The sequence below is a fragment of the Pongo abelii genome, chromosome 15, assembly GCF_028885655.2.
Source record: "Pongo abelii isolate AG06213 chromosome 15, NHGRI_mPonAbe1-v2.0_pri, whole genome shotgun sequence".
Taxonomy (NCBI): Eukaryota; Metazoa; Chordata; class Mammalia; order Primates; family Hominidae; genus Pongo; species Pongo abelii.
In genome coordinates this window covers 22,927,091-23,215,448 of record NC_072000.2, presented here as the reverse complement: position 1 = coordinate 23,215,448, position 288,358 = coordinate 22,927,091, and the positions used below count along the sequence as shown (strand labels likewise).

The 288,358-nt window shown below is 43.0% G+C and overlaps 9 protein-coding genes, 3 long non-coding RNA genes, 1 other non-coding gene and 1 pseudogene across 23 annotated transcripts in view; 7 read left to right on the top strand and 7 right to left on the bottom strand.

Moving 5' to 3' along the window:
* The window catches only part of LOC134760119 (espin-like), a 4,278-nt gene extending 2,413 nt beyond the window's left edge, over positions 1 to 1,865 (top strand). The window contains exons 3-4 of the mRNA XM_063715799.1: positions 1 to 121; positions 1,091 to 1,865. The exon at positions 1 to 121 is cut by the window's left edge and continues 75 nt beyond it. Coding sequence (XP_063571869.1) covers positions 1 to 121; positions 1,091 to 1,425 — 456 coding nt within the window. The 3' untranslated portion in view covers positions 1,426 to 1,865. The remainder of the gene's footprint in view (positions 122 to 1,090) is intronic.
* A 165-nt stretch (positions 1,866 to 2,030) lies between these two features.
* LOC134759409 (atrophin-1-like) lies at positions 2,031 to 19,180 on the top strand. Its single transcript, XM_063715798.1, is given in 13 exon segments — positions 2,031 to 2,179; positions 2,684 to 2,820; positions 2,961 to 3,198; positions 3,499 to 3,722; positions 3,865 to 4,202; positions 4,420 to 4,621; positions 7,146 to 7,291; positions 7,376 to 7,639; positions 12,936 to 13,015; positions 15,367 to 15,511; positions 16,693 to 16,885; positions 17,461 to 17,577; positions 18,782 to 19,180. Coding segments are annotated over 13 exon segments (2,412 nt in total). The 3' UTR covers positions 18,961 to 19,180.
* Positions 19,181 to 20,341: 1,161 nt separating this feature from the next.
* Positions 20,342 to 29,107, top strand: LOC134760118 (myomegalin-like). The gene is made up of 6 exons (XM_063715797.1): positions 20,342 to 20,426; positions 21,163 to 21,333; positions 22,341 to 22,392; positions 23,470 to 23,645; positions 24,341 to 26,676; positions 28,002 to 29,107. Exons 1-5 carry the CDS (start codon positions 20,342 to 20,344, stop codon positions 24,652 to 24,654), a joined length of 798 nt encoding a protein of 265 aa, XP_063571867.1. The 3' UTR covers positions 24,655 to 26,676; positions 28,002 to 29,107.
* Positions 29,108 to 40,219: 11,112 nt separating this feature from the next.
* Positions 40,220 to 93,935, bottom strand: LOC100174408 (neuroblastoma breakpoint family member 3). Of its 10 annotated transcripts, none has more exons than XM_063715409.1 (28): positions 93,446 to 93,935; positions 88,593 to 88,864; positions 71,154 to 71,236; positions 70,815 to 70,884; positions 69,961 to 69,990; positions 68,085 to 68,294; positions 66,239 to 66,341; positions 65,201 to 65,415; positions 64,082 to 64,154; positions 63,406 to 63,617; positions 62,151 to 62,360; positions 60,309 to 60,411; positions 59,259 to 59,473; positions 58,138 to 58,210; positions 57,462 to 57,673; positions 56,207 to 56,416; positions 54,365 to 54,467; positions 53,315 to 53,529; positions 52,193 to 52,265; positions 51,523 to 51,728; positions 50,180 to 50,231; positions 46,945 to 47,072; positions 45,742 to 45,793; positions 44,911 to 45,083; positions 44,155 to 44,206; positions 43,369 to 43,541; positions 42,604 to 42,655; positions 40,220 to 41,978 (listed from the first exon to the last, which is right to left on the bottom strand). In XM_063715409.1, exons 2-28 carry the CDS (start codon positions 88,723 to 88,725, stop codon positions 41,735 to 41,737), a joined length of 3,675 nt encoding a protein of 1,224 aa, XP_063571479.1. In that variant the 5' UTR covers positions 88,726 to 88,864; positions 93,446 to 93,935; the 3' UTR covers positions 40,220 to 41,734. The 10 variants fall into 10 exon arrangements, with proteins under 10 accessions (XP_063571479.1, XP_063571477.1, XP_063571483.1 ...); XM_063715407.1 differs by having other exon boundaries at positions 46,834 to 47,072; positions 93,446 to 93,933; XM_063715413.1 differs by having other exon boundaries at positions 46,945 to 46,997; positions 93,446 to 93,933.
* Positions 74,792 to 77,502, top strand: LOC100453204 (profilin-1-like; annotated as a pseudogene).
* Positions 93,936 to 107,564: 13,629 nt separating the features above from the next.
* On the bottom strand, positions 107,565 to 130,799 carry LOC103889170 (rootletin-like). Its single transcript, XM_063715796.1, is given in 20 exon segments — positions 107,565 to 108,246; positions 108,922 to 109,053; positions 109,236 to 109,436; positions 109,753 to 109,916; positions 110,351 to 110,576; positions 111,275 to 111,490; positions 113,098 to 113,261; positions 113,550 to 113,670; positions 113,776 to 114,030; positions 120,019 to 120,186; positions 122,586 to 122,745; positions 123,182 to 123,420; positions 123,851 to 123,994; positions 124,363 to 124,497; positions 125,239 to 125,418; positions 127,586 to 127,653; positions 127,656 to 127,754; positions 129,402 to 129,501; positions 129,849 to 129,995; positions 130,648 to 130,799. Coding segments are annotated over 20 exon segments (3,432 nt in total). The 5' UTR covers positions 130,693 to 130,799; the 3' UTR covers positions 107,565 to 107,778.
* Positions 130,800 to 154,147: 23,348 nt separating this feature from the next.
* On the bottom strand, positions 154,148 to 177,109 carry LOC134760019 (uncharacterized). The gene is made up of 3 exons (XR_010136931.1): positions 176,987 to 177,109; positions 175,936 to 176,097; positions 154,148 to 154,578 (listed from the first exon to the last, which is right to left on the bottom strand). It is a non-coding gene; the product is annotated as an uncharacterized LOC134760019 (long non-coding RNA).
* Positions 177,110 to 177,289: 180 nt separating this feature from the next.
* Positions 177,290 to 214,307, top strand: LOC134760018 (uncharacterized). 2 transcript variants are annotated; one of them, XR_010136930.1, is made up of 5 exons: positions 177,301 to 177,475; positions 199,966 to 200,102; positions 208,782 to 208,873; positions 210,061 to 210,161; positions 213,903 to 214,144. It is a non-coding gene; the product is annotated as an uncharacterized LOC134760018 (long non-coding RNA). The 2 variants fall into 2 exon arrangements; XR_010136929.1 differs by lacking the exon at positions 199,966 to 200,102 and having other exon boundaries at positions 177,290 to 177,475; positions 213,903 to 214,307.
* LOC134760014 (olfactory receptor 4N4C-like) lies at positions 198,248 to 287,771 on the bottom strand. The gene is given in 6 exon segments (XM_063715404.1): positions 198,248 to 198,603; positions 198,606 to 199,379; positions 236,773 to 236,921; positions 241,999 to 242,068; positions 275,112 to 275,201; positions 287,688 to 287,771. Coding segments are annotated over 5 exon segments (1,251 nt in total). The 5' UTR covers positions 275,169 to 275,201; positions 287,688 to 287,771; the 3' UTR covers positions 198,248 to 198,402.
* LOC134760016 (olfactory receptor 4M1-like) lies at positions 215,437 to 216,378 on the bottom strand. Its single transcript, XM_063715406.1, has one exon. The coding sequence runs from the start codon at positions 216,376 to 216,378 to the stop codon at positions 215,437 to 215,439; it is 942 nt and encodes a 313-aa protein (XP_063571476.1).
* LOC134760162 (small nucleolar RNA U13) lies at positions 232,694 to 232,794 on the top strand. The gene has a single exon (XR_010137092.1). It is a non-coding gene; the product is annotated as a small nucleolar RNA U13 (small nucleolar RNA).
* On the bottom strand, positions 248,351 to 252,217 carry LOC134760106 (olfactory receptor 4Q3). The gene is made up of 2 exons (XM_063715788.1): positions 252,129 to 252,217; positions 248,351 to 249,551 (listed from the first exon to the last, which is right to left on the bottom strand). Exons 1-2 carry the CDS (start codon positions 252,215 to 252,217, stop codon positions 248,588 to 248,590), a joined length of 1,053 nt encoding a protein of 350 aa, XP_063571858.1. The 3' UTR covers positions 248,351 to 248,587.
* Positions 261,756 to 273,527, bottom strand: LOC134760017 (uncharacterized). Its single transcript, XR_010136928.1, has 2 exons — positions 273,214 to 273,527; positions 261,756 to 262,989 (listed from the first exon to the last, which is right to left on the bottom strand). It is a non-coding gene; the product is annotated as an uncharacterized LOC134760017 (long non-coding RNA).
* LOC134760015 (olfactory receptor 11H12-like) lies at positions 278,017 to 279,043 on the top strand. Its single transcript, XM_063715405.1, is given in 2 exon segments — positions 278,017 to 278,374; positions 278,377 to 279,043. Coding segments are annotated over 2 exon segments (975 nt in total). The 5' UTR covers positions 278,017 to 278,031; the 3' UTR covers positions 279,009 to 279,043.
* Positions 287,772 to 288,358: the final 587 nt, after the last annotated feature.

Genomic DNA, 288,358 nt, shown 5'->3' with positions numbered 1-288,358 from the left:
TCACCCAACACCATGGTCCAGCCTCTGAACTTTGACCTCAGCTCGCCCACCAGCACCCTCTCCAACTACGACTCCTGCTCCTCCAGCCACTCCAGCATCAAGGGCCAGCACTCTCCACGTGGTGAGCGTGCCCAGGAGGAAGAGGGGGAGGGAGAGCAGACTGAAGCCAGACTACTGGGCTGTGAGGGTTGGCCTTGGGCCAGCCTGCCACAGCCAATATCGGAGACCACCCTCATCACTTGCTTTTAAACATGGGGAGGTGACACCCTTTCTGGTGAGAGACAGATGTCACTCATACTTGTGTGTGCTCATCACAAACATACATGTACATCCACATGTACTCTCCCCACCCACAAAATCCACGTGTGCCGCCCACCATTCAATATTCTTAGCTACTCACACACAAAAGCACACACTTGTACATGTGTACATACAGCATACAGATATGAACACACATACAGAGCCATGCTAATATCCGCACACACCCACCTTAACAGAAGCACACAATGCTCTATTTCCATACTACAGATATGCACACACACACACAACCATGTCCACAGAGCAATGCACACACATTCGTTAATACAAAGAAGCATGTGCACAAATGCGTACACACTCAAACATACACATGCACAATCGCCTCGGCAGACTGCAGGCTTGTGTGTACACACACCCTGACCATGCCCTGAGCATGGGCGTCCGTCCACTTGCAATGCCTGCTTCACGCCGCCAGATGGTGGCCTCCAGACCTGGCAGGGGTGCCCTGCAAAGATTGGATGTGGCCATCCATACTCCCAAGGAGTAGACCCTCCCCTTACAGGTGACCCTGCCCTCTAGACACACCAAAGCCTCCAGTGCTTCCCCTCCAAACTGGAGTGCCTGGTCTTCCCCCAATAAGTGCTGGGCTGGGGCAGGGCAGGGCCAGGGAGAGGAAGCCCAGCAATGCCAGGGGCCACAGCAGGTGTACCAAGTCGTACCCAGAGCCCACCTTGGCACTCGGCAAGTTGTTTCCAGGTGGTGGAGAGTCTCAGTCTTGGGGGACAGCCTGTCTGCATGCTCCCAAATCTGGCCCTTCCTTCTGCCTCCCCAGGCCTTTCCAACACTAGAGCTGCAGACACACAGAGCTACATGGACATGCTGAACGCGGAGCTGGGCCTGCCTCGGGGCACGATTGGGAAGCCCACACCCCCACCACCCCCACCCAGCTTCCCCCTACCATCCCCACCCCCAGGCACCCAACTGCCCCTACCCCCACCTGGCTACCCAGCTCCCAAGCCTCCTGTGGGACCACAGGCAGCTGACATCTACATGCAGACCAAGAACAAACTCCGCCACGTGGAGACAGAGGCCCTCAAGAAGGAGGTAGTGAGCCCTCAACCCCTGCCTGCCTCCCAGCAGGGGGACTGGGCTGATGGGGGCCAGTGAGGCCAAAGGCCTGGCCTCACTAGTGGGCAGAGGGTGGGGGTCCCTGAGTCCATGGCATGTTCAAGAGTCAAAGCTCCTGGCGAGTCCCACGAGGCATCAGGGCTGGACACTGGACTGGGAGGAGAGTAAGAGCAGGTCACTGCCCTCCATGGGAGCTGGGGGGTGAAGGACGCAGGTCCAGACAGCTGTGCCTCCCCAGGAACTGAGCCTGTGCCACCTCTTGCACAGAGTGGCCGGGTTGTCATGGAGTTGACAGAGAATGCATGGAGACTGCCCCTCCCCAAGCATGCCCCCAGCCCCCACAGCCCCAGGCTCAGTCGGAGAGTGTCACCCAAGGGAGGTGGCTGCCAGGTGGAAGGTGCCAGTGGCATGGCTGTGGAGGTAAGGGCTGGAAGGAGGGTGGCGGGAAGGTGAGCAGGCCCTAGCAGGGCTGGGCGCCTACCAGCAATGGGGGCTGGGAGGAAGTGAAGCTGTGGCTGGTTGCAGTTTGGGGCTTGAGCTCCTGGGGGAAAGGGCCAGGCCTGAGCTGGGAGCCCTGGAGGGAAGTGAGCCTGTGTGGAGAGGATGAGGCCAGTGTGGGCAGGTGGAGTGTGAGGCGCCAAGGGATGTCTGGGGCCTGCAGCCGCCTGGCTGAGGCTCTGGAGCGAGGGTTGGGGCAGAGGTCTGGTCTGAGCAATTCTGGGTATCCTGGGCAGGGTGCCCTGGGGAACACTGGCGTTCTGGCCACAGGAACAAAGCAAGGATGGTCTAGGAGGTGAGGGGACAGCCTGAGGTCACAGGTGGCCAGATGTGGTGTGGCAGCTCCCTGGGGTCCTGCTGGAGCCTGGGACCTTGCAGTTCTCTCTGAAGCCCAAGGCAAAGCCACCCCAGGGCCAATTCATACAAGGTGACTCAGGTCACAAGGCCACTGGGCAAGGGAGGCATGGGAGGGACACCGAACCTGCAGGCCAGCTCCAGTAGCTGCCCTCTTCATGCCACCTTAGACCAAGCTCCCACAGTGGCTTCCCCTTTCATCTCTGGGAGGCAGAGGGGGCCCTGGAATCGCTGAGCTCCCAGCACAGACTGTGGGCCCCGCCCAAATCCACAGGACAGGTGGCCCAGCCAGTGCCCCGTCTCCACCGCTGAGCCCAAGTGCCAGGTCTGCGTGGTCCCCTCCTGGCTGTGTGAGCCTCCTCCTGGCTGTGTGCGTCCCTCCCAGCTGTGTGTGCCCCTCCCGTCTGTGTGCGTCTCTCCTGGCTGTGTGCGTGCTGGGCCGCAGGCGCCAGGGCCCGGGCGGGGAAGCTCTACAAAGGGCTCTTTGTGTCGCCGCGGCGCCTCCCGCGCAGGTGCCTGACCGCGGGCGGGAGCAGGGTCGGCGTCGGAGCCTCCGGGCTGCAGGGGGCGCGGAGCGGGCGGGTTGGCCCCGAAAACAAATCCTGCGGTGTCGCGTTTCCTGCAACGTGAGCCAGGTCGGGCGGGGTGAAGGGTCTGAGGCCACCGCAGGGACGCGTGGGCTGGAGAGTGGGGCAGGGGACAGCCCCCACCCGGTCACTCAGTCTTTGGCCCGGCCGCCTCACTCTCCCTCACTGAGCTGGGCCTAGTTGGGGGCGGCTGCGACGGGGCGGGAAGCGGCGCTGTCACCCGACCCCGCCTTACGGCCCCTGAAATCCGAGGCTTGAGCGCGGGTGTCGGTGTCGCTTTCGTGGATGGCGATGGTTTCCAGATGCAGGAGGGGAAGGGTGGGGACGCGACCCGGAGCCAGGAGCCAACTATGAGAGGCCCCCTCTGCCCACGGTCAGCCCTCTCCCGTCTGGGGCAGGGATGAAGGTGGGGGCTCAGCTCCCAGCTTAGGGAGAGGCGCAGGGGGCGGGGTCACATCTGGCCGGGGGCGGGTGCAGAGCCAAGGCCAGGTGTGGCAGAGTAATTGGCGCCCCCGTGGCATCCGCGACGGCTGGCGGGGTTCGGCCTGGGATTAGCGGGCACCGGGTGATGTCAGGCCGTCGGAGCCCATAGGCTGGCCGTGCGCGGGCGGCTGTAACTTGAGAGGAAGTATCAGGTAACGCAGATGTCGGGTCCTGCCGCCCCCGCCGCCAGGTGCACAGGGAGGGCCACCAGCACCGTGGCAGGTAGGAGCAGCCCCCGGACGGGCAACCGGGGTCCGGAGCAAGCCGGAGCCTCGGAGAGCACAGGCTCTGGAGGGGGCTCCCTCTGGCCCGGGACCCCCGAAAGACAGGGCTCCGCGGAACCCTGGGGACCCGCAGTCCTTCTGACAGCCGAGAGTGGAGTGCAGCCGAGAGTGGAGTGCAGCCGAGAGCCTAGTGAAGGCTCAGCTGGGAGGTGCCCCTTCTCTAGCTCCCCCTGGCCTCGGGGCTGGGCCACCCCGCCCCTGGGCCCGCCCCTTCTGGCCTCAATGGGGGCCCCTGTGCCCCTTGGCCTGTGCCCAGTACCCCTCCCTGTAAGGCGGGTGGAGCCTGCCCTTCCGCGGAGGCCCCCATGAACCTCGCCCGCTGCCCACCGTGAGAACAGGGGGTCTAGGAAGTCGGCTGCTGCACCCCCCGACGGCCGCTGGCCGCGAGTCCCCAGGAGGTGAAGAGCTGGGTGGGGAGGCGTGGGGGCGCCTACCGGGCAGGTGCCCGAGCCCCATCGGTCACGGCCAGGACGGGCTGCGGAGGCAGGACTCCAGCCGCAAGCCCCGCGCCTTCAGCAAGCAGCTCAGCACGGGGGACTACTACCGGCAGCTGGGCCGCTGCCCGGGCGAGACGCTGGTCCCACGCCCGGGCATGGCGCACAGCGAGGAGGTTCGTGCCCGCCAGCCCGCGCCCGCCGGCTGCCCGCAGCTCACTCGAAGGCCTCTCCGCTCCCCCGCAGGCGGCGCAGCCGTCGCGGATGCTACAGGGGCGCCAACTACTCTACCACACCTGGCCGCGGCTCTGCACCCGCCCCCGGCCAGATGTGACCCCGAACCCTGCGCCTCTCCCTAAGCTGGGAGCTGAGCCCCCACCTTCATCCCCGCAGGCGGAACTCCCTGGGAACCACGTGCCTAACGGCTGCGCCGCGGACCCCAAGGCGTCCAGGGAGTTGCCCCCGCCGCCCCCGCCGCCGCAGCCGCCGGCGCCCCCGCCCCAGGCCGCGAGTTCGCCGCCGCCGGTCCCGCCTCTGCCGCTCGAGGGCGCTGGCCCTGTCTGCGGGCAGCGCCGCTCCTCCCCGTCCACCGGCAGTGAGTAGGGGCAGGTTGAGGGGTGGGGGGCGGCGCTAGCCCTGAAAGGGGAGGGAAATCTAGACACCACCCCCTTCCCAGCTGTCACTGCCCGGGTCCTTCCTCTTGTACATGGTCTTCCGGCCACCCCTACCCCATTGAGTACTTGACCCTAAGAGAGGGCTCTGGGTTGCTTGAGGTCCTGCCAAAGCAGGACCCGGCTGCAAGGCCTGGGGCAAGTCCCTTCCCCAATCTGGGCCTGCCTCCCACCCGCTAGCTGTGTGGCTTGGGCAAGTCCCCTCCCCTCTCTGGGCCTGCCTCCCACCCGCTAGCTGTGTGGCCTGGGCAAGTCCCCTCCCCTCTCTGGGCCTGCCTCCCACCGGCTAGAAAGGGCCTTCCAGCTCTGGCGTTGGTGTTTCCCATGAGCTGGTGCTGGTGTTTCTGATGAGCTGGTAATGGAGGGACACTTGAAGTAGAACCAGCTTCAGAGAGGCCCCACAGCTGGCCACCCTTCCCCTTGCCCCGTCTATCCTGAGCCTCTATTCCTCTCTCCACGTCTTTCTCTTGTCTTTCCAAGCAGCACAGACCTGAAGCCTTCTTAGATATGCCAGGAACTCTTCCTAGCCAGTTCCTGCCAGGGGCCCTGGGCCAGCCAGAGCCTGGCTATGGGGGCAAAGCTGTGACCCACCATGTTTCCCCCTCCCTCCCGGGTGACTTCCCTAGGCATCCTTTTTTAAGAGCTAGACTGGTGCAGGATTCCTGGGCTTCTTTTCTATAGGGTGGGACAGTGTCCCCCTGCCAGGACACCTAGAAGGCCCAGGACAGGGTGCCTAGATGTGGTGCTCCCATCCCAGCCACTCAGGGCAGAGATCATGCTTAGTGGCACCCCCAAAGCTTCATCTCCCTGACTAGGAGTGCAGAGCAGAGCTTGTCCCCCTACAGTTCCTATGGAGCCCCAGCCCCTGCAGACCAGAGCCCATGGAAGCATGTCCAGCACCTGCTGAGCCTCCTTCTCCTTCCCTCCACAGCCTGCAGCAGGGCTGGATTTAAGGGCAGAGAAAAATACACTCTGGGCTTCCCCAGACACCCCCACCCAGCACATCCAGGGCTGGGTGCCCTACCCCAACCCAGTGCCAAGGTGGAGGCCCTTGCTAGGGGCTACAGCCAGTGGTGGCCCTGCCCAGCCCTCAGGGGCACCAGCCAAGCCAGGAACTCCATGGACCACCCTCATGGGGCCCCAGAGCAGCCTGAGCCAGGGTCAGTTGGGCAGAAAAGCTCCTCCTCTCTTCTCCACTTCCCCACTCCTGCTCTCCCTGGCCCGCTCCCTGTCCCCTGCTGTCCCAGTCTCATCCTGGCCCCCTCTCCCTCCTGACTCTGCTGTCACTTCTCTCCTCTTGGTCCCTAGAAGTGAGAGTCCTGAGGCACAGGAAGAGTGAGTAGTTGCATGTGCGGCTCCTGGCTGAGGCTGAGGCACGGGGTGGGGGGAAGAGGCAGGAAAAGCAAGGCAGGAGGGGCCCAGACTTGAGGAAAGGGCAGGGGCAGGGGCTGGCAGGCGAGAGAACCTCGATGCGTGGGTGGGGCCTTGCACCTCATACCTAACCTCATACCCACATATGCACCCAAGCATTCTGCGCCTGGCTGATGGTTTTGCCTACATAAATGAGCCAGCCACACCGATTTTCCCTTTCTCCTACTCTTCTCCTCCCGGTGACTGCATTCTGGGATCCCCAGCCTGGGAATCCAAGAGCTGTCGGCCCATTTATTCCTCCCTCCCAGACCTGACCCCTTCATCAGGGCTCAAGAGACCTCCGTCTCCAAATCTCCATTCCCCTCCTCCGGCTAAGCCGGAAAATGCACCCTCTGCCCTGGGTGTTTGCATATTACCCGCCTGCCCTTCTTCCTGGGTACCTCCTGTAGCCTTAGTAAGGGCTCTGCTTTCCCCTAGAGCGGAGCTGTGCTTTGCCATAAATGTGCTCCTGGCTTGCAACCAATGTGTCTGCTTGTGCGTCTCTCTGTGGGTGTGGTGGGGAGGGAGGGGACCAGGTGGGTACTTGCACTCTGGGGTCCGGACTCTGCATGTCCATGGATGCCCCAATGGACTCAGTTCAAGCGTCACTGAGGCTTTGCTGATGTAGGGAGAGGGCCAGAGGAAGGCTCCACCCCAGCCGGGCTGAGCCAGGGAACCTGGGACAAAGGTCGGGTGGCTGATTCCAGGTAGTATTTTGGAGCTGCGCACTCAGTGGCTGGGCAGGAATATATGCCCAAGAGCCACCATGAGCTCCCAGGGGCCTCCAGGCAGGGGCCCTCCATCCCGTGAGTAGGGTGGGGAGGATGGTGGGGTTGCCACAGTCGGGGAACCAAGGGCCCGCCTCTGGGGGCCCTGAAAGCTGCCTGCAGGACCTGGGATCTGGAGAGCTGCCCGCTGGCCCCGAGAATAGGCACCCATCCAATCTTGGCTTGGGAAGGGGGCTGCAGAGGGGCGGGTGAGGGGTGGCAGGGATGCAGCCCCACCCTGGCCAGTGCCTCATCTCCTGCCTCCGCATAGGCACCAAGTCTTTCAACATGATGTTCCCAATGGGCGACAACTCGGAGCTACTGGCTGAGATTAAGGCAGGCAGGAGCCTGAAGCCTACCCCGCAGAGCAAGGGGCTGACCACAGTGTTCTCAGGCAGTGGGCAGCCGGCCTTCCAGGTAGGCGGGCCCAGCAGGAGCCTGCGACCCGGCTTCCCTGGCCTTAGGCCACTGGGCGCTCAGCCCCACTGCTTCTCCCTGCAGCCCGATTCGCCGCTGCCATCTGTGTCACCTGCACTGTCACCAGTCCGGAGCCCCACACCGCCAGCTGCGGGGTTTCAGCCGCTGCTCAATGGAAGCTTGCTTCCGGTGCCGCCCACTACTCCTGAGCCGGGGGTGCCGCTGGACATGGAAGTGCTCATCCCTAGGCACAATGAGCAGGGCCGGCCCATGCCCGAGTGGAGGCGCCAGGTGATGGTGGGCAAGATGCAGCTGAAGATGTAGGAGGAGGAGGAGCAGAGGCGGAAGGTGGTGGGGCGGGGTGCCCAGGGAGCCCTGGGGTCTGCATCTGGATGCACAGCCCATCCCCCACGCCACCCCCAACACCAACTTCGGGACCTCCTATTTTCTTTCTTTCTTTTTCTTTTTTTTCCCCCCCCTTGAGACAGAGTCTTGCTCTGTCGTCCAGGCTGGAGTGCAGTGGCGCGATCTCCGCTCACTGCAACCTTTGCCTCCCGGGTTCAAATGATTCTCCTGCTTCAGCCCCCCAGATAGCTGAGATTACAGGCGCATGCCACCACGCCCAGCTAATTTTTTTGCATTTTTATTAGAGACGGGGTTTCACCATGTTGGCCAGGGCTGGGATTACAGGCATGAGCCACCGTGCCTGGCCATTTTCTTTAGGGAAAGCAGGGTGGCATGACCCCGTTTGGGGCTTGTCCCAGTCTCCACACACACCCCTAGCAGCTTGTCCTTGGAAGTGAGACAGCAGCCTTTCTCAGACTCTCCTTCACCTGCCTAGCACCTGGGATCTGGTTAAAAGGCCTGTTTGGATTCAGGAGGTCTGGGCGGGGCTGAGGCTCTGCATTTCTAGCCAGCTCCTGGGTAAGTCCGCTGATGACGCTGGTCCAAGGACCACACTGAGTAGCCAAGAGGGCTTTGGTCTCAGTCTTAGGGACCTGGGCTCCATTGCTGCGCTGCCGCCTTCCAGCTGCCAATACTGAACCTCATCCAGCCTCAGTTTCCTTCTCTGTAAGGTGGGCTGATCAGCACCAGCTGGCAGGATGAGTTGCCTTCCATTCATCCAACAACTATTCCCCGAATGCCATTTATTTTTATTTTTTATTTATTTTTTTGAGACAGGGTCTCACTCTGTCACTGAGGCTGGAGTACAGTGGTGCGATCTTGACTCAGTGCAACCTCCGCCTCCTGGGTTCAAGTGATTCTCCCACCTCAGCCTCCCGAGTAGCTGGGACTACAGATGCCTGCCAACCACACCTGGCTAATTTTTGTATTCTTAGTAGAGACGGGGTTTCAACACGCTGGCCAGGCTGGTCTCAAACTCCTGGCCTCAAGTGATCCACCCGCCTCGGCCTCCCAAAGTGCTGGGATTACAGGTATGAGCCACCACGCCTGGCCCCCGAGTGCCATTTATGTGCCCCACACACTTGTAGCCTCTGGGGATTCATGGTGAAAATATCAAGGCCTGCTCTAAGATGGCTGCGGACATGTGTGTGAGTCACCAAGCACACAAAATGGGGCAGTGTGAGAGAGTGGGTGGCAGTGGAGAGAAGTACCTGGGCTGATGCAACACAGCCAGCTGCAATGGGGAACGCAGGGGACTGGGGCAGCCCTAACGGGCCACCTTATATGTGTGCTAGGGGATGTGTTAGGGAAGGAGAAGGTGATGTCTAAGGTGACACTTGGAAGATGCGTGAGGGGTGGCCAGGAGGAGAGGGGGCCGAAGAGCCGCAGGTGGGACAGGGCAGTCTGGAAGTGAGAGTGGATGTGGCCCTGACTGTCCTGGAGGAAGGGGGTCGCTGAGTTGGAGACATCTCAGTGGGGGCCAGGTTACCAAGACCTGGCCAGAGACCCCGAAGAGAACGGACTTTCTCCTGGAGCACTGGGGAGCCGGGTGCGGGGAGTGTTAAGCAGGGAAGAGGCTGCTTCCTATTTGTATGTGGGGAGTGGATCCCATAGGGTCAAGATGAATCAGGGACCTCTGTGGAGGCGATGGCAGGCCCAGGGGGGAAAACTGGACATCAGAGGTGGAGAAAAGTGAGCAAATGAGAATACTACGGCGCCCAGCTGTCCAGCAGGACAAAGGGAGGGGAAGGGTGGGCAGCTCAGTGGAAGCTGCAGCTGCAGCCTCTTTAAGAGCGGAGTGGCCTCTCATTCTGCACAGAAAACATTGACCACAGGGAGCGGAAGGCTTGGGCCACAGGGGAGCTGGAGAAGGCGTCATGAGTCTGGGAAGAGAGGCCTCACAATAGCCGCCCTCGGATGGGTTGGGGAGGGCCACCGCGCTTCTCAGCTTCAACGTCTTTCGCAAGTTCCTTGGGTGGTGTAATGAGCGAACAAGCCAGGCATGGAGACCCAGTCTGCTGGCCTGTTCTTGCCGCCGCACCAGCGACCAGCGACCGGCCGTGCCCCCCGCCAGCGACCAGAGTGGACACTGCCCAGAGCCTGGAGCGGCGGCTCAGGCCGAAGCCTCACCCCAGCGTCACCCCTGCCAGCCAGACGCGGTCCCTCCCTGCAGATGTAGCCCCGCGGAGCCATTACACCACCCAGGACATGCAAAAGGTTCCCGGCGCCAGGTCGGAAGCTGGGCCAGAGGGAGACGCGCCTCCCTCCCCTCTCTTGTCTTCCCCGCCTTAGCTGACGGCGGCCAGCTCGTGCTGCTACCCCCGCGAGGGCTGGAGGTACTCCCCCGAGCACTACGCCATCCTCTGACCCTTTGGCGAGCTCATGACCGAGGCCGACATCCTCCGCATGGAGCAGCAATCGAGAACCTGCTGGCAATCCTGTGCCTCAGGCGGGCCCACGGTGTCCGGGGGCTCCCAGTCGGCCAGCGGGCCGTGGGCGGCGGCGGCCCTGGGCTGGCCAGAGCCGGCCGCCACGTAGTCGTCCTCCAGGATGGGCTCGCGGCCCGGGGCGCAGAAGCTAGAGGCGCGCCTGGAGCAACTGGAGCTGGAGCTGAGCAGCTGTTGCCCATCTCGGCCGCCCTGTGGAGGCCGCACTTCACCCTCGACCCGCGCCGAATGCATGGCCGCGCCGCCAGTCTGCCCGCCTGGTGCAGCAAGATCTCCACGCTGCTCAAGAGCATGGCCACGCTGCTGGCCGCGCTGGGCGGCCGGCCTGCGCACCTGGCGGAGCTGCTGACCGCTGACACGGGGCAGTCGCTGGCGCCGCTGCCCAAGGCGCCCTGGCTGCCGGGGCCGCTATGCCTGAGCCGCTCGCACTCGCTCAACTGGTGCCGCGAGGCTGTGGCGCGCGAGATCCTCGAGTGCGGCGTCTCCATGCAGCATCTCCGCGCCACCTACGAGCTGCGCGCACTGGACGCGGCGCCCCCGAGCTGTCCGCGGCGCCCCCGAGCTGTCCGCGCCGCAAGCCCCCGCAGTCCGCTGGCGCCCCGGGCCGCGAGCCCACCCTGGAGAAGGACTACGTGGCTGTCGGCTCTGGCCAGCCCAGCGCCGCCGCCGCCCACGGCCCACTGGCCGACTGGGAGCCCCCGGACACCCTGGGCCCGCCTGAGGCACACGATTGCCAGGCGGCGCTGCCTGAGCCCGAGCAGCTGGCGCGCCGGCCGCCCCTCTGCACGGAACTGCGCTGCGTCCAGAACTACCTCGACCTGTGCAAGGAACGCATCGTTTACCTCTTTCTGGAGCACTGGCGCCGCTGGGCCTTCCGCGGACCAGGCCGCCGCGCCCAGGCGCGCCTAGGCAGACTGCTGCCTCGCGTGACGGCCGCCTGTGCTGGCCGGAGCTGGAGGCCACGGACTCCCCCCGGCTGCGGGCGAGCAAGGGCGAGGCTCACAGCCCCGACGAACGGCTGCGGCAGCTGCTGAGGCAGCGGCAGGCGGTGGGCAAGCTGCTGGACCACTGGCGGAGCCTGCTGCGGCGCGTGCCGGCAAGCCCGGGCCTGGCGCTCGGCGTGTACTGGCCCCAGCACTTCCTGTGGCCCCTAGACTGCGGGGCACCTCCGCGCTACGAAAGCCTCACGCTGGACCTCTTCATGCTCAGCTACTTCCAGCTACTGGAGATGGGCCTGAGCCGCGAGGAGCGCAAGTTCCACCACCTACCGTGCTACGAGCTGTTCCACCGGCTGGGCAGCTACCCGTGGGAGCGCATCCGCCTCTTCCACCGCGTGGTGCTGGAGGAGGTGGAGGCCGGCAGTGCGGCTGGAGCGACGGCTTCGAGGACCTCAGGCACCGGTTCTTCGGAAACGGCCTGGAGGCTGAGCCGGCCCCCAAAGAACAGGCGAAGAAAAAGGAAGAGAAGGGGAAAGAACAGGAGCGGACGGAAGAGGCCGCTCTGGTTCAGAAGGGGGACCCGGCCGAGGGGCAGCGCGAGGTCCTGGCCCCTGCGCCACAGCCCCCGCCCCCGCCCCCGCCCCCGCCCGCCCCCGCCCCCGCGCCCGCCGCGCCCCCCTCGCCCGCCGCGCCCCCCTCCCCCGCCGCGCCTCCCCCGACCTCAGACTCTCCGGGTTCCGAAGCCCCCGCCGAAGACCCCTTGGAACTGGTGTCTGAGATGGGCGAATTCAGCAACGAGGACATCTGCCGCTACATCGACCGCAGCTTCTCCTTCTGGAAGGATAAGGAGGCAGAGCTGTTTGACATCTGAGCAGCGGAATTCGGAATTCGCAGTTGACCCTCGAGCGTCTTAACGTGGGCCTGGACGCCTGTCTGACGCCCTCCAGAGGCGTGAAGCAGCGGGAAGAACCCAGGAGTGTGGCCTTGAGCAGCCTGGAGGGCCCAGGACCAGGCTGCCTCAGCCTCTGAGGTCTCATGGTGAGCAGGCTGTGGGGCGTTGGTAGGATAGGCAGGGCAGGCACAGAACAAACCAGGTGTCCCCCTCTCGCCCCGTGGCCTTGCTGAGCTCTGTGTGGAGCTAGGCAGCAGAAGAAGCCCCTCTGAGTGAGGGGCTGCGGCTCCTCCTTGGGGCAGTGTGGCCTGCTCTCTGGTTTTCCACTGGAGTTCACAGCTACCTCCTTGGCTGAGGTCAAGGGAGCCACGTGTGCAGTGTTCTGTGTGAAGTGTGGCGTGTACAGACCCTTTCTCCTCTGTAACATTCAGGAAATAAAACTCTTTGCTGTAAACTGCCTATGTTGGACACCACACCTGCCCCTGATGTCATTGCAGCCCCACGATTGTAGAGCACGTATCCACTCTATTGGGAAGAGGGCAACCATGGGCTGAAGGTTCTTCGCAGGGGAGCCAGAGTCAGCCTGAGTCTCCCTGAGCCAAGAGGCTGGGTGGGGGCTCGCACCTGCGTCTGTCCAGCGGTCTTGGACCTGTGGCCATTGGCCACCTGCCCCTGTGGGGAATCAGGCTCAGGACCTCTGGGTCCCAGCTACTTCTTCTCTGCTTCTGTCCCACTCAGCTCTGATCTCTCTGGTGCCTCCTGTAGGACACAAGGGTCTGGGTTACTAGGGGAAAGGAGGCCAGCTCTGAGGGGGTGTGACCAGGCACCTCCATCCACTTGTCTCACAGAAATGCATCAAAAGGGTCACTTCCTCTGACCCTGACTCCTTGAGGTCCCCAGGTTGAGGGTGCCCCCTATCTCCCAGCCCCTGCAGGGCCTGAAGCTTTGTGGTTGTGTTTCAGGAGGAGGAGGAGGAGGCCTGGCTGGCCAGCATGCCCGCCTGGAGGCGGGACCTCCTGCGGAAGAAGCTGGAAGAAGAGAGGTGAGCTGGGGGTCAGGCAGAGGCTGGCCTGGCAGGGTGTCTTGACTGCGCCCCTGAGGTGGAGGTACCAAGTGACACTGTCTGTTTTTCCTTCCAGGGAGCAGAAGCGGTGAGTGCAGGGCTGGCCCCAACCTGCCACCCTTACCCCCACCCAAGTCACAGAGGGTCGTCCCTTCATCCAGGCCAACTTAAGTGCACCCTCCTGTCTCTTGGCCCTTGTAGCACAGCCTCCTTCCTCCCTGTAATATCCCAGACTGCTGTCCCCCAGAATCTCTCTTTCATGCTCTGAGAACTTTGTTCCCGGTTACTCAGTCCCTGCCTCCTATTAACCTGGCCTTTTCTACCCTTCAGTGAACCTAACCCCAGTATCAATCACCTTGATTGTCTGGCCCTTAGAACGTGTTTTCTGCCCCTAGTAATTTCACCCAGCCCAGTGCTGTCCGATAGAAATATAATGACAGCCACAGATGTGATTTAAAATTTTCTAGTAGCCACAGTGAAAATGTAGAAGGATATAGGTGAGCTTAGTTTTAGTACTATTTGACACAAAATATCAAAAATATTATTTTGACACATAATCAATTATGAAAATTATTAATGAGATATTTTATATTCCTCTTGTAAAAGTAAGTCTTTGGCCAGGCATGGTGGCTTACACATGTAATCCCAGCACTTTGAGAGGCCAAGGCAGGGGGACCACTTGAGTCCAGAAGTTTGAGACCAGCCTGGGCAATGCAGTGAGACCTCATTCTGAAAAAAAAAAAAAAAAAAAAAAAAAAAGTGGGGTTTCACTCTTGTCACCCAATCTGGAGTGCAGTGGCGATCTGGGATCATGCAACCTCTGCCTCCTGGGTTGAAGTGATTCTCCTGCCTCAGCCTCCCAAGTAGCTGGGATTACAAGCATGTGCCACCACACTCAGCTAATTTTGTATTTTTAGTAGACATGGGGTTTCACCATGTTGGCCAAACTGGTCTCAAACTCCTGACCTGAAGTGATCCACCCGCCTCGGCCTCCCAAAGTTCTGGGATTATAGGCATGAGCCACCAAGCCTGGTCTTTATTTATTTATTTATTTATTTTTTGAGACAGAGTTTTGCTCTTGTTGCCCAGGCTGGAGTGCTATGGCACAATCTTGGCTCACTGCAACCTCTACCTCCTGGGTTCAAGTGATTCTTCTGCCTCAGCTCCCAGGTAGTTGGGATTACAGGCGCCTGCCACCACGCCTGGCTAATTTTTGTATTTTTAGTAGAGGCCGGGTTTTGCCGTGTTGGTCAGGCTGGTCTTGAACTCCTGATCTCAGGTGATCCACCCGCCTCAGCCTCCCCAGGTGCTGGGATTACAGGCGTGAGCCTTCGCACCAGGCGTGCAAAATTTTTTTTTTTTTAGTTAGCTGCACGGGGCTGGGCGCAGTGGCTCATACCTGTAATCCCAGCACTTTGGGAGGCTGAAGCGGGTGGATGACCTGAGGTCAGGAGTTCAAGACCAGCCTGGCCAACATGGTGAAACTCCATCTCTACTAAAAATGTAAAAATTAGGTGGGCGTGATGGCGCATGCCTGTAATCCCAGCTACTCGGGAGGCTGAGGCAGGAGAATCACTTGAATCTGGGAGGCAGAGGTTGCAGTGAGCCAGGATCACGCCATTTTGTACTCCAGCCTGGGCAAGAGAGTGAGACTCCATTTCAAAAAAAAATTAGCTGGGTGGGCCAGGCTCGGTGGCTCACACCTGTAATCCCAGGACTTTGGGAGGCTGAGGCAGAATGATCACCTGAGGTCGGGAGTTCAAGACCAGCCTGACCAACATGGTGAAACCCCGTCTCTACTAAAAATACAAAAATTAGCTGGGCATGGTGGTGCGCTCCTATAATCCCAGCTACTCAGAAGGCTAAGGCAGGAAAATCGCTTGAACCTGGGAGGCAGAGGTTGCAGTGAGCCGAGATCGTGCCACTGCACTCCAGCCTGAGTGACAGAGCGAGACTCCGTCTCAATAAAAAATAAAAAAATAAAAAAATTAGCTGGGCGTAGTGGCACACAGCCGTGGTTCCAGCTACTCGGGAGGCTGAGGTGGGAGGATTACCTGAGCCCAGGAGGTCGAGGCTGCAGCGAGCCATGCTCTCACCACTGTGCTCCACCCTGGCAACAGAGCGAGACCCTGCCTCAAATAATAATAAAACTTAGTCTTGAGATCTTATTGCTCTTATTGCCTGACTAAGGAGGTTCTGGGTAGGGAGTTCATTTTAGATCTGCTTTTTTTGTTTGTTTTTGTTCTTATCGAAAACTACCTTTGCAATCTCATGTTTCTCTTGGGCCCTCTTTAGTGGCCTAACTTCTTCAAACCATGATTTTCTTGTAGTTCGTCAAGGTGGCTTTGGAGACAAGTCTGGCAACTGTGGAGACCCAGAACCCATCTTTGCCTTGAGAATGCAGAGCTGAAAGAGGAGATGGGAGAAGAAATGTCTGATGGATGGGAGACTGAGGAAGACAAGGAGAAGGGCAAGGTGATGGTTGAGACTGTGGTTGCCAAAGAGGGTCTGAGCGAGAGTAGTCTTCAGGCTGAGTTCAGAAAGCTCCAGGGAAAACTGAAGAATGCCCACAATGTCATCAACCTCCTCAAGAACAACTTGTGCTGAGTAGCAAAGAAGGGAATAGTAAACTTACTCCGGAGCTCCTTGTGCATCTGACCAGCACCATCGACAGAATAAACACAGAACTGGTTGGTTCTCCTGGGAAGTGCCAACACCAAGAGGAGGGGAATGTGACTGTGAGGCCTTGTCCCAGACCCCAGAACCTTGACCTTGGGGCTACCTTCACAGTGGATGCCCACCAAGTCAATGTGAGCTTAGATGGAATGAAAAACAATTGGAGAAGGGCTCGAAATGTCAGTGTTTACTTTAAAACGTTCTCCCATGTGAATCAGGAGGTACCAAGAGAAGGGTCTCTTTGTACCACAAACAATAGTAATAATATTCTGCCTACATTCAGCCTTTAGAAAGCCTTTTACAACATAAATATTTCTTCAGTACTTAATTTTTCAGATAACACACTAGGCATTGGCACGGGGCAATAAAACCAGTGGCTGCCCTTGAGATACTTAATATGGTAAGGAAAGATGGCACATAAACAGGTAATTTTAACAGGAGGGGGTAACTGCTGTAACACAGAGATGCATCAGGTTATGAGGCAGCCCAGACAAGTGGTATGTAATGACATCCCTTCCTTATCAGTGCCATTTTTTTTTTTTTTTTTGTCACAGCTCATCACAGGTGTCTGTTCCTGGACCTCAGATAGATTATTGGGTTCCTGTTTAGGGAAGGAGCCATGCTGAAGATTCAGTAAAATGGAGAATACAGGGGATTCTGAGAGAATCAATGGGACAGAATGTGAGGGGAGATGAGTGGAGGGTTCCACCCCTTCTCTTTTTGACCGCTGAGAAAACATTTCCTGAGAGCTCCTCTGTAGACTTGATTGGCGCTGTGCTGTGTGCTGTGGATACAGATATGAAGAAAACATTATCCCAGCATTCCAGGAGCTCCATCTGGAAAGCAAGTCACTGCCAAATGGCATGAGAAGTGCTGTGACAGACTTGAGTAAAGTCAACAGGTTTCAGAAGGGGCAGTGGTCGTCACTGCATGGGGGTGACCTCGGACTGTCCTGATCCCTGTCTTGGCCCCTTTCACAGTTGGATAACCAGTCCCAGCCTCGTGACCCTGGGCCTCAATCAGCGTTTAGCCCACCAGGGTCCACCCAGCACCTGCGCTCCCAGCTGTCACAGTGCAAACAACGCTATCAAGATCTTCAGGAGAAGCTGCTGCTATCAGAAGCCACTGTCTTTGCTCAGGCTAACGAGCTGGAGAAATACAGAGTTATACTTAGTAGGTAACTATGACTTATTAGGAAAGAACTAGCCTGTACATCTTATAAGTTCTGTGTGTTCTATACCGACATGACATGGTTATTGAGCACATGAAGTGTGGCTAGTGCAACTTGGACAGTTGGTTTTATTTAATTTTAGTTAATTTAGTATAAAGTGGCCATATGTGGCTACTAACTACCTTATTGGACAGTACAGGTGTAGGTGTCTTGGGACTCTAAATGAGTTCAGCTCCATTCAACATTTATTGAACCCTTGCTGATAAAGCACTTGCCAGCTTCAGTGGGGCTGCTAGAGATGAGAGTACACAATCCCAGACTTACAGATACCTTGTCCCAGCTAAGGCCTAGGTTATGTGAAGGGGAGATTATCAATGGCAAATGCAGGCTCCTCCTGTGGAAAGAAATTCTGCTTCCTGAAGCTGGTGGTCTCTTCTCCCACCAGTTCAAAGAAACTTCTCTCACACTGTGGATCTGCCCTCCCTGCCCCAAAAGGTTAGGGTATGTGCCATTGAGGCTGAGGGCATATGTGGGAAATGCAGACATTCTCTAACACCTGCTGTCTCTTCCCAAGCAGGTGAATCCTTGGTGAAGCAGGACAGCAAACAGGTCCAGGTGGACCTCCAGGACCTGGGCTATGAGACTTGTGGCCGAAGCAAGAATGAGGCTGAACGGGAGGAAACCACCAGTCCCGGTAAGAGCACAGGGTGTGGGGCTCCCCTTCCCTCCCTGGAGTCAGCTGTCACATTTGGGTGCTGTTGGCCAATTCCACACCTGACAAGTAGTGGGGAAGAGGAGGACAGGAGGTTAATAGGAGAACTCTTACCCAAGATGAGGCTGAGTATAAGTTTGAATTTCTACAATTAGTTTGTGGCACACTGCTAATAATAATAATAATAATAATAATAATATAAAGTTCTATACAACTGATTATTATAGAAATACTAAGGCCTACTTAGAGACCATATGAGGTTTTGGAAACATGCAAACCATAAGTTTTGCAAAACAAAAAATAATTTTGTTTTGCATTATAAAAGGACTACAACTATAGGGCCACCCACCACATTGGAAACCAGAAGAGAAGAAAAACACAGTCTCTCTCATTCTTGAGGAAGTATAGTGTGGCAGTTCAGAGAAACGATGCTGGGGCCAGACTGGTTGGTTCAAATCCCAATTTGTAAACTTTCCAGTGTCCCAGTTTCTTCAAATGTTAAAATAGTGATAAAGGAACTACCTACCCCATCAGGTACTAATGTCAATTAATTGAGTAAATTCTTATAAAATGCTTTAGAACTGTGCCTGGCATCAGGTAAAATGCTGTGGATTAGTTGTGATTCTGACTACCACTGCCCTAATACACTGATGTTAACATGCTGATATATTTAGTCGAAGTCTTATTTTCCTTTGCCTATTTTTCACACAGTTGTAACCCAATAAACTTTTAAATTATACTAAAAAGTAGAGTGCATTAAACTTGCAGCATGCAGAAATAGCTTGCCCTACATTCTTGTGGCTATCCTAACTGGATAAGGCCATGTTAATGTCTTAAGAAACATCAGTGTGTGTGGAATGAACACAGGACGTTGGAGGATTTGAATTGTGGCTCTGCCATGTGCTGGTTTGAGTGATCTAGAACAAGCTAGTTTACCACCTCTCTTTAAGTTTTGGTTTCCCCAGTCAGTAAAATAGAAAGTGGTGAAACCTAACTTGTAGGTATAAGGAGGATAAGAAATACTGTATTTGAATGCCTGGCACAGTGTCAGGGTTGAATAAAGTACTACTTCACCTTATTCCCTAGTAATTATTGTCCTCATGACCAAACCTGGCTCTTCTCAAAGGCAGTGGCCACAACAGCACATCCAACTTTTATTTAGGAAGACATCTTTGTCTTTTGTCAGAGTGTGAGGAGCACAACAGCCCCAAGGAAATGGTCCTGATGGAGGGGCTGTGCTCTGAGCAGGGGTGCCGGGGCTCAACGCTGGCTAGTTCCTCAGAGAGGAAGCCCTTGGAGAACCAGCTAGGGAAGCAGGAAGAGTTCTGCATATATGGAAAGTCAGAAAACATCTCAGTCCTATGAAAGGACATCAAAGATCTGAAGGCCTAGCTGCAGAATGCCAACAAGGTCACTCAAAACCTCAAGATCTGGGTCTGGTCCCTCTTGGTTACAAGTGATTATTTGTCTAGTCTGGAAAGACCCTGGAAGCTGAGAGCTGTTGGCACCCTGGAGGGGTCTTCACCTCACAGTGTCACTGATGAGGATGAGGTGTGGCTGTCTGATGGCACTGGGGCTTTCTACTCTCCAGGACTTCAGGCCAAAAAGGACCTGGAGAGTCTCATCAAGAGAGTATCCCAGCTGGAGGCCCAGCTCCCAAAAAATCAACTAGAAGTGAAGCTGGCTGAGGAGGTAAGATCAGTCTCGTGGCCTTGGTAAGGATGGCACTGTTTGGGCATTTTCTGGATTGAAAATGTGTAAGTTTGTGCTTGGTGTAGGGTAGCTCAGGCAGTTGGAAGAAAGAACATGTCTGGGTATTCACAAGGACACTGATTTAAATGGTAGATATAGGTCTGCAGAAAAGACAGGTAGACAAGCAGGAGGACATAGTATGATGTCCCAGTATCTGGGAGATACCAGGTCTCAGGGAATTCCTCTCAGGGATATATTAGTAAAGTAATAGTATATATGGTATAGTATAGTATAGTAGTAATACTGGAATCAGATTGCCTAGCTCTGATGCTTACTACCCAACCTTCTTAACCTTTCTGAGCCTTTGTCCTTATCTATTAAATGAGATGATAAGAGAACTCATCTCAAAGGGTGGATATTAGGTTTAAATGAATTAATACAAGTGCTGGCCAGGCGTGGTGGCTCATGCCTGTAATCCCAGCACTTTGGGAGGCCAAGGCGGGCAGAACACCTGAGGTCAGGAGTCCGAGACCAGGCTACCCAACATGGTGAAACCCTGTCTCTACTAAAAATACAAAAATTAGCTGGGCATGGTGGTGCATGCCTGTAATCCCAGCTACTCAGGAGGCTAAAGCAGGGGAACCGCTTGAACCTAGGAAGTGGAGGTTGCAGTGAGCTGAGATGGCACCACTGTACTCCAGCCTGGGTGACAGAGCAAGACTCTCTCAAAAAAAAAAAAAAAAAAAAAAAAAAAAAAAAAAAAATTAGTACAAGTGCCTAGAATAGTGCCTAGCATATATTAAGCACTCAATGCTATTTGCCATAGTTATAAGTGTTATTGACACTTTGTGTCGAAAACACAGACATTCATCTTGGTATGTGTTCTGGTTACCTATTGCTAAGTAATAACCACTCTAAAACTTAATGACTTCAAACAATACTTTATTATGCTTCATGGTTCTGTGGTTTGACTGGGCTCAGCTGGGTGGCTCTCACTTAGGGTCTCTTGTTTTGGGTCTCATCACTTGATGGCATGAGAATTTATGTGATGGCCATGATTGTAAAACACAGTCAGCCACAAGTATCACAACAGAAGAAATTCAGGCACCAGGTGGTGGTTAAAACAGAAGACATGAAAGGTCCTATCTAGACTTAGGATGAAATGATTCTAATTATTCATTGAGTATCTGCTGTGAATCTCTGTGATACTGGTGCTGTAAGGGATGTGAAATGCAGAACTATCTTCATTCTCACAGACTTTATGATTTATCTAGGGACATATAATTAACATATATATAACAGTTGAAGAACAGTGGCATGGTAAATTTTTTGTTTTGTTTTGTTTTGTTTTGATACAGAGTCTCACTCTGTCACCCAGGCTGGAGTGCAGTGGTGCCATCTCAGCTCACTGCAACCTCTACCTCCCAGGTTCAAGCAATTCTCCTCCCTCAGCCTCCCAAGTAGCTGGGATTACAGGCATCTGCCACCATGCCCCGCTAATTTTTTTATGTTTTTAGTAGAGGAGGGATTTCACCACATTGGCCAGGCTGGTCTCGAACTCCTGACCTTGTGATCTGCCTGCCTCAGCCTCCCAAAGCGCTGGGATTACAGGCATGAGCCACCACACCCAGCCCATGCTAAATTTTTTAGTGAAATACTTTATCAGGGTAGAATTTAGTCTTAAATACCTCTTATGGCTTATGTGTTGGAATTCAGCTTGGAGGAGTTCCTTAGAGATGTTCTCATAGAAATGTCTACAGAAGCCCCCATAACTTATCATCCACTCTTTCCTCTTCTGTCCTGCATTAGGAAATATGATTCCCTAATTTAGGATCAGGCCCGGGGAACTGTCTTACCTATGGCAAAAAATATGAGAAGGGAGAGGTATTTATTATCTTCTCACCCAGCATGCAAAAGATACAGTAAAATCTTTTGAGGATCTCCTAAGGAGCAATGACATTGACTACTACCTGGGACAGAGCTTCCGGGAGCAACACGCCCAGGGAAGCCAGCTGACAGAGACGCTCACCAGCAAACTCAGCACCAGTAAGTTGGCCACAGGGCTTTGGAATACTCTCAGTCACCCCCACAGTTCCAGCCCCTGGTGGCCACCACATCTCCACTGCAACTTTTTAACCTAGGGTCCTGTTTCCATTTCATTTCCTGGGGCTAATACAGGATCAAGACTGCTCAGTGGGGAGCATGGAGAGGAACACACAGGGCTGGAGATGCCATGGTTACAACTCTAGAAACTTCACCACTCACGAAATGTGACCTGTGGGGCAGGGGCAGCATCCCTCTGGTGCTAAGAGGGAGTAGGGGACATGAGATGGAAGGGCCTTGAAACAGGAGGAAGACCCACAAACTAAGAATTGCAAGACCCAAGCTCTAGGCTGGATGCTGCCACCAACTTGCTAAATGCCTTATCTTTGTGGTGTCTCCGTTTATGGCATGGTAATGTACATGCATGTACTCCACATATGGATAAAGTGCCATGCTCTTTTATACATGGTTTAGGCACTGGTTGCAGTAGTTCAAGGGCTACATTGGTTATTATTGAGGTCCTCTACTCAGAATTTCCAGAGAATATCCAAGGGAGTAAAGTAGGATCAGACTTGGGAGCCACCCAGCCCTCCTCCTGGTGGCAGGTGCAGAGGTGGGCCAGGGCTCCTTGTCATCTCCTCAGAGACCAGTGCAGGTTCTGCATGAAAGCTGTGGTGGGACATATGCACTGGGGTGCTAGTCTGCAGCAGGACATGGAGGCTGGAGTGTCCCACAGGGCAGCTGGGCAAGGGCCTCATGATTAATGGAACAAAAGACATTTTAAATGTTTTACCCTGATTTAGGGCAGAGGAAGTCATGATGATGACTAGCAGGTCAGGGACAGTGGGGTCACCTGTGTAGAGACACAACCTGAGGCCTTCCAGAATAACTATTCTAGATGCACACATGAAATGCTCACTACTCTGTCTCCAGATAGGCTCCTGCGTTTGTAATGCGGGAAGTGAGACCAGCCTAATTTCTTATAGTTTCTTTCTAAATTTGGTTTGCAGAGGATCATAAAAGTGAGAAAGATCAAGCTGGACTTGAGCCACTGGCCCTCAGGTAATTCAGAGGGGAATCTGGGAAAGAGATTGGGACTGAGGCCCAAAAGGTCAAGGGTGGCGGCAACTCCACAAATCAAGGGGAATAAAGGAAAGTGCTGAATGTATTGAATTCATGCATTCATTGAACACCTCACTGTTGTTTTTAACTAGATTCTTTCTTCTCTTTTGGTTTAATTACATTGGCACATTAATTCTCCAGGCTTAGTTACCTAGAAACAGTCTGAGCTAAAAGTGAACTAACTAGGTTTCAAGAGTCTTCTGCCCCACTAAGGGTCCTGCTTTCCTGCTGTGTGTTTCATAAGTAGGATGAGCTTTTTCCAAAGTTGGCCTGCCCCAAGTTGGGTTGACAGCTAGTTTAATAGTCACTCAATTGCCCTGGGGGAAAAAAGAAATCATATGACAGTACCTGGTGAAAGAGGCCTAGAGCTCACCAGGAGGCTGCAGTGCCTCAGGACCCAGATCTCAGTGAGTTGCTTCATATAATGATCAATGAAATATGGGCTCAGAGTGCATTGTAGCCACTAGGTGGGGTTCTTTGTGTCATGCTTGTGTCTCAGACTACGTAAATGCTTCTGAAAATATATGTAGTGAAGGACAGAGTGTTGTTTTTTGTTTTGTTTTGTCTTTATTTCTAATCCATCATAGAAACATTGGTCTGAATTCAGTTAACTACCTGATTCCACTTATCATGCTCTTGGATGTTGGGACAATGGTTTGCTCTGTGTTTCTCAATGCTTGCTTTCAATGTTTATGCTTGTGTTGTTGGAGATGGTAACAAAGAGTTCGCCGGCTGCAGCTGTTCCAGGGATCATACTTTAAGCAGGAGTGCCTTAAAAGGAAGGCTAGCTATGTCTTTGCTTGTCGTCAGCATATCATGTGGCCAGAGCACTGGGTCGCTATTCTCTCTCCATCTACACCCCACCTGTGCTCCATCCCTAAGCAGAGGTGGGTTATTTCCATTATTCTCTGCAGGCATGGTCCCCTTGGCTTACTTGGCTTTTCCTATGAGCCATAGTTAGGACAGGTTAGTTTGGGTGACTTTGGTTTTACCTGTTCTCCCCCTTCTCCCCACCAGGCTCAGCAGGGAGCTGCAGGAGAAAGAGAAAGTGATTGAAGTCCTGCGGGCCAAGCTGGATGCTCAGTCCCTCACACGCTCCAGCAGCCATGCCTTGTCTGACTCCCACCGCTCTCCCAGCAGCACCTCTTTCCTGTCTGATGAGCTGGAAGCCTGCTCTGACATGGACATAACCAGTGAGTACACACACTATGAAGAGAAGAAAACTCCTGGTCACTCAGGTAGCCTCCGCTTTCTGCATGGATACCGTCTTTGTCTAGACTGAGTGGAGACCTCAGGAAACAGGCCTTATAGCTCCACCATGATGTGTATCAGGCTGAACATGGCTGTGGGGCCAAGTGCCATGCACAGGCACCAGTGGATCAGGATCTTTGCTCTGCTCCTGACTCTACAAGTTCCCTCTGTCACCCTGGCCTCCATGGGCATGTACATGCCGTTGGGCACAAGGTGAGCCATTGTGAGGAGAGTGAGAAGATCAGGCAGACTCTTCTTCCTCGGTGACTCTTTTGGATAGATCTTCTTTAAGATGGAAAACCTCCCTCATCTCTGCTACAATGATCTTGCCACTTATTCCTGAGCAGTGTTCCCTAAGTATATGTGGGTGTCCACAGATGCTGCTAGGCTTGCCTGATATCTTTGGCGTTGCCATTTTCATGTTTCAGAGCTCAGAGCACCACTATTGTCCCTAAGGTGGTTTGCCTCGCTGTAGGAGCTGTCTGCAAGCAAGGAAATGAACACGCAAACAGTGCTTGTGCTTGGTTCTTTCCCTGAAAGCAAGACTCTAGCCCTGGTACCCCTGGGTAAATGTAAGGCCAGGATTCCAATTCTCTGTAGAACATCAAACGTTTTCTTTCATTCATGGGTTTTATAGATTCCATCCATCATTCGAGTCATTCTGCTGTATTGTTTTCTAAACCATCATCAACCACTGCATCTCAGGGGGTTAAAGCTGAATCCAGGAGCAACCCCATCAGCTTGCCAACTCCCCAGAATCCCCCCAAGGAGGCCAACCAGGCCCATTCTGGTATGCAACAGCCAATGGGGCAGAAGCTTCATCTCCTCTTTCTCTGCTGCCTGTTTGACTTTTCTTCAAGGACGGAGGTTTGGACTGTTAGGGGCCTAAATGCATCAAAACCCAGACAGAATCAAGAAACCACTCTCATTCACCAATTGTGTCTGATTTAAGAAAATAGTTTAGAAAATAAGTAATCCCCATCAGGTTTTGATCTGCATACCAGCTTTGACCAGTAATTGGCTAATCATTTAAAAAGAAACATTTTTATTGCTTTTCTCTCATTTCATCCTGGGAGCAAAGAGGCAAAATGTTTCTCCCAGGATTACAACAGCCATAGGATGAAAATAAATTCACATCTACTGATCGACTGTGTATGTTACCCATTAAATCTGCATGGTGATCCTCTGCAAGAGGCAGTGCTACTTATTTCATAGCCAAGGATGCCAAGAACAGCCTCAGACAAGGTTCTGTTCGTAGTACGTTACCATTAATGTATGTATGAATGGATTGGCAGTCCTTGATTTGTACATAGTGAATATCTTGGGGGCAATTAAAGAGGTGCATTTCATTTACAAGTCCACCTTAGTTGCCGGAGCGTACACTGCTCATTCACAGCCCTGTACCAGGGATGGCAAGGAAAAGGCAAACCTTGTCTTCACCTCCTACCTCCCACCATAGCTGGCTGGCTGCCTTCAGTGTGGTTTGTTGTGAGGTTTGACTTGAGTAGAGGTGCTTCCAGAAAACGCAGTGCTTTCTTTTGCTGCCCTCATTTCCTTGAAGGCAATTCAACCAAAATCTTAAGGAAGAGGAAGTGTTCCAATGCTTCCTGATACTGGTTTCAAAGTTTCTAGGCCAGAGTGGGCAGCAGCTGCACCAGAATCATGAGGAAAAGTGGTGCTTCCAGAATTGTAGACATCTGCTTAAATGTTTTGGGTTCAAACAGAGCAGAAGATGAATAACAGAGGATTTAAAAATCAGAATGCCTCCTCAAAGAATGCTTGGGCTGTTACCTGGCAATTTGAGTGCATTTGCAGTATTGATCTGAAATGGTGTCAGCACCACTGGGATGTGTTTTAGGATGTAATCATTGTCTTCTACACTAGACATTCTCTACGGGTCAGCCTTGGTTTCTGCTCCCCCTCCATTGGCTACCTGCCCTTTAATTGCTTTTAGGGAAGAGGAAACAGTTTTAAACATTGAAACTTGCCAGGGTTTCTAGAAACCTGTCTGTAGATGGGCTGCCTAAAGATCACCAGGGAAGACCTTTTTTAAAATGCAAATTTCCTGTTCCAAGAATTTATAATTCTGTAAGTCTACATTAAGGCCTAGACAGAATCAAGAAGGCCTAAAGTATCTACATATATTAAGAGTTTTTGCTATGTGATTTAAATGCCCAGAAGGGTTTGCAAGCCATTTTGTCTAAGCCACTCTACCAAGGCATCTATGTTTAATTTGGTGAATGAACACGTTGATTTGGAATTGTGAAGTTTGTTTCCATCAGAGTCCTGAACTGCATGCACTAGTAATGAAAATTTCCCAACAGCCTTTGTTCACGTCTCTCCTACTCAGGATGGGACCTGATGCCATCAGAGAGGAGTTCTAGGTGGAGAAAGAGTCTTGTCCCAGGGCCAAGGACTGATATATGCTGGGAGCAGAGCCCCAGGGGCCCTTGAGAGCATTCAGGCTCCCTGACTTGTCCATGCCCAGGATGGCTGGGATGGGGCTCAATAATGCCACCTTACCTTCTTCAGCCAATTGCCTTCAAGATGTACATAGAGGATGTGTGCAGGACAGCCCTGGCCGCAGAGAAGAGGGAAGGTCAGCCAGGCCAGCCTCTCTGGTAGCAATGGTCACTCATGGCTGTCTCATCCTGTACCACACTAGGTGATAGCCACTCTGCAGATGTCTGTTCAGGGAATGGTTTTACCTTCTCAATCTTTTACCCATTTTTTCTCTCATTTTCTCTTGATGATGTATCTCTTTTCTCCCTACCTTTCCATTTCTAGGCTTTCATTTTCACTCCATACCCAAGCTGGCTAGCCTTCCTCAGGCAGCATTGCCCTCAGCTCCATCCAGCTTCCTGCCTTTCAGCCCCACTGGCCCTCCCCTCCTTGGAGGCTGTGAGACACCGGTGGTCCCCTTGGCTGAAGCTCAGCAGGAGCTGCAGAAGCTGCAGAAGCAGTTGGGAGAAAGTAAGCACTTCTGCATTTGTGTGCTTGCGAAGGGCGGCCACACACTGTGTTGCTCTGCATGGCTCGGGCTGGATTGCAGAGTTTAAAAAAAACAACATGGGTACATGTTACACATGAAAGACTGAGGGAAAGCTCTGCTTGCTTATTTTTTGGAAATGTATTTACTGTTATTTCTCTGATGTGTATGTCTCATCAGTTAACAGGTAGATATGTTCACGGGCTCTAGACCTGGTGCTCTCACACTGTAGACAGTGTTGGTTACCACCAAGTGTGCTGAATCCCTGACAGACTGGCGGACTGCTCATTGGCAGGGAGGGAGACAGATGTTATGCTTTGCCTATGCAGGATGAAGTAGCCAAGAAAAAGATGGCCACGTTCAGTGGGCTCGTTTGTGTGGCTATTAGATTTTTCTGCTGTGAAATGCTGTTAATCAAGTTCAGTTCCTGACATCATAAGGTTGGAGCAAAAAGGGTAATTGTAGAAGGATTCAGAAGAGGAAATGATGAGCCCCTTTTCCCACTGCACAGGGTTCATCCCTGCTCTGGGACAGGTGACACATAGGCAGCTTAGAACCACAGCACCAGCTATGGCATCTGACTGTGAATCCCACCCTTTGACTCCCAAAGATAATTGATCTTATGTAGTTATGTAGACTGTGGACAGTCACGTTTTAGCAAACGCTTGGATACATTTGTAGGCTGGATGCTCATCATGTCATAAACGCAGACACCACAAGGATAAGGCATTTAGCGAGTTGGTGGCTAAATGCACCATTTAGCAGCATCCGGGCTAGAGCTTGGGTCTTGCAATTCTTAGTTCATGGCTCTTCCTCCTGTTTCAAGGCCCTTCCATCTCATGTCCCCTACTCCCTCTTAGCACCAGAGAGATGCTGCCCCTGCCCCACAGGTCACATTTCATGAGTGGTGAAGTTTCTAGAGTTGTAACCATGGCATCTCCAGCCCTGTGTGTTCCTCTCCATGCTCCCCACTGAGCAGTTTTGATCCTGTATTAGCCCCAGGAAATGAAATAGAAACAGGACCCTAGGTTAAAAAGTTGCAGTGGAGATGTGGTGGCCACCAGGGGCTGGAACTGTGGGGGTGACTGAGTGTAATCCAAAGCCCTGTGGCCAACTTACTGGTGCTGAGTTTGCTGGTGAGCGTCTCTGTCAGCTGGCTTCCCTGGGTGAGTTGCTCCCGGAAGCTCTGTCCCAGGTAGTAGTCAATGTCATTGCTCCTTAGGAGATCCTCAAAAGATTTTACTGTATCTTTTGCATGCTGGGTGAGAAGATAACAAATACCTCTCCCTTCTCGTATTTTTTGCTGTAGGTAAGACAGTTCCCCGGGCCTGATCCTAAATCAGGGAATCATATTTCCTAATGCAGGACAGAAGAGGAAACAGTAAGTATGAAAAAAGTGGATGACAAGTTATGGGGGCTTCTGTAGACATTTCTATGAGAACATCTCTAAGGAACTCCCCCAAGCTGAATTCAGCACATAAGCCATAGGAGGTATTTAAGAGTAAATTCTACCCTGATAAAATATTTCACTAAAAAATTTAGCATGGGCTGGGTGTGGTGGCTCATGCCTGTAATCCCAGCGCTTTGGGAGGCCAAGGCAGGCAGATTACAAGGTCAGGAGTTCGAGACCAGCCTGGCCAATATGGTGAAACCCCCTCCTCTACTAAAAACACATAAAAAATTACCTGGGAATGGTGGCACATGCCTGTAATCCCAGCTACCTGGGAGGCTGAGGCAGGAGAATTGCTTGAACCTGGGAGGTAGAGGTTGCAGTGAGCTGAGATGGCACCACTGCACTCCAGCCTGGGTGACAGAGTGAGACTCTGTCTCAAAACAAAACAAAACAAAAAATTTACCATGCCACTGTTCTTCAATTGTATATATATATATATATATATATATATACACACACACAAAATTAACATATATATGTTAATTTTATGTCCCTAGATAAGTCGTAAGGTCTGTGAGAATGAAGATAGCTCTGCATTTCACATCCCTTACAGCAGCAGTATCAGAGAGATTCACAGTAGATACTCAATGAATAATTAGAATCATTTCATCCTAAGTCTAGATAAGACCCTTCATGTCTTCTGTTTTAACCACCACCTGATGCCTGAATTTCTTCTATGTTGTGATACTGTGGGTGACTGTATTTTGCAATCATGGGTATCTCATTAACTCTCATGCCATCAACTGATGAGACCCAAAACAAGAGACCCTAAGTGAGAGCCACCCAGCTGAGCCCAGTCAAACCATACAACCATGAAGCATAATAAAGTATTGTTTGAAGTCACTACGTTTTAGAGTGGTTATTACTTAGCAATAGGTAACCAGGACGCATACCAAGATGAATGTCTGTTTTCAACACAAAGTATCAATAACACTTTTAACTATGGCAAATAGCATTGAGTGCTTAATATATGCTAGGCACTATTCTAAGCACTTGTATTAAATTTTTTTTTTTTTTTGAGACAGTCTGGTTCTGCCACCCAGGCTGGAATGCAGTGATGCCATCTCGGCTCACTGCAGCCTCCACCTCCCAGGTTCAAGAGGTTCTCCTGCCTCAGCCTCCTGAGTAGCTGGGATTACAGGCATGCACCACCATGCCCAGCTAATTTTTATATTTTTAGTAGAGACAGGGTTTCACCATGTTGGGTAGCCTGGTCTCGGACTCCTGACCTCAGGTGTTCTGCCCACCTCAGCCTCCCAAATTGCTGGGATTACACGCATGAGCCACCACGCCTGGCCAGCACTTGTATTAATTCGTTGAAACCTAATATCCACCCTTTGAGATGGGTTCTCTTATCATCCTCATTTAATAGGTAATGACAAAGGCTCAGAAAGGTTAAGAAGGTTGAATGGGTAGTAAGCATCAGAGCTAGGCAATCTGATTCCAGTATTACTACTATACTATACTATACCATGTATACTATTACTTTACTAATATATCCCTAAGAGGAAATCCCTGAGATCTGGTATCTCCCAGATGCTGGGACATCATCCTATGCCCTCTTGCTTGCCTACCTGTCTTTTCTGCAGACCTATATCTACCATTTAAATCAGTGACCTTGTGAATACTCAGACATGTTCTTTCTTCCAACTGCCTGAGCTACCCTACACCAAGCACAAACTTACACATTTTCAATCCAGAAAGTGCCCAAACAGTGCCATCCTAACCCAGGCCATGAGGCTGATCTCACCTCCTCAGCCAGCTTCACTTCTAGTTGATTTTTTGGGAGCTGGGCCTCCAGCTGGGATACTCTCTGGATGAGACTCTCCAGGTCCTTTTTGGCCTGAAGTCCTGGAGATTAGAAAGCCCCAGTGCCATCAGACAGCCACACCTCATCCTCATCAGTGACACTGTGAGGTGAAGACCCCTCCAGGGTGCCAACAGCTCTCAGCTTCTGGGGTCTTTTCAGACTAGACAAATAATCACTTGTAACCGAGAGGGACCAGACGCGGATCTTGAGGTTTTGAATGACCTTGTTGGCATTCTGCAGCTGGGCCTTCAGATCGTTGATGTCCTTTCATAGGACTGAGATGTTTTCTGACTTCCCATATACCCGGAACTCTTCCTGCTTCCCTAGCTGGTTCTCCAAGGGTTTCCTCTCGGAGGAACTAGCCAGCGTTGAGCCCCAGCACCCCTGCTCAGAGCACAGCCCCTCCACCAGGACCATTTCCTTGAGGCTGTTGTGCTCCTCACACTCTGACAAAAGACAAAGATGTCTTCCTAATTAAAAGTTGGATGTGCTGTTGTGGCCACTGCCTTTGAGAGGAGGCTGGTTTGGTCATGAGGACAATAATTATTAGGGAATAAGGTGAAGTAGTACTTTATTCAACCCTGACACTGTGCTAGGCATTCAAATACAATATTTCTTATCCTCCTTATGTCCACAAATTGGGTTTCACTACTTTCTATTTTACTGACTGGGGAAACCAAAACTTAAAGAGAGGTGGTAAACTAGCTTGTTCTAGATCACTCAAACCAGCACATGACAGAGCCACAATTCAAATCCTCCAACGTCCTGTGTTCATTCCACACACACTGATGTTTCTTAAGACATTAACATGGCCTTATCCAGTTAGGATAGCCACAAGAATGTAGGGCAAGCTATTTCTGCATGCTGCAAGTTTAATGCTCTCTACTTTTTAGTATAATTTAAAAGTTTATTGGGTTACAACTGTGTGAAAAATGGGCAAAGGAAAATAAGACTTCGACTAAATATATCAGCATGTTAACATCAGTGTATTAGGGCAGTGGTAGTCAGAATGACAACTAATCCACAGCATTTTATCCGATGCCAGGCACTGTTCTAAAGCATTTTATAAGAATTTACTCATTTAATTGACATTAGTACCTGATGGGGTAGGTAGTTCCTTTATTACTATTTTAACATTTGAAGAAACTGGGGCATAGGAAAGTTTACAAATTGGGATTTGAACCAACCAGTCTGGCCCCAGGATCTTTTCTCTTAACTGACACACTATACTTCCTCAAGAATGAGAGAAACTGTGTTTTTCTTCTCTTCTGGTTTTCAGTGTGGTGGCTGACCCTATAGTTGTAGTCCTTTTATAATGCAAAACAAAATTATTTTTAACTTATGGTTTGCATGTTTCCAAAACCTCATGTGGTCTCAAAGTAGGCCTTAGTATTTCTATAATAATCAGTTGGATAGAACTTTTTATGATTATTATTATTATTAGCAGTATGCCACAAACTAATTGTAGAAATTCAAACTTATATTCAGCCTCATCTTGGGTAAGAGTTCTCCTATTAACCTCCTGTCCTCCTCTTCCCCACTACTTGTCTGGTGTGGAATTGGCCAACAGCACCCAAATGTGACAGCTGACTCCAGGGAGGGAAGGGGAGCCCCACACCCTGTGCTCTTACCGGGACTGGTGGTTTCCTCCCGTTCAGCCTCATTCTTGCTTCGGCCACAAGTCTCATAGACCAGGTCCTGGAGGTCCACCTGGATCTGCTTGCTGTCCTGCTTCACCAAGGATTCACCTGCTTGGGAAGAAACAGCAGGTGTTAGAGAATGTCTGAATTTCCCACATATGCCCTCAGCCTCAGTGGCACATACCCTAACCATTTGGGGCAGGGAGGGCAGATCCACAGTGCCAGAGAAGCTTCTTTGAACTGGTGGGAGAAGAGACCACCAGCTTCAGGAAGCAGAATTTCTTTCCACAGGAGGAGCCTGTATTTGTCATTGATAGTCTCCCCTTCAGATAACCTAGGCTTTAGTTGAGATGAGATATCTGTAAGTCAGGGATTGTGTACTCTTATCTCTAGCAGACCCATTGAAGCTGGCAAGTGCTTTATCAGCAGGGGTTCAATAAATGTTGAATGTGAAACGTGGCTGATCACTTTTTATTTTCAATCCAACAAATCTCCATTTCTGGTGAGAAAATCTTGCGAAAACCAATCAAACAAATGCATAAAAGTATATGAAAAAGAAAATGAAAGCTTCCCTGCCTCCCAATCCCACTTGCTTGGTGTCAGGTATTATTTATTACATAGAGGAAGGGAGTGAGGCACCCAGGAAGTCCCAAGTCCTGTTCTGACAATCATCTGGCCTCCCCGGGCAAAGGGAAAAGAGGGAAGGCAAAAAGAGTATAACATTACTGTGTGCAGAAATTTCCCCTTGGTACAGGAAACTCTGGTAAACTGAGAGAGTATGTTTTCCATGAGGGAGGCCTCAAGGGCTCTTCTCTGGCCCTAAGCCCAAACTGGATTTTGCCTGATTTTCTAAGGTGCAAACGAAATGGTAAAAGTTGATCAAAGGAGAGGGCAGAGAAAGAAAGAGGACGGCTCCTCCCTCACAGGTCCACCTTCCTCGGTGTTGCTTGAGGGATCAGAGGAAATGCATGAACATAGTTGCGTGGGAACTACGGCTGCTATATGAACTCAGTGCCCTCCAGTTAGGAGCTACTGTGAGGTTCCATGATGTAATGGTGAGCGCTTTGGACTCTGAGTACCGTGATCAGCATTCAAGTCTCAGTGGGACCTTTCTGAATAATGCCAGTGATGTTCCTATTGCTCCCTAAGCAGAATGGGGGAAATTGCCCCAGTCATGGTCACCCACCCTCCAGGCCACTGGCTGTGTGCAATTGGAGTCCCGGACCCAGTGACCCAGCAAGACCCCTCCCCTCTCAGGGTGACCCTGGGCCTCCAGGTGACAGGTCTCCTCCACTGAAAAGGCTGCCTCCCCTCAATCCTAGACCCCGAGTTTTCTTTTATTCCCATCATTGGGCCGTTGCCCTGTGTCTCTTTGGAAGAAATGACCTATATGAAAAACTTTACTTCCAGGATTCCCTAATTCCTTCATCCCTTAGGATGGTGCAGTTTTTCAGCTCCTGCTCTTGGCTCCAGTTCTAATGCGCACATTTCATTTTCTTTTCATGGGATCCCCTCCAACTGGCTACCAGTGGATTCCTGTCCTTGGGGTCTCTGTGGATGGCAACAAGATGCTGCTCCTGTTCCAAATCCTGACACTTCTCTCCAGGGAATTGCCTCCCTTAGCCTTCTACATCTGCCAATATTTAGATTTGAGCCTGAGATCCCAGCATCTGTGGAGAACAGAGGTTCCTGATCCCTGGCCAGCTCTCCCACAGTGAAGGGGAGAGGAGCAGAGCAGCTGGGAGGGGCAAGTCTGGGGCCCTGGGCAACCCCCTTCTTCCTGCCCAGACTCTGCTCCAAGGAGCAGTTGCCTTAGGACCAGATCAGATGGAAACTCTTTTGTTCTCTTCTCATCAGCAGAAAAATTTAGGCAAGAGCTCTGGAGGATGTTCCCAGCTCCTAAAAATGGTGTGGCCAAATCTCTGCAGTTTTGGAAATGCCCGAGGTTACCAAGTATTTTGAGGGCTCACTTTGGAGCCTCTGAAAAGGAGGGGTGAGGGCCCATGGAAGGCACCTGAGGGATGCAGGGGAGAGAGGGGAAAGAGCAGACAGGAGGGAGGAGAGAAGGAGGGAGGGGGAGAAAGGGTGTGTGAGGGCCAGGAGCCAGGATTCACCCTGACAGTTCAGTGACTGCTCCCTGCCCCCAAGGTTCCCACTATGACACCTTCCAGCAGGTGGTTTCCATCTCTTATTGATGTCCTATGAACTTGGCTCTGTGGAATGGTCCCATCCTATTTGTCTGGCATGAGTCCTGGCAAAGTTTCTTTTCATCGTTTGGGGGATGAGATGGGGGCATATAGGTTTGCAAGTGACTAGGAGCTAAATCAGGACCTTGTGGAGCCACTCAGAGTCAACTGTCAAGTGGCCTCCTTCCCCCATTCCCTTGCAGGATGATTGCCTTCAGGACAGGGCTGGGAGAAGGCCAGGGCACCCAAGGCCACAGAAATGTCCAGGAATGAGTCCTGGCTGGAGATGACTTGGCTGAACTCACTGTGTACTTCCAGGGCGCACAGGGCAGGGACTCTGGGGTTCTGGCCAGGAGACTGAGCAAGGGCACCAGGGAGGTTATGCAGAAGGCTTCTGCACAGCAGGACAGACATTCTTCTTGGAGCCCCCAACCCAAATCAGGTCTTCCACCTCCTCTTCCTAAAGACCCTTTACTGCAGTCATTCTTTTACTAGAACTACAAGTTTATAGAACATAAGATTGCAGTGCGCTTATCTGGCCAACCATCTTCAGGGGCCAGTGCCCAAGGTAACCTCCCTCCCTACCAAGACCTGAACTCAGGACCTTACCTTAAGGAGAAGATGTCTTGTTCTTTCTTTCCCACCAGAACTGTCCTGGCCCAGACCCCATTTCTGTCTGGTGACCAAGACAGTCCCCTCACCGTCTCCCAGGTTGGGGAGGGCAGATTCTCGTCAGCTCCCTGCCACTGAGAGACCCCACAGTCTTGCGTGTCTCCAGCCCATAGAGGACTATCCATGGCCCATATCTCTCAAAACACTCCCCTCCCACTCTGAATCCACCCTCTACTGCATACTCCCCTCACAGAACAGATGTGATTTTTTTCATGTCCTCGTTTTGCGTACCAATACCCCATATTGACTTTTCTGTCTTAGAAATACCTGTCCTTCTTTGGACAGTGTCTTCTTGGTACTACAGATGAAGATGTCCTGCTCTCCCCTGCTCAAGGAGAGAGTGCCTGACCTGAGCTGGGCCCATCAGATCCAGTACTTACCCGGAATAGGAAAAAGATGGGGAGGGTGACCAAAGATTACAAAAATCTCTGAAGCTTATCCACTTGAGAGAGAGTCCCTGAAGATACTGGCCTTTTGTTCCCGCTATGTATATCCAATGTGACTGAACTCTGAATAACATATACAAGTTACAATAATGTAGTAGTTGGCTCTCAAACTAGGGCACAGACATGTTAGAGGGTAAGGTAGTGAGAGGCATGTTTGGGGGTGGTGGTGGTGAGCAAGTATGTGAAGGAGAGATAGTGCCTACACTTGAAAATCAAAAAGTAATAATATCTATTTAGACATGAGGAGATAAATAACTAAATAATTGCTTCTATGTGATGAAACTCTGGGAGTACACAAAGGGACTGCTGTTTTACTAAACAAATTTTCAAGTCTATATAACTTTGATAAAGCATCCAAATAAAAAAATTCCTTTCCCATATATGTATGTGTGTATATATGTATTTGTATACACATATATATTTGCATTTTTGTATTTTGAATATAAATTTTTATACAGTCATGTGAACCCCTCTTTTCATTTAAGGATTTATGTTTGATGTCATGCATGCAATGTGGTCCCACTGTGTGACTACAGAAATGCTGGCAAAAGTAAGTTCAGAGGAAATGGTAGGCAAGTACTTCCCAGTTTTGGCCAGAAGATGGAGAAAAAAAGAATTCTCATAAAATATTAAAAGTATGACTTGTTACAGCTTCTTTTCATAGTAATTTGGATAGAAATTAGCAAAATCAGAAATGTATAAATACTTTGGTCTGACAATTCCATCTCCAGGTATCTACGGAGAAATAGACAAGTGATGCATGACAGATACATGTGTCAGTCTGGTCCCTGCAGTTGTATTTGTAATAATACACACTGGAGCAATTTCATGGCCATCGGTTAGAGAATGTCTGAAGAATGACCCATTCATATCAGGAAGGACATTTCAGAGATCAAAGCCTAATTGAAATGCTGGAGGCCGTGACGCTGATAGGAGCTCATGCGTGTTGACCAATTGCTATGTGACAGGCATTGGCTCCACGCTTTTCCTGCACTGCTCATTTAAACATTGGACAAATTAAGTGTTCTGATTTAGCCCATTAGACAGATAGAAATGGAAGCACAGAAAATTAATGTGTTTAACTTTAAACGCTAGCAGATGAGGTTTTTCACCCAGAGCCTGTGGCTTCACCATAGGTGTGATTCAGGCTCTGTCGTTCTCCACTTTAGGAATTTCCAGTATTCCAAATATGAGAAGCTGAGAAAACAAACAAAATCAAACAAACTCAAAACCCTGAAAACCGGGATAAGTAAGGGTAGATGTTTGCTGGGTGTGGATTAATAATGAACTTTTTTTGCCCCAAGCAACAAAGAGGCACCTTGGAAAATAGACAAGAGACAAGAAGAAGAGAAGCTTTCAGATATATTTGGTCCAAGGAAGAGACTCTTCAGAGGGAAGGTCACATCAGCTAGAAACATTAATGAGACTGGATGGGCTCAAACCACCGACTTTTCAGTCCACTTCCGACAGCACTAACCTAGTGTTCCAGAGACACTGCTTGTTAAACAGTGAAAGCTGTTGCTCAATTGTGTCATCCATAATTGTCAAATATTGTCATTTAGTAGCACAAGGAAGTATTCTCTGTTGCCAAGCTAGAGTACCCATAACTCTTCTGTTTTGTTGAACATTCTTCCCCACCACAAACCCTCTTTAGAAGACTGAGGGCTCCTAAAACATCGAGGCCAAGAGTTCTGTCCTTGTGCATGTTTGGGCATTGGCCCAGGGCCAAATCAGTGGGAGACTCCCCCACGCACATGCCAGGTCCCCAGGTGACAACTACAGTCTCTGGATCTGAGGTCATCCACTTTCCCATTCCTAGCTCACCTCACCCATCATGAAGCCTGGTCAGGATTGCCAGAGACCCGAGTGGGCAGGTGCCCACCCTAAAGACAGAACCTGCTGTGTGCCCACCTTGCTGATCCCTCCATCCTTCTACACAAGGCTTTGTGAGCCAAGGACCTTGGGTTTGCTCACAAGGCAGCCCCTCACCTAGTAGGCATTAGTTCATTGTGTATATGTATATGTATATGTATGTGTATGTGTATGTGTATGTGTATATGTATGTTTATATGTATATGTAGTCCTCAGGTTGTATTCCTTAAATATATATAATATATGTAATTCCTTAAATATATAATTTTAATACAAAATTTTTAAAAGATTCCTTTCATAGACATTTATAATAACACCAAGAAATAGAAACTACATAGCAAAGATGTGAAAGCCAGCCAGGCTCGCCATAGCATCAAGAAATATAAACTACATAGCAAAGTTGTGAAAGCCAGCCAGGCTCGCCATAGTATCAAGAAATATAAACTACATAGCAAAGTTGTGAAAGCCAGCCAGGCTCAGCTTCAAATCCTAGCACTTAGGAAGGCCGTGGCAGGAGGGTCGCTTGAGCTCAGAAGCTTGAAACTAGCTTAGGCAACATAGTGAGACCTCATCTCTACTGAAATTCAGAAAAATTATCCGGGTGTGGTGGTGTGAGCCTGTAGTCCCAGGTACTCAGTGGATGAGACCCTAGGATGTCATCGGCCTGAAATTCCATGCTGCAGTGAGCTGTGATCTTGCCACTGTACTCCAACCTGAGTGAAAGAGTGAGATCGTGTCTAGAAACAAAAGAAGAAAAAAAAAAGGTGTGAAAGCCTATATACTGAAGACTACCAAGTATTGCTGAGAGGAGTTAAAGACCTTTGGAATAGAGAACGTTCCTTCTTGCATTTCAAGATTGCTTTTGTTTTGGGGGGATACTTGCTATTTTTTAGGAACATGAAGTTCTTCTCCGGCATTCCTGTAAAAAAGGCCACTTTTGATAGGATTGTATTGAGTCTGTGGATTGCTTTGAGTTGTATTTTTATCTTAACCATGTTACAACTTCCAACCCATGGATGCAAGATGTCTTTCCGTTGATTTAGGTCTTCCTTAGTCTCCTCGAGCAATGTTCTGTAGTTGTCTGTGTACAAGTACTGCACCTTCTTGAACAAATTTATTCCCAGACAGCAGAGATGAGTGTGCTACAACATGCTGGTAGAGGGTACCCCAGTTGTGCTTGGGGCTTCCTATGCCTCATGGAAAAATGTGCCTTCCTTAATTTTTCCCATAAGAACCACCCTACTTCATGCCCTGTCTCTCTGTCCAAACACCAGGACAGCCCTCAGGCCAGTCTCAACCACCCAATGGATTGACAAAGGTGCAAATATGATTCAGTGGAGAAGGCATTCTCTTGTCAACAAATTGTATAGAAACAACTGGACATGCATATCCCCAAAGGAAAAAGATTCACCTGAACCTCAATACTGACAAAAACTAACTCAAAATGCATTATGCAACTAAATATAAACTATAAAACTAGAGAAAGTGTAGCAGAAAATATAAGACAAAATCTTCACGACACAGGCAAAGTGTTCTTTGTTATCAAGAAACACAAACCATTAAAGAAAATATTGATAAATTCAACTTTATAAAAATTAGAAGTTTTTGCTCAACACAAGACAGTATTAAGAGAGCAAATATAAGCTGCAGATTGGGAGAAAAACAGGGGAAATGACAAATGTGACAAAGGGCAAGTGTGATAGTTACTTGCACGTGTCACTGTGACCAAGCACCAGGGTGCCGGGACATTCGGCCAAATGTGATTCTGGTTGTGTTCCAGAGAGGTTTCGCATATGATTAACATCGGGATGGGCAGACTAAGTGAAGCAGATTGCCCCCCTTAACGGGGGAGGGACTCATGCAATCAATCAAAGGCCAGGAGAGAACTAAGAGGCCTAAGAGGAAACAAATGCTTTCCTGGGTATCCAGCTTTCCTTCCATCTTGGGAATTTCAGCCTCCATAATCTCAGAAGCAAATTCACATATGTATACACACACATATACATTTCATAGGTATGTGGCTAAGAGTGTATTTTTAAAAGTTCAGCCATGAGAGGATTGGTGAAGCCAGCCAATGAATAAGGGTGTGTTCTATTATATGACTCGGTCTTCTTTTGTACACGATTGAAGTTCTGCATTTGAAGTAGGAGGATAGGAGAGAGCAAGTCCACCTAGGATGATAACAGCTGAATCTCTCAACAGACACTTCAAAGCCCTAGGGGTTAACTTAGAGAGTCCAAAATCCCACCCGTAACCCTGCCCCTAAACACCAGGGCTAGGGAACACTGTGGCCCTCAGGTGATTTTCTTTAACCGGGTCTGGGAGCCACACAAGGGCAGAGGGAGCAGGAAACACTATGCAAATCGAGGCCAGGACAGCAGGGAGGGCCTGTTCATGACAGAACACAGGTAAAACTATCCTCAGAAAGAGCATGTGGAGAAACACAGATCATGCCTGAGACCTGGTGGATTAGAGCACTGGCTACTGGGGAATTGAAAGGAAGGGGCTTCACCATGCAGAGGACCAGAGGTGCCAGTCTTGGGAAGGCAGAATTGCTGGGAGATGGGGAGGCATGGACAAAGGAAGCATCCTCTGGAGACTCATGGTGAAGAGAACAAACAAATGAAGTAACTGGCAGAAATTATAGGTCCTGGTAGAACAAAATAGAATCCCACAACGAGAACATACACCATGTATGTTCTGCAAGGAAGACAATAGCTCCTAAAAACGCAAGAAAAATCATTTTGGGCAAGCACCTTATATCCAGTAATGCGATCCATGTATCAAGACCGTGAGGAAGATTATTAAACATGCTAAACTCAGCGAGACCTGATTCCCTCATGAGGACTCTGTTAAGGATGAGTACCACTCAGCAAGTGATGACTGTGACATTCACTTTATTTAATATATTTAATTGTGGATCTAAAGCAAAAACCAAGGTGTGGGCAAGATGACAACCACACAATGTCACTGGTATATGTTTAGGTTCAAATACTATTATGAGAAGTGGCAGGTAAAGCAGGTAGGAAAAAGAAAACACATCATATAATTGACTGTCATATGGAAATATTTGACGTTGAAAGTCATAATTTAAAACGTATAAACCAAATATTACAAGTGTGTCTAGTTCAAAGGGGGGAAAACTATGAAACATTTTTAGTCAATATCAAGCATGAGCTACATAACCCTTCTTAAATGCCAGAGGCGCACACACACACACAGACACACAGACACACACTCTCACAAAGAATATAAATAACTAGAACCAAGAAATGGATTAAATGCATTCTGCTACATATGGTAAACATAGCCTACAAGGTGGAAGAGATTAGAAAATAAACAGGGAAATGAAAAGGTTTTTATTAATTCGCATCAGTACCCACCAAAACTAATCAGCATAACAAAAGATTATAACACTGAATGTAAAAAACAATCCAACAGTCCAGAGTGATAGGCAAAAGTTTTTAATTGTATAGATTAAAATAACTTTGGACAAAAATTAAAACTCAGGCAGAGAATGTTTTTTTTTTCAACAACAGACACTAGCAAAAACAAAGGCCCAGTAAAACTTGACACAGAAAATTTCCAGTGTAGAGATATGAATATAATAATAGACACAGGCAGGGATTATTAATAAATGATAAAATGTTTAGAGGATGATCATTGGAACACAGGACATTTATACTTTTAAAAACCACTCTCCCAAATACTTCATTATAAGTAAGGTGTCTCTAAAAGGGATAGATCTCCTAGATCCCTCCTTAACCAAGTCACCAGTCCTGATATCATGATAATGCTGATGGACAAACTAGACCTTCTCTGCCCACAGATGGGCTGAGGTTGGAAACTCACAGTATTAACTCTGCAGTGTTCTTGACAAAACGTTTAGGCTGAATTTCATCATGAAGACATTTTCAGACAACTTCAGAATGTAGACCATTGAGCCAGACAGCTGACCCGTCCTCTACAAACAAGTCCATGTCACCACAATCAATGACAACAACAAAAAGATGAGGAAATATTTGGGGTTCAAAATAACTAAAGAAATGTAGCAACATTATCATTTACTTCTTTTGAACCCAAAATATCTCTCCTCCTTTTTGTTGTGTGATTCGTGGTGACGTGGACTGTGAGAAGGAGAAAGGTCAGTTGTCCTGCTCAGTGTTCTACATGCTGCAGTTGTCTGGTGATTACCTCCTATGAAACTCAGGCTAGGCGTTTTCTGCAAGAACATGGCATTGTTCACATTCTGCACTGGCAGAGTCCCGGGTGACATGCTGTCTCTTGCCAGCGGCTCCTGACTCCTGTTCTTTACAGGATGGAATTGAAAGGAGCAGGGCTAAGGCCTCTCAATGCTGTTTGTCCATCTAGCTGTGGTCTTCCTAAGTATTGATATCAATTGGAGGCTGATGGACTGTGGCTTCTCTACTCAAAGGAGCCTAGTGGGTTAACAACTGTCAAGAGTAGTCAGTGGTTCTGAAATACAATCCTCAGCCAAGGATCCCTCCTGTGTTACAGATGGATCAGCTAAAACAAACCAACACTGAAGATACAAAGAATGGGGGTAGGTTCATTGAAACCAGGGTAACACCTTTGGATGAGCTAAATACAAAGATGACACTGACCTTGAGCAGGTATAGAAGCTCAGAGACATGCCTGCAAAATGAAATACCTGAGGAACTTTGTAGCTACCCAGAGATATCTGGTTCCAATTAGAATGTCTGGCAGATCACTCCCGGCATGTGCTACATAGTCATGTGAACGTGTCACACCTAACTTGGGTCCCATGTCTTCAGAATGGGCACAGGTGGCCACTGGAATGGTCTGAGAATAGGAATAGAGCCACGCCCACTTTCCCATCCTATGTCTGGGCTTCCAAAGGGAACTACGGTTTCATTCAAACCTACATGTGCCTATAGGTCCTGCCTGCAGCAATGACATCTCTCAGCTTAGGAAGGGCTGCTTAGTGTGGGAATATGACTCCCATCTGGAAAGCCAGATGGTGCCTTATCACTGTCGAAGTAAAAAACCTATTTTCCACGTCAAGGGCCAAGCTGACGTTCTGTTCCTCAAATGAGTAAAAGGCACTTCTGTAGTGCTGGAATGAGGCATGTAGTTCAAAGTAAGTTGAAGGAGTCGAATAACATCTATCCAGTGAGTCCTGCAAGACTTCAGGCTCTTCTGCTTCCATCAGCACCCCGTTGAGCCTGGAAAAGGAGACAAAACTAAAGAAGCAGCCAGGGAAAATCAGACACCACACAGCCCCAACTAGATTTCAGGGGTAACATAAGGAAGTGGTCCAAAAAGGAAAAGGATAGATCCATTAATGAGGTAAAAAAATTATTGCCTTTATGTTGGGATAGAACAGGGCCAGGTAGAAAACAGTGAAAGAGAAAGACAGAGAGAGAGAGAGAGAGACAGAGAGAGACAGAGAGAGAGAGAGAGAGAGAAAGTGAGCTCAGTGAATTGGCCAGGTGACACACTGATAAGGGAGTAAAAGGACACTCTGAGTTAGTGCCCTCACGATATACAGCAAACAGTGATCATGAGAAGAGTGAACTCAATAGTTTTCCATCAAATGTGCTTAAAATTCCATGCGGTTGCCGTAAGTGTACAACTTCTGAGGTATGGTCAACCTATGGTACATTAGTAAATGATAAGGGGAGGAAGAAATGGAAACTGAAATGTCTACTGCAATGAAACCCAATAGCAATGTCAGTAGGAGTAATTCAGCCTTTATTGAAAACATGAAATCAAACACACTGTTTTCCCTGGACCTGTTGTCTCTAGGTGTTAACACAGAATTAAGCGACCACAATTGCTGAAAGTTACCTGGGGCATGGTGGGTTTTGATCTTCTTCCCCTTCTTGGTACTTTTCAATTTCTGCAATAAATTCAGACATGGACAGACACATTAAGCTGATTCCCTTACACACATAACATTCCACTGTCTAATCCTCACACAGGGACCTCAGGCTCCTCAGCATAAGAATAGGACACTGTGAGAGATATATTTCAGGAGGCCTGAAGGCTGGTCATGATAGAGATTCCTTGGTTTTGTCCCAGAAAATAAGGGTAAAATGTCCCTATTCTGGTAGATCATTATCCCAATATCATTTGTCCCAAGTTTGTGCAAACGGTTATACCATATTTTTCCAATCAATTTAAAGCAAATGCCCTCAAACGATTTCTAGGAGAAAAACTGCAATATTCAGCCCTGTCTCATCAAATACTCAGATTGTTCATGGTTGTGAGGATTTTAGACACTGAAATTAGAGTGAGAAAGGAAATCTACAAACCCTTGAGTCAAAATCATAGTTCTTTGAATTTGTCACATCTGCCCAGGTCCAATGCCTTGAGAGTAGAATCAGAGTGCCACAGGCATAGCCTGAGACTAGGAAGAGAGCCACACTCACTGACCCATCCCATGTTTGGGCTTCCAGGTAGAACTAGAGTTTCATTCAACCTATATGTGCCTATAGGTCCTCAGTGCAGCAATGACATCTCTCAGCTCAGTAATGGCCTCTTGGAGCAGGAATATGATCTCTATATGGAAAACTCAGTGGATCCTTATCACCTTTATAGAAAGGTACTCACCATCCACGTCAAGAGAAAAGCCAACATGTTCTTCCTCCAGTGAGTAAAAGGAACTTCCGTAGGGCTGGCATGGATCAGGCATTTCTAGATAACTGGAAGGAGTCGAATAACATCTATCTAGTGAGTCCTGCAAGTCCTCAGGCTCTACTACCTCCAGCAGCTCTCTGCTGAGCCTGGAAAAGTAGAAAAAGTAAAGAATAAGCCAGGGGAAATCAGACACAACAGAGCCCCAACTAGGTTTCATGGGCAGCATAAGGAAGTGGTTAAAAAAGAAAAAGGATACATCCATTAATGAGGTAACAAATTATTGCCTTCAGTTGGGATGGAACAGGGCCAAATAGAAAAGAATGAAAGAGAAAGACAGAGAGACAGAGAGACAGAGGCAGAGACAGAGAGCGAGCACTCAGTGAATTGTCCAGGTGACACACTGATGAGGGAGTACAGGACACTCTGAGTTACTGCCCTCAGGACACACAGTGTACAGTGATCATGAAAAGACTGTGCTCAATAATTTTCCATAAAATGTGCTCAAGTTTCCATGCAGTCACCATGAGGATACAGCTTTTGAAGTATGGTCAACCTACAGTAGATTAGTAAGTGACAAGGAGAGGAAGAAACGGAAACCTAAATATCTACTGCAATGAAAACCAACAGCAATGTGAGTAGGAATAATTCAGGCTTGGTTGAAAACATGTAATCGATAATGTCGGCTTGCTCTGCTTTCCCTGAACCAGGAGTCTTCAGGTGTCAACACAGAATTAGCTGTTGACAGTTGCTCAAACTTACCTGGGGCATGGTGGGCCTTGGTCTTCTTCCTCTTCTTGGTCCTTTTTAATTCCTGCAATAAATTCAGACAGGGACAGACAAAATAAGCCAATTCACCTACACCCATAACAGTCCACTGTCTAATCCCCACACAGGGACCTCAGGCTCCTCAGCACAAGAACAGGACAATGTGAGAGATATACTTCAGGAGGCCTCAAAGCCAGTCATGATAGAGAATCTTTGGTTTGCATCTCAGAACCAAGGGTGAAATGTCCCTATTCTGGTAGACAGTTATCCCAAAATCATTTATCCCAAGTTTGTGCAAACAGTTATGCCTTATTGTTCCCATCAGTTCAAAGAAAATGCCCCAGATGATTTCTAGGAGGAAAACTGCAGTATTCAGCCCTGTCTCATCAAATGCCCAGCTCATTCGTCATTGCAAGACACTGAAATTAGAATGAAGGAGGAAATCTACAAACCCTTGAGCCCAAATCATAGTTCTGTGAATTTTTTACATGTACCTGGTCCAATGTGCTGAGAGTGGGCTCAGGTTGCCACAGGCATGGCTGGAGACTAGGAATAGAGCCATGCTCCCTGACCCATTTCATGTCTGGGCTTCCAACTGAAACTACAGTTTCATTACAACCTATATGCGCCCACAGGTCCTGCCTGCGGCAATGACATCTCTCGGGTCAGTAAGGACCACTTGGAGCAGGAATATCACCCATATCTGGAGGACCAGGTGGAGTCTTATCACCTTCATAGTAAGGTACTCACTGTCCACGTCAAGAGCCAAGCCAAGGTGTTGTTCCTCCAATGAGTAAAAGTCATTTCTGTACAGCTGGCATAAGTCAGGCAGTTCCATATACCCACAAGGAGTTGAATAAAATCTATCCAGTGAGTCCTGCAAGACTTCAGGCTCTTTCTCATCCAGCAGCTCCCTGCTGAGCCTGGAAAAGAAGGAAAAGTAAAGAATAAGCCAGGGGGAATCAGAAACCACACAGCCCCAGCTAGATTTCATGGGTAACATAAGGAACTGTTTGAAAAGAAAAAGGACAGATCTATTAATGAGGTAACAAATTATTGCCTTCATGTTGGGACAGACCAGGGCCAGGCAGAAAAGGATGAAAGAGAAAGACACACACACACACACACACACACACACACACACACACACACACACACACACACTGAGAGAGAGAGAGAGTGAGAGAGATAGTGAGCTCAGTGAATTGGCCAGGTGACACACTGATGAGGGAGTCAAAGAACACTCTATATTAGTGCCCTCAGGACACACAATGAACAGTGATCATGAAAAGAGTGGGCTCAATAATTTTGCATAAAATGTGCTCAAGCTTCCCTGCAGTCACCATGAGAATACAGCTTTTGAGGTGTGGTCAACCTTCACTAGGTTAGTAAATGATAAGGAAAGGAAGAAATGGAAACCTAAACATTTACTGTAATGAGAACCAAAAGCAATGTTAGTAGATGTAATTCAGACTTGTCTGACAAGATGAAATCATTATTTTCAGCATGTACTGTTTTCCCCAGACTTGGCGTCTCCAGGTGTCAACATCAAATTAACTGTCCACAATTTCTCAGACTCACCTGGGACCTGTGGCCTCTTGGTCCTCCTTTTTCACTTGATCACACCAATGTCCTGCAAATAAATTCAGACAGGGCCTCTTACATGAAGCAGTTCTTCCTTGCACACAGAAACATTCCTCTGTCCAATCCTAACACAGGGACATCAGTCTTCTCAGTGTGAGAACAGTAGACTTTGAGAGAAATATACCAGGAGGCCTGAGGTCAAGTCTTGAGAGAACTGACTTGGTTCCTTTCATGAGCCTTGGGCAAAATTCCCATTTTGGAATGTGATCTTCCCAGTGTGCTCTGTCCTAGGTTTGTGTACACAAATGAGCAATGTTTTTCCCAATAGATTTGAGGCAAATCGTTCTAACGCCTCATAGGAGAGATATTACAATATTCAGGCTTCTCTCATCAAATACCCAGGATTTGATAGTTTATGAGATTGTGGACACTGAGATTTGATGGAGGGATGCAATGTACCAGCTCTTGAGTCAAAATGAGACTTGGTTCTACACAGAAGCATCAGCTATCATGGCTTTTGTGGGTAAAAAGTCAGCCATTTATCTAGAAAACATACCAGCAAGATGATGGACAGATGAGCTACAACAAGCCAACTTAGAAGACACAGAAAGTGGGGATAAATTCAGTGAAACCTGGGTCACATCTTCCACGGAGAGGTAGACAAGGGTGACACTGGGCTTGGGCAGGTAAAGAACTGCACAGACATGCTTTGGGAACAAAACTCATAAAGAAATTTGTAGCTGGCAAGAGACATTTAATTCAGGTGAGCTGATCTGACAGATAACTCCTGGACATGTGCTGCACAGCTTGGTGTGAGTTTGCCACACCTGCCTTGAGTTCAATGTCCTGACAGTCGGTCCAGGGTGGCACGGGCATGGCCTGAGACTAGGAAGACAGCAAAGCTCACTGACCCACCCCATGCCTGTGCTTCAGACTCGATTCCAGAGTGATTGAAATCTACATTGATATATAAGTTCCACCCACAGTGATGGCAACTCTCAGCCCAACCAGGGGCGCAAGGCCCAAAGATTATGGGGTCTACCTGGGACATGAACTGGAGCTTTATCACCTTCACAATGGAGTACTCACTGCCTATGTCAAGAGCCAAGCCGACTTGCTGTTCCTCTACTGAGTGAAAGGTGCTCCCGTCAGACTGGTATGAGGCACACATGTCAGGAGGAATTGAGAGAGTGGAATCACCTTCATCCCAGGACTCCTGGGGGGCTTCCTCCTCTTCAGACTCCTGCAGATTCCTGATGAGCCAGGCAGGACAGGGATGACAGAAGACATAACCAACAGAGATTAGACAACAAAACCTTCCAGATGATCTGATGGGAGACAGAATGGAGTGCTCACAGAAACCAAAGGCATTTTTCCTTCAAGAGAAATAAAACTATCCTTCTAAATGCAGGCTGGAGGTTGACTGCTCTGAGGACCGAACAAAAATGGGCAGCACATGCTCAGTACATTTGCCACAGATCAGCCAATGCAGGGCACCCAGACTCTCTCTGTAAACTACCATCATGACTTGCAGCACAGAGAACTAACACAGGGCTTCAACTACTTCGTATAAATTGGGTTGAATTTTACATGCAGCATTCAAGTGAACAGAGCCCTTGAGGCAGTGCAGACACAGATCTTGTGTATTAAGGGTCCCCTTTTTACAATATTTTGATATAATATGTTTATTTTTTCAATTTCTTTGCTTACACAAATACTAGCAAACATACTAACAAAAAATAAACAGAAAGCATATATACATTCTCTCCCTGGATTTAAACACATGGGAGAGAACAGGTGACACCAAGAAATCCCTGTTTGAAGGTCTGGAGTGGACCTCTAGCAAACTCCACCAGACCTGCAGCTGAGGGACCTCACCGTTAAAAGGAAAACTAACAAACAGAAAGGAATGAATGTCAACAAAAGGACATCCACACCAAAACCCCATCTGTAGGTCACCAGCATCAAAGACCAAAGGTAGATAAAACCACAAAAATGTGGACAAACTGGAGCAGAAAAGCTGAAAATTCTAAAAACCAGAGCGCCCCTTCTCCTCCAAAGGATCACAGCTCCTCACCAGCAATGGAACAAAGCAGGACGGAGAATGACTTTGATGAGCTGACAGAAGTAGGCTTCAGAAGTCGGTAATAACAAACTTCTCCGAGCTAAAGGAGGATGTGCAAACCCATCGCAAGGAAGCTAAAAACCTTGAAAAAAGATTGGACGAATGGCTAACTAGAATAAACAATGCAGAGGAGACCTTAAATGACCTGATGGACCTGAAAGCCATGGCACGAGAACTACGTGACGCATGCACAAGCTTCAGTAGCCAATTTGATCAAGTGGAAGAAAGGGTATTAGTGATTGAAGATCAAATTAATGAAATGAAGTGAGAAGAGCAGTTTAGAGAAAGAAGAGTAAAAAGAAATGAACAAAGCCTCCAATAAATATGGGACTATGTGAAAAGACCAAATCTACATTTGATTGGTGTACCTGAAAGTGATGGGGAGAATGGAACCAAGCTGGAAAACACTCTTCAAGATATTATCCAGGAGAACTTCCCCAACCTAGCAAGGCAGGCCAACATTCAAATTCAGGAAATATAGAGAACACCACAAAGATACTCCTCGAGAAGAGCAACTCCAAGACACATAATTGTAAGATTCACCAAGTTTGAAGAAAGGAAAAAATGTTAAGGGCAGCCAGAGAGAAAGGTCGAGTTACCCACTAAGGGAAGCCCACCAGACTAATAGTGGATCTCTCTGCAGAAACCCTACAAACCAGAAGAGAGTGGGGGCCAATATTCGACATTCATAAAGAAAAGAATTTTCAACCCAGAATTTCATATCCAGCCAAACTAAGCTTCATAAGTGAAGGAGAAATAAAATCCTTTACACACAAGCAAATGCTGAGAGATTTTGTCACCAACAGGCCTGCCTTACAAGAGCTCCTGAAGGAAGCACTGAACATGGAAAGGAACAACATGTACCAGCCAGCCACTGCAAACACATGCCAAATTGTAAAGACCATCGATGCTAGGAAGAAAGTGCATCAACTAACAGGCAAAATAACCAGCTCACATCATCATGACAGGATCAAATTCACACAGAACAATAGTAACCTGAAATGTAAATGGGCTAAATGCCCCAATAAAAAGACACAGACTGGCAAATTGGACAAGGAGTCAAGACCCATCAGTGTGCTGCATTCAGGAGACCCATCTCACGTGCAGAGACACGCATAGGCTCAAAATAAAGGGATGGAGGAAGATCTACCAAGCAAATGGAAAGCAAAAAAAAGCAGGGGTTGCAATCCTAGTCTTTGATAAAACAGACTTTAAACCAAGAAAGATCAAAAGAGACAAAGAAGGCCATTACATAATGGTAAAGGGATCAATTCAACATGAAAAGCTAACTATCCTAAATGTACATGTATCGAATACAGGAGCACCCAGATTCATAAAGCAAGTCCTGAGAGACCTGAAAAGAGACTTAGACTCCCACACAATAATCATGGGAGACTTTAACACCCCACTGTCATATTAGACAGATCAATGAGACAGAAGGTTCACAAGGATATCCAGGACTTGAACTCAGCTCTGCACCAAGCATACCTAATAGACATCTACAGAACTCTCCACTCCAAATCAACAGAATATACATTCTTCTCAGCATCACATCACACTTATTCCAAAATTGACTACATAGTAGGAAGTAAAGCACTCCTCAGCAAATGTAAAAGAACAGAAATCACAACAAACTGTCTCTCAGACACAGTGCAATCAAATTAGAACTCAGGATTAAGAAACTTACTCAAAACCGCACAACTACATGGAAACTGAACAACCTGCTCCTGAATGACTACTGGGTAAATAACGAAATGAAGGCAGAAATAAAGATGTTCTTTGAAACCAATGAGAACAAAGACACAACATACCAGAATCTCTGGGACACATTTAAAGCAGTGGGGAGAGGGAAATTTCTAGCACTAAATGCCCACAAGAGAAAGGAAAGATCTAAAATCAACACCTTAATATTGCAATTAAAAGAACTAGAGAAGCAAGAGCAAACATATTCAAAAGCTAGCAGAAGGCAAGAAATAACTAAGATCAGAGCAGAACTGAAGGAGATAGAGACACAAAAAAACTCTTCAAAAAAATCAGTGAATCCAAGAGCTGGTTTTTTTAAAAGATCAATAAGATATCCCTGTTTGGCTAGTTCACCTGGCTTATCTGATTGCAAGTTCCTATCTTGAGAGGACTACGAAATTAAAACCAACACAAGGGCCACAAATAATGTACAACGTTGTTAATAAGGACAACTTGTAGCTGGGTGAATGGAAGAAAAAGTTCTATTCATTGCTTCCTCATTTTCTCTAAATCTACAATCTCCAGCTGCCCCTATTGAATTAACAGCCCACAATTCCACAGCATTACCTGGGAGACACTGGCCCTTTTTCTTCCTCTTCCTCATGATCACTTTCATTTTCTGGAAATAAATTCAGAGAAGCAGGTCACATTAAGCAATTCACACTTCACATATGACCAAATCAGTGTCCAGTCATAGGACAAGGACATAACTATTCTCAGTGCAAGAATATGGATTCTGACAGGAGGATTCTAGGGTGCCCTAGATTAACTCTGGTGAGAAGTAGATGACCCTGCTTTCCAGACCCACAGGCCAAAATTTCCCTCTACGGGTAGACCAAAATGCCATATTCCCTGCCTGAGTCTATGCAAACTTAAACAAATTTTTCCACCAAAATAGCCAATAATTGGTCAAACAATTTTCTAGGAGTGTTGTTGCAATACTGACTTATATCACCAGGTAACATGGACATTAATTGTTTAGAGGGATCTACACATGAAACTCGACTGATAGATAAATTTTAACAACTCTTGCATTAAAAAGAATCTGTGATTTGGGAGATGATGGAAGGTGAATCATTTGAGGTCATGAGTTCAAGACCAGCCTGGCCAACATGGGGGAACCCCGTCTCTAATAAAAATACAAAAATTAGCCAGATGTGGTGCCGAGCACCTGTGGTACCAGCGACTCAGGAGGCTGAGGCAGGAGAATCACTTGAACCTGGGAGGCGGAAGTTGCAGCAAGCCAAAATGGAGCCACTGTACTCCAGCCTGGGTGACAGAGCGAGACTCCATCACAAAAAAAAAAAAAAAAGAGAGAGAATCTATGATGCTACAAAGAAACATTGGATCAGCCATTGCATTGATGGGGTGGAGAACCAGGCTCCAGCCTTGCTTTATGGAACTATATCAGCAAAGTAAAAAAGAAAAGTTTCTGTCCTGATTTCAAGGTGACTGTGCAGCTAAGCAAGCTGACTTGAAGGATACCAAGACTAAAGCTGAGAGCAGTGAAGCCTGGGGAACGATACTTCCAAATACAAAGGCAAGGCTGCCAGTCTCCTTAAAAAGGCAGAGAAACCGCATGGACATTGTTCAGGGACAGATGACTTAATCACAGGTGACAAGAGATACTGAATCGAAGCTATGAGGCCTCACAGATACCTCCTGTGTACCTCCTGCACTCAGGTGACTATGAGATTGTCACTCTTGTCTGGGGTCCAGTAACTTGACACTGGGGACTGTGAGACAAAGGCATGACATGAGCTGAGAAGGGAAGAAAACCTCCCTGATATCTCTGTTAAGAATCCCATAAAAGATTTTATTAAAACCAATTTGTGTGTATAGAGCCTGCCTTCAGAGTTTATCTTCCTCAGCATAGGAAAAGGCGTGAGACAAAGGAAAATAGAGGCTACCTGGGATAATGTATACAGCATCCGACAAGTCATCATGAGAGGATGAGTCAATGAGAGTTGAGTCGACTTGGTCTTCCTCAAATGTGATTTTGGTGTTCCAGTGAGGCTGGTTGGACTCACAAGGGCCGTGGCTAGTTGAACAAGTGATGACACATTCCTCCAGTGAGTCCTCAGGGACTTCCTTTTCTTCAGCCTTCTGCACCTCCCTGAGGAGCCAGGTGGGATAGAGATGACAGAAGATTAAACACAGAGGGATCGGACCCCAGGGAGTCCCAGCTGGTTTTGACAGGAGGCATTAAGAGAGTGGCCCCAGAAAGCAAACAGGAGGTTCCCTTTAAGAGGGAACAGGCAATCCTCTTCTCTCCGCAACAGAGCATGGCTGCCATGGGAGACAGAGAGGAAGAGAGCAACTGGTGTTCATTGCACTGGACAGATAGGAGCCGAGGAGGATGAAGACTCAGCTATCCCTGTACGGTACAGACATGACACCCGCCACACACAGAGAAACACAACAGCTGCCACACCCTGTGTCCAAGCTGGCTTGAATTTCACATACTGTGGCCAAGGGAATGCAGACTTTCGGCCCATCGTAGATGCCAGAGAGGGTGTGCCTCCTAGACCTTTTTCATATGTTACCACCCATTACTTGCTCCCGATTATTCAGTGTTACCTGGGGGCACATAATTCCTGTACTTTCTCAGCCTCCTCAACTTTAACATCTTCATCCTCATCTTCGTCATTTTCTGTAAATACAGAAGTGTTCGTTCAGAGATTTCCCACTTCACACTCTGCAAGCACAGTCAGCCCAATGTGCACACAGACATGAACATCTAGGCATGGTCACGGTGCAATTGAAAGCTCTCATGTTTTATCTTTAACAAAATGCCCTGGCATGGTTTCCTGATACATTGGGCCATGTATCTCCGATCTGGAGGGCCACCATCAAGATGTGGCCAAATATTGAAAAGACCTTTTGCTCCCCATATGATGGAGGCTTCTACAGCCTCTCGCTGGACTGTGGCAGCTGTCTCCCCCATCCCGCTACAGGTCTGATTCCCAGGCACAGGCTTGGTGTCCTGTCACAGTTCACATTTCAAGCCTAATTCTTTCTCTTAGGAGGGGACAAACTTGTCCTACAGTCCTCCGTGCATCAGGAGACTTCACAGGCCCTCCACGTGGCTTCTGCCCTATTATTCAGGGACATACTTTCTGTGAGGAGTGTTCCAGTCTCAAGCACTTGCTACCACCAAATGCCCCCACATGAAGTGCCTGCTCCAACACCACATGGCAAGCAGCTTTATCTCATTTTGAGAAGCAGCCCTAAGTGTTCCCACATTTGGATGCTTCAGACCCTTGGAAGTGACAATTTGCTTGCATTTGCAGATGGAGACAGAGAAACTCGGGAAGGATAAATCACTCACTCACCGACAGTTACTAAGAACATTGCCAAAGAGACAGCCTGGGAACCTGCCTTCTGAGTCCAGAGCTCTTTTCACTCTAACAAGTGCCCTCCCATCACAGCCTCCTTCCTGTCCTTTAAAACTAGAAACATGCTGCTTCTTGCTCCAAAGAAAACCTTCCATCAAGGAAGGAGGGACATTTGCAATACTGTGACCTCCAACCCCATGGGTTTGCCATCTCTGTTCTTACCCAGGAAGTCCTGGTCATGTCATGGCCACATATGTTAAGGGGAAAAAACACCACCGATGCCACTGTCATTGTGAAAGTATGGAGGTCTGGAGTCTCTCATAAGCCTGGAGTTTTGGGTCATCAGGACCTATGGCCACCTTACCTGGGCTGAGCTTTTGGACGAGGTGCTGTGCCAGCCTACATCCCTCAGCCAGCTGTTCTCGGAGGTCCGATCCCTGGGAGTTGTCTGGCTTATCCGGAGTGATGAGGGCCTGGAGATGCTGATTCAATGAGCGGGAGGCATCTCTCCCTTCCCGTAACTTCTCCCTTAACTGAGTCAGCTCTCGTTCCTGAGAGTGAACCAGGACTTTATATTGCCTAAGGTGAGATAGTAGAGAAAATTTAACAGTGGAAAGGGATGAGTGATTAGTTGCAATATTGCGACATAGATTCCTGAGCCAATGTCCTCAAGGAGACCTCCAAGCAGAAGGCCAGCACGTGTGTAAAGAAATGTCTGTGGCCAAGAGAAAGAATAAAAAGTGGTTCACAGGCTTCCTCTATATGAGAGAGGGCTCCTGGAAGACCCTCCACGATGTACCATTCATCTTTCTCTTCTGGCAACAAAAGTAGGTGTCTTCCTAATTCAGTTTCGAAAAGACATCCATCCTTTCAGTTCTTCACTCTGGCCATGGACATTTCCACGTGAATATACACATAGTGCATCTTGCAGCGACTAGATACAAAGCCATGGACAGGAATGAGGCCAGGTGCAGATTGGGCCAATTGAAAAGACAAAAGAAAAGAATGACAGGCTCGAGAAGGCAACATTGATTGAGTGAAAGGATGAGAAGCCGCAGTCAGTCAGGAGGTGATTCTGACTAAGGGTGAGTGGGGTGGTGATGGCATATCATTTTGAGTATACCGAATGCTGCTGGGTGGTTCCCACTCCTTCGGTTAATTTTCTGTTATGCACATTTCACCTCAACAATTACTTGTTTGAAAAACAGAAAATAAGGCTCTGAGAAACAACCACAACCCATAACTTATTATTATCCTTGTTCTCTGCTTGATAAATCTTTGTGTGTCGTGAGCCTGCCATGGCAATTCCTGCCTTTCCCCGGGCCCAGCTTAGCTCTTATTTCTCCCCACCGAGCTGCTGTACTTCAGAGATTCACACACCTGCCACCTGCCTGACGCCACGGGGCCCCCTCACCTGAGCTCCTCAGCTTGCCCGAGCTGCTCTGCAAGCTTCTCTTCCTTGAACAGCTGCTCATCCCTCAGCATAGATTTTATGAGGTCTTTGCAGTCTTCATACTCTGAGAAAAGACAGACACACCTGCCTCAGTGAAAGGCTGGACATGCTGTTCTGGTTACTGCATACAGGGCAGGAGCCAGGTCCATCTCAAGGACAAAACTGTCCCCACTACCAGGCTCTAGGCAGGGATTTCCACATCTTTACTCTTCAGTCTCCCGACTTGCTGGCATCTGATCCTCCAAAATTTAGAGACGAAGAAAGAGAAACTCAAGGCACATCAAGGAAGTTGACAAGATGATTCAACCACAATGAAGTGGAGTCAGAATTCACAGCCCCGGAGGTCTGGCTCTGAATGCGAGGCCACTTTCCCAAGCCTTGCAGCCTCTCCTCTAAAACACTGCACTGGGGCGTGAAGTAGTGATTTCTTGTATAGTCGGGAAGGCCTCTCGGACTATGGGACTGATGGTTTCCCTTTTACTGGGAATTTCAAGGACAAATATGTCAAAGATCTTAAACATCTTTCATTTTTAAATGATATCTTCAGATGTGATTTTAAGAATCACATCTGAAGCATAAAGTATGAGACATAAGACATAAGGCCATGAAGGAAATCTGCTCAAATACTAATAAGGTTTGTGTTAATTTAAAAACAGTACAATGAAGAACTAATAGATAGTGTTTACTCTCTGCCAAAAAACGTTCTATGAGATTGACAAGAGCTCACGTAATTCATTGCAGCAATTTACAGAGGCAGGTATTCCTGTAGTACCCTATGCACAGATGAGGAAATTGAGGGACAGACAAGACAAGCAACTTGGATGGAGCCCAGGAGACAAGCCAAGGGTCCCTGTTCTGCACACAGCACTGATGCTTCCACACATTCTCAGGTGCGATCTTTCTTCCTATTTAGGAACAAGAGAATGTGCCCCAGGAAGCAGGAATTCCCTCTCACCAGGCAACTCTCTGCTTTTCTTTTGATGAGTCTTGCCCTGTCACCAAGGCTGGAGTGCAATGGCATATTCTTGGCTCACTGCAACCTCTGCCTCCTGGATGTAAAGGATTCTCCTGCCTCATCCTCCGGAGTAGCTGGGATTACAGGCGCCTGCCACCACGCCCAGCTAATGTTTGTATTTTTAGTAGAGATGGGGTTTCTCCATGTTGCCCAGGCTGGTCTCAAACTCCTGACCTCGTGATCTACCCACCTCAGCCTCCCAAAGTGCTGGGATTAGAGGAGTGAGCCACCGTGCATGGCCCCTACTCCCTGCTCTTGATGCTGTCACTTACACATACCACAGGTTCTATTAGGAGCAGACTCCTCTTGAAGCCCCTCAGAGCGGGCACTGTGTACTATCACCAAGTTTCCCTCAGGGTCCCTAGAACAGAGCTTTGCCTATTGGGCCTCAACAAAAGCTTGAACAGAGTAAGGGTTCACTAGTCCCACACATTTAGAACAACAAACTAGTTGTTATTTGTCTGCCGGATCTTATATGGTACAGAGAGGATTCTTGGAAACACGATTTAGACTCTTGGAGAAAACAGGTCGTTCTGTGCCTGTGTCTGAAATGGATAACTGCAATTTTACCTCTAGGCCCACCCCCACCTGATTGCAAACATGGAAACTTGCTAAATACTTTGGTACCTCTGACTTCCAAATTTAACAAAATGTGAAAATGCCCATTTCTATTTTCCTAGAAGTATGGGAAGGTTGAACTTATTTTTGATGGAGAGAGCATTTAGTTTCTCCGAGAGAAGACAGGACATCATTCATCACTTTTGTGATGGTGAGCCTATAGAACTTACCGTAATTATTCTGCCCCTTGGCCAGGAAGTACGCCACTTGAGTTACAAGAAATTTCTCTTTGAGGTTTCTGAACTGCTCTTTGTTCTCTGCCAGCTGGGGGCGCGATTTCTTGTTGATTTCTAGAATGTTCAACTCTGACTTCTCAGTGGACCAAGGGCGGGCAGATGCCACCATGCTGACGTTTGTGGCAGAAGAGGTGGGGTCAGGGACTGGGGAGAAGACACCCAAACACATGATGGGTTAAAAACTCGTGAAATCAAGTAGGTTTAATCAGGACTGAGGGATGTCACTGATAGCCCTGTCTACTTCTTTGAAGATGTTGTGTCCCTGATTTCACTCTTCTCATCGCCAGTCTTGATCTCCTTTAAGTCAACTTGTCTTACCTACGCAGTCACCTTGAAACCAGGACATAAATGCTTCTACCCTTTTCTTGCTTATAAATTTCTATAAGCAAGACTGGCACTGAGTTGTTGACCCCATGAACAGCCAATATTTCTGTGTAGCACAACAGATTGTTTTTGGTTTTTTAAATTTTTTTGTTTGTTTCATTGGTTCGTTTTTGGTTTTTTGTTTTTTGTTTGAGATGGAGTCTCACTCTGTCACCCAGGCTGGAGTGCAGTGGCGCGATCTCAGTTCACTGCAACCTCTGCCCTCCCTGGTTCAAGCGATTCTCATGTCTCAGCCTCCCAAGTAGCTGAGATTACAAGTGCCAACCACCATGCCAGCTAATTTTTGCATTTTTAGTAGAGATGGGGTTTCACCACGTTGGCCAGGCTGGTTTCGAACTCCTGACATCAGGTGATCCGCCCACCTCGGCCTCCCAAAGCGCTGGCATTACAGATGTGAGCCAGCGCCCCTGGCCAGACACTTAATAGCTAAGACAAGCCAATGAAAAGGAGAGAGAGTCTAGCCTGAGAGTAGTGAATGAGGAAGGGAGGATTGTCTGAGCCAGTCCTCCCACCTAAGCCTCCTGAGCAGTTGGGACTATATGCACGGAGCACCATGCCTGGCTAGGTTTTCGTATTCTTTGGAAAGATGGGTTTCAGCATATTGCCCAGGCTGGTCTTGAACTCCTGAATTCAAATGATCCTCCCACTTAGGCCTCCCAAACTGCTGTGATTATACGTGTGAGTCACCGCACCTAGCTGCATCCTGGTTTCTGACTAAACCAATATTTATGTATACAGCCTGTCCTCAGAATTGATCTTCCATAGCGTAGACAGAGGTATGAGACACAAGGGAAATAGAGGCTACCTGGGAGAAGGTTTCGAGCATCCTGCCATTCATCATCAGAGGATTCACTGTCTACAACTAGAGTTGAGTCGACTTGGTCTTCCTCAAATGTGATTTTGGTTTTCTGGTGAGGCTGGTTGGACTCACAAGGGCCGTGGCTAGTTGAACAAGTGATGACACATTCCTCCAGTGAGTCCTCAGGGACTTCCTTTTCTTCAGCCTTCTGCACCTCCCTGAGGAGCCAGGTGGGATAGAGATGACAGAAGATTAAACACAGAGGGATCGGACCCCAGGGAGTCCCAGCTGGTTTTGACAGGAGGCATTAAGAGAGTGGTCCCAGAAAGCAAACAGGAGGTTCCCCTTAAGAGGGAACAGGCAATCCTCTACTCTCTGCAACAGAGCATGGCTGCCATGGGAGCCAGAGAGGAAGAGAGCAACTGGTGTTCATTGCACTGGACAGATAGGAGCCGAGGAGGATGAAGACTCAGCTATCCCTGTACGGTACAGACATGACACCCGCCACACACAGAGAAACACAACAGCTGCCACACCCTGTGTCCAAGCTGGCTTGAATTTCACATACTGTGGCCAAGGGAATGCAGACTTTCGGCCCATCGTAGATGCCAGAGAGGGCGTGCCTCCTAGACCTTTTTCATATGTTACCACCCATTACTTGCTCCCGATTATTCAGTGTTACCTGGGGGCACATAATTCCTGTACTTTCTCAGCCTCCTCAACTTTAACATCTTCATCCTCATCTTCGTCATTTTCTGTAAATACAGAAGTGTTCGTTCAGAGATTTCCCACTTCACACTCTGCAAGCACAGTCAGCCCAATGTGCACACAGACATGAACATCTAGGCATGGTCACCGTTCAACTGAAAGCTCTCATGTTTTATCTTTAACAAAATGCCCTGGCATGGTTTTCTGATCCATTGGGCAATGCATTTCTGATCTGGAAGGCCACCATCAAGATACGGCCAAATATTGAAAAGACCTTTTGCTCCCCATATGATGGAGGCTTCTACAGCCTCTCTCTGGACTGTGGCAGCTGTCTCCCCCATCCCGCTACAGGTCTGATTCCCAGGCACAGGCTTGGTGTCCTGTCACAGTTCACATTTCAAGCCTAATTCTTTCTCTTAGGAGAGGACAAACTTGTCCTACAGTCCTCCGTGCATCAGGAGACTTCACAGGCCCTCCACGTGGCTTCTGCCCTATTATTCAGGGACATTCTTTCTATGAGGAGTGTTCAGTCTCAAGCACTTGCTACCACCAAATGCCCCCACATGAAGTGCCTGCTCCAACACCACATGGCAAGCAGCTTTATCTCCTTTTGAAAAGCAGTCGTAAGTGTTCCCACATTTGGATGCTTCAGACCCTTGGAAGTGACAATTTGCTTGCATTTGCAGATGGAGACAGAGAAAATCGGGAAGGATAAATCACTCACTCACCGACAGTTACTAAGAACATTGCCAAAGAGACAGCCTGGGAACCTGCCTTCTGAGTCCAGAGCTCTTTTCACTCTAACAAGCGCCATCCCGTCACAGCCTCCTTCCTGTGCTTTAAAACTAGAAATGTGCTGCTTCTTGCTCCAAAGAAAACCTTCCATCAAGGAAGGAGGGACATTTGCAATACTGTGACCTCCAACCCCATGGGTTTGCCGTCTCTGTTCTTACCCAGGAAGTCCTGGTCATGTCATGGCCACATATGTTTAGGGGAAAAAACACCACCGATGCCACTGTCATTGTGAAAGTATGGAGGTCTGGAGTCTCTCATAAGCCTGGTGTTTTGGGTCATCAGGACCTATGGCCACCTTACCTGGGCTGAGCTTTTGGACGAGGTGCTGTGCCAGCCTACATCCCTCAGCCAGCTGTTCTCGGAGGTCTGATCCCTGGGAGTTGTCTGGCTTATCCGGAGTGATGAGGGCCTGGAGATGCTGATTCAATGAGCGGGAGGCATCTCTCCCTTCCCGTAACTTCTCCCTTAACTGAGTCAGCTCTCGTTCCTGAGAGTGAACCAGGACTTTATATTGCCTAAGGTGAGATAGTAGAGAAAATTTAACAGTGGAAAGGGATGAGTGATTAGTTGCAATATTGCGACATAGATTCCTGAGCCAATGTCCTCAAGGAGACCTCCAAGCAGAAGGCCAGCACGTGTGTAAAGAAATGTCTGTGGCCAAGAGAAAGAATAAAAAGTGGTTCACAGGCTTCCTCTATATGAGAGAGGGCTCCTGGAAGACCCTCCACGATGTTCCATTCATCTTTCTCTTCTGGCAACAAAAGTAGGTGTCTTCCTAATTCAGTTTCGAAAAGACATCCATCCTTTCAGTTCTTCACTCTGGCCATGGACATTTCCACGTGAATATACACATAGTGCATCTTGCAGCGACTAGATACAAAGCCATGGACAGGAATGAGGCCAGGTGCAGATTGGGCCAATTGAAAAGACAAAAGAAAAGAATGACAGGCTCGAGAAGGCAACATTGATTGAGTGAAAGGATGAGAAGCCGCAGTCAGTCAGGAGGTGATTCTGACTAAGGGTGAGTGAGGTGGTGATGGCATATCATTTTGAGTTTACCGAATGCTGCTGGGTGGTTCCCACTCCTTCGGTTAATTTTCTGTTATGCACATTTCACCTCAACAATTACTTGTTTGAAAAACAGAAAATAAGGCTCTGAGAAACAACCACAACCCATAACTTATTATTATCCTTGTTCTCTGCTTGATAAATCTTTGTGTGTCGTGAGCCTGCCATGGCAATTCCTGCCTTTCCCCGGGCCCAGCTTAGCTCTTATTTCTCCCCACTGAGCTGTTGTACTTCAGAGATTTACATACCTGCCACCTGCCTGACGCCACGGGGCCCCCTCACCTGAGCTCCTCAGCTTGCCCGAGCTGCTCTGCAAGCTTCTCTTCCTTGAACAGCTGCTCATCCCTCAGCATAGATTTTATGAGGTCTTTGCAGTCTTCATACTCTGAGAAAAGACAGACACACCTGCCTCAGTGAAAGGCTGGACATGCTGTTCTGGTTACTGCATACAGGGCAGGAGCCAGGTCCATCTCAAGGACAAAACTGTCCCCACTACCAGGCTCTAGGCAGGGATTTCCACATCTTTACTCTTCAGTCTCCCGACTTGCTGGCATCTGATCCTCCAAAATTTAGAGACGAAGAAAGAGAAACTCAAGGCACATCAAGGAAGTTGACAAGATGATTCAACCACAATGAAGTGGAGTCAGAATTCACAGCCCCGGAGGTCTGGCTCTGAATGCGAGGCCACTTTCCCAAGCCTTGCAGCCTCTCCTCTAAAACACTGCACTGGGGCGTGAAGTAGTGATTTCTTGTATAGTCGGGAAGGCCTCTCGGACTATGGGACTGATGGTTTCCCTTTTACTGGGAATTTCAAGGACAAATATGTCAAAGATCTTAAACATCTTTCATTTTTAAATGATATCTTCAGATGTGATTTTAAGAATCACATCTGAAGCATAAAGTATGAGACATAAGACATAAGGCCATGAAGGAAATCTGCTCAAATACTAATAAGGTTTGTGTTAATTTAAAAACAGTACAATGAAGAACTAATAGATAGTGTTTACTCTCTGCCAAAAAACGCTCTATGAGATTGACAAGAGCTCACGTAATTCATTGCAGCAATTTACAGAGGCAGGTATTCCTGTAGTACCCTATGTACAGATGAGGAAATTGAGGGACAGACAAGACAAGCAACTTGGATGGAGCCCAGGAGACAGGCCAAGAGTCCCTGTTCTGCACACAGCACTGATGCTTCCACACATTCTCAGGTGCGATCTTTCTTCCTCTTTAGGAACAAGAGACTGTGCCCCAAGAAGCAGGACTTCCCTCTCACCAGGCTACTCTATGCTTTTCTTTTGATGAGTCTTGCCCTGTCACCAAGGCTGGAGTGCAATGGCATATTCTTGGCTCACTGCAACCTCTGTGTCCTGGATGTAAAGGATTCTCCTGCCTCAGCCTCCCGAGTAGCTGGGATTACAGCCACCTGCCACCACACCCAGCTAATGTTTGTATTTTTAGTAGAGATGGGGTTTCTCCATGTTGCCCAGGCTGGTCTCAAACTCCTGACCTCATGATCTACCCACCTCAGCCTCCCAAAGTGCTGGGATTAGAGGAGTGAGCCACCGTGCACGGCCCCTACTCCCTGCTCTTGATGCTGTCACTTACACATACCACAGGTTCTATTAGGAGCAGACTCCTCTTGAAGCCCCTCAGAGCAGGTACTGTGTACTATCACCAAGTTTCCCTCAGGGTCCCTAGAACAGAGCTTTGCCTATTGGGCCTCAACAAAAGCTTGAACAGAGTAAGGGTTCACTAGTCCCACACATTTAGAACAACAAACTAGATGTTATTTGTCTGCCGGATCTTATATGGTACAGAGATGATTCTTGGAAACACGATTTAGCCTCTTGGAGAAAACAGGTCGTTCTGTGCCTGTTTCTGAAATGAATAATTGCAATTTTACCTCTAGGCCCACCCCCACCTGATTGCAAACATGGAAACTTGCTAAATACTTTGGTACCTCTGACTTCCAAATTTAACAAAATGTGAAAATGCCCATTTCTATTTTCCTAGAAGTATGGGAAGGTTGAACTTATTTTTGATGGAGAGAGCATTTAGTTTCTCCGAGAGAAGACAGGACATCATTCATCACTTTTGTGATGGTGAGCCTATAGAACTTACCGTAATTATTCTGCCCCTTGGCCAGGAAGTACGCCACTTGAGTTACAAGAAATTTCTCTTTGAGGTTTCTGAACTGCTCTTTGTTCTCTGCCAGCTGGGGGCGCGATTTCTTGTTGATTTCTAGAATGTTCAACTCTGACTTCTCAGTGGACCAAGGGCGGGCAGATGCCACCATGCTGACGTTTGTGGCAGAAGAGGTGGGGTCAGGGACTGGGGAGAAGACACCCAAACACACGATGGGTTAAAAACTCGTGAAATCAAGTAGGTTTAATCAGGACTGAGGGATGTCACTGATAGCCCTGTCTACTTCTTTGAAGATGTTGTGTCCCTGATTTCACTCTTCTCATCGCCAGTCTTGATCTCCTTTAAGTCAACTTGTCTTACCTACGCAGTCACCTTGAAACCAGGACATAAATGCTTCTACCCTTTTCTTGCTTATAAATTTCTATAAGCAAGACTGGCACTGAGTTGTTGACCCCATGAACAGCCAATATTTCTGTGTAGCACAACAGATTGTTTTTGGTTTTTTAAATTTTTTTGTTTGTTTCATTGGTTCGTTTTTGGTTTTTTGTTTTTTGTTTGAGATGGAGTCTCACTCTGTCACCCAGGCTGGAGTGCAGTGGCGCGATCTCAGTTCACTGCAACCTCTGCCCTCCCTGGTTCAAGCGATTCTCATGTCTCAGCCTCCCAAGTAGCTGAGATTACAAGTGCCAACTACCATGCCAGCTAATTTTTGCATTTTTAGTAGAGATGGGGTTTCACCACGTTGGCCAGGCTGGTTTCGAACTCCTGACATCAGGTGATCCGCCCACCTCGGCCTCCCAAAGCGCTGGCATTACAGATGTGAGCCAGCGCCCCTGGCCAGACACTTAATAGCTAAGACAAGCCAATGAAAAGGAGAGAGAGTCTAGCCTGAGAGTAGTGAATGAGGAAGGGAGGATTGTCTGAGCCAGTCCTCCCACCTAAGCCTCCTGAGCAGTTGGGACTATATGCACGGAGCACCATGCCTGGCTAGGTTTTCGTATTCTTTGGAAAGATGGGTTTCAGCATATTGCCCAGGCTGGTCTTGAACTCCTGAATTCAAATGATCCTCCCACTTAGGCCTCCCAAACTGCTGTGATTATACGTGTGAGTCACCGCACCTAGCTGCATCCTGGTTTCTGACTAAACCAATATTTATGTATACAGCCTGTCCTCAGAATTGATCTTCCATAGCGTAGACAGAGGTATGAGACACAAGGGAAATAGAGGCTACCTGGGAGAAGGTTTCGAGCATCCTGCCATTCATCATCAGAGGATTCACTGTCTACAACTAGAGTTGAGTCGACTTGGTCTTCCTCAAATGTGATTTTGGTTTTCTGGTGAGGCTGGTTGGACTCACAAGGGCCGTGGCTAGTTGAACAAGTGATGACCCATTCCTCCAGTGAGTCCTCAGGGACTTCCTTTTCTTCAGCCTTCTGCACCTCCCTGAGGAGCCAGGTGGGATAGAGATGACAGAAGATTAAACACAGAGGGATCGGACCCCAGGGAGTCCCAGCTGGTTTTGACAGGAGGCATTAAGAGAGTGGTCCCAGAAAGCAAACAGGAGGTTCCCCTTAAGAGGGAACAGGCAATCCTCTACTCTCTGCAACAGAGCATGGCTGCCATGGGAGACAGAGAGGAAGAGAGCAACTGGTGTTCATTGCACTGGACAGATACGAGCTGAGGAGGATGAAGACTCAGCTATCCCTGGACGGTACAGACATGACACCTACCATACACAGAGAAACACAACAGCTGCCACACCCTGTGTCCAAGCTGGCTTGAATTTCACATTCTGTGGCCAAGGGAATGCAGACTTTCGGCCCATCGTAGATGCCAGAGAGGGTGTGTCTCCTAGACCTTTTTCATATGTTACCACCCATTACTTGCTCCCGATTATTCAGCGTTACCTGGGGGTACATAATTCCTGTACTTTCTCAGCCTCCTCAACTTTAACATCTTCATCCTCATCTTCAGCATTTTCTGTAAATACAGAAGTGCTCGTTCAGCTATTTCCCACTTCACACTCTGCAAGCACAGTCAGCCCAGTGTGCACTCAGAGATGAACATCTAGACATGGTCACTGTTCAACTGAAAGCTCTCATGTTTTATCTTTAACAAAATGCCCTGGCATGGTTTCCTGATCCATTGGGCAATGCATTTCTGATCTGGAGGGCCACCATCAAGATGTGGCCAAATATTGAAAAGACCTTTTGCTCCCCATATGATGGAGGCTTCTACAGCCTCTCTCTGGACTGTGGCAGCTGTCTCCCCCATCCTGCTACAGGTCTGATTCCCAGGCACAGGCTTGGTGTCCTGTCACAGTTCACATTTCAAACCTATTCTTTCTCCTAGGAGAGGATAAACTTGTCCTACAGTCCTCTATGCATCTGGAGACTTCACAGGCCCTCCGTGTGGCTTCTGCCCTGTTATTCAGGGACATTGTCTCCATGGGGAGTGCTCCAATCTGAAGCACTTCCTACCACCAAATGCCCCCACATCAAGTGCCTTCTCCAATACCACACAGCGAGGGGCTTTATCTCATTTTGAAAAGCAGTCTTAAGTGTTCCCATGTTTGGATGCTTCAGACCCTTGCAAGAGACAATTTGCCTGCCTTTGCAGATGGAGACAGAGAAACTCAGGAAGGATAAATCACTCACTCACGAACAGTTATTAAGAACATTGCCAAAGAGACAGCCTGGGAACCTGCCTTCTGAGTCCAGAGCTCTTTTCACTCTAATAAGCAAGCCCCTGTCACAACCTCCTTCCTGTCCTTTAAAACTAGAAATGTGCTGCTTCTTGCTCCAAAGACCACCTTCCATGAAGGAAGGTGGGACATTTGCAATACTGTGACCTCCAACCCCATGGGTTTGCCATCTCTGTTCTTACCCAGGAAGTCCTGGTCATGTCACGGCCACATATGTTTAGTGGGAAAAAACACCGATACAACTGTCATTGTGAAAGTATGGAGGTCTGGAGTCTCTCATAAGCCTGGAGTTTTGGGTCATCAGGGCCTATGGCCACCTTACCTGGGCTGAGCTTTTGGACAAGGTGCTGTGCCAGCCTACATCCCTCAGCCAGCTGTTCTCGGAGGTCCCATCCCTGTGCGTTGTCTGCCGTATCTGGAGTGAGGAGGGCCTGGAGATGCTGATTCAATGAGTGGGAGACATCTCTCCCTTCCTGTAACTTCTCCCTTAACTGAGTGAGCTCTTGTTCCTGAGAGTGAACCAGGACTTTATATTGCCTAAGGTGAGATAGTAGAGAAAATTTAACAGTGGAAAGGGATGAGTGATCCGTTCTAATATTGTGACAGAAATTTCTAAGACAATGTCCTCGAGGAGACCTCCAAGCAGAAGGTCAGCATTGTTTAAAGCAATGTCTGTGGCCAAGAGAAAGAATAAAAATGGTTCACAGGCTTCCTCTGTATGAGAGAGGGCCCCTGGAAGACCCTCCACAATGTTCCATTCATCTTTCTCTTCTGTCAACAAAAGTAGGTGTCTTCCTAATTCAGTTTCAAAAAGACATCCATCCTTTCAGTTCCTCACTCTGGCCATGGACATTTCCATGTGAATATACACATAGTGCATCTTGCAGCGACTAGATACAAAGCCATGGACAGAAATGAGGCCAGGTGCAGATGGGGCCAACTGAAAAGATGAAAGAATAGAATGACAGGCAACATTGATTGACTGAAAGGATGAGAAGCCGCAGTCAGTCAGGAGGTGATTCTGACTAAGGGTGAACGGGGTGGTGATGGCTCATCCTTTTGAGTATATTGAATGCTGCTAGGTGGTTCCCACTCCTTCGGTTAATTTTCTGTTATGTATATTTTACCTCAACAATTACTTGTTTGAAAAACAGAAAACAAGTCTCTGAGAAACAACTGCAGCCCATAACTTATTATTATCCTTGTTCTCTGCTTGATAAATCTTTGTGTGTCGTGAGCCTGCCATGGCAATTCCTGCCCTTCCGCTGGCCCAGCTTAGCTCTTATTTCTCCCCACCGAGCTGCTGTACTTCAGAGATTTACACACCTGTCACCTGCCTGACCCCATGGGGTCCCCTCACCTGAGCTCCTCAGGTTGTCCGAGCTGCTGTGCAAGCTTCTCTTCCTTGAACAGCCGCTCATCCCTCAGCATAGATTTTATGAGGTCTTTGCAGTCTTCATACTCTGAGGAAAGACAGTCAGGCCTGCCTCAGTGAAAGGCTGGACATGGTGCTCTGGTCACTGCCTACAGGGCAGGAGCCAGGTCCATCCCAAGGACAAAACTGTCCCCAGTACCAGGCTCTAGGCAAGGATTTCTACATCTTTACTCTTCAGTCTCCTGACTTGCTGGCATCTGATCCTCCAAAATTTACAGACGAAGAAAGAGAAACTCAAGGCACATCAAGGAAGTTGACAAGATGATTCAACCACAATGAAGTGGAATCAGAATTCACAGCCCCGGAGGTCTGACTCTGAATGGGGGGCCACTTTCCCAAGCCTTGCAGCCTCTTCTCTAAAACACTGCACTGGGGCATGAAGTAGTGATTTCTTGTATAGTCGGGAAGGCCTCTCGGACTATGGGACTGATGGCTTCCCTTTTACTGGGAATTTCAAGGCCAAATATGTCAAAGATCTTAACCATCTTTGATTTTTAAATCATATCTTCAGATGTGATTTTAAGAATCACATCTAAAGCACAAATTATGAGACATAAGACCATAAGGCCATGAAGGAAATCTGCCCAAATACTAATAAGGTTTGTGTTAATTTAGAAACAGTAGAATGAAGAACTAGTAGATAGTGTTTACTCTGTGCCAAAAGACATTCTAGGAGATTGACAAGAAATATCTCATGTAATTCAGTGCAGCAATTTACAGAGGCAGGTATTTCTGTAGTACCCTATGTACAGATGAGGAAACTGAGGGACAGACAAGACAAACAACTTGGATGGAGCCCAGGAGACAGGCCCAGTGTCCCTGTTCTGCACACAGCACTGCTACTTCCACACATTCTCACGCGGGATCTTTCCTCCTCTTTAGGAACAAGAGCCTGTGCCCCAGGAAGCAGGACTTCCCTCTCACCAGGCTACTCTCTGCTTTTCTTTTGACAAGTCTTGCCCTGTCACCCAGGCTGGAGTGCAATGGCATGCTTTTAGCTCACTGCAACCTCTGCCTCCTGGGTGCAAAGGATTCTCCTGCCTGAGCCTCCCGAGTAGCTGGGATTACAGGCACCTGCCACCATGCCCAGCTAATGTTTGTATTTTTATAGAGATGGGGTTTCTCCATGTTGCCCAGGCTGGTCTCAAACTCCTGACCTCGTGATCTACCCACCTCAGCCTCCCAAAGTGCTGGGATTACAGGAGTGACCCACCGTGCATGGCCCCTACTCCCTGCTCTTGATGCTGTCACTTATACATACCACAGGTTCTATTAGGTGCAGACTCCTCTTGAAGCCCCTCAGAGCGGGTACTGTGTACTATCACCAAGTTTCCTTCAGGGTCCCTAGAACAGAGCTTTGCCTATTGAGCCTCAACAAAAGCTTGAACAGAATAAGGGTTCACTAGTCCCACATATTTGGAACAACAAACTAGATGTTATTTGTCTGCCAGATCTTATATGGTACAGAGACGATTCTTGGAAACACGATTTAGCCTCTTGGAGAAAACAGGTCGTTCTGTGCCTGTGTCTGAAATGAATAACTGCAATTTTACCTCTAGGCCCACCCCCACCTGATTGCAAACATGGAAACTTGCTAAATACTTTGGTACCTCTGACTTCCAAATTTAACAAAATGTGAAAATGCCCATTTCTATTTTCCTAGAAGTATGGGAAGGTTGAACTTATTTTTGATGGAGAGAGCATTTAGTTTCTCCGAGAGAAGACAGGACATCATTCATCACTTTTGTGATGGTGAGCCTACAGAACTTACCGTAATTATTCTGCCCCTTGGCCAGGAAGTACGCCACTTGAGTTACAAGAAATTTCTCTTTAAGGTTTCTGAACTGCTCTTTGTTCTCTGCCAGCTGGGGGCGTAATTTCTTGTTGATTTCTAGAATGTTCTTCTCTGCCTTCTCACTTGACCAAGGGCGGGCAGATGCCACCATGCTGACGTTTGTGGCAGAAGAGGTGGGGTCAGGGACTGGGGAGAAGACACCCAAACACACGATGGGTTAAAACTGATGAAATCAAGTAGGTTTAATCAGGACTAAGGGATGTCAGTAACTGAAATTGTTAACTTACTGTTGAGAAAAATGTGATCAGTCCCCACAGCACTTTAGGATCCTTAACGACAAAAACAATCTTCGAGGTGCCTGAGCTCAGAGCTGAAGGCACTGCCAATAGCTCAGTCTCCGACAAGAGTGAGGAAGATTGTGGCCAGTGTGCCAGGTAACAGTTTGCAGTTGCAATAACAGAATTAGAAGGTGGGGGTGTCATGGAATCTTAGGAGCCCTGCATTCCAATTGCCCAGGCTTTGCTGAAACACAGGCACCCTGGTCTCACCTGAGGGTCAGCACCAATTGGGATCATTCCTTCAAAATTCACTCTCAGTATTCGTGTACCCTTGTGACAATGCCACAGACCCATCTCTTTCCCAGTACATCTAAGCACATTCCTCACTGTTTATCGCTTGTCTGTACATCATCATCCAGGCTGAACCAGTTTCCCAACAGGTTATATTTTCTTAATGGTAGTCATGAAGTCACCCCACCTGTTCTAAGTTAAAACAGATCTTAAGGCTTTTCCACAAGTGTAGGATATCAAACTTTTAGCCTGCCCTGATTTCCTCTGGGTCTTCTGCAGTTTTGTCTGTATCCACTAGAAAGTGAATGAATCATTCATTTGTAAAAATGTTGTCTTTCCCGTCTCAGTGTTCTTCTTGCTGCTTCCCATTGTTATGTTGATTTCTCTTTTCTTACTGGGGCACCATCTTGGCTTTTCATGACACTCTAGACCAGTTTGACAGCCCTATGTCCAGAGCTCTTCCTCGATGTGGGTTGATTTGTTTTTTAATGTCACTGAGCACTACATTTTATACTTGTCACTTATGGATGTCATTCTAGTGTCACAAGAGCTCTTTTCAAGGTATCAAGTGATCAAAATCATTTATATAGAGATCTCCTGTAAACATGTGTGACCATCTATCTTGGGAAGTTTTATAAACCTGATGCTATTTTGTTGTTTCCATTTTGTTTTCCCATATACTGAAAAGAACAGGACCATGAGCAGTTCTTATGGAATTTGGTTTGATATCTATTTTGTTGGGTTGGACTAATACCATTGATTTTTGGTTTCATTCCACTAACAGAACATGGCAAGATCAAGGTTATGGTCACGGTTGGTTGCTGATCCTCAGTGTTGCAGTAGAAGGTGAGTTTGAGATTAGAGGAATGAGTAGGAAAGAGTGATCCCCCGAACCCCCTCCTCACTTTCTCAGCTTTCATCCCCACCTAGGTTTTGTGAGCCTGGAACTTGGGAGACTGTTCTGTAGCCCAGGTCTCCTAAGATTGGCTGCTGGACTTGCCTGAGTTGAGGGTGCCATGAGTGTGATCCTGGGCTGCTCAGCATTCATGTGGTAGTGAAGGAAGGAGGACTGGATCAATCCCATTTCAAAGCATGTCTCTCTGCAGTCCACGCTGTCCTCCAATGACACTGTAAGGATACTGCTTTAAGACGTATCAACGGCTTTAAGTAAATGTATTTTCTGCATCTGGGAGACCTGACATTCTGTGTCATAATGAAAATCTGTCATGCTTCTTTATTTTAAAAATGATAAAACTGCAGGTTCACAGAGTTACGTGGCTTACTTGAGGTCACACAGGGATGAGTTTTCAGCACTGCCAATAAAAGCAATCACAGTAATTATTCATAGGGTCCATATAATTCAGTAAATATTCACATAATTATTTACTAGCTGTTCATTGACCAATTCGTACAAGGCATTTTGCTCAAAACTGTGCTCATATTTGGACATTGTATCTTCAACATAATCCTGTGGTAATGCTATTATCCATAAGTAACAGGTAAGAAACCTGAAGAAGAGGGATAGCAAAGCATGTATTTGGACATATTTCCATTTTTTTTGGTTTTTGTGATGCTGGAAGAATGACCAGAATGAGTCATAGGAAGAGTATACATTCCTGTAGTATTTTCCAGGACAGAGGTGGGACCTCCTAGAGTACTGGGACCAAAATTACCAAGTGTCTGCAATCTTGCTTTAACAGTACGGGAAATAACCTCTATCACCTGGAATTCCCCTGGAACTCTGGAACATACAAAAGAAGTATGAGACTTGGGTCTTCCCTTGGTGTGTTTAATTCACTCTTCTATGGAATACCAATGATTCTCACTAAGACTTTGGCCTTTTCATAACCACAATGTGCATTTTATGGAGAAGATTTTACACTTTGCTCTATTTAGAAAGAATAAATATGAGCAATGGTTTAGGTTTTATGCCCTGGACTTAATATTTTTCTGATTCCTGTTTTGAGATTAAATTCTCATGTAAATAGAAAAATACTTATTATTTCTCATAAGGCCAAGTTTGTTATTAGTTTGAGTTTCTGAAGATGAAGCACAAACTTTTGATTTTATCTTTGTCTGTCCCCATCAGCACCACTCCTTGTCTCTCAGTATGACCTGGACTTGCCCCTGCACTTACCCTCGTCCTGCTGAACCATCTCCATGCACTGTCCAATTCCATCAGTGATTCGGGCTCCTCCCAAGGCTCCCTGAAAAGGGCACAGAGATCAGGACGTTAGGCGCATTCCGGATACAAAGGCAACCCATACTGTAGAGTGGGCAGCTGTGTTTCCACTTCCCTAATATTCCAGTGATGTCCTAAAACTGAAAGGAACACTTTCCTTTTTTAGGGGTCTGTTCTTCATGTCTCAGTGCCTCTGATCTAGTGAACACAACTGTACTGAAAGTGAAAGAACTTGCTAAATTTCTAGTTTCTTGTTAGGTGGCTAAAATAGATTTATAAGACTTCCTTACTTACCCATGACTGCTGAAGTTTGAATTCTGAGCAGTACGATTCTTTTTCTTGTGAGGTGAGCAGCTTAGAAAAGATTGGCCATCTTGCTGTACAAAAAGAAGTAAACTTAATTTCTACTCAAAGCATGCTTGAATCTGAAATTAAGGCTTCCACTCTTCCGAAGTTGGAGTGTCACTGCATCCGGCATGTGTCCCAAAGGGCTCGTGTCTCTGCTATACTCAAAGTTTAAATGGAGCCCAGCAAGCCAGATCTCCTTTACTTCTAGGTTCCCTCAACAGTTTCTCCTCTGCTGTAGACACTGCCTTGAAAATATTCTTGTGCTGCTGTCGTCTTTTGGCTTTGGAATGATGTGATGCAGCTCAAAGGGTCCTACCCCCAAGTTGATCAAAGTAAAAAACAGCTGGGAAAGTCAGTGCAAATACAAGTTCATTGTCCTCCTTGCAGGGATTCTGATTCAGAGGGCTCAGGTGGGGCCTGGAATGTGTTTGTGAACATGACTCAGATGTGCAGTCAATTTGGGGACCCACTGATAGCATTGACCTTACAGTTTATGGGATGATTCTGTTTTGCTGATGAAGAAACTGAGGCAGAGAGAGTCTGTAACTTGCCCAAGTTCCCCTTGCTGTAAGTCCTGGAGCCAGGTCTCAGGTGGACCAGCCTCTTCCCATCCCCTTCCCACATTTTCCAATTCAGCTGTGTCAGTTCTTTCCAAGTATGTGTTTCTCTCCCCTATACCTCATTTCTGAAAAAAGGAAAACTTCTGGAATTTAACTTCTTTCATCTAACACATTTCCCCACAACATGCAGCCGGCATCATATTTTGGCCACTTGCTATTAAAGTGAGATGCTTCTTTTTTTTTTTTTTTTTTTTGAGACAGGGTCTTATTCTGTCACCCAGGCTGGAGTGCACTGGTGATTATAGGTCACGGTAACCTTGAACTTCTGGGCTCAAGTGATCCTCCTGCGTCAGCTTTCCAAGTAGTTGGAACTCTAGGCACGCATCACCATTTCTGGCTAATTTTTTATTTTTCATAGACACAAAGGTCTTGTTATGTTGCTCAGGCTGGTTTTGAACTTCTGGCCTCATGTGATCCTCCCACCTAGGCCTCCAAATGTGCTGGGATTACAAGAGTTAGCCACTGAACCTGGCCCTGAAATGCTTTTTTCTCTTTTTTTTTTTTTTTAATGAAAATACAGGACATGGAGATGTGGAAAGACTTCTTGCTTTATTACTGTTATTATTATTATTATTTCTACAGTATAATTTGTACATCACAAAATTCACCATTTTTAAGCATACATTTCAGTGTCTTTTACCATGTTCCAAAACTTTCGCAATCTTGCGCTCTCTGACAACCACTAATCTACTTTCTCTATATATTGATGTACTTGTTCTGGGTACTTCCTCTATATGGAATAACAAAGCGTGGTATTTTCTATCTGCTTCTTAGAATATTGTTCTCAAGTTTCATCCTTTTTAGCCTGCATCAGTACTTCAACTTTTTATGGCCAAATAATATTCCACTATATGGTTATACCACATTTTGTTTATTCATCAACTGATGGTGGTTTAAGATGTTTCCACTGTTTAACTATTATGAATAATGCTGCTGTGAACAGCTTTGTACAAGTTTTTGAGTGAACACCTGTTTTTCCTTTTCTTGGTTATAAACCTAGGAGTGCAATTGCTGCATCATATGTCACTTTATGTTTAACTTTTTTTTATGTTTAACTTTTTGAGGAACTCACACACTGTTTACCAACTTCAGTAGCTATGCCATTTTAGATTCCCAACAGTAATATGTGAGAATTCCATATTCTCCATCACTTTTGAAACGTGTCGTCTTTATTTTTTTCTTAAGTCATACTGGTGGGTGTGAAGTGGTATCTCATTTGGGTTTAAATTTACATTTTCCTACTGACGGAAAACGTTGAACATCTTTGCATGTGCTTCTTGGCCATTTGTGTGTTTCCTTTAGAGAAACCTCTACTCACAGCTTTTTTCCCATTGTTAAATGTGGTTGTCATTTATTGCTCAGTTATATGAATTCCTTATATACTCTAGGTACCAGACCTGTGTCAAATATATAATTTGGAAATAGTTCTCCCATTATGTGGATTATCTTTTCACTTCATTGACAGTGTCCTTTGAAGCATATAAGTTTTTTATTTTAATGAAGTCCATTTATCTATCTATTTTTCGGTTGTTTGTGCCCACTTAAAAAATGTCTAATCCAAAGTCACAAAGATTTGTACCTATGTTTCCTTCAAGACATCGTCTTTTGAAATGAGAACTCTCCTGGGTTTTAGAGGGTGGATATTGTTTATTTATGCCTCCTGTCCATTACCGACGTTTCTCCTGATTGTTATTCATATGCTCACCACCCCTCCATGGAGCATCCATGGCCTGTAACAGAGCTCTGGGGACTGATATCCTTCCACTGACTTTGGTGCTGGTGAGAGCCCTCGTCATGTAATTCAGCTTCGCCTTAACCCGACCCAGTTGCACATATTCCTCAGGCCCTTTAGAGTTGAAGTTGAGACCTCTCTGAGAACGCTTGCCAGCCCATGCTGTTCTAAGGCTGGAGTAAACTTCCTCCATCTATTCCAGACAGAGGGGACTGCAGGGGTTGGACTCACTCAAGATATCTCTGGTTTTAGAAAGACGACCTGTTTCAGGGTGTGGGGAAGATTGTTCAATATGAACTAGGTCCTCTCTAATTATTTTTACTGTATGTGTGACTTCTTTCTAGAAACAAAGGAAGAATATTTATGTTAGGACATTTTGTCTATTCTTTGTCAATTGTTGTTTATCTACAATTTGAACATGGATAAGTGTAAATATATTCTTAACAACTAATTATGGCTCATGTCCACTGCCATGCGATCATATTTAAATCTATCAACTATCCTGTTACTTAGGTATTATTCTGTTCCTCATGAGAAAACAAACTCAGAAAGATTGCAAAATTTCCCTAGGTCACAAAACTAGTGAGGAGAGGAATAAGAATTAGAAACCAGTTCCTTTTGGCCCTCAAAGCTAACCTTGTACCATTAGATCAAACTGATTCACATACTTTTGCTCGAATTAGTCTCAGAGTTGTGGTTCTCACTTGATTTTTCCAAGGAAACAGTGTGCCACTTTACTATCATTTCAAACTTTGAAATTTAAAACTCTTTTTATTATGCTTTTTTGTCTTTGTTCTATTCCATTGCTTTTGGTTTCTTCTCAACGGATCCCTCTTATTTCTAGGCTAAATATTTGTCATCTACTTTCTGTCAATTTTCAATTTTTGAGTGTTTGTTATCTCTCTCTTTGTTGTATGCTAACAGTTCTTCACTGAGGTAAAATTTGCATAGAGTATACTGCAAAAAACCTAAAGGTACAGCTTAATAAATTTTAATATAATTATACATTGTATAATAACACCCAGTTAAAGATGGAGAACATTTTCCCCCATGCCACAAATTTCTGATGTGGTTCTTGCCAGTCAATACTCATCCCCCAAATGAAGAATATATTCTGAATGTTGTCACTGCCTTAGCCCCTTTGTGTTGCTGGAAAGGAATACCAGAGGCTGGGTAATTTATAAAGGAAAGAGGTGCCTTTTGCTCATAGTTCTGCAGGCTGCACAAGAAGCATGGCACCCGCATCTGCTCCTAATGAGGGCCTGAGGCTGCTTCCACTTGCAGCAGAAAGTGAAAAGGAACCAGGGTGTGCAGAGATCATATGGTGAGAGAGGAAGCAAAAGAGAGCAAGGAAAGGTGAGAGGCACTTTTTAATAGATAGCTCCTACAGGAACCAAGAGAGTGAGAATTCACTCACTACCTTCTCCCAGGGTGGAGATTAATCTATTCATGAGGGATCCACTCCCATGACCCAAACACCTCCCATCTACCCCCACCTCCAACACTGGGGACCACGTTTAAACATGCGATTTGGAGGGGACCAATATTTAAACTTAGCAGCCACCATAGATTCATTTTGCTTGATCATGTGCTTCATAAAAATGGAATCATTTTGGCTGGGCCTGGTGGCTCATGCCTGTAATCCCAAGACTTTGCAAGGCTGAGGCGGGCAGATCACCTGAGGTCAGGAGTTCAAGACCAGCCTGGCCAGCATGGTAAAACCCTGCCTCTACTGAAAATACAAAAAATTAGCCAAGTGTCATGGCAGGTGCCTGTAATCCCAGCTACTTGGCAGGCTGAGGCAGGGAATATTTTTTGAACCCGGGAGGCAGAGCCAAGATTGTGCCACTGCACTCCAGCCTGGTGGACAGAGTGAGACTCCATCTCAAAAAAATAAAAAAAGGAATCACTTAGTACTTTCTCTTGTTTTGACTTCTATTCATGTGCTTATATAGGCCACTAATTTGTTTGTGTTTTTCCCTTGTTTCATTTTGTTTTGGCCAAATAATATCCTATTGATTCTATGATTATCACACAATTTCATATCCATTTTTCTGATGGGAGACAGGTTTACTTCTTGGCTACTGTGCATAAGTAACTATGAATATTCTCATACAATTATTTCTGTGAAGGTACATACTTATTTTCCTGGGTATCTATAGCTATGGATGGAGATGCTTGGTGAATGGGAAGAAAATGGACACAGAGTTTTGCAAAGTCATTATATTATTTTACATTTCTAAGAAAGATGTAGGCCATTTCCAGTTGCCCTACATTCCCACACACTTAATATTTTCAGTCTTTTAAATTATAGCCATTCTACTAGGTGGGTAGTGATATCCTATTTTGGTTTTCTCAAGCCTAATGTTCAGTAAGATATGTTCTTATGGAAAATATCTTCTCAAAATTTTATATTCATTGATATACTGGTGTGTTTGTCATTTCCTTTGTAATCTATAGAGTTCTTTATATATTTTTATATATTTTGAATGCATCCATTTATATATACATATTTTTTGCTACATTATACAGCAAATAATTATTTGCTATTCCTGCTCTACAGATAGCTTTTAAGTTGTTAAACAACAACATAATAAGCAGAAAGTTTTTAAAAATGAAGTGCAATTCGCTTGATTTCTTATTGTGGTGAGTGTTACAGTATCTAGTCTAAGAAACATTTTCCTACGTCAAGTTCATGGATTTCCTATTTTTCCTTTACAAGGTTTCTAATTTTAACTTTCACATCTTAAGTTAATTTCAATGTATGATGGAGAGTGGTTAATATTAACTTTTTAAAACAACAAATATTATTTCACTCAAAATCGTTTTACTTAAAAGTCTTTCATTTCACCAATGAAGGGCATTGGTGTCTTTGTTTTCAAAACATTTAGAAGTGGCGGCGTGAGCATGTTCTCACTCATGCATGGGAATTGAACAACGAGAACACTTGGACACAGGGCGGGGAACATCACACACCATGGCCTGTCCTGGGGTGGGGGGCTAGGGGAGGGATAGCATTAGGAGAAATACCGAATGTAAATGACGAGTCAATGGGTGCAGCAAAGCAACACGACTCATGTACACCTAAATAACAAACCTGCATGTTGTGCACATGTACCCTAGAACTTAAAGTATAATAAATATATATATATGGTGGTGCAAGGGCTGCTGCACAGCTAGCAGAGCCGTGGTGAGGAGGGCAGTGCCTGCCCGCAGCTCTCCGCCTCCCCTGCCCGCCAGCCCAGGCGGCCCCAGCAGCACCGACCAGAGGAGCCCCGGCAGCTGCACAGCGGCCAGGTGGACGCCTCTATCTACAGCCTCGTAGCAGAACAGACGGGACCTGTTAGGTTCGCGGCCATCGTGGGCAACAAGGACTCACCCTCCATCTGGGCCGCCGTCCCAGGGAAAACCTTCGTAAACATCACGCCAGCTAAGGTTGGTGTCCTGGTTGGCAAAGACTGGTCAAGCTTTTTTGTGAATGGGCTGACACTGCGGGGTCAGAAATGTACTGTGTCCCGGACTCACTGCTGCAGGATGGGGAATTGACTGTGGATCTTCAAACGAAGAGCATCGGTGGAGCCCCCACCTTCAATGTCACTGTCACCATGACTGCCAAGATGCTAGGCCTGCTGATGGGCAAAGAAGCTGTCCATGGCAGTTTCATCAACAAGAAATGTTATGAAATGGCCTCCCACCTTCAGCGTTCCCAGTACTGACCTCCTTTGTTCCTTCCCCTCAATCATTCCCCACAGCTTTGCCCCCTTTCTTTCTCATACACACATATGCCATTTTAATTTTGTGGGCCATTACCCCACACCCCTATTGCTGCCAAAACCACATAGGCTTGGGGCCAGGGATAGATGGACAGACACCTTCCCCTACTCATAGCCCTCCTGTGTGTGCTTGGAAAACTTTTTGAGGGATTTTTATGAATAAAAAAGATTCTACTAAAACAACTAAATAACTATACATATGTGGTCATATTGTTTGAATCTGTATTCTTTTACTTTGATATATTTATGAATACTTACACCAGTACTACCGTTTTTAAATTACTGTAGCTTTAAAATCAGTTTTGAAGTCTAGCAGAGTAAGTCCTTCAACTTACTGCTTCTTCAAGACCAACTTGCCTATTCTAGGATATTCAAATACATTTGGAAATTAGCTTTTACATTTCTCTAAAATCTCCTACTAGAAATATTCATCAGAATTCTGTTGAGGTAACATGCTAACAAAATTGAATCTTCAAATCAATGAACATGATATATATTTCTCTATTTAGTCTTCTTTAATTTTTCTCACCAATTGCTTTTAGGGGCCTTGTACCTGCTTCATTGCATGTATTCTTAAGCATGTAATGATTCTGACTATTAATCTCTATTATGTATTGAATTTCATTTTCTAGCTGCTAATTGCTAGTATGGAGAAATTAAGATGATGAAATCAACGCTATAAAGGCATCATTTAGGTACAACAGACTGCACCACTTTAAAATGTGTAATTCAATGCATGTTTACAAATGTATACACTAATGGAACTACTGCCACAACCAAGATAGTGGAATTTCCCTATGCCCCAAAGATTCTTGTACCCCTTTGCAGTTCATCAGTCTTTCAGCCCTCGGCCTCAAGGAGCCGCTGTCACTTCAGATCCATTTCCATTTTCAACCATTTTCTATAAATGAAATTATACCCATATTCCTTTGTGTCTGCCTTCTTTCATGCATCAACATAATTTTAAAATCCATCGAGTATTTGCATCAACGGTTAATGCCTTGTAATTGCTGAGTAGTATTCCTTTGTGTGGCTATACCATGTTTGTTTATACTTTCACTTGTTATTGGACATTTCTATCATTCCACGTTTGGGCTATTATGAAGAAACTATCATGAGCATCCATACGTGGCAGGCCAGGTCTCACTAACACAGGCCTCCCTAACAACTGTTTCAGTACTGACTGAGTGGTACAGTTAAATATTAAGAGGGGGAAAAAAAAAAAAGCCCATGCCCTTATTACAAAGGCTGGAATGTAACCAAAGCCCACGAACAGTTTTGCCTAGGCTTTTCCTGGAACTTAAAGCATGACAAAATAATGAAGGCATTCTTAACAGGAGTCATTTAGTATTAAACAAGTTTTATCGGGGGTCTGAAGTAACTCCCCAGGCCTCCACAAACAAGTTTATTGGAGGTCTGAAGGAACTCTCCAAACCTCTGTGATTTAGCAAGAGACAAGATAAGGGTGCCCAGCACCTAGACCCATTTAGATTAAGTGAATTTACTGAGGCTCCAGAGGAAGGTCTTCAGGACTCAGACCTTAGTTATAGATTAGAAGAAGTTAATCACTTATGTTTTTAGATGAATGCACACTTCCACATACACACATAGCTTAGAAGGTACATAAGCTCAGGAAGACTTTGTAATTTTGAGTTGGTCTGGTGATAATTTCCAGCTCTTTTCCCTGTAACTAGTTGCAGAAGTAAAAACTCTCTTCCTCCCCAGTTCATCTGCATCTCGTTACTGGGCCACAGGAAATAGCAGCCCACCCCTCAGTCTGGTCTGGAAATACACATACAGATCATGTGCAGACATAGTGTGTAAATTCCTAGGAATGGAATGACTGTCTGTCTGATTTGTATATGTTTAATCTTTAAGAAACTTAGATTTTCAAACGAGTCCTACCATTTTCCATTCCTACAAGTATAAGACTTCTAAGTGCTTTATATCCTCACCAACATGTGCTATTTTCAGCCTTTTTAATTTTAGCCATTCTCTTGGATATGTACTGGTATCACATTGTTGTATTGATTGAGCTCCCTGATGACTAAACAGTAGAGCATCTTTTCCTATGCTAATTGACCATTCATGTATCTTCTTTTCTGAAGTATCAAGTCTTTTGAGAAATTGTTTCATTGTGCTGTTTATCTTATCAGACACTACATATATATATACACACTCTAAAAAAACCCTTTGTTGGAAGTAAATATGGTATCTCCTATATTGTGGTTTCTTTTTATGTTCTCTTAACATTCCCTGTTTGGAGATAATGATAGATAAGCTTCAAAAAGGTGAATATACACACCCACACCCACACCCACACACATATATATATACACACCCACACACACAGGTGAGCCACCACACCAAGTCTGTTGAATTTATTTATAAGCACAACATGTATTTAGATATTACTTGAAATGAAATTGTATTTTTATTTCATTTTCCAAATGCTCAATGCTAATATACAGAAATACAAAAGACTACTTCTATTGAGCTTATATTCTGCAACATTACCAAATTCACTAATTAGCTTTGGTAGATTTTTGTAGATTTTTAGGATTATTAACATACACAGTCATTATCTGTGAATAAAGACAGCTTCAATTCTTTCTTTTCAATCTTTTCAATACTTTTATTTAGTTTTCTTACTTTATTGCATTGATTTACATCTCTAGTATAATGCTGAAATGAAAGAACAACATATATTCTACTTTTTTCCCTGATTTAATAGAAAAGCATTCAATCCCATGCCATTTAATATAATGTTACCTGTGAGTTTTTTTCAAATCTACCCTTAATAGGGTTGGAAGTGTTGCCTTCTGTTCTTACCATGCTGAGAGTTTTCTGGGGTTTGTTTTTATAAATCATGAAAAAAGTTTTCAATTTTGCCAAATGCTTTTACTGTGTATGACAAGGTAATCATACAGTTTTTCTCTTTTGCCCTGATAATATATAAAATTATATTTTTAAATATAAAAAAGATATCTTGAATCAAGCTAGGACAGTTTTTTTAATTATAAACTTTTAACAAATACATTGAAATATAACTTACAAGCAATTGAGATGCATGAAAGTGTATAATCATTAAAGTGTATAATTTTAAGAGTTTGAGCACAGTATACACGAGTCAAAGAGAAAGGACAGAAAATACTAAGGATGGCTCACCATATGTGGTCTATCTTGGTGAACGCGCTATGTGAGTTTGAGAAGAGTTATTTGTTGGCTGTTCTTAGATGTATTTTGCTTAAATGTTGACTTGGCTAACTTGTGCCATTGATTGCGTGAATTTTGTTCTAGTGGGTGCAAAATTACTGTCTGATCACTTTGGACTTATGTGGACTGGTTTATGTTTTATTACAACGGATTCATGGAAAGCCCACAGCATTTCCCAAGACCCTCTAATGTGCCAGGACTCAATCACCAATCCACCCCTTTGTGGATTTTGTCAGGGTTTGGTTTTAGGCTTTACCAGGTTGGTCTACAATGGGCCTTATTGAAAAGTGTGACACTTATTCCTAAAGCACATTCATTCTAGTGTCTCAGTTGGATACCTGGGTGCTAATGAGGTGTGCATTGAGTTCTTCCCACCCTGGATGGCAGAAACTCCATCATACATTCCCCAACCCTCCTCCACCTCAAGTACCTCTGGTCCAAACTCATTTTTATAGCAGCCACCCCTCTGTTAAATCTGTTAGTCTTTTAATTGTGCAGGTACAGTCCAGTCCTTGATAAGTATGCACATTGAACCCCACATAGACTTTGAGAGCTGCACCTTTGAACAGCTGTCTCCTCATCGGTGCCCTGCCCTGCAGATTGCAGTTGCTTCAGTGGCCTTGGACTCTGATCTCTGCCTTCTCAGCTCAGTGGGGCTGCCCTGCCCTGAGTGGACTCTAGCCCACTATGCAGCTGCTGAGAAATTCTCCGCAAAGAACTACGAAATCATGGGGCTTCCCCCTTAAGTTTTCTGTTGTACTGCCTGTTGTCCACTGTCTGAAAACAATTTTATGGTTGTTTATGGAGGCAGGGTTAGTCTGATGTGATTTATTCTAACAGACAGAAGCAGAAATCTGTTATACTCTTTTAATTACTGTGTCTTTTTAATATTATGGCAGACAGAATCCTAAGATGACCCCCAGTGATCTTGCTCTTATATAATCACTTCTTCCTGAGTGTAGACAAAGCCACTGAGGAGATGTCACTCCTGTGATTCTGTTACAATTTATGGCAAAAACAAGTTAGCAGATGTAATCGAGATCCCAAATCAGTCAAATTCAAGACACAGAGATTATCTGATGAACTTGACCTAGTGAAGGTGAGTTCCTTGGAGGGACTGAGGTCTTCCTGGAGAGAGTGCAGAAGGGCTTCCATGCAGGGCAATCCTCCTCTGCTGGCTGGAGGAAGCATGCAGTGGGAACATGGGAGGCCTCTAGGAGCAGCGAGAGGCCCCTGGCTGATAGCCAGCAAGAAAACAGAGATCTCAGTCCTACAGTCACAAGGAACTGAACTCAGCTGACAACCTGAGGAAACCTGAGAGGAAATTCTTCCCCAGAACCTCCAGAAAGAAACCCAGCCTAATTTCAGCCTGTGAGACCCTGAGAAGAAGACCCAGCTAATCCAGGCCTCAACTTCTGATCTGTGGACACTGCAAGAAAATAAATCGTTCTTATTTTATGCCACTAATGCTTGCAGTAATTTAGTATGCAGCAATAGAAAATTAATACAAATAAAATGGAAAAGGCTTTGGAGTGGGGACAAGAATGAAATGGTGGGAGAGGGATGCCTGTATGCTGATAAGGTTGATGTCTGTATGGTTGAATTGGGCCTACCATTCCTCATCTAATTAGCTATGGTCTATTAAGGTGCATAGCTACACACAAATATTGGTACTAGGTTCAATTCAGAGGAATAAGATATTGCATTCTTCAGAATAGACGAGAACACCCTGAATTTGGGGTCACTGTATCATAAGTCATATTATCAGGTCCCTCTGGGAAGGCTTAGAGGAAGATTTCCAGGATACACTTGTGACAACATTGAAGGCTTCTTTCTTCCCCAAAGGGACCTGATCTCCCCTCAGTCAAGAAGCTCCAAGTCTCTGAACTGGATGTCAGGTTATAAATTCCCCCTATACTGACTCCATCAGGCTTCTGTCCTCAGAACTAGAGTTTATCAGTAAAAGATGGACTCATGGGAGTCTAGGCATTTATTCTCTTATTTCATATAAATCAGTTAATGTGCATGAACAAAACAGACTTTGAAGAAAGTCACAGTTGCCAGAGGAAAACACCTTCGACATCCTCATGAGTCATCACGGGTGTTCTGTTGGGAGGACTTGATATGAGGCTTTCCTCCTCATGGGCTAGTGCAGATCCAGGGGAAATGTCATCAAGTCCTCCATTCGGAGTGTAGCAGCGGGGGCTGTTGATTCGTTAGGCCTCCTGCAGCTGGAAATGCAAGTAGTGCATTTTCATGGCCACCACAGGTGCCCTTAGTTTAGCATTCTTCAGAGCCAGAATCCAACAAGCCACAGAAGCTCTGAGTATTTCCCTTTCCTCAGTCACCCACATAAATGGCTTCAGGTCCTTCTGGGGAAGGCCTGGAGGAAGATTTACAGCATACACTTGTGGCAGCATTGAAGGCTTCACTCTTCCTCAAGGGATCCAATCTCCCCTCAGTCAAGAAGCTCCAGGCATCTGAACCGGATGCCAGGTCATAAATTCCCACTATAGTGACTCCATCAGGTCTCTGTCCTCAGAACTAGAGCTTTTCTAATTATTATTTAAGTTGATTTCTTAGTAGATTTCCCATCCATTACATTCCCAGACACCTCACAATGATGAGAATGATTAGTAACCACCACATATCCCTGCCTCTCAAGGAAATCCCTCCTGCCTTGTCTCTAGATGGCCAAGTCCCATGGCCTGTCCTCTACTCTTCCGGAACCCTGTTGTTCTCACTGACAGCGGGGAGGGCAAATCCATGCAGCATCTCCCGCCATGACCTCCAGCCTGCAGAGGATGGGAGCCACAGGACCTTTACACGCATGCCGCTGTTCCCCTCACCTGCGCATTTCTTAATGCCTTGGTGAGGAGAATGTCTCTGGATCTTCCTTGGTGGGAGCTAGAGGAACAAAGGTAAATAATGCTATGGGACCCACTGAGAACTGGGGCTGTGGAAGCGTGGCCACTGAAGTAATAGACAGATGCAGCTATTGCCAGATACTCAGTGCCAGAGCAGGGAGGGAGAGGGAAGAAATACGGACCTCACCTTCCTCTCACTTCCAGGCTCCATCAGGTGCCCTCCATTGCTAAACCTAACTAGAAGTGTGCACGCAGGGGAGCCAGGGATGCGTTCTACAAGGGACGAGCCCCGAGTGGCATGAGACAGGATGGAAATGAGTGGAGAGTGGATCTGTGGGAAGGAGGACGTGATGTTACGGGGAAACAAAAGGAGAATACTAGCTAATAACGCTAGGTGACACTAATATTCCAAAGTCTGTCCTCACATTCAGAATAGAAAGTTCAGCATAAAGCACTAAATAAGGAGTCAAGATATTGTACTTTCAACTGTCGTTCCAATAGCTGTATTATAAAGGGCCACTTTATTTCATGTCTTTCTAATTTGACCTAAAGTGCCAGGTGGCATTGGGGCTGGCACAGCCTTACTCATTTATGTGTTGAAGAGTACACAGAGACTGCCAGGCTGAGGGAAGTTGCAGGAGAATAGAAGAGATGCTCTCAAGGAACAAGAGACCACATGGCTCCAGAGTCAGGGGCAACATCAGCCACTGTCAGCTGCTCATTTTCCCAGACAGAGCCCACAAGCCTCAGCCATGCTTTGCTTCTGCAAGACGCTTCTTCACCTTTTCAATAAACCTGCCTGAATTTAAGCTGACGGGGGTTTATTTCTCCTTCATCATAAATGAAATTCTTCACCGCAACAATCTCCAATGAATTTTGGGCACAGCAGGCAGGCCCATTTCTGCTTCTGTTCCACTATCTCCCTTGTAGGTTGAAAAGGAGGAGGTACTGAATTACCTCCAAATGTTCCTCTGACTCTGATATTCTGTTATTCTGGTTCCTTTTTGGCTAGTTGGGTTTTGGTAGCATGTATCCTAAGGCATCCAGTTGAACAACCTTTGTCTATCGTGTCCAGGCATTCCTGGTGTTGTTTCAGATAAGACACTCTTGGGTTGCTGCACTCACAACCACTGAACCAATTCTATGACCGTCTGTTTCATAGCCACGTTTGCTCAGTTTCTATGTACATAAAGGGAGGCGACAGACAGCAAACTTGCAGGTTATAAATTGTATCATCTTAAAAAGGAAACAAGGCAACACCTTGCAATAAAACCTTAAGATGCATTAAATTTAAGCCTAATGCAATAAAGAATGCCCATAAAATTTTTATCTAAGGAATGTTTAGAAAATTGTTGTACAAGGACATCATCATTTAAAGTGATATGAAGAAACCTTCTCAGCTAAGCATATCGGCTAGATTAGAGAGAAAAATAAACAATCCATCTCTGCCTTGGAAAAACTACTGGTAACATCTTTCAAAAAGCTCTCTGTGTTTGAGTACGCACCTTGATCCACAGGCTCATATTTGATCCCAACTGGCGGCTGTTTCTTGGCATTAACATTGGATTCCCAACTAGTAAATCTTACCAAGATCTGAGTTTCTGCAGATATGATATTATTTTGTTGACCATCCTTATCTTCAAGGGCTACCAAGAAGGAACCAATAATTTATTTACCTCCCCAAGAGAAAAGGTTTTACCAATGAGACGCTTTCTCACCATGACCCCAGGACCCCCTATGCCCTGTTCACTTGAGTGCCCTTTGTGGCCTGACAGCAGCTCATGCTGGTCACAGGATTCCTCATAGATTAACCTCCTTCCTGAATCCCAACTTCACGGTGGTGGTGATGACAGGGGTCCTGTATCCCAGGCTCACGTCCCTGAAGTCATCAGCCTGTCTCCAGTTAGAAAAAAGTACATGTATATAGAGAGGCCTCCTTGGAAGGAGCAAAAGCTTTCTCACCTTCGTACATTAATGGTTGGAACGTACAATAGTATACACGCTTTGGGAACAAATATCTGGCATATTCTTACAGAATCAAGCAACTACCTATTCTATGACTCAGTAATTCCTAAGCATTTATCCAAGAGAAACTAAAACATATGTCCAGAAAATGATTTATACAAGAATGTTCATAGCAGTTTTGTTCATAATACGAAAAACTGGAAACATTCAAGTATCTGTCAATACAAGAATGGATCAATAAACTGTGATACATTCATTCCATGGAATGGCTAAAGGAACAAACTGTTGACACACAAAACAACATGGATGAATCTCAAAAACATTTTGAGTGCAATAGAAGCCATATGCAAAAGTGTGAGAAAAAAGATAAATAATAATGGTTTCAAGAAATGCACAGCAGACAGCCCAGAGGCAAAGACCCACAGGATGGCGGGCCCGTCCCAGGCTGTCAATCCTAATTAAGAAACTTCTGCTGGATTTTGCCCAGCTCCATTTCCAAGCTATTTTGGGTCAGTGACTTCTTTATCCCTTCCATGTTCCCTCATTTTGAACTAGAATCACTGTAAGTGTTATTCTATGTCTGTCACGTCATTTCACATTAAGGGCAGGTGAGCTGTTTAGAATGGCTAAAATTCAAAAAGTTGAACACACCAAATGCTGTCAAAGATGAGGAGCAACCAGAACTTTCCCATCGCTAGTGGAAATCAAAAGGGTACAGTCACTTTGGAAACCTTAAGTTCACTCAAAATCCTGCACATAAGTACTTACAGCAATTTTACTCCAAATTGCGAAAACTTGGAAGTACTCAAGATGTCTTTCACCAAGTGAATGAATAAACAAACTGTTGTAGCCACACAATGAAATCTGATTCACTGATTTTAAAACACAAGCTATCAAGCTATGAAAAGACATGGAGGAACTTAAAGTACATAATGCTAGAAAGAAGCCAGTCTGGAAACCCACACACTGTACGATTCCAACTCTAGCACATTCTTGGTAAGTCAAAAAGATAGAAGCAGTAAAATGATGAGTGGTTGTCAGGGGTGGAGGAGAGGAGGACGCACGAAATGGTGAAGCACAGGGAATTTTCAACAGTGAAACTATTTCGCATGATGCTGTATTGGGGATATGTAATTGCCAAAACCCATAATCTGTGAAACTCAAAGAATGAACTCTAATGTAAACTATGGACTTTAGTTGATAATGACGTATCAACAGTAGTTCATCAATTGTAATGAATGGACCACACTAGTACAACATACTAATAGGAGAAATTGTGTGCTGGAGGACAGGGGAGCCTAGGAGTACTCTCTGTACTATCCACTCAAGTTTTCTGTAAACCTAGAACTGTTCTAAAAATAATGTCTATTAACTTTTTTTTAATTAGGATACAGCAGCCCCATATCAAGGTTTTGGGGGCATCCTGTTATTGTGTGGTTAGTACTTGGCATTGAAGTGCACCAACCTGGAGTCAGAGCAGTTGGAGATTTCAAGGCCTTTGCCATTTACCTCTAACCCTGGAGTGCCCCCAGAATACAGATAGCAGATCGGTTAAGGAGAAGCAGTCTCAGCAATCTAGACAGTGCAGGTTTCTGGTAAGGACAGGTAAAAACCATCTGGGTGGGCAGAACTTGGTGAAGACTAGAAACCACTGAGACTCAGAAGCTTCCCCAGTGGCACCCACAAATCATAGGAGGGGGCTGAGAAGAGCTAAGGGCTACTGGATGAGCTCTCTGCCTGCAAGACAGAAGCAGATCCAGAGATTTTGGTAAATAATGTAGGTTTCAGTACAGTGTGATCTCTTCAGAAAAGTAGAGAGAATGAAAAGGAAAGAAAAAGAGATAGCAGGAGAGAGAAAGAAAACAGAAAAAAGGAAGAAAGGAAAGAAAGGAGGGAGGGACGGAAGGAGGAAGGAAGGGAGCAACGGAGGGTGGGCGGGAGGGACGGAAAGAATAAAGAGAGAGAGAAACGGAGTTGGAGGGAAGTCGTGAAGGAAGGAAGGAAGAAAATGAACAAATGTACATGAAGATGAGAACAGTGGGGAAACTTACACCACCAATATTTTCCACTAACAGGAACACGCTAAGTAGTTATTAGAGAAAGACACGCTACTGTAAAACCATATACTGTTTCCACGGGGTACAACCCCTTCCTCCTCCTCTGAAACACATTCTATCTCTGGCCCACTGTTGCCAGAGACACTGAGTCTTGTCTTTGGATAAGTTCTGGTGCCCACAAGAATGAGATGAGACACTGGATCCCAGAACACCAGGCCACGAACTTCCCTGTTGCTCCTTGTCCACTCCAGAAGCTACCCGGCTGCAGCTGGGGGCCTCAGCCCCTGGGTCTGATGTCATTCATTTGCCTTTCTCACTGGACTTCTCTCCTTGCACTGGCTCCTACTCTCCCAGGACATGTGGGCGACCACATGAGAAGAACACAAACAGGCCATGCCCCTTTCTTTCTCCCCCTCTCAATGCCTGCAGTGGTGGGTTCCGTGGGGTAGTGACCTGAGATTTACACACTGTGGGGCCTCTAGCCCAGAGCAGGGCCTGGTACCTAATAGTCACCCCATGAATGCTCAGTGAAAGACGCCGTCCACCACAAGGTCCTGGGGAACCAAGAATTCCACTGTGGCCCATAAATTCTAAGTCCTACAGGATTCTGGAATGGGAGATGGGAAAGGCCTTCAAAAGTGGCCACTTTTAACCCATTATACTGGCAACTGAGCCATGTTTCCCCATCCTGGACACATCCAGAGGGCACTGCCTAAAACCAGACACATCTCCCCACCCAGGACAGTGTAGGGGCCTTAGCCTGGGGGATGCAGGTGGACAGGGAGGAGGTGAGCCACGAAAGCTGAAGAGGAGAAAGCAGGTGAAACAGAGAGAAATGGGGGCAGAGAATGGGGGGTGAGAGGAGAAGAGCGAGGAGAGGGATGCAGATCTAGCAATAAGGAAAAGTCCTGGAGAGAACACTGTCCTCTCCTGAAGTAAAATCACTTCCACCTGACCACGGCACTGCAGGTCATGGGCGGCACACCCTGTGGGTTATTTGTTCATTCATTTAGCAAATATTTATTTAATATCTGTTGCCTGCCAGGCAAGGCCCTGCGATGTTTAGGGACCTTGGCATCTTCCCTTCACATCTGAGTCATAAGAGAAAGAGGACTCTCTGACCCCACCGAGCTGGCAATGCCTCGGGATTTTTACCTGTTGGATCTGGCAGCTCTTGATGTCGGCCCACACCATGTGAGGCTGCTCTTGGCGCACCCAATGGGGAAGTTTCTACATCAGGGCCTCGGAGAGTCCACTGGAAGCCCTGGACCGTGGGAGTCAGTGGCATCCCCAGCGTGGAGGCCAAGAGCACACAGCACTGAAGCTCCAGACACCCTCAGGAGGACGGCAAGGGACAATCGGCTGGTGAGAGCCTGGGTCACCAGGAACCTTCACCTGGGTCTAAACAGGATTTGTCTTCAGATTGCCTGTGAGATAAAAGAGAGAAATCAAGGTTAACATTGAGATTTGGGGCTTCGGCAACTTGAAGGATGGAGCTGCCATTTACAGAGACTGGGAAGACCCAGGGAAGAGCAGGTTGAAAGGTGGTGGGGAACTAGAGGTGGTTGGGTTTCCGTCATATGTCATCAACAGACCTGACCAGCCTGGGCAACACAGTAAGACACCGTCTCGGAAAATAAAAAATGAAAAATGAGCTGAGCATGGTGACGCACACGTGTAGTCTCAGCTACTCGGGAGGCTGAGGCAGGAGGATTCCTTGAGCCTTGAGTTAGAGGTTAGTGAGCTATGATGGCACCACTGTACTCCAGCCTGGCGAGAAAAAAAATAGAGTCCTGACTAAATACTAGAGTAGCCAGGGAAGTTTTCACAAAGTAAGTAATATTGGAGGCAGATCTTAGTGAACAAGAATTCCATTATTTCTGTTATGGAATTAAGAGAGTGTGGGTGTTGTTAGTTAATGCTTATTGAACTATCTTTGGAATCTCATCTACTGGTCTAGCTGGTCTATCTGTACACGTATATTCTATATGCTGTCTCACCGAGCTTTCACTAGGTTATGCTACAGTAACAAAAGCCCCAAAATCTTAGCAGCTACATATACAAAGGTTTATTTTTCATTGACATTTCCTTCCATGGCAGGTTGACTGTGACTCTACTCTACACAAGCTATTTTATTTGTTAGATGGTGAAAACTGTGATACTCGGAGAGTCTTGAATATGGTATTAGTATGTTCATTCATTCATTAAGAAATATTTATTCAATATCTGTTTCATGCCAGGCAAGGTCAAGTACTGAGAATACAGCGGTGAATAAAAGAGACAAAATCTCTAATTGCCAGGAGCTTATATTGAAAATCAGATTGAACACATACAAAATAATCATATTAACAACAATGAATACTATATTCACAAATAATAGCTGTAAGAGACTTTAGTAAATCTTTTAAATTAGAAAAACATAAAAATTATTAAAACTAAAATGGCCAGGTGTGATGGCTCATGCTTGTAATCCCAACACTTTGGGATGCCAAGGTGGGAGGATCATTTCAACCCAGGAGTTTGAAACCAGTCTGGGCACTACAGGAAAACCCTGTCTACAAAAAGGAGAAAATTAGCCGGGCATAGTGGTGCATGCCTGTAGACCCAGCTACTAAGGAGGCTGAGGTGGGAGGACTGCTTGAGCCTGAGAGGTCAAGGCTGCAGAGAGCCATGATCATAGCACAGCACCCCAGCCTGGGCGACAGAGCGAGACACTGTCTCAAGAAAAAAAAAAAGTATTCGATGTAGTCCTAAAACTATTAAGTAGAATACTATTGTTTCTATCACATCATGTGAGCCCTTTAAATGGCTTAACACTTATTTAGGTATGATCCATAAAGTTTTCCTGCTAATTAAGTAAACCTAAGAACAATTAAGTATAAAAGAGTTACTGTCTTGACAGGAAGATTGTAAAAACTTTAAAAAGACAAATAAATAAAACAGTCAAAACTGCAGCTCTGTGAGGCTCAAATAACATCTAATTCAAGTCACAGTGAACATCTAGCAATCATTCTGAACACCATGTAATTCACTTAATACATTTTGCCTGAATGCCCAACACATCTGAATTACCAACACCTGTATGTAGCCAAGAAACTGACAATCATTTATAAATTATCACCTATGACTCCTACTGCTCTATGCACTTATTTTTTAAATTTCATTCATTTATTTATTATTTTTATTTTTTGTAGAGACAGGATCTCTCTCTGTTACCCAGGTTGGTCCAGAAACACAAACAGACCCACACTAATTTCATAAATCAGATGACCATACAGTCATCTGATTTATGAAAAAAAGGGCCACATGGTGCAGAAGGAAAAGGATGGTCTTTTCAATAAATGGTGCTGGATCAAGCAGACACATCCATGTAGTAAAAAGTGAATCATAGCCAGGTGAGGTGGCTCACACCTATAATTCCAGCACTCTGGGAGGCTGAAGCGGGCAGATTACTTGAGCCCAAGAGTTTGAGACCAACCTGGGAAACATGTTGAATCCCATCTCTACAAAAAATACGAAAATTAGCCAGGCATGGTGACACACGCCTATAGTCGCAGCTACTCAGGAGGCGGAGATGGGAGGATCACTTGAGACAGGAGATGGAGGTTGAATGAGCTGAGATCCTGCCACCACACTCTAGCCTGGGCAATAGAGTGAGGTCCTGTCTGAAAAAAAAAAAAAATGCAAAAACAGACATAAAATTGTTAGCAGGTTAACACAGAAAAATGTGTTCATACTCTTAGGTTAGGCATTGATTTCTTAAAGATGACACGAAAAGCAGTAACCATAAAGGAAAACACTGATAAAGTATAATTTCATTAAAATTAAGAATCTCAGGCCGGGTGCAGTGGCTCATGCCTGTAATCCCAACCTTTTGGAAGGCTGAGGCAGGTGTACAACTTGAGCCTAGGAATTCCAGACCAGCCTATGCAATGTGGCAAAACCCCATCTCTACTAAAAATACAGAAAACAGCTGAGTGTGGTGATACTCCCCTGTAGGTCCCAGCTACTTGGGGGCTGAGGCAGGGGGATCACCTGAGCCTTGTGAGGTCAAGGTTGCGGTGAGCTGTGATTGTGCCACTGCACTCCAGCCTGGGCAATGGAGTGAGATCCTGTCTCAAAAAGAAAAAAAAAGTTAGAGAATCTCCATTCATGAAAAAACACCATAAAAGAGTGAAAACGGAAGCTACAGATTGAAAAAAGGGAAACGCAATACATATAAATCCTAGAAAAGAGGCATATCCAGAATGAAGTATTACAAATCAACAGGAAACAAGCATATCAATGAAAACTGGATAAAAAGATTTAATAGGCACCTCACAAAAGAGGACATATAAATGGCAATAAGATAGTCAATCTCAATGAAACCACACTGATATATTACTGCACCCCTACTAGAATGGCAAAATAATTTTTAACCGACAGGCATCAGCAACGATGTGGGGTAACCAGAATATCCCTGCTAAATGGTACAACCACTTTGGGAAAATGTTCAACAATATCTAATACTAAGGTTTTATCATTCACATACCTCTAAAACCAACAATGCCACTCCTACAAATACACCCCAGTGTAGTAATGTTCTATTTCTCAATCTGTGGTGGTTCACTTGGTCAAAATTCATTACCCCCCCACCTTTTTTTTTTTTTTTTTTTTTGAGACAGGGACTCACTCTGCCATCCGGGTCGGAGTGCACTGCCATGATCACGGCTCACTGCAATCTCAACCTCCCGGGCTCTGGTGATCCTCCCACCTCAGCCTACTGGGTAGCTGGGACTACAGGCACACACCAGCACACACAGCTAACTTTTGTATTTTTAGTAGAGAAAAGGGTTGCCACGTTGCCGAGGCTAGTGTGGAAATCCTGGGCTCAAGTGATCTACCCACCTTGGCGTCCCAAAGTGCTGGGATTACAGGTGTCATCTACTGCGCCCGGGCCACCTGCACATTTAAAATTGTGAACTTCTTCTGTATACTTCAGTAACTTTTCCAAGATTTCTCTGACGCAAAGTTCTCAGAAATCTTAAAGCTAGCATTTCAGAATAGAAAAAAATAGCTTCTGGTTCACTAGTGAAATTTTACTAATAAAATTTAAAAACAAAAAGAAAGCTACTAACGCATATCAGCTCAGAACAGATTAAACACTACCAGCAGATCTTTTCTTTAACTTCGTGAAGCACTGGGATTCATTCCTTTGGCAAAGAAAGGATGAACAACACTGTAACCCAAAGAAAAGATACCACTGCCAGAAAAGACTTCTTTTCGAAAGCAGCTCTAGCAGCAAAAGATAGGAGGAAAGCAAGGAAACCAGGCCAAATGTCTTGGTTAACTCTTCAGTGAAAGGACGCCAAATGAGATGATGATCTAAGAAGCCAGAAAGACAGACAGACTGACACAGGGAAATCACAGCAACTCCTCGGAGTGCAAACAGCAACCCCACAATCCAACCTACCCGAAATCCTGCGGTTCATTTGAGGCTTGCCCCACTAGTCAGGAGGTGATTCGGTGATGGCTACAAACGCTCCTCATGTGCATCCTGGACCTGGCACACCTGGCTTGCCCATCACCAGCCTGGAGACACCGCCAGGAGCAGAAGCCCGGAGGCCAGTAAAGACCCCAACTTTGCAAGGCAGGGGCGCGAGCGCTCTCACCTCTCAGGCCCGCAGAGGCAACCGATCAATTTCCGGCCTCGAGGGTGGGATGCAGGGTCAGTGTCCTCTACAGGATATAGGAGGACGTGCCCCCGATGCTGCTCTGTCCCTCCAACCCCTAGGATGCCACAGAACACTCCCCAGCGAGTTTCCTCCCAGCGCCCACGAGAGCTGGGCTGCAGGCGGCAGCGGCAGGCGAAGAATTCAGCGCAGGGAACTTAGGCCCCGGCGGTGCACGCCCCACCTCGCGACCACCACCGCTGGCGCAACAAAACTTGCGACGCCCGCTCCTGGACCCAGGTGTGCGCCCGCGGGTCCCGGATTCACCGCCCGCCCAGCCTGGCGCGCCGCCCTCACCTCAGAAAGGCTGGGTGGACTTCGCCGTAACTTCCCATTCAGATGGTGGCCGGCAGCCGCGCCGCCTCTCCGTCGTGCTTCGGCCCGGCTCCTGGCGCCGCAGGTTGCCCGTTCGGCGTTCCCAAAATTACCGCGCACACAAGCTCACGCAGTCTCGGGATCCTCACCTACCCATCCCAGTACCGCCGCAGTCTCAACCGCCACCCAACCCCTCGCCTGTGCCTGTGCCTGTGCCTGTGCCTGCAGCCCACTGGCTCCTCAGGATCCGGATCGGCGGCGTCAGGAGAACCCAAGGCGCAGGCGCGGCGGGGCCTTGAAGGGACCCGACCGCCTCTACTGCACAACGGGTTCCAGCAGGTTAGGGGCCCTTTGGGCGGAGAAAAGCAGTAACCGAGGGGATGCACCTAGTGCAGCTGGGACAGGGAATCCCTCTCTCCCCTCCGCCTCTCTTTCAAAGCACCAGCCCTCGACCCTCCAAAACGCTGATTTCCCTGGCCACTTGAACCGCCCCTGCCAGGTTAAAGAGGCAGGAGACACACCCCCTCGGGGGCCCGCAGTGTCCCGCATGCCCAGACAGATTTTATTTTTTTCTGAAAAGAAAAAAATTTACATGGTTCAACATGAATATTTACATGGTTCAAAATTCAAATAGGGCCAGGCGTGAGCCCTGGAGTTCGAGACCAGCCTGGACAAAAAAGAGAGAGCCCCGTCTCTATTTAAAAAAAAAAAAAAAAAAAAAATTCAAATAGTACAGAAAATTGTAAAGTTAAAATAGGCATCTCTTCCATTCCTGTCTCCCAGTCTCACCCTGTAGGCAATCTGTGGGATGCTGTTCCTGTGAATCCTTCCAGGGATATTTATGTACGTTTCTGCTTTTTTTTTTTTTTTTTTTTTTGAGATAGAATCTCCCTCTTGTCGCCCAGGATGGAGTGCAATGGCATGTTCTTGGCTTACTGCAACCTCCACCTCCCAAATTCAAGCTATTGTCCTGCCTGAGCCTCCCAAATAGCTGGGATTACAGGTGCCCGCCATCATGCCTGGCTAATTTTTGTATTTTTAGTAGAAACAGGGTTTCACCATGTTGGCCAGGCTGGTCTCGAACTCCTGACCTCAAGTGGTGCACCCACCATGGCTTCCCAAAGTGCTGGGATTATAGGCATGAGCCACCACACCCAGACTGAATTTTCACTTTTTCAAATTTTTAATTAAATTTTAATAGAGTCAGGCACAGTGGCTTATGCCTGTAATCCCAGCAATTTGGGAGGCTGAGGTGGGAGGAGTGTTTGAAGCTAGGAGTTCAAGACCAGCATGGGCAACATAGTGAGACCCCCAACTCTACAAAAAATTTGGAAATGTTGGGGGCTTGTCTAGTATCCTCGGGACTGAGATCAGAGTTGCCCAGGAACCCAGGGAGGTGAGGGCTCAGAGGGTGGTGAGGGCACAAAGGAAGGGAGTGGAAACCTAACTCTCAGGCTTTGGTTCCCATATCCTTCCCCAGGCCAGGCCCAGGCCCTGGCCCCCAACTAGGAGCAGTTGGGAGGTAGAGGTGGGAGGACCGCTTGAGTCTGGGAGTTCCAGGCTACAGTGAGCTGTGATGGACCAATTGTGCTCCAGCCTGGGAAACAGAGCAAGAGCATCACTCAAAACAAAGCAAAACAAAACGAAACAAAACTGAATACTAAAAAATGTGTTGGCCGGGCGCGGTGGCTCATGCCAGTAATCCCAGCACTTTGGGAGATGGAGGTGGGTGGATCATGAGGTCAGGAGTTCAAGATCAGCCTGGCCAAGATGGTGAAACACTGTCTCTACTAAAAATACAAAAAAAATTGGCGTGGCGGGCGCCTGTAGTCTCAGCTACTTGGGAGGCTGAGGCAGGAGAATGGCGTGAACCCAGCAGGCGGAGCTTGTAGTTAGCCGAGATCCCATCACTGCACTGCAGCCTGGGCGACAAGAGAGAGACTTCAACTCAAAAATAAATAAATAAATAAATAAATAAATGAATAAATAGATAAATGCTAATAGGCACATGCAGCTAGTGGAGACCATATTAGTGCAGAGGCACACCCGTAACGCTCGACTGGTGTTATACCCAGACGCTGACTTATTCTTCAGCACCCCCTAGCTCAGACCTCCCGAGCACCTGCTCAGGAGCTCTTTGGTGCTCCGCAGCTGCTGCACCTTGCGCTGAGCTTCCTCGTGGGCCTGCATGGCGCCCCCGGTCTTGTCCCGCAGGCGCTGCAGCTGTTCCTCTAGGACCCCCAATCACTCTCGCTGTCGCTAAGCTGCCTCCGCAGGGTGCCCAGCAGGTCCTGGCTTGCCTCACAGCGCCCACGCATGTCCTGGGGCGCGGAGATCACAGAGTCTAGGGAGGTCCTGGGAGGCCTCCAGAGCCCACCTAGGCTCTTCTGGTTCCAGGGATACACACTAGCATACGCTCGGCAGGGTCCAGGGCCTGGACCTCGCTTGTGGCAGGATAGGGGCCTAGGCCTGAGAGCCAGCTTTCCGCTGCCCTCCTTTATGCCCTCACCACCCTCTGAACCCTCATCTCCCTGGGGTCCCGGACAACTCCCATCAAAGCCCCCGGATGCCAAACCAACCCCCAGGCACACTCCTCTCCTGGGTTCTGACCCCACCCCCAGAGCTCCCAGGCTCCTCCCCCTTGCATCCTGGTTCCACTCTCAGACTTCTCCCTACCCTGGCTCTGCCCCTCGTTCCCAAGCTCTCATCCTAGGCTCTGATTCCCCTTGCTAGACCTTTTCCCAGGGTCCTGGCTCTGTATGACCAGGGACCTGTCTCCCTCTCTACCAGGACCCGAACACTGCCGCAGCCTCCTCCCTCCACCAGCTGCCCAAGCACCCACCCCCAGCTGCCCAAGCACCCCCACTTCTGGGCTCGGCTTCACCGCAGAGCTCTCGGCCACCTCCTTGGGGATCCTGACACCCTCAGACACTATTTCTCAGGGCTCTGGCTGCACCCCAGAGCGCTCAGACTCCTTACCGGGACCCACCCTCTCCCCTGCCCCCACCTGGAGGGCGCGAGCCCCTCCCTCCCGGCCTCTGGCTGTGCCCAGAACTCTCAAGCCCCTTCCTAAATAGACCTGCAGCTGGCGCTTGTGCAGGGCGGAGCAGATGGGATCAGAGGGAGAGTGCAGGAGTCTGAGCAGGCCGGGGAGGGGCCTTGGCTGGGCGAACCGCCTCGGCCCTGTGAGGAGTGCCGTGGTGGGGATGGGGTCCTCTGGCCCGAGAGCCCCCATGCGCTGCCACCTGACGCTGTTGGACTCAGGCTGCCGCTCTCAGCGTCAGACAGGACTGCCTGAGGGTAGGGGAGGGAGGCAGAAGGAGGCCGCAGTTAGGAACCACGGGGTTAGCTGGCAAAGACGCCCAGGCCAGGCTGGGGACCGCCTCATCCCAAATGCTCCCGCTTACAAGAAGCCTTCCTGATTTCACTTCCTCCACTAGCTCAGTCCTCAGCTCGCCACTGAGGCCTCCCATTTATTGCGAAGACGTCATTTGGTGTTGCTCACAGGTGGGCTCCGAAAGGGCCGTGCCTCCCCTCCGAGACTGGGGGCTCCCCAGGGCAGAGGCCGCGTGAGCTAGCAGGGGTGCTGAGCAGCTACAGCCTGGGTCCCAGGCCCCCACCCATTTGCAGTTCAGTCCCAGGCCACCGAAAGACGTGGCGGGGGAGCCTGGGACTCCTTGGCAGGGCCCTGTCTTCCCACCTCTCTGGGCTCACACCTGTGGCAGGTCCCTTAGGCTCTACCGTAGCCCCTCTCTGTCCTCTGTCTCCAGGGCCGTCTGTTCCTGTAGCTACAGGGATTCCTGGAGTGCAGGGAGGGAGACAAAGGGTTGTCGGGGTTCTGTCTTATCTGAAACCTCCCCTTTCCCTCCCTCCCTGGCCCACCACTGACCAGGTGGCCTCTGAAGCCATGTCCATAGGCCAGCCACTTGGTAGACCCCATAGCAGGCCCGAGGCCCTCACTGAACAGACCAGGCCCAGAGAAGAGTTGTGTCCTGCCACAGGTCACAAAGTCGATTGGAGGAGAGCCGGACCTAGAACCCAGGCCAGGCCTCACAGAGGGGTGACCAAATCAAGCTGTGTACGGGTGGGCAGCTGGGTTTTCAGAGGCAGCATCTGGACCTGGAGAGGGCAGATGGGAGTTCAAGTCCTGCTTACTGGCTCTGAGACTGGACAAGCATTTCCCCTCTTGGGCTTCAGTTTCCCCATCTGTGTCATGAGGATTATGCTACAGGGCTGCTGGGAGGAAGAAATGGGATGGAGGAGGTGAGTGTGCTTACCACAAAGCCTGCATACCTGTGAGGGCTGAACCTGAGTGTGAGTGGGATGCTGGTGGTGGCCCAGGCAGCCCAGCCCTAAGCCTGCTACCATGGATCTCGCCGGTATCCCATCCCACCCTGCCACATCTCAGGGGCAGCTGCAGCTCACCAGGGCCTCAAACTTTTCGTCGACGTCCTTGTTGACCTGATCCTTCTCCAGATTCTGCTTGTGAAGACGCTCCACTGCCAGGGCCAGCTCTGTCACTCTGGAGTTCGGGAGCAACAGAGGTGAATAGGGGGCCACCCCCACCTGTCAAATCCACTAGTTCCGTGTCCACCATGCTTCTCCCAACCAGAGGCAGGTACCCTAACATCCACCTCCCTGGCTGTGTGACCTTAGAGAAGTCTCGACTCCTCTCCAGAGCCACACTTCTCATCTGTCAAATGGGAATGAGGTTCCCACCAGCTTTATCTCATGGGAAAGCAGTTGAGGACTTGTCCAGGTGGCAGGAGTAAGGGGCACAAGTTCTTTCTTTGTTGTTTTCTTTTGAGACAGAGTTTCGCTCTGTCATCCAGGCTGGAATACACTGATGTGATCTTGGCTCACTGCAACCTGCACATCCTGGATTCAAGCGATTCTCCTGTCTCAGCCTCCCTTGTAGCTGGGATTACAGGCACACACCACCACGCCCAGCTAATTTTTTATTTTTAGTAGAGACAGGGTTTCCTCTGTTGGGCAGGCTGGTCTTGAGCTCCTGACTGCACCTGGCCACAAGTTCTGTCATTGGAGGCTAAGCTGTTTATGATATACACGGGGAAAATGCCTTCGGAACCTCAGTGGGGTGCCTGGGAAGACTGGCTGAGCTCACAGAGGAAGGCCCTGCTCCTAGTGAACAGATGCTTCCTTCTCCTCAATTCTCCAGTTTTACCTTCTGCAGGGATGCCTGCCTTGTGCGGCATCCACCAGGTAACCACCTGGCACTGAGGTCAGGCTTGTCCAGGTTGCTTTGCATCTGCTGCTGGGCTAGGTCCTTCTCGCAGAGCACCTTGTCCTGCAGCTGCTCCTGCAGCTGGGCCTGCAGCAGGGCTTGCTTCTCCAGGGCTGCCTGGACCCTGCTCTCTGCCAGCCGCAGGCCCATGCTCAGTCCCAGGCCGACCTCCTGGACAGCTCCCCTCCCAGCTGCTGCAGGTCCCTTGGGAAGAGAGCACAGGATGGGGATGGGATGGGGCTCGCTCCCAACTACAAATTAAAACTACGCTGGGGCCGGGTGTGGCAGCTCACACCTATAATCCCAGCACTTTGGGAGGCCGAGGCGGGCAGATCACCTGAGGTCAGGAGTTCAAGACCAGCCTGGCCAACATGATGAAACCCCATCTCTACTAAAAATACAAAAATTAGCCAGGCGTGGTGATGCACTCCTGTAGTCCCAGCTACTTGGGAGGCTGAGGCAGGAGACTTGCTTGAACCTAGGAGGTGGAGGATGCAGTAAGCTGAGATCATGCCACTGCACTCCAGTCTGGGCGACACAGCAAGACTGCGTCACAAAAAAATCAATAAATAAAATAAAAATAAAACTACACTGGGCTGGGTGCGGTGGCATGCACCTGCAGTCCCAGCTATGCAGGAAGCTGAGGCAGGATTGTTTGAGCCCAGGAATTTGAGGCCAGCATGGGAAACATAGTGAGACTCCATCTCAAAAACAAAAGAGGAATAAACAACAACAACAACAAAAAAACCCTACACTGGGATGCCATTTGTCCACTCTCAGATTTGAGGAAAAAAAGGGGTCACATAATACACAGGGAGGGGCTCTGGGGTAACAGGCCCTCCCCTACACAGCTGGTGGGAGGGTGAGTACAACCACGACGGAGGGCACTGAGAAAGAGCTCCGAAAACTATGCATGCATAGGACCTTCCCCACCAGCTCCTCGTCTAAGAACATATCCAAAGATATACCCCAGCACAGAGGAGATGGCTCGTGGACAAGGAGGTTCACTGCAGCATTGCTCGTGTAAGAAATCCTGGTGACAACCTAAATGTCTATCAAAATGGACTGCTACTAAGTACACGATGGTACATCCTTTAAGTGGAAAACTGTGACCAAGAAAAGCCAGTGGAGAAGTTCTTCCTGGCCTGATCCAGAGCCACCTCCCAGTTATAACTAGTAGGTGAAGAAAGCATCTTCAAGAACTGTGAAGATGAAATTTTACCAGGCGTATATACAAAAAAGTGTGTGTGTGTGTGATCTGCTTTATTTGCTTATACAAAATAACCCTGGAAAGTCACTTAAGAAACTGGTAGGCCAGGCACGGTGGCTCATGCCTGTAATCCAAGCACTTTGGGAGGCCGAGGCTGGAGGATCACCTAAAGTCAGGAGTTCAAGACCAGCCTGGCAAATATGGCAAAATCCCGCCTCTACTAAAATTACAAAAATTAGCTAGGTGTGGTGGCTCACGCCTGTAATCCCAGCTACTTGGGAGGCAGAGGTGGGAGAATCGCTTGAACCCGGGAGGCTGAGGTTGCAGTGAGCCAAGATCATGCCACTGCATTCCAGCCTGGGAGACAGAGCGAGACTCTATCTCAAAAAAAAAAAAAAAAAAAAAAGAGGAAAAAGAAAACTGACAATGCTTCTCATGGTAACTTGGTGGCCAACAGAAAAAAGAAAAAAAGAAAGAAAGAAAAAGATTGTATATATAAAAAGAAAAAGAAGCTGATAACCTCCAAGGAGGGAAGGGGAATATCTGGGGTCTGAGGTGAGAGGGAGCCGTTTTACTGTGTACCCTTTTGAAATGTGAACCTTGTGAACATGTGACTTAATCAAAAGTAAAATATAAAAATTTTAAAGGCTACTTAAAAATTTTTTTTTTGTTTTTGTGTTATTTCAGATGGAGTCTCGCTCTGTCGCTCAGGCTGGAGTGCAGTGGTGTGGTCTCGGCTCACTGCAACCTCCGCCTCCCCAGTTCAAGTGATTCTTCTGCCTCAGCCTCCCGAGAAGCTGGAATTGTAGATGTATGTCACCACACCCAGCTAATCTTTGTATTTTTAGTAGAGACAGGGTTTCACCATGCTGGCCAGGTTGATCTTGAACTCCTGACCTCAGGTGATCCACCCGCCTCAGCCTCCCCAAGTGCTGGGATTACAGGCGGGAGCCACCATACCTGGCCTTAAAATAAGGCGTGGTGGCCCATTTCTGTAATTCCAGCACTTTGGGAGGCTGAGGAAGATGGATTGCTTGAGCCTAGGAGTTCCAGACGAGCCTGGGCAACATAGCAAGACCCTGTCTCAAAAAAAAAAAATTAGCTGGGCATAGTGATGAACACTTATAGTCCCAGATACTTGGGAGGCTGAGGTGGGACGATCACTTCAGCCTGGGAGGTCAAGCCTAACGTGAATTGTGATTGTGCCACTGCACTCCAGCCTGGGCGACAGACAGAGACTGTCTCAAAAAAAAAAACAAGAAATGTATTTTAAGTCCATAATACAGGTTAAATCCTTTCCTTTCCTTTCCTGAATGAACTGTACCACTGGTTATCCAATAGTAAGGAGGGAAAGTGCCTCATTCTAGAATTCGAATTAATATACAAAGGAGTGACTAAATGAGAAGCTCACAGTTTTGCAGCCTCTGATGAGTGAGGTGGATCTTGAAAAGAGAGACAGCTGGCATAGGGGCCTCCTGATGGAAGAAGACATTCTACTTATGGAGTCTTGAGGAAAAAAAACAAACAAGTAGAAGAACCTGAATCTGACCGAGCTTTAGATCCAACATCCAATTTACAGGAAATACACGGGATAAAGAAACATGTTAACTGACACCATAAGGATGCAACCAGCAAAATCCAGACCATGAGAATCTCCAAGGACAACTGGCCCAGTTTCCTGAACAAATAAGTTAAAAGGGACTTAAAAGACAAAGCAGGGGCCAGACACAATGGCTGGGGCCTGTAATCCCAGCAGTTTGGGAGACCAAGGTAGGTGGATCAGCTGAGGTCAAGACCAGCCTGGCCAACATGGTGAAGCCCCCATCTCTACTAAAAATACAAAAGTTAGCTGGGCTTGGTGGCACACTCCTGTGATCCCAGCTACTCAGGAGCCTGAAGCCATAGAATTGCTGAACCCAGGAGGCAGAGGTTGCAGTGAGCCAAGATCCTGCCACTGCACTCCAGCCTGGGCAACAAAGCGAGACTCCATCTCAAAAAACAAAAAAAAGACAAAGCAAGCATTCACATTATGTGAATGTCTGTGGATCTGGATTCAAACAAATTGCAAAGAAAACACTAAAGCAAGACTACCTGTGCCTCTTTTTTTTTTTTGAGACAGAGTTTCACTCTGTCACCCAGGCTGGAGTGCAGTGGTGTGATCTCCACTCACTGAAACCTCCGCCTCCTGGGTTCAAGCGAGTCTGGTGCCTCAGCCTCCCCAGTAGCTGGGATTACAGGCATGTGTCACCACACCTGGATAATTTTTGTATTTTTAGTAGAGATAGGGGTCTCACCATGTTGGCCAGGCTGGTCTCGAACTCCTGACTTCAGGTGATCCGCCCGCCTCGGCCTCCTGAAGTACTGGGATTATAGGTGTGAGCCACTGCACCTGGCCTATCTGTGACATTTATGAGACATATGGAAAATTTAGACACTGGCTATTTGATGATATTAAGAAAAGATTATTAAACCAGGTGTGGTTGCTCACACCTGTAATCCCAGCACTTTGGGAGGCCAAGGCAGGAGGATCATGTGGGCTCAGGAGTTCAAGACCAGCCTGGGCAACAAAGTGAGAATTCAACTCTACAAGAAATAAAAAAATCAGCAAGCTTGGTGGCATGCACCTGTGGTCCCAACTGCACAGGACCTGAGGTAGGAGGATTGCTTCAGACCAGGAGGCCGAGGCTGTGGTGAGCCATAAAGAAAAGAAAGATTACTAACTAAAACGTTTTTAATGCACTAAATGAAATACCTTGGCCTCCTGCCTTGGGGCTCTCTCCGCAGCCTCCCTGACACTACCGTTGAACTGACTGCTCATACCGATCAGACATCCCTGCTCAAAGATCAGGCAGGCCCAAGCTCTCCTGCTGAGGCAGGCTCTCCTTTTCCTGTACCAGCTCTTCCTTGCAACCCCCCTGGCTGCCATGGGCTCCCACCTCCATGCCTTTGCTCATGCCTTGCTCCTGCTTGGAGTGCCTGCTTCTCTGCTTCAACCCTACCCATCCCTTGAGGCTCTGTGCAAATTCCATCTCCACGAAGCAGTTTTTCTGACCTCCCCACCCCTCCTATCCTTCTGAGCCTCCAGGACATTCCCTCTATCCCACGTACATATCACTGACCACTCGCTTCCTCAGTCTAGAATTTTGGGGATCTACATCTTTTCATCACTAGAGGCTGTGAGGTCCTTGGTAGCAAAGCTGAATATTCTAGTGGATTAAAATCAGGAACTTCAGCCTGGCATGGTGGCTCATGCCTATAATCCCAGCACTTTTGGAGGCTGAGGCTGGTGGATTGTCTGAGTTCAGGAGTTCGAGACCAGCCTGGGCAACATGGTGAAACCCCGTCTCTACTAAAATACAAAAAAAAATTAGCCAGGCGTGGTGGCATGTGCCTGTTAGCCCAGCAACTTGGGAGGCTGAGGCAGGAGAATTGCTTGAACTCAGGAGGTGGAGGGTGCAGTGATCCAAGATCGTGCCACTGCACTCCAGCCTGGTGACAGAGCAAGACTCCATCTCAAAAAAAAAAAAAAAAAACTCTGACTCAGCCACTTATGTACTACTGTGTGACCTCAGGAAGATCACTCAACCTCTCTGGGCCTCAATGTCCTCATTGGTAAAATGGGAATGAACACAGTTCCTACCTCACAGGGAAGGTACGAATATTAGTTGAAATGAAATATACAAAGAGCCTAGCCCAGAGTAAGCATCTAATAAATGCTGACTGCCACGACTGTGGTAATGGTTATTACAAGTTGCCTCTGTGTCCTCACAGGCCCTTGTGCACAGTAGGTGCATTGAGTTGAACTGAAATTCAACTGAGTTGAGTTGGATGTAAAGAGCAGGGCTGGCTCTTGGCCTGTGCACAGAGTTGTGTCCCAGCGGCCACGCTCAGCCTCCCAAGCCTCAGGGCTCCCTGCTACACAGGAACCAAGGTTTCAAGTCCTCTTTTGGCTGCAAGAGGCAGCAAGGAAGAGCAAAAATGCAAGGGACCTAGCCTTGCAACCCAGCTGCCAGTTGCACGACTGTGGGCAGGTTACTTATCCTCTCTTTATTTATTTATTTTGAGACAGAATCTTGCTTTGTTGCCTAGGATGGAGTGCAGTGGCATGATCTCTCAGCCTCCAGAATAGCTAGGATGACAGGCGTGAGCCACCGGGACCCGCCTTAACCTCTCTTTATAATGAGGAGAGTGATAGCATCTACCACATGCAGTTATCACGAGGAATAAAGGTCAATTCACACCATGCACATGGTACATGCTACGCATTGATAAAGATCAGCTGTTGTGATGACGGCTATTTATTTGTGCTAACATGCTCCCTCGGACTGTGCTCCCTCTCCCTCTCCAGGCTTCTGAGTGTTCCCTCCTCTGCAGTGCCCCTTCCCCTTCAGCCAAGCTGGCCTCCATGCACCCCCATGCCCACCTCCTCCTCGCACCTCCAGGCTGCCTCCCACTGCTCCAGCTCCTTGCAGCTGCGTGTCCAGTCGCTGGTCACCTTTCGTATGTCCTCACTCAGAGCCTGGTTGGCCGAACCTGCCTGGTCCAGCTGTTCTCAGAGCATGGCATTCACCTGGGCCAGGCTGGCACTCCTGAATGGGGCACAGTGGATCAGTAGGCGCTCGCCCAGGGGGCCACCCTGCCAGCCCTGGCCCTCCCTGCTGTGCCTTCACCTCGGCTGCTCTTCCTCGAGCCAGATGAGGATGCTCTCCAGGTCTTGGCTGTGGTCTGTGTTCTGGGTGGGAGAGAGGTTAAAGCATCAGGCTGGGCAGGTGGAGGGCAGGGCCTGCCCCTGCCCCACCCTGGCATCCACCCTCAGCCACTACTGCTCCAGCTCTCCGGATCTCTCCAGCAGCTGCTGCTCCAGCTCTAAGAACCTCTTCTTGTAATGGACAATCTGGGGATTGGGAGCTGATGGTGAGCCCCAGGGGTGGGGGCAGGGCAAAGTGAACAGGTGGGAGGACAGGAGCAGGAGTGGGTGGCCCTGACCTTGCCCTGCAGCCGCAGCACAAGCTGGGCCTGCTGCTGCTGGCCCTCCTGGTAGGCCTGCAGCTTGTGCCAGTAGGAGGCCTGCTCCTCCTGCAGCTGCCTCCGCAACTCCACGATCTGCTGTACCAGCCTCCTGGGCTCCTGAGTCTCCAGCTCCCCAGACTCCAGCCGCAGAGCCTGCTCCACCTGCAGGGAAGGGCCCAGGGTGAGAGTCCTGGGCTTCCTGGGAAGGCAGGCTCAGGCCTCTGTAGGTGGTGCCAGGCTTGGCCCAGACCCACAATGCCTTGTAGGCTGATAGCCTGGCACCCTGGGGAGCAGGCCCATGTGGGCAAGCCCAGGGGCCGTGCACGTGTGCATGGGGTGATGCAACCATGCATGGACACGCAGATGGGGCATGCGTGGACACATGCAGGTGAGCCCACAAACCCAAACTATGCAGGCAAAGCTCAAAGGTGCACCTGGGTCAACCTCAGGGGCCTCAGTACACCATGTGCCTCTCCTCCAGAACACTTAGCCCTGTCGTGATTTCTGTTTATTACACAGATGCTTGAGTCTCCCCACCATGCCCCCACCACAATGTGAGCTCAGGAAAGCCTGGATTTTTTCTTCCTCATTGTATCTTAGTACTAGAATGGTGGCTGTGGAATGGCATGGCTCACACTCAGTAAATATTTCTTGCGATGGTGAATTAATGGCATGAGCTCATGGGAATACATTCAAAACAGAAGTGTCAATCTGACTGTGCATATCTGAGCTTAAAGATATGCACACACATAACACATACAGGCAACCTCAAACATCCCCAGGGGGACACGAATGAACCCCCTCATATACACAGCATTAAGATTTGTAAGAGGTGCACACAGATGTTCCCCTATACAGCGCCTGCATATTAATGCCCTCTTCTGGCTGGTGCAGTGGCTCATGCCTGTAATCCCAGCACTTTTGGAGGCCAAGGCAGGTGGATCACTTGAAGTCAGGGGTTCGAGACCAGCCTGGCCAACATGATGAAACCCCGTCTCTACTAAAAATATAAAAATTAGCTGGGTGTGGTGGCATGCACCTGTAATCCCAGTTACTCAGGAGGTTGAGGCAGGAGAATCGCTTGAACCTGGGAGACGGAGGTTGCAGTGAGCCGAGATCATGCCACTGCACTCCATCTTGGGCGACAGAGCAAGACTCCATCTTTATTTATTTATTTATTTGAGACAGAGTCTCACACTGTCTCCCGGCCTGGAGTGCAATGATGCGGTCTCAGCTCACTGCAAACTCCGTCTTCCGGGCTCAAGTGATTCTCCTGCCTCAGTCTCTCGAGTAGCAGGGACTACAGGTTTGCATCACCATGCTCGCTTAATTTTTTGTGTTTTTAATGGAGACGGGATTTCAGTATGTTGGCTGGTCTCGAACTCCTGACCTTGTGATCCACCTGTCTCAGCCTCCAAAACTGCTGGGATTACAAGCATGAGCCACAGCGGCTGGCCCAAGACTCTGTCTTAAAAAAAAAAAAAAAAAAAAAAAAGCCCCCTCCGTCCTCACCTCAGGAAAGCCTCTGCTGACGCCCTTCCTCCACCCCCAGGCAGCTTCCATCCCCCGCATCCTCAGACCCCTGTGGACTCTGGCTGCCCCTACCAGCCATGGAACCCTCTCAACTCCCTTAAGACACCTGCTGGCCCCAGGTGGTCCTTCATCTTCCCCAGCTGTTGGGGGGAAGGGAGTGAGGGAGGAGCAGGGCAGTGTGAGAGCACACAGTGGGTTGGGGGCACCCAGCAGGGACAACACCCCAGCCCAGCTGACTCTGACGCTAGCCTTGCACTCACCATCCACATCCTCAGGACCCAGCCTGCTACAGCCCGGGCAGGGCATTCAAAAGCCCACCTGTGCAGGGCCACGCCAGCCACATGAAGCCAACAGAAGGGCAGCTGCTCTCACCCACGCTCATCTCGGGTCTTGGGTCCAGGCCAGGTTAGCAGTAGGGAAGGTGCCCTCCAGGCCTGCATCAACCCTGTATGCCCAGAGATGCTCTATGAGCCACAGACAAAGCAAGGACATCTCTACCCACCCCACCCCGGGGACACGTGCATGGCAGTGCCACCAATAGGGAGGAGCTAACTGTGATTACTTGGCGGCTTCCCCCTGAGTCTGGAGGAACACAGTCCAAGGGTGTGCAGGGGAGGTGGAAGTAGGGGGTTTCTGCCTGGATGGCGGCTGCAGGCCTGCCAAGTGTCTGTGCCAAGCCCACTGAGGACAATGGTGAGCAGTGTCCGCATCTGTGTGTGTGTGGTGGTGGCCTGGGGCAGCCACACATGCTGTGCACTAATGTTGGTGGGCCTCACTAGGTGCGAGTGTGGTGTATTTTGTCATTTGTCTCCACACAGGACCGTGTGTGTGTCCGTGTGGGTGCTGAGTTCACGTCGACGGTTTGGTGCCTCTGAGCCTTCTCGTGAACGGGTAAGGCAGCATCTGTGACTGAAGGTCTATGTTGTGGCGCGGGTGTTGGGCCTGGCTGTGTGTATCAGGGCATATGTCTCTGTGTGTCGGCAAGGTAAGTGTATGACCACATGTGGGTGGGTCTGGGGAGTGTGCCTGGGCTCCCTGGTATGTGTGATACACACTTTGTGCATCCGGGCATACCTTTGTGGGCCGATTGGTGGCTGTGTTGAACTGTATGCTTTTTCTGTCCGTGTGCACCCATGAGGTGGGAGACGGTGTGCTGTGTCATCTGCATATGGGTGTTATGGGTCCGCGGTGGTGGGAGGACTGTTCTGTGCCTGTGTGGGGGTTGTGTGCCATCTGGCTGTGGGTGCAGGTAACACTGAATATTCTGTGAATTGGAGTGTTTCTGTTTGGCCTGGCTTTAGGGTCTCACTATGTTGTTTATGGCATGTTTTGTGCATCTGTGTGTCTCTGTGTGGGGCCTGGTGTGGCTGCCCCTGAGCATGGAGCCAGGGGGAGCAGGGCCATGGCAGGAAGGCCTGGGGCCCAGGAGCATCCCGTGACTCCTGGTCTGGTCTTGGCTGACACCAGCGCAGAGCCAACCCCACCCTTTTTGGTTATCGGAGCCATCAACTGCCTACACCCACGAGGTCTTGCCTGGGTCTCTCCTCTTCCTCCAGCCCCACACATCCATCCTGGCCCAGCCTTCCAAGGGGGCCTGCACACCTGCTCCTCCAGCCCATGCACCCTCTGGCGGTGTGCCTGCTCCCAAAGCTCCAAAGTGCACTCAGTCTGTGCCTGGGCACTGCACAACCGCTCCACCTCCTGCTGCAGCTCCAGCTGCTGCTGCTGCGCATCCACCTCCAGCTGGGCTTGGCTATGGCTCCGCTCCAGCACCACCACCTGTGCCTGCAGGGAGGGGCTGTGGTCCGGGTTCTGGCCCAGTGTGAGTGTGTGTGTGCATGTGTGATGGGTTGTCAGGTACCTCCCCGGGACACAGCCAGTGCAGAGGGGGAATGCAGGAGAGATCCTTGTGTGTCTTCCATCCTGCTGGCCCTGACAGTGAGCCTGTGAGCCCAGGGTGAGTGCACCCAATGACCCCCACTCAGGCAGGTGCGTGGACACACACACACACACACACACAGACGTCACACATGCAGGCACAAAGGCAAGCATGTAAATACCTATCTGGACTCACACAGGTGCATGTGTATGTGCAAAGGCCCAACTCCCCCATGCACGAAAACATCTGTACACAAACACATATTCACAGTACCTAGACACGCCACACCGTGCACAAGATTCATGCTCCATACACAAGAATCGTCACATGGATTCTCACACTGCTGCATGGCCACAACATACATGAACACACAGGCTCACGTGCAAACAGGCCTTTAGTGTCTTTTCTGTACACCTTAGGGAGAACCCCTCCCTCCATGGCCCGGCTGGGTCACTGGAAGGCTCAGGGCCCCTGGGGGAGGGTTTATGGGCCCTGGGCTGGCTGGGCCATCAGCTCCACTGGGATTGCTGAGCACTCAGACTAGGGATGAAGTTGGGGTCCTGGACTGGGTGGGGTCAGACCTCCAGCTGCTGGATCTGCCTCTGCACCTCTGCCAGCTCCAGCTCAGCCCCCGTGAGGGTGCGGTCCAGGCGGCCCTTCTCTGCGCTCAGCAGCACTGTGTTCTCACGGCTACGAAGCTTCTCCTGCTCTACCTAGGCAGGAGAGCCGGAGGAGATCAGGGTGCCAGGAGGAGCTTACGGAGGGGGCTCAGTTTCCTGAACCCCAATGGAATAACCTAACCCCACCAGAGGCAGCAGACCCCGGGGATGTGCAGTGGGATCCACCATGGTTAGGCCCGAGGGGAAGTGAGGGGAGAGCCTGGGGAGCAGCCCACCTTGTCCAGCGTCCTCCTGAGGGCTACACGGTCCTTCTCCAGCCGCAGGGCTGAGCACTCCACCTCCCGCTTCTTGGCTTCCAGCTGAGCCAGGGCACGCTGCAGGCTGCCCAGGCGCTCCTGCAGCAGCCGCCGCTCGTCCTGCAGCTTCTGGACCGTGTGCAGGGCTGCAGCCTCACCCTCCTGCCGCTGCCCCAGCACCTGCAACAGAAGCCAGGCAGGCCCCGAATCCCTCTGGGCCTGAACGTACTTATCTGAAGCTTGGGGACGATGAGGCTGGCCCAGTCACAGAGCAGGTGACAGTGAGGCCCACATCAGAGAATTGTCACCTGAAGCCAAACCTTTCTGAGTCTCAGTTGCTCCATCTGTATAACAGGACTACGCTCTGAATGAACCATGTTTCCTTACTGGAGGCTGCACCAGGGTTTGGGATGAGTTTGAGATGGGTGGGAACGTCCCCACCCTATCCCAGGGCCTCACAGTCTTGGGGACAGAGGGGGCACACCCTGGCCCTCACCTCCTGTAGCTGTTGTAGCTGGCCCTCTGCCTCCATCCGCTGCAGCTGCAGGTCAGCCACCTCTCCTTGCAACTTCTGCACCTGCTCGCCCAGGGAGCTGCTCTGCTTCCATGCCTCAGATAATGCCTGCCGGGCAGCATCCAGCCATTCCTGGGGGACAGGGCCTGATGGTGCCTGGCTGGCCTGGGAGCCCTAAGGAGTCCTCTCTATTCTGTACCTCCGGACAGGTCCACAGCGCATAAAACAGGCAGTCATCTCACCTGGAGGGTGGGGTGCACACCAAACCCATCCACGGCCTATCCGCTGACCTGCGTAAGATGGGTGGGACCCACTCAGACAGCAACTCTCCCCAATAAACCCTGCCCCTGGGTCCCCCCAAGTCTATACTAGTAGTCTTGTCTTCTTATGGGACATACCCAGAGCCTCTTCTCATTGGCTGATGGTCTACTGGGCCCACACCCTCCCTTCAAAGCCTGCTCTCATTGGCTCCAACTGACTGCCCCATTGGCTGGCTCTTTACCAGGGCCCCCCTCCAAGCCTGCTCTTACTAGCTGACTCTCTCGCTGGACCCACCCCAGCCAGACCCTGGGCCCGAGACCTGGGAGTACTTGGTGGTCATGTTCACAGGCGGTCAGAGCCTTCTGTAGATGCAGGTTTTTGTCCTGAGTGCTGTTGAGGCTGGCACTGCTCTGGGCCAGGGCCTCTGTGAGGCCCCACACCTTGTCCCACAGGGCCCCCTCGCTTTCCTCCACCTTGGCCAGAGCCCTGTTCAGCCACTCCACAGTCAGCTGCAGGGTCCCTGCCTTCACCTCGCTGTCGGCCACCTGGCAGGAGGACAGCCAGAACAATCAGGAGGCTGTTCCCATCTGGCCTCTACACCTCTGCTCCTACTGTGAGCTCCACTTGGCATGCCCAATCCACACCCTCCCCACTTCTCTCTGGGCCTCCATCATGGAGACCCACTGTTGCTAAGCACTCCCGCTGGCTCAGCCTACTGCAACCTGGGCCCCGTCCCACTGCTGGCTAACTACTCATGCCCAGAGTGTCATCAACCTAGTTGTCTCAGACTCCCTGGTCTCCTCCCTGTCCTCATTCCCCTCTCCTCTCTGCCATGGAAGGGAAAGGGAAACCACCACAACTCTAAAATTTTCCATGTTTGACTTTGGTGGGTGTTCAGGCAAGGCTAGCTGAATTACTTAACATTCCAGTTAGAGCTGAGCTTCCTAGCAGTCAAGGCAAAAAGGGAAATGAGTGAAACCTACATCTCTAACTTGTCTCAGATGACTCCTATGCATGCACATTCTGTCATCAAATAGTCCTGAATTCTAATTTTGGCTGTGCCTCTTAATAGCTATGGGATCTTGGACAATGACATCACTTCTCAGCCTCCATTTGTCCATCTGTGAAATGGGGATGTGGGTAATACTTGCCTCACAAGATTGTTAGGGGACTGCATAGTGCCTACAAAGCTCTTGTCACAGGGCCTGTGAACACTGTGACTGTGATTTGGGGAAGGGCCCACCTGTCTCTGCAGGGAATCCACCGGATCCTGGAGGGCCTGGGCTTGGGCCTCGAGGTCACTCAGGCCCAGGTGGCTGCTCTGCAGCTCCCCCACAAGCGAGCGCCGCTGCAGCTCCAGCTTGACAGTGCGGCTCTCGGAGGTGTCCGGGAGTTCCTTCAGGCGCCGCTTGTCGCCCTCCAGCTTTGTTTCACTGGCCTTCATCTTGCTGATCTTCTCCTGCAGGTGGTGCGGGGCTCAGGCCCAGACGTCCAGTGCACCCCGCAGTCCTCCCGCACAGGCCCTGGGGCCCTTGGGGGAAGAGTGGTGAGCAGCCTCTAAGGGTGACCTGTGTGACCTGGGGCCGGCCTGGGACCCTCTGGGGGCCTCGGTCTCCCCATGTGTTCCCAGGATGAGTGGATGTGAAGATCCCAGAGCCCACCTTCCAGTTTTAGCCCAGACCAATGGGCTGTGGAACCTGGGACTGCCCCTTCACGCTCTCTGGCCACATTTCATATCTGTACAGTGAGGACACTGGATTGGTCCCAGGGTACCACAACCTGGGTGCTCACAGGAGCCCTGAGGAGGGGCTGTAGAAATGCAGATTCCGAGGCCCTCCTCCTGCCCCACTGACTCGTGCAAACTGAGCTGAGCCGGACAGTTCTGAGGGGGCTCTGCTGTTCTAGGGTTTCAGGTGGTGATTCCCCCTCCCCTGCCCAGGGTCAGCCAGTGAAGAAGGCCTGGGGAGTGGGGATGGGACAGGAAGACAGACAAGGGGTCCTCCCATCGCTGGTACTATATTAGAGACAGGGTGGATCAACGGGGTGTTACTAGAGCCTCCCCAGCCCCTATCCTGAGCCTGGCCCCTCTGCCACCCTGCCCAGAGCCCCAGCACTGCCCTGTCTGGGGCCCCCACTCTGGCTCCTGCCCAGGTTTGTTCCTGGCCTCCTCCCGCAACCCCTGCGGCTGGGCCCATGGCCAGGGCTGAAGCTGCAGACACAACAGTCCAGCTAAGCTTGGCCCCAGGCCAGAGGCCTTGGGGGTGGGGGCAGTGGCCGGGAGGGCGGAGGGGAGCTTTAGCTGCACTGTCACCACCAGGGCCTGAGTTTCCTGTCCCAGACAGACGCGCACACACACCAGCACACACTGCTGTCCGCCAAACACACATCAAAACCACAGAACTACAGAGACATAAAACAGAGGCCCTCTGAGTGCCACCTGTGATAAGAGCCTGTGTGTGTCACCCTGTGAGGTCATCACTGCTCCTCCTTTTACAGAAGAGGAAAATGAAAACCAGGCAGACGACAGCTCAAAGCCCAAGCTCTCTTTCTTTTCTTCTTGTTTTTTTTTTTTTTTTTTCTGACAGGGTCTCACTCTGCCTTGCTAGAGTGCAGTGGCATGATCACAGCTCATTTCAGCCTCGACTTCCTGGGCTCCAGTGATCTTCCCATCTTAGCCTCCCAAGTAGCTGGGACTACAGGCCCACACCACCACGCCCAGCTAATTTTTGTATTTTTCATAGAGATGGGGTTTCACCGTGTTGCCCAGGCTGGTCTCAAACTCTTGGGCTCAAGGGATCCACCCACCTCGACCTCCCAAAGTGCTAGGATTACAGGCATGAGCCACCTACTGCACCTTGACCAAGCTCTTTTTTCTACAGCCTAGTGACCACAAGTGACATAAGAGGATGGAGTCTGAACATGGTTTCACAGAGTCACAGGCGGGTCACCTCAGTGGGTTGCAGAGAGACTCAGACAGACAGACACAGGGAGACAGACGTAAGAGTTAGACACCCACTCGGGTACACAGATTCCCCGTCGCCCCGCTGGCCCTCAGCTCTTGCCCACCTGGCTGGCCTGGAGCTCGCTCTCGGTGGCCTGCAGGCTCCTCTCCAGTGTGGCCACCTGGTCCAGTGTGGCCCGGTGCCCCCGATCACTGTGCCGCACAATCTCCTCCTGCAGCGCCAGCTCTGCCTTGACCCCGCTCAGCCGCCCATCCACACTGCACCCGGCTGCGGTCACCACCCACCCCATCAGGCATGGCCAAGCACAGCCCCGAGACCCAAACCAGGTCACAAAATGTCCAGCCTGCACTCCACCCAGTGCAGGGCCAGACTGTCTGCACCCTTCATAGTGTGTGAGCCTGCACACAGGTGAGGCTGTCCAAGGAGGGTCCTCTTGGAGACAGCCCCAAATCAGGTCATGGGGGCCACGGCAAGGCCAGAGGCCAATCCCCCGGCTCCTGCCTCAACTGCCCAAAACACAGGAGAGAGAACAGGGACCCCAGTGATCAGACTCACCTTCCTCACTCTCAGCCACTGCCTTCTGCAGCTGCCTGACCCTCGAGGTTGCGCTGTCCCTCTCAGCCTCCATCTTGGCCAGCTGGCGATTCAGGGCACTGGTCTGGGTCCGAAGTTCATCCTGCAGCCCCGACATGGGGGAAGAAAGGAAGACCCCTGCTCTGACACCCTGCCACCTCTCAGGGCCCTCCAGGTTCCCTATTCAGCCACGCACACTCAGGCTTACCCGTTCTCTCTGGGCACTCCCTAGCTCCTGCAGGAATTCCCGGAGGGCCCCAGGAACTGCCTCCGGGTCCAGCTCTGGACGAGCCGGGGAGGTGGCAGGTCCTGGAGATGGTGGCTTAGACCCAGGGCTGCATTCTAAGGTGCTGAGCCCTTCCCCACTTCCTAGAAGAGAAGACTTGCTCAGTGATGCAGGAGCCATGGGCCTCCCATGCATCTCACTTACTCCCACATACATCTCACTCACTGTCATCCCTGCCTTTCCCAACAGCCCTCAGAATCAAGCCCAACTTCTCTGCTATAGCTTAGGGGCCTTCTTGCCCATCCCAGCTGAAACCCTCTCACCTTTACAAACTGGCCACCCTGCATCCCCCATGTTCTAGCACATTCTTTTTCCCAGCCCTAGGGCATCTGTAGATGCTGCTCACCTTTCCCCATGGTCTCTCTTTGACTGGCCCATCCTTTAGGGCCATCCCCCTCCCTCAGAGGCCTCTCTGGCCACAAGCTGGTTTACAGTGAGCTCATCCCACCCTCAGGGGATGTCAGGGGGGGATGTCTGCCACCCTACCCCGACCATGAGCACCATGAGGGCTGGGCCTCATCTCTTCCATACACCACTGTTCCCAGGGCCCAGTGCAAGGGTGGCTGCTGCATCACCTCAAGTCTCTCCATACTGAGTGCCTACTGTGCTAGGCACTTCATCTTCATGACAACTTCCTGACAGGTAAGGAACAATTAACCCTCTTCCCAGACAAGGCTGGCACAAAGCAGTTAAGTGATTTGCTTGTTCTCTTGACTGGGTGTGGTGGCTCAGGCCTGTAATCCCAGCACTGTGTGGTCCCAGACTGGTGGATCACTTGAGGTCAGGAGTTTAAGACCAGCCTGGCCAACATGGTAAAACCCCGTGTCTACTGAAAATACAAAAATTGGCCAGGCGCAGTGTCTCAAGCCTGTAATCCCAGCACTCTGGGAGGCCAAGGTGGGCAGATCGCCTGAGGTCAGGAGTTCGAGAACAGCCTGGCCAACACAATGAAACCCCATCTCTATTAAAAACACAAAAATTAGCTGGGCGTGGTGGCACACGCCTGTAATCCCAGCTACTCAAGAGGCTGAGGTTGCAGAATTGCTTAAACCCGGGAAGCAGAGCTTGCAGTGAGCCGGGATCGAACTGCTGCACTCCAGCCTGGGTGACAGAGCAAGACTCCATCTCAAAAAAGAAGAAAAAAAAGACTGGGAACAGTGGCTCACGCCTGTAATCCCAGCACTTTGAGAGGCTGAGGTGGGCAGATCATGATGTCAGCAGTTCGAGACCAGCCTGGCCAACATGGTGAAACCCCGTCTCTATTAAAAGTCGAAAAATTAGGTGCAGTGGTGGGCACCTGTAATCCCAGCTACTGAGGAGGCTGAGGCAGGAGAATTGTTTGAACTGAGACCCAGGAGGCAGAGGTCGCAGTGAGCCAAGACTGCACTATTGCACTCCAGCCTCAGAGACAGAGGGAGACTCTGTCAAAAAAAGAAGAAAGAAAAGAAAGAAAAGAAAGGAAGGGAAGGAAGGGAAGGAAGGGAGGGAAGAAAAGGAAGGAAGGGAAGGAAGGGAGGGAGTAAGGAAGGAAGGAAGGAAGGAAGGAAGGAAAGAAAAAAGAAAAATTGGCTAAGCATGGTGGCCCACGCAGTCTCAGCTACCTGGGAGGCTGAGGTCCAGAGGCCGAGGCAGGAAAACCACTTGAACCCCGGAGACAGAGTTTGCAGTGAGCTGAGACTGTGCCACTGCACTCCAGTCTGGGCGACAGAGTGAGACTCCATCTCAAAAAAAAAAAGAAAAAAAAATGTGAGCCGGGTGAGGTGGCTCCCAGCATTCTGGGAGGCTGAGGCGGGCGGATCACCTGAGGTCAGGAGTTCAAGACCAGCCTGGCCAACATGGTGAAACCCTATCTCTACTAAAAATACAAAAAATTAGCTAGGCGCAGGGGTGCACGCCTATAGTCCCAGCTACTCAGGAGGCTGAGACAGGAGAATTGCTTGAACCCAGCAGGCGGAGGTTGCAGTGAGCCGAGATCACGCCATTGCACTCCAGCATAAGCAACACACACAAACACACAAAAGTGATTTGGTTGTTCTCAACGCTGGGAAGTTTCAGGGCTGAGATGGGAATCCAGGCAGCCCAACTCTCTGGCAGAAAATTGCTTGTAGTGATGGCCCGGGGAGGTGGAGGGGGCAGGGCGGGTGGAACCAGGATATTACCTGGAGGCTGGCACTGGAACTGCAGGACACGGGTCCTGCCATGAGCATCCTGCCTTAGCAGCGGAGGGACACCGAAACTGCCCCGCAGCCACGAACTTACTCACCACCCAAAAGGCCTCGCTCAGAGGTTCCCAAAGAAACAGGCCTGCCCATGGGGGCCTCCAGCTCTAGAAGGTCCCATCGTCTTGGGGTAAAAGTCCTCATAGAGGCCTATAATGTCCATTGGAGCAAGCCCTTCCTCCCCAACTGTCACTCCCCTGCTTGATGCTCTGGGACTGCTGGCCCCTGCTGTCCACACAACAGGCACACCTCCACTCAGGACCTCCCTACTCACCTCGAGTCCCTCCCCCAGCTGCTCGCTCACATTCTCCTCTCCTCTTACCCATCACCTCCTCAGTGAGGCGCCTCCTGCCCCGGCATGAACTGCCCTAGCCCGTCCCTTGGCTTTCTCCTTTTTTTTTTTTTTTTTTTTCTGAGACGGAATCTTACTCTGTCACCCAGGATGGAGTGCAGTGGTGCGATCTCGGCTCACTGCAACCTCCGCCTCCCGGGTTCATGGGATTCTCCTGCATCAGCCTGCCAAGTAGCTGGGACTACAGACACCCACCACCACGCCCGGCTAATTTTTGTATTTTTAGTGGAGATGGGGTTTCACCGTGTTACCCAGGATGGTCTCGATCTCCTATGATCTACCCGCCTTGGCCTCCGAAAGTGGTGGGATTACAGGTGTGAGCCACCGTGCCCGGCCTCCTAAATTTTTGTTGTTTTGGCAAAACATGTATAACATAAAATGCCCAGTTTCATTACTTTTTTTTTAGACAGGGTCTTGCTCTGTTGCCCAGGCTGGAGCCCAGTGGCATGCTCACAGCTCACTACAGCCTTGACTTCATGGGCTCAACAGATCCTCCCACCTCAGCCTCCCAAGTAGCTGGGACTACAAGCATGCACCACCATGCCTAGTTCACTTTTGTTGTTGTTTTTGTTTTATAGAGATAGGGTTTTCCCATGTTGCCCAGGCTGGTCTCAAACTCCCAGACTCAAGCGATCCACCTACCTCAGCCCCCCAGAGTACTGGGATTAACAGGCATGAGCCACTGCACCCAGCCCATTTTCACCACTTTTTTTTTTTTTTTTTTTTTTTTGAGACAGAGTTTCCTTCTTGTTGCCCAGGCTGGAGTACAATGGCACAATCTCAGCTCACTGCAACCTCTGCCTCCTGGGATCAAGCGATTCTCCTTCATTCTCCTGCTTCATCCTCCTGCGTAGCTGGGATTATAGGCATGCACCACCATGCCTGGCTAATTTTGTAATTTTAGTAGAGACGGGGTTTCTCCAAGTTGGTCAGGTTTGTCTCAAACTCCTGACCTTAGGTGATCCGCCCACCTCAGCCTCCCAAAGTGCTGGGATTACAGGTGTGAGCCACCACGCCCAGCCTTTTCTTTTTCTTTCTTTTTTTTCTTTTGAGATGGAGTTTCGCTCTTGTTGCCCAGTCTAGAGCACAATGGTGTGATCTCGGCTCACCACAACCTCCGCCTCCTAGGTTCAAGAGATTCTCCTGCCTCAGCCTCCCGAGTAGTTGGGATTATAGGCATCTGCCACCACACTCGACTAATTTTTTGTAGTTTTAGTAGAGACGGGGTTTCACCATGTTGGCTAGGCTGGTCTTGAACTCCTGGCCTCAAGTGATCCACCTGCCTCAGCCTCCCAAAGTGTGGGATTACAAGCATGAGCCAATGTGCCCAGCCATTTTCATCGTTTTTAAGTGTACAACTGAGCAGCATGAATTACATTCACACTGTTGTGCAGCCATCACCATCATCTGCTCCCAGATCATCCCGACTGGAGGTCAGGAGTTTGAGACCAGCCTGTCCAACATGGTGAAACCCCATCACTACTAAAAAAAATATATATATACACACACACACACGCATATACACACACACACACAAAATTAGCCAGGTGTGCCGGGCAGAGTGGCTCACACCTCCACTGGGCTACCTGGAGCTGGAGTGATGCCAGCAGGTGCAGGTCGGCAAGGCCTCCCCCAACCTGATGCCCCAACCCTAAGGCCCAGACTGGAGCCCACCATCCCTGGCTGTGTGATCAGCACAACTCTTTCTCCTTTAGTGCTCGCCACTCAAGCAGGCAGTGCAAAATCATCCCTGTGAGAGGAAATACTAGAATTTGTTTATTGATCTCTTTATACAAGCCTTTTAATGCCCATAGTTTATTAGTAATAACAGCTGGCATTTGAATACATAGGGCTTATCAGTGCCAGGCGCTACGTAACTTTCCAAAAAATATTAACTCTAATTACTACTCTATGAGCGGATCTCACTTTAGAGAAGAGGAAACAGGCACAGAGACGCCAAGTAACTTGTCCAAGGCAACAGAGTTAGTAAACTGCAGAGCTGGGATTCAAAGCCAGGCACTCTAGCTCCAAAGGCTGTTTTTGTTGTTGTCATTTTTGTGGATGTTTTCTTTGTTTGTTTTTGGAGACAGAGTCTAACTCTGTCACCGAGGCTGGAGTGCAGTGGCGCAATCTTGACTCACTGTAACCTCTGCCTCCTGGGTTCAAGTGATCCTCCCTCCTCAGCCTCTGAGTAGCTGGGATTACTGGTGAGCAACACCAGGCCCAGCTAATTTTTGTATTTTTAGTAGAGACGGGGTTTGGCCATGTTAGCCAGACGGGCCTCGAACTCCTGGCCTCAAGTGATCTGCCAGCCTTGGCCTCCCAAAGTGCTGGGATTAGAGGCGTGAGCCACTGTGCCCGGCTCTTTTTGTTTTTGTTTTTGTTTCATAGCTTGACAGCAGCTTATTAATCACACGAACTCACAGCCCTGGGGGGTTGGGGGAAGGTGGGGAAGCACACCACATGGGGCCACACGGGGGCTGCGGGCTGCACTTGGGAACACAGTGAACAGCCAGGAAGGTTAAGTGCCAGCTGGTTCCAGAGGGAGCTGTGTCCAGAGGCTGTTCCCTTAACCTCTAGGCTACATTTTCCCTCCTTGCCCATAATTTATCAATAAATCTGCACAGAGTGGGGGCATGCACTAAAAAATCATTTCCTGATGGGATGCATGTTCACACAGACACAAAGCCACCCCTGCCACTTAGAGAGTCAACCTCTCACAGTCACCAGTTTCATTGGAAACCCATCTACTGAGCAGCTGGGTACCAGGACCTGTGCCAGGGCCCTTCATACATGTCCAGCTGTGCTATCCCATCTCTCATGAGTGCTCTGAGGCACAGAGATGACGTGACTTGGTCCGGGCCATACAACAGATTCATGGCGATGAAACAGCCGGAAAAGGCAGAGCGGGTAGCGTGTGGGCTTTGGAGTCAGACAGACCTAGGTGGCTGTGTGACCTTGGGTAGATCCCTGGACCTCTCTGAGAGCTCTGTAAAATGGGGCTAATGATAGGAAGGGCATGGTGGCTCACACCTGTAATCCCAGCACTTTGGGAGGCCAAGACAAGTGGATCACCTGAGGTCAGGAGTTTGAGACCAGCCAGCCTGACCAACATGGTGAAATCCCGTCTCTACTAAAAATACAAAAAAGTTAGCTGGGCATGGTGGTGAGCACCTGTTATTCCAGCTACTCGGGAGGCTGAGGCAGGAGAATTGCTTGAACCCAGGAGGCAGAGGTTGCAGTGAGCCGAGATCGTGCCAGTGCACTCCAGCCTGGGCGACAGAGTGAGACTCCATTTCAAAAAGAAATAAAAATAAAAATGGGGCTAATGGTACCTACCCCATGGGGCTGCTGGGAGAATCAAACAAGGTCGTATCTATAGGGCCCCTCCCTACCCATTTTGTGCCGGCACACAGTAGGCTCACTCACTGTTCTTTGCGTTGTTGTTGTTATAACTGGGGAAGAGTCTCAAGGAGTGGGGGAAGGAGCAAGCTCTAGGGAGTGGCCTTTCAGAATGCTCCCAGCATTGGGGTGCCCACCTGCTTCCTGCTGGGGGGAGGAAAGAGGCACCAGCCCACCCGCCTGCTCAGTCACCTCCTGCCACATCACCTCCAGGCTGGCCTCACCCTTCATCAGCACATGCTGGAGGCCCAGGGTCTCCCACCTGCTCTCCTTCTCTGCCTGCTCACCCAGCGCCAGGTGGCCCTGCAGCTCCGCCAGCTCCTGGCCCAGTCTGGTGTTCTCACTGTCCAGCATCTTCATCTGTGAGAGTGCGGGAACGGTATGGGGTTCAGTTCTGCCCCTGTACCCTCCCAGTCCTGGCCCAAGACCACTTGGGACCTACTGCTCTATGGACACATGTATCAAATACCACCCCATATCCACTGGGAGCCGGCCCCTAGACAACCACACTGAACTCGGGCGATGCCAGGCACTTGGGCACCAGTGGCCTGTTTACCATTTAATCAATAGGCCAAAACTACCTTTCATGAGGGGGTGGGTATAATAGAAGGAGGGCTCAGCCCTTAGCAGACCAGGAGTTCACAGGCAGGAACCACAGCTCCCTGGGTTATCTTTCACCTCTACGATGGTGATGAACGTTTTTGGAGTGCTTACCATGTGTCCAGTCCTGTTTTAAGCACTTCATTTATGTTAACTCGTTTAATCTTGGTACAATGCTATATGAGGTAGGTAGTAACATTATCCCTATTTAACAGATGAGAAAACTGAGCCTCAGAGTGTCAGAGTAACCTGCCCAAAGTCACAGAGCCCACACACACCAGACTGGGATTCGATCTGAGACAACGGCAATGTTCTAAGCCCCTGTTTCCCCACAGGAGCAGGTGGGGGTACTGCCTACCTCCCCACGTGCTACAGCAGGGGTAACAGGAGAGGCCGTAGCATGCAACGTGTGCAGCAAAAGCCTGGCACGCAAATGCCAGCTCCTTTCAGGGAGTCTTGTGGTTTCTCAGGAAGGGGCCTGGGTGAAGGGGGCTGTGGTATCCCTGGCTATCAAGAGTATCAGAATATCTCTGGCTATCCAGTTGTGATATCTCTTTTTAGCAATTAAAAACAAATTTTTTTAATTAAAAAAATTTGGGGGGGGCCAGGCATGGTGGCTTATGCCTGTAATCCCAGCACTTTGGAAGGCCGAGGTGGGTGGATCACCTGACATCAGGAGTTTGAGATCAGTCTGGCCAACATGGTGAAAGCCCGTCACTACTAAAAATACAAAAAAATTAGCCAGGCGTGGTGGCGGGCATCTGTAATCCCAGCTACTCAGGAGGCTGAGTCAGGAGAATTACTTGAACCGGGGAGGTGGATGGCGCCATTGCACCCCAGCCTGGGCAACAAGAGTGAAACTCCGTCTCAAAGAGTAAATAAATAAAAATAAAAATTTTAAAAACTTTTTTAAGAGACAGGGTCTTGCTTTGTCGACCAGACTGGAGTCCAGTGATGCAATCACAGCTCACTGCAGCCTTGACTTCCTGGACTCAAGGGATACTCCCACCTCAGCCTCCTGAGTAGCTGGGACTCCAGAAGTGTGCCACCACACCTAGCTATTTTTTAAATTTTTTGTAGAGACTGGTTCTCACTATGTTGCCTGGGCTGGTCTTGAACTCCTAGGCTCAAGCAATCCTCCCACTTGGCCTCTCAAAGTGTGAGATTAAAGGCATGAGCCACCACAGCTGGCTAATTTTTCGTATTTTTAGTAGAGACAGGTTTTCACCATGTTGCCCAGGCTGGTCTCAAACTCCCAGGCTCAAGCAATCCACTGGCCTCTGCCTCTCAAAGTGCTGGGATTGCAGGCATGAGCCACTGCGCCTGGCCTGGTTGTGATATCTCTGGGTGAGGCAGCGCCTAGGGGCTGAATGAGGCCATTTCCTGTTCTTTGTGTCTTCTAGAGCGAGAAGCCTGAACCCACAGTGTCCAGGCCAGTGCTCAGTAGACAGCAGGTGCTTGTTCAATGCATGCTGCTGTTGATGAGTTTGGAGATCATCTAATTCACGGGTCAGCAAACTACAGTCCACAGGACAAATTCGGCCAGTCTCCTGTTTCTATAAGAGTCTGAGCTAAGGATGTTTTTTCTTTTACATTTTTAAATAGTTGAAAATGGATCATTTCTAAAGGAAGAACAACATTTCTTGACACATGAAAATGATAGAAAATTCACATTTCAGTGTCCCTAAATAAAGTTTTACTGGAACCCACACCCCTCTGTTCATGCACTGTTTGGGACTGCTTTCTCATTACCCCAGCAGAGTCAAGTAGTTGCAACAGAGACTGTGTGGCCCGTAAAGCTGGAAATATTGACCATTTCAGCTCTTTAAAAAACAATTTGCCAACCTCCGACCTAGTTCACAAAATCTGTACCTTTTGTTGTTCGCAGATTCCTTTGAGAACTGGAGAAGAACACCAGCTCCTCTCCTTGGAGAAATGTGAGCCTGAGCATGCACACAAATGCACACAGACTTCTGCACAGTTTCAGGGATTCAAAGACTCCTCAAAGCCCATCCATTCACACCAAGGTTAGGTGAGAGGGCTTGTCATAGTTCAAGCCCCTGGTTTTACATAGGGGGAAACATGATTCCAGAAAGGAGGAGCTACTGGCCCGGGGCACACAGCAAGCCCCGGGGTAAGGGGTGGCACAGGGAGAGTACCTGATGCCGGAGCTCCTGCAGCTCCCGCCGAGCCTCCAGCCATGAGTGCTCCACCTCCTGCAGCCCAGTTCGCAGCTCCCCAGCCTCCTTGCCCACGGCTGTCCGTGCCTCCTCTAGGAGTGCCAGCTTCTGCTCCTTGTTCTCATTGGCAAGCTTCAGGCTGGAGAGGGCAGAGGTCAGGGACTGCCCTGGGTCCTGGGAGTAGTCAGTGGCTCTACACAAAAGCTGCCTTCTCCAATTCCTGGAGTGGGTCAGGCACTGCCTGCCCATGCAGCCTCTCCCAAGAGCTGAGCCCTCCAGGGCTGGGGTCCAGGCCCTCGGCTGGGAGGGGTAGACCAGTGACTCCAGGAGGGGACCTGGTTTCCAGGGTGATGACGGTGGGTGGGTCTGAGTCTGGACCCAAAGCTGCCCGCTGCCCCTCTGCCCCTTTCCCCAGTCAACAGGGAGGAAACCCTAAAATGACCCAGGTGCCAGGCTCTGCTTAGGAGACAGAGGATCCATATCTCAGAAATTTCCCCAGAACCTTGGGGGTGAAGTTAGATTTCAGGGATGGGATCCCATGAGGCCTCAGGGCTGGTCCTCCTGCGACACCCCACCTGATGCGCTCGCTCTCTGCCTTCTTCACAGCGGCCCAAAGCTCCTCGTTGGAGCACTGCAGGGCCTTGGGCTCCTTGGTGCCATCGCCCAGGCTGTGCCACAGCTCGCCTGCCTCCTGGTGCTGCACCTCCCGGCCCTCCTGGCTCTCAGGCAGCTTGCACTGGGCCTCCAGCAGCTCCCGCCGCAGCCCGTCATGGGCATCCTCCAGGAGACGCAGCTGGGTCCAAAGCTCTTCTTCCTGCGAGCACAGCAGGTGTCCCCAGGCCAGCGGTCACGGACCACCCCATCAAGCTGGGTCTTGTACCCCATATCCCTGGACCCAGGGAGCCTGTCCCATCCCTCTGCAGTGCTCAGACCACAGACTGTGAGTTATCATTTGAGCAAGGCGTGCTGTAATCAGTAATGTTTTGACCTGAAGTCACTATCAGTCAGGACTGTCCTGAGCACAACACCAAGAGGGCAGAGACCCCACTCACCCCTCCTTGAGGCCAAATCCCACCTGTACACAACAGGTGCTTCATAATGCTTGCTGCCTCCTAAGTTGCTATTCATTGGTCCTCAAATGCAGGGAGGAATCTTACACTCTTCCGGGGCCCTGGGGAACTAGGCCCCCAGGCACACAGCGCCATTTAGAGTATGCTGCTCGGAAGAGTGGGGCAGCTGCTCACCTCACAAAGAGAGGAGTCCCGCTGCTTGCCCAGGTCTCAGACCTGCTCTTGCAGCCTCCTCACCTCCTGGGTGTGGGCCGCAGCAGCCTCCTCCAGCTGGGCCCTTAGGTCCTACATCTCGGATGTCAGAGAATTCACGGTGCTCTGGGACAGAGGAGCTCCTCAGACTTGGTCCTGCTGTGTTCCCCGCCCCTAGCTGCTCCCAACCCACTCCATGCACTGTCCACTTTCAACTCTAAACACCGCCCCTCTCCCTGGCCTGCCGGACCCTCTGCCGACCCCTGGATGCATAGTGAGTGCTGCCCGTGTAGCCAGGCTCTCCCTCAGGCCAAAAGGATTCATCAGGGCAGGGCTGAGCCACCTCCCTCAGATGGGGGCTCCCAAAGGAAGAGCTAAACCTCCTCTCCCACAGCCTGGAAGCTTCTCCAGGACCATGCCTCCCCGTGGTGGGGCTCCTCAGCCAGGGATGTGCCTCTCTATGAGACGGCGGCCCAGCTGCCCACCCTCCGTACCTGGTCCTGCTCCTGCCGGCTCTGGGCATCTCCTTTCTGCCTCTCCATCTCCAGGGAGATGGTGGCCAGGCTGTGCCGTGTACCCATCAACTTCTCTGACAGCGCCGTCTTCTCAGACTCCTTCAGAGACAAGGCCTGTGCAGAGGCAGGGGACAAAGGGCTTGGGGGATGGGCTGGTCCTGGGGGTATGCTCAGGCTTCTTCCTGCCTGGGAAATGTGCCCACTGGGGTCTCAGAGGCCTGAGTGTGCCACCGCTGGTGGACCCAGGGCAGACGTGCAGCCCTGGAAAAGGGCATGATGGCTGTCACAAGAATCCCAGACGTGGATACCACTCATAGAGCTCACTAACCCGCCACGGCACCCTGACAGCAGAGTCTTTCTTTCTACCCATTTCACAGATGAGGAAACTGAGGCTCAAGGAGGTAAAGCGACTCGCCCAGGTACACAGCGGGTGAGGAGAGGAGATGGGTGCAGTCTGCCCTGTCTCCGTTACATTATAGGAAAGTTAGGGATTTGTTATTTGGGGGGACAGGTCGGCTGATGCCTGTGGGCATCGTGGGGACTGCTCAGAAGGCAGCCATGAGGATCCATGCCCGGACTGGGATGGCACGAGGCATGGGAGAATACGGAACAGCTTTCCTGGTGTCACAACTGTCACTGTCCCTCAGTAAGTGCTCACTGTGTGCCAGGCATGGAGCACAGCAAAGCCTCACAAACCCCCTTCTAATCCTTGCGTCCTGTAGGTGAGGAAACTGAGGCCCCCAAGAGGGCACTGGCCTGCCCCAGGGCTCCTAGCTGCCAGGCGGCAGAGCAGGACCCAGCCCCAGAACAGGAGCAGCTCAGAGAGCAGCAGAGGCCACGCCAGGGCTCATGAACCTGCTGCTTCTTGCTGTTGGCCAGGAGGAGGCCCTCATCGCGCTCCTGCTGCAGGGCAGCAATCTCCTCACTCAGCTCTTCCTTCTCAGCCTCCAGCCGGACCAGCAGCTCCTCCTGCTCACACTGCAGCTCACTCTGCAGCTGAGCCCGCTTGGCTTCCAGCTCCTGCCATGCTGCCTCCTAGGGGGCCAGGACCAGACATATGTGACACACCAGGAAGAGCCCAGGCAGACCCCCCAAAACATCAGGGCAGCAAGAGCCATCTGGCCCCCATACCCTCAGAGACAGGGAGGGTGACCAGGAGGTAAATACAAGGGAGTGATAAGGGCTATGACGGGGAAACGTCAGGGCCATGAAACTGTCAAGGAGCAGCAGTGGGCTGGCCTGGTGGTCTGAACGTGATCCCCTGAGGAGGGACAAGTATCTGTCAGCCAGGTAAAGAGAGAAAAGACAACCCCAGACCAAGAGCACAGCCCCTGGAAAGGCCTAGAGGATGCAGGGCACAGAAGGAAACAGGACGTGGTGAGTCACAAGGCCAGAGCCCCAGGCAGGGGTGGGGCCAGGACAGGCCCTGTGGGCCATGGGGATTCTAAGGACAGTGAGGAGAGTGGGAGAGAGGACTCGAGCCAAGGTGACAAGGAGCAATCTGATTTTTAGCTTAGGGGATGTTCCGACAGCTGTGGAAGAGGTATTGGGGTTGGGATGGAGGGGAGTTAGGACTGGCTGTGAGGAATAAAGGGGGTCAGGGGTTGCCAGAGGAGCTGGAGAGAAGAACACAGATTTGGGGACATCCATGAGGCCAAGCCAGGCAATGCAAAGGGCAAGAAGAGCAAGGGGGAGGTCACAGGAGTTCAGATCCCTGGGGACTGGAAAGGCGGGCAGGCAGAGCCCACAGGAAAATAGCAGCCCACCCAGGGAGCCTGAGGGCAGATGCCTGCCTTAGCACTTGCCCCTAGCAACTCTGTGAGAAGCAGACAGAGCTGCCCCCTTTTTTTTTTTTTTTTAGACGGAGTCTCTCTCTATCACCCAGGCTGGAGTGCAGTGGCGTGATCTTGGCTCACTGCAACCTCTGCCTCCCAGGTTGAAGCGATTCTTCTGCCTTACTCTCCCAAGTGTCTGGGACTACAGGTGCGTGCCACCATGCCCAGCTAATTTTTTGTGATTTTAGTATACATGGGGTTTCACCGTATTAGCCAGGATGGTCTCGATCTCCTGACCTCGTGATCCGCCCACCTCGGCCTCCCAAAGTGCTGGGATTACAGGCATGAGTCAGCACTCCCAGCCAAGCCGCACCGTAGCTCATGCCTGGAATCCCAGCACTTCAGAAGGCTGAGGCGAGCAGATCACGAGGTCAAAAGTTCGAGATCAGCCTGACCAATATGGTGAAATCCCATCTCTACTAAAAATACCAAAATTAGCCAGCTGTGGTGGCACGGCTATAATCCCAGCTACTCAGGAAGCTGAGGCAGGAGAATCGCTTGAACCCAGAAGGTGGAGGTTGCAGTGAGCCGAGATTGCGCTACTGCACTCCAGCCTGTGCAACAGAGGGAGACACCGGGGTCGGGGGTTGGGGAGGAGGGGGAAGAGCTTTCCCTCCCCCTGCTGGAGAAGCATGATAACAACCACCCAAGGCCATGGGGACTGCAGGGTGAGTGGCACGCCCTGGATCCATGCAGTCATAACCTGCACCTCTGTCAGAGGCAGCCCTGTCTAGGATTTGGTGGCCGAGGGCCCCTGTCCTGAGGGCCACTCTGGAGAGCATGTCAGTGCCAGCAATCATAACTTACGGAGCATTTGCTAAGTACCAGTCACTATGCTAAGCCCTCTATGCAGATGGTCTCAGCTCATCCTCAGTACCTTCACTATCCTATTCCTATTTCTACAGGTGGGGAAATGAAGGCACGGACACCTTGGGTAGCATCACCAGTAAGTGACTAAGATTAGATTCAAACCCAGGCAATATAACCCCAGAGTCAGTGTTCTAGTAACTTCCCTGGTGCCTTGCCTTTCTATAGGCTCAGGTCTGAGTAGCCCTTCATATGCAAACAGTACTTCTTAGCAAATGAAAGTGCTTTCCTGCTGTACGTTAGGTCGGCATTTCCCAAATGTGGTTGTGGACCCTCTGCATCAGGATTACTAGGGCTGGACCAGATTTGGGACCTGGGAATCTGCATGTCTAATAAGGACCACAACCTTCCCACCACCCCCCCCAGTCCTCCCAGCTGTCCCCAGGGCCCCCACAACAGAGAGGAAGTCCCATTTCACAGATGTAGAGACCGAGGCAGAGCAAGAATGATGATGAGACACTGGCTCAGATTCCTGTCCACCCCGCCCCAGCTGCCTGAACCTTTTCACTCTGGAGTCACTGCAAGTCCTCCTCGTGGGCTGCCTGCTGCTCCCGCAGAGAGGCCTGGGCTCCCGCTCAGCCTGTACCAGCTTCTGGGCCATCAGCTCCTTGTCTAGACTGGCTTTCTCCTGTGTAGTTATTATTTGCTGCCGCAGGCCCACCAACTCCCCTGCACGAGAGGAATGGGGGAAAGGGCAGGGTTGGGTTGAAACTTTTCCTTGGGCCAGCAGACTTAGGCCAGGTGAACCACATGGGCAAAATCCCAGAGGCAGAGGGCCTGCCTGGCATCTAGTTTGGGTCCTCTTGAAGAAGTGGCTTGCCCTCTCTGGGCCTCAGTTTCCCTATCTGCCACATGGGCCCACTGGCCCTGACCCCTTTCCTGCCTACCTAGAATGGCATTAAAGGCATAAAATGACTGATGAGAAGGCCTCCCAAATGGGATGGATGTCAAAGATATAACAACCCTAGGCCAGGCACCATGGCTCACGCCTGTAATCCCAGCACTTTGGGAAGCTGGGGCAGGTGGATCACCTTAAGTCAGGAGTTCGAGACCAGCCTGGCCAACATGGTGAAACCCTGTCTCTACTAAAAATACAACAATTAGCTGGTCATGGTGGCGGACGTATGTAGTCCCAGCTACTCGGGAGGCTGAGGCAGGAGAATCGCTTGAACCCAAGAGACAGAAGTTGCAGTGAGCCAAGATCAAGCCACTGCACTCCAGCCTGGGTGACAAAAGTGAGACTCTGTCCCCCCAAAAAAAACAGGCTGGGCGCAGTCGCTCATGCCTGTAATCCCAGCACTTTGGGAGGCTGGGCCAGGTGGATCACCTTAGGTCAGGAGTTCGAGACCAGCCTGGCCAACATAGCAAAACCCTGTCTCTACTAAAAATACAACAATTAGCTGGATCGCCCGTCGGGCCTACTCCAGCTCCTGCTCCCGCCCGCTCAGCTGCCGGGGAGAGCTGACCCCGACCCAGAGACTGAGCAGCACTCCCAGCATCCCCCAGCTTGTTCATCGTGCAGCACCCCAACTCTGGGCCTAACCCAGTCCTGGCAGAAGGCCTGGGTTCGAGCCCAGGGTCTGCCCTGTTGTGCTATATGTACTTGGGCAAGTCATGACCTTCTCTAGATCTGCAATGCACGTGTGTACAAAAATGATGGCCCAGCTGGACATGGTGGCGCACGCCTATAATCCCAGCACTTTGGCAGGTGGATCACTTGAGGTCAAGAGTTCAAGACTAGCCTGGCCAATGTGGTGAAACCCTGTCTCTACTAAAAATACAAAAATTAGCCGGGCATGGTGGTGCACACCTGTAGTCCCTGCTACTTGGGACACTGAGGCAGGCGAACAGCTTAAACCCCGGAGGCGGAGGTTGCAGTGAGCCCAGATCGTGCCACTGCATTCCAGCCTGGGCAACAGAGCAAGACTCTATCTCAAAAAAAAAAAAAAAAAAAAAAAAAAAAAAAAAAAAAAAAAGAGAGCCCTCGCTCAGCTTTGGGAGTAACAGAACCCTTGTATTACTCTAAGCAGAGAAGCTGAATATATAAAACAGACCCAAGTGCAGCTGCTCAGCAGGCCTCAAGGGGGAGACCTGCACCCTGCTTCCTGCACCCCCTGCCCCATCCTCTAGAGACCCCTCCCAGAAACCCAGGCACTCCAGGATAGACACTGCATGAAGGTCCCTGGATCCCTGAAACCCTAAGGTCTCTTCCAGATGTGATGTTCCCAAAAGTCTAAGATTCCAATTCTAAAAAGTCTTGACCTATTATTAATCTGTATCATTATGATGATGATGATGATGATGATGATGATTTGAGATGGAGCTCCTCCAGCTGCTCCTGCTCTTCCCATGCCACTGTGGCCTCCTGCTCCACCTGCCACTGCCGGCCCTGCAGGGTGGCCTTTTCTTCCTCCAGCTGTGGGCAGGGTAGGGGTGGGGCCTCGTGAGCAGGGCATTCCTCCCAGGACCAGGACGCCTCCTCCACCCACCCACCAGCCACAATAGCCCAGGGGAGGCTCCCAGGGAATGAGGGACAGTGCCCTTGGGTGTGTGGGACACTGGGGAGGGGGAGATGAGGAGGGCCCATGGAGCTTCTGTGCTTTGATGCCTAGAGAGGATAGACAGACAGACAGAGACAGACAGATAACCAGAGACAGAGAGGGAGGCAGGGGCCAAGACAGGTGCCGGGCTGGGCCTGGGGTGCCTCACTGAGTGGGGAGGATGGGTGGGCAAGGCAGGTGGGCCTGAAGGTGCACAGTGTACCTGGGCGACAAGGCGGTTCAGATCCAACTTGTCCTGAGCAAGGCTCTCGTTGAGGGCGCTCAGCTTGGACAGGGAGTCCCGCAGGGAGGCCTCCTCTGCCCTCAGCTTGGTCATGGAGGGCTCGAGCTCCATGCGGCCAGCCTCAGCCTGCAGGGTCAGGCCCCAAGAGATGAGGAAAGGCAGAAAGGTTGGGAGGAGGTGAGGAGAGACAAGAAGAGACCCAGAGAGATGGACCCTCGGAGACAGGGGAGGGGAGACAAGGAGGGGACTCAGCGTGAGATGAAAAAAAAAAATTACCGCAGAAAGCCTGCTGCTTATGGAGCCATTTAAAAGCCACGCACTGCAGAGCTGTGCAAAAATAGCTCAAGCTGCAGGGCAGGGCCAGAGTTCAGAGGATCCCCTGAGTAGGGTCTAGGGATAGCACTGCTCAGAGCCCAGGCTGCAGCGGACAGGGCAGGTCCCCCCGCCAAGGACTCTCTGGGCTGTGGCCCCAACTCTCAGACCCCAGGAGCTGAGTCTCAGGCACTGGATGTCCCTGAGCTATAGGCACTGCCCGCAGGAGCATCCAGAAGAGCAGGCATGTGGCCATAAAGAGAGGTCAGTCCACTTATGGCTGGGACCAGAGGTCCAGAGGTCTGTGGCCTGTGACAAAGATCAGCCTGTATCCAGAAGGAAGGGGTCAGTCTGTGGCCAGGCTCAGAGGTCTGCCTGACACTGGGACCAGTCCGTGCCAGAGTGAGAAGGCTTGGGGCTGGGGGTCAGAGGTAGGTTTGGGGTTGTGCAGCAAACAGGGACCCACCTTGGTCAGCGCCTCGGACACCTCGTCCTTCTCGGCCTGCAGCATATCCCGTTGCAGTGTGGCGTGGCTCAGCACCTCCCTCACCTCCACCAGCTCCTTGGCCAGGACTGAGTGCTTCCCTTCCAGCTGCTCTAGTTGTCTATGGCTGCGGGACAGAGGGCGGGCGGGTGGCCCATGTCACTTTCCTGCTCTGAACCCCCTGTAGCCAGCAAGATGCTGGGCCGGGGACCAGGCCTGAGGCAGGAGTTTGGAGAGAAAGAGCCTGAGCCACAGGGCGACCAAGCCCACTACCGCTTAGCTCCATGACCCTGGGCCTCCGTTTTCACACCTGCAAAATGAGGTACCACTTGCCTCGTGACATTGTTTGTTTTTTTGAGACAGAGTCTTGCTCTGTCACACAGGCTGAAGTACAGTGGTGCGATCTCGGCTCACTGCAACTTCTGCCTCCCAGGTTCAAGCAATTCTCCTGCCTCAGCCTCCCAAGTAGCTGGGATTACAGGTGCTCACCACCATGCCTGGCTAATTTTTTGTAGTTTTAGTAGAGACAGGGTTTCCCCATGTTGGTCAGGCTGGTCTCGAACTCCTGACCTCAGGCGATTTGCCTGCTTCGGCCTCCCAAAGTGCTGGGATTACAGGCGTGAGCCACCGCGCCCAACCTGTTTTAAGGATACAAGTTTCACATGTGCTTAAAATAGTGCCTGACACATCTCCCCAAAGGCCTTCAGAAACAAGAATAATATGCTCCACCACAGTCTACTAAACATCATCGATCACGTCCCAGAGAGGTAAGCAGCGCAGTGGTGAAGAGGTTAACTCTGAAGGCAGAATGTCTGGGTTCAAATCCTGGCTCTTCTGCTAACTAGCTGTGTGACCTGGGGCAAGTGACATGGCTTCTCTGTGCCTCAGTTTACCACCCACAAAATGGAGATAACAGCTTCTATGTCATAGAGTTATCATGGAGTTAAATGAGAGAACTGAATGGCTTAAAATGGTATCTGGCACTTAGTGAAATTAGGATGTTATTATTATCATAACTAAATTTTAAAAATACTATTACTAATATTACTACTCTTATTTTAACTATTGTTGTTATCATCATCCAAGTTCTACCTTTTAACTAATTCTCTGACCCCAGGTAAGTGATGACACGTCCCTGAGCCCCAATTTCCTGAAATGGGTCTGGTTAGAAAAGCCGACATCAGAGGGGTCCAGATGGTAGGAGGCCCAGGACCCAGTGGGTGCTCCCTAACCCCCCGGGGGGCACTGTCAGGGGACCCGAGGCACATTTGAAGGGCCCTGGCAGGGTAGCAAGATGCTGCTCACCTGCGCCATCCTGCACCGCGTCCTCCTGCTCTTCCTCCTGCCAGTCCCGCTGGCGCCCCAGCTCCTCCTGGGCAGCCTGCAGCTTCTCCCCCTTCTGCTGCAGCTCCTCGGTCTGCTGCTGGGCCACCTGCAGGCTGTGGGCCAGGTTGCTCTTCTCCCTTCAGGACAAGCGGAGGGGGAGCAGAGGGGATGCTGGGGCTGCTCTCTCCAGAGAAGGTGGCTGGCTGCTGCTCTAGCCATGAGCTACATCCTCCTGTCTTCCAAGGCACCTGCCTCCAGGAAGCCTTCCCTGACCACCCCGTCCATAGCTGACTCATTTCACTCACACCCTCCAGCAGAAGAAGCTGGCTTTCCTTCTCCCCAGCCCACCCACTTGGAGGCCCAGTGGAGTGGATGGAGGTACTGGTGTGATCTCCAAGCACCCTACCAGGTAGAAGAGGCCAGGCTAGGCTCCTGGGACACACAGGCAATTGTGCCACCAGCTCTGCTACGCCATGTGACCAGGAAATGCTCCCTATAACACCCCATGCCCCTCAATTCCGGGAAGCCCGATAGAGCTGAGTCTGCAGATCTCACAGCTTCCTGCTACATAGGCACATGTTGGCCACAGCAGGGGAGGGAGGAGAAGGCAACAAATGAGACCCCAAAGACTTGCCATGAGCTGCTACTTTCCCCACTGGTGGTAGGTGTGAAAACACTTCACGACGCGATTTTTTTTTTTTTTTTTTTTTTGGTGCGATGGCGTCTCGCTCTGTCACCCAGACTGGAGTGCAATGGCACCATCTCAGCTCACTGCAAGCTCCACCTCCTGGGATCACACCATTCTCCTGCCTCAGCCTCCCAAGTGTCTGGGACTACAGGCGCCTGCCACCATGATCGGCTAATTTTTTTTTGTTTTTTGAGACGGAGTCTCGCTCTGTCACCCAGGCTGGAGTACAGTGATGCCATCTTTGCTCTGCAACCTCCGTCTCCCGGGTTCACGCCATTCTCCTGCCTCAGTCTCCCGAGTAGCTGGGACTACAGGCACCCGCCACCATGCCCAGCTAATTTATTATATTTTTAGTAGAAACGGGGTTTCACTGTGTTAGCCAGGTTGGTCTCGATCTCCTGACCTTGTGATCCGCCCGCCTTGGCCTCCCAAAGTGCTGGGGTTACAGGCATGAGCCACTGCATCCAGCAATTTTTTTTGTTTTAGACGGAGTCTCACTCTGTTGCCTAGTCTGGAGTGCAGTGATACAATCTCAGCTTGCTGCAACCTCCACCTCCTGGGTTCACGCCATTCTCCTGCCTCAGCCTCCCGAGTAGCTGGGACTACAGGCGCCCGCCACTACGCCCGGCTAATTTTTTGTATTTTTGGTAGAGACAGGGTTTCACCGTGTTAGCCAGGCTAGTCTCAAATTCCTGACCTCAAGTGATCTGCCTGCCTCGGCCTCCCAAAGGGTTGGGAATAGACGCGTGAACCACCGCACCCGGCCCTAATTTTTTTTATTTTTTACTTTTATTTTTATTTATTTATTTATTTTTATTTTTTATTTTTTACTTTTTATTTTTTTGAGATGGAGTCTGCTCTGTTGCCCAGGCTGGAGTGCAGTGGTGAAATCTCGGCTCACTGCAAACTCTGCCTCCCGGGTTCACGCCATTCTCCTGCCTCAGCCTCCAGAGTAGCTGGGACTACAGGTGCCCACCACTACGCCCGGCTAATTTTTTGTATTTTTAGTAGATACTAGGTTCCACCGTGTTAGCCAGGATGGTCTCAATCTCCTGACCTCATGATCCACCCACCTCGGCCTCCCAAAGTGCTGGGATTACAGGAGTGAGCCACCGCACCCAGCCTATTTATTTTCTTTGACACAGAGTTTCACTCTTGTTGCCCAGGCTGGAGTGCAATGGCGTGATCTTGGCTCACTGTAAACTCCGCCTCCCGGGTTCAAATGATTCTCCTCCCTCAGCCTCCCAAGTAGCTGGGATTACAGGCATGCACCACCACGGATGGCTGATTTTGTATTTTTAGTGGAGACAGGGTTTCTCCATGTTGGTCATGCTGGTCTTGAACTCCTGACCTCAGGTGGTCCTCCCACCTCTGCCTCCCAAAGTGCTGGGATTACAGGCATCAGCCACTGTGCCTGGCCAATTTTTTTTTATTTTTAGTAGAGATGTCTTTTTGCCATGTGGCCAGGCTGGTCTCAAACTCCTGACCTCAAGTTATCCACCCGCCTTGGCCTCCCAAAGTGCTGGGATTACAGACGTGAGCCACCGTGCCCAGTGGACAATGTGCTGTTAAGTGAAAATAGCAGAATGCGAAATGGGATGTTTGCTGTGAACACAACTACTTAAAAAGACCTTCTCCTTTCCAGGCACGGAAAGCCTGGGTTTACTCTCACATGGACCTGAATTCCAATTCCCACCCTGCCACCCCCAGCCACACACGCTGTACGAGTCTGAGCAAGTCTCTCAAGCTTACAACAACAGAGTTCCGCATTGCATGAGTTTGACAGGAAGACTAAATCACAGAGTACATAAAACACACTCGGCCAAGAGCCTGGCACACAGTAAGTGTGCAGGAAACGGTTGCTATCTCACTGCCAGGAAACACAATGGGAAGGAAAACCAATGCCCTAAATGAATTAGGATGGGCAGATGAGGCTGTCAGAAGGTGATGTCTTTATATTTCTATTTTTCAAACTTTTCATTAGATGGTCACATTTATGAAGAGAAAAACCAAACAACAAAATATCAAAAACAACCTGGCAGCTAAGTGGATAATTTCTTGTCTTAAAAATCTTCAAGTTGCCAAGAACGGTGGCTCATGCCTGTAATCCAGCACTTTGGGAGTCCGAGGTGGGCAAATCACCTGAGGTCAGGAGTTCGACACCAGCCTAGCCAACATGGTGGAACCCCATCTCTACTAAAAATATAAAAATCAGCCAGGTATGGTGGTGGGCACCTGTAATCCCAGCTACCAGGGAGGCTGAGGCAAGAGAATCACTTGAACCCGGGAGGCGGAGGTTGCAGTGAGCCAAGATCATGCCACAGGCAACAAGACTGGGGGGGAAAAAAAAAGAAGTGGATAATTTCTTGTCTTAAAAATCTTCAAGGTGCCGGGTGTGATGGCTCACACCTATAATCCTAGTACTTTGGGAGGCCGAGACAGGTGGATCATCTGAGCTCAGGAGTTAGAGATCAGCCTGGGCAGAAACCCTATCTCTACGAAAAACAGAAAAATTAGCCAGGCATGGTGGTGTGTGCCTGTAGTCCCAGCTACTCAGGAGGCTGAGGTGGGAGGATCACTTAAGCCTAGGAGGTGGAGGTTGCAGTGAACTGAGACTGAACCACTACACTCCAGACTGGGTGACAGAACAAGACCCTGTCTCAAATTAAAAGAAAAAAAAATCTCCAAGGCTAGGCATGGTGGCTTATACCTGTAATCTCAGCATTTTGGGAGGCCGAGGCAGGAGAATTGCTTGAGGCCAGGAGTTTGAGACCATCCTGAGCAACACAGCAAGATCCCATCTCCAAAAAAAAAAAAAACTCCAAGAAATACAGTCCAGAATACTGCTGTCAATAGAACTCTCTGAGATGACAGAAATGTTCTATGACCATATATGGTTGATGAATGCTTGAAATGTGGCTAGGACAACTAAAGAACTGAATTTTCTTTTTCTTTTTTTTTGAGACGGAGTCTCGATCTGTCACCCAGGCAGAAGTACAGTGGTGCGATCTCAGCTCACTGCAAGCTCAGACTCCCAGGTTCACACCATTGTCCCACCTCAGCCTCCCGAGTAGCTGGGATTACAGGAGCATGCCACCATGCCTGGTTGATTTTTATATTTTTAGTAGAAACAGGGTTTCACCATGTTGGCCAGGCTGGTCTCGAACTCCTGACCTCAAGTGATCCACCCACCTTCGCTTCCCAAAGTGCTGGGATTATAGGCATGAGCCACCATACCCAGACTGAATTTTCACTTTTTCAAATTTTTAATTAAATTTTAATAGAGCCAGGCACAGTGGCTTATGCCTGTAATTCCAGCAATTTGGGAGGCTGAGGTGGGAGGAGTGTTTGAAGCTAGGAGTTCAAGAGCAGCATGGGCAACATAGTGAGACCCCCAACTCTACAAAAAATTTAGAAATGTTGGGGGCTTGTCTAGTATCCTCGGGACTGAGATCAGAGTTGCCCAGGAACCCAGGGAGGTGAGGGCTCAGAGGGTGGTGAGGGCACAGAGGAAGGGAGTGGAAACCCAACTCTCAGGCTTCGGTCCCATATCCTTCTCCAGGCCAGGCCCAGACCCTGGCCCCCATCTAGGGGCAGTTGGGAGGTAGAGGTGGGAGGACCACTTGAGTCTGGGAGTTCCAGGCTACAGTGAGCTGTGAGGGACCAACTGTGCCCCAGCCTGGGAAACAGAGCAAGAGTGTGACTCAAAACAAAGCAAAGCAAAACAAAACAAAACTGAATACTAAAAAATAAGTGTTGGCCAGTCGTGGTGGCTCATGCCTGTAATCCCAGTACTTTGGGAGACAGAGGCAGGTGGATCACGGGATTAGGAGTTCAAGATTAGCCTGGCCAAGATGGTGAAACCCTGTCTCTACTAAAAATACAAAAAAAATTGGCCGGCTGTGGTGGCGGGCGCCTGCAGTCCCAGCTACTCGGGAGACTGAGGCAGGAGAATGGCATGAACCCAGGAGGCGGAGCTTGTAGTGAGCCGAAATCTCACCACTGCAGCCTGGGAGACAGAGGGAGACTTCATCTCAAAAATAAATAAATAAACAAATAAATAAATAAATAAATGTTAATAGGCACATGCAGCTAGTGGCGACCATATTAGCGCAGAGCCACACCCATAACGCTCGACTGGTGTTATGCCCAGACACTTATTCTTCAGCACGCCCCAGCTCAGACCTCCCCAGCACCTTCTCAGGAGCTTGCTGGCGCTCCGCAGACGCTGCACCTCGCGCTGGGCGACCTCGTGGCCCTACATGGCGCCGTCAGTCTTGTCCTGCAGGTACTGCAGCTGTTCCTCCAGGGCCCCCCACTCACTCTCGCTGTCGCTCAGCTACTTCCGCCGGGTGCCCAGCAGGTCCTGGCTTGCCTCATAGCGCCCACGCATGTCCTGGGGCACGGGGATCTCAGAGTCTAGGGGGGTCCTTTGAGGCCTCCAGAGCCCACCTACTCTCTTCTGGTTCCAGGGATACACACTAGCCTAGGCTAGGCAGGGTCCAGGGCCTGGACTGGGCCTGGGGCAGGATAGGGGCCTAGGCCTGAGAGCCAGCTTTCCGCTCTCCTCCTATGTGCCCTCAGCACCCTCTGAACCCTCACCTGCCTGGGGTCCCGGACAACTATCAAAGCCCCCCGATGCCTGACAAACCCCCAGGCACACTCCTCTCCTGGGTTCTGACCCCACCCCCAGGGCTCCCAGGCTCCTCCCCCTTGCATCCTGGTTCCACTCTCAGACTTCTCCCTACCCTGGCTCTGCCCCTACTTCCCAAGCTCTCATCCTAGGCTCTGATTCCCCTTGCTAGACCTTTTCCCAGGGTCCTGGCTCTGTATGACCAGGGACCTGTCTCCCTCTCTACCAGGACCCGAACACTGCCGCAGCCTCCTCCCTCCACCAGCTGCCCAAGCACCCAACTCCAGCTGCCCAAGCACCCCCACTTCTGGGCTCGGCTTCACCACAGAGCTCTCGGCCACCTCCTTGGGGATCCTGACACGCTCAGACACTGTCTCTCAGGGCTCTGCCTGCACCCCAGGGCGCTCAGACTCCTCCCCCGTACCCTGGCCCCAGACCCGCCCACGCCCCCACCCGGAGGGCGCGAGCCCCTCCCCCCGGGCCTCTGGCTGCCCCCAGAACACTCGGGCCCCTTCCTACCTGGACCTGCAGCTGGCGCTTGTGCAGGGCGGAGTGAATCAGGGCGAGCAAGCCTGGAGGAGTCTGAGCAGGCCTGGGAGGGGCCTCGGCGGGGCGAATGGCCTCGGCCCGGCTAGGAGCGCTGCGGTGGGGACGGGGTCCGCTGTCCCGAGAGCCCCCGCAGGCTGCCCTCCAATGCATCCGCGGTGCACTTGGAGCCTCTCAGCTGGACGCCGCTCTCAGCCTCTGACAGGATGGCCTGAGCGTAGAGGAGGGAGGCAGGAGGCCACAGAGTTAGGAACCGCGGGGTTAGCTGGCAAAGTCGCCCAGGCGAGGCTGGGGGCCGCCTCATCCCAAATGCTGCCTCCTACAAGAAGCCTTCCTGATTTCACCTCCTCCACTAGCTCAGTCCTCAGCTCGCTGCTGAGGCCTCCCATTTATTGTGAAGACATCATTTGGCATTGCTCACAGGCGGGCTCTGAACCGGCCATGCCTCCTGTCTGAGACTGGGGGCTCCCCAAGGCAGAGGCCGGGTGAGCTAGCAGGGGTGCTGAGCAGCTACAGCCTGGGTCCCAGGCCCCCACCCATTTGCAGTTCAGTCCGAAGCCACCGAAAGTCATGGCAGGGGAGCTGGGGATTGCCTGGCAGGTCCCTGTCTTCTCACCTCTCTGGGCTCACACCTGTGCCAGGTCCTTTCGGCTCTGCTGTAGCCCTTCTCCGTCCTCTGTCTCCAGGGCCGCCTGATCCTGTAGACACAGGAATCCCTGGAGTGGGGTGAGGGAGACAAAGGTGGTCGGGGTTCTGTCTTATCTGAAACCTCCCCTTTCCCTCCCTCCCTGGCCCACCACTGACCAGGTGGCCTCTGAAGCCATGTCCATAGGCCAGTCATCTGGTAGACCCCACAGCAGGCCCGAGGCCCTCACTGAACAGACCAGGCCCAGAAAAAAGCTGTGTCCTGCCCCAGGTCACACAGTCGATTGGAGGAGAGCTGGATCTAGAACCCAGGCCAGACCCCACACAGAGGGGTGACCAAACCAGGCCGTACCCTGGAGAGGAGTGAGTGTCCCACTGGTTGGGGTGGGGGAGCTGGGTTGCCAGAGGCAGCATCTGGACCTGGAAAGTGTGGATGGGAGTCCAAGTCCCGACTCTCCCACTTACCGGCTCTGAGACTGGACAAGCATTTCCTCTCTTGGGCCTCAGTTTCCCCATCTGTGTCATGAGGATTATGCTACAGGGCTGCTGTGAGGAAGAAATGGGATGGAGGAGGTGAGTGTGCTTACCACAAAGCCTGCACACCTGTGTGGGCTGAACCTGAGTGTGAGTGGGACACTGGGGGTGGCCCAGGCAGCCCAGCCCTAAGCCTGCATCCATGGATCTGGCCGGTACCCCATCCCATCCTGCCCCATCTCAGGGGCAGCTGCAGCTCACCAGGGCCTCAAGCTTCTCAGTGAGGTCCTTGTTGACCTGATCCTTCTCCAGATTCTGCTTCTGAAGACACTCCACTGCCAGGCCCAGCTCTGTCACTATGGAGTTGGGGGAACAGCAGAGGTGAGTGGGGGACCACTCCTGCCTCTCAAATCTACTAGCTCTGTGTCCACCATGCTTCTCCAAACCCGAGGCAGGGACCCTAACATCCACCTCCCTGGCTGTGTGACCTTAGGCAAGTCCCAGCTCCTCTCCAGACCTCACACTTCTCATCTGTCAAATGGGAATGAGGTTCCCACCAGCCTTATCTCATGGGAAAGCAGTTGAGGACTTGTCCAGGTGGCAGGAGTAAGGGGCATAAATTCTTTTTAAAAACCATTTGACCAATATCTCATTCCCCCAAGCCACAGCCCTTGGTCACTACCATTCTACTCTCTGTAACTATAATTCAAGCCCTTTTTTAGATTCCACATATAATTGAGATAATGCAGTGTTCATCTTTCCGTGTCTGGCTTATTTCACTTAGCATAACGCCCTCAAGATGATCCGTGTGGCTGCAAATGTCGAGATTTTTTCAAGGCCTGAATTGTGTCTCACTCACACACACACACACACACACACACACACACACAATACATATATGTAAAATTTCCTTTTTATTGTTGTTGTTAGATATAACAGCAGGCTGGTGTGCAGTGGCATGATTATAGCTCACTGTAACCTCTAAATTTTCGGTATAAATTATTCTCCCACCTCAGCCTCCAAAGTAGCAAGGACCACAGCAATACACCACCATGCCTAGCTAATTTGTAGGGACATGGTCTTGCTATGTTACCCAGCCTACGGAGTTTCACTCTGTTGCTCAGGCTGGAGTGCAGTGGCACGATCTAGGCTGACTGCATACTCCGCCTCCCAGGTTCAAGCAATTCTCCTACCTCAGCCTCCCGAGTAGCTGGGGCTACAGATGCCCACTATCACCCAGCTAATTTTTGTATTTTTAGTAGAGACAGGGTTTCACCATATTGGCCAGGCTGGTCTCAAACTCCTGACCTCGTGATCCACACACCTTGGCCTCCCAAAGTGCTGGGATTACAGGTGTGAGCCACTGCACCCGGCCCCTTATCTATAGTTAATAATGCTTCAATAAACATAGAAATGAAAATATCTCTTCAAGATAGTGAATTCATATTCTTTGGATATTTACTTAGACGTGAGATTGTTGAATCATATGATAGTTTTGTTTTTAATTATTTGATGAACCTCCATGTCGTCTTCCATAATGGCTTTACCAATTTACATTCGCAGTGGTAGTGTACGTGGGTCCCTTTTCTGTATATTCTTGATAACACTTGCTTTCTTTTGAATTTTTGATAAATATCACCTTAGTATGTGTTTGAATGCTAACTCATTGTGGTTTTGATTTGCATTTTTCTCAAAATTACTAATGGCTTCTTTAAAAAAACTAGTTTTTTGGCCACTTTTTAAAAGAATGCGTTACTTTTTGTTGTTATTTTTATTTTGGGGGCTTAAGTTTTACGAGTTTCTTGCACATTTTGAACATTAACCCTTTATCTGATATTTGGCATACAGGTATTTTTCTCCAATTCTTTAGATAGCGTTTTAATGTCACTGATGGTCTTTTGCTATGCAGTAGAAACTTTTTAGTTTGACGTAGTCCCACTTTTTTTTTCCTGTGCTTTTGGTGTCAAACACACAAAAAACTACTGCTAGGATCAATGCCAAAGAATTTTGCTCAGTGTTGTCTTCTAGAAGATTTATGGTTTCAAGTCCAATGTTTAAGTCTTTAATATATTTTAAATTAATTTTATGTATGTCGTAAAGCTTGGGTGCAATTTGTTTTTGCATAGGGATATCCCATTTTCCCATCACTATTTATTGAAGAGTTTATTCTTTCACCATTGTGTGTTTATATGCCTTTGTTGAAAATCTGTTGACTGTATACAGATGGATATATTTTATATATATCTGAGCTCTCTATTCTGTTCCATTGGCTTATGTGTTTGTGTTTATGCCAATATTTTGCAGTTTTGATGACCACAGCTTTGCTATACAGCTTGAAATTAGGCAGCATACTGCTTCTAGCTTTGTCCCTCTTTCTCAAAATTGCTTTATTTGAGGTCTTTTGTAATTCCATACAAACTGTGGAATTTTTTTAAATTTTTGTTGAAAATGCTATTGAAATTCTGATAGAAATTGCTTTAAATATATACACCAATTTCAGTAGTATGAATGGTTTTTTTTCTGGTTTTTTTTTTTGAGATGGAGTCTCACTCTGTCACCAGGCTGGAGTGCAGTGGCGCAATCTCAGCTCACTGCAACCTCCACCACCTGGGCTCAAGTGATTCTCATGCCTCAGCCTCCCGAGTAGCTGGTATTACAGGCATGTGCCACCACACCCAGCTAATTCTTGTACTTTTAGCAGAGACAAGGTTTCATCATTTTGGCCACGATGGTCTCGATCTCCTGACCTCATGATCCACCCACCTCGGCCTCCCAAAGTCCTGGGATTACAGGCGTGAGCCACCGTGCCTGGCCAGTATGAATGTTTTAATACTAGTTTTTCTAATCCATGAACACTAAGTATTTTTAAATTTGTCTTTTCTATAATTGCCTCCACTAATATTTTACAGTTTTTGTTGTACAAATCTTTTACCTTCTTTATTATATTTATTTCTAAGTATTAGATTGGTGCAAATGTAATTGTGGTTTTTGCCATTACCAACCTAATACTTTATTATTTTAGATATTATAGTATATGTAACTGTCTTCTTGATTTTTCCCAGATATTTGTTGTTGGAGTATAAAAATGCAATGGATTTTTTGTACATTGATATAGTATCCTGCAAACCTACTGACTTTGTTTACTAGTTCTAAAATTTTTTCATGTAATGATGAGCACACTGGCCTGTGTGTACACATTAATTGATCGTTTTTATTAACATATCACAGTGCCTAAAAGTGTGCTCTGTTGTATTTTTGCTGTGACAAATTCTATAGCATCTTTCAGTCCTAATCTTTTTTTAAATGCTTTTGTTTGGTATTTGATAATAATGTGTCTATGGTTACTTTTCAATTGTGCAACACATTTATCTCCAAGCCAAGTCAAATTTTCTAATGAAATTAATAGTTTTATATATATTTAGTTATTGTAAATCAAAACAGTAAATTTTTATGATAGTTTTAAAGTTACTAAGATTGAGAATATGTCAATTTTTCACCACTCATGAATCTGTGGGTTCCTTATTTTAAACAATTATATATAAGGTCTGTGTGTGTGTGTGTGTGTGTGTGTGTGTGTGTGTGTGTACTGGCTTAGAATCTTGCCTAATATATTGTCTGCACTAAGCAAGTACTAGCAAAATTATTCATCAAATAATCATCTTCATACCATTCTTCAAATGGCATATTGTTTGTTCTAATTAAAAACTATGTTTATGTCTTATGTTAAGTAGCAACAAAAATTGGAAGGTCTACTTGGTTTGCCCTCTTGAGAAAATTCAAAGTTAAATGGTAGTTTTAATAATTTCCTTTAGATTCAGTACCTTATTTTCCTCACACAAAAATGTAAACATTAAGGATAGCATCATATTTAAATGATCCATCCTACAATAGACAGACTTTGGGTCATTCACTGATTGGGCTGAAGTCTTACTCTCTATTATTTCTGATATTTTCATGTTAACAGCCTAGAAAATCTATTACACATGGAATGTTATAAATTAGAAATTAATATCTTGGATGTACAAATTACAAAAGTAAACTGAAAAGTATAAAATATTTATATATTATGAATTGTTACTCAAGTAAAGCAAAAGCATTCATTTAAAATACTTTCACATAGAAAATCCAGGGCAAAATAACCTATATAAAACATTCTACCAATATTCAATAAATAATTAATACTAATTCTTCAGCAGAAAATACTTCCAAAAAATGAAGAAGAGGGAACATTTTCCAATTCATTCTAGAGGCCAGTATTACTGTAATACTAAGGCCAGACACAAGTATAAACAGAAGGTCTGTGGGCAAATATGCCATATTCATGTAGACACATACAGCCTCAGAAAACTTTAGCATGCTAAATCGAGGCACATAAAATATGAATATACACCAAGAACAAATGTGATTGTTTTGTAAATGTCGTTGTGACTTAGTATCTAAAATTCAATCAAGATAATACCCAATATTAGTAAAGAACAAAAAGTGATCCTTTAAATAGGTACAGAGAAAGTTACAAATATCAAGCATCATTCCTGACAAAACCCCCAGCAAACTACTAATAGAAAAAGATTTTGAGACCCACTAAGAGGTATCTATAAAAAACCTACAGCTAACATCCATCATACTTAATGGCGACAGATTTGTGCTTCTTTACCTGAAAGTTTGAGAAGACAAGAATTTCCACTTTAACCACTCTATTCAGCATTGTACTGGAGGTATCAGCCAGGGAAATTCTACAACAGAAAAAAAATTGTCCAGATTATAAAATAAAAGTAGAACTGTCATTATTGCAAATGAAATAATTTTCTGTAAAATAAAAAAGATTCGCTAAAATATCACTAGAATTAATACACAATTTTATCAGGGGTTTTTAAGAACTGTGCAGGGTGGGACTCTACGTGCATAGGTTCAGTGCATAAACATACATCTACAGGAGGCCAAGGAGGGTGGATTACCTAAGGTGAGGAGTTCGAGACCAGCCTGGCCAACATGGTGAAACCTGGTCTCTACTAAAAAAAAATACCAAAAAAAAAAAAAAAAAAATTAGCTGGGCAAGGTGGTACACACCTGTAATCCAAGCTACTTGGGAGGCTGAGGAGGAGACTCGCTTGAACCTGGGAGCCGGAGGTTGCAGTGAGCCGAGATGGTGCCCCTGCACTCAAGCCTGGGTGACAGAGTAAGACTCTGTCTTAAAAAAAAAAAAAAATTGATCTAAAAGCAACTAGGGGTCACCTGTTCAAGTTTGTGCTCGTTGGGGATATTACCTCCTTCGATATCTGGTCAGGGGTGGATAAGCTCTGGTGCTGTTGGGCCATCTGGTTTCTTTATGCAGCTGTGCCTACAAATAAAGAAACTAAGAAAACACAGTAAGAAAAATAACTTTCCCAGTTATTTTATCAGGGTGGCCCTCATAATATTTTTATTAATTTTTCATTTATTTATTTATTCATTTTTTGAAATGATGTCTTGCTCTGTCACCCAGGCTGGAGTGCAGTGGCTCGATCTCAACTCACTGCAACCTCCACCTCCCCCCACGTTCAGGCGATTCTCCTGCCTCAGCCTCACACCCGGTTAATTTTTTGTATTTTTAGTAGAGACAGGGTTTTGCCATGTTGGCCAGGCTGCTCTCGATTTACTGACCTCAAGTGATCCTCCTACCTCGGCCTCCCAAAGTGTTGGGATTACAGTCACAAGCCACTGCGTCCAACCTAATTTTTCTTAAATGTATGTAGTGCTCACAGTTATTTCAGTGTTTAATACTGTAAGTGTTTTGGGCCTTTCTAAGTTTGGTGATGTTTTTGTGACCAGAAATACTCCATAGAAACTTAACTATTTCTATCAATTAGGCTATGGTAAAATTGGTTTAATTACAGGTCACAGTTTTCAAGAACATATTAAATCTTCACACTGAGTTAAGAACTTACTGTATTCAGCAGGCAATGGAGAGTCAGAAAAGCTTAAGCAAAAATGAGCAATTCTTTTACCAGAACATAGTTGATAAGACATAATTTTATGAAACATTGGGTTTATGACAAAGTTATTAAATTACGTAGATTTTATTAGGGCTGTGAAGATAAAGGCTACATAGGCCCATTTATCTGCAAGTCAGCACATAAACAGAGAAGGATGATTAACAATGTAAGCTTCTAGCTTATGCTAAATGTTGGTGGGAACAGACAATCAATTATGGAGAACTTCAGAGGACAGTAAGCTTGGATGGGATCTTGGAAGTTTTACAGGTCAATGTCACTCCATCTATTGGCTGTTTTTCACTAGATTAATAAATGAACAACAAAGATAACATATATCAGAAGTTAAAAACATTTCAATGAGTATCTTCCACGTCTGTGCCATTGTAGTGTACTAGGTGCCTTACAGCACTTAGGAGTCCTCTACTTACAAAATGCTTTTCACAAAATATGAAACTGCAGGCAAAGGTTCAGACATATTATGTTTGCTTTTAAAATCTTTTTGTGTTTTTTTTTTTTTTTTTTTTTGAGACGGAGTCTCACTCTGTCACCCAGGCTAGCGTGCAGTGGCGCAATCTCGGCTCACTGCAAGCTCTGCCTCTCACGTTCAAGCGATTCTCCTGCCTCAGCCTCCTGAGTAGCTGGAACTACAGATGCGCACCACCACGCCCAGCTAATTTTTTTACTTTTAGTAGAGACAGGGTTTCACCATGTTAGCCAGGATGAGTCTCGTTCTCCTGAACTCGTGATCTGCCCACCTCGGCCTCCCAAGGTGTTGAAATTAGAGGCGTGAGCCACCAGACCCTGCCTATATTTAAAATCTTTATACAGCCTGGTATCCTTTTTCCTTTCCTTCCTTTTACCCTTTTATGAGTTTTATCTTAGACTAACCTCTGTAATGTTGCTATATGCCAGTATTCAGTTGCTGTGTTTGATGAATCATAAAATAGTGTAAAACTTCAATTAATGTTCTTTTTAAATAAAATATTTATGAACGCATCCAGCAAAATGCTTATGATTTGGATATTCACAAAGTATTAGTTTTCTGTGGATCTCTCTAACAATAATGTGAAAACCCAAAATGAACATAAAATATTAGCTAATACATATTTCAAAGTATTCTACAAGTATAAAAACTATGACATTATTACTTTCATATATGTGAAACATTAATAATTTTTAGTCAACATAAACATAACCTTTACATCTAAACTTGTATTAATTCAATTAAGAGTTAATATAATATCCTAAAGTCATCAAATATTCAAAAATAGAATGTATTTTGACTTGGAATGTGCATAAAATTATTTTCAGCTGAGTGCAGTGGCCTATGCCTGTAATTCCAGCACTTTGGGAGGCCGAGGCAGGTGGATTGCTTGAGGTCAGGAGTTTGAGACCAGCCTGGCCAACATGGTGAAACCCTGTCTCTAATAAAAATACAAAAGTTAGCCAGGCATGGTGGAGCATGTCTGTAATCCCAACTACTCTGGAAGCTGAGGCAGGAGAATCACTTGAACCCGAGAGGCAGAGGGTGCAGTGAGCCAAGATCGCGCCACTGCACTCCAGCCTGGGTGACAGAGATTCCATATCCAAACAATAATAATAATAATAATACTAATAATAACCATTTCCTGTGACTCTGAAGATAAAATAGCATTACAGAATACCGAATAATCCTGAATTTGGTTTTCTTGGTTTTATTTTGCTTTTTATTTAGTTTCGCTCCCCTTGACCCGTGGGCTGATGGTTCTTAGGTACACCTGAGTTTTCATTGTTAGGGTCAAGATTTTAAAACTTTAATGTGGTAATTTCTCTAATTTTGTTGACAGTTATTTCTCAGGTTGCAAGTTAAAATAAAATTTCCATTTTACTAAAGTCTTTGGTTTATTAATGATTTTATAGGGTGGTGGAACCAAGATGGCTGAATAGGAACAGCTCCAGCCTACAGTTCCCAGTCTGAGCAATGAAGAAGACGAATGATTTCTGCATTTCCAACTGAGCTTTGAAGAGAGTAGTGGTTCTCCGAGCATGCAGCTTGAGATCTGAGAACGGAGAGACTGCCTCCTCAAGTGGGTCCCTGACCCCCGAGTAGCCTAACTGGGAGGCACCCCCCAGTAGGGGCAGACTGACACCTCACAGGGCTGGGTACTCCTCTGAGACAAAACTTCCAGAGGAATAATCAGGCAGCAACATTTGCTGTTCACCAATATCTGCTGTTCTGCAGCCTCCGCTGCTGATACCCAGGCAAACAAGGGTCTGCAGTGGACCTCCGGCAAACTCCAACAGACCTGCAGCTGAGGATCCTGACTGTTAGAAGGAAAACAAACAAACAGAAAAGGACATCCACACCAAAACCCCATCTGTACGTCACCATCATCAAAGACCAAAGGTAGAGAAAACAACAAAGATGGGGAAAAAATAGAGCAGAAAAACGGAAAATTCTAAAAATCAGAATGCCTCTCCTCCTCCAAAGGAATGCAGCTCCTCACCAGCAATGGAACAAAGCTGGAGAGAGAATGACTTTGATGAGTTGAGAGAAGAAGGCTTCAGACGATCGAACTACTCTGAGCTAAAGGAGGAAATTCGAACCCATGGCAAAGAAGTTAAAAACCTTGAAAAAAGATTAAATGAATGGCTAACTAGAATAACCAATACAGAGAAGTCCTTAAAGGACCTGATGGAGCTGAAAACCAAGGCACGAGAACTACGTGATGAATGCACAAGCCTCAGTAGCCGATTTGATCAACTGAAAGAAAGGGTATCAGTGATGGAAGGCCAAATGAATGAAATGAAGTGAGAAGAGAAGTTTAAAGAAAAAAGAATAAAAAGAAACGAACAAAGCCTCCAAGAAATACGGGACTATGCAAAAAGACCAAATTTACATCTGATTGGTGTACCTGAAAGTGATGAGGAGAATGGAGGCAAGTTGGAAAACACTGCAGGATATTACCCAGGAGAACTTCCCCAACTTAGCAAGACAGGCCAACATTCAAATTCAGGAAATACAGAGAACATCATGAAGATATTCCTTGAGAAGAGCAACCCCAAGAGACATAATCATCAAATTCACCAAGGTTGAAATAAAGGAAAAAATATTAAGGGCAGCCAAAGAGAAAGGTCGGGTTACCCACAAAGTGAAGCCCATCAGAACTAACAGCGGATCTCTTGGCAGAAACCCTGCAAGCCAGATGAGAGTGGAGGCCAATATTCAACATTCTAAAATAATTTTCAACCCAGAATTTCATATCCAGCCAAATTAAGCTTCATAAGCAAAGTAGAAACAAAATCCTTTACAGACAAGCAAATGCTGAGAGATTTTGTCACCACCAAGCCTGCCTTACAAGAGCTCCTGAAGAAGCACTAAACATGGAAAGGAACAGTCGGTACCAACCACTGCAAAACACACCAAAAACATACCAAGTTGTAAAGAACATCGACAATATGAAGAAACTGCATCTACTAATGGGCAAAACAATCAACTAGCATTATAACGACAGGATCAAATTCACATGTAACAATATTAACCTTAAATGTAAATGGGCTAAATGCGCCGATTAAAAGACACAGCCTGGCAAATTGGGTAAAGATTCAAGACCCATCAGTGTGCTGAATTCAGGAGACCCATCTCACAAACAAAGACACACGTAGGCTCAAAATAAAAGAATGGAGGAATATTTAGCAAACAAATGGATAGCAAAAAAAAAAAAAAAAAAAAAAAAAGCAGGAGTTGCAATCCTAATCTCATAAAACAGACTTTAAACCAACAAGGATCAAGAGACAGAGAAGGGCATTACATAATGGTAAAGGGATCAATGCAGCAGGAAGAGTTAACTATCCTAAATATATATGCACCCAATACAGGAGCACCCCAATTCATAAAGCAAGTTCTTAGAGACCTACAAAGGGACTTAGACTCTCCCACAATAATAGCGGGAGACTTTAACACCCCATTGTCAATATTAGACATATCAAAGAGACAGAAAGTTAACAAGGATATGCAGGACTTGAACTCAGCTCTGGACCAAGCAGACCTAATAGACATGTACAGAACTCTCCACCCCAAATTGACAGAATACAGATTCTTTTCAGCACCTCAGCTCACTTATTCTAAAATTGACCACATAATTGGAAGTAAAACACTCCTCAGCAAATGCAGAAGAACAGAAATCATGATGGTCTCTCAGACCACAGTGCAATCAAAATAAAACTCAGGATTAAGAAACTTACTCAAAACCACACAACTACATCGAAACTGAACAACCTGCTCCAGAATGACTACTGGGCAAATAATGAAAAGAAGGCAGAAAAAAAGCTGTTCTTTGAAACCAATAAGAACGAAGACACAACGTACCAGAATCTCTGGGACACATTTAAAGCAGTGTGTAGAGGGAAATTTATAGCACTAAATGCCTACAAGAGAAAGCAGGAAAGATCTAAAATGGACAGCCTAATATCTAAATTAAAAGAACTAGAGAAGCAACAGCAAATAAATTCAAAATCAAGCAGAAGACCAGAAATAACTAAGATCAGAGCAGAACTGAAGGAGATAGAGACACGAAAAAACCCTTCAAAAAATCAGGAGCTGGTTTTTTAAAAAGATCAACAAAATAGACCGCTAGCCAGACTAATAAAGAAGAAAAGAGAGAAGAATCAAATAGACACATTAAAAATGATATAGAAGATATCACCACTGATCCCACAGAAATACAAACTACCATCAGAGAATACTATAAACACCTCTCCACAAATAAACTAGAAAATCTAGAAGAAATGGATAAATTCCTAGACATATACACCCTCTGAAGACTAAACCAGAAAGAAGTAGAATCCCTGAATACACCAATAACTAGTTTTGAAATTGAGGCAATAATTAATAGCCTACCACCCAAAAAAAGTTCAGGACCAGACGGATTCACAGCCGAATTCTACCAGTTACAAAGAGGAGCCAGCACCATTTCTTCTGAAACTATTCCCAGCAATAGAAAAAGAGGGAATCCTCCCTAACTCATTTGATGAGGCCAGCCTCATCCTGATACCAAAACCTGGAAGAGACACAACAAAAAAGGAAAATTTGAGGCCAATATCCCTGATGAACATCTGTGTGAAAATCCTCAATTAAATACTGGCAAACCAAATCCAGCAGCACATTAAAAAGCTTACCCACAAGATCAACTTGGCTTCATACCTGGGATGCAAGGCTGGTTCAACAAACACAAATCAATAAATGTAATCCATCACATAAACAGAACCAATGACAAAAACCACATGATTATCTCAATAGATGCAGAAAAGACCTTCAACAGAATTCAACAGGCTTTCATGCTAAAAACTCAATAAACTAGGTATTGGTGAAGCATATCTCAAAATAATAACAGCTATTTATGACAAACCCACAGCCAACATCATACTGAGTGGGAAAAAACTGGAAGCATGCCCTTCGAAAACTGGCACAAGACAGGGATGTCCTCTCTCACCACTCCTATTCAACATAGTATGGGAAGTTCTGGTCAGGGCAGTCAGGCAAAAGAAAGAAAGAAACGGTATTCAAATAGGAAAAGAGGAAGTCAAGTTGTTTCTGCTTGCAGATGACATGACTGCATATTTTAAAAACCCCATCGTTTCAGCCCCAAATTTCCTTAAGCTGATAAGGAACTTCTGCAAAGTCTCAGGATACAAAATCAACGTGAAAAAATCACAAGCATTCCTATACATCAATAACAGACAAGCAGAGAGCCAAATTATGAGTGAACTTCCATTCACAATTGCTACAAGGAGAATAAAATACCTAAGAATACAACTTACAAGGGATGTGAAGGACCTCTTCAAGGAGAACTGCAAACCACTGCTCAAAGAAATGAGAGGACACAAATAAATGGAAAAACATTCCATGCTCATGGATAGGATGAATCAATATCATGAAAATAGCCATACTGCCCAAAGTAATTTATAGATTTAATGCTATCCCCATCAAGCTACTACTGACTTTCTTCACAGAATTGGAAAAAACTATTTTAAACTTCATATGGAACCAAAAAAGAGCCTGCACAGCCAAGACAATCCTAAGCAAAAAGAACAAAGCTGGAGGCATCACACTACCTGACTTCAAACTATACGGCAATGCTACAGTAACCAAAACAGCATGGTACTGGTTCCAAAACAGATATATAGACCAATGGAACAGAACAGAGGCCTCAGAAATTACACTACACATCTACAACCATCTGATTGTTGATGAACCTGACAAAAACGAGCAATGAGGAAAAGATTCTCTATTTAAATGGTGTTGGGAGAACTGGCTAGCCATATGCAGAAAACTAAAACTGGGCCCCTTCCTTACACCTTATACACAAATCATCTCAACATGGATTAAAGACTTAAATGTAAGACCTAAAACCATAAAAATCCAAGAAGAAAACCTGGGCAATACCACTTAGGACACAGGCATGGGCAAAGACTTTATGTCTAAAACACCAAAAGCAATGGCAACAAAAGCCAGAATTGACAAATGGAATCTAATTAAACTAAAGAGTTTCTGTGCAGCAAAAGAAACCATCACCAGAGTGAACAGGCAATGCACAGAATGTGAGAAAATTTTTGCAATCTATCCATCTGACAAAGGGCTAATATCCAGAATCTACAAAGAACTTAAACAAATTTACAAGAAAAATACAAATAATCCCATCAAAAAGTGGACGGAGGATATGAACAGACACTTCTCAAAAGAAGACATTTATGGAACCAATAAACATATGAAAAAAAGCTCATCATCATTGGTCATTAGAGAAATGCAAATCAAAACCACAATGAGATACCATCTCACGCCAGTTAGAATTGCGATCATTAAAATGTAAGGAAATAACAGATGCTAGAGAGGATGTGGAGAAATATGAATGCTTTTACACTGTTGGTGGGAGTGTAAATTAGTTCAACCATTGTGGAAGACAGTTTAGCGATTCCTCAAAGATCTAGAACTAGAAACACCATTTGACCCAGCAATCCCATTATTGGCTGTATACCCAAAGGATGATAAATTATTCTACTGTAAACACACATGCACACATATGTTTATTGAGGCACTATTCACAATAGCAAAGACTTGGAACCAACCAAAATATCCATCAATGATAGACTGGATAAAGAAAATGTGACACATATACACTATGGCATACTCTGCAGCTGTAAAAAAAGGATGATTTCATGTCCTTTGCAGGGACATGGATGAAGCTGGAAACATCATTCTCAGCAAACTAACACAAGAACAGAAAACCAAACACTGCATGTTCTCACTCATAAGTGGGAGTTGAACAAAGAGAACACATGGACACAGGGAGGGGAACATCACACACCAGGGCCTTTCGTGGGATTGGGGGCTGGGGGAGAGACAGCATTAGGAGAAATACCTAATGTAGGTGATGGGTTGATGGGTGCAGCAAACCACTATGGCACATGTATACCTATGTAACAGACCTGCACATTCTGCACATGTACCCCAGAACTTAAAGTGTAATAAAGAGAGAGACAGAGTATTTCCTGTCCCTTGGAAGGAAATTTCCTGTCCCTTGGAAGACTTGCTTTTAGGATACTGCCACTATGCCATGGAGAACATAAGATGTTCTCTAGAGATTCTCATTTGGAGAGGAAGTGAGGCTCCTGAATGACCGTTATGGCTGAGTTACCAACTGACAGCATCCATCAACCACATCTGCGAGCTGTCTTGAAAATTATACCTGTAGCCCCAGTTGAATTTCCTCAGCTGACCTGATTGACATAGACAGAGATGAGATTTTCACACTGGGCCCTGCCCAAAGTTCAGTTTCAGGAACAAGATAAATTATTTTGTTTTAAGCCATGAAAGTTTAACAGGACAGTTTGTAATGAAGAAACAAATAATAACAAATGATCTATCAAGCTAGAGAAAGATCCCATTTCATTTTGCCTTACTTCACTAGTATTGCAAAGGGAAAGTGAGAAAGAAAAAGAAAGACAGAGAGAGGGAGAGAAAGAGAAAATTGAGAGAAAAAGAGAGAGACTCCAAACAAAATGATTATGTCTCAAAAGAAAAAAATTTTCATCTATTTGTCTAACACACACACACGCGCACACACAAAGACACACACACCTCTATTGCTTGGTATCCCACCCTATTTTGTATCCCTGAGGATTTATTTGAGTCCTTGAGAAAGCCCCTTATGAACATTAGAGCTCCTCTTAGGGTTAGTGGGGAACGGGTATAACTGAGCTTTCCCTATAGACTGGAGTAAATGTGCTAAGCCAGAATGTCTTCTTCCTCCTCCTCCTCTTCCTCATCTTTCTCCTCTCCTCCTCCTCTTCTAAATTTAAATAGTCTATATATGATTTTTATTTCTTATGTAATTGAGTTCCTAAATGTGTCCCAGGCTTAGTTTCTTCACACTCTTAAAAACCCACGCTTTCAGAAATCCTTAGGTTCTGGAGTCCCCTAGTCTTGGCTGGATATCTTCTTGTACTATTTGCTATTTTTATGGCATTTGTCATTTACTAGCTGAATTAGTTCATTTCCTCACTGCTATGAAGAAAAACTGAAGACTGGTAATTTATAAGGAAAATAGATTTAATTGACTCGTAATTCCACTGGCTGTTAAGGAAGCATGATGCTGACATCTGCTCAGCTTTTGGGGAGGCCTCAGGTAATTTACAATCATGGCAGAAGGCAAAGGGGGAACAGCCCTTCACCTGGCTGCAGAAAGAGCAAGAGAGAGAGATGGGAAAGGTGCCACAAACTTTTAAACAACCAAACGTCATGAAAACTCAATCACAAGACAGCACCAAGGGAATGGTGCTATTCCATTTATGAGAATTCCACTTCCATAATTTAATCACCTCCCACCAGGCCCCACTTCCAGTACTGGGGATTACAATTCGACATGAGATTTGATGGGGTCAAAGATCCAAACCATATCATTAACCTTTTCTGTGAATCAGGTTTTAAAAAAAAATCTGTTAATAATGGCACCTATAATTTGCTGTAAGGATTTGATAAATTAAAATTATTTGTCAATAACAAAAATGTCCATGAAAAACTTGATTGAAAGTTAAATAAAATCCTTCTAAAGCTTCCAGTAAGCATCAGTTAATAAAGGGTAGTTTCTATTTCTCTTACTGTTTTTGTTAAAAACAATATCTTCTACACGTGAGTAATGGGAAAATGGGACAACAATGTGATTTGTTTCAAATAATTTATTTTTATGCTGGCATTTCCTACTTTAGAATAAATGAAAATATAAATTATTGAATCTGACAATAAATCATATTATTTATAAACAAAAGCAGAATGGAAGATTAATTTGGATTCAGATATTAAGAAGACTGAATAACTGATATGAAATATTCCTACACACTAGTTTTAAAATGATGTCCTACAAGGCAACTTTAAGGGTTTTTTGAAATGACATGTTTATGGTAGACAAATGTATCATATGCTCTTATGAATATTCAATATGTCGGCAAAAGATCCAACTCTAAATTTTCATGTTAAAGTCAGCTTCCTAAGACCACTCTATGTATAACCGTGTTACACAGGTTTCCCAGAACAGACCTTGAAGTGGAGGATTGCAGGCAGAATCTTTGTTGTGGAGTGCTCTTGAGATACACACCTGTAAAGAAGAGAGAAATGCAGGATTAGACAGACGGGGAAGCTGCCAAACAATAAGGTGACAATGGAGGATTCTGCTGCTTCTATAAACAGCTCTGGACTTAAAACGAGCCTTCACATTGTTCCAAATTGAGTTATAAGAGTTCAACTTTGATATTCCCAGCATAGGACAACAATGGACCTCAGGATGCATCCACACAATGGGCATACTCTTGACTATGCAGTTTCCTGTGGTTGAGGGCAATTCCTAATTGAGTGATGAAGCTGTAAATGGTTTTCCTCATAAACTGGGAAATGGTTTTCTTGGAGGCCCCGAAGAGGAAAACTGACAGAGTATCACAATAACAGCTACAATATCCTAGATCTAAAACAATTTTAAAGCATTTATTAGAATATAATAGATCATTTATTCTTTCAAAACACGTTTACAAAAACGTGTTTTGAAAACATTAAATATCTTTGATATAGTTTAGTAGGAAAATACTCAAAATCAAAATTGTAAAAACAATGTGTTTCTTATACAATTAAACTGCATTTAAAGTAGATGGCAATGTGATACAAATCTTGAAAAGTTTTTCTTTTCTAAAACAAGGGTCCCAATGATGTACTATACCATAATTAACACTGAAATTCTGGGAACTACTTTATCATTTCCAGTCACCATAGTTGCAAAGCTGGGAAGTAAGCACTGTACATAAGATGATTGATTTCCCCTGGAATACAACAGGCTGAAGTTCCCTTCATTATACAAATTAATAAAATTCAAACTATATAAAATATGTATTAGTTGTTGATGATTAATTCATCTATATCTGGGTACCAAAGGTCTGGGCTACTTAAACCGTGTACATTCAAAATTCTAGATTGGGAAAAATTGTAAGGAAAACCTGAAGCTTTCATATAGTGTGAAAATTATTCAGCACATATGGATAATTTTTGATGTTTGAAATAAGCAGAAGGATCTCTAATAGAGATGACTTTATGACATTGTTTAGGAACAGCATAAAAATAAACATTTTAAAGTGCTGTTATATAAAGATAAAACAACAGTTATTTCTCTATGTTTTGAAAGCTAAAACTAAATAAATGATAGTAGGAGCAGAAGTGCTTTGTGTTACAAGTGCTTCTCAAGCACTTACAATTAATACCTTTAATGGTGGAGGGAAAAAATACTGCTTCAACAATATAAAGATATAGCAGTTCAAAGTGGCAACCAAGCAAGATGTTACTTTGAAATGCCCTGCTTTAACAGTATACCTGGGGACTCTGCATTCTCCTCTAAACTGGGTTTAATATAAAGGAAATCCCACCACAGCTGTCTTCAAGCTTTCTAGTAAAATGGCCCTCCAGAAAGATGACCTTTGGTGTTAACCCCTGTCAAAATGACAGCTCGCCAAATGGAGAAGTCAAATCCCAGAAAAAAACAATAGAAAGTTTCATAGAAGTTAGCGAAAAAAATAAAATTTTGGGTGTTAAATGATTCTCACATATTGAATATCATTTTACTTCTTTTCTCCAACAAATCTATTCACCAGTATCATTAAAATTTATGACTTTTATTGTGGTACAATGCTATCCTTTCATAAATGTACTTCAATGAAGTAGGATTACTCCTGTATATTATTACTATGGATACTACAGTCATGCTTTCTTTGTGCTCAAGTTGCCATGAGCTAAAGCCTTATTTAAAAAGGTAGATCTATTTCTAGGTATCTCTACTCCTATATTTTATCAAATATGTATGTATGTATGTATGTATCACAATATCTAAATATTAGCAAGCTTATGAGACAGTGATATTGATAACAATATCTTCAGTAGAATTAAGTTTTATCTTCTTTGAGATCAGAAAATAAAACCATGTTAGATTTAGCTTAGAACATGCATACCTAAAAAAGATTGCTTAAATTAGCTTATAAGTGAGAACTGTGGTAAGTATGTTAAGCAAACAACTTACTGGATGTTATTTCTTCCATTCTGTGTACTCTTAACTACCACACATCATAAAGTCCTAAGAATCTAGTTTGGGAAAGTACAATAGAAGACTGAAGCAATTATTTAGATAATTTAATCTAAAAAAACCCATCATTGTGCCAATTCTTTGCTATTTCAAGGATAATAAGATCAATGTTTTCCATGATTATTGTTAGTATTATTTTATCATTAATTTTCATTAATTTATCATTTATTGAATACTTTCTTGACAATATCGATATATCTTAAAATCCTCCTAAATTTCACACGTGTAAATTCTGGATATTACTAAGCTGACCTAAACTACATGTCTCCGAAAAGAAAAACTAAGGTGACGATACAGTTAAAACCAAATTTTAGTTTCAGATTCTAAGTAAATAATGTATAAATTTGAAAAATAGCTATGTTCTTATATAATTATAAAATAAAAATGTTATTTCTATCTAAATTAAATATACAATGTATTAATCTAGATTAATGAACATGCTCCAAATACTTTGAACCAAATTACTATTTCCCATCTATTACAACATATGATTCCCATGTATTACAACATACGATCTTTACTACTTTGTACATAAGTGTATTATTGAAATGTAACTATTATGTCTCCTTATATTTTCTTTGTAACATTTAAAACATTCTCATTATTTTAAAGAAATGTATATGCTAATACTTATGAAAAGGCTTTTTTGTGCCTGAGATTTCTATAACTGTGAAAAGCATAAGGGAGAATTTCCTTTCCAAAAACATAGATATTAATGAAGTTGTTTTCTGAGGCCTGTTCTTTGTAACTGTTTTCTAGGTGATGGACTATTTATCGACTTGCTCCATAATCCGTTTGGAGTTAAAGAGGACCACAGAAACTGCACCTCCAGGTGTCACAGGTTACAAAACTAATAACTAAAAAAAATTTAAAAACTTATCTCAGATTCCCTCCTGGAGTCTACTGCCTTGTTTATACAGTTGGAGGACAAAGTCAGCCACTGCCTGAATTCATATTCTGCACTATGCGATTCAGGAAACAGTGAGTCCAAGCATTTCTTACTCTTAAAATTGTGTTCAATGTTTGCAGTTACTTTCCTATCCCTGATATTATCAGGAAAGGGGCTGCAATTTCCTTTCTACTTCTCTGAGTCAACTGCAGAGTCTCAGATGTTTTCACAGTTGAGACAAGAGAACAAGCAGCACCAATGAAAACCACGGGGTTCTATGGAGGCATCATGGTGCAGTGAGTAGAAGCATGCTGCTCTAGCTGTATCTCCTGGGTTCAAATCCTGCCTACACGGCATATGGTGCATTAACGGACAGCTGACCACAAGAATTTCTATGCTGGTAAAACAGGTTTACAATAATGCCAGTTAATCTAAAGATGATTTAAGTGAAGACTATTTGGTATTTTTCAAGGACTCAATAATCACTAACTGTGATCATGATCTTCCCCTTACCTACTTTCAATAAGTAAATAATTTACATTTATTAAACAAAATAAATTTAATCTTGCTTTTCTGAAACAACACAATTCTATTTCAATTTTCTTTACATAGAGGGAGGATCTCACCGCAGATAAAGATGTATGTATATTTTTTCTCCACTCAAAATTATGCTGAGACTCAAAAACAGAAATATCTAGTACGATATCAATTCATATACCAGTTATGTTTAGAGGGAGTTGGGCTAAACATACAGCATTCATTTAAAATGAAGGCCTCCCGTCATACTTTGCTGATGGTATTTAAGTATTGAAAGCCAACTTTTTCTGCCTGCTTACTATTATGTCATAGTAGCATGATTTCCCAGATGGCAGAAACTTTGCCTTTTTGTACATAGCTAGGCATTTGATGCTTGTAACAGTGACTTCTCAATAATTATGCATTGCCAGGAAAGATAATTACTTTAAAAATTTATTTAGGAAATTATTTAGCAAATAGTAAATAAATAGTACTAGTTGGTTGCTATTATTTCTGAATATCTTCAGTTTCCCTCAATTTTCTCATCTGATAAATGGAGATACATATTTCACAGCAGCATTGTGAGAGACAATAGAGTCAATATAGATAAAATTCTCCAAAGACCAAAACTTTATCTAGCTCATATGTTTTGCATGAGTATTCATTTTTTTAATTACTGTATCTTTTTAACTCATTATGACTAAAATTAAGTATTTTTTTTCTCTTTCAAGACCTTATGCTTCTCCTATGTTTCCAGTATGCTGGACATCAGGTGTGGGTAATAATAGTACCATGCTTTTCCTTTGGAGACTCCAAATCCTCAGTCCAAATGACTTTATTCCACCTCTAACTCCACAGATGCCATGAAATCCAGACCTCAGTACAGACAGTGACTTCCACGAACTTAGCTAAAATTTTTGGACCAAGTTTACTCCTTCTGGATTCTAAATGGATAGGGTAATGTTGCTGTCTCATGAAGCACCTTCTGAGCCTACTGAAGCAGAAGCCGATGTTGAGGCAGAACTGAAAGATGCAGAGGCAGAGTCCGGATAACACTGTCTGAACACCTGAAAAGATGTTGAACACTGATGAATTTTACTGTTCTGTTTTAGCCCAAGGTCAGTAAGCATCTTCTGTAAAGGGCTAGATTGCAAATATTTTACGTTTTATGGAACGTAAGGTTTGAGTGCAACTATTAAGCTCCAGTGATGGATATGGCTGTGTTGCAATGAAACTTGATTTACAGAAACAGATGGCAAGATCAATTTGGCCATGGATCATAGCTCATTGACTCCTGCCTTTTCCTGACAAAGTAGAGTTTCTTTACCTGGCAACCAAAGCAGTTAGTGTTAACTAATACCCCCTGTATCAGGCACTGGGTTAACAAATTTTTAAGCCAAAAATTTGAAAACTAATCATTTGTACCTTTTCTCTGTTCCCTTGCAGCATAAATACAACATCAGGAAGTATGTTTCTCTCAAATGATTCCTTGGTCTATTTACTCTTTCCATTCCCACCTATAACCTGTTATTTCAAATCACAATCATTTCCTGCTTAACATTCTATAAAAACTTTTTACATATTCGTTTGAGTCCAGGATTCCTTTCAATTCTTTTTCACACGGAAGGTCTTATTGTGCTATCCTACCTTGTTTTAACCTGAATTGACTCTCCCTTAGCTGAGAGAGCCAGACAAACTCCATTTTGGCTCCTTCACTTGCAGCCTCTTACCCAACCCCCTTCCTCAAGGACTTAACTTGTGCAAACTGACTCCCAGAACATCAAAGAACTCAATTAGCTGATAAGATACTGTGGCACGCTATATCTGCAGTTCCCAGGAATTCGCCCGGCTGATAGAACCCAAAGCCCCCACATCTATCACCTTGTGATGGATTTAAAGCCCCTGCACCTGGAACTGTTTGTTTTCCCGTAACCATTTGTCCTTTTGACTTTTTTGCCTGTTTTACTTCTGTAAGATTGCTTCAGCTAAGCTCCCCCCTCCCCTTTCTAAACCAAAGTATGAAAGAAAATCTAGCCCCTTCTCTGGGGCCAAGAGAATTTTGAGCACTAGCGGTCTCTCGGTTGCCGGATAATAAAGGACTCCTGAAATCGTCTCACAGCGTGGCGTTTCTCTACAACTCGCTCGGTTACGACATTATGATATTTCCACAATACATATATTGGCATGCCGTGGTCATATCCAGCGGATTGTTTATGAACCTTTGACATAGATAATGTCTCCTGTCATAAAATGCATATTATCTGACTTGTTTATTAAATTGTATCTTTTGTTTCTAGAATATAAATTATGTGAGGATCAGAGCAATTTTTTTTGTTTACAGTTTTCTTCAATTGTCTATACATGTGGTTGATATAATGTGAATAACCCATATGTATTTCTAAAAAGAAGGCCAAATGACTCAGCAGGGAAATTAAATATAAAAATAATGCATTTTTTTCTGAATCAATACAGACTTAAACCATATAATAAACTTCTGCTTTTAGAAAACCATTAAGGTCTATAGCACATATTTACTATTCTATGGTAATCTCTTAGATTTATCTCGCACCAACATACTAAAATTTTAACGGAATAAAAACACAAAAGAGGTTTTCAAAAAATATTATTTTCATATACCTAGTTTTCCAATTGTCTTTCTATTCCTGTTGGCTCTTAAAATTTACTTATTATTCAATGGCCAGTTCAAGTACAGATTCTCATTGTCTTTCTAATTTATTTCCTGTAGGGCTAGTTTGTTATTTTAGACCCATTTTCTGTATCACACATTTTTATAGTTCATATTGTATGTCAATTAAATTGTTGCAGATTCTTCCTATGTGCATGTCTTTGATGCACATGTACAATGAATGTTCCCAGAAAGTATTAATAAAGAACACATTTTCACCTCTTTTTAAATCACCAATTTCAGTACAAAGCAGTGTACACAGAAGATATTCACTAAATTCTTACTAAATGAGTGAATTTCATAGGAAACTGGAAAATGGATGATCATAAAATTACATCTGGAAGGAAATCAAGCCCAGAAAATTTATCTGATGACTGCACACACAATTTTTGCTAACATTATGCTGAAGGAAACAAGTGTATTACAATAACATGAAACATAGCAGATGGTTGGTTTACACTTCACATCATTCACTTGGTATTTTGGTGTGGAGAAATAATATTTGATCAAAACTTAATAGCATTTAAAATTGTCTTTATTTGATCTTTATTCTAACTAGTGATATGGATCACACAAAAGGTGTTTAGGCTCTTTCTTCTATGGCATGAGAATATTTTTTAAAATATATTTAGCTACTCAAAAAGTACAATGATATAAACAGAATATGGAAAACTCAGGAGAAAAACAGGAATTATAATTAATGACATAATATACACCAAAGATGAAGTGCCAATCTCAAATCATTTTTTAAAACATGTGGTCTGAAATATTCAAAACTGACTCTAGAAGAAATCAATACTAAAATATTTGTCATAAAAACAATTAATGAGAATGTTATCAAAGAATTTCATCAAAGAATTCCTCTAATAAAGTCCCTGGGCCCAGAATTCATAGTTCAGAAAGGAAAAGAAAGAATGCATAATTTCCTTAATATATAAATTGATTCAAAACAAAAACACAAAAAAACTAGAAATTACTCATACAAAACTAGCATAACCTCAAAAATAAGTGTACCTGAGTATGCTTATGCACACATGAGGGCATATGTGTACGTGTGTGTGTGTGCACACCTCACATGTGTATGCACTACACACACAAGGTGAATTCTATTTAAAAACATAAATGCAGTATATCTAGTAACAGAAAATAGCAGAAATTAAATCAACAAGTAATTATCTCAGGGATGTAAGATTCTCATTACTATATACATATCATAGATGTATGTGATCTGTGATCTGTGATCATTTGACTGGGGGCACAAAAACAAATGCTTAAATATTTCAGCATAATACAGCACTTACATCTGTGTGGTATAAATAATATTGAATAATATCATTGATTTGAAAGACCAAATTTGGCTGGGCGCAGTGGCTCACGCCTGTAATCCCAGCACTTTAGGAGGCCGAGACGGGTGGATCACAAGGTCAGGAGTTCGAGACCATCCCGGCTAACACCGTGAAACCCCATCTCTACTAAAAATACAAAAAATTAGCCAGGCATGTGGCGGGCACCTGTAGTCCCAGCTGCTCGGGAGGCTAAGGCAGGAGAATGGTGTGAACCCGGGGGGTGGCGCTTACAGTGAGCCGAGATGGCACCACTGCACCCTAGCCTGGGTGACAGAGCGAGACTCTGTCTCAAAAAAAAAAAAAAAAAAAAAAAAGGAAGACCAAATTTAACAAAATCTGAACTATAGTGCATATAATTAGTCCTCCTCTTTCATTATTTAATTTTGGTATTCCATCATTATTGTCTGGTTTGAATTAACATGGTTATCATATGTTCAGATAAATATCATATTTCTATAAGTATAGGCAGGGATCCTTAAATTGGTAAAACATTTTACTCTTTTTAAATGTTTCTTTGTAATTCCCACTTCCACCCATCTAGTCTTCCATATAAACTTTAGAAAGAAATTACTAGGTTTCAAAAAGTATCCTAGATGGAACAGACTGATATTGCTGTGAATTAACAGTAAAGGCCAGGCATGGAGGCTCATGCCTATGATCCCAGCAATTTGGGAGGCTGAGACAGGAGGATCACTTGAAGTCAGAAGTTTGAAACAATCCTGGCCAAATGGTGGAACACTGTCTCTACTAAAAATACAAAAATTAGCTGGGTGTGGTGGCACGTGCCTGTAGTCCTAGCTACTCGGGAGGATGAGGCAGGAGAATCGCTTGAACCCGGGAGGCAGAGGTTGCAGTGAGCTGAGATGGTGCCACTGCAGGCTAGCCTGGCGAGAAAAAAAAAAAAAGAGAGAGAGACTGGAAAAAATTGAGGTCTTTAAATATTGACTTATGCCACACATTAAAAGCAATTCTCTAATTTTTTTCTTTTACATAGTTCAGCAAATTTTAATAGATTATATTCCATATTCCAATATATTTATTCCTAATTTATTCCTAGGCAATTTGCATGTAGACATAAATATCCTCTGTAAAATGAATTTCTTATATAATTTTCATTTTTCTTTTGATAATGTATAAGAAAGATGTTATTTGTTTTATGCTGACCTTACAATTAACCATGTTCTATACATTCTTATTAGTTCTTTTTTTTTTTTCTTTTTTTTGAGACAGAGCCTGGCTCTGTTGCCCCAGGTGGAGTGCAGTGGCGCGATCTCGGCTCACTGCAACCTCTGCCTCCCGGGTCCAAGCAGTTCTCTGCCTCAGCATCCAGAGTAGATGGGATTACAAGCACCCACCATCATGCCTGGCTAATTTTTGTATTTTTAGTAAAGACAAGGTTTCACTATCTTGGCCAGGCTAGTCTTGAACTCATGACCTCATGATCCACCTGCCTCGGCCTCCCAAAGTGCTGAGATTACAGGCTTGAGCCACTATGCCCGGCCTAGTTCTTTTTATCTTAACCATATCATTATGACTTCTTCAATACATAAGAATCTAGATTCTTTCTGCTTGATATTCACTCTTTCATGTATTTTCTAGTTTTATTGCTCTTATTTTATTGAAAATCATCTCAAATTTTGCATTGAAAATTAATTATAACAGGCATCCTAGTTTCCAAAATAGAAGATATCTTTCTAATGTTTTGCTTTAAACATAATATACAATATATTTCTCATAGATGTGCTCTACCCAAACAAGAACTTTCAATCTTATGGTTTCTAAGACTTATTATTAAAATTTGGAGTAAATATTTATTTTTTAGTGTATTTTTCTAAAACTGTGGAGGTAACTGTATAATCCTTCTTCCTTAATCTTTTAATATGACATGTTTACATAAGTTTTTTAAAGTTGTATTATCCTTGAGTTCCTGATGTAAGTGTTTTTGTAATAGAGTAAAAGCCTTACTGAATTTAAAATTTTCATTTTGGCGTAATTTCCAACTTACAGAAAAGGTGACTTCATAATACCAATAATTAGTATGTATCAAAAGTCCCCAACTGTAGCATTATACTATAATTGTTTATCATTGTCTTTTTCCTTAAAAGACTCAGACCTTGTGTTCCTTCAAGGCATTCTCTTAAAGTTGTACTTGAATCAAATAAAAAATTCACAGGGAAGTTGGAAAACCCTTCATACTGAAAAATAATGATACTACTATATATCACAATTTGTGGGACGCAAGCATAGTAGTATTTAAAAATATTTACAGTCTGGTGTATTGATCCTAAAAAAGATAATGCAAAATCAATTATCTAAACATCCACAATAAGCTACAAAAACAGATTACATTAAAACTAAAGGAAGAAGAATGGCAAGAGCAAATATAAAAGTAGAAATTAAGGACAGAGAAAAATACAAAGAAAAATTTTTCTGTGAAAGATTAATATATTTGTTTGACACATGGTAAATCTAATAACAAAACACATATACACACACCAATATAAGGAATTTTTAAAACAACATTAGTTACAGAATGTACAGAGGTGTATGGTTTATTTCCTAGATAGCTTGTGTTTTTCTAAGTGTCTCATTTTTGTTTATTTCTAACTTAATATGCTTCGTGATCAGAGAATGTACTTTCTATGATACAAAAAGTTCAAATATATTGAGACGATGTAAAACTCATCATATATTCTATCTTGTTAAATGTTTGGTAATATTTACCAATTGAAAAATATATATATATTTTGTTAATTGGTTATAAATGTCAAATATTTATTTCTGTTTTATTTTTTAACTCTTCTTTTTTCATACTCATATCTTATTCATTTGATCAAGTGGTGATGGAAAGATGTTAAATTGTCTTTATTTTATTTTAATAGTTTTTAAAGGGAAGAGGTGGTTTTTGGTTACATGATTAAGTTATTTAGTAATGGTTTCTGAGATTTTGATGCACCCATCACCCAAGCAGTGTACGCTGTACACAATGTGCAGTCTCCTTCACCCTCCTACCACCCTTCCCTTCAAGTCCCCAAAGTCCATTACATCATCCTTAGGATTTTGTGTCCTCATAGCTTAGCTCCCATTTATAAGTAAGAACATGCAACTGTATGATTTTCCACTCCCAAGTTACTTCACTTAGAATAATGCAGGTTGCTGCAAATGCCATTATTTCATATTTTTTTCTTTTCTTTTCTTTTCTTTTTTGGAGACAAAGTTTCACTCTTGTTGCCCAAGCTGGAGCACGATGGCACAATCTCGGCTCACTGCAACCTCTGCCTCCCAGTTTCAAGTGATTCTCCTGCCTCAGCCTCCTGAGTAGCTGGTCTTACAGGTGTCTGCCGCCACGCCCAGCTAATTTTTGTATATTTAGTAGAGACGGGGTTTCACCATGTTGACCGGGCTGGTCTTGAACTCCTGACCTCAGATGATCCTCCTGCTTCGGTCTCCCAAAGTGCTGGGATTACAGGCATGAGCCACTGTGCCCAGCCTATTATTTTATTTCTTTTTATGGCTGGGTAGTATTCCATGCCACATTTTACCTATTCATTGGTTGATGGGCATTTCGATTGGTTCCATATTTTTACAATTGCGAACTGTGCTGTTATAAACATGCACGTGCGTGTCTTCTTCATATGACATCTTTTCCTCTAGGTAGATACCCAGTAGTGGGATTGCTGGATCAAATGGAGGTTCTACTTTTAGTTCTCTAAGGAACCTCCATACTGTTTTCCACAGTGGTTATACTAGTTTACATTCCCACCATTAATCCAAAAGTGTTCCCTTTTCACCACATCCATGTCAATATCTATTATATTTTGATTTTCCAAGTATGGCCATTCTTGCAAGAATAAGGTGGTATCTCATTGTGTTTTTAACTTGCATTTCCCTGATAATTAGTGATGCTGAGTGTTTTTCCATATATTTGTTGACCATTTGTATATCTTCTTTTAAGAATTTTCTATTCATGTCCTTAGCCCACTTTTTGATGGAATTTTTTTTTTTTTTGTCTTGCTGATTTGTTTGAGTTCCTTGTGGATTCTGGATATGAGTTTTTGTCAGATGTATAGATTGCAAAGATTTTCTCCTACTGTACGTGTTGTCTGTTTGATGATTATTTCTTTTGGTGTGCAGAAGCTTTTTAGTCTAATTATGTTCAATCTATTTTTTTTTTTCGAGAAAATCTATTTTATTATCTCAGCAGCTGCCATCTTCACATAGATTACTACTAAAACATTTTGGTTTACAAGGTAACTTTTCAAAGTTTCAGATGCACAGATATGTTCACTAGTATTTGGTGATCAAAGCCAAATACAACAGCTACAAGGCATTTACACACACTAGTAGAATAAAGAATTTTAACTCTATAGCAAATATGCATTTTTAAAAACAACAAAAAACATATTCTAAAATTTAGTACCTTAGCATTTTAAAGAATGGAGTCAAAATTTACATGTAAATTATGATTCATTAAAAAGTAATCAATTTTTGAGTGAGTATGATACTAGCCGGAGGAAGATGACTAAGCCAGAAGTATTACTAGATGATATTAACACTAGTAAATATAAAGAAAAAACCCTTTGATTAGCCTAATCTCCTAACTTCCTTGATAAGTTTGAAATTATCACTTTTCTAGACCTGTGGAGTCTACTTGCACTCTATGAGACATGTTTAATGATTCCACATTATAATGTTTGAACACATTTAATTGTTCCTACTCCTCTACTTTACTAACTTGATATGAGGATTTAGTGAAATTATACACTATCTCTATTTTCACTACTTAAAAATTGAGTAGGATATAGTAATACAAGGAGATGTTCTAGAGGGATTCATTATTTAATGTTTTTAAAGTCCTACACAAATGCCAAAATCATTACATTGTGCATGCTGGCAAGTGGCTAGGGTTTAGGAGATAATGCAAGAGCACACATAAATCAAAATTTCAACATGAACGACCTTCTTTTTGGACCAGGGAATGATTAATCACATCACTGGCATTGTGTATGCAGGTTCTTGTTCAATAAGTAAGAGTTGACACCCTTAGGTTGTACCTTCAGCCCCCTCCCTCTGCTTTCACACAGAGGTGGCAGGGGGTTGGGGGAAAGCTAGCAATTCTGTGTTATTGCGGCATTATTCACAATAGCAAAGACTTGGAACCAACCCAAATGTCCAACAATGATAGACTGGATTAAGAAAATGTGGCACATATACAGCATGGAATACTATGCAGCCATAAAAAATGATGAGTTCACGTCCTTTGTAGGGACATGGATGAAATTGGAAATCATCATTCTCAGTAAACTACCGCAAGAACAAAAAACCAAACACCGCATATTCTCACTCATAGATGGGAATTGAACAATGTGAACACATGGACACAGGAAGGGGAACATCACACTTCGGGGACTGTTGTGGGGTGGGGGGAGGGGGGAGGGATAGCATTGGGAGATATACCTAATGCTAGATGACGAGTTGGTGGGTGCAGCGCACCAGCATGGCACATGTATACATATGTAACTTACCTGCACGTTGCGCACATGTACCATAGAGCCTAAAGTATAATAATAAAATAATAATAATAATAATAATAATAAAAAGAAAAAAATATATATATACCAGTTACTGAGTACAGGTAATAAGTAACATCAATGGCATTGTCATCAATCATAATTATTCATTACATTTTTGATTGGCTTTAATATTTAATATGAATTTTATCATAGTTTATTCCACTGCTATCATATTTATTAGTTATTATTACATAGAATGTTTAATAAAGAACAGCAGTCATGTTCAATCTATTTATCTTTGTTTTTGTTGTGTTTGATTTTGGTTTCCTGGTCATGAAGAACCAAGCCGATGTTTTCACTGTTTTTTCCAATGTTAGCTTGTAGAATTTTTATGGTTTATGATCTTAGATTTAAGTCTTCGATCCATCTTGAGTGGTTTTTTTGTATAAGATGAGAGATGAGAATTCAGTTTCAATCTTCTTCATGTGGCTTTCCAAATATTCCATTACCATATGGAATATGTCTTTTCCAAACTTTATGTTTTTGTTTGCTTTGTTGAAGATCCGTTGGCTGCTAAGTGTTTGGTTTCATTTCTGGGTTCTCTATTCTGTTTCATAGGTCTATGTACCTATTTTTATACCAGTACGATGCTGTTTTGGTAAGGATAGTCTTGTAAAATAGTTTGAAGTTGGGTAATGTGATACATCCAGATTTATTATTTTTGTTTGGTCTTGCTTTGGCTAGGCAGGCTCTTTTTTTGGTTCTATACGAATTTTGGGATTTTTTTTCTAGTTTTGTGAAGACTGATGATGGTATTTTGATGAGAATTACATTGAATCTGTATATTGCTTTGGACAATATGGTCATTTTCACAATAATGATTCTACCCATCCATTAGCATGAGATGTGTATGTTATCTATTTGTTTCTTTCGTCAGTGATATCTCAGCAGTGTTTTGCAGTTTTCCTTGAAGAGATCTTTCACCTCCTTGGCTTTGTATGTTCCTAAGAGATACAGTTGCAGTTTGCAGTTGTTGTAAAAGGGATTAAGTTCTTGATTTGATTCTCGGGTTGGTTGTTGTTGGTGTATAGCAATGCTAATGATTTGTATATATTGATTTTTTGTGTCCTGAAACTTAACTGAATTTATCAGATCTAGGAGCTCTTTAGATGAGTCTTTAGAGTTATATAGATACACAATTACATCACTGGAAATCAGTGACAGTTTGACCTCCTCTTTACTGACTTGGATGCCCTTTATTTCTTTCTTTTGTCTGATTGCTCTGGCTAGGACTTCCAGAACTATGGTTAATAGATGTGGTAAGTGGGCATCATATTCTCACGGGGAATGCTTTTAAAATTGCCCTGTTCAGTATGATGTTGGTTGTGGGTTTGTTATAGATGGCTTGTATCACCTTGAGTTATGCCCCTTCTATGCCAATTTTGCTGAGAATTTTAACCACAAAGGGATTCTGAATTTTGCCAAATGCTTTTTCTGTGTCTGAGATGATGACATAATTTTTGTTTTTAATTATGTTTATGTGATGTATCACATTTATGACTTGTGTATGTTAAACCATCCCTGCATCCCTGGTATAAACCCCACTTGAAATCTTTAGATTATGAATTTGGCTGTTCTTTTTTAGCTATGTAAAATGTTACTTTATATAATTTGAAGTTATATTATTAAGAGCATATGCATTTCAAATTGTTTTGTCTTTTAAATGAATCAATTATTTTATCATTATAAAATGTTTGTCTTTCTCTTTTGTACTGTTTTTCCTGTGAAGTCTACTTTGGCTGGTATTCACATTAGAATTCATATGTTTTTATAACACTGGAACTTATTGCAGACACATGGCATAATAAGGACTAGGTTTGCACTCTTGCCTTAAATAAACTAAGAAATTTTTGATAAAATATACATATCAATGGTCTTCAGACAGTGAACATCAGATAGTATAGGACAGTGACCTCGAGACAGGGAAAACGAAGGTATGAACTAAATCATCCATCCATCTTACTGCCTTTGTTGGACACAGAACAATTTTTCTGAGATTGGGTCAATAGAAGTATAATCACAAATACAAGCAGATGGATATAGCACATTGAAGAGATACTAAATTTTTTATGCACAAGAAACTATCAAAATGAGATAAATTTACATTTAAATCTTTAATTCATCTTGAGTCAATTTTTTGTATATGATGTAAAGAAGGGGTCAGTTTCAATTTTCTATGTGGCTAGCCTCATATCCCAGCATCGATTATTTAATAGGGAGACCTTTCCCCATTACTTGGTTTCATCTGGTTTGTCAAAGATCACATGTTTGTAGTTGTATGGTCTTATTTCCGAGTTCTCTATTCTGTTCCTCTGGTTTATGTGTCTGTTCTTGTACAAAAACCATGCTGTCTGGCTTACTGTAGTCCTGTAATATAGTTTGAAGTTGAGTAGTGTGATGCCTCCAGCTTTGTTCTTTTTGCTTAGGATTGCCTTGGCTATTTGGGCTTTTTTATGGTTCCATATGAATTTTAAAGCAGATTTTTCTAGTTCTGTGAAGGTGGTCAGTAGTAGTATAATGGGAATAGCATTGAGTCTATAAATTGTTTTGGGCAGTATGGCCATTTTAACAATATTGATTCTTCTTATCCATGAACATGGAACGTTTTTCGTATTTGTTTGTGTCATCTCTGATTTCCTTGGGCAGTGGTTTGTGGACTGTAAAAACTCTGGAAGACCACCTAGGCTATACTACTCAGAACACAGGCATGGGCAAAGATTTCACGATAAAAACACCAAAAGCAATTGTGACAAAAGCAAAAGCTGACAAATGGGATCTAATTAAATTAAAGAGCTTCTGCACAGCAAAAAGAAAAATAAACTATCACCAGAACAAACAGATACCTACAGATGGATAAAATTTTGGCAAAATATGCATCTGACAAAAGTCTAACATCCAGCATCTACAAGTAACTTAACCAAATTTACAAGAAAAAAACAAGGCCATTAAAAAGTGGGCAAAGGACATGAAGAGACACTTCTCAAAAGATGACATACATGTGGTCAACAAGCATATTTAAAAAGTTCAACATCGCTGATCATTAGAGAAATGTAAATCAAAACCACAGTAAGATGCCAACTCATGCCAGTAAGAATGGCTATTACTAAAAAGTTAAAAAGCAGATGCTGGTGAGATTGTGGGGAAAAGGGAACACTTTACACGGTTGGTGGGAGTGTAAATTAATTCAACCATTGTGGAAGACAGTGTGGTAATTCCTCAAAGACCTAAAGACAGAATTACCATTCGACACAGCAATCCCATTAATGGGTATATGCCTAAAGGATTATAAATTGTTCTATTGCGAAGACACATGCATGCATATGTTCCTCACAGCACTATTCACAATAGCAAATACATGGAATTAATCCATATGTCCATCAATGATAGACTGGATAAAGAAAATGTGGTGGTACATATACACCATGGAATACCATGCAGCCACAAAAAAAAAAAAAAAAATGAGATAATGTCCTTTGCAGGGACATGGATGGAGTTGGAGGTCATTATTCTAAGCAAACTAAAGCAGGAACAGAAAACCAAATACTGCATGTTCTCACTTTTAAGTGGAAGCTAAATGATGAGGATACGGACACAATAGAGAGAAACAATACACACTGGGGCCTATCAGAGAGTGGAGGGCTGGGGGAGGGAGAGGAGGAGGAAACATAACTAATGGATACTAGGCTTAATACCTGGGTGATGAAATAATCTGTACAATCAACCCCAATAATGCACGTTTACTTATGTAACAAATCTGCATATCTTACACATGTACCCCAATCTAAAAATAGAAGTTTAAAAAGGAAAAAAATGAGTTAAATCATTGGAAAATTCTTTCCAATCAAATTACATACGGCAATGTGTTAAGATCTACTCACTTTAAAGAGCTCTTTTACTCATCTGACAAGCATTTAGTTTAAGTGTTCTATTCGCTAGGCAATAGGAACTAGAGGCTGGAAAAACAGTGGTGAAAAAACGCCCATGCCATTAAGAAATTTATGTGTGTGTATGTGTGTGTGTGTATATATATATACACACATCATATGTATTTATTAGAACAAATTAAGACATTATTGAACAATGGTGCACATAGCAATTAACAATAACAAAAGGCTAAAATACAAAATTATTAAAATAATAATAACCCAACAATTTTTAAATTGGGAGGCAATATAAAAAGGTATTGAAGAGATCCAAACGTCAAAATGTGTGTGCGTGTGTTGGGGGGGATAGAGTTATGGGGTAATAAATGTTTATAGATCTTTGTTTCTCTCTTTTTTGTTCTTTGCAATCAAACTTAAGTTTTCTTCAGTTTAAAATCACTTGTTACAATGATATTCTTTAGCCTCATGGTAATCAGAAAACAAAATTCAGTAACAGACACCCTAAAAATAATAGACACGTAAAAAGCAAGGAATTAAATCACACTCCCAGAGAAAATTACCTCACTATAAATACAGACAGGAAGAAAGGGAAGGAGGGAGGAAAGGAAAGGAAGAAAGAACGAAGGAGAGAGAGAAGAGAAAGAGGAAGAAATGAAGAGAGAAATAACAAAAGAAAAAAGAGAGTAGCAAAACGACCAGAAAACAAGTAAAAGTGGCAGTAGTATGTTTTTACCTGTTAGTAATAACCTTGAATATAAATGAATTAAATTCTCCAATTATGACAGAGTAGCTGAATGGATTTAAAGACAAGATCCAACTATATACTGCCTACAAGAAACTCAGTTCACCTATAAAGACATACATAGACTGAAAATGAAGGGATGGTAAAAGATATCCCATACCAATGGAAACAAAAAAGCAAGAGTAGCTATACTTACGTTAGATAAAATAGAAAGATAATTATATCATGAGAAAGAAATCAGTACAGCAGTATCACAATTATAAGTGCAAATGCAACCAACACTCAAGCACCTAAACACAGAAGCAAATATTAACAGACCTTAAAGGACAGATGGACTGCAATACAATAATAGAGTACCTCAAAACTCAACTATAATCAACACTCCACTATCATCAATGAACAGATCATCCAGACGACAAAAAATCATCAGTTAAACTGTAATCTCTACTGAACGGACCTAACATTTACACAGCTTTCCACTCTGCAACTGCACAATGCACATTCTACTGAGTAGCACATGGATTATTTTTCAGGACAGACTATGTGTTAGGCCAAATAACAAGTCACAGCCCTTTTTAAAAACTGAATTCATATCAAGCATCTTTTCTGATCACAGTGGAATAGTACGAGAAATCAGTAACAGGAGGAACTTTAAAAACTGTACAAACATATGGAAATTAAAATACATGTTCATGAACAATGAATAAAGAAATAAAAAAGAAATTAAAAATTTATTGAAATAAATAAAAATAGAAACACAACATAACAAAACCTGTGGGATGCAGCAAAAGCAGTTCTAAGAGGAAAAGTGCATAGCTATAAACGCCTACATCAGAAAAGTAAAAAGATCTCAAATAGCCAACCTGACAGTACACCTCAAGTAATGAGAAAAACAAAAAAATCAAATGTTAAAATTAGTAGAAAGAATATCAGAAAGATTAGAACAGAAATTTTACAAATAGAAATACAAAATACAAAATACAAAAAAATACAAACAGTCAATGGAACAAAGAGCTGGGGGGTTTTGAAAAAAAAATCAAAATTGACAGGCTTTAACTAGACTAAGGAGAAAGAAAGCCGAAATAAAATCATAGATAAGGCTCGGCATGGTGGCTCACACCTGGGATCCTAGCACTTTGAGAGGCTGAGGCTGTTTGGATTACTTGAGGTCAGGAGTTCGAAACGAGCCTGGCCAACATGCTGGACTCTCTCTACTAAAAACACAAAAAATTACCTGGGCGTAGTGGCAGGTACCTGTAATCCAGCTACTGAGGAGGCTGAGGGAAGAGAATGGCTTGAACCCAGGAGGTGGAAGTTGCAGTGAGTCAAGATCATGCCACTGCACACCAACCTGGATGACAGACGGAGACTCTCTACGACATGCTTGAACTTTCTGACTTGTCCTATCTTTCCCTATTTCCTAAATAATTAGTCATTCTACTTTAGGACAAGAATTTGCCATACAAGATCCTTTCTCATGTAACATTTCTTCATAACATTTCTAACATAAACACATCTTCATATCCACAATTTTCTTTGTATCTCTCCTCCTCCCTACTAATTTCTTATGCCCACACAAATCGAAAAAGATCAGGTAATACAAGGCCAAACAGTAGAGCCTTAGATTTTCAGAGGGACCTGTCTGCTTACAGTTCTTGGGATTCCATGAGGAAAAGAGGTTTCTCTTAAAAGAGGGTCTGTGGCACCTTCTGTTTTTCCCATGGAGTCTCAGGCTGTTAGAAATTATCTCAGGTCCTCTCATGTGGGCATCGAGAGTGGCAACAAGACAGACTAGGAAAGTAATTCAGACAACTAAGAAGAAAAAGAAAAACTTAGTACTATCTTTATTGTAAAGACAGATAAACTGAGACACCATGCAGTTTAAAATTTTATGTTCACATAGTGTAAGACTCCATAGCTCTCTCTTTTAATTTTAACCATCCTGTAATTCTGCTGACTCTATGCCTGTCACTGATTCACTTGTGTGGTAGCTCGTGGGCCCCTTAGAGCTTGGAACCTGGGTTTCATTTCCTGCTCTACAGCTATATAATTTAACAATTTTTCTCCGGATTTGTTGGATTCTAACGGTATATATCCCAAATTTTATTAATATTACTGAATATTAATGGAGGCTGTGATATCTGTAGTCTGTAGAAATATTAAACAACCTACAAAGGACTATATGAGGTTAAATAGTATTAATATTTCTATATGCTTTAAAACATTGAGGCAATGTATTGAGAAACACACCTAAGAAACTGCAACCAATCCACTCTGGACAAAAATTTAGACACTATATCTTCAATATAAGCTATCTAGTGGCATTTTTACATATCCTTACACATATCAACAGTATTTTACATGCTCATAACCTTAAAAATAAAAAGTGTCAAAATTACAGACCTTATGCATTTCTGTGGGCTTGAAAAATGATACAATATAGATTGTTTCTTTCAAGTAGTCATTAAAATGCATAAACTTCTAGAGTAATCACTAAAAAAAAGATTTCATACCAAAGGTAGTAATACCAGAAATAAAAAAGGGCTCAACACTGCAGGTTCTTGAAGGCAAAAGTCAATGAAGACTTTGTTTTGGTTGTGAATCTTGGCCTTAAAACATTATCCACATAATCCCCCCTTCCTTTTCCTGTTGCGAAAATGTGATGAACCAGATTTGCTCGTGCAGATGACAATACTCTTGAAAATAGTGGCAGAGAAATAAAATGAAAGGAATACAGTTCACTTAATGATCTCATAAATTGGAACTAGTTACCCCCCTGACTCTTGCATAGCTCCAGACTATGTGAGAGAGATGTAGTGGCTGTTTGCTAGCAATATTTTATTTGATGCTTCATTTTTGATTCCTTGAATAACTACTTACAACATACTAACAGGATCATGAAAGCATAGCTATTCAAGTAACCAAATAATTATGCAATCAATGTTTTTCCTCATCCCTAAAGCATAGTAATGGACTGATTATTTTAAGAATACAACTCGGTGACAAGTAGTTTGTGTTTAACTCAGTTTTGGTTTGTTGTTTGTTAAGGCCATTGCTTAGGATAATGAAAACAAGAAGAGGAGAAACAAGAATATAAATAACAAATAGAAGCAGCAGCATAAGAAAATGAAGAGGAACAAGATGATGATTAGAAGAAGAAAAAACAGACTGAAAGAAAGGAAGAAGAACAGGTGCGGGAATTAGAAAGCTTATTATGATACCTTATTTCCCCTCCCGATTTATGAAATTTGAAAATATTTCAAGGCTTTTCACAACAAAACCAAGCTACTTTTAGCTTTGGTGTATCTTTTAGCTTTGGTGTATCTTTATACACCAATAGTCACCCCCTAAATTTTGTTAAGAATAAGACAATGTTGCCACTCACACCTGGCCCAGGCACCAGCAGGAGGAGGGCACCTCCAGATTCTGCAGGAGAAGGAGCAGGACTCCTCCTTGCCCTGGCTGGGCCTCCACAGCTGCCACCTAGGCCGCGGTACAGCACCCGCAGCTGCCTCCCCACTTCAGGCCGGGCTGGGCCCGGCGGGCTCCACAGCATTCCCACTCTCACTTCTCGGATCCAACACTTGCTGCTGCTGCCACCACTAACGCCAATGCCAACACGACCACTGCTGCTGTTGCCCTCAATGCACTGGCCCACCCTACAAGCCTCCTACCACCTGGCCCCCGCAGACACTCTCCTACCACTCCACCACTACGGTCAAGTTGCAGTCTCTGTCTCTGCCACCAACTGGAGTGAGGCGAGCCACAGAACCATGCCATCTGCAGGCTCCAGCCTCCAGCGTGCAACAGATGACTCTTCCATCTCCTAGCTCGAAGCATCTGGGTGGTAAAAGCCAGAAGTGCCTAGAACAGGATGCAGAGAGTGGTAATGTTAGAGGCTCACCTTGTCATGCTGGCCACTGGGTGGCAGGGGCTGGTTTCAGCAAACGCACAACTGGGAACTGGGGCGGGTGTGACTGCCTTTGCCGAAACCGGCCCCTGGCTAGGTCCAGCTGGCCAGGAACTGCTGGGCCCACCCTGGCTGCACTCCTTGGTGAGCAGAAGCAGCAGAAATTCAGACCCAGCCAGCTCTCTCCAACCAAGTGCCAGTTCCTGTTTCTGATGCCTCCACCCACAGGGCCCTGTTGCCCCGTGGTGCCCGCTACTCCGTGCCCAGGGGTCCCAGACTGTCTCTGCAACACAGTGAGACGGTGCAGGCCGGGGAAGCATGGCGGGTGTGGGGGCCTTACTGTGCTCAGGATTCCCAAGGAAACATTGTGCGCCTGCCACGCTCCAGCACGAGCAAACAGAGGTTGCCCTCTAGGATCTAGAGTCTCGTAAGAGGAGGACGGCTCCTTCCTTGGAGACCACAGCTATCTCTGCCACGTCCGTAGCCCGCTGCCAGAAGCAGCAGTACAGTGCAACCCCCAATAGTGCCCCCCCACCGGCATGCCACAGGGCACGTAAACCTGATAGTGCCCCCAAACTGCCCCATTGCCCCCAGCACTGTGGTAGTGATAGCCAAGATAGTGCCCCCAACCCGCCCCCCTGCCATGACAGTGCAGGAGCTGAGAGCACCCCAACCCTCCCCCCAGCTGGCGGTCAGCCCCCTGTAGCACACACAACCACCCCCACCACCAGGCAGTATAGCCCCCGCCAACTCCACCAACCCACATCCCCGATACCCCCACCGACAATGTGACCTTGATAGTGCTCCTATTCAGGGTAGTGCATCCCTGGATAGCTCACCTACCCTGCCACCTTTTCACCATGCTGGCCAAGATGCAACCTCCGTCACCTCCACCAACCGCAGTGAGGCGAACCTAGATCCCACAGGCTCAAGCCTCCAGCTCGGGGTATGTGGCTCCCACTTCCTGTTCTCTAAGCTGAGCTCCCAGCTTCGATTCTGATTGGATGAGAGCAAATCTTAGGCCAACCAATCATAGCATGAAAATAAAGTCCAATCAGAATAGGACTAGAGGTTTCTCTCATCCAATCAGAATATGTAGTCCAGGAACCTCATTTGCATAACCTCATATATAAAGCATGCAGAGGGGGCGTCAGGCCATTCCAGGCCCTTGTGTGGCTGCCTGCACAGCTGCTCCCAGCTACTCCGTGCCAGGCTTAGAGGACAAGGAGAAAGGGTAGTCACTTGGCACAGCTGGAGGCTGGAGCGTGTGGTACCACGGCTCGCCTCGCTGTGGTGGGTGCTGGCGACAGAGACGGCAGCTCGGCTGGAGTGGTAGGAGAGGGTAAATAGTTTTTGGGTAGATGGAGGGATAAAAGAGGGTGGTTAGCGGCAAAGGGAAAAGAGGATGGCGAGCAGGAGAGTGGGGAAAAGATGGTTGAAAATGTTTTTGGGTATCTGGGGGGTAAAAAAGGGTAGCATGTAGGAGGAGGAAAAAGAGGGTGGTGGTGGGGGAGACGGGGACAAGTAGGAAGGAGAGAAGGTTTGCAAAAAGACAATGGGGAGAAACACGGTGAGGAGAACAGAAAGACAGTGGGGAAAGAAAAGATGTGTAAAAAGATCTTGGGTAGATGGAGGTGGAAAAGGGTGGCACGTCTGAGGAAGGAGGGGAGGGTGCAGAGAGGGAGGGGGAAGAGAGAGAAGGTGGTGAGCAGGAGGGAGAGAAGATTTTGTGAAAAGTCGGTGGGGACAAGATGGTGGCGAAATATTTTTTTCAGTAGATGGAGGAAAAAGAGGGTGGTGATCAGCAGAAGAAAAAAGGGTGGCGAGTAGGAGGAAGAAGAGGGTTTTTCAAAAAGGGTGGGAAGAAAAGACAGTGGGGAGAAAAAAAAACTGGGTTTTTCAAAAAGGGTGGGAAGAAAAGACAGTGGGGAGAAAAAACAGTGGGGGAGAAGTTTTTGGGTAGATGGAGGAGAGAAAGGGTGGCAAGCGGGAGAGTGGAAGGAGGATTGGGAAAACGACGATGGAAAAATAGTTTTGGGGTAGATGGAGGGCGACAGGAAGGTGGCATGTAAGAAGAGGGGCAGGAATGGGGAAAAGAGGGTGGTGAGCAGGAGCAGGAGAAGGCTTTGCGAAGAGATGGTGAGGGGGAAAGGCAGTGAGGAAGAAAGTTTTTGGGTAGATGGGGTAAAGAGGGTGGTGAGCAGGATGGACAAAAGAGGGTGGCAAGCAGAGGGAGACAAGGTTTTGCCAAAAGACCATGAGGAAAAGACAGTGGGAAGAAAAAAGTTTTTCGGTACATGGAGGGGGAAAAGAGGGTGGCAAGTGGGAGAGGGGAAAAGAGGGTGGTAAGCGGGAGAAGGAAAAAGAGGAGGCGAGTGGGAGGGAGACAGGGTTTTGTGAAAAGATGGTGGGCAGAAGAGACAGATGGTGGGGAAAGGAAAGACAGATGGTGGGTAAAATGTGGGTAGATGCAGCGGGAAAAGAGGGTGGCAAGTGGGAGAAAAGAGGGTGGCGAGAGGGAGGAGGGAAAGAGTTGGGAAAAAGACGATGGGGAAAATAGTTTTGGGGTAGATGGAAGGCAAAAGGAGGATGGTAAGGATAGAGGAAAGAAGAGGGCGAGTGGGAAGGGGGAAGGCTTAGTGAAAAGACGGTGGGGAAATTTTTGGGGGTAGATGGAGGAAGAAAGAGGGTGGTGAGCAGGAGTGGGGAGAAGGCTTTGTGAAAAGACGGTGGGGAGATGTTTTTGCGTAGATGGAGAAGAGAAAGAAGGTGGCAAGGAGGAGTGGGGGAAAGACGATGGGGAAAAGAGTTTTGGGGTAGATGGAGGTTGGAAAAGCGGGCGGTGAGCGGCAGGAATGGGCAGAAGGCTTTGGGAAAATATGAGGGAAAAGTTTTTGGGTAGATGGAGGAACAAAAGGGGAATGAAAGCAGAAGGGAGAAAAAGAGGGTGTCCAGTGAGGGGGGAAAAGTTTTTGGGTAGATGGATGGCGAAAAAGGTGGTAAGCAGGAGAGTAGAGAAGGCTTTGCGAAATGACAGTGGGGAAAAAGACTGGGAAAAGTGTTTTTGGGGTAGATGGAGGAAGAAAAAGGGTGGCGAGAGGGAGAGGGCCAAAGGTGGTTGAGAAAAGAAGGTGGGGGACAAAGTTTTTGGGTAGATCTTTTTCTGAGTTTTAAATCAGATTATTTGTATTTTTGCTTTGAGTAGTTTGAGTTCTTTATATATTTTGTGTTATATTAACCCCTTGCCTGATGCATAGTTTGCAAATACTTTCTTCCATTCTCTGGATTGCTTCTTCATTCTATTGATTGCTTTCTCTACTTTGCAGAAGCGTTTAAGTTTAGTGCAATTGCATTTTGTCTGTTTTTGCCTTTTGTTGCTTGTGGTTTTAATGTGTATTTGAAAATCCCTTGTCCTAACCAATTTCACGATTGGTTAACTAACCAATAGTGGTTAGTTAACTAACCATAGCTAACATTTTCCTATGTTTTCTTCTCTAGTAGTTTCATAGTTTCATGTCCTACATTTAAATCTTTATTTTCAGTAGATGGTAAGATAACAGCCTAGATGTATTCTTGTACATGTGGGTGTTGGGTTTTCCTAGCACAGTTTATTGAAGAGATTGTCCTTCCCGAATGTGTGCTTTTGGTGCCTTTGTTAAAAGAGTTGACTGTAAAAGCTTGAATTTATTTTTGAGTTCTCTATTCTGTTTCATTTGTCTATGTCTGTCTGTCATTCGTCTATGTGTCTCTGTCTCTCTCTCTCTGTCTGTCCCCTACCTATTTTTTTTCTTTTGCCACTACCATGCTGTTTTGGTTACTAGATTTGTGGTATATTTTGAAATCAGGTAGTGTGATGCCCCCAGCTTTTTTCTTTTTATTCAAGATTCTTTTGTCTATCTCTGAGGTATTTTGCATTTCCATGTGAATTTTAGGATTTTTTTTTTTTTTTTTTTTTTTGAGACGGAGTCTCGTTCTGTCGCCCAGGCTGGAGTGCACTGGCGTGATCTCGGCTCACCAAAAGCACTGCTTCCTGAGTTCAAGCGATTCTCCTGCCTCAGCCTCCTGAGTAGCTGGGATTACAGGCGTGCGCCACCATGCCTGGCTAATTTTTGTATATGTAGTAGAGACGGGGTTGCACCATGTTGTTCAGGCTGGTCTCTAATTCCTGACCTCGTGATCCAGGCGCTTTGGCCTCCCAAAGTGCTGGGATTACAAGCGTGAGCCACCGTGCCCGGCGGTTTTTTTTTTTTCCTATATCTATGAAGAATCTCTTTCCTAATTTGACATGGATTCCATTGATTCTGTAGATCACATAGGGTGATACAGATATTTTAACGATATTCTTCTAGTGCTTGGACATGGGATATCTTTACATTTACTTGTGTCTGCTTTAATATCTTTCGTCTATGTTTTATAGTTTTAATTGTGGGATCTTTCGCCTTTTTGTTAAGCTTATCTCTAGGTATCTTTTTTGGGGGGCATTGGGTAACTATTGCAATGAAATAGCTTTCTTGATTTCTTTCTTAGGTGTTTCACTATTGGTGCATGGGTGTGCTACTCATTTTTATATATTGATATTGTATCTTGCAACTTTATGAAATTTGTTTATTATTTCTAGTAGGTTTTTTTGTGGAATCTTTAGGGTTCTGCATATGTATATGATTATGTCACCTGCAAACAGAGACAATTTGACTTCCTTTTATTTCCAATTTGGATGCCTTTTATTGCATTCTTCTATCTAATTCCTCTAGCTAGGACTTCTAGTACTGTGATGAATAAAAGTGGTAAAAGTAGCCACACTTGTTCCAGATCTTAGAAGAAGAGCTTTTAACTTTTCCCCATTGATTATGATGTTAGCTGTGGATTTGTCATATATGGACTTTATTGTGCTGAGATTAGTTCTACTGTTGAGGCCCTCTCATGCATTTTTCAGTTCATCAGTTGCATTTTTCAGCTTTGAGGTTTCTGTCACCTTTTTAAATTACTTCTATCTCTTTGTTAAATTTCTTTGATAAGTTTCTGAATTACTTCTCTATATTTGAATTTCATTGAGTATCCTCAAAACAGCCATTTTTACTTCCCTGTCTGGAGAGTCTCACATCTTTTTATTTTTATTTTTATGTTTTTTGTGAGATGGAGTCTTATTCCATCACCCAGCCTGGAGTACAGTGGCACAATCTTGGCTCACTGCAACCTCTGCCTCCCGCATTCAAGAAATTATCCTGTCTCAGCCTCCCAAATAGCTGGGACTACAGGCACCTGCCACCACACCCAGCTAATTTTTGTATTTTTAGTAAAGACGGGGTTTCACAATGTTGGTCAGGCTGGTTTCAAACTCCTGAACTCAGGTAATCCACCCACCTCAGCCTCCCAAAGTTCTGGGATTACAGGTGTGAGCCAACACACCCAGCCGAGTCTCACATCTTTAGCTCTGGTCACTGGTGACTCATTTATTTTTGGGTGAGGTCATATTTCCTTGAATGTTCTTAATGCTTTTGAGCATATGTTCATGTCTGGGAGTTGAATAAGTGTGTATTTATTCCAGTTTTTGCCGTCTGTTCTTGTTTGTGCTTGTCCTTTTTCAGTCTTCCAGAAATTCCAAGAAATTCAAGACTGTTGAGTTCCCCAAGCCTGTGGTCACTGCAGCTGTTACAGCACCAGAGGGCACCTTAAGCTCAGGTTCACTGTGACTTTTGCAGACTGAGGTCCCTGGTGGCCGTGACACACTTGGAGAAGATAAGGGAGGGATTCCCTGGGTTCCCAGGCAAAGTTCTTCATTCACATCCCTCTTCTTCCCCTTGCAATGAATCTGGGCACCAAGCTTTGTGGATCTGGGAGAAGTGTGATTTGGGCACTCTCATGGCCACTGCAGCTGGTACAGCACACCTGAAGCCCACAGCCTCCCAGACCAGAGCAGCACTGGGACTTGTCTGAGTCCTGTGGCCACTATTTTGCCTGACTGCTGCTGACTTATTTAGGTTTCTAAGCCAGGTTAGTCTGCTGGTGATGAAGCTGGCCTGGGTTTGGGTCCATCCCGCCAGGGTGGCAGAATTCCTTCTCCCTGCAGGGGGCTCTGTAGGTGTCTGGGAGCTCCTGCCTGGAATCAGGGCCACAGTGTTCTGCCTGATGCATCCACTGTGTCCACTGTGGTAGGGCTGATACTGGGTTCTCCTCTTTCTTGCATAGGGAAGGAATTCTCTCTGCACTGCACTGCCTGGAGTTGGGATTGGGGTGACACAGGCAGCCCTGTGGCCACCGCAGCTGATGTCACATAGGAAGCCCACAGCCTCCCAGACCAGCACATCGTTGGTTGTTGGAGCTCACCCGAGGACCAAAGTGACTCTGGCCTGCCTGCCACTGACATTTACTTGGGGCCTGAGGCCACTTGAATCAGCTAGTGATGAAGCAAGTCAGGACTCAGGTTTGTCCCACCGGGTTAGTGGATTGCCTTTTAGACCAGGTCATGTCTAAATGCTCTATGGGCACCGGCCTGGAATCAAAGGCCATGGGGTTCTGCCCAGTGCTGTCCTTTACTATAGCAGAGCTGGCACTGGGCTCCAAGGTAAAGTCCCATGGACCCTTCCTTGTCCCTCCTGCAAGAGGTGGACACATTCTCCGCACTGCACTGCCTGGGGTTGAGGGAGGGGCAGTGAAGGAACTGAAAGACTGTCTTTTCCCCTTCTTTAATGTGTCTTCTCTTGTTTTTAAGCTGAAACCAGGTTCTGTGATCTGTCACCTGCTTTCTTTAGCTCTTGTGAAGATATTATCTTGCTTGGATTGTTGGACTGTGGTTCAGTTTAATGTTCCCGCAGAGACGCAATCACAGAGATTCTATCCTCCATCTCTCGCTCCACCTCTTCTCATTTATTTAGTTCTTCTTCAATTTATTTCAACAATATTTTGGAGGTTTCAGAGTATGAGTTTTGAACTGCTCTTGTTAATTTCTAAATTTATTACTTGTTTTGTTGCTATTATAAATGGGATTGTTTTTTAATATCATTTTAAGGCAGTTCATTGACAGTATATAGAAATAAAATTAATTTTTAGTATTGCATCTATATCTGGAAACCATGCCAAATTTATTATTTTGAATACTATTTTACAAATTTATTAGAATTATGTATATATAAGAGATCATGCCATCTGTAAATATAAATAATTTTATTATTTTCTTTTCAATCAGGATGTTTTTAATTTTCTATTCTTTACTAACTACACCTCACTAGAATCCGTAGTATAATGTTGAGTAGAATTTGCAAGAGTGGACATTCTTGTAACTAATCCTACCAGGAAAGGATTCACCCTTTCATTGCAGAGTGTAATGATAGCTGTGGGTTTCATAGATAACTACCACTAGTTTCAGGAAGTTATCTTACTGTCCATAACTGGAGTGTTTTCATGATGAAAATGTGTAATATTTTCTCAAATGCTTTGTCTATTGAGATGCTCATATATTTTGGTCTTTTATTCTATTAATATGGTGTTTGCATTCATTGATTTTTCAAATATTAAATCAATGGTGCATTCCTGGGGTCAATCACATCTGCACACAGTGCATAATCTGTTTTATATGTTGCTGGATTCAGCTTGGCAGTATTTTGTTGAGGATTTTTGATTTTATAAAACAATTAAAGATACTGGTCTATATTGTTTTGTGATTCAGTTTTGGTGACAGTAATCCTGTTTGTAAAATGAATTGGGAAGTGTTCTCTCCCCTTTCATTTTCTGTAAGAGTTGGTGAACAATTGATATTAATTTCTCAGAGTGTTTGATTCACCTGGGAAGCTAGGTGAGATGAGATTTTTATTGTAAGGTTTTAAAATTACAACCCCATGTTTTAACCTTCCATAGATCTATTTATATTTTTTATTTCTCCTTTAGACTATTTTAGTTTCTGTCGTTCTAGGACTTTATTCTATCTAGGCTATCTTACTTTTTTGGCATAAGATTTACATTGCTTTCTCTTTTAATCATGTTTATTTTGGAATACTGGCAGTGATGTGTTCTCTTTTATTGCCAATTTTAGTAATTTGAGTCTCTTCTGTTTTTTTCTTGCTTGGCCTAAGTAAATATTTGCCAATTTTTTTTATCTTTCCAAACATTTAATTTTGGTTTGTTGATTTTCTCTGTTTCGTATTCCCTATCTTTCTGTTATCCTAACTCTATTTTCCCCTCTTCTTTTTTTTTTCTTTTTTCTTTTCTTTTCTTTTTGAGACACAATCTGGCTCTGTCACCAGGCTGGAGTGTAGTGGCGCGATCTTGGCTCACTGCGACCTCCGACTCCCTGGTTCAAGCGATTCTTTTGCCTCAGTCTCCCTAGTAACTGGGATTACAAGCGCATGCCACCAGGCCTAGATAATTTTTGTATTTTTAGTAGAGACAGGGTTTCACCGTGTTGACAAGGCTGGTCTCAAACTCCCGACCTCAGGCAATCCGCCCGCCTTGGCCTCCCAAAGTGGTGGAATTACAGGCGTGAGCCACCCTGCCTGGCCAGCTTAATTCTAAAGAAATGTTTGTCTTTAGGAACATTGTATTTGGTCAACTAAAATTTAAGATTCTGGAGCTTCAGCTGTTCTCTTATACGAAAATAAAAGCATGAATTGGGAAATAATGAGTTTCCCAATTTTTTTGTGGGGGGAACAAAACAACTATCCATGTACATACAGTTTTTGGTTCCCCAGATCATTGAGCCAACTTGGCCAAAATAAGTAACCCCTCATTCCTTATCTCAAGAAGGTGGTCTTGCCTCGCTTGGAGAAGTTAAAATGAATTCACTGGATGTAGTTACTTTTAAGCATATCAGTTTACTTCATGTCCCATTTTCAACCAGTTACTGTACCTGGAATAATTAATAGAATCAAATTCTGTCACGCACAGTTAGTAAATAAGTAAATTCTGTCATTTAATATCTAAATTATGTATATATATATTTACATATGTATATTTTACTTGTAATTCAATGAAGATAAGGCTTTGTATGTATGCTCTGTGTAAAATATGCTGTCTATATTCTCATGATAGTAAAGAATAGATTGAGTAATGGAATGTATTTGAATTTTACATATATCTTTCATTTAGTAGCAGAAATAAAATCTTAGCACTTGATTTAGTAAATTCCTCCATTTAAAATAAGATGTTACTTTAGCAGAAACAAAATTTATCTTAATGGGATGATAATTCACTAGTTTACCTCTGATGAGCATCAGCTAGTATTTAATGCATTGTGAAATTACACAGCATCAAAATAAAATATAATACAGTCAGTTAAAACACAAAAATTATCTTATTAATTTAGACATAAGAAGTCAGATTATAAAATCAAGGTATTTTTGGTGTTTGTTTTGTTTTTAGGATATTAGCATATACTACCAAACATGAACCATAGTAAAAGCTGTTCAGTAACACTTATCATTCCATTTTCAAATAACCTGAGTTTATGTGTCAGGCTGAAAAGCTTTTAGATGAATGGTTTATGTTTCTGTATGTATCCAAATATTTGTATATCATGTAGACAGCCCAAGAAAATACGCACATATGTCAGCTATTGCATAGAATGGTAAAGAATACATTCTTAAAAGAAAGAAGAGAGTAAGACATATTCACTTCATGTTCCAAATAAGTCTCTAGTATCTCAAATGTACTATTTACCCATTACTTTCAAACATTATATCAGGGCCAGGCACTGTGGCTCATGCCTGTAATCTCAGCACTTTGGGAAATTGACGTGGGTGGATTACTTGAGGCCAGGAGTTCCAGGCCAGCCTGGCCAACATGGCAAACACCTGTCTTGACTAAAAAAAAAAAAAAACTAGGCATGGTGGCATACCCCTGTAATACCAGTTATACTTGGGATGTTGAGGCACCGGAATCATTTGAACCTGGGAGGCAGGAGTTGCAGTGAGCTGAGATCATGCTACTGACTCCAGCCTGGGCAACAGAGCAATACTCTGTCTCAAAAAAACAAAACCAAAAACATTATAACAAGGTATGTGATTAATCTGAATTCAAAACATTTTAACATAAACTAAATTAAGATTATACAAAATTTTGCTTGTTATCTATTTGTTTTGAATTTACCAACAATTCAAATCTTGCTGAGAATATTTGCACTGTAAATATTTTTGTGATTATTGGTTATATTCAAATTCGCTCTCATTTTCAAAGCAACGTGTATGAACTTATCATTAAAATTGTACATAGCTTGAAATAATATGTTGAATATAATTGTCTTGGGATACATTTATATATAATAATTAAAAGCACATTACAACACTTGTACCTGATCTTAATATTACTTAACCTTAGAAACATAGAATAAATGATAGGATTAATATGGGAGACAAAAGACTGTGTGAAAAGCCACGTATTGTATATCTCTGTTGTTTTTATTAAACTTTTTTTCCCACTGCACTTACAAATAAATTTGTCATGGACCATGGTAATTTTTATTGTAATCTTACTGTAGGTACATTCTGTTAGCAGGTTAAATAAAATACATGATCAAAGTCAAAAATATATGCAAGGAAAATATAGAAAATTTAAGTTATAAAAAGCTACTGTTGGTCACCTGTGGCCAGCAGGCTGGCAACCCTAACACAGGCAGGGCTGTGAGTGCAGTCGCCCAGGTCTGCAGCAGCAGCAGGCCGAGGCCAGTGGAGATGACCCCGATGAGCCCACTTCAGGTCGGGGCTGAGTGTGGGTGCATGGTTCCCGGCAGCATGTGACCCAGTCCTGGCCAGCTGCCACCCTCTGCATGTGTAATTTTCCGTGGGTCCCAGGGCCGCGAAGAGGCCTTCTGCCTGGGGCAGTATCAAGGCCGCAGAGCTTTCCTCCAAAGCCACACCTCGACTGGAAGGGGCGAGTTCGAGGACCCTGTGAGTGGTAGCCATGGGCAGATGCAGAGCTGCCACTGTCGCTTTGCAGTGCCTGTAGGACTTAGAGGGCCTGGAGCCTCGGTTCCCTGAACAGCACCCAGATCACCCTGTATCGGGGAACACAGTTCATTCCCCCCTTCCCTAACTCTGGAGTAAAATCTTGAGGCTGTCATCTGGGGAAGCCACCTTGTCCGTTCGGCCATGAAGACAGAAACTGTGCCATCGCTCCAGGAGACTCCAGCTAGATCCAGCTGTCACCTCAATAACCTGTTGAGTAGGCGGAAGGTGATGGCTGTGGGGGTCTTGTTTGCTGGCTCCTGGTCATACACCTTCTGGTCAGCGTGTGGCTGCTGTGCCTTCTGTCTGCATTGCTAGTGGTGCTGGGAGGATGGCTGGGCTCTGGTGTCTCTGGAGTGGCTTCAAGTCCACTGCTCCTGGAAGGCTTCATCCCATTGGCCACCTGTCCTCTATGCCCTGAGGCAGAAAGACAGCTGGAACAGAAGATCAACCGCACCATCCAGATGTGATTATTTGAGATTTTGTATTATCCTGGTACCGTTCTGTGAGCCAGGAGCCAGCCTTTGTGGAGGAAATGGAGGCAGCCATGAAAGAGTTGGTCCAAGAGCTTCAGAGGAGGATGAGCATGATGGAACATCATGCTCTTGCCCAGAGTGTTCTGACTCTGTCGTTTTTCACCTGCAGAGCTGCATTCAGGCAAAGGAGGCCACTACAAGGAAGAATGGTCCAGTTGAGCCTTCCCACCTCTGGGAGGCTTACTGCCGGACTACTGCCCCACACCCTACTGTGCACAGCCCCAATGCTGAAGTCACCTACACACGTGGTATTGTGAATTTGCTGCTTCAAGGGCTGGTGCTCAAGTCCCACTTGGAGACTCATACTGGATGCCATGTAGTGGTTGAACTCATCATATGCAGTGTAGTCTTACCACTGATCAGCTGGCTGTCAGATCCTGACTGGATCCACCTTGTACTCATCGGTATCTTTTCCAAGGCCAGAGATCCAGCACCCTGCCCAGCCAGTGCCCCTGAACAGCCCTCAGTGCCCACATGTCTGCCACTGATTGCTGAGGTACAGCAGCTTCCAGAAGGGACAGCTGCTTCTCCAGTAGCTTTTTTATTATTGATTCTATTTCACAGCTTGATGTTGGTCTAATCAGGGTTTGAATCCCTTCCAGGGATTCAATCTTGGGAGATTGTGTGTTTCCATGAATTTATCCATTTCTTCTAGATTTTGTAATTTGTGTGCATAGAGGTGCTTATAGTATTCTTTGAGTATCTTTTGTATTTCTGTGGGATCAGTTGCAACATCATTTTTGTTATTTCTGCTTGTACTCATTTGGGTCTTCTGCTTTTTTTCTATGTTAATCTAGTTAGCAATCTACTAGTTTTGTTTATTTTTATTTTGAAGGACCAATTATTGGTTTTATTTACCTTTTGTATGTATTTTTGCATCTCAATTTCATCAAGTTTCTCTCTATTTGTAGTTATATCTGTTATTCTGCTAGCTTTGAGCTTTGTTTTTTTTTTCTAGTTCTTTTAGGTACAAAGTTGGATTATTAAATTCAGATTTTTCTAATTTCTTGATGAAGGTATTTAGTGCTATAATCTTTCCTCTTATTATCTTATTGACTTATTTATATAAAAAATATTTATTTCCTGCTTTAGCTTCATTTCAGAGATTTTGGTTAGTTGTGTCCCTGTTTTAATTTCAAATAATTTTTTTGATTTTTGCCTAATTTCAGTGTGCACCCATGAGTTATTCAGGAGCAAGTTGTTTACTTTCCATGAATTTGTGTACTTTTGAGAGACCTTCTTGATGTTTATTTCTAATTTTATTGCACTGTGGTTCAAGAATATGCCTGGGATGATTTCAGTGTTTTTGAATGTTTTGAGATTTGCTTTCTGAGCAAGCATGTGGTTGATGTTACAATGCGTTCCATGTGCAGATGAGAATGAATATTCTGTGGTTGTTGAGTGGAGTGTTCTATAGATGTTTATTAGGTCCAATTAGTCAAGTGTCAAATTTAAGTCCAGAATTTCTTTGTTAGTGTTCTGCCTTAATGATCTATCTAATACCATCAGTGGAGCATTGAAGTCTCCGAGTATTATTGTATGATTGTCTTAAGTCTTTTGGTAGACCAAGAAAAACTTGTTTTATGAGTCTGGGTGCTCCAATATTCAGTGTGTGTACACTTAGCATAAAGTCTTCTTGTTGAATTGAACCCTTTATCATTATGTAATGCCCTTCTTTGTCCTTGGTAATTGTTGCTGGCTTGTTTCATATGCTATAAGAATAGTGACCCCTACTATTTTTTGTTTGTTTTTTGTTTACATGACAAATCTTTCTGCATCCCTTTACTTTGACCCTCTGGGTTTCATTGCATATGAGATTAGTCTCTTCAAGACAGCAGACAGTGGTGTCTTGCCTTTTTATCCAACTTACCACTCTATGCCTTTTAAGTAGGGCATTTAGATAACTTACATTTAAGATTAATATTGATATGTCAGATTTTGATCCTGTCATCATGTTGTTAGCTGGATGTTTTATAGACTTGACTGTGTAGTGCTTTATAGTGTCTATGGGCTATGTGCTTAAGTGTGTTTTTGTGGCAGCAGATGTTGGTCTTTTGTTCACGTGTTTAGAACTCCCTTAAGGACCTGTTGTAAGGCTAGCTAAGTTGAAATGTATTACCTTAGCATTTTATTTTCTGAGAAGGATTTTATTTTTCCTTCACTTACGAAGCTAAGTTTGGGTGGGATATGAAATTCTTGGTTGGAATTTATTTTCTTTAAGAATATTAAAAATAGGCCCCCAATTTTTTCTGGCTTATAAAGTTTCTGCTGAAAGGTCTGCTGCTAGCCTGATGGGGTTCCCTTCATACATAACCTGACCTTTCTTCCTAGATCCCTTTTCTTTTGCATTAACTGTGGTGAATCTGAAGATTATGTGCCTTGTACATCTTGTACAATAACTAGCCAGGGTTCTCTGTATTTCTTGGATTTGTATATCATCCTCTCTAGTAAGATTAGGAAGATTTTCATGGACTATATATTCGAATTTATTTTCCAAGTTGTTTGTTCTCTGTCCTTCTCTCTCAGTAATGGTAATGAGTTGTAGATTTGGTCTCTTTATGTAATCTTTCTGAGAAGTTTTGTTCGCTTTTAAAATTGTTTTTTCTTTATTTTTGTCTCACAGTGTTAATTCAAAGAACCAGTCTTTGAGCTCAGAGATATTTTCCTTAGCTTGGTCTATTTTGCTGTTAATACTTCCAACTGTATTATGAAGTTCTTCTAGTGAATTTTTAACTCTAGAGTTTCACCTTGGTTCTTTCTTAAAGTGGTTATTTTGTCTTCCAGCTCTTCTGTCATTTTACTGGATTCCATAGATTGGATTTCAAATTTGTCCTAAATCTCAATGAGCTTCCATGACATCCAGATCCTGAATTCTATGTCTGTCATTTCAGTAATTTCTTATGGGTTAGGAATCATTGCTGGGAAACACACAATCTAACCTTGAGTGACCTTGAATATAAATGAGTTAAATGCTTCAATTAAAAGGCATAGAGTGGCAAGTCGGATAAAGAAGCGAGACCCAGCTGTATTCTCTCTACAAAAGACCCATCTCACATGCAATGACATCCAGGGGCTCAAAATAAAGGGATGGAGAAAAAATAGACCAAACAAAAAGAAAATGGAAAAAAGCAAATGGTCTGATTCTAATTTCAGACGAAATAGACTATAAACCAATAACAATCGAAAAAGACAAAGAAGGGTATTACATGAAGGTAAAGGGTTAAACTCAACAAGAATACCTGACAATCCTAAGAATATATACATCCAACACAGAAGTACCCAGACTTATAAAGGAAGTTCTTAGAGACCTTTGAAGAGACTTTAATAACCACACAATACTACTAGGAGACTTCAACACCCCACTGACAGTATTAGAGCATTGAGACAGGGAATGAACAAAGAGATTCAGGACGGAGCTCAACATTTGACAAAATGGTCCTAACAGACGTCTACAGTACTCGCCACCCAAAAACATTAGAATATACATTCTTCTCATCTGCACATGGCACATATTCTAAAATCAACCACACAATCAATCATAAAACAATTTTCAGCAAATTCAAAAAATCCAAAATCATACAAACCGCACTTTCTCAGACTACAATGCAATAAACATTGAAATCAATACAATAAAATACATCAAAAGCATACGTCAAAATTAACCAACCTTCTCCTGAATGAATTTTGGGTAAACAACGAAATTCAGGCAGAAGTCAAGAAATTCTTTGAAACTAATGAGAACAAACATACTACATATCAAAATCCCTGGGGCACAGATAAAGCAGTATTAAGAGGAAAGTTTATATCACTTAAAAAAACTACATCAAAGATTGGAAAGATTTCAAATTAACATCCTAACATCACACCGAGAGGAACTAGAGAAACAAGAGCAAATCAGTCCCAAAGCTAGCAAGAGAAAGGAAATAACTGAAATCAGAGCTGAACTGAAAGAAATTGAGATGCAAAAACCCATACGAAAGATTAACAAATCCAGGTTTTGTTTCTTCAGAATAACACATCAGATTGACAGAGCACTAGCTAGACTAATAAAGCAAAAAAGAGAAGAGATAAAAATAAACACAGTCAGAAATGACAAAGGGAACATTACCACCAACCCCAAAGAAATATTTTTTAAAAACCCTCAGAGACTACTATGAACAACTCTATGCACACAAACTAGAAGAAATTAATTAATTATTGGAAACATACAACCTCCTAAGATTGAACTAGGAAAAAATTGAAACCCTGAACAGACTAGTAACAAGTTCCAAGATTGTGTTAGTAATAAAAAGCCTACCAACCAGAAAAAGCCCAGGATCACAGGAATTCACAGCTGAGTTCTACCAGATGCATAAAGAAGAGAGCTAGTACCTTTCCTCTGAAACTATTCTGAAAATTTGAGGAGGAAGGACTCCTCCCTAATTTATTCTATGAGGCCAACATCATTCTGATACCAAAACCTGGCAGAGATACAACAAAAAAAGAAAACTAGCAAAAGAAAAAGAAAATGCTAGCAAACTGAATCTAGCAGCATATTAAAACTCTAATCCACCACAATCAAGTAGGCTTTATTCCTGGAACACAAGGTTGGCTCAACATATGCAAATTAGTAAATGTGATTCACCACATCAGCAGAACTAAAAACAAAAACCGTGTAATCTTCAAAAAGGCTGACAAAAACAAGCAATGGGAAAAGCACTCCCTGTTCAATAAATGGTGCTGAGATAACTAGATAGCCATATGCAAAAAATGGAAACTGAACCCCTCCCTTATACAATATATGAAAATCAATCCAACATGGATTAAAGACTTAAATGTGAAACCCAAAACTATAAAAACCCTGGAAGATAACCTAGGAAATTCCATTCTCAGCATAACCCCTGACAAAGATTTCATGACAAAGATGACAAAAGCAAAAATTAATAAATGTGACCTAATTAACCTAAAAAGTTTCTGTACAGCAAACTAAACTATCAACAGAGTAAACAGATAACCTATAGAATAGGATAAAATATTTGCAAATGCAGGCCTGTAGTCCCAGCTACTCGGGAGGCTGAGGCAGGAGAATTGCTTGAACCCAGGAGGCAACGGTTGCAGTGAGCCGAGGCCACACCACTGCCCTCCAGCCTGGTGACAGAGCGAGACTCCATCAAAAAAAAAAAAAAAAAAAAGTAGTCAAGGCTGGGCGCAGTAGCTCACGCCTGTAATCCCAGCACTTTGGGAAGCCAAGGCGGGTGGATCACCTGAGGTCAGGAGTTCGAGACCAGCTTGGCCAACATGGCAAAACCCCGTCTCTACCAAAAACACAAAAATTAGCCAGGCATGGTGGCAGGTGCCTGTAACCCCAGCTACTGGGGAGGCTGAAGCAGGCAAATCTCTTGAACCTAGGAGGTGGTTGCAGTGAGCCGAGATCACACCACTGCATTCCAGCCTGGGTGACAAGAGTGAAACTCCATCTCAAAAAAAATAAAATAAAATAAGACATACACTTGGCCAAGAAGCATATGAAAAAAATGCTGAAGATCACTAATCATTAGAGAAATGCACATCAAAACCACAATGAGATACCATCTCACACCAGTCAGATGGGCTAGTATTAAAAAGTCAAAAAATAATAGATCTTGCTGGCGAGGTTGCAGAGAAAAGGGAATGCTTATGCATTGCTTGTGGGAATATAAATTGGTTCAACCATTATGGAAAGCAGTGTGGCGATTTCACACAGTACTTAAAACCAAAGTAGCATTCAACCCAGCAATCCTATTATTGGGTATATACCCAAAGAAATATAAATCATTCTACCATAAAAACACATGCACAAGTATGTTCATCATAGCAATATTCACAATAGCAACGTCATGGGATCAACCTAGATGCCCATCGATGGTGAACTTGATAAAGAAAATGTGGTACAAATATACTAGGGAATACTATGCAGTCATAAAAAAGAATGAGATCATATCCTTTGCAGCAACATGCATGGAGCTGGAGGCTATTTTCCTGAGTGAACTAACATAGGAACAAAAAACTAAATACTACATGTTCTTACTTATAAATTGGAGAAAACGTTGAATACACATGAACACAAAGAAGGGAACAACAAATTCTTGGGCATAGTTGAGATTGGATGGTGGGAAAAGGGTGAGAATCAGAAAACTGCCTATCAGGTACTATGCTTATTACCTGGGTGATAAATCTGTTCACCAAACCCCAATGACAAGCAATTTACCGATATAACAAATCTGCACATGTATAACTGAACCTAAAAGTTTAAAAAAAAATTAAAAAAGTAAATGTTATCCCAAAACAAGCAAACAAATAAGGAAATCAAATAAAAAAATATCATTGTTTGGGGTCTAGTGGACTCATTTGGAGGTAAGGGGAAACTGGCTTTTTGAATTGTCAGAGTTCTTGCACTGGTTCTTTCGTGTCCCTTTACCTGTGATGTAATTTGAGTATAGTCAGTTGGCTTTGTTTCTGAATGTTTCCAGATAGCCAAGGCTTTGTGCAGGGTCTTTATTTGTGGCTGGATTCTTGCCTTTGATTTCACTGAGGGATATTAGCAAAATATTTTTGGTGTTGTAGCAGTTTTGGCTGCAATCCAGTAGATGTCGCTGCTCGGGCCTGTGATTCCCATGTACTTCCTCACATCTACAGCCTGGTCTCCGGTACAGCAGGGAAAGAAGTGACCACCTCACCAGGTCCGCTCCTGAGCCTTGGTGGAAGCCCCTCCGATCACTAGCACTGCACCATCATTTCTTTTGCTAGGTGTTCCAGGCTGCGGGGCTCCCTCAGGCAGAGGCCACCGCAGGGAGACAGGCCACACCTTTTCCAGGCTCCTCCTGCAGAGGGAGGCATGCCTTGCTCCCACAGCAGCCCAGGAACTCATGTGGTTACCCATCTCAGTGCTCTGAGAGTGCGGGTTTCTCTTCCCGCTCTAGCGTTGGACCTGGGGCGAGCTCGGGCTTTTTATTCCTTCCCCAGCTTGGGGGAGCAGGGGACGGGACCTTGGCGGTGTCAATGGCAGAGGGCTTGTCAGTTGTTTCTGGGAACTCCACCCCAGAGAAATTCAGAGCCGCTGCCAATCAGAATGATCAGCCCAGGATGGGACGTCTGTGCTGTGGGCCCAAGCCGAGGGCCCTCCCTGGTGAAGAGGAGAGAGATCCGGGGCTTGTTGGGGGGACTGTCTGGCCTCCTCTCCATAGTGCAGCTGTGGCATGCTGGATGTGCAAGCACAGCAAGCAGGCTCTTTGTTCCCTCCCTAGCCTGGGGGTGGCAGCAGTGGCAGAGGGCCTGTCAGCTGCCTCTGGCAACTCCACCCAGAGCTACTGCCAAGGGTAAGGATCCAGGGGTGGGGCGGCTGTGCTGTGGGCCCAAGCCGGGCCATGTCAGCTGAAGAGTAGCGGGGGTCAGGGGCTCGCAAGGAAGACAATCTGGCCTTCTCTCCATAGGACAGCTGCAGTCAGGCTCTTTGTTCCCTACCTAGCCTGCGGGGAGCAAGGAAGGGTCTTACACTCAGCTGGTGATGGCACAGAGCCTGCCGGTTGTCTCTGGGAGCTCTACCCCAGAAAAACTCAGGGCCACCGCCAAATGAAACATCAGGTGGGGGTGGGGCAGTTGTGCTGGGACCCCAGGTCGGGAGGCCCTGTCCAGTGACGAGTAGCTGGGACAAGGACCCACATGGAAAATAATCTGGCTGCTTTTCCGTATGACAGCTGTTCGTATGACAGCTGCCTTGCTGAAGGTCTAGGATAGTTCCCGTGCTCTTTGATCCCTCCCCAGCCTGAGGGCAGCATGTGGGAGACCACAGTACCAGAAATCTCAGGCCTATTGGTTACCTCTGGGTGTTCCTTCCCAAAGAAATGGAGAGCCCTGACTGGCCTGAGTGCTCAGGTGGGAGTGGGGTGGCTGCGTGACCCAGGCTAGTGGGTTTTGCCTGGCTTGATGAAGCAAGCGGGGCCTGCAGTCAGTCTGCTCCTCAGCACCGTGGATGCAGCCCCTATTCTAGGCGCATGCAAGAGAGCTGACCTCCCTTGTTGGTGGGGCTATGGCAGCTGGCACCAAGGTGCTCAGGGCCCCAAGGCTCACGGGGCTTCAGGTGAGCCTAGCTGCAGCTCTGCCCAGACTCCAGTCATCTCTCTGTGTTGGTCTGGAGGCCCCCCCCCGGGGTCACGGGAGATCTCCTGTGCCAGGATTGCAAAGGCCATGGCAGAAGTGTAGGTCCCAGGAGGTTCTTATTCACCCTTTCCCTATGGTAGGGAGCCTCACCTGGCTCTATGCCAATCCTGGGTGGACTGCTTTCCTGCCTGGCCCCTTTCTGCTGTGCATGGATTGTAGTTGCTTCCTTGATGAATCCTAACATGGCCTCATGGATGATCCACGTGAAGAGCTAGTGTTTACTCACCACCCTGTCTCCCTCTCCATGAGTTGCACATGATAGCTGCTTCTGGCACCTCTCCCTATTCTGTACTTTTTTATTGATAATACATGAGCAACGTTCTCCTACATGCTAATCAAAATCAGTGGTTTTCATTTCTGTGGTTGATTTTTAGGGGTAAGCTTACCTTCATGCTTATAAGCCTTTTCGCTTTTTCCTTTGTTCATTGCCCACATTTCCTTCTATGTACTTATTTCATATTCATTTAAGCAAATTCTTTATGTATTAAATAAATTTTTATCATTTATATCAATTTTTAATAATTTTTATTTTAATTTTTATGCATGGATGCCCTCTTATACAATCTTGGAGTAGGGAGAAAATATTCAATTTACATGCAAACCTTATAATCGTGCAGAAAATAATCTCCACATCTATTTGCCATAGAAATATTTTCAGTGTTTTTCTGCCTTTTGCCCATATAAACTTTTTTCATTTTTACATATCAAAATATGTAGAAGATATCAAGATTTAATATATCTTTTTATTTTCATTTTCTTTGTCAAACTTCAATGGCCTTTCTCACCTCCAAGATTGCAAACTTTTTATCCTATATTTTACCACCATTTTTGTTTGTTTTCTGAAGAAGCTGTCAACATATAGACAGGTTTGTTGAAGACTTTTGCCACTAGCATTACAGATTCTATCAAATATACTCATACAAAATTTAATTTAGAAAAAATAATTAGACAATAACATGAGAGGTGCTCTCTACAATTCTCTTCGTGCCAGACCGTGGGTGATTGATGTGTTCCTTGAGCCAAGAGCTGGGAAAGTGGATTCTTGCCCTCTCGGTCTCCTGGTTATTGCAGGGATAGGTCACTTAGCAGGTTAGTTTTACAATGTTTTTCTGGCAACAATTTCTATAATAGATGCCCAGCATAAATAATGGTCTTCTATACTTGAAAAATTTTATAAGTACCTAATTTCTCACATTAGACCCCACTATTAATACAGGAGTTATTAAGAAATTATTTTTAGGCAGCTAGAAAGGGTAAAATAGTCCTAAGAAAGGCTTTTCCTTTTAATAAAAAAGCAGCCCCAAACCATTTCTTTTCTAACAGAAAGCAGCCTGAAAAGCCATGCTGGAAGCATAGGTATGTAAATTACAGGCTTGCAGAAGTAAATGCAGGTGGCTAAGAGCCAGGTCCACTCAATATGACTGTTCCCGCTCACTTTCCTTTATTGCCACGTGTGCAGATGTCATGGCACCAGCCAAGCAAAGCCACATGTGCAGGCATCATGGCGACAGCCAGATAGAAGCTGCATTTGCAGAATAAAAGATTAGGGTGGGAGGACCAGTCTTTTCATGGGTTGTGTGAATGACACACCTGGTCAAAGGCATCCCCTGGGCCCTATGCAAATCAGACACTACCTCCTAGAACCTCCCAATATAACTGACTGCTTTCCCCACAAGTGGGGTTACTCCATTCAGAGCCCTTCTCCCTCTGTATGGGGAAGCTCTTCTCTTCCCTCTTGCCTAATAAACTTTCTGCTCCTTAACCCACTCCGTGTGTGAGTCCGTGTCATTAATCTGCACAACATGAGACAACGAACCGCAGGTATTTCCCCAGACAACGAAGCTGCTTCAGTATGTTGAAAATAACTGGAATGATTTATGTAATCTATAATACAATCTGTAGTACTAAATATCTAATAATGTCTAATAATCATTGTGAAGCTCTGAAGAAAAAATAAGTGAAATAATTTCATGACATTTTACCATGAAGCAAATTGGCTTTCTTTCTTATCTCTCCACCAAATTTGGGGGGGGAATATATGTTTATTTATATATTGATTAATATATGTAAAATATATTTATAAATATATAAAAATATGTTACTTATTTTATATGTGTATGTAAATATACATATTTATAAAATATATAAAAACATTAAAATATAATTTTTAATATATTTATATAAAAGACTATAGTCTTTTTCACAACATACTTGCAACATACATTTGGTTTTTGATATTTTAAAACTTATTAATCTCTGCCTAAAATCTTGCTGATGTTGCTCTAACCAATAGAGGAAAGCATTGTAGATGAACTGCTCCTTTGCTTAAAACATTAAAATGGGTTCTTACCACAATTAAAATATGAAAAATTGTTACCTCAGACTAAAAAACCCTTGCAGTCACATAAGACTTAACCCCTAAATTTCTCACACTTACTCATTATACTTCAACCACTCTGGGGTTTCCTTTATATTCTTTAAATTTAATAAGTTTATTCTCTCATTATGCGTAACTCTCCTCCATTGCCTACAATGGTACCTGGCAAATGGGAGGTACTCAGTGAAAAACAGGACTTGTTAAATGAATGATATGAATTCCAGCCAGAATTCCTCCTTCTCAGTTTCTTATTATAAAGTCAGCTTGACAGACTACATGTTGACTCAATAACCTCTTCATGGAAGTTTTCACTTCCTGGTTGCGAAGGGTATAAATCATAGGATTCATCAATGGAAAGATCACTGTGTGAAAGAAAGAAACCACCTTGTCAGCTGGTAAGGCCCTGAAGGGGCGCGTGTAGATGAAGAGCGCGTGTAGATGAAGATAGCAGGTCCAAACATAAGAAGTATAATAATGACATGAGTGGTGCACGTGGACATGGCCTTGTTCCTCGCTTCAGAAGCTGCCCTACGAACATGGCAGAGGATGACTGCATAGGAAGCCAGAAGCCCCAGAAAGCACAGGAGTGTCATCAGGCCACTGTTGAAGACCATCAGAAGCTCCACCACAAACGTGTCGGTGCAAGCCAGCTTGATGACCTGTGGGACATCACAGAAGAAGTTGTCCAGCTGGTTTGGGCCACAAAAAGGCAAGCGGAGGATGAGGACCACCTGGATAATGGAGTGGACAAAACCCCCGAGCCACAGAGCCAACATCATTGCATAGCAGGCTCTAGGGTTCATGACAGTCGAATAGTGCAGAGGCCGGCAGATGGCGATGTAGCGGTCAAAGGCCATCACAACAAGGAGTAATCCCTCCCCTCCTCCAAGGAAGTGCAAGAAAAAGAGCTGAGTGATGCAGCCTCTGTAGGAGATTACCTTCTTCGCAGAGAGGAAGTCCACCAACATCCGGGGAGCCACAATGATGGAGTAGGATGCATCCAGGAAGGCCAAGTTGCCCAGAAAGAAATAGAGGGGGGCTGTGAGGCCAGGGTCTGACTTTATGGTGAAAATGATGAGGAAATTTCCGGGGAGGATGATAAGGTAGAAAATTAAGATCAGCACAAAGACCAAGAGCTGAATATCTTGAGACTGAGTCAGACCAAGGAGGATAAATTCTGTCACTACTGTGTTGTTTGCTATCTTCATTTCTTCTGCCTGTAGAATATCAATAAAAGAGTTTATTTTCAGGCGTTACATCTAGATTATAGTTCTTGAACTAAACACAAGGTATGCCACATTTATATCATTCTATCTATCTCAACAACATAAGAAATCACTTCTACTGTTTATACTTCCTCATTTCATGATGGCCAGCTCCCTGGTCCTGAAGCCACACTCTTCCTTCTGTTTCAGTCCTGTGCTTCTGTATCAGTGCTCACTCATGTGAGACTTGGATGCTTCTGCTCTGAATTTGTTCCTGATTTGTATGAGGCATATGAAAATTTTTCTGACTGAGAAAAAACTTAACCCTAGTTATTGAGGTCTTCATGTTTTGCTTTGAATGGAAGATGAGCTGGGATTGACAGCAAAGAAGAATGACAGAGCTTTTCAAGGGGACAGAAATGTTCCATTTTTAATTATAATGGTTATATGTATGTATTTTTGTCAAAACTTATTGAGTATTAAACTATACAGCAATTAGTAAAATTTGTTTTATATAAATGCTACCTTAGGAATGTTTATTTAAAAACTTTTATAAAGGCAACTGTACTTACCAGAAATAATTCCCTTTTTTCTATAGAACATCAACCGAATGAACTGGTCTAAATAAAAGCACTCTCGGTCACTCTGGAGAAAACAAGATCTGAGGCTTCTTTGTACAGTGGCTTCCAAATTGAGACTGTGCTCATGCTTGGGGATGTGCATGATAATTTATTGGTATGAAAGCAATAATAGGAGAATTTCTACACTTACATTATTGTATCCTATTGTTTGAAGTTTTATTTTTGAACATTTTACATTTATATAGAATCATGATATAATTGGATATGAAATGTATAAAGAAAATATGTATGTTTTTGGTGCATGTCCAAAAAATGGTTTGTGGTTGAAATACAAAAAAATTAAAAGCTAAAGATCTTGAGCTAGAACAAAACACTACAATGTGATACAGAAAAATATTTCATATGCTTCTGTTACACAGCACATTTGTTTTAAAATAATGTGGACTATGAAGCGTAGAGTAGAGGGAAAGAGGTTCATTAACTGAATGAGGAGTCGGTGTGTAAGAAGAGAAGGAAACAAAAACAGTAAAGTCCCAAATTAAGAAATCAAATAAAATATTTATAATGGCACATCTATTTAAAACATCAAAAGATATGCTTTTCAAAATATATCTAACCTTAATATATTAATTAACAGCTGAGGTTTTCAGGTATTGTCAGAATTGGGAATTATGAAAGAAGTACCTAGGCCAGGCACTGTGGCTCACACCTGTAATCCCACCCTTTTGGGAGGCCAAGGCAGGTGGATCACTTGAGGTCAAGAGTTCGAGACCAGCCTGGCAAAACCCTAACTCTACTAAAAATATAAAAATTAGCTGTGCGCGGTGGCAGGAGCCTGTAGTCCCAGCTACTTCAGAGGCTGAAGCATGACAGTCGCTTGAACCTGGGAGGTGGAGGTTGCAGTGAGCCCATATTGCACCACTGCACTCCAGCCTGGGTGACAGAGCAAGACTCTGTCTCAAAAAAAAAAAAAAGTATCTTACATCACATGTATGTACATCACACAGACACACATAAATACACACAAACACACGTATCCTAACCAAAACAGAAGCATAAAATTTTGCATATGATACCCTTCTTCTTTTCTTATTTCTTTTTTTTTTCTGGCACTTGGCCATTTATTGACCTTAATATTTATCAGTCTTTCTGTGCATATAAAACCTGCTAATAGAAAAGTCGGGAATCCGTCTTTGCTTACTCTTATGTTGTGTGCATCTTGCATGTTATTATGCAGTTGGTTATTTCACACTCTTTCAAAAATTGAGGATGTATTTGGGTCATAGAAGAAACTTTCAAGTATCTCTGAGATTGGGAGTTTCAAGTTCTTGCACTGTACCTTGCATTTTATTCCCTATTATCCACTTCTGTTCTCCTATTGACGCTGTAACATCTGGAACCCTCTACCATCAAATATCTTTGATTCACTGTGTTCCCTCTGTGTGCCTCCCTCTAAGCTCTTTTGTTATACCGATAGTGCTCACATCATGCTCATTATGGATCCAGAGACCAAATATATATATTCATAAGGTGGACATTCCTCTAGGTAAAATGAAGTAAGTTCTAGCAAAATAAAAGCACAGAAATTCCTGCAAAGACAAGCTTGGTCTTGTCTAACTATACTAGAAGAACATAACAATGTTAGAAGGATCACTGTCAGTGGAAGCTGAAATAGAAATCTGAATGACTGCCACTCCCTCTGTCCTATATTTCAATTTCAACAGAAACAAAATTTCATCTGTTCCTGACAAAGCTGGAGCAGCACAGAAGAGGAGAAAGAGTGATGGGTGGGGGCACACACACGTTCCAGATAAAGGCTGCACTATGCACTGTTCACGTTTAGAGTCCAGGCTCTTGTTAGGAAGTTCATGGAGTAGGTATTTGGAGACTTGATTCCCATCCACAGGCACTAATTCACTCATTTTTCTTTATATTTCCTCATGCCTCCTTCTATAAAATATTTATTTTATTATCTGCCCCTCCCATCTCACTGAATATTTCTACACTTCATTTTTTAAGTTATACTTTTACTTAAGTTGGTTTCTCTTTCTCTATTTTATCTTCTCTTTCTCTCTCGTATTTGTTCTCTAATGATTCCCCTTGCTTTTCTCTTATCTCTTCTATTTTTTCTCCTTTGTTGCTTTTATTTCTCAATGTTCTTGCAGTTTCCAATATTTTTCCACTCTCTCTTCTTGTCTTCTGTATTCATGTCTCCTTTATTAGATCTCATGTTTGCCTTCCCATTAATTCTGAGAAGCATCACTATTTTCTTTTGAAACAATAGTAAGGACAGCACATGAAGTTTCTTCACTCCAGTTTTTCTAAGGGTTAAAAATACCTAACCCATCTTTCAGTACTAAATTACTTTCCTTGAATAGTATCCTACTTAAAATATACTGTGTAAATACTTTTAAATTATTTCCCATTACCTCAAATATTTTATTTATGACTGATCTTAATAAAAGTGGCACTATTCATCTTTATGCTTGAAAGAAATTTCTCATTAATCCACCCTACCAGCAAAAACACATTTTATAAATGTTCCCAAAATAAGAATGAGAATGTGATGTCTATTGATACATGCTATCTAGTTTGTAAACCATAACCTATATAATCACCAATTTTTTGTGTGTTCTGAGAAAGGTGGATAGAGTTAAAGAGTATCATCAAATCATTAACTGATACCAATGTTTATAATGCCATGATTTCTAGGCAAAGTAATGGATGTCATTTAAAAAGCCCTCGTTTGGGCATCTATCTGGGTTTAAGTTCTTCAACCTGCCATTTTTTTAACCCTGAGATCTTGGGAAGGTCATCTTCCTTAGCCTGAGTTATTTTATCTCACTGTGTTGATTTATAAATATAATATGAGAATGATAGCAATAAGTAGCATATTGAAGTCTGACTAAACCAAAACTAAACAAGGAAAAAATGTAGATATTAAGAGGGGCTTTAGTTTCTAAGAAGTAAATATATAATATAGATCCTCTGTCCCTGCCTTTGAAATGAGTTTCTGGGGTAAAGGTAGCTATGTTAATGTAAGAAATTACTAGAAAATAATTTATGAAGGCTTCATTTCAGCTAGCTGTAAAAGCCCCAGATTGGTATATGGTAAGACTCTTTGTAAAAGAACCTCTCATCCCAGCAGGGGTGGGAACTAGACAGAGCTAGTCTCCTGCAAAATCGTGAAGCTGGTGAAGATTACTTCTGCAGTCTAGCATTTCTGCGTTGGATATGATTTCTGTTCCCTCACGTCTTTCAGTTAATAGCTATAGGTTTAGGACCAAGTATAAACATTCCCAAGGCAAGGTTAATAAAGGCTTTATATATTCCCAATAAATTAATTCTAAATATTAGGAGAAACTGGGACTATATTATTAAGAACAGGTGAAAGGTGCTACTGTATTATTGAATTCAGATTAAACATATTAATCTATTTCTAGTTTGTAACCCGTAACCTATATAATCACTATAATTCTGATCTTTGCATTTCAAGGCAGCAGATATCCCACCTGAGGTGTTACAATATCTGTTTCCATTTCTTCCTTATGTTCCTTATAAATATGGAGAATGGCAAAAACATTTACCTCTCTAGTAATCTAATGCTCCTCTCACACAGCAGATATCACCTCCTTCTAATAGAAGGAACAATAACTGATTTTTCCTGACTTCATTCTTAAATATCTCTTCTCACAGAGGAATCTCTTATGCAACCAATTTATGATGCAATGGAGAATGTACTTTGGGAATTTGAAGGCTAACAAAGCTGCAAACACTTTCAAAGGGAATTGTTGAAATGCCAACAAAATATAGTCAAAGAATGAGACTAGAAACATGTTATATATAAATAGTGAAGTATATATGATTTAAAAGTCACTATGTCACTTCTAAGTTTTCAAATCAACATTCTATCAGTGACACAGATTACAGAATAGCCAGTATGTTTATTAGGTCCATGTGGGCAGAAAGCCAAAAGAGGTTATTTTATTTCTTATATTACTATTTTTTTAAAAAAAGTGTATAATAGGAAATCATTGATAGATCAAGAAAAGAAGTAATGTGGTCAGGTAGGTACTATGTTAAATTCAACATATTTCTGGTGACAAAGAAATAGGCAAAGAAAAATAAATGATGTTCACAAAGACTCTTTGGCATAATCCTTCTTGGAGACGAGAACTGCATATTGAAGGACTAATTCCTCACAAAGAGATGCATTCTTAAATACACCCTATTGTGGTCTTGGACTTTGTTGTTTTCATTTTAGGAATAAGTGTCTCCTATGTTCCACTAAAGCAATGACAACTTTTTTTAAATTAAATATTACTAGACAGAAGAAAAGTAAATAAGAATCATATAGTAGAACACAATATAATTAAATTTCAGTAGACTTATTTTTATTTTGAAAAGATTTTTTATTTTAAAAATTAAAATACCAAAGTTTTTCAACAAATATAATGCATAATCAAAAATATTTTGTTCTAATTTATGTCCAATTCAGAAAATAGTAAGTGGGAAAAATGGAACATGAGGAAAAGAGAAAAAGGGAGAAAGAGATACACAAAATCATAAAGGTAAAAAAACGGGGGGGGAGAAATGCAAGAACAGGAACAAATGCAAAGACAGTAATGGAATAACAGGAAATAAAAAGACAAGCACAAAAATGCATATTTTGCAAAACTATATATACCAAATAAACTAAAAAACGCAGTGTTTACTTTCTTAAAAGAAACAGAAAACAAGTGATATAAGTAAAGAAACACATGGAAAAACATTCCCATCTTTGAGTATATTACAGTCTTTCTTGCTACCAAAGACTTTTTAAAATATGATTTTTTTATAATTATAGACATAATTAGGGACTTTGCTTCCTAATGTTTTCCACAATACTTAAAATGAAGATAGTCTGATGATCTAAATTAATCCTTAGAATGAAGGCTTGTTATTCCTGCTAGGAAAGATTTGTCTCCCTAGACTATCTTAGAAGCTAAAACCATGAACCAGGCTGTGTTGTAGTGTCTACAATGCAGCACCGAACAAGACAGAAAATATCTCTGTTCCTGGGGATTTTACATCCTAATGCATGGAAACAGACAACAAACAAACATACCAGAGAGAAAACAACTCATTACAATATGAGTGCTATGATAAAAATATAAGAGACAGCGGAAGAGACTACTATTCCAAGTGAGCTGGCCAGGGAGGGCCTTTCTGACAAGGTGACAACATTTCAACTAAGATCTGAATGACAGAACTACACCGTCTCTGGGAAGATCTGAAGATAAACTTGTTGAAAGCTCATGAAGGGAGAGCCTGGTGCATTGAGAAGCAGAAAGGAGGCTAGTGTGGCAAGACAGTGGTGAGCAAATGGAAAAAATTGTAAGGGAAGATACAGAGGTAGAGCGGATATAGGCCAAATGGCAATCGGTCAACATACTATGTGTGAGATGTAACAGGCAGAGGAGTGTTCCTATCTGATTTACATGTTTAAAATGTTCTGCCGGGTACTGAGTAAAAATCGGGCTCTAGAATGCAAGAAGTGGAGGCAAGGGGAACAGTAGGGAGCATTTAAACTATTAATATAAATAAGAGATGTTGGTAGGTTAGGATAAGAGGTAAAAAAGAAGACAGAAGAAAGAATTTATACCAAAGATAAACTTTGGAGAGATAATCAATGGGACTTATTGAAGGACTGCATATGAGAGGTATGGAAGCAAGAATAACTCAGAATTTTTAATGGCATTACCATAAGGTTGGAAATTAGGCAGTGTGCTTTAAATATACTTGACTTTAAAAATGTATTTAATTTTTGAATAGGTAATATATTTACATTTTTAAATAAAAAATAATTCATACAGTGAGAAATTTCCTTCTTATATCTGTCTCCTATATGCCTATTTCACCCCATACCTCAAAATTGGAAGCTAATATTAATTTTTGTATCCTTCAAGAAATTTATGTGTATTTACAAGCAAGCATGAAAATAAATTCTTGGTTGTATTTCTTAGAATACAATGTATATACATTAAAATACACATATTTAAGTGTTCAACTTGGTAACTTCTGTTAAATATATGCACTTTAGAAACTAGTATTCCAAACAAGATAAAGAATATTTCCATCCCTCCAGAAAGGTTTCTTGTGATCTTTGCCATCCACCCCACCCATCTATCATCTTAATGAGCTTTCATCTTCTAATTCCTAATAGCATAGATTAGTTTTGCCTTTTCTTGGATTTTATAAAAACAGAAGTATACGACATGTGTTATTTTGTATCTGGCTTGTAAACTCAGCATTGTGATTTAGAGATTCATGTGCGTTGTTGCATTTTCTGTAGTTGTTTCTTTTTACTGTGGACTTAATGTTTTATTATATACTTAACCCTAAGTTTGTTTATTATCATTTTATCCTTTTATGGACATTTGGGTTGTTTCAAATCTTAGGCCACCAATAAGGTTTTCTTTAGCATGCTAATTTAAATCATTTCGTAGACATGTCTTGGCTAAACACAAGTGGGATTATCAGGTCATAAGGTAGCTGTTTGTTTACATCTACCTGAAATTACCTGAAGTTTCTATTAAGTTTTTCAGAGTGTTTAGCCATTGTAAATTCCCAACATCAATGTATGAGAGTTCAAGTTACTCCAACAATTAATTCACCAGCATTTGCTGTTGTGTTTTACTTATGCCATTATATTTTCTGCATTTCTAATGCTTTGATGTCTTGTGCCTTCCTAACACTGGAGGAACTGTCCCTCCTGTGGCTAGCCAATTCCTAGAGATGGTAAAAGCCTCACTTGCAACCAATCCAGAACCCACACTCCAGCCACTTCTTTTATCAGGCACCTATAGCGCTATTACACTCCAGGCCACTATTTCCCTTCCCTAATCACCCCAGGGCCAAGTACCAGACACTTACAGACAGCCCCCATCCTCCATATCCCACTGGAATTATTCAATCTAGCCAATCCTAAACCTGCTAATCCTGCCCCATCCATTTATTTCCACAGAAACCATGATAAAGGCTCTTACCCACATTTTTCCCATTTCCCCACTCACCTAACCAACCTCCTATTTCTAGGGATTTGTGAGTCTAAAAACTTCTTCCTTCGTGACAGTCATTTCCATGGCTGTGTGTCTTACCATTCCTGATTAAAATAAATACCGGGCACCTTTAAAACAATTGGTGCAGCAGACAAGGTCTACATCTTGATGGCAGCTACATTGTTTTTGTCAGTAGTTGCCACAGGCTCCCAACATAAAATTGTGGAGCTCGGAAAGCTGAGTCCTCCCAGCGCTGCTGCATAGTCTAGAGTGTCAAGTGCCTGGGACTGAGCACCTGGAGGCACTCAATATATTTCTCCATGTTGGTAGAGCATCCGGGGTCCAGGAGAGAGCATGTGAGGGTGAGGATATATTGGTAATTGGATATATCAACTTCTAGAAAGATTCCCCCAAAGGGGATGAGAACTGACTGCCTTCCTAGTGCCATGGATGAATCTGGTCCACTGACCAGGCAGCAATCACAGGCAATGGGGAAACAGTCATTTTTATGGACGTGTCTAGTCTCCAATATGTTATATGTTCTTGGGGCACTTGATAAACCCCTTCCTCTTTTCCTTCTCTGCTATTTTGTCCTGTTCCTCAGAGTAGTGGGAGCGTGCTCTGCCTGAACACTTGATCGTGTGTTGTGGACCATTCCCTGCTGAGTAATGACGTGCATCTTTTCGTGAACTTGCTAATCACTTCTGTATCTTCTTTTCTGGAATGTCTGTTCAAATTTTTTGCTGATTTTTCTTTACTTGAAGACAGAGAGAAACAGGGAGATTAAGAGAGACCAAATTTTCCTCCCAGTGAATGATTTCCTTATTAATTTGATGATAGTGTATCTTGACGAGCAGTAATTTTTAATTTTTTGAGGTTCATTTGATCACTTTTTATGATTACAGCTGCTTTTATGCTGCTTAAGAAATCATTACTTATTCCAATTTTGTAAGCAAATATATTCTTCTATGTTTTCTTCTAGATACTTTATATTTCTAGTTACTACATTTAGGAGTATAATCCAGCTCTGAAGATGCTTTTATTTGATTATATTTTCACTGAGATAAAAACTATTTTCTCTTGTCATAATATAACTCTTCACTGGTTTACATTTTTGTTGTTAAAGAAGTGAGATCAGCTGGGTGCGGTGGCTCATGCCTGTCCCAGCACTTTGGGAGGCCGAGGCGGGTGGATCATTTGAGGCTAGGAGTTCAAGACCAGCCTGGCCAACATAGCAAAACCCCTTCTCTACTAAAAATACAAAAATTACTCCAGCATGGCGGCACGGGCCTGTAATCCCAGCTACTCAAGAGGCTGAGGCAGGAGAACAGCTTCAACCTGGGAGGCGAAGGCTTTAGTGAACCGAGATCGAGCCACAGCCCTGGAGCATGAGATACAGAGTGAGACTCTGCTACAAAAAAAAAAAAAAAAAATGAAAAAGAAGAAAGGAAAGAAGGAAGGAAGGAAGTAAACCAGTGAGATACTATCCTGCCTGCCTTTCCCTTGAAGATGATCTCTGCTTTCAACGTTGGCTTAGTTGTCTTTATTGATCTGCAGTTCTACTATTATGTGCCCAAATGTGCATCTTTTTGTTTTTGTTTTGTTTTGTTTTTTGTTCTTGTCACAGAGTCTGGTTCTGTCACTTAGGCTGACACACAGTGCACTGTTGGGATCATAGCTCACTGCAGCCTCAAACTCCCAGGCTCCATTGATCTTTCACCTTCAGCCTCCAAAGTAGCTGGGGCTACAATGAGGCATCACCACCCCAGCTAATTTTTTTCATTTTTTTGTAGAGACCGGGTTTCGCCGTGTTGTTCAGTTGCTCTCAAACTCCTGCACTCAAGCGATCTGCCCGCCTTGGCCTCCCAAAGTGTTGGGATTACAGGTACGAGTCACCACACCTGCCCCCTAAATGTGTATTTTAAAACATTTATCCTATTAATATTTTGGTGGGATTCCTGATTATGAAGTTTGGTGTCTTTTATTAGGTTTGGAAAAATGTCAGCAATATTTCTTCAATATAGCCTCTGCTACATTTTATCTACCCTTTCCTTTGAAATTAATGAGATATATTTAGATCATTTTGTTCTATTTTCAATGTCTGTTAGTCTCTTCATACCAGTATGTCTCTTCCCTGCATAATTCAGTTCCTTAGCTTTATATGCTAAGTTACTGATTCTAATTTACAACTAAATACATTTGTTGAATTTTTAATCTGAATCTGAATTTCTCTCTTTCTTAAGATTTTGTTTATTTTTACAGAGTCTTTATCCGTCTTCATATTTTCATTCCTTTCTTTGTTTTTTTAAACATACCAAATCTACTTGATTTACATTCTCTATGTCTTTTGTGGTTTTGGTCTTTCTCTGTGTTGTTGTTCTGATTCTCCCTCACAGAGCCTTGCTTTATTGCATATTCACTCATGTCTGACTGTAAGCTCTTCTTTATTTTTTTATTTTTTTATTATTTTTTTTTGAGACTGTGTCTCGCTCTGTCGCCCAGGCTGGAGCGCAGTGGCACGATCTCTGCTCACTGTAACCTCCGCCGCCGCCCAGGTTCATGGCCTTCTCCTGCCTCAGCCTCCCGAGTAGCTGGGACTACAGGCGCCAGCCACCACTCCCTGCTAATTTTTTGTAATTTTTAGTGGAGACGGGGTTTCACCATGTTAGCCAGGATGGTCTCTATCTCCTGACCTCGTGATCCGCCGGTCTTGGCCTCCCAAAGTGCTGGGATTACAGGAGTGGGCCACCGTGCCCGGCCAGCTCTTACTTCTTGAAAGTCTATCTACAGAATATTTTGAGTCCTGGAATAAACATAAGAATCTCCAGAAGATACTGGTGTTTCCTTCTGTAAAGAGGCATTACAAGTCTGGAACCAGAAACTTTGAACAAAATTATTAGCATGCAGTGAACAAAATTATCAACTTGCAATGAATTTCAAACTCAAAAAATGTGTGATCCCACTTGTGTTTCATTTATTTTTCTTTTCTCTCTTTTGCATTTTTGAGGTGGTGGGATTTTTTAAAAAGTTATTTTATACTACCCTAAGAATATATATCCTTTGGGACCTTAGGTAGTTTTGGAATATATCGTTGGGTGAATATACCATGATGTGAATCCTGGGCTCTGTCTGCTATCCATCTGCAGCCCTACCACCAGGTTTGAAAACAGAATGTAAGTCTTCACAGTAAAAGCTGATTTCTGTTCATTTATTTCTCTGGCTTCCAAGTTTTATATTTTTAAAGATAAACATCTTTAACGTCCAAAACATGTATTTTTTTTCTTCTTTTTTTAGTGAGAGATCCACAGGATGGAAATGGAGTACAGTTCTGTGGTTTCTGCATTGTCACAGCAGATAGCATTTTGTAAAGTTCTACCTTGCTTACCTTAGTTTGTCTTAGTTTTATAGTTTAATAAGCCTAATATTAGATTAAATACAGTAGCCCCCTCTTACCCACAGTGTTGCTTTCTGTAGTTTCTGTTGTCCATGGTCAACTTCAGTCCAAAAAATGTTAAATGGAACATTCCAGCAGCAAACAATTCATAAGTTTTAAATTATGCCCCATTCTAAGTAGCATGATGAAATCTCAAGCTCTCCTTCTCCATCCTTCTAGGGAGATGAGTCATCCCTTTGTCCAGTGTATCCATGTTATACATGCCACCTGCACGTTAGTCACTTAGTAGCCACCTTGGTTATCAGTTAGACACAGCATCACAGTGCTTGTGTTCAAGTAATCCTTATTCTATTTAATAATGGCCCCAAAGTGCAATAGTAGTAATGTTGGCATATTGTTATAATTGTCCTATTTTATTATTAGTTGTTATAAATCTGTTACTGTGCCTAATTTATAAATTAAACTTTATCATAGGCATGTATGTATAAGAAAATCAGAGTATATATAGGGTTTGGTACTATCCATGGTTTCAGGCATCCACAGGTGTCTTGGAACATATCTCCTATGGATAAAAGAGGACTACTGTGTGTGTATATATATATATATGTGTGTGTGTGTGTGTGTGTGTGTGTGTGTGTGTGTGTGTGTGTGTGTGTACCCAGCCTTTTGTCCTAGACACATGTTTGACTGTAATTTGTTCTCTGGTAATTTCATCAAAAGAGGTCTTAAAAGTGTCTGTTCATGTCCTTCGCCCACTTTTTGATGGGGTTGTTTGTTTTTTTCTTGTAAATTTGTTGGAGTTCATTGTAGATTCTGGATATTAGCCCTTTGTCAGATGAGTAGGTTGCAAAAATTTTCTCCCATTTTGTAGGTTGCCTGTTCACTCTGATGGTAGTTTCTTTTGCTGTGCAGAAGCTCGTTAGTTTAATTAGATCCCATTTGTCAATTTTGGCTTTTGTTGCCATTGCTTTTGGTGTTTTAGACATGAAGTCCTTGCCCATGCCTATGTCCTGAATGGTAATGCCTAGGTTTTCTTCTAGGGTTTTTATGGTTTTAGGTCTAACGTTTGTCTTTAATCCATCTTGAATTGATTTTTGTATAAGGTGTAAGGAAGGGATCCAGTTTCAGCTTTCTACATATGGCTAGCCAGTTTTCCCAGCACCATTTATTAAATAGGGAATCCTTTCCCCATGAACAGACACTTCTCAAAAGAAGACATTTATGCAGCCAAAAAACACATGAAAAAATGTTCACCATCACTGGCCATCAGAGAAATGCAAATCAAAACCACAATGAGATACCATCTCACACCAGTTAGAATGGCAATCATTAAAAAGTCAGGAAACAACAGGTGCTGGAGAGGATGTGGAGAAATAGGAACACATTTACACTGTTGGTGGGACTGTAAACTAGTTCAACCTTTGTGGAAGTCAGTGTGGTGATTCCTTAGGGACCTAGAACTAGAAATTCCATTTGACCCAGCCATCCCATTACTGGGTATATACCCAAAGGACTATAAATCATGCTGCTATAAAGACACATGCACACATATGTTTATTGCGGCACTATTCACAATAGCAAGGACTTGGAACCAACCGAAATGTCCAACAATGATAGACTGGATTAAGAAAATGTGGCACATATACACCATGGAATAGTATGCAGCCATAAAAAATGATGAGTTCATGTCCTTTGTAGGGACATGGATGAAATTGGAAATCATCATTCTCAGTAAACTATCGCAAGAACAAAAAACCAAACACCACATATTCTCACTCATAGGTGGGAACTGAACAATGAGAACACATGGACACAGGAAAGGGAACATCACACTCTGGGGACTGTTGTGGGGTGGGGGGAGGGGGGAGCGATGGCATTGGGAGATATACCTAATGCTAGATGACGAGTTAGTGGGTGCAGTGCACCAGCATGGCACATGTATACATATGTAACTAACCTGCACATTGCGCACATGTACCCTAAAACCTAAAGTATAATAATAATAAATTTAAAAAAAGAGGTCTTAAAAACAACATTCTCAGATTTTTGTTGCATATTTAAAATTTTGTGGCCTTTTTATTTAAATGCCAGTTTTGTGGGATATAAAATCTGAGGGTTACGCTTATTTATGTAAAGCATGTTGTAGCTTGTCTTCACCTGGACCTTTATTTAGTGATAATTATATTTTGGAACAATGCATGATAGGCCAACTGGCCTGCTTCCATTGGAGCTAGAGAGGTGAGACTTTATAAACCTTGTTAAAGAAAATCCCTGAGAAAAGAGATTGCCAGTGATATTTGTTTTGTTCTTTATATATTCATATGTTTTTAACTTTTAATGAATATATATTATTTTAGTAATTAAAAAAACAAAAAACTTTAATTTTGTTTGAGCAATAAAGCTCTTTTTTAACCAGATGTAATAATAAAATTCTGGTTAATATTGAGATTAGCAAAAAGCCAGAAGATGAATGGGACTTGGGTTCTAAAATCTCACACAAGTCAGTGTATAATTCAAAGTATAATCACAATACTGAACTAAAGATAATTTACTCAATCGGGATATTGCTGATTTTAAACATAGTAGCTCAGCAGCAGTTTTGAAAGGAGGAGGAGTAGGAGAGACTGAAGGAAAAAAAAAAGAGATTAAAAGACATTTAAAGTAACTGAAAGAAAATGTAGGAGTTATATAGGGAAAAGGAGTCCTGAGACATATTTTGTATTTGACTGCTGAGGATACTGAGTTATTTGGAAACAATATTCAATGAGACAGCGTTGCATATGAGGTTAGCACCTATTTCTTCTACACTAACCTGCCTTATCCCTGCCCATTATTTAAGTCAGGGTTTCTCAGCCTGATGGAGTTCTTTATTCTCGGCACTATTGACATTTTGGGCCAGATAATTCATGTGGGAGTCAGGGGCTGGGGGCTGTCCTGTGCATTGTAAGATGTCTAAATAGTACAAGATGCAATATACGTCCTCAGTTGTGACCACCACAAATGTCTCTGGGCACTTCCAAATGTCCTCCAAGGGGTGAAATTGCTCTCAGTCCTTATTCCAATTATGTCCTCCATGAATCAGGCTCAGTTATTACTTACTAGAGTTTGCCAAAAGTTCCCCTTTTTCTTTATTGATATTAGTTTCTAATTTCAGATAATATTCCTAAGTAAGCAATTAGTTATCACACTACTATTTTTATGCCTTTTTCCTTTGTATTACTAGCTTCAATATTTTCAGTAAATATCCTTCTATAGTACAGTGTGCTGGTGTTTGAAGAGCATATCAAATCAGTGGTCTCTTTCCCAAGAACATCAGTCCTAGTTTGATGAAAGACAAGTGACAAAATGAATAGAAGTCTAGCTAGATCAAATACAGAGAAATGACAGTAAGATGATAAAAGATTTAGAAACATAACTCATCATTTTATCATATTTTATATATATAAATCTTTTTTACTTTATATTTTTTCATGCTGTGTTGCAAAATGTTAGAGAAGTCTACTGTTTTATTCACTTCCAGGTGATGAGAAGTCAACTCAAAAATCAGGACTCATAACGTCAATCCGTGCCTTTGCGTTCCTAGAGGAGAAGTAACGCAGCATTGAAGATCGAAGAAGGTCACCATAGGGAAAAATTCCCAAAGCAAAAAACAAGCTTTGTGTACCACCATTCCATCCTGTGCATCCGAGGTACACTAGGTCTGGCACAAATTACCTCCTCAATTAATAAATAAAATCTCTGTAAATAAACAGTAACTCTAGGAATAGTTATACCATTTATTTTTATATATTCATTCCCAATGTTGACAAGGATCTAATTCACTTAAAATTTAGTCCATACTACATTATCAAATTTAAAAAAGAAGACTAAAGCTTAATACACCCAATGCATTCTTGCCCTTCAATGAAAAGATTCCCTAGTTTTGAAATTAAAAACTAATAAATTTAAGTAAAAAAGTTAAAAAAAACCTATAAAATCAAATGTTCTAATCTACCTCTTACACTCTGAAGCTTGGAGAGTGAGTTTTTAGTGCTTGAGAACGGGAAATCAGTCCCTAATAATTCTCTAAGGGATCATGGGAACCAATACATCTAGGTGTCTCAGTGGCAAAGAACTCTGAATTAAGTGCTAACAAAAACAGCACCCTGCCAATTTAAGTTTAACATGAGAGGCAGAATTAGCAATTATGGAAAACATACAAAAGTGGCAAAGGAGATGATAGTTTAGAAAAAAATTACATGGCTAGATGTCTACCAATCCCAGTCAACCTAGAAGATTTCTCCCCAAGCCTGCTTTCACTCTGAAGGATGTTGTAAGTAGGGACTGGCTATAAAAATTGCTAGTTGCCTGGAGGCTTCATCTGGAATGACATGAATCTCATGTATCAGCCAAATTATACTCTGCTTTGAATTCATAAAAATTGTTTTCATAATGTGATAAAATTTTGAGTTCTGTCTCCAAACTGTTGAATGGACACCACCTGAAATATAAACTGAAATACCTTGTATAAATGAATCCTCATTTTCCATCAATTCTGGAAATAAGAGGAGATAAAGGACAAATAATCTGTTTTTCCAGACCCAGCAAGATATTTACCAGATACCATTCCACTGAGCCAACACTGAAACATGACAACAATATTTATTTGCTAACTTGAAGCTAGCTGCATCTATATGCTTGCCATTTACTTCATATTTGTAATGGACACGTCTCCATGTCTTATTTATTTTTCTCAACGTGTTCCCCTCAAAGCCAGAGCCTCTGCAGAGTAGCTACTCAATAAACAATTAGTTAAAATGTACTTTAGCAGATTATTATTATATCTCAAATTCTAATAATGATCTGTCAGGAATTTCAGGGTAGGTGTGAGTAAATTTATTTTCATCTTAATGCCTCTATTTTTTCAATATAAAGAGGAATTAATAGAGAAAAATTATAGTAAAATTTTAAGAACACAAATGAAAGGAGGAAGTGAATGCAGCATTATTACTGCAAATACTTCCTGCTTTAGGACAATGATCCTCAGGAGGAGTATAAAATGTATAATCTATCTTTCACTTCTCTTTACACAAAATATATTTGGTGACCAACTTCCTCATGGCTGCCTTTACTTCCTTGTTTCTCAATGTGTAAATAATGGGATTAAGTAAAGGGAATATTACAGTATGAAACACAGACACCACTTTATCTAGGGAAAATGAGTCAAATGGGCGAGCACAAATGTAGATGGATGGCCCAAACATTAGCACCACAATGGTAATGTGGGAATAGCAGGTGGACATGGCCCTGTTGGTATCCTCACCTGAGCCTGAATGTTTCTTGAGCAAGGCCAGAAGGAAGGCATAGGACATTAACAGAGCAATAAAACACACCACAGAGATCAGACCACTACTACAGATCATCACTAACTCCTCTGGGAAGGTGTTGGCACAGGCAATCCGGACAACCTGTGTGATGTCACAGAAGTAACTGTCTAACTCATTGGGCCCACAGAAAGGAAGTCGAACAACGAGAGCCACCTGTATTATAGAATGATTGAAGCCCCCCATCCAGGAGAGAGCCACCAGGATACAGCAGAGACGTGGATTCATGATGGTAGCATAGTGGAGGGGTCGGCAGATAGCAGCATAGCGGTCAAAGGCCATCACTGTGAGCAAGAACATCTCCGAAGCCCCAACAAAGTGTGAGAAGAAGAGCTGTGCAATGCATCCACCAAAGGAAATTATCTTCCTCTCCACAAAGAAGTCTATGAGCATTTTAGGGGCTGTAATGGAAGAGTACCAAATATCAAGGAAGGCCAGATTAGCCAACAGGAAATACATAGGAGAAGTCAGATGAGGGTCTAGCCTGATGGTGCAAATGATAAGGATATTTCCTGGTAGGATGAACAAACAGAAGGATAGAAATATAACAAATAGGACTAGTTGGACCTCCCGAGTCTGGGATAGGCCAGTGAGAACAAATTCTGTCACCTTGGTGTAATTTGCAGTTTCCATTTCTTCAATTTACCCTTTTCATAATATAACTATGAAACTTAAAGAAACTATAATTAGTCCACATAGCATTTACCTAGAGTTATATCACTGCTTTCAAAGTTGTCATACATTCCCTGTCACTAACAGATTACACGAGGATACATTTGGTTGCCCATTTTATATTTGATAAACCAAGAGGGAGAGAGTATGTGATGAACTTATGAATTGGAAACATTAAAACTATATGAAGTGTGGCATATATTTGAAACTCAAATCTCAGCTTGTTAATGTTAAAAATCTTACTTTTTCTGAAATTCGGCAATGCACTACTTCTTCCCCCAAACATCTACATTAGTAAGCAATATGTGAAGCTACTTCTGAGTGTAGCCAAATTTTAGACTGGCAATCAGAGATGTGGCCTCTTTCTTCTAGATCTTTTTTTGTTGCAAAATCTTGCCAACCTGGAAACTTAGGCTTGCATTCTAATAGCACACATACAGATCTAGCAGTATTTTAGTTGTGATACAGAAAAGAGATCCCAAGGCTTCATAAGTAGTGAATGGACATATTTTTCCATAACCGTAACCAAAACCTGTACAGCTTAATCCTTGGTAACAGGTAACCAGCCACAATATACAGCTATGCAAGGCCCTATACAAAAAATTCTTCTAGCTGTGACCAGATTCATCAATACCTGATACTACCTTGAGTATAAAATTTGCTTACCATTGCAGGAATGTAAGTAGGTGTAGTGATCTGAGAAATGAGTATGCTTGGTACCCCATTTGAATCTGAGCTGATCTGCTCTGCTTTTTCAAGGTGGCAATGGGAATAATATTATTTTTAAAATTTTGCTTACTGCCCTGTATTGAACCTGACACCACTAAGTAGAACAAAACTTGTCAAATAAAAATGAAATAAGAGTTCACGTTACCAAATATGCTTTTCTTTAAGTAAGGTTAAAAACTATCACACCAAAGTAAGTTTTGTTGTAACCAACAGCAAATACAAGAGAGTTGTTTCTTTTCTGTTGATGTGATATTTTATATTGCCTCTCCTATTACTTAAAAAAATTAAATATGAAAAGGAATTTTTAAAAAGTTAAGGTTCTGTAAAACTAAATAGATGTGGCTGTGTCCAAACACTTATGGGCAATATGTATACTACTCTGAGAAAAGAAATTAAATGTGCCATTTTTGGAACGTACTCACTCAATTTATACATAATTTAACAAACATAGATAAATGACTTTCAGTATCTTATAGAAGCATTGTATTTTGAAGAAGGGATGGCTTACTACAAGCAGACACACACACACAAAAAGTGTTTTCCAGGAATCTGGTAGCAAGCGGAAGAAAGGTAAAAATACTCAGAAACTGAGTAGTGTGGGACTATTTAGAAAAGGGATCAATTTTCCCATGTCCATAAATTGCCCAGTGTGGACCTCAGTGAGTTAATTAAGCATATTTAATAAGATTGAAAAATTTAAAATTTGGTTTAGGAAGATTTTAATCAAAAGAAAGATAATAAGGTTATCCAGAATGACACATTTCCTAAGATTCCAAAAAACAATGATCTTATTGTACTTACCTGGAGGAGGCAGCTCATAGCCCCCATAACTAATAACACAAGTATAGCTTATAATTATATATTTGCTGTGTTATTAGTTATGAGGGCTATGAGCTAGTTGTATACTAATTTACATTCACTGATAAGTCAACTATGAGGTTCCAACAATCAAATAAATTTCTACCAAAAACATCTGAAATATTACGATTACTCAGCTCATTTATATATTTTGCTATTATGCTATGTAGTTTTTGACGAGATGGAAGTGATTATTTGTTCCTAAGTAAATAATTGTCCCTTTATTATTGAAAGGAAATGAATATTTTAAAGCAGTAAATACCATTACAAGACCATATGCTTTTTTTTTTATTATTATGGGGACATGATGCAATGATTCTGAGTGTCATCACACAAATCACCCCTTCCTCCTCTGCTCTACTCCATACCCATTCCATGAAAACAGAAGTAGAAAATGGCACTAATCTAGAAAGAATTTAGGTGAATGAGTGTTGATGTCTTGAAAAGACAAACACACATCAGGTATTATGGAATAGAAAGGGTGATTTTACCAGAAAAAAGTGTCAAAGAGATTTTCTTTTGTACCTCAGTGTTCAAGATATGACATAAAATTAGAAACTAATGATGTATACTTTGCATTAAGAACCAAAATCAACCACATTTATTCCTTAGAAAAATACAAAGGATTCATCTCTCCACACTCCTTGGTGAGTGTCTCTGTCCTCCACCCTTCACAAGTGTCAAGTGGAAAAATATTTTGCTGGAGCATCTCAATCCAATAGTCAGGCAGCCAATCAAACCCCCTACTCCCAAAGCTAGTAATGCTCAGCTACTACTCATCACACACACACACACACACACACACACACCACTACACCATGTCACTTCCTCAAGGAAGAACAAACACCTAGTTTCCCTACATTAACATAACCATTACCTAAAATACCATAAATGACACAACAATTCTTATTCTGTCCAGCACTTGTCATTTAACGCATGTCAAAACAAAGCTATCTACATGTGATATTAAAAGTCTATTCCTAAATATACAGCTTCTGTGTCACTTCTATAAACTATTCATTTGATTATCCCACAAACATTTAGAGAGTATCTACTATATGCTACCTGCTGAGACAAAAATGAACAAGGAAGAATCAAACTCTGCCTCATCAAACTTCCATTCTGAAAATATAGACAGACAATAAATAAGTAAACAAGCAAATAAAAATAAAATAAAATATAAATAAGTAAAATAAAATAATTGCTACTAGTGCTGAAAGACAAGCAGGAAATAAAAAGAAGGCAATGGTAGAGTAAATGATGATGGGGGTGGTATGCGTGTGATGGAGTATTTTAGAAAAGCTTCTGAGTTGGTGACATTTGTCTAACTTTGAAAGTTTGAAGAAAAGCATTTTAGGAATAGAGAATAGTAAATGAAAAGGCCTTGTGTCATGAAAGAGTTTCTAAGAACTGTAGAAGACCCACAACTAGTAGAAGCATAAGAACAAAATAAAGAGTTAGTCAAAGACCAAGTAATGTAGCCCACAATAATAAAATTGGATTTCCAATTTTCTTTCAATATGTTTTACAATAAAACTCAGGAGAGTTTTATTGTACAATTTGCAATTTAGAAATATCACCCTGGCTGCTATGTGAATAAATTGGAGTAAGACAACATTAAAGGAAAAATAAAAAAAAATGTATATATATGGCTTAAACTAACAGTATAGCAATAACTATTTGGAGAGAAGAAGAATTTGTTTAGACAATATTCATGAGATGCAACTGGCAGGATTTATCAATGGATCATAGGTTGCTATTGTCATACTACCAAAGGCAGCTGGAATTTGAACTCCACAATGGCAATTTAAAAATATTGTTTTCCTATCTTCTGTGTCTAAAATGAGGTTCATCCAGCACATACCACGTCCTTAATAAAATTGGGCTAAATAAACTATACATACTTGGGTATGCTCTGTAACACCCCAAGAAAGGCTGGGAATTGTGCCAAGAAAACCCAAAGCAATTATGTTTATGGGAAATTCTTGGGGGAGATAAGCCACTCATGAAGATTGACTTAGGGCATTTTTTTCTAAGGTTGCCATTGAGGAGGGGATGTCTATTCCAAATCAGTGCTTACTCTTAGAGCAGTGGTTGCAAAGTTGCTTAAGAAGATTTACTCCATCTTACATCCACCCACCTACTCCTCCTAAGCTTCTGTTCCTCTTTTAACAACATCTAGAAAATTCCCATTCTTAATCTACAGGGACGTAGTACCTAGAGGATGACTATGGAAATACCCAGGAGTATAGGTGCATTCCCTGTAGGTGAGTGAACTGTGAAATCTCCTCAAGAGAAGCAATGCTTTGGGGGAAAACAAGAATCTGCGTGATGTTGAGGTTGTGAAATCTTCCTCTATGACAGTTTCTTCATAGCAAAAGGAGGGATTTTAACTAGAATTTTAAGAAATGTTCTACCTCTAAAATCCTGTGATTCCATTAAAGTAAAAGTAGGTTGAGAGTAAAATTCTCAGAAAGGTATATTAAGAAAGATTTGGGTAGCAATAGGGAGAAACAGTGATGTAATCACCGTTGTGGATATATACAACACTTCTTAGAAATAATGCGAATTAGTTTTCCTATTTTTAGGATATTGAGCTCACTTCTTCTGTGGGATGGTGAGGAAGGAGTATACAGAAGCATCTTCACCATATAGGTGGGTATAGGAAACCCTGGGACGTCGAGTGTCATAAATAAATGAGTAGCAGAAAATATCAAGATGTAGTTATTACATTGATTTTCTGTATGCATTGTTGCCCACAGTAAACTAGGCAAGAAGAAACCATTAGGATCAGAGAAGAGCTGATCTCAGTATTAGACTATTTTGAAGATCATTGCTGCTTATTTCTCTTTTAATATGCTTTATCATTATTATATTTAATATAATTTAATGTTATTAAAGTATATTAAAATTAATATATAGTAATATACATTAATATATTAAAGTATATGAAAATATTTTATATACAATATATATTTTAATATATTTTAATTTACTTGAATATATTAAAGTATATTAAAATATATTTTATATATAAATTATATATATTTATAAATTATAATTATATATTTACATGTATTACATATTTCTATATTATAATATATATTATATTATATATATTTGCTGCTTATTTCTCTTTTAATACACTTAGATATGGGGTGTTAGTGCTGTCAACTGAAGAATGATGAGGTTCATAAATTTGGAAAGGAGGACCTTTATTTCTCATAGAGTGCAGCCTGCAGGGTGGCTATTATGACAGGCTGGGAAATATAGCCTCTGGCCAGGATCCAGAAACAAATATTTCAAGACAGTGTCAAAAGGAATATGTACAGAGTGAGGTGGCCAAATACATATGCTCAATAAGCTATAGGAGGAATTATGAATATTTATGAAAGGACAACCATGCACATGCACAATTGTGCTTCATGCACCTTCATGAGTAGCATATAGTTGGTCTCTTATCAGGAAGGAATGCTGGTTAATTGCTGAGTTAAAACCACAAAAAAACAGGGACAGCTTCAGTGGTTGGTTGATATCAGCAGTGGAGTCTTTCAAAAGAGCTGGTTTCTATTTAGCACTTAGGTAGGAAAGTCTAATGGCAGTTAAGTGAGGGCGGGGATGTAAGCAGGCACATCTGACCGCCTATCTTGTCATGGATGAAAACTCAGCTTTTAAGGTTACTCTGGGGTGCCCATGGCCAAGAGAGGGTCCATTCAGTAGGTTGGGGAGCTAAGGGTTTCATTTTTATTTTATTTCTCAGTGCCTTCATCCTAACCACAGCTGAACACTTACTAGCTATGTAATCCTGGGCAACTCACTTACCTCTGCCTCAGTGTGCCTCATCAGTGCAATGGAAATAGTAACAGTACCTACTTCATAGGTATTGTAGTGATTAATGCATATAATGCTCCCCACATTTTTCCCAGACCCACAGTCCTGTTACATTGTTGATGTATCACTATTTTTAAATCCTTCAGCTATTCTCAGAAGCTTGTTTTCTAAAATGCCTGAAATTTTGTATGAATTTTGTATATATAAGTTCCATAAAAATGTCATATTTCTATGGCTCCCATAATAGTACTCTGTTTACACCTCCAGTACAAATTTTAACTTATTACATTGTAATTTTTCAGTTTGTATTTTGCAAAATATAACAGAAACTCTGAGCTCCTTGAGGTCATGGAGTATGTCTCATTTATGTATCTACTGCCTAAAGTAGTTCCTAGCATGCTATGGTCTTCAATATGTGTTTGTTAAATGGATGGATGGATGGATGGATGGATGGGATGATTACATAGATTTTTTATTGAATAGATAAATCAATAGACTTTGACAAAAATTAAACACCACAACATCTAATTGTTTTTATTAATTCATTTAGTTTTTACCTACTCTGCTACATAATTCCTAATTTTGCTTTTTGGAATCCTTTTTGTTAAAATACATATTTCACCCACATTTATTTCAAGTAAGAGTCTCTTTGCTTTTAAGTTTCTGTTTTGCTTTTCTATTTATTTTCAAAGTTTTCACTACTACTAACACTAATCCCTTTGAAATGAAATATTTCGAGCCTCAACTTTCCCATCCTCTTCACAGAGATCATGCTGAAGAACTATAAGAAGAAGTAACTAAAGATTTTGGGGTTTTCCTGACTTTCTTCCAGGAGTAAAGGGATTCAAAATTTTGGAAGTTTATTTTAATAATCTGTCACGCTCTGAAGACCCATAAATCAAAAAAGCCTTCTCTGAGCTTGTTTACAAATGGTTCATCCTATGAGTATAAAATGACCAAGCTGTCTCTTCAATGCCCTGTTCAACCCTGACTTTAAAATGCTTTAATTATTGAGATCAAGGCCGAGAACAATTTGTTCACCCACTCTACAGCTAAGACCTGCTCTACGCTATCATCACAGTTCCCTAAGACGTTTCCTTACATGCTGCTTTCTGTTTCTTACCACTGATCTCTGAGCATTTTACATAGTTATTCCCATCATTATATCTATCCTACTGTCTCAAAAATAGGATGGTTTATGTAAACGTTATAACAACATTCCACCTACCAATTACTGTGACAGTCTTGGTGCCTTCAGGAACTATGGGGAGGAGGTAGAAGAAGCCTCTTCCACCACCCACAGTGGAGGACTTTATCCTCTACATGTTGGTATATATCAGTTTCTGCCCTGATGTAACAGTAAACTAACTAGCAGCATGGGCTGTAACTACAAAAATCAATCCTCTGGAGGCAAGGGGAAGCCAGATAGGAACACAAGCTCTGAGGGAATAATTTAAAAGTTGATTTGCACTTCATCCAAAGAGCATAGAAACACAACTTTTGAGTTTCACAGAAGAAGTAAGAAAAATGGTGAATTTCCCAGGATTAGGGGTGGAAAATGCTATGATGTACAATATGTGTTTTCTAGAGTATGACATGCACTTTCAATTCTATTGCCCCAGAGGACACAATAAGTTGTGCTGGAACAAATAGTTAACCAGATTTTTAAAAAGAATTATATTTTATAACTTATACTTAACATAAATTGCAAAGGAGTAATTTTTTTAATTACTAGAAATATAGAGAGACTATTTAAATTACTTTGGAATAAATAAAAACTTTTAAGTATATCCTGCCCCTATGAAGGAAAAACAATAAGAAAAGAGTTACAGCATATTTGATAATGAAATTTAAAACTTATCAATGGCAAACACAAATATAGGGGAAAATGTTAGAAATTAAAACAATTTAAAATTACTAGAAAATAAAGACAAATTTAACAGGAAAATAATCAACAGAAAAAAATAAATTTAAATAACTCCATTATATAAGAAGCACTTAAAAATCAGTCATACTATGGCAAAAATAATAATGATAATAATGCAATTTCAAAGTGGGTGAAAAACTTGAAGATATTTCTCTAAAGAAAATATACAAATGGCCAACAGGTATATGCAAATATGTTCAGCATCACTAGTTGTCAAGGAAATGCATATCCAAACACCAATGAGATATTGCCTCATGCCTATTAGCATGGCTATTATCAAAAAACAAAAGAAGTGTTGGCTAGAATTTAGGGAATTGAAACTCCTATACACTGTTGGTGGAAATAGAAAATGGTGCAGTCATTATGAAAAATAATGTGTCAGTTCCTCAAAACATTAAAAACAAAATTATTATGATTCAGCAATCCCACTTTTAGGAATATGTCCAAAAGAACTGAAATCAGAACCTCAAAGAGATACCTTCATACCCATGTTTACTACAGCATTATTCACAAAAGCCAATATATGGAAACAGCCTAAAAGTCCATAGACAGAAGAACAAAGAAAATGTGTTAGACATCAGCTAGAATGGCAAAGTAGGTGATCTCAGTCTTCATTCCTCCTACAAGGAACAACAATTGGGCAAATATCCACAAATGAAAATAACTAGCAGAGATCAGGAATCTACTTCAGAAGTTAAAACAATAGAGCAGACAGAAAAACTTCAAGAATAACCACAAAAAATGGTAGAAAAAACAGTTTCAATTTGCCTGTGTCATCTCCTTCAGGCTGGCAGTGCTCAGTATGGAAAGGTCACTGCTCAGCTCCCAAGTTCCCCTTGCAGAGAAAAGGAGAGTGGAGTGATCCATCTTACTCAGCCTACTGGAGCATTGCCCAAACAACCAGTTTAAGTTTCACCCATCCCAGATTGCTAGGGAGACCAATATAGCTGAGAAATCTGTAAACTGCTGGTAACAGAGAAATGATGAGGTCTATCAGTATCAGTCATGTGGTAGGAATCAATGCAGTCCCCAATAGCCTGATCTGAGCAGAATTCCGGTAGCCTTCTATACCGAGGACCTCAACAGCCCTCATGGATGTAACACAGGATTCTTTGAGGGCCACTTTGCCAAGTGGAAATCTCGATGGCCAGCAGAGCCTCTGCTGAGGCTTCACTCAGGCCCTCTGAACTCGTTCTGCTCATTTGGCCTGGCAGGCTATGCTCCACTCATGCTCACTTACCCAGATCCCATGACACCCACCATAGCTCAGTGCTCACCCATGGTTGGTTTGGGCATGCTATGACTGAATTCTGCCTTGAGCGCTGGCATCTGGATAAGGGGGATGCAGCAATGCCCAAAAACTCAGAGATGCCAGCAACTGTGGTGCCTGAAGAGGTGTTACAGCTTTTGTTCTGGGAGTCAAGGTCTGAGCCCCCAGGAAGTGTTACAGCTCTTGTTCGTTCTCACTGCCGGCCGCTTCAGCAAATGGGGATGTGTCACAGCTCATTCAGTCCTGCTGCCCACAGCTCAGCAGTTGGGGACGTGTGGCACCCAGCATTTTTTTTTTTTCACTTCTGTAGCTTGGTGAACAGGAGTGTGTCTTACAGCTCTTTTCACACCCACTATTCAGTGGATTCTGGATTCTTGTCCCGCAACCAACAGGAATGAAGCATGCAGACACCGCAGAGTTAGCAAGGCTGATCAGATTTTTATTGAGTGGCAGAAAAGCTCTTGACAACAGAGAGTAGCCAAAGTGGGTAGCCCTCTGTTTAAGAGTGGAGCTGAAAGCAGACAGCCAGCTGTGAGGCTGAGTCTGGGGTTTTTATGGGCTCAGAGTGGAGGAATCTGTGCTGATTGGTTCATGGGCAGGCCTGGAAAAAGCACCGTTTAATTGCCAAAAAGCACTGAGGAAGTTCTCAGTCGGGTCATGGACTCCACCTGGAACTGGCGGCTTGGTTTTCAGGCTTCAGGTTGTCTTTGGCTTGAAGGTTGAGATTCACCAGGGACTTATCTCTGTCTGCCTAGGAATCTGTCTGTCTCCTGCCATTATCAGCTGCACATACCACACTGCTTTCACTGCCAAGGAACCCACAATGATCATTGCACAAACTATAGTACTTAACTCCACAGAGGACTCCAGCAGGTTTAGTCACTGACAAAATCAACACCCAAAGATCACAAAGAAGCAGGAAAACATGACACCACCAAAGGAACAAAATTAATTTGTAGTAACCAACCCCAAAGAATTGGAGATCTATAAATTGCCTGGAAAAAATCAAAATAATTACCTAAGGAATCTTGGGGAACTACAAGAGAACACAAATAAATAGTTTAATGAAATCAGGAAGACAATCCAAGAATAAAATGAGAAGCTCAATAAAGAGACAGAAAATATTTTAAAAAGAACCAACAGAAATGTTGGAGCTGAAAAATACAATAGCTGAACTAAAAAAATGTAATAGAGGCTTGAACATCAGACTAAATGAAGCAGAATAAAAAAATAATGAACTCAAAGACCGAGCATTTTAAATCATCCAGTAAGTGGAGATAAAAGAAAAAAAAATGAATAAAACCTACAGAAGCCATGGAATACTATCAAGAGAGCTAACATTAGAATTATAGTAGGTTCAGAAGAAAAATAGAGCATTAGATAGAAAGCTTATTTAAGGAAATAATCATGGGAAACTTAGCAAATATCAGGAAAGAAATGAGCATCCAGATGCATGAAGCCTAATGTTCTCCAGTCAATTCAACCAAAAAAAGAATCCACAAACATACATTATCATCCACCTGGCAAAAATCAAAAACAAAGAGAGAAGCTTGTAAGCAGCAAGAGAAAAGAATCGTGTCATATAAAAAAAGGACCCAAATAAAGCTATCAGTGGATTTCTCAACAGGAACCTTGAGGATCAGGAGAGAATGAAATAATATACTCAAAGGGATGGAAGAAAAATAAAACTGCCAATCAGCAATATTTTGCCAGCAAAGCTGTCCTTCAGAAATGAAGAAGATAAAGACTTTTTTAGAAAAAAAAAAAAAAAAAAGTTGAGTGAGTCTTCACTATTGCTTGCGTTACAAGAAATGCTAAAGGGGGATTTTTAAGATTAAATAAAAGGCAGCTAATTAGTAACACTAAAACATATAAAAATATAAAACTGGTAAAGTATATATATGGTTAAATTTAGAATATTCAAACACTATAATGGTGGTGGTGTAAATCACACCATCATTATAAAGTTATAAGATGAATGTATGAAAAATGACTATAATAAATTCTTAAGACATGTAAAAAATGTAAACTGCAGCATCAAAAGCACAATGTAAGAGAAGGGAAGTAGAAGTACAGAGCTTCTTTAGCAATCAAAGTTAAGATGTCATTGTTTTTAAATGAATTGGTTAAACAATAAGAATATTTATGTAAGCCTCATGGCAACCACAAATTAAAAACCTATAGTAAATACACAAAAGATAAACAGAAAAAAATCAAAGCAAACTATCGAAGAAAATGATCAAATCACAAAGGAAAACAACAAAGGAGTAATAAAGGAATAAAGGATCTACAAAGCAACCAGAAAACAATTAATAAACTGACAATAATAAATCTTTACTTACCAACTATAAATAAGCAAATTTTGTCAATCAAAAGACAAAGAGTGGCTGAATTGATTTATGAACATAAAATCCAAGTAAACGCTGCCTGCAAGAAACTCACTTCACCTTTAATAACACACATAGACTAAAAGTAAAGGGATAAAAAACAAAAATATTCCGTGAAAATGAAAACCCAAAAAGAGCAGTAGCAGGTACATGTGTATCAGACAAAATAGACTTTAAATACTGTCACAAGAGACAAAGAAGGTCATTAGGTATTGATAAGAAAGTCAATTCATCAAGATAATAGAACAGTTATAAATATGAATATACCCAACATCAGAGCACCTAAATATATAAAGCAAATATTAACAAATCTAAAGCAAGAGATAGACTACAATGCAATATTAACAGAGAACTTTAATATCTGATTTTCAACAATGGATAAATCATCCAGAATGAATATTATTAAGAAAACATTGTCTTGAACTACTTCAGACTAAATGAATCTAATAGACATACACAAAATCTTCGATCCAACAGCAGAAAACACATTCTTCTCAAGCTTACACAGAATATTCTCCTGGACAGATTGTATGTTAAGCCACAAACAAGTCTTAACAAATTTCAGAAGACTGAAATCATATCAAATATATTTTCTGACCATAGTGGTATGAAACTAAAATCAATAATAACAGGAAAACTGGAAAATTCATGTACATATGGAAATTAAACAACAACCAATGGGTCAAAAAAAGAAATCAAAAGGTAAATGTAAAAATACCTTGATACAAATGAAAATGGACATGACATACAAAAAGGTATGGGATGCAGCAAAAGCAGTTTTAAGGGAGAAATGTATAGTAATAAATGTTTACCAAAAAAAGAGGAAAGGTCTCAAATTAACAACCTAACATTACAGCTGAATGAACTAAAAAAAGAACAAACTAAGCCCAATGTTAGAAAAAAAGGAAATAACAAAGATTAGAAAAGAAATCAATGAAAGTGAGACTAGAGAAACAGTAGAAAAGATCATGAAACTAAGACTGATTTTTGGAAATATAAATAAAATCAACAATACTTGATCTACACTGAGAAAAAATAGAAGACTTAAATAAATAAAAGCCAAAATGAAAAAGGAGACATTACAACTCATGCTACAAAAAATATAAAGAATCATAAGATAATACTATGAACCATTACAAGTCAAAAGATTGGATAGCCTAGAAGAAATGGATAAATTCCTAGACACATACAGCCTACAAGACTGAATCATGAAGAGACAGAAAATCTTAACAGTAATGAGTAAGGAGATTGAATCAATAATAAAATCTCCTATCAAAGAAAATCCTAGGACCCGATGGCTTCATAGTTGAATTCTACCAAATATTTTGAAAATAACTAATACCTATCCTTCTGAAATCCTTCCAAAAAGTTGAAGAGGAGGGGGTATTTTAAAACTCATTTTACAAAGCCAACATTGCCTTCATACCAAACCCAGATAAGGACACCAACAAGAAAAATAGATTATAGGTCAATATCCCTTGTGAACAAAGGTCCAAAAATCCTCAACAAACTACTGGCAAACCAAACATACCAGGACATTAAAAAGATTTTGCATCGTGACAAAGTAGATTTATTCCTGTGATTTAAGAATTATCCAACATACACAATCAACAAATGTGCTACACCACATTAACAGAGTAAGAAATAAAAACCATGAGATAATCGAAACAAATGCAGAAAAATCATTTGACAAAATTCAACATGCTTTCACAATACAAAATTTTCAGCAAATTAATTACAGGAATGTACCTCAACACAATAAAGCCTGTATATCACAAGCCTATGATAAACATTATACTCAATGATGAGAAATTGAAATGTTTCCCTCTAAGATCAACAAAACCACTCTCCCCACTTCCATTCAACATAGTACTGGACGTCATAACCAAAGTAATTAGGAAAAAGAAATAAAGTGCATCCAAATAAAAAAGTTAGTGTCTCTGTTAGAAGATGGCATGATCCTATGTAGAAAGAATCCTGAAGACTCCACTAAAAAACTGTCAGAACTAATAAGCAAATTCAGTAATTTTGCAGACTACAAAATCAACAGAAAAATTCAGTTGCATTTCTTTACACCAATAATGATTTATAGAAAGAAAAATCAAGAAAAACTTATCATTATGAGCACATCAAAAAGAATAAAATACTTACAAATAAATTTAACTAAAGAGGTAAAATATCTGTACACTGAAAAGTATAAAACATTAATGAAATAAATTGTGGAAGACACAAATAAGTGAAACATATCCCATATTCATGAACTGGAAGAATTAATATTGTTAAAAAGTCCATCCTACTGAAAATGATCTGTAGATTCAAGGCAATCCCTATCAAAATGGCAATGAACATTTTTCACAGCAATGGAAAAAATAATTCTGAAATTCATATGCAACCACAAAAGAACATGAAAAGCTTAAGCAATCTTGAGTATAAGTACAAAGCTAGAGATATTAAACTTCCTGATTTCGACTCCATTACAAAACTGTAATAAAACAGATGTTGCTGGCATAAAAACATATAGAACAATAAAACAGAATTGAAAGCTCAGAATTAAACTCACATACATACAGTTAGCTAATTTTTTCAACTAAGGTACCAAGAATATACACTGTAATGGACAGACTCTTCTATAAATGATGTTGGGAAATTGGATATCCACATGCAAAGAATCCATGCTTCTCTTAATTCCAATCACAAAAGTTAATTCAAAGTGGATTATAGACTTAACATAAGACCTGGCCCCATAAACTCCTAGGAGGAAACATGGGGAAAAGTTCCTGGACATTGGTCTCATCCTTATTTGTTTGATGAAAGGGAAATCTACAGAAAGGGAGAAAATATTTGTATACCATACATCCAATAGGGAGTTAATATCCAAAATATATACAGAACTTATACTACCAAATGGCAAACAAACAAGCTTCTAAATGGGCAAAAGATATTTTAAAAATGATTTCATAAAATGGGCAAAGGATCTGAATAGATATTTTTCCAAAGAAGACACAAAAATGGCCAACAGGTATATGGAAAAAATGCTCAAAATCAGAAATCATCAAGGCAAATCAAAACTTCACTGAGATATCACCAACCACCTGTTAGATTGCCTTTTATCAAAAAGTCCAGTGATAACATGTGTTGGCAAGGATGTAAAGGAAACCTGATATGGCTTGGCTGTGTCCCCACCCCAATCCCATCTTGAATTCTAGTTCCCGTAGTCTCACATGTCATGGGAGAGACCCAGTGAAAGGTAATTGAATCATGGGGGCAGTTTTCTCATGCTATTCTTTTGATAGTAAGTTCTCACAAGATCTGATGACTTTACATGGGGCTTTATCCTTTACTCAGTTCTCAGTCTTCTCTCTCTTGCCGCCATGTGAAGAAAGACATGTTTGCTTCCTCTTCCACCATGACTGTGACTGTATGTTTCCTGAGGCCTTCCCAGCCATGCTGAAATGTGGGTCAGTTAAACCTCTTTTCTTTATAAATGACCCAGTCTCAGATATGTCTTTATTAGCAGTGTGAGAATGGACTAATACAAAACCCTTGTAAACTTTTGGTAGAGATATAAATTAGTGCAACCATTATTGAAGGCAGTATGTAGGCTCCTCAAAAAAATAAATAAATCTCTCATATAATACAGCAATCCCACTTCTAGGTATGTATACAAAAGAAATAAAACCACTATCTTAAAGACACATCTGCACTCTCAAATTTACTGCAGCATTGTAACACTAGCCAAGATATACAAACAAATTAAGTGTTCATCTACAGATGCATAGATTTTTTAAATGTGGTACAAACACACACAATGGATTATTCAGCCTTAAAAAGAAGGAAATCCTGCCATTTGCCACAACATGGATAAACCTGGAGGACATGATGCTAAGTGCAATAAGCCAGACACATAACGACAAATACTACATGATATCCCATACAGGTGGAATATTTTAAAAAATCAAACTCATAGCAATGGACAGTAGAGTGGTGGTTAGCAGGGGCTGGGAAATGCCAGGAAAAAGAAGATGTTGGTCAAAGGGTACAAACCTTCAGCTACAAGATGAGTAAGTACTGGAGACCAAATGTACAGTAGCTTCAAATTTGCTAAGAAAGTAGATCTCAAGTGTTAACACACACACATACACACATTATACACAAATGGTAATGATGTAACATGATGAATATGTTAATTAGCTTGGTTGTGGTAATCACTTCATAAGTAGGCATATACCCTAAATATATGCAAATTGTATTTGTAAATCATACCTCAATAAAGCCTGAAAAAAATTGTAGTATATATATGCAATGGAGTATTATTCAGCCTTTAAAAAGCAAGATACAGAAGGACAAATACTGCATGATCTCACTTATATGTGGAATCTAAAATACTCAGACTGAAGGTAGAATGGTGGTTGCCAGGAGAGGAAAGGAAAGGGAGAAATGAGGAGATATGGACTAAAGTTTACAAAGTTTCAGTTATTGAAAAATGAATGAGTTCTGGAGAGTTAATGCACAACATGGTGTCTGTATTACAATGCAATACTGTATTGGACAACTGAAATGTACTAAGGGAGTAGATCTTAAGGGTTCACACCACACACACAAAAACATAACCCTGTGAGGTAATGGATATGTTAATTATCTTAAGTGTGATGATCATTTCATAATGTATACACATTTCAAAACATCACGTTGCACACTTAAATATGTATGATTCTTATTTGTCAATTATACTTCAATAAAACTGGAAAAGGGGAATGAAGGAGAATAAGCTAGAACTTGTGGCCACATGCTGGTTGACCTCCCACTGAAGGTCATTCCTCCTTTCAAATGGCTATGATAAATACCTCTTTTTGGGTTTTCTGTATTTCCTCCCTCTCTCAGTCCCTTCAGGCACAATGGTGAAAACAGCTCCACCGCATCTTACCCCTGATTATAGCACTGGCCTGTGTGGTACTCTATACCTATAAACTCATAGACAGCATCTCTTCAAATAAATCTTTATCAAATTATCCTATATTAAGTGTGTCATTAACTTCCTGTTGGAACTCTAAATGATATAATTTTCTATAAATGTATCCTTCCTTGAGTGTATCAACTTGTTTCATCCTATTGACTGTAGCTTTACAACTAAGATGCTTCAATATATTAGATAATATAAATTTTCACCCTCTCCTTTCTGTTTTATGAACCTGGAGGGCTTCCATCTTCTGCTTTCATCTATTTCTGTTGTCTCCTATGCCTACTATACATCTGTCATCTTAAAAGTGCCTTTTGATCCCTTTGTGGTTCATAAGTGTGATGACTGAGTTTTTGCACTCCTGTGTGAGATGTACCTCCCTCAAATCTTATGACATATACATATTACCTGACTCACATGAAAAAAGAAAAAAGAGATAGGGATTTTTTTTAAAGTGGCTTTAGCCACCCTGCATTGCATATATTAATTTATTGATCTCATTTCTTCCTCTTGTTTTGCTGGGATATATTATCCCACACTTTCAAAAAAAAAGAGTACTTATGATGTAAACTTTATAAATTTTGGCATGATTAAACATGCTTTATTCTATCTTCCTGATAGATTTGTTCTGTACAGAATTCTAGGCTGAAAATCAGTGTGAGAAACTTTTCCACTGTATTCTAAGGATGAGTTTGCTACAGAGCATACTCATGCCATTTGAATTTCTGTTCATTTGTGAGCTCTGTGGTTTTTTCTTAATAATTTTACAATATTTTCAATCGTTAAGGTGATAAAATTTCATAATAACTTGCCTTGGGATTTTTTTTAAATCTTGTGGTGGGCATTCAGTAAATCTTTCATATCGAGAAAATTAAGCTTTTCTGTTCTAAGAAATTTATTTTCATTGTTTCTTTTAAATCCATCCTTCTGTTTAATTTGTCCTCCTGGAATATGTGTGAGTTGAATGGTTTGCCCCTAACTTGATTCCTTGTGTTTCTTGTTTTTATCTTTCATGTTTTCTATTTCTTTGACATTTTCATTCTACTTTCATAGAGACTGTAATTTTATGACTTCTTTGACTACTTGTTTTATTTCTTTTAATGCCGTACTAATCTATTTTAATTTTGTTTATTGTTCTTTTTGATTTTATTTACCTTCCAAAAATAATTTTTCTATATTTTTTCAATGCATCATATTCTTATTTCAAGATTACAAATATTTTCTTTCATTGATGAGAAGATACAGTTTTTTACAGTTTTTTTTTTTCCCCTGAATTACCTCTAATTCCACCAGTTTCCTTTTGGCTTTTTTAAAGGCCTACTTTTTTCTTTTTTTCAAAAGCCTTATGTAAATTTTAGATTGATCTCTTAAGCCAGCTTACTAATTGGCAGGCTTCTGGTCAGAGTTCCAGTAGAAAGGTAGCCATTTCATTTGTAATCTCCAAAGGCAGATGTGACATTAACATTCAGTTTCTTAAAAAAAAGGTGCCAATATTCTGTCTGTGACTCATATGCTACCGTTAGCATCTGGGAGCAGAAAGAGGATGGAAGATTGAACTGTTCCTTTCTCTTAGTCTTCATTAGCAGCCCTGAACCTCACCTCCCCCTGACCTGGCATCCTGCATCCCAATCATCGTAGGGATTCCAGGAAGCGAATCTCTCCCCTTTTCCTCACTATTCCTCTTGTTGGTAATTTAGACTTAGCCTTCCAGACCCTGCCAATTCAGTTACTACTTTTTTGTCTTACCTTTTCCAAACTTTTGTTGAAATCTCTTCTCTGCATCTAACTCCTGTCCTGTTTCTTTGTTCCTGTGGGCCTAAGCCATTTTTTTCTTACAGCAAGTGTTGTTATTGTTATTGTTAATACTTTGCTTTTAGGAGGGAAAAGGAAACCTTATGTATTCTATCATTTTTAATATAATTTGTGTGTTTGTTGTTTATCTTAAAAAATCAGCAGTTAAAAAAAGGATAGAATGACCCTTTTGCAAAGAGAAAGTAATATGAAAATAACTACAACGACATGCAATAACTATAAGGAAATTTTAATCATCAAAATGTTAATGGTGATCATGTATGAGAGGGATGGAGTAGACAAACCATTTTAAAGACTTTTCAAAAGTCCCACCAACCAACTACTGTTAACATCAGATTGTCCACTGGGCTTCAAAAGGAATATCTTTTTCTTATAAGGTCATTCTAAATTATTGAATTGAAGTTTAAAAGAGCCTGAGGCAAGTCAATGAAATATTTCAGTTGGGCCACCATAAATAATGTCAGGTCCCCATTACTAAGGAAAAAAATAGAAATTGGAGTTACAATCAACAGATTTTGACAAGTACCTACTGTGCAAGCCCTTTTATTCCATACATGAAGAGTAGAAAAGAATATATATCACTTATATATATTACACATATAATCACTTATATATATATCACTTATATTCTTCATAAGTTGTAGATCTCAGATAAAAATCCATTAAAAAAGAGAAAAAGGTAAGTGATATTTTATAAATTGCATACAGGATTGCTTAAGGCATATAGAATATAAATGTTAAATAAAAATAATCAGGGCAGAATTCTTGAACAATATGAGTCATGAGACAAGATCTAAGAAAATTTCTTAGAAGAAAAATGCTTTTTCCAAAATACTGAGAATACTTATCTATTTTTCAACTTTACTAAGAATACCACAAAAAGAAAATGTGCTTATTCCATTTTGTTGTTTTAAGGAACTGAAGACAAGTTCAACTAAAAATGTATAACAGAATTACATCTCCTTAGTCAATTCAATGGTACAAATATCAACTCATTTTAGTTGCTTTAATCTAGTCTGTGTTTTTATTGCCAAAAAAAGTAAGATTTCTTTCAGTAAAGATAGTATTATAGTAATGGGTAGAAGAGTATTCAAATTCTCCAAGAGGGTCTTTAAAGAAATTGCTGTCCACCTCAAAATATGAAAAGTTCTATTTTTTTCCTACACAGAAACCATCCTTTGGGCAATTTGTTGATTTATACTAATCCCCTTCATTGTAGGAAGTATATATTTCTATGTCTGCATTTGTTGTATTGCATTATAATTATCTCGTTGCAAATCTGTTTCCCTGACTAGATTTTGCAGTGTTTATAGGAAAAGACTAGAGAAGGAAGAAAAAGAAAACAAAAGAAGGAAGGAAAGAAGGAGGGAACAAGGTGCAGCTTCTGGTAAATTAGACTTCTTTTTTGAAGAGACATGATATGGTGAGAAGATATGATCAGGGATATCTTTCTCTTATAACCCCACTCTAAATTATTGAATGGTAGCTTAAGAGAGTTTGATGTGAATAGAAGGGATTTAACGAGATTAAATGAGATATTGAATAGGAGTGTTAACTCTTTTACTCTAGAAGTAAGAGAGGATAAACCTTGCCAAGTATGGAAAGGTTTAAGTTTAGCCTGTCTAAAATAGCCTCAAATTATTTCCTGTTAGACAAAATATAAAAGCTGCATTTTAGGAACTGTTTTTTTAATTATTAGTAAATTAGGGATCATTGAAGGTATCCATGAATTCTCTGATTTTGCAATTCTGACAAACTATCCTCTCTGCTTTTCCTTCAAGGAGATCTTGCTACTCCATAGCCGCCTCATGGCATTCTTTACATCCTCATTCCTCAGAGTATAGATGAGTGGGTTCAGCATTGGGGTGATGGTGGTATAGAACACAGACACAGCTTTATCCAATGGGAAAGTAGTGGATGCACGGAGATAAATAAAGATATACAGAACAAAGAAGAAAGTTACTACAGTCGGATGAGATCCACAGGTAGAGAGAGCTTTGCGTCGGCTCTCTGCAGTCTGTTTTCGAAGACTAAACAGAATGACTGTGTAGGAGGCCAAAAGAATGAGGAAACACCCCAGGGAGATGAGACCACTGTTGTCAACTACCAACATATTTACCAGAGTTGTATCAGCACAGGCAAGTTTTAGGACTGGGTGGACAGCACAAAAGTAATGGTCTATAACCTGAGCATTACAGAAGGGCAGCTGGAAGGTCAGGAGGGTCTGAACAAAGGAATGACCCAGGGCCCCCAACCAGGACAGTGATGCCAGCACAGTACAAGCATTAGCACTCCTGATGACAGTGTAACGGAGGGGTTGGCAGATAGCAGCGTAGCGATCAAAAGCCATGACAGTCAAAACAAAAATCTCAGCACAACCAAAAAAGTGGAAGGTAAACATCTGAGTTATACAGCCCCAGTAGGAAACAGTCTTTTTCTCAGAAACAAAGTCTGCAATCATCTTGGGTGCTGTGGCCGAGGAATAGGCAATGTCCACAAAAGACAGGTTACTGAGGAAGAAATACATGCATGTGTGTAGTTGGGGGTCAGAAAAGACCATAAGCAAAATAAGCAAATTTCTCACCATGATCACAACGTAGAAGAGGAGAAATAAGACAAAGAACATCAATTGCATTCCAGAATCTTGGGAAAGTCCCAGGAATATAAACTCAGTGACATTGTTGGCCACTTTCATGGGGCCCCAGGCAGGACTCGTGGAGTGACTCTGTTTCTCTGCAAAAATAAACACGTTATAAACCATTGTAAGCATGGTAAAGCCTATCAGTAAGAGTCTTGTGAAAATACCTATATAATGTTAAATATGGTAGAGAAAGTTCTTCATATTTCTTGAACATAGTTCATGAATATTTTTCTTGTCTTTAGCTTGATTTCCACATTATTGACTCACATTTGAATTTCTTTCATAATTAGTCTTATAGTTCCCTTTTTTCCATACAAGAACCTAGAGAATCTGAGTCTTTTTTATTGAATTTAATGTTTTTCCCTAATCAGTGTTCTCTCTCCCCCCACCTCCAACTTCTCTTGTCAGAAATTTACTTTTGAGTGAAAACTTTATTTAATTAATTAATTTTTTGAGGCTGTAAATAAAAGCATGAAGTCAGAGTATAAGATCTGATGTATAAAATTTCAGAATCCTTCAAATATAATATATACTACTCACCTATAGAAAAGTAACACTCAGTTTCCAATTTCTCAATTAGATTAACAGTCTCAATTCAATTAAAAATTAAGTCATTTTTAGTGCTTATAAATCAACATTGAGGAAGTTTGAATCATGAGCCTGGACCTGCAGGCTGAAAATTCCATTTTGCTTGCCAATAAGGAATACATGAGAAGTGATCAACTTATACAGAGAAATACTTTTTTCTATGTTGCTCTGAAGAGTTGGAACATTTAAAAGTTATTGTGTTCCCTATCATCCTCAATCCCTTTGCAGGTCTCTGTCATCCTCAATCCCTTTGCCTTGAAAAAGACCCAGATAACTCTCTGTCCTTGTGATCACAGGAAAAATTAGGAATGAAATTTATCATACAGAAAATGTTATAAATGATAGTTTAAAAATAAGTGTCTGAAGCCATTTTATAAACTGTAATAGGAATGCTTGCATCATACAGAGAAAAATAATGGATAAAAATAATCAGGAAAAAATTCTTAAAGGAGGTTAACATTAGACAAGATCTGAAGTTTCTTGAAATAAAAATGGCTTTTCTGAAATATGAAAATTACTAGCTGTTTTCCGTCTTTACTCAGAACACCTCTTTTCTGCATGGATAGCAGAAAGAGCACTGCCCAGCTGAGTGGTGTAAGTTTGAGTGCCCTCATCTGTTTTATAACTTTGGATAAATCTATTTCTCTTCCCTGGATCTCAGTTTTCTCATCTATAGAAGATGAATGATAAAATTTTTTTACCTCACAAAGCTGTTTCAGAATTCAAATGAGATCTATAGAACATGTTTTGAATTTATGAGGTGTTTCCTTTTAATTTGAATCTATCAAGTGGAATCTCTCTAGTAAGCACAAGTTGTAATTTGGTGTATTTAGTTATTATATAAAAGCTATATAATGTAACTACTAGAAAATATTAAAAACATATACAATTTTATTTCTGAGATAATAGCTATAATATGTGCCAATCTCCATTAAAGAAATATCATTAATAGTAGCTAACATTTACTTAGCATTTTACCATGTGCAGGATTGTGTGCTAAACTCTGCATATGTTATTTAATTCCATCCTCACAACAATATAATAATTTTTATTATCTCCATTTTACAGAGCAGAGCACTAAAGATTAAAGAAGCAAATTGCCCAATATAATTTTCCGTGAAAGGACTGGAATAATTGTGGTATTCTTTTTCCAGAACACACATAACTGACATATCCTTAAATAAATCATAGGTAGATAGAAAGATTAGATAGATAGATAGATAGATGATAGACAGACAGACAGACAGATAGATAGATAGATAGATAAATTTCTCATAAAAAGAACTGAATTTATTTTTTTTTATTACTATTATTTTTTGGAGAGGAAGTCGCACTGTGTCACCCAGGCTGGAGTGCAACAGCGCGATCTCAGCCCACTGCAATCTCCGCCTCCTGGGTTCAAGGGATTCTCCTGCCTCAGCCTCCCAAGTAGCTGGGATTACAGTCACCTGCCACCACAAAAAGAATTGAATTTAAACAATTGCTTCCTTATCGTGCAAAGTCCTTCAATTGGAGAATATGTTTCACATTCCTAAAATCTTTAAATAGTCTGTGCCCTATACCAGCAAAGTCAAATTGTGCTCAGTCATCACCAGTTGGCAAAATCATAAGGGCTGAAAAAATGTTTAGGTAAACAGAAAACACATATATTGTACTTACTATATGCCAAGTTTGATTCTAGATGTTTTACATATAGCTCATTTAACTCCCATAATGATCTTATAAAGTAGCCTATCACTACTATTACCACTTCAGAAATGAGGAAACTGAAGCACAGAAAGAGTAAGTAACTTGTCCAAGGTTATAGATCTAGTGATTGGCAGAGTTGGTATTTGAACCTATGCAATGAGTCTTCAGGATCTATTTTCCTAACTACTATGCATATGCTGGGTCTGATGGCATCAAAGCCACCAAATATCCTTCTCATTTGAAAGCCTTAAACCTTCTACAATAATCAAAAGACTCCTATATAATTTTTTTAATTATATACACTATTTAGAGACAAAGACTATAGCTACAACTGGCAAGATCATCACAGCATACAGTCTGTACCCAACTTTTCTCAAATTAAATTTACAGTGGGGATGTAATAACAAGTGATGTGATACTGATCGTTAATTCAGTCATTATTTGATTTGGCAAGTACTGTCAATCAAGTGGAGGAGGTCCACATGTAAACTGTGACAGTTCTCCGTGAAAGGGCTCAGGAAGGAAGCCCAGGACAGACAGGATTGCCTTTTCAAACTCTGTCACTGAGTGGAATTCTGACAGATGAGTTAGAGTTAACCTGATGATGATGAGGATTGCAGGGTGTGGGCACAGAAGAATAGACAGGGCAGGAAGAACTTTCCAGGCCTAGCAAATAGAATATGTGAAGGTAAAAATCATTACACCATCCTTTTTGGGGAGTGTCAGCAAGTTGAACATGATTCAACACAGAACCCACATAGGAAAGTGTCAGGAGATGAGGCTGAAAAGAAGGCAAGTCTAGATTACAGAGTCTTGTGTGTTAAGCTTAAAAGTTAGCAATTGAATTAACTGGGGTGCCATAAAGAAAGATCCAGTCGCAGGAGGAGAGTAGCTGCGATGGAAGGTGGGGGAGAGAAGTTGTGAAAAAGAAGATGCCTGGAACCCCAACTTGTCTACATTCAAATTTCGGCTTCACCATTTACTAACTTTATGACTTTAGGCAGTTACTTCACTTCCCTTTGCCTCAGTTTTCTCAAGTGTAAAATGTGGATAAGAATAGTACATTTATATAGAGTGTTATACATATTAAATATATATTACATGTAAAGGACTTATGTGCATAATGTACTTTAAGTGAATATATAATTATCATTATGCATCTTAGCTATCAGAGAAAATGTTGATTGGAAGGAGAGACAGAAGCCTGGATAGGAGTCGTCTTAGAACACTGACCTCCTTACTATGTCAGTCTCCTGATTCTCACCTATATGCATGCTCATGCTTGTCCAAATCTTAGACTGTGTCTACTGCTCACACCTACCCTCTCAAATATACTCCTTTGACTGGAGCAGCAACAGAGTACATTCTATATCCTTGCATAGATGTATTAGAGTTCAAGCATGGATGCCCAAAGATGTTTGGGCAGCTGCTCTATTCACCCTGAGTGGTGACAACTCAACTTTATCTAGACTTCTCCTGAGGATTTCATCAAATTAATCAAAGTCTAGGACCCAAGATCTTTTTGCTATCTTTGCTGGGAGAAACAGCACAGGATTTAAAGATAGAACAACTCACAGCTCTGCCTCTTCAGGCTGTGTAACATTAACATAATTTTTCTAACATCTATTAACCTCCCCTGTGAGATAATGCTACCCATGGTAAAACTCAAATTAGATAAGGGACAAAAAAGCAATAAACAATCTGCCAAGCTAACTCTTGATCATTTTTGGGGTAGAATTTCAAGAACTCCAGTATCAGACATCTGAACTCTACGAACCAGAGCCTCTATGGGGTGGATTGTTTCTACTGGTCTACCCAGGTTCTTAGGTTAAACTTGATCTCTCTAAGACAATGCTAAAGAATATATATTAGTTGAAATAAGATTTGCGTAGTTAAAGAAAAATGTTTCCTCCTTTGTTTAACTCCATGAGCCTACATAAATTATTTCCAATAGAACAATTTCAAAGAATGCAACTCTTGGAATCTTCTGGGAAAGAGATTGTCTTAGTTCCTCTCATAAGGGATTTACAAAGGGCAGCCATATACTATTCTGGATCTCTTTCCTAACAGCAAGTTCTATCTCATGGAAAACTTTTCGTGCAATAGTGTTCTTGACTTCAATATCCCTCGTAGAGACATTATAACACATGTGCATGTTTTTATGTCTCTTGTTACCTGACATTATTTTATTACTTATTAATCCCCTCTTGTTCCTCTAATTGGCCCCAATTGAGGAAACAATTACTAATCTTTGTGGAGCTGAAAGATAAAGAAAAATATTGAAAAAAATCTGCAAATGAGTTAGCGTAGCACAATGTATAGATTGCTTAAGGTATCATCTATTTGATTTATATTTCATAAGTACCACTATTAATTTATCCTTTCACTTAATACTTACTAAACATATTATCTGTGTCTGGTACTGCACTGTGAATATAAAAAGAGGAGTATGACCCAATTCCTGACATAAAACCATTTATTTTACAGCAGTACTTTTAAATGACCTCCCTAAATCATCTTAGACTGAAGCCTAATTGATGTTAAGTCCTATACTTATCTATGTATAAAGGATTTTAGAGATTGTTTGATTTTTTCACACTCATCTAACCATTGGGAAACAAATAAGGTACAGAGAGGGAATTAAATTATCTAAGTTTACTGATGGTGGCAAATCTCGTAAACCTAGGACTAAATTCCAATTGAAATTATATTGATACACACTTTAAATTGTAATATACTATTTCTTAAATTAATTACTAGAACAGATGTTGTAAAGCAGGTGAAGAATTTACAGAAGTAAATAATTTACCTTTGAATATAATTTGAATCAATGAAAATTGACCTTGCCTGTTTCACTGGTGGTTAAGGTATCATTCTAGATGGAAAGCTTACCCTGGACTTTTTCTTGAGTGTGGTCCCACCGCATGGATTTGAACAACTCGAGATCTTGGATCAGAAAAGCCTTTGAAATAAAAATGTGATTGATAGCAAGATACGCACACTAAAAGACTGAGATTTATATAATGATACTTCTTTTATTTACATGCCACATTTCCTCTTGTACAGCCTAAAAAGCAGTCTTGAGTTTGTTTTCTCTTTCTCTCTTTTCTTTCTCTCTCTCTCTCTCCCTCAGAAAGATAGTATTTTATGAGTTTACAACCACGCCATAGCTTCTAACCTTGGTATGCAAAGATTTCTACATTCCTGGCTGCCAAAGGGAAGAAACTCTCAGCAATCTTTATGCATCATCAAAACCCTGAGGGAAATCCTGGACAAGTGATTGAGTAAGCAGTTGGAGAATATGATTAGGCAGAGAAAATGCAAGTGTAGTCTCTACTAAATAACTCCTTGTAAAATCATGCTGAAAGCTGGCTGAAAACAAGACTTTTAATTACAGTATTGAAGGTGAAAAGTTGGTCAATAATTCCAGCAGAAGTAGCAGCATGTTCAGAGACATAGAAATATGAGGAAGCTGCACATGGTTCAGAGGTTCAAACAGTGGAACAGGACTGGGCAAAAATTGGAATTAGGATTGATAATTGATCTTGGAACAAGTTTTTCTACTAGAACAAGGCCTAAGGTGTAGAGTGGGGTTGTAGTATGAGAAATCTTGGTTATTGTCCTAGATTTTCTTATCACCATGCAGACCCTGTACCCCTACAGAATCTCATATGTGTACCAGAATCTGAGGATAGAACATGCAAACAAGAAAGTATAGGTTTAATGAAATAAGAGGGAGAGGCTGGTAGGGTTCGGATGTATATGCTAATCAACTCAACTGAGCCATTTTACTATGTAGACATATTTATTTCAAAATATCATGTTGTACATGACAAATATATATAAGTTTTACATGTCAAATAAATAAATAAGAAATCATGCACAGATGTGAACAGAGTGGGGGGGAGTAAATATTCACTTAAAGAGATAAAGACTAGAACTGCACTGTATTTATGTTATAGATTTCACCATTTCCTCTAAGTAATGGAAGCCCACCAGGTATTTTCAAGTATTTATTTACAGAATAATTACAAAGAGCTTTTTGGGAACATAAAGAACATAATGGCAATAAATTAAATAACTGCCATGAAAAAAATAGACAACTTGAGTAAGCCATTTCATTAAGGAAGAACTAATGAAATCTGAATTAAAGTTGCAAGGTAGTTAGTAATAATGCATCAATATTAGTTTATTTGTTTGACAAATGTACCATAGTAATATAACAATAAGGAAAATAGCATGAGGTATAATTATACTCTGCGATATTCAACATTTCTGTAAATCTATAACCATTCCAAATTTTAAAAATTATTAAATTTAAAAATGATTTTATAAAATCTTTGAAAGCATGTGATAAGCCAGAAATTTTGGGAGGGCCTATAAACATCAGCTTTATTCGCTCCCTTTCATTCTTTTTTTAATTTTGACTTTTATTTTAGATACAGAGGGTACATGTGCAGGTTTGCTACGTGGGTTTATTTCACCAAGGTAGTAAGTATAGTACCCAACAGGTAGTTTCCCAACCCATCCGCCCCACCCTTCCTCACACCTCTTGTAGTCCCCAGTGTCTATTCTTCCCATGTACATGTCCATGTGTGCTTAATGTTTAGCTCTCACTGGTAAGTGAGAACATGTAGTATTTGGATTTCTGTTCTTGCATTAATTTTCTTAGGATTATTGCCTGAAGCTTCATTCATGTTGCTGCAAAAGACATGACTTCATTATTTTTTTTTTTGGTTGCATAGTGTCTGATAGTATGATTCTGATAGTATGATTCTGATAGTATGGTTCTGTCTTTGCTGAATAGTGCTGAGAAGAACATACAAGTGTATGTGCCTTTTTGGTCCTTTTGGCATAATCTATTTGGAATAATCTATTATATATAAAAAATATATTTTATATATATATCTATTAATATATAATATAATATAATATATAATTTATAATATAATAATATATATAATATATTATATATATAATATATACTATATATTTTATTTATATATTTTATATATATATAAAATATATTAAATATATATATACAGTGAGAGAGAGAGAGAGAGAAAGAGGATTGCTGGATCAAATAGTAGCTTTGTTCTAAGTGATTTGAGAAGTCTCCAAAATTCTGCCCACAGGGGCTGAACTAATTTACATTCCCAACAACTCTGTACAAGCACTCCCTTTTTTCTACAGGCTCTCCAGCATCTGTTGTTTTTGGACTTTTTCATAGTAGCCACTCTGATTGGCATGAGATGGTATCTTATTGTGGTTTTGGTATGAATTTCTCTGATGATTAGTGATGATAAGCATTTTTTCATATGTTTGTTGGCTACTTGTATGTCTTTTTATTGAAAAGGATCTATTCATGTCCTTTTCCCATTATTAATAGGGCTGTTTGTTTTTTGTCTGTTGTATTATTTAAGTTCTATTTACATTTGGGATATTAGACCTTTGTCAGATGCATAGTTTGCAAATATTTTCTCCCATTCGGTAAGTTGTCTGTTTCCCCTCTTGATAGTTTCTTTTTCTGTACAGAGGCACTTTCGTTTACCTAGGTCCCACTTGTCAATTTTTGGTTTTGTTGCAATTTCTTTGGGGGACTTAGCTAATTTTTTTCCCAAGGCCAATGTCAAGAAAAGTATCTCCTAGATTTTGGTCTAGGATTTTCATAGTTTGTGGTCTTATATTTAAATCTTCAATCTATCCTGTTAATTTTCTTATATGCTGAAAAGCAAGGGTCTAGCTTCATATTCCTGCACTTTGCACCTCAAGGAATTAGAAAACAAAGGACAAACCAACTCCAGAGCTAGCAGAAGAAAAGAAATAACAAAAATTAGAGAACAACTGAATGAAATTGAGGTGCAAAAATCTATACAAAACGTCAATGAAACCAAGAGTTAATCTTTTGAAAAAATAAGATTGTTAGACTGCTAGTTAGATTAAAAAATAATAATAATAAAGAAGATCCAAATGAGTACAGTCAAAAAGGACAAAAATGACATTAAAACTGATCCCACAGAAATACAAAAGATCCTCAGAGAATACTATGAACAACTCTATGCACACAAATAGAAAATCTGGAAGAAACTGATAAATTCCTGGAACAACACAATCTCCTAAAATTGAATTAGAAAGAGATTGTAATCCTTAATAAGTCAATATCAAGCTCTGAAATTGAATCAGTAATTAAATTTAAAAAACTCTAATAACCAAAAAAAGCCCAGGACCAGAGGGATTCACAGTTGAATTGTAGCAGACATATAAAGAAGAAATGGTACCAATCCTACTGAAACTATTCCCAAAAAACTCGAAAAGGAAGGGCTCCTCCCTAACTCATTCTATGAAGCTAGCATCAGCCTAATACCAAAATCCAGCAGAGACAAAACAAAGAAAGAAAACATCAGGCCAATATCCTGATGAACATAGATGCAAAAATCCTCAACACAATACTAGCAAACCAAATTCAGCGGCACATCAATAAGTTAATTCACCACGATCAAGTAGGCTTTTTTCCTGGAAACAGAGACTTGAAAATGCAAAAGGGAATACAAAAAGCTCTTGCTTTTCTTAAAATAATGCTACCAATTCCAGCTATCAACTGGACATTTAAAATGATTTGCCAAGACTATACATTTTGCTATGAAAGAGAACATCAGAAAAAGGGGATGTTGCAGCCAGCTTATACTAAGAGAAAGCCTGGAGCTATGTCCTTGAAACATGCCTGCTAACCCCTAGCACCACTCAAATCTTTCTGTAACTCACACAGTACTCTTGGGCAGTTTCCTGCACTTCAGGATATTCAAAATATTATCTTCGGGATATCATACTGCTCTTCAGGGTACTCATCGTATGCAAAAAAACTCTGAAAATGTTGAGTAGAGTGAAGCTAAAGAGAAGAACATGATGTTCCAGGTATGCCATTCTCACCCTCACCCATACTATTTAGAAATCTCCCAAATGGCAGCCTAGTTCCTAGTCTGTGAGGAGTCCTTCTGTAGCAATATATACATATACACATACATACATATGGCTTCTTAAATATAAAGTCATTAACTCCCAACACAAAAATAAAAATACATCTTTTGTCCCTATATCAAGAAAGCTCTTACATGACCAGGGTTATTGCAATTTTCCAGTATATCCTAGTATTAGATGGAGTTTCAGACATTTTTTTCAAAGGTATATTTTTCAGCTAAGTAATCATAAAAGCCTCTCTGTGGCAATTCATTAGGAGATAAAGTGACAAAATATAAAAAACATTGTAAAAGTTTGTCATTATCTCATTATATAGTAAATATAATAAAGACATTTTCATAGCCATAAAATATTGCAAGGATCCTATGTCATAGATCGATAATCTTAAATATAAATGCTTAAGTTAACCTTTTTAGGGATCTTCCAGCTCTGAAGCTCCTATACAGATGTATCATAGAAATTAAATAATCTGGCCAGGTGTCATGGCTCATGCCTGTAATCCCAGCATTTTGAGAGGCTGAGGCAGGCAGATCACCTGAGGTCAGGAGTTCAAGACCCGCCTGGCCAACATGGAAAAACCCTGTCTTTACTAAAAATACAAAAATTAGCCAGGCATGGTGGCCAGCACCTGTAATCCCAGCTACATGGGAGGCTGAGGCAAGAGGATCACTTGAACCTGGGAGGCGGAGGTTGCAGTGAGCCAAGATCATGCCACTTCACTCCAGCCTGGGAGACAAGAGTGAGACTCTGTCTCAAAAAAAAAAAAGAAAGAAAGAAAGTAAGAAAGAAAGAAGAAAGAAAGAAAGAGAGAAAGAGAGAGAAAGAAAGAGAAAGAGAAAAAGAAAAGAAAGAAAGAGAGAAAGAAGGAGAAAGAAAGAAGAGAGAGAGAGAGAAAGAAGCAATCTGTATAATTGAGATAAATACTCTAAGAAAGAGAGAGAGAAAGAAAGAGAGAAAGTAAGAGAGAGAAAGAAGAAGATAAAAAGAAAGAAGACAGAGAGAGAGAAAGAAAGAAGCAATCTGTATAATTGACATAAATACCCTAAGAAAGAAAGAGAGAAAGAAAGAGAAAAAGAAATTAGATAGGAAGAAAGAGAGAGAGAGACAGACAGAAAGAAAGAAAGAAAGAAAGAAAGAAAGAAAGAAAGAAAGAAAGAAAAAGAAAGAAGGAAAGAAAGAAAGAAAGAAGCAATCTGTATAATTGGGATAAATACTCTTTCTGGGGAGAAATAAAATATTAACTTAATTATATAATTACTAGGTTTCTCTTTTTTTTTTCTTTGAGACCGAGTTTTGCTCTTGTTGCCCAGGCTGGAGTGCAGTGGTGTGATCTCAGCTCACTGCAACCTCTGCCTCCTGGGTTCAAGTGATTCTCCTGCCTCAGCCTTCCTGAGTAGCTGGGATTACAGACATGCACCACCACGCCCGGCTAATTTTCTATTTTCAGTAGAGATGGGGTTTCTCCATGTTGGTCAAGCTGGTCTCAAACTCCTGACTTCAGATGATCTGCCCACCCTGGCCTCCCAAAGTGCTGGGATTATAAATAGCTTTCTTGATTGATTGCATTTTTTCTACGTGGTCATGGGTAAGTCACTTAACTCTGAGTTCATTCTCAAAAATGAAGTTAGGTAAATTTATTCCTCAAAGCATGTTTGAGACTCAGAGGTAATAACTGAGTATCTCAAAAATGAGTGCTTTTAACCACAGTTCATTTCTTCCTCCATTCCTTTACAGGTTAAAACTCTTAAATATTAAGGTCAATTGAAGAGCCAGCTTATCTATTCACCCCCACTGTAACTCCACTCAAAGAAAAACTCAGTGTGAAACTGGATACCTCTTCTTGGGGAGCCTCTACAACAGAATACTAACAGCTTCCATCACCCCAGCACTCCTGGACTTCCTTTCTCTCACACATAAACTTTGTTAAGAGCATATGTTCGTTAGAGTGATGCCTGACTACATTTCTAAAACTTGGGACACTGTGGAACACAGTTCTGAGGTAAATACTACTACATAGGTAGTTACTGTTCTAAGGCTTTGTTATAACAGAACAAAGAAATTCACACTACTTCAGGAGAGGATCTGATGAGACATCAGAAGGAACTTCCTAACACTGGGAATCATTAAATGCTGGAGGAATGGAACACAAAGAGATATATCTTCTTTCATTTGAATAGATTAAAAAGTGGAAAAAATTGAATAAATTAAGAGTACTTAGAGACATAAAGATAGAAAAGTTGATCTTTCAATTAATGTTTGTTATCATTTGTGGCCAGTAAATTCTACTGAGTTCTTGAGTTCTCTTGATTATGGTCAAAAGGCATAGGTGGCTTTCTAGAGTGCCACCTATGCTTTTAAATTGTAATCAAGAGTGATCCATTATAATCTTTATGCTATCTTCTCTTTTATACCAAAGTCATCAAAATGGTTTTTACTCATGTACAAGATGAGTTAAGAGTCTTGCAAGAAAGAGTATGTTTTTCAAGTCACCTCTTCTGCTCATTCTTTAACAAGGCAATGGATTGCCACATGGTTTTATCCTCAGCTTCTTCATAGCTGTCTTCATATCAGTATTTCTGAGTGTGTAGATGAGGGGGTTCAACATAGGTGTAATCACTGTGTAAAACAAGGAGAATATCTTATCCACAGAGAAGCTGCAGAAAGGCCTCAGATAGATGAATACGCATGGCACGAAGATCAGGCTGACCACTGTCAGATGAGAAGCACAGGTAGAGAGGGCCTTGTTCTGGCCCTGGAAGAAGTGTGTTCTCAGGGTGATCAGGATGATAGCATAAGAGAATAGTAAGACCGAGAAGCAGACAAGAGACAGCAGACCACTGTTGGCTATCATCAGCACCTCTACCACATAGGTGTCCATGCAGGCCAGCTTGATGACCTGTGGGACATCACAGTAGAAGTTGTCCACTTCATTGGGGCCACAGAAAGGCAGCTGGATGACTAGTATGACCTGCATGATAGAGTGGATAAAACCCCCACACCAGCAGGCAAGAACCAACCAAAGGCATAGCTGGGGGTTCATGACTGTAAGGTAATGCAAAGGGTTACAGATGGCAACATACCTGTCATAGGCCATGACTGTCAGCAGAAACATCTCACTGGCTCCTAGAAAGTGGAGGAAGTAGATCTGGGCCAGGCATCCTGAAAAAGAGATGCTCTTGCCCTGCTGTAGGAAATCCTCTAACATCTTTGGCACAGTAACACAGCTCAGGCTTAGGTCAATGAAAGAGAGATGACCTAAAAAATAATACACAGGAGGTTGGAGCAGGTGAGCATGGGCTTGCACTGTTACCACTATCAAGAGGTTTCCCAGGACGATAGCAATGTAAAAAAACAAAAATAGTAAGAAGAGAAATAGCTGCAGCTCCCAAGAAGATGATAGGCCCAGAAGAACAAATTCTGTCACGTTAGAATCTTGTTCTTTTTTTATCAAGCCAAGAATATCAAGTGACCTAGAGAAAGAAGAATTAAATCAGAACAAGGGAGATTTAAGGTAGATATATATATTTACACTATATATATATATAGTATATAATATATAAATTACATAAAAATTATTTTAGCAAGTTCTATGAGGTAGTATAGGCAGTACACTCATATTGATAGAATGAGGAATTTTGTTCATTTCTACCAACTCTTTATTCCTGTAGTACTTTTAAATTGCATTCACAATAAACTAGAAAGAAACACAATGACCTGGACATGAGGTGATAAGTGCTAATCTTTCCATTTCTTTTAATAGACAGAATAATGTCCTCTAAGGACAAAAGTTCTGGAATGGAGTATCTAGATCGAGTGCCTAGCTCCACCATTATCAATGGAGTACTCTCAGGCAAGGAAATAAACCTCTCTGAATTTTATTCTTTGGTTATTCAATTTAATGCAGAGTTAATGATATCTCCCAAGATTGTTTTGAGAATCAAATGTAATGCCTATGTGCACCATAAAAAAAAACTAGGTCTCTCAAGATGAGGAAATATCTTACTCATCTTTGTATCCACAACACAATACTTACTGCATAGCAGAAGCTCAATAATTTATCAAATCGAAGGAAGAATGTTTTGTAAACAACAAATTGCTATGTTGTACAAAGGTTAGTAGTTACTATCAATAAATACATTAGGAAACAAATCATTTAGGAAGGATTGAAAAAGAGCTCATATTTTTTGTCTTTACTATCCCAGGTCACAGAAATTGGGAAGTTTGTAAAAATGAGGTAAGAAGAAATAGTCTCAATCTTTAAGATTTAGCATCAGACTCGGGATGAGTAGGTCAATGATTAAAAGACACTAATCCCCAAGAGAAGACACCAAGAGCCATGACCCATATCATGGAGGCATGCACAAAAGCCCACCATCACCCTTTTACAGGACAGAGTAATAAGAGAAACCAGAGTTGTGTTGCTTCTGGACTTTTCAACAACCATAGATACTTAAGAAAATAAAAGATTTGCTAAGATATTGTTAGATCTATTTTCCCCTGCTCTACACTCATATTCATCCCCAACGTTTGGTGACAGTACCTTGGATTACAAACAGAAAATCAGAGAACATTGATACATTTCTTCCATTGAAGTAGTTAAAAATTAGTAGATGCCTCTCTGTCTAGAATATTTTTTTATCTAGAACCAGCTATAGACAAAATATGAAATAAAACAAGATTTTATTTTGTGTCCCAAGCTTTGTAATCCATGTTGCACTTGGTTCTATCAAGTCATTCAGAGAATGTCATCCAATAAAATCCTTCATACTAGGTATCAGGTATTTACACAGACAATGCAGGAAAGTACTTAAATTCTAAAAATGAAAACCTCTAATGACAAGAAAACTTTCTCTAGGATATTATTCCAAAATAAGCCAGTGAGAGAGAGATTTGGGGCTCAAGCCACCTTTGGATGCCTCTGTCACACCATGTTTGTGACCATCCTCTTCATCTGCCTATATAGCCAAGGGCACAGGTGCATCTAAATCTATAATCTCATAACTGATAGAAGGAATCACCTCACTTTCTAGAATCAATTGGAAAATAAAACAAAGCAAGAAATACAAGTTAGGGAACGATTTGCTGTTATATGTACAGCCCTACTTGAGCTCTGCTAAATTGAAAATTCTCTAATCTTTTTTGGATGCACCAAAGATTGTAAATTTCCATAAGGAAACATCATTTTGATGTTCTTTTCAGTTATCTAAAATGTATAATTAACAGGGGTCAAGTCTCATTAAAATTATGGATCTAATTTTTAAAATAATCTTGGGGAAACTGGAAACTGAGAAAGAGAAACCAAATTTTTTTTTTAATTAAAAAAGGTTTCTAGAAACCAGAAAACAATGAGAACACATAACCCTACACACTTTTATAATTTAGTCTCAGAATATGGCTGAGAAACAATGTGATTATTTCCTAACCTGAAGGCATAGTATACCAAGGGTGTATGGTACACTTGTTTTCTCCACCCAACATATGCTGAGAAAGAAAAGATTATATTAAAACAGACAACATTAAAATTAAATAAATCAGAAGGATAGATTAAATAAGAGAAGAATATGTAAAATATGTTATAACCCAAATTACTACAAACAATTTGTAAGCCTGAGTTTATGGCCTACTTGCTTAAAGTAAGATTTAATATTAGGAAATTTCAGTACTATAAATATTCTGGACAGTTCCTAGGTGATTACTCTGATAAAATGTTGATTAATAATGATATAAAAATCTTTACAATTACATAAGATAAAAATAGGCAGCCCTGTATTTTAGTTATTTGAGTTTTAATCAAGGTAAGGGCTGGATTCTGGTTATTCTTGGATTTTTTTTAATCACAATAAATTTGCAATCTTCAGACAATATGAAACATAATACTAAACAATATAGAAAGCTCCCTTTTAGGTTTAATAACATTTCCACATTTGGCAGAGTCATCTCCCAGCTTCTGTGTTTCTGAAGTCTGATCACAGTAAGAAATTAAGCCTGTGACTGTTCTGTGAACAATGAAAAGAACAATACACCCATCAACGTGAAGGAATGTCTACATCCCAAAACTAACCCCAGTCACAACATAATTTCCCTTGCCAAAGCCCTGCAGAGCTTGGAAAGCCACATTCAAAAATATCAGCTCCATTATCCCATTAGCAGTAAGATCAGACCGTATCAAGCATTTCATGTTTCATATCCTAAAAATAACCTAAGAATTTGAAAAAGTCAATGAAAGTATTTTAAGTACACAAAATGAGCCAAAAAAATTGAGAATGCTTAATGCAAAATAACAGTCTTTATGGAACGGTCCTGCTTGGAGAGAAGAGGACAAACTAAAGCACCTTAAATAATCAAAAGCTACTTGTGTACAGCTGAGCAGCTGGTCTCTCTTCTTTCTAAACAAGGAACCAGAGATGTTTATGAGGAAAATATGAAGAAAAGGAGTAAAATTTTTCTCCTGGTACTTGTGCATGTGTGTGTTTTAAGCATAACAGTATACCATATTTTGCTATTATGTTTGTCTTGTATTTATTTTGGTCTGTGTGGAGCTAAATGCATTATTAGAGGAGGAAATTTGACTATCTCAACAATTGAAAATGATTGGCTAGCTGGAGTTTCAATTGCATATGAATTCCTTTTAAACACATTTGATGCATTTTTAAATTTCTCCTGAAAACCAAGAAGTGGACACACCATTAGTTGAAGATGGTACCTACAGTGGTATTCTCTATTGAGAAAGAAACAATCTTTCTGCTCTAAACTTGTTTGGCCTTGTTTGGAACATGGCATTCTATATTGTACCTGTGGAACATAAAGAGAATTTTAGTAAAAAGAAATTTTAATAATTAAAGAAATGGAAAACAGAATCTAGAAGGGACTATAGCAGAATTAGGTAGTCTTAAGACAACATTGCCATGAAACCCGTGCCTTCAGTTATGTGAATTTAGTTCTATCTTATCCAAATACTGCAACTATCTTCTAAGATGCCACTAGCCCTAGAATTCCTTGATGCTATAGGAATTTCACTGTTCTGTGAATGTTTCTAAGAGTAAATTTAAAACAACAAAACTCAAATGATCTCTTAAATTTAAAAATGATCAATGCCAGAGTATATAGAGAAAAAGAGTGAGGACAACAGTAAACATAAAAATAGCATCAGAGTCAAACAGAGGAGCAGGAAGGGGAGGGGAGATTTGAATAAACATATCTGAGAAAACTACGTCTTTGCTTGTCAGAAGCTATGTGGTTTCAAGGAAGGAAGATTTTATCCTGCCATTCATCCTACCAACCCTCTCTTCAGCCTCAGGCCAGCAAAATGGGCAATCCTCAGATGACCATCGCAGCTGCCCAGCACATGTCTTAACTGCTTCCTTATAAGCCAAGCCCTAGTTGAGGGCTGGCTGTATGAACTGGAAATATCTGCTATCCCTAGGACTCTAGCTGTATCTGAGGTTTTTATGGTTCTTACAACACTGCTTAGCTTAATGAGCCCTGGGATTCCCTAGGCTGCTGCTGTTTGAGTTGTATTAAATTTAGTTCTTGCTAGGAAGTTGACCTTGGGACCTGCAGGCTCTGAAGCAATTAGACCTGTTGCATAACAGAACCCACTTATTTTACTTACTTTGGATTGATTGATTTGTAATTTGTCATTGATTTGTTTGTATATGCCATCCATTTTCCATGCCTCAGTCTGTATCTGAAGAAGATTCTCACTGGTTTTTATCTCAACCATGCTCCTTGAAGTAGCAGAAGCTGAAGGATAAATACCAACCTAAGGTATTTATCTCTGGGATAATTCCAGGGATAGCTTGATATTTATCCTTTAAAGTAATATAGAGTCTTGACACAACACCTGATCTCTTAAAACCTCAAGCAGCTTACCTACTGGCATTTATTCATGGATCAGATCCAGAAAACACAGCTGTTGTCATTAGTAATTTAATTTTTTATAGACTGACTGTCAAAGTCTAATTTTTAAATATCATGAGACATAATTCTCAAATACATATTGAACACATCAAAAACTGTATTTAACTAATTAATGAGGGATAGCAGGATAACAAAGCCCATATTCAAAACCCGTATTCAAAAAAGCCCATATTCAAAAAAGAATACGACAAGTGTAATTTTACATAATTAGAGCAAAAAATGAACACTAAAATAAAATTGTTAAATTAGACGTAATCCAGTTAATGTCTCATGACACAGATTTACCTATGTAACAAACCTTCATGTGTACCTCTGAACTTAAAACTTAAAAAATATCAACATGACAAAAATATTAATATTCTTTCATACAGCTCTAAAAAGGAGCAATATGACCTTAATCTTTGGGGTTATCTTTTCTACCACACTAAAAAGATACAATTTAGCAGTTTTCTATAACATCTAGCTATATGTAATTATACAATGTCTGAGATTCCATAATTCGTATATAGTTAAGTTAAATAAAATCACATTTGCTAGAGTCAGATGACCCTTAGCTGGGCTTGCTAAACAGTGTTTTTTGTTTTGTTCTGTTATTTTTTATTTCTTTGGGTACATAGTATGTGTATCTATTTATAGAGTATGAGATATTTGGGTACAGGCATATAATACATAATAATCACATCGTGGTAAATGGGGTATTCATCCCCTCAAGCATTTATCCTTTGTGTTACAAACAATCCAATTATATTCTTTTGGTTATTTTAAAATGACAATTAAATCATTATTGACTATAATCACCCTTTTGTGCTATCAAATACTAGATATTATTTATTCTTTATATTTTTTGTACCCATAACTATCCCCATTTTTCCCCATCCCACACCTTCACCATCCGTCTCAGTTTTTGGTAACCATCATTGTACTTTTTATCTGCATGATTCAATTGTTTTAATTTTTAGTTCCGACAAATAAGTGAGAACATGGGAAGTTTGTCTATCTGTGCCTGGCTTATTTCACCTAACACAATAATCCCCATTTCCATCCATGTTGTTGCAAATGATCTCATTCTTTTTATGGCTGAATAGTACTCTATTGTATATGTATGTACCACATTTTCTTTCTTCATTCATCTATTGATGGAAACTTAGGTTGTTTCCAGATCTTGGCTATTGTGAACAAAGCTAAAACAAACATGAGAATGCAGATAACTCTTTGATATACTGTTATTTTTTCTTTTGGGTCTACATCTAGCAATGAGGTTGCAAGATCATAAAGTAGCTCTATATTTAATTTTTGGGGGAATTTCCAAACTGTTTTCCATAGTGGTTGTACTAATTCACATTCCCACTGACAGAGTATGAGAGTTCCCTTTTCTCCTCTTCCTCACCAGCATTTATTTTTGCCTGTCTTTGGATAAAAGCCATTTTAAATGGGGTGAGATGATATCTCATTGTAGCTTTGAGGTACATTTCTCTGATGATCAGTGGTGTTGAGCACCTTTTTATATATCTGTTTGCTATTTGTATTGTCTTTTGAGAAATCTCTATTCAGATCCTTTGCCCATTTTTAAATTAAATTATTAGGTTTCTTTCCTATAGAGTTGTTTCCTGGTTATTAATCCCTTGTCAGATGGGTAGTTTGCAAATATTTTCTCCCATTCTGTGGATTGAATATTCACATTGTTGATTGTTTTTCCTTGGATGTGCAGAAGCTTTTTAACTGGATGTGGTCCCACTTTTCCGTTTTTGCTTTGGTGGCCTGTGTTCATGGAGTATTGCTCAATAAATCTTTGCCCAGACCAATATCTAAGAGAGTTTCCCCCAATGTTTTCTTTTAGTAGTTTAATTTTTTGAGGTCTTAGATTTAAGCTTTTAATCCATTTTAATTTGATTTTTGTATATGCCAAGAGATAGGGGTCTTGTTTCATTCTTCTGTATATGGATATCCAGTTTTCCCAGCACCATTTATTGAAGAGACTGTTCTTTCCTCAATGTATGTTCTTGGCACTTTTGTAGAAAATAAGTTCACTGTTGATGTACAGATTTGCTTCTTGGTTCTCTATTCTGTTCCATTGACATGTGGGTCTGTTTTTTATGCCAGTATCATGCTGTTTTAGTTACCATAGCTCTATAGTGTAGTTTAAAGTCAGGTAATGTGATTCATCCAGTTTTGGTTTATTTGTTCAGGATAGCTCTGGGTATTCTAGGTCATTTGGGCTTCCATATCAATTTTACGATTGTTTTTTTCTATTTCTGTGAAGAATGGCATTGTTATTTTGATAGAGGTTGAATCTGTAGATTGCTTTTGGTAGTATAACATTTTAACAATGACTGTTTTGGAATATCTTTCCATTTCTATGTGTCTTCTTTAGATTCTTTCATCAATGTTTTACAATGTTTTATAGTTTTCATTGTAGAGATTTTCACTTTTTTGGTTAATACCTAGGTATTTAATTTTATTTGTAGCTATTGTAAATGGGATTACTTTCTTGACTTGTTTTTCAGACAGTTCACTGTTGACATATGGAAATGCTACTGACATTTATGTTGATTTTGTATCCTGCAACTTTACTAAATTTGTTTATCAGTTCTAATAGTGTTTTTGTGGAGTTTTTAGGTCTTTCCAAATATAAGATCACATCGTCTGCAAACAAGGATAATTTGACTTCTTCCTTTCTAATTTGGATGCCTTTCATTTCTTTCTCTTGTCTGACTGCTTTAGCTAGGACTTCTAGTACTATAGTAAATAAAGCGGTAAAAGTTGGCATTCTTCTTGTGCTCCAGATGTTAAAGGTTTTCAGTTTCTCTCCATTCAGCAAAATTCTATCTGTGGGTCTGTCATATATGGCTTTTATTATGTTGCAGTTTGTTCCTTCTATACCCAGTTTTTTAGAATTGTTATGATGAATGAATGTTGAACTTTATCAAGTTTTTCAGCATCAGTTGAAATGATCATATGGTTATTCTCCTTCATACTGTTGATTGTTTATCATATTGATTGATGTGCACATATTGAACCATTCTTGCATCCCTGTGATAAATCCTACTTTGTTTGTTGTCATTTGTTTATGGGAGCTAAACATTAAAACAATTGAACTCATGGAGATATAGAGTAGAAGGAAAGTTACCAGAAAGTGAGAAAGATAGTGGTTGGGGGGATGGGAGGACAGGTAAGGATGGTTAATGGGCACAAAAACTAGTTAGAAAGAATGAATAAAATCTAGTATTTAATAGCACAAGAGGGTGACTATTGTCAATCACAATTTAATTGTACATTTTAAAGTAACTAAAAGAATATAATTGAATTGTTTGTAACCCAAAGGATAAAAATGCTTGAGGGGAATGGATACCCCATTTACCATTATGTGATTATTATGCACTGCATGCCTGTATCTAAGTATCTCATGTACTCAATAAATTTATACACCTACCACGTACATACCAAAGTTTAAAATAAATAAAAAAAAAAGAAAGAAAAGGCCAGGCATGGTGGCTCACACCTGTAATCCCAGCACTTTGGGAGGCCGAGGCAGGTGGATCAACTGAAGTCAGGATTTCAAGACCAGCCTAGCCAACATGATGAAACCCCATCTCTACTAAAAATACAAAAAAAAAAAAAAATAGCTGGGCATGGTGGTGGGCATCTGTAATCCCAGCTACTCGGGAGGCTGAGGCAGAAGAATCACTTGGACCCAGGAGGCGGAGGTTGCAATGAGCCGAGATGGCACCATTGCACTCCAGCCTGAGCAACAAGAGCGAAACTCAAAAGAAAGAAAAGGAAGGAAGGAAGGAAGGAAGGAAGGAAGGAAGGGGAAGGGAAAGAGAGAGAGAGAAAAAGGAAGAAAGGAGGAAAGAAAGAATGAAAGAGAGAAACTACAAGGCAATAACTTCACCATAGATGCAAAAATTCTCAACAAAATACTAGCAAACTGAATCCAACAACACATTAAAAAAACAGTTCACCACAACCAAGTGGGTTTTATTCCAGGCATGCAAGGGTGATTCAGTATAAATGATCAAAAAGTTTGATACATTACAGCAATAGAATAAAAGACAAAAACTGTATGATCATTTCAATAGATGCAAAAAAAGCATCTGATAAAATTTATCATTGCTTCATGATAAAAATTAAACTACTTTAGGCATAGAAGGAGCATACCTCAACATAATAAAGGCCACATATCAGAAACTCACAGTGGAAATCATACTGACGTAGGAAAAACAAAGCCCTTCTTCTAAGAACTGAAAAAAGACAAGGATGCTCACTTTCACAACACCTATTTAATATAGTACTGGAAGTTTTGGCCAGAGAATCAGCAAGAGAAAGAAATAAAAGGCATTCGAATTGGAAAAGAAGTAGTCAAATTGTTTCTCATTGCAGATGACATGACCTTATATAGAGACAAACATAAAAACATTATCAAGACAACCTTAGAAGTGATAAATGAATACAGTAAGGTTGCAGAATACAAAATCAACATACAAAAATCAGTAGCACTTTTATGTGGTAATAATCAACTGTCTGAAAAGAATTCAAGACAACAATCTTATTCACAATAGCTCCAAAATAAATAAATATAATTCTTAGGAATCAATTTAACCAAGGATGTGAAAAATATCTACAATAAAGCCATAAAACATTTATGAAAAATTTTGAAGACAGAAATAAATGGAAAGATAATCCTGCATTCATGGATTCAAGTAATTAATACTGTTAAAAAGTTCACACTACCCAAAACAATCTATGGATTTATCAAAATACCAATGACATCCTTCACAGAAATAGAAACAACAATCCTAAAATTTGTATGGAACCTAAAAAAGACCTTGAATAGCCAAAGCAGTCTTGACCCAAAAGAACAAAGTTGGGGGCATCCTACTACCTGACCTCAAAGTATATGTAAAGCTATAGTAACCAAAACAGCATGATACTGGCATAAAAACAGATGCATAAACCAATGGAATAGAATACAGAGCCCAGAAATTAATCCACAGGTGATACACAGTCACCTAATATTTTGACAAAGCTGCCAAGAACACACAATGGGGAAAGAACAGTCTTTTCAATAAATGGTATTGAGAAAACTGGGTATCTATATGCAGAAGAATGAACTTATACCCTTATTTCATACCATATACAAAAAATCAACTAAAAATAGTTTAAACACTGAAACGTAAGACCTAAAGCTGCAAAACTACTAGAAGGGAAAACATAAGAGAAAAACTACACAACAGTGATGTAGGCAAAAGTTAAGGCAAGAAAAGCATAAATATACAAATGAGGTTACATCAAAATAAAAAGCTTCTGCTCAAAAGAAACAACAAAACCAAAAAATGACCTACAGAATGGGAGAGAATTTTTGCAAGCTATACATATGATAAGGGGTAAATATTCAAAATATATGAGGAACTCAAGCAACTCAATAGCAAAAAACACCATCACCACCAATAATTCAATTTAAAAGTCAGGCAAAAAAAACCTGACTAGACATTTTTTAAAATATGACATGCAAATGACCAAAAAGCCTATGAAAAAGTCCTCAGCATCACTGATCATCAGGTAAATGTAAATCAAAACCACAATGAGATAGTACCTCAGCCCAATCAGAATGTTCATGATCAAACAGACAAAAGATGGCAATAGTTGGTGAGAATGCAGAGAGAAGGGAACGTTTATACACTGTTGGTGGTAACGTAAATTAGTACAGTCATTATGAAAAACCATATGGAGGTTCCTCAAAAAATTAAAAATATATATAGTGTATGTTTAAGTATACAGTAGGCATTCAGTAAATATTTGTGGAATAACTAAATGCCAATTAAATTTCTTGTGCTCTACATAAAATTCAACTCAAATATCTCTAATAACTCTGCAGATACAAATATTTGATGACCAGAGAATGATTTCTTTTTCTTCAAAATAGATATAGGGAGTATTATGGTAAAGCTTACCACTGTAGCTATAATGACAATCCCTTTTACTACTTAATTATTCCTCAGGAAGCTTTGACAATACATGGACATGAAAGAAAAAAGAAAAGATCTGCTTCTACATTTTCACTATTCTTTAGGGCATAGTAAGAACTGGCTTTTGACTGTGAAAATTCAAAATGATATCCTCTTTTAAACAAACACTATCAAAATATCACAAGAGAGACAGAACGCCAAGTCCCAAAAGGCTATGATGCAAGTAAATAGATATATAACACACTCACTTGAGCTTGCATTTTGACCATTAATATATCCTTTGAAGGTGGGGAAAATCTTTTAGGGTTTACTTTTTGCAACCCATGAGAGATTACAAACAGGATCATGCAATTTCTTGGAAGTTCTTCACATGTCTTTGGCTCTGTGGAATAATATTTTGTCTCCTGTACCTGACCTTCTCAGCATTCACTCAAAGAGCGAGTGGGAAGTATATAACATGTGAGTCACCCAGTTTTTTTGCAAAAATCATAGAAAATGTTTTCTTCTTGTCTTTGAGAAAACTAAAAATATATCTCAGAATGAAATGCTGGCAAAGAATGAAGCAAAACTTGTGTATCATCAGCAACACAATATTTTAAATGTTGATTTGGGAATGTTAGTATAGGTGGGGGGATATTTTAATAAATACTTGAATAAAAAAAAAAGAATGAAGCTGAAAAATATAAGTTTTTCTTCTTGTTTCCCTGAATTCTGGAAGATATTTTTCAATTATGGTTCTTATCCCTTTAAAATAGGAATAGCCATATATACAAAAAGAATAGTATTTCAAGTGAAGATGTATATTAACTGATGAATTGCTGGAGAAGGGTATATTTTGGTAATTTTTGTTACTTGATGAGCAGAAGAAATATGGCATATTTCTCTTTCCAGCAATATTTTCTTTCTCAAGCCCAAATACTGATTTTTAGTTCCATTATGTTAATCAGACTTGGTATTACACAAATTAGTTATTATTTAAGAAACAAAAATCTTCAGCTCATATGACTTTTTCTTGTTTTTGTTGTTATTTGGGCTAGAAGTTAAGTGGAGAGTAATCAGGGGAAGAGTTTCATGTTTCAGATTTGCCTAGATAGGAAAGGCCTCAGAGAACCACCACAGTGAGATGCAAAATAACACCAAAGGTCAAAGGAAGAAAAAGGAACATGTGGAAGAAATCGATGAATAAAAAAACACGGAAACTTTCATAATATAAACTTTATCTGCCTTTCTTATTTTCCTGCAGCTGACTTGACCATGGTTAACAAATAACAAGCAAGTTGAACTTGGCCACTGTCACGCAGACCAGCTGTTCTCCCTAAGGTCAATGTCATAATGGGCATATGAAGTTCATACATTCACCTGGAAGCGTATAAAAATATTTAGTCAGAGCAATTTAAGGGCCAAAGTATGGCACACTTCCTCACAGCATATAGTGTATCCAGCTGCCTAAAAATAAAAGAATGTATTTTTTATGCTAAACATTGGTACAGATACATGAAACAGCATAAAAGACCACATATATCCTCTAATGAAAGAGTTCTTTCTTATTTCCACTTTAAAACACTACAAGTAACCTGGAGTAGCTGAAATTGAAAGTAAGTATTAATTTGTGCTTTGGCATGGCACTATATTGAGAAAGAGTATTTTTAAATATCTTGGTTTTGTATTTTATTTTTATATCACTAATATTAATAATGAATCAGGTATTCATAGTACTGTTGAAAGAACTTCATACCCAGATAAATATAGTATCAATAATGCAGGTAAACAGAAGAAAGAGTAGACTCATTGTATATAGGTAATTTATTGGAATCACAAAACTTTGCACTCCCAGTTTCAAGTCTAGTGTTCTTAGCAAGAAAAAAAAACTCTCCATAATTCGTATTTTCCCTCCTTTCTATTGTTGTGATTTATTAAAATAAATACGTTTAGGAATTGAGTCATGAAAGTCACAGTTTTGTTGTTTAAACAAAAGTCTAATTGTTTACCACTTTATAATACACATGATAAAGAATTTTGGTTGTTTCCAAGAAGGAACAGCATGCTCCATTTCATGTTTCAATTACCTCTGCCATCTCCATGTCTTCCAGACTAATGAATGTGTCCAGCATGGAAACTATCAATTTTGTTAGCTACTTTATCCTCATGGGCTTTCCCTCAAGCCCAGAAATGCAACTCCTGTACTTCGGTCTCTTCTCAGTAGCCTGTACTCTCACCCTGATGGGAAATGCAGCCATTGTCTGTGCTGTGTGGTGGGACCAGCACCTTCACACTCCCACGTGCACCCTCTTGGGAAATTTCTCTCTCCTGGAAATATGTTATGTTACTACAACTGTTCCTAAAATGCTGGCCAACTTCCTCTCCACAAGCAAGTCCATCTCATTCATGAGTTGTTTTGCACAGTTCCACTTCGTCTTCTCTTTGGGGTATGATGAGGGCTTCTTCCTTTGCATCATGGCCTTTGACAGGTATCTTGCCATCTGCCACCCTCTACATTATCCATACATCATGATGAAACAAGTATGCACTGGCCTCATCATCTTTGCATGGTCATGTGGTTTTGTAATCTTCCTAACTCCAGTTATTCTCATTTCACAGCTATCCTACTGTGGCCCAAATATTATCAACCATTTTGTTTGTGATCCTGTCCCATTGATGATGCTGTCCTGTTCTGAAGACATCATCACTCAGCTCGTTTACTCCACATTCAATTCTATCTTCATGATCGGCACCTTTCTCTTTATCCTTTGTTCCTATGCTCTGGTGATTCTGGCTGTAATATGGATGCCCTCAGAGGCTGGCAAACAAAAGGCTTTCTCCACTTGTGCTTCTCATTTGGCAGTTGTCACCTTGTTGTATGGCTCCATCGTGGTGACGTATGTTAGTCCTGGATCAGGACACCCAGTAAAAATGCAAAAAATCATTACCTTTTTCTATTCTGTGATAACACCTCTCTGCAATCCTCTAATATATAGTCTCAGGAACAAAGAGATGAAAAATTCTCTGAGGAAAATCTTCAGGACTGGAAAAGATGTTAATAAAATATAATAAAATAAAATATAAAAAAGAGACTTAACTAGACATGAATATTTGTCTACAGATTTATTATTTTATTTAAGAACTGCTATAATAATGAGCCATTAACATCTTAAACACCACTCACCACAATCTGCATTACTGTGGTCTTATTTAAGAATGTTTCAACAGTGAATTAGATTTTGCATTGAAGTGAATAATAAGTGTGTAAAATTCTATGTCTATGCTAATCAGAACCTGTATATGTAATTCCACTTTTTAAAAAGAATAAAGACGTCTGTTTTGTATTACTGAGCTAAAGCAATTGATAACACATGTGACAGATATCATAGACTGCTCTCACAATTAACACTATAATCCAGTCATTATCCACTAGGAGATACTGGCTGAAAAAGAGCCAAGTTTTAAGAAGTCCAGCTTGTCAAAATGTAGCAAGTGGTCTTTACATTATGTAAATAGGCCAATAGCCTTAGTTTGATATTCAGTGTTTTTTCAGAGAGTACACAACCAAGAATTAGGAATTTAAAGCGGATTCATTACCTGGAATATAGTGCAGCAAAGACCTAAACAAAAAGGCGAGCATTACTCAGGATATAGCTTGCTTTGTTGTAAACCCAGTTTAAATACAGGATTTGGTATCATAATTAACTTAGTATTAATACTGTGTGACTTATTTGAGTACTGCTGGGCAGTACTAAAATAAAATTCTTAAAATCCATTTTATAAAATATTTGACTAATATCTTGCTTTAATTTTGACTTTTGTTTTGTTCTATGGCCATTTTTTCAAATACAACTCTCAAAAACTTCATGAAAAGGAATCACAATATGAAATGTAATTTACAGAATTTTAATTTGTAAGCCCTCATAGCTATTTGCTCCACAAAATGAGGTGCAACTGCAAGTAGTTTTTGTGTCATAAAGAAGCTGAGTTGAGAATATTTTCTGGGTTTGAAAGGCAGGATTTATGTGAGTTCTGGGGAAAAGAGGGGTTGTTTTATTATACTTCACATGTGAAATGTAAATTAAATAGCTAAATACTTGCCTGAAAAACTCTTTTATATAGGAAGAAAATACAATTTAGAACTTCATTCAAACTGGCTTCAACGGTGGGCTCTCTTTAAAGTGCTGATAAATTTAACACTGAGTTTCACCTGTGCATGCCAGTTTTGTTTACCTTTCTTAATTATATGAGAAGAAATCACAGAAATTCTTAATAAAATAGAATCTCAACTGTTATAAATATGCAGAGTGCCCATATTTGTAATTATCTTCAAGTTGATCATTAACCAATCTTATCTTACCAATATTAAATTCTATCTCATATGGAGCTTGCTGGCACTTGATAGAAAGAATTGAAAACTATTTGATACAGTAAAAAGCATTTCCGTAAGATACAAACATGCCTTCATTGTGACAATATCTCTTCCTCAGTTCATACCTATGGCTTCACGGTATTTCACACAACCAGCTAATAAAGGAAGAAAGAGCCTCAGGCTTGGCTCACAAATGGATTGTCTGAATCTACACTTAGACAAGATAAAAACTGACTAATGCTGCAGCTTAACGCCTCTCCAGGGTAGCCATAGAATGCAGTGGTGAGGAAATCCTCGTAAACTGATGATTTGGTGGCAATATACTTAGTTGTCCACTTTGAATGTTGGCAGAAATAGCTTGCTATGCAAAATAGATAAGGATATGTGTAGAATAATGATCGTTGTAAAAAAGCTTCACTAAGCAAAGCCCCCCAAAATACAGAAAAATTAGATTTAATGAAATTTGAGGTGGAGACCTATGTATGGGCCTATGAGAATAAGCACAAAGTATGCAGATCTTTGTTTCTCAACTCTGTGCCCATTAGAGAGTACCCTCCAGAGTGGAGGCACTCAACAGCTAGGTGAAAAGAATGAGTCATCTAAAAATGTCAGTCAGCTCTGATTTCATTCACCTCAGAGCTTATAAAAGGGAATATAAAGAAAGTTGTATAAATGGAAAATATGCACGAGCCAAAAAATACAGGCATTATCTTACCAAGGTTGGTGACAAATCACTGAGCCACTGAAGATGCAGCCTCAATGAGAAACCAACGCTAAGCCCTCAATATGGCACCAATCTTTGAGAAAACCAGCCAGCAATGGGTGAAAAATTGATTACATCAAATTCCTTTTACTTCGGAGGGTGCAAAGTGACATGAAGGAGTATAGTCAATCTCTACTTCTTCATTTCATATTCACTCCCCAACCCCCTGTGATCTTGCTTTCTGTCTCCTCTGCTCGACTAAAACTTCTTTTCATCATGTTTCTGTAGAGGATTAACAATAATCATCATAAGGGTATTTTATCTTAGGTACAAGAAAGTATAGTAACTCAAATAGATTTTCCAATCTACCATTATTTTCATTAGTCAACATTATCTTAGCCAGAGAAGATGTGAACTCTACATTTTGTAATTCTACATGTTTGAGTTTGAAAACCTTTGCTATAGACTGGGAATAAGTTGTTCTTGGATCAGTTGCTTGGGATGCAGCAAAAGCAGTGTTAAGAGAAAAGTTTATAGCACTTAACAATTACCTCAAAAAGTTAGATATATCTCAAATTAATGACCTAGCATCCAACAAGATAGCTAGAAAAACTAAAACAAAGCTAGCAGAAAAAAAAATAACTAAAACCAGAGCAGACCTGAATGAAATAGACAAGAAAATTAATACCAAGAATCAATGAAACCAAAAGTTGATTCCTTAAAAGGACAAACAAGATTGATGGGATGCCAGCTACAGTAACAGAGAGAGAGAGAAAATTCAAATAATCACATTAAGAAATGACAAAGGTGACATTACAAATGATCCGAGAAATACAGAATATCCTCCAAGACTATTAGGAACAACTCTATGAACACAAACTACTAAATCTAGAGGAAATGGACAAATTTCTGGAAACAACCTCCCAAGACTGAATCTGGGAGAAATTAAAACCCTAAAAGACCAATATTAAGGTCCAAAATAGAAGCAGCAATAAAAATCTACCGACCAAAAAAGTCCTAGACCAGATGGTTTCACAGGCAAATTCTACCAGACATACAAAGAAGAGCTAGTACCAATTCTACCGAAACTATTCCCAAAAATGAGGAGAATGGACTCCTCCCTAACTCATTCTGTGAAACCAGCATCTCTTTGATACCAAAACCTGGCAAGTGAAAGTTTATAGCTACAAGTGCCTACACCAAAAAAGTAGAAAAATTTCAAATAACCTAGCGATGTATCTTTAAAAACTAAAAAAGCAAAAGCAAGCAAACCCAAATTATTAGAAGAAAATAAATAATAAAGATCAGAGTAGTAATAAATGAAATGGAAACAAAGCATACAATACAGAAGATCAACAAAGTGAAAAGTTTGTTTTTTGAAAAGATAAACAAAATCAACAAAACTTTACCTAAGAGAAAAACGGAAAAGACCCAAATAAATAAAATTAAGACATAAAACCAATTCTGCAGAAATTAAAAGGATCGCTTGCAATCATATGCCAATAAACCGGAAAATCCAGAGAAAATAGATAAATTCTTAGATACATACAACCTACCAAGTTTGAGCCATGAAGAAGTCCAAAACCCGAACAAACCAATAATAAGTAATGAGATCAAAGCCGTAATAAAAAGTCTCCCAGCAAAGAAAATCCCAGGACGTGGTGGCTTCTCTGCTGATTTTTACCAAATATCTATAGAAGAATTAATACCAACACTACTCAAACTATTCCAAAAAATATAGGAACATAGAATTCATCCAAATTCATTCTATTAGGCCAGTATTACTCTGATACAAAACCAGAAAGAGATGTATCAACAGAAGAAAGACACAGACCAATATCCCTGATGAACACTGATGCAAAAATCCTCAACCAAATACTAACAAACTAAATCCAACAGCACATTAAAAATTTAATTCACCATGATCAAGTGAGTTTTATTCGAGAAATGCTAGGATGATTCAACATATGCAAATCAATAAATGTGGTTCATCACTTAAAGTTAAAAACAAAAACCATAGGATCATTTCAATTGATGTTGAAAAGACAATCATAAAATAGGAGAAAATATTTGTAAACTATCCATCTGACAAGGGATTAATAACGAGAATATATAAGGAGCTCCAACAACTCTATAGGAAAAATCTGATCATCCAATTTAAAAATGGGCAAAACATCTTGCTCAAAGGAAGACATATAAATGGCAAACAGGCATGTGAAAAAGTGCTCAACATCATTGATCATTAGAGAAATGCAAACCAAAACTACAAGATGAATCATCTAACCCTAGTTAAGATGGCTTATATCCAAAAGACAGGCAGTAAGAAATACTGGCTAGGATATGGAGAAAAGGGAACCCACTGTTGGTGGAAATGTAAATTAGTACAATCACTATGGAGAACAGTTTGGAGGTTTCTCAAAAAAAACAAAAACAGAGGTACCATATGACCCAGCAATGCCATTGGTAGGTATATACACAAAAGAAAGGAAATCAGGATATCTGAGAAATACCTGCACTCCCATGCATATTGCAGCACTATTCACAATAGCCATGATTTGGAAGCAACCTGTGTGTCCATGAACAGATGAATAAATAAAGAAAATGTGGTTCATATACACAATGGAGTAATATATAGCCATGAAAAAGAATGAGATCCTGTTATTTGCAACAACATGGATAGGACTGGAGGTTATTATGTTAAATAAAATAAGTCAGGGACAGAAAGACAAATTTTCCACGTTCTCACTTATTTGTGGGAGCTAAAACTTAAAATAACTGGATTCATGGAGATAGAGAATAGAATAATGGTTACCAGAGACTGGGAATAACAGTAGGGTTAAGGGGAGGAATGGATAATGGGTATAAAAATACAGTTAGATAGAATAAATAAGATCTAGTATTTGATAGCACAACAAGGTGACTATAGCCAAACATAATTTATAGTACATTTAAAAATAACTAAAAGAGCATAATTGCATTGTTTGTAACACAAAGAAAGGGTAAATGTTTGAAGTGATGGATATCCTATTTACCGTGATGTAATTATTATACATCGTATGCCTGTAGCAAAATATCTCATGTACCCCATAAACATATACAGTCACTGTGTACCCATAAAAATTTAAAACGGAAAACATAAGATAAACAACCTGATATTAAAACTCAAGTGACTAATAAAAGAACAAACTAAACCCAAAGTCAGCAGAAGGAAAGAACTAACAAGGATCAGAATAGAAATAAACAAAATAGAGACTAAAACTACAATAGAAAAGAACTCAATGTAGTAAAGAGTGTTTTTTCAGAAGGATAAACAAACCAAGAAACCTTTAGCCAGACCAAGGAAAAAAGAGAAAGGACTCAAATATTAATACAATCAAAAGTGAAAGGGAGACATTACAACTGATCCATAGAAATATAAAAGCTCATAAGGAAAAAAAGCTCATAAAAGAGTACTATGAACAATTGTACAGTAACAAATTGAATGAAGTAGAAGAAATAAATAAATTTGAAGATACATGCAAGATACCAAGACTGAATCATGAAGAAAAAGTAAGTATGAACAGACCAAAAATGAGTAAGAAGACTGAATTGTAATAAAGTCTCCCATCAAAGAAAAGCCCAGAATAGCTTTACTGTTGTATTCTACCAAACATTTAAATAATTAGCAATCCTCAAACTCTTCCAAAAAAAATCTAAGAGGAAGCAATACTTCACTTCCAAACTTTTTTTACATGGCCAACGTTACTCTGATACCAAAGCCAGACAAGAACAAGAAAAAGAAAAGAAAAGAAAAATTACAGGCCAATATCCCTGATGAACATAGATGCAAGAATCCTCAATCAAATACTAGCACACTGAATTCAACAGCATATTAAAAAGATAACTTACCATGCTCAAGTGGATTTACCCCAAGGATACAAGGTGGATCAATATACATAAATCTATAAATGTGATATACAACATTAACAAAACGAAGCCCAAAAATTATATAATCATCTAATTAGATGCAGAAATAGCATTTGAGAAATTCAACATTGTTTCATGAAAAGATTCTCAACAGAGTTTGTTTAGAAGAAATATACTTCAACACAATAAAGACCATGTATTACAAGCCTACAGCTCACACTATACTCAATGTACCCTCCAAATCTCAGGCTGAATTGTGATTCCCAATGTCAGAGGCGGTGCCTGGTGGGAGGTGTCTGTGTTATGGAGGTGAATCCCTCATGGGATGGTGATGGTATCCAACCCAACCCTCAGGAATGGGTTTGTATTTTACCCATAGTAGAGTTACCATCAGATCTGCTGGTTAAAAAGAGTATGGGACAACCTCCTCCCCACCTTGCTCCCTCTCTTGCTATGTGACACACAGGCTCCCCCTTTGCTTTCTTCAATGAGTAAAAGCTTCCTTAGAGTTCAGAAGCTAAGCAGATGCTGATGCCATGCTTGTACTGGCTGCAGGACCATGAGCCAAATAAACCTCTTTTGTTTATAAATTACTCAGTCTCAGCTGTCCCTTTATAGCAATGTAAAATGGACTAACATAAATGTTATTGGTGATTTATGTAATGGCCATTTTAAGGGTGTGGTGGGGGGAAGCCAAATTTAAATAGATTGGAGATTAGAAAGACATGAGGAAAAGATGCAGATTCCTTACTGTCTCTCAAGTATGGCAGGCATGCTCCTGCCTTGTGGCCCCTACACATGCCATCTCCTCTGCCTGGAATGCTCTTTTCCTAGATATTTATATTTCTTTCCCCCACACTCCCTTCAAATCTTTGACCAAATATCGCCTTTTCAGTGAGGCCTTTCCTGACTAGCTATTGAAAGTTCCACCCAGGGGAATTGAGAGATATTGGTCATAAGCTACAATGTTTCATCTAAACAGGATGAATAAGTTCTGGAGATCTTCTGTACAGCACAGTGACTGTAGTTAATAGTCATGTGTTATACCACTGTCCCTAAATATCTGCAATATCTGGGGGGCAATTGGTTCCAGGACTCCCCAAGGACACCAAAATCCTGGGATGTTCAAGCCCCTTATATAAAATGATATCATTTTATATTTGCATGTAACCTATGCATATTCTTCCATACACTTTAAATCATATACAGATTACTTATAATGCTAATTAAATATAAATGTTATATAAATAGTTGTTATACTGTATTTTTTAATTTGTATTGCTTTTATTGTATTTTTTGTGGGTTTTTTTGTCCTAATATTTTCTATCCAGTTGGTTGAATGCCTGAATGTGGAACTCATGGAAACATAGGGCCAAAAGTATACTTGAAATTGTAGAAGAGATTTTAAATATTCTCACACAATAAAATGAAAGTATGTGGAAGTGATAAATATGTTAGTTTGAATTAATCATTTCACCATGTATACATATCAAAAAATCATCTTGTATGCCACAAATATATACAGTTTTTAAAATATAAAATAAAAAATATTCAATCACCTATTATAAAGCAAGCACATATTGAACAAGTGTCAAGTTAACCTCATATACTGGATAATGATTCCATGGAAAGTAGCCTTGCTTAATTGGGAAAAGACCCAAGTGACAGAGTAGCTCCCTATGGAAAATTGTAACTGGTTTAAATGACAGCTTAAACTCCAGAATGTCTCACCAAACAGTCAAATATATCTCTGTTCATAAGTACATTGCTCAATGAATTGTTATCAACTGATACTCCTGTGTAAAGGTACCTAGTTCAAGAAACTGAACGTTATCAGCATCCCAAAATCCCAACCTTTTCATTGAGGCTTTCCCTAACTACCTATTGAAAATTGCGCCCAGGGGATATGGGGAGACATTTGTCAAAGGGTACAATGTTTCAGCTAAAAAGGATGAATAAGTTCTGGATATCTACTGTACACCATTAACCTTAAGAGAGATCTCAAAAAGGAAAAGAACTCACAAAAAAAATTGCTGTAAAGGATACACATGAAAGGCGCAGAAGGGAGGTGGAGGGAGTACAGAGAGCTGTGGGCTGAGTCTGAGCCTCAAGGCTTTTTCAGCATAAGACACCACAAAGACTGTTGACAAGCAACCCTGTGCCCCATTTACTAAGCTTAGGCAATTCACTTTATGTATCAAAATTTTATCACTACCCAACACTGATTTAAGGATTCAACACTCTGACTTGAGAAAACCTAAAGTACAAAAAGTTACCTCAAAGGTGAGTGAGACTCTCTAAGGAGCTCAAATATATGTCTTCAATGTGTTCTAATTGCAAATTACTTACAATTTGGCACAACATATTGGGAGAGAGGAGTAGTGGAATGGTAAAAATCAAACCTAACCTCAAAATATTGTAAATTTTGGCTCTAAGATCATTCTCAATGACCCAATATGTGCAGTGAGGCTCTTCTCTTCCTCCTCCATGTTACAGATGGAAACACGAAAGACTAAGCCATTCACATTACCCCAGGGAAGGCAGAGGGAAAGGGCAGTCCAGGTGTCCTGAACTGTACTGCTCACAGGGGAGGCCTGGCCCACCACTAAATCTGGATACTTCCAAACCTATCCTTAGATGAAAACTATATCTGGGGACCATTTTGAGAGGTGACAGCGTGCTGGCAGTCCTCACAGCCCTCGCTCGCTCTCGGCGCCTCCTCTCCCTGGGCTCCCACTTTGGCGGCACTTGAGGAGCCCTTCAGCCCACCGCTGCACTGTGGGAACCCCTTTCTGGGCTGGCCAAGGCCGGAGCCCACTCCCTCAGCTTGCAGGGAGGTGTGGAGGGAGAGGCGCGAGCGGGAACCGGGGCTGCGTGCCGCGCTTGCGGGCCAGCTGGAGTTCCGGGTGGGCGTGGGCTTGGCGGGCCCCGCGCTAGGAGCAGCCGCCGGCCCTGCTGGCCCCGGGCAGTGAGGGACTTAGCCCCCGGGCCAGCGGCTGCGGAGGGTGTAGTGGGTCCCCCAGCAGTGCCAGCCCACCGGCGCTGCTATTTCTCGCCGGGCCTTAGCTGCCTTCCCGCGGGGCAGGCCTCCGGACTGCAGCCCGCTATGCCTGAGCCTTCCCCCCGCCTCCGTGGGTTCCTGTGCAGCCGGAGCCTACCTGACGAGCACCGCCCCCTGCTCCACGGTGCCTAGTCCCATCCACCGCCCAAGGGCTGAGGAGTGCGGGCGCACGGCGCAGGGCTGGCAGGCAGATCCACCTGCAGCTCCTGTGCGGGATCCACTGGGTGAAGCCAGCTGGGCTCCTGATTCTGGTGGGGAGGTGGAGAGTCTTTATGTCTAGCTCAGGGATTGTAAACGCACCAATCAGCACCCTGTGTCTAGCTCAGGGTTTGTGAGTGCACCAATCGACACGCCGTATCTAGCTGCTCTGGTGGGGCCTTGGAGAATCTTTATGTCTAGCTCAGGGATTGTAAATACACCAATCGGCACTCTGTATCTAGCTCAAGGTTTATAAACACACCAATCAGCCCCTGTGTTTAGCTCAGGGTTTGTGAGTGCACCGACACTCTTTATCTAGCTGCTCTGGTGGGGCCTTGGAGAACCTTTGTGTGGATACTCTATCTAACTAATCTGATGGGGACGTGGAGAACATTTGTATCTAGCTCAGGGATTGTAATAGCACCAATCAGCACCCTGTCAAAACAGACCACTGGGCTCTACCAATCAGCAGGACGTGAGTGGGGCCAGATAAGAGAATAAAAGCAGGCTGCCCGAGCCAGCAGTGGCAACCCACTCAGGTCCCCTTCCACACTGTGGAAGCTTTGTTCTTTCGCTCTTTGCAATAAATCTGGCTACTGCTCACTCTTTGGGTCCACACTGCTTTTATGAGCTGTAACACTCACCGTGAAGATTTGCAGCTTCACTCCTGAAGCCAGCGAGACCACGAACCCACCAGAAGGAATAAACTCCGAACACATCTGAACATCAGAAGGAACAAACTCCAGACGCGCCACCTTAAGAGCTGTAACACTCACCGCGAGGGTCCGCGGCTTCATTCTTGAAGTCAGTGAGACCAAGAACCCACCAATTCCGGACACAATTTCATTTCAGTTGGTTTTGGGTCCTACTTTCTGCCCAGTGGTCAAACCCAGAAACCCAGTCAAGACCTAGTTTCAATGAGTGGCTCTGAGCTTAGCTAATTAATGGCTTTCTGGCCCAAAAAAGTCTTCTTGTTTTTGTTTGGTTAATTAATTGTTTACTGTTGCACTAAAATACTTTGTCTTACCTGACATGAGCGAGCTCAGGATTATCTTGGCACATTTGGTTATGTGGTTTGAGCCCTTCCAGAGTGTTACTGTCTACTAGCTACCCATTAAAATTTAACAAGGCAGAAGACAATGAGCTTGCTAGAGATGTCACAGAGCCTTTGTTACCATGGCAATAATTATTGGACCAGATCACAGAAAAGGAAGTAAGAGACAAGAAAGAGAAAGGTGCAGGAAAAGCTGAAGCATAATAGTTTTTCAAAACAGTCTCTAAACTTATAATGGAGTAATGTGTTTAAACTTGTGGAGAAAACTACTTTATGAGAAAGGCTGGTTTTCCAACATCCTCTTAAAGAGATATGGTTTTGGTTTTATGGAATAATGGGTTCTAAGCTAGATTTCAACTTTTTTTTTTTTTTAGACGGAGTCTTGCACTGTCACCAGGCTGGAGTGCAGTGGCGCGACTTCGGCTCACTGCAATCTCCGCCTCCCAGGTTCAAACGATTCTCCTTGCCTCAGCCTCCCAAGTAGCTGAGATTACAGGCACCCACCACCATGCCTGGCTAGTTTGTTTTGTATTTTTAGTAGAGACCAGGTTTCACTATGTTGGCCAGGCAGGTCTCGAACTCCTGACCTCATGATCCACCCGCCTTGGCCTGCCAAAGTGCTGGGATTACAGGTCTGAGCCACCGTGCTCGGCCTACATTTCATCTTAAAATAAAAGTAGACGAATCGGGATTAATTTGGAAGCACACTGACTATTATAATACCAAGCAGTTCATATGAAGACAGATAGCCATTAAAACGGCAGAAATTCAACAAAATTTTTAGTAGATGATTGTGTCAGTGAGAAATAGTTTTGATGTGCAGTATGAAACCCCAAATATTCCAGGGGCTCCTGCAATGTGTAAACTTGGAGTATCCTTGACTTAGAACTGAAAGAACAGCAGGATTGGAGGTAGGAGAAAGAAAGAACCTAGTGATCTAGGTAATGTCACTTTGGATAACATTTACTCTAAACTGCTCCCAGCATCAGTGAGTAGAGCTTGGGGGGAGTGAGTGTGTATTTCAAAGCCCAGGGCTTTGGTCAGTGTGAATGAGACAATGAGGATTATCCTGCCCTCTTGTGCTTCTGAGCCAACATGCCAGGGCTTAAAGAGGAGAGGAAAGAAATGAAGAAGTCACAGAGTGCCTGATTGAAGAAGCAAAGTGCAGAAACACATCTTCCTCCCTCCTCCCTATAGAAGTCAACCTCCCCCTAGACTGCCCATCACTATCAGCATGGGATGGTAGTATATTTACTTAATAGCTAAAAGTGAATAGAGCTTAAAGTTTAGCCCTTAGGTGGGATTTTGCCGACATAGACTTCATAGGACTTTTTTCCTAGCAGAGTGGCCTGTTGCACTGTGAGCTTCTTGTGTCAAAGGTTAATTAATCTTATCTCTCTGGAGTCTATTCAAATGCATGTTCATTTAACCAGGCTGTTTATGAAGTATAGTGGTTTAGTGACAAGATTATTTAAGAAAAAAGCCCCAAAGATAACTTATATTGCTGACCAGAGTAAATTAAAGGTGTAAACATTTAATAATACCTAGAAGCCATACTCAGAATAGGTATAATTTTTACTAGTTATTCTAATCTTTTGAAAGAAACATCACAGTTAGAAATGAAAAAGGCCATGTTATCACTGACCCCACAGAAATAAAAAATAACCATCAGAAACTACTACAAACACCTCTATGCACGCAAACTAGAAAACCTATAAGAGATGGGTAAATTCCTGGACACACCAATAATGTGCTCCAAAATTGCATCAGTAATAAATAGCCTACCAACAAAAAAATGTATATTTTAAAAAGCTCAAGACTAGATGGATTCACAGCTGAATTCTACCAGATACGCAAAGAAGAGCCAGTACCATTTTTGCTGAAATTATTCCAAAAAACTGAGGAGGAGGGACCCCTGTCCAACTCATTCTATGAGGCCGGCATCATCCTGGTACCAAAACCTGGTAAAGACACAAAAACAAAACAAAAAAAACTTCAACCCAATATCATGCATGAATATTGATATAAGGCAGCTTGTGATTAACATCATGACAAAGACACAAAGATGGCAAAATAAAAATGCAAGGATGGGGCCGGGAGCAGGGGCTCACACCTGTAATCCCAGCACTTTGGGAGGCTAAGGCAGGTGGATGACAAGGTCAAGAGACAGAGACCATCCTGGCCAATGTGAAACCCCGTTTCTACTAAAAATACAAAAATTAGCTGGGCATGGTGGTGCATGCCTGTATTCCCAGCTACTCAGGAGGCTGAAGCAGGAGAATTGTTTGAACCCAGGAGGTGGAGGTTGCAGTGAGCTGAGATCACGCCACTGCATCCAGCCTGGTGACAGAGGGAGACTCCATCTTCAAAAAAAAAAAAAAAAAAAAAAAAGCAAGGATGGAAAAGGTGCTTTGGTTAGGGGAAGAGGGGAAAACATTCTGGGAAAAAAATGTCTTTTGAACTGGACCTTGAAAGAGGATTTGTACAGGTGTAGATGGAGATAAATAGAATTCCAAATACAGAAAATGATCACAAAGAAGAGAACATGGGAAACTGAAGCTATTCGGAGAATGAAATGCTGCCTACTGTCTAATTTGTCTGTAAAAGAGAGTAGGGAAAGATAACACCAGGAAAGTCATTTGAAGTCAATTTGTGGAGAACTTGGGAATTTGAAATCATTGACGGCTTTTGAGCAGACAAGATCAAAGCTATGTTTTAGGAGTTTCTAAGTATTATGACTCAGTGATAATAAAGGTCTGAATAAACATTTTCCTCCATAGTCTCTCAAAGTGGAAGTTTCCTTTTAGACAGATGTGTGTGGTCCTAGGGCATATATCCCTGATTCTTCAACTACTTCACAGCACTTGGTATGAGCATTCACTCACATATGAGTGTTTAGTTACACTATGTTGGCCCCTAAATGCCATAAAGTAAAAATAGAAGGGACACTAATAAATAAAAGTAAATACTTCTCTCATATTAATTGGGAAGTCACATGTTCCTCTGAAGTATTTTTGTTAATTAACTTAAATGTTGCTACTTCTTATACTTTTTTCTCATATCTAAAGGATTCTGGCAAAAAAGTGCCATCCTTCTAAAAGTTATTTCTAAATTCTGTAAGTTTTTATTCAATGAGTGACAATGTTGGAACCTCAGTATTTTCCTCACTGGGCTGTATATCCTCCAACATATGCACAGTAACACTTGAAATGTTCCTAAACATTATGTCAGAACTTCTGGTAACATTTTGTGTCTTATTTCTCCTTAGACTGTGTCTTCCAGAAGATTTTTTGGAATCTGTCTGGTGGGCAAGCTCTTTGTAAATAATGATGCCTTAGAATAGTTGTCATTAGTCTTTACTGATTCTTCAGAGAATATGTAATCATTAACTTTTTAAAGATTCATCTTGGAAGATAACTTTCCTAATGCTATAGAGGCTACATCCCAGGAGAATGTGAGTTTTATAAAATGCATTTTTAATTTTGGGGCTACAATAAAACTCTATCTAGCTGGAGGCAGAATATGGTTTATAAAATAAATCATTTAGAGATTTGGTTCATGTCAAAACGATGATGGCTTCACATTTTGAGCACTGCTGAGAATCATGACACTCATGTGTCAATCCCTTTTCATTCCATAATTTCTTAATGTTGGTTAATGATTCTGGTTGGAAGCCTATTAAAGAGACATATATTACTAAAAGAAGCACAAACATAAGTTCTAACTAGCCATACCAAAAGACTTCCCAGAGCACTGGTGTAGAGAGCAAGTTGGAAGAAAAACTTTTGAAAATTTGTGTTTCTGCTCAAAATGTCCTCTTGACATCTAGGACTCACATCCCTCCATATTTCTGAGGAAAAGAAAAGTTTTTTTTCAGGTAACTCAAATCCCTAATATATTTTTATAAGAGTGTAGGAGGAAGGAAGTTTACCTATAACAAAATGAAGTGTTTGATTTCTGTCATTTGGTAAAAATTTTCCATTTTACAAAAAGCATATAAGGAAAATCAATCTCAAAATTTTATGAAATACCTTCAAAAATAAAGTTTAATGTCTAGATCTTTGCAAACTTCTGTACATAATGACTAAATCAATATTATATTGATTTTATCAATATAATAATCACTATATCAGTTTCTGAAATTAAGGTAAAAGATTAATCAGAAACTTAAATAAAGCCTTTGCTTTCTACAGAAAACATTGCAGCTTTACAATATTAATATTAAAAGTCGATATTGGTAAGTAACATTAGATAATCACTTAAGCTAACAACAGCAGCAATAAAAATTCACAGATAATGGCTTTAACGTGATTGCTACCAATTTATTTTAAAATATGTACATTTCCTTTGCATATGTAATTAATGTTAAGTAATATGTTTAGCTGAAATGTAAATGGTCAAAACTTTCTTTACTGAGTCTATTGCACTATAAGTTGGGTTTGCAGTAAAAAACTAACACATTTGTGTCTTCTCAAAGTACTAACTTTGAGTTGTATGCTGTCCAGAAACTATATTAAATCATTTCTGTCCCAAAATAATGACCTTACAAAGGGAATTTAACTTTACCTAGTTCTATCATGATTGCATATTAAGGAGAGACTTAGAAGCTGGCGGAAGATTGTTTTTGTTCAATCAGCTACCTACTAAGCCCAAAACTCATATACTGTATAGCCAAGAAAAAGTAAACTACATTCTCTTCCTAATTATTCTTTTGAAAAATGACTTCATGTTCATTGTCTTCTCTTCATTCTTAAAAAAGGAACTCATTTTGTGAAAGAGTCCTGATGGATAATGTGTCTCTCGACCTTGCAGGTCTCTGGCCCAATGAATGTCTCTGAGCCAAATTCCAGCTTTGCTTTTGTAAATGAATGTATACTCCAAGGTTTCTCTTGTGAGTGGACAATTCAGATCTTCCTCTTCTCACTCTTCACTACAACATATGCACTGACCATAACAGGGAATGGAGCCATTGCTTGGTCCCTGTGGTGTGACTGGCGACTTCACACTCCCATGCACATGTTCCTGGGAAATTTCTCCTTTTTAGAGATATGGTATGTCTCTTCTACAGTTCCCAAGATGTCGGTCAACTTCCTTTCAGAGAAAAAAACCATCTCCTTTGCTGGATGTTTTCTCCAATTTATTTCTTCTTCTCTTTGGGTACATCTGAATGCTTGCTTTTGACTGTGATGGCCTTTGATCGGTACCTTGCTATCTGCCGTCCCTTGCACTATCCTAATATCATGACTGGGCATCTGTGTGCCAAATTGGTCATACTGTGCTGGGTTTGTGGATTTCTGTGGTTCCTGATCCCCATTGTCCTCATCTCTCAGATGCCCTTCTGTCGTCCAAACAGTATTGACCATGTTGTGTGTGACCCAGGGCCACTACTTGCATTGGCTTGTGTCTCTGCCCCAAGAATCCAACTGTTTTGCTACACTCTAAGCTCATTAGTTATTTTTGGTAACTTCCTCTTTATTATTGGATCCTATACTCTTCTCCTGAAAGCTGTGTTAGGCATGCCTTCAAGCACTGGGAGACACAAGGCCTTCTCTACCTGTGGGTCTCACTTGGCTGCGGTATCACTGTTCTATGACTCTCTTATGGTCATGTATGTGAGCCCAGGACTCGGACATTCTACGGGGATGCAGAAAATCGAAACTTTGTTCTATGCTGTGGTGAGCCCACTCTTCAATCCCCTTATCTATAGCCTCCACAATAAGATAAAGGCAGCCCTGAAGAAAGTTCTGGGGAGTTCCAACATAATCTAAGGCATATTAGATTATTCCTCCATGATCAGATCTGTACAGTCTAACAAAGAGAAATCAGAATTATATAGTTATTTAAATCTGAACAATATGGACCTAGTGATATTGACTATATCAGACTATGAAATTAAACACCTGTTGGGCCCCTTACAAATTAAAGTTGCCAAATTATATAGATAAATGGAAGCGTGTGGTTTCCCTTTGGCACCTAGACTGAGTATTAACTGAGGAATACACATATTTGGGTGTTTTCTGGATGGTTTCCATCTGATTCATCTGTGATAAAAATTCTTTATGTTCTATTTGACTTAAATTTATTGTTCTGAGATTGACAAAATTATAGCTATGTCATTTTGTTTGGTTGGTTGTAAATAAAAGAAAAAAATATATATTTTCTGATTGTGATTCTTATCATATTTGGCTTTATTATTTTGGTGACATGGTCATTACTAATACATAAGCCCTTATAAGCAATTTTTCAACATTTTTGTAGGATAATAAAATATTCTAGCCTAATGACATCCAAATATTACCTCCTTCTAAGCCCCTAAGGGGCAGATTCTAATTCCATCTATAATAATATCAGTCAAAATATTCAGAAATGCATTGTTCTAAATGCCTAATATTTTTACCCTAAATAAGGTATCACCAAAAACATGATGGGTCAATTTATTGAGTTTTAGATAATGGAATATCTCCCCTAAAAATTGGACAGAGCAATGGTGTATTTGTGGATACACTATTTAAGTTCAAAAAATAAAATAAAATCAATGGCAGTTGATTGTCATTTGTTGCTAAAAGAATGTGAAAATAACATGAAGGAAAAATTTTAAAGGAAAAAAGCATTTATAATTCAATTGCTCTAATGTATCTATTTTTGTTAATATGTCTGTTTCATGTGATTTAATGTTGAACTCACTCCCATTTATAGCAAGTTTTATAATTATCATTCATAGAAAGCATAATATTTTCTTGAACTAACATGCCGTGAATTGTGAATTTTTATGTGGTGAGATGAACATTGTCCTAGAGGAAGGGCCTTCCTTCCAAGAAGCTAAGAGCTGACTAGTAAAAGGGAATTTTCAGAAGGGATATTAGGAGAAAAATGAATGCCTCTACTACACAAGAATGACTTCTCACAGAATTTGTACTGCGGCATTCTGGGGTAAGGTTACTGAACACTCCAACATCTTCCTTCCTTCTACCACCAATCTTTTTGTTGAATATCACAGATATCCCATTTTTTGTTATAAAATTATATCTCAATAAAATCTCCATAAAGATTTGCCTTGATAATATTTTGCAAACCTAAATTAGGACTCATCATCCAATCCAAAACAGACTGTCCCAGAAAATACAGAATATAAGAATATGATGTGTGTGCAACAATTTTCCTTACAGATTTTTTGTCTTAGAACAGTTTATTGGGAAAGAGATCATTATTCAGTTCAAAAGGTAAGAATGCATTTGTGAATGGGGGCCTGTACATTCCAGGTAGAACAATTATTTGCTCCTTTGATGTAAGACAGTATCAAGCTTTTACTCAATCTTATTAGAACTCTGCAGTATCTCTCACTTGTATAGCCACTGAGGATCTTTCCTGTTTCTTTACTCCTTTCCAGGGTATATGACTTTTAAGTAACCTGAGTTCTGACCAGCAAACGGACTCAAGAACAGGTAGTCAAGGCAGGCAATATTTCCACCACAGTTTCAGAACTCCCTACTTTGTATTACTAAGTTAATACATTTGTGCAGCCACTACCTTTGCAAAGGTTTCTTCTTACAACCTCAAATACTATGACTGGTTCACAACCTTTTCCATAGTGCTAAATTATTTTACCAAACACTGCATATATACTATATTTTTTCAAAGCCAAACTGTATCCCAAAGAGAGAGAAGGAGAGAGAAAGAATAGCAGTAAAAATACAGTGTTATTTCAGGTTGATATTTAAAAATCATTGTGCTGGTTAATGGTTTCCTTGGGGGAAATGACAATTGAAAGTCGGTATTTTCTACTTTCAAATACAAGTCATGGTGTTTATTAGCTGCCTTTAAATGCTCGTTAAGCTGAACAAACTTTGACTCTACCCTCAATTACGACTAATTCCCTCACAAAGCAAAATTTATTTGTACAACCAAGCATTATGTACATTCAAGATTACTAGAAAACTTAGGACATAAGGCGCAAGTGTGACAATATTATGAGAAAAGAGTGTGTATTAGTTTAACAGGTTTACATATGCAAATTCACCACCACAGGGTTTGTTCTCTTGGCAACATTGAAAATAATAATAATTAACATTTTAAGGCACCTATTTTGTGTCAGGCAATATTCCAAGTCTTTTCTATGTATTATTTTATTTCCTACTTATGAAACCCAAAGAAATCAGGTTGGTATTACTGTATCTCTAATTTTTGAAGAATGAAACAGGCAGAAAAGGTAACTTGCCTAGTTGGAGATGGCATCTGATCTCAGGCAGGCTAACAATGGAGCCCACAGTTTTTACTACTATCTGGGGAAAGGACCAACACTATAGAATGAAATAGATTGGATCAAATCTAAGTCACTGATTGTGTGAGCTTATGCAAATTATTTGACCTTTCTGCCTAGATTTGTTTAGACTGTAAAATAGATCTAATGATAATCCTTTTGTCAGACAGTGGATTTGATTAATAAATGAGGTAAATCAAAGTAGGATCTTACACATAGTATTCATGGAATCTATTTCTGTTAATATTATTAATGTCTTTCATTTGTAGAGCTCTTCAGCATTTCCCAAACACTTTTACATAGTTGTTCAGTTCATCCTCACAAATTCTGTCACACAGTTAAGGTAGACATTCCCATACTCATTTCATCGATGAGATTCAAAGAAATCAAGTATACTGTCCAAGGTCACCCATAGTAAGTGAAGGAGCCAGTTCTTCTGACTTCAAGTTCAATAAGAATTCTCCTGTACAGTACATCCTATTCTGGGAAATGTGGCTAAGTCCTGTGTAGCTAACTTCAGAACTGTATGGCCGTGCAAGCCAAAGAGCTGGATTTACCCCAGCAATAAATACTGTAGAGAAGAAATGAGTGAAGTAGAAGAACTAAGGGATTTCTTTCCAGTAGTCTTAAGGTAATAACTACTCAAATTATACAAATATTTATGTAAAACATATTTCACGTGCAAAATATGTCACTGAGTGAAAATGGCAGATCATCAAACAATATTATTATATAATCTTACACAAACATGTAGTCATCGGATTATGTGTAACTAAAATTCGTTGTTTCCTCTTTTATGCTAATATTTTTATTTCCTAATTTTCCCATGACAAATATGCATTTTTCATCCAATTTACAAATGACACGGAGTTAAGAAAAAATTAGTGTATACAAATGGATGTATAATTTAAAGCAATGCTTTTAGACACACCACTTACCCACGCTTCCCTTCTACTTTGTGTGTAAGGAAAGGATAATGCTACTGTCTTTGGTAAGCTTTTACCATGTCTTTACAGAGCTTCTCAAGTACTTTTCCACGTGGGGTCACATTGTGGAGAGGAGTTAATTTGGCACCCTAGTCCTTCTATTTCACTCAGAACCAGCTCCTTCTGCAAAGGAGAGAGTGGTCCTTGGTAGCAAACCCTGGCCTTGTGGTTTTCATTCTAGATGCTTAGAACAACAACAACAACAACAACAACAAAAGACAGAGAGAGAGAGAGAGTGGAGGAACATGTCATACAATCAAATGAATCTTTGCAAACAAGAACTTTACCCGGGGACCTCCCATCTACAGTTGTACACATCTCTCCCCCCGAGCTCCCTGCTTACTATTAATACAAGAAACAACTTTAATTAAAAGAGAGCTTGAATTGCTATGTTTTGGATACCTACCTTTTTTTTTTATTATACTTTAAGTTTTAGGGTACATGTGCACAACATGCAGGTTTGTTACATATATATACATGTGCCATGTTTGTGTGCTGCACCCATTAACTCGTCGTTTAGCATTAGTATCTCCTAATGCTATCTCTCCCCTCTCCCCCAACCCCACAAGAGGCCCTGGTGTGTGATGTTCCCCCTCCTGTGTCCATGTGTTCTCATTGCTCAATTCCTACCTATGAGTGAGAACATGTGGTGTTTGGTTTTTTGTCCTTGTGATAGTTTGCTGAGAATGATGGTTTCCAGCTTCATCCATGTTCCCATTTAAGAATTGGGAACAATTCTTAAAAATCAATGTTTCTCTCTCAAAGTCAGGTTAAGGAGTAGACATTGCCTGATTACTATTAAATCCTACTAAGATTCTACCAGATAGTAGAAAATATTGTAATACAAATTGAAAACCATCTTTATTCCTGTCATTTATCCATTTATACAACATGTATTTGTTGAGAACCATGGTGCACTGGGATGTGTGGTACTAATCAGGGATACATGGTGACCTAAACTAGACCTGGAACACTCTTCTGGAGTTTACAATCTAGTATAAATCCTAAGCCCTGAATAAAATAGCCAGGTAAATAAATGCCAAATTAATCATTCAGTAAGTGTTATAAAGGAAAGGTACATTAAGGCCTAACATGATTCAATGGAGATGGCGCAGGGAACTCTCTGTCACTCTTCATACCATAAAAGGCTTCTTGAGAGAGGAGTGCTCGAGTTGAGACCCCAGAAAAATGAATAACATACTTTAGGTAAAGGGAGACGGGGGTGAAAAGTAGATTTCAGGCACAGAGAACAGAATATTACATGATTTCATCTCCCTTTTTGAAACAGTAACTCTGGCCACGGTAGTGAAGAGTTTAGAGAAGGACAACGGCAAATGTGAAACTAATTATGAGGCAAGTACATTTGTTTTTGTTTTTTGTGTGTGTATTTTTGCAAGACAGGATGAATTTTTTTCTATTTTTAAAATAAATAAATTTATCTTTGTTCTTTGGAAGACCTCTAGTAAAGAATAAAAGTCATGACATATTAATCCTTAAAATTGTTATAGTTGCTCAAAAAAGAAACTCAAAAACTAAAATTGGATCCAATCAACCCAGATAAAACACTGATAATTATGAAACTTTCGCTCAAAATACAGTGATAAGTGCAGAAAAGCAGCGACTATTTAATCATGCCCACCAACAACGTGCAGTGTCCTCCAAGGGCCAAACACACTCCAGGTGGTGGCCATGGGTGGAGGAGAAGAGGACTGGGGTTTTCTGTGGGGTGATGACAGTGTTTTGGAGCTCGAAAGAGGTGGTGGTTGCACAACACTGTGAATGTGCTAAATGAGGCAAGTATATTTGAAAAAGATGGTGGCGGTCAACCTCTGCAGGTAGAGGTGGTGGTAGAAATGGAAGGAAATGCATATTATTACATATTTGGGAAGTAAAATGTGTTTAAAGATTTGAAATGGAGGTGGAAGGTTAGGAAGATGGTCACAGATACCTTGCCATGGTGCCTCACCCTAATACTTCAGTGCATGCCAGCCTGACTTCCAGAATTCACCTCTGCATTTCCTTACCTGAGGGCTTTCTCTGATCACAGAAGCCACTTTTGCTGTCCCTGCTGCAGGTTGGGCATGCTGAGGGATCAATGCCTCTAGGAGACAGTCCATAACTAATGACTATCAGAAACCGTTATACAAATACCCTTTACCTCTCAGCATGTTTCTGAGATGAGTTTTCTACACTGGCTCTCAGAGTTATTCCAAGTTTAATCCACAGTTATCCATTCTGGTAACTGCTTCATAGTTCACTCTTTATCAGGGTCTTTGCCCCACTTCCCAGTTCTCCTACCAGAGATTCTGATACCTACCAAATGAATCACCTGCAGGTGAATCTTAGTCTCCGGATCTCCTTTCAGGATAGCACTATAGTCAGATGAATGGGAATCCATTCTCTTAGAAATGTAAGAAGAGAATGTGGTTTGGGAAAGTTCATTAGATCAGTTTTGGAGTTGAGTTTGAGGTGCCCCTGAAACACTGAAGTAAAACTATCACCCAGGAGTCAAATATTAATACCATGTAGCAGTTGTCACCTGGAATTCCGAGGATGCAGTTTGTATTAGCAATTTGATATACTCATTGGCAAATAAGTAATAACCAAAGCTTCGGAGAAGAAAATGACCTAGAGGATAGTATAGCATTGAAAGATGTGAAGGCCTAGAACTCAGCCTCACAGAGCTTCAGAATTTAATGGCCAAATAAAGGAAAAGAAGCCCACAAATTAAATAGAGGAGTTGTACCCAGAAAGGTGGGAATTTTCTGGGCAATCAGGTGGGAAAGTAGAATACAGTTGACACTGAAGCCAAAGGAAAAAACGTGTTGGAACAGCAGTGCTGAATTCTGCTGAGAAGAGATATATCTTGAAAAAATAAAATGTCCATAAGACTTAGAGACATGAATGCTATTGGTGATTTCTGCAATGGCCATTGCAGGGTTATGATGGGGAGGGAACCATATTTAAATATATTGAATATGAGGCGGGCATGAGGAAGAGATGAGGCTTTCTTGCTGTGTGTTAAGCATGCCAGCCATCCCCCTGCCTCGTGGCACCTATACATACCATCTCCTCTGCCTGGAACACTCTCTCGCTAGATATTTATATTTCTTGCCCCAACACTTCCTTCAGGTCTTTTCTCAAATATCACCTTTTCAATGAGGCCTTCCCTGACTAGCTATTGAAAATTACACCCAGTGGGGCTGGGGAGATATTGGTTAAAGAGTTCAAAGTCTCAGCTAAACAAGATCAATAAGATCTGGAGATGTACTGTATAGCATGGTGACTGTAATTAATAATAACATATTGTTCAGTTGTCTCTTTATATCTAGGGGAGACTAGTTCCAGGTCACCCTGGAAACAACAAAATCAGCAGATGCTCAACCGCCTCATGTAAAATGGCGCAGTATTTGCATATAACTTACACACATCCTTCCACGTAGTTTAAATAATTTCTACATTTCTTATAGTAGCTAAGACAGTGTAAATGCTACGTAAATAGTTGTTATACTATATTATATTTGAATTATTTTTTGTCATATTGTTATTTTTATTTTTTTCTAAATATTTTCCATCTGTGATTGATTGAATCTGCAGATGCGGAACCACATGAATCTGCAGATGCGGAACCACAGATACTAAGGGCCAAAAAAATACTTGAAAATTGCTAAGAGAGTTGATCTTAAATGTTCTCACAACAATAAAATGGCAAGCATGTGAGGTGACAGATATGTTAATTAGTTTGATTTACTCACTTTGCAATGTATACATATATCAAAATATCACGTTGTATACCATAAATATATACAGTGTTTTGCAATTAAATCTAATTAAGCTGAGGGAAAAATGTACACCTGCCACCTGCCACCTCCAACACACACTTCCTATTGACCTGATCCTTCTAATTTTTCTCCATCTTTACTCATCGCCCCCCCAGCATGCCACATAGTTTATTTACCCCTGTCTTCCCCCATTAGAATATGACTTCCACAAGTCAGGAATTTTTATCCATTTTGTTCACTGCTGTATTCATGAGTATTTAGAGTAGTGTCTGGAATGTTAACGATTATTATTGTTGAATTAACTAATCAGTTATTAATATTTTAAAAATATAAATAATATAAACGTGTATATATTACATTTTGCATTTAAATGCCATTAGAGCCCAACTATAAATATAAGTACAGATGCAAGGGGAAACAAATGGTTTTATCCTCATATTCTTTTTGCCAATATGTTTTCCCACATTTCTCTACAATAAACTTCTACACTTTTACAATATTGAGAGTAAATATTTCTTAAGAACAATTAACCTTAAGAGAGAGCTCGAAAAAATAAATAATTCACAAATAATTGCTGTGAAGGCTACGCATGGAAAGGGCAGAAGGGAGGTGGAGGGAGTGCAGAGACCTGTGGGCTGAGTCTGAGCCTCAAGGCTTTTTCAGCATGAAACTCAGCAAAGAGAGTTGTTAAAAAGGCCTGCCTCCCACCGCCCCTGCTGTTCACTAAGCTTAGGCAATCAAAGTGTACCAGTGTTTTTTCACTGCCCAGCATATACTGATTTAAGGACTCAACACTCTGACTTGACAAAACCTAAAATATGAAGTTACCTCAAAGGCGGGTGAGATTCTAAGGAGGCTTAAATATATAGTCCTCAATTAATTCTCACCTCAACTTACAATCTGATACAACATATTAGGAGACAGGAACAGCACAGTGGTAAAAGTCAAACCTCACCTCAAAAGATCATAAATTATTGCTGTCAGATTAGTATTAACTGACACAATATGTACAGTGAGTATCTTCTCTTCCTCCTCCCAAATTACAGAAGAGAACGTGAAAGACTAGGAGCCATACACATTAGGGAAAGCAGAGTGAAAGGGCAGTCCAGGTGTCCTGAACTGCACCACTCACAGAGGGGGCCTCTCCCACAACCAGCCAGGTTATTTCAACCTATTCTTACCTGACAAAAAGGATCTGGGGGCCTTCGCTCCACTGTAGGTAGGCAATTTTATTCTAACTGGTTTTGGGTGCTAGTTTTCTGCCCAGTGGTCAAATTCAGAAACCCATTCAGGACCTAGGTCTCCACCTGGAGCTCTTAGGTTAGCTAATTAATGGCTACTTGGTCCTCAAGGAAGGGTTTGTTGTTTTTGTTTGCTTGTTTGATTGGCTGTTTGCCATTGCATTAAAATTCTTTGTCTTACCCAGCAATTGATGAGTTCAAGCCTATCCTGGCACATTTGGTGATGTGGCCTGAGCCCTCCCAGAGTGTTACTGACTGAGACCAGCTACTAACTAAAGTTTAGTGAAGAGAAGACAATGAGCTTGCTGGAATGTCACAGAGGCTTGGTTGCCATGGTAGTGATTGACAGATGAGATCACAGAGAAGGGTGTAAGAGAAAAGAAAGAAAAACATGCAGAAAAAGCTGAAGCATAATATTATAGTAATTATATATATATACACACACACATATATATATACATATATACACACATATATATACATATATACGTACATATATTTTATATATATATATACTGTCTAAACTTACAGTGGGGTAATATGCTGAAACTTGAGGGGAAAACTATTTTTTGAGAAAGACTGACTTTCCACCATCTTCTTGGAGAGTTGTGGTTTCATGGAAGAATGGTGTCTGAGCTACATTTTGTCTTATTCTAAAAGTAAGAGGAATGGGACTGATCTGGAAGCACATAGATTACTACCAATATTAATACCAGACTATTGTAATACCAATTTATAAAAGGAAGCTAGGTATCCATTAAAATGACAGAAAATCAACATGTATTTTTTGTAACAGATCATTGAGTTGGATGTGAAATGGTTTAAAGCTTTAACTATTGCAGGGGCTCCTGC

Excerpts from the sequence above, each read along its gene's own strand:
- LOC134760118 (XM_063715797.1), top strand. The coding sequence starts at position 20,342 with ATGATTGTAAAACACAGTCAGCCACAAGTATCACAACAGAAGAAATTC. Across the intron at positions 21,334-22,340 it reads CACCAGCAAACTCAGCACCA|AGGATCATAAAAGTGAGAAA; the intron begins GTAAGTTGGCCA and ends TTTGGTTTGCAG. Across the intron at positions 23,646-24,340 it reads CTCTGACATGGACATAACCA|ATTCCATCCATCATTCGAGT; the intron begins GTGAGTACACAC and ends TGGGTTTTATAG.
- LOC100174408 (XM_063715407.1), bottom strand. The coding sequence starts at position 88,725 with ATGCCACTGACTCCCACGGTCCAGGGCTTCCAGTGGACTCTCCGAGGC. Across the intron at positions 59,474-60,308 it reads GGGCAAGCTGAGGAGCTCAG|GCAATATAAAGTCCTGGTTC; the intron begins GTGAGGGGGCCC and ends ATCTCACCTTAG. Across the intron at positions 57,674-58,137 it reads CAGGAATTATGTGCCCCCAG|GGAGGTGCAGAAGGCTGAAG; the intron begins GTAACACTGAAT and ends CTGGCTCCTCAG.
- LOC134760016 (XM_063715406.1), bottom strand. The coding sequence starts at position 216,378 with ATGGAAACTGCAAATTACACCAAGGTGACAGAATTTGTTCTCACTGGC.
- LOC134760106 (XM_063715788.1), bottom strand. The coding sequence starts at position 252,217 with ATGGAGCTGATATTTTTGAATGTGGCTTTCCAAGCTCTGCAGGGCTTT. Across the intron at positions 249,552-252,128 it reads ACTGGGGTTAGTTTTGGGAT|GTCACTTGATATTCTTGGCT; the intron begins GTAGACATTCCT and ends TTCTTTCTCTAG.